Source organism: Pagrus major, chromosome 1, assembly GCF_040436345.1.
Source record: "Pagrus major chromosome 1, Pma_NU_1.0".
Lineage (NCBI taxonomy): Eukaryota > Metazoa > Chordata > Actinopteri > Spariformes > Sparidae > Pagrus > Pagrus major.
The window spans coordinates 20,175,837-20,464,194 of NC_133215.1; the positions used below are offsets into that span (position 1 = coordinate 20,175,837).

The window sequence follows — 288,358 nt, forward strand, 5'->3', positions numbered from 1 at the left end:
CTTTGTTATTTTAGTAGAGGACTCAAATCTCCTTCCTCCTCCTCCATCTCCTCCACCCACCACCGACTTGGCCAGCCCTGGATGTCTCTGCCGCAGTTGGGAGAAGTTAGGAAGAGTCGGATGACTTGATGTTTTCTGCTGTTGTGTTGACAAGCCTCCCATCTGAGCACGCAGCCAAGGACCACCCTGGTTGACTCTTGTAAAAGCTCACTCCCCTTCGCCCTCGCTCGCTCTTTCCTCCGCTCACATGTGAGCTTGTGAACTCTGGTTTTCTTCTTTGGCTGCCTTGTTCTCTTTGTTCATTTTGTCTGTGTGCATCATGCTTGTGTTTGCAAGTTGTTGATATAGAATCAGAAATCAGATCTTCAGCTCCTCGCCATCAAAATAACAATCACAGACATTAGTTCAGGAGTGAAAGAGTGAGAGTGCTGACATCTTACACGCATGAATAAAGGGTGCATGTTGCATTGAGAACAGGCCATTTGTGTATGCTGCTTGAACTAGCTTGTAGGCTACACTTAATTTGTTAGTATTCTGAACATCAACGAAATATATTTTGTGTGTCACATCACGTCAGTTTGTCGTGTTCTGTTACATCATATTAAACCAGATTAATGTAGTCTTTGGGAACGACAGCTAATTAAATACCAAACAAATCAATGTGTATCACGTCACATTCACATTCACATTCACATTATCCATTAGGACACACTGACTTGCAACATTAGCCACAATGGCAAAATACAGATGATACTACTTCCCTGGACAATATTTTTGCACATACATCAACATCCTTAATTCTGATAGTCACATTGTACATAATTCTTTATTGTATTGATTGGATACTGATGATATTGTACATGCAAATTTCTATAAACCTAAAAAAGTTACTTTAAATAATCACATGTTTCTGTTACTATTATAATTATTTTCATACTTTATTTTTTAGTCTTATTTTTCTATAAATGCTCCCTGACTTAAAGAAAAAAACTATATAAAACTTTAAAAACAAACAAGAAAAACTATACTATACTATACTATACTATACCAAACTATACTATGCTATGGGTCACAGGCCAAAACTAAGCTTTAGGCAACTATTGACTTGTGTTTGTTTCTTCCACTCTCAGTGTTTTGTGTATTAGCAATCAATTTTTGGTAACTTGATTTATAACAAATCTCTGTTATTAAGCGCAATAAAAGCACAATATAAACTTCAATAAAAAAGGCCTTAAAAACTAGAATTAACTCAGTGACGCTCTACAAGAAAGCACCTCAAATGTATTTAAGACCCTGAAAACGTATTTTCCCAATCAGCCTCTTGCTTTCAGTAATATGGTCCTCAGAACAGTTTTTTCACAGGAGACATTTCTGTATTTGGGTTTTTTTTTCTGTCTCCTCCAATGGTTTGAATTGGGCGGGACTCCAATGGACACGGATCAGGATTCATTCTTTCAAATCACATTTTGATGGCAGCTGATTGGTTGTTTGGTCACCATCAATCAAATCTAATCAAGCCACACCTGCACAGTCCACATAACCTTATGAACACATATTGGTTGTTGAATATTTAATCATGCATTATTAATGTTAAAGAGAAATACTTAGGATTTGAAGTCACATTTTTAGGAGCTCCTATCAGCTTCAGCCCAGTCGCCAGATTAAAATGTTGGCCTTGTATGTTTCTACAAACCACAGATGAGTAAATTTGCACCATCGAAAAGTCACATGATGAACCTGGAGCCTTCAGGGCCCCTGAGGGTCTGAGCCCCAGAGTTGTTGCCCACTGATGATTCAGCACTGGTTGCCACGGTGTAAATGATACAGCCAAATTTCTGCTGGTTCACAGAGTTATATCATCTCACAATAAATCACTCACCCCCACCCCGATTCCACCGCCATCCTTGAATGTTGAATGTAATATATATATAACATACATATATATATATAAGTTATCTATCTATCTATCTGTCTATATTAACTCTGTGCTCATATTTGCACTTTATCTGCCCTTAACTGTATGTCTCATAAACTGACTGTGTTGTATCTGTTTTCTGTGCTCTTCAAAGTAATTGGTGATCCAACCAAAGGTCAACCTAAGATTAACGTCAGAACCAGGGAACAGCAACATGAACCCAATCTGCAATACATTTCCCAATTATTGACAACCTGTAACAGAAGAAAAGTGCATCTGCAGGCCTGAGTCGTCTGTATAAGCTCAGCACGGCCCCTTTGAACCGTAATCCCCCAAATGTTCACTCACACAGCAGAAGGCCTCGCTAAGTGGAGCACTGTCACACAATACAAGGATTCACTTCAAAAACAATACGAATACGAAACAAGGGAGATGCACATGTGCGGGGAAGCAGACTCCTTCATAAAACAAAAAAAAAATCACCAAGTTGAAAGACATGAAAGCTGAATATGTCTCAGCATATGGTCGCCAGATTTGTGGCAGATTTCCGATCATAGAGATACAAGCTTTCCTGGTTTTTGAGAAAGGAAGGATGGGAGGGGGAGGGAGTCTGTTTCATTTTAGACTACTATAGTGGTCAGTGTTTCATGTATGTGCAAAAGCTGACAGGCAGCTCCATTCACAGCCATACATGCTTTGAATCTGATGCTGCAGTTGCAAGGAAAGATCGAGTCTTTCAGGCTTTGAGCTTCAATGAAATGCTTAGTATTTTTTAATGTTAGCCACAGTCATGATTCATGAGGAATGAAACCAAAATGACAGATAAAAAACAAAGTCTATTAGCAAGTGATCAACGCTTCAATGAGAATTACTTTTTTTATTCTGATTTGTCAGCCAAAAAAATCAGATCATAAAACTGCAAGAGCTGCTCACAGATTGCATTTACATAAAAATAAAATATCTGACGTGTGATACATTTTTGAGGGAGACTACACAGGGAGAAAGCATATGGCATGCAATATTTTTCCCTTGAGTGGAAAGCAGTGAAAATAGAAAACTTGTGTTAGATGTCTGCTTTACAAAAATGATGAGTAGCACTGTTTGCATGCAGATCGTGAATGGTGGCATCATGTTTGACAAATGTATGTTGTCCAAAAAGGGATCTAGCAATGCTCTTGCATGGGTTCTACCTATCATGTCTGTTTTGAATCATGAAACATTAACAAAAAATTAAAAGGAGAAACTGACCTCATGTTGCAAAAGATGTCAAAAGGGCCCAAGATTTTTAGCCTGATTATCAGACTGAATTGCATTTTTTAATCAAACATTGTGCACGTTTGCCCTGTTTTGGAGGGGTTTTAGTGTTTAGCTGCTAAAGGGCCAGGTATTTCCTTCAGGAGTTTGTGGAGACCAAAACCAGAGCTAAAAGAGAGATAAGAGTCACATTCACAAGGTGGCCAGAAATATGACCTCAAATAAATGATAATGTTGCTCCATCACTGCTCCATCCATATCAACTTAAAAGGTGATGATATGTCAGTGCTGATTCAGCTTATTCTAAGTCATGTTTAAAGTTATTTCTGCATTTACACTCAAAACAATCTCATCTGCACTTTTCTGTTTGCTTTTGCATTTTTTTTTGTCTCTTTACAGAAAAATTATGTCTTCACTCTTAAAGATATGGTATAACATTTCTGTAAAAAAAAAAAAAGTAAAAAAACTACTAGAACTTTATAACATTTTATTTACATATTTTTATTGACATTACCCCAAATGTATCCAAGGATGTACACACTAGAGAAATCCACAAGTTTACTCAAGGTGAGTTTTATTTGGTCGCCTGTGACTACCTGGAGAGAGTCAGAGAGTGAGGAAGAAAGTCTGCAAACCAGACTAAACATAATGTGAACATAACTTTGAAACATAACCTCATACTTGGTACTCATCGGTGGTTGTTATTCATTGTTTTTTCACCCCAAATAGTCAGATTTCTTTACTGTGCATTAGCCGTAAGCTAGTGGGCAACAGCATGCAACCTCTCACTAAACTCAGCACTCATCAGTATCAAAGTACATTTCCCCTCCAGCCCCTGTCAGCAGTCACCATTACAGTACATAAACACTCTACCAGTTCTCCTCCCATCAGGCTCCGGATCAGAAGAAAAAGTCAGACGTGACTCTGGGTGTTTATTCCTCCAGACGGTTTGGCTCTGCACCAAACACCTTATGCTTTGTTTTGATAGAGAGACCCCTCGCAGCAGAAATGACATTTTGTGCTTTTAAACCACATATAAAACATCGATTGGCTCAGTTGTCTTGAGGAAACAGAGCACAACACCATATGTATGTGAATTGCTGCATAACTGTAGATGTAAATCAATATGTATTGATATATCACTGCGAGACATTTAGTCAAGGTTCGAGGTTCACACCACCTTTAAGTGTTCACAGTATACAAGCACTGTAAATATGTATAGCCATACGCATGCCCTAAACACCCACACAGGCCCACACACACTTCTCATATCAGCGAGCTTCTCCACATTCAGAATCCAAGTAATTACATGAGATAACACTGAGTTTTTAAAGATATCAGGATACTTCATTTATTGCTCTATAACCTGCGAGAAAGGAACAGCTCTGAAAGAACAACAACTACTAAAGTGCCAAGTGGGATAAAACCTAATAGCCCCAATAACCAGAGCATCAACCAAAATAAGTTTTAACAGTTCCAGGTAACACACCTCGCCATCGTAGCTGAGCCGCAGTGAACGTGGATTGAGGCCTTGTTTATCCCTGTGTGTGTTTGCTTTTCCATGCTCGCTGGTTTAATTTAATATCTCGTTATGAGAGCGAGCTCTGAGGTCATCTGAGCCAACGGGGCGAAAATATGAAGGATCAAGGAAAGACCCTGTATGGAGAGGGCAAAATAGTAAATGCAAACAGGACGTATACAAACACAAACTGGTCTGCTTTATATGATGTTCTATGTCCAGGAAGTCTTAAATACAGATTGTTTTCTGTCATTTAGGAGGGCGAGTTTAATATCATGCTGTGTAACAAGCCACATCTTTATCCTGTTAAACTTTATTAATTTGGCCTCAGCTTTCATCCAGACTTTATAGGCCTTCGAAATGCCTGAATCCCAGAGGTGGGGCTTGTCGAACAGGGCTCACCCACTGTTAGCTATGTAAACAGCTGTAACCCACACACAGACAACACACACACATACACACATGCTGCGGAGGAAAGAAACAGTAAATCAAACCAAAAGAAGGAACCAAAAAAAAAAAGATGCAAGGCTGAAGTTTGAAGGGTTATGATAGATTTTCTGTGCAAGCCGCACGCAGTAATCTCACAGTGCAAATATTCAGAGGTGAGGACAGTAAATGTGACATATTCATACAGAATGTTTTAGAGGGCAAGGTGGACAAAAGATACGACATCACTGTATTTTACAGAAACTAAAAACAAGCTAAGTTAAAGATGAATTCTTAGAAACTGTAGTTGACAAAAACAGTTTCAGCAGCTGTTCTGGAGCTTTCAATCAAAACTCAACACCTTCCTCAGCAGATGAGGTTTGCCCAGTTGTCATTACATTTAATTCTTTTTTCTAAAGCACTTAAAGGACACTTCATGTCCATGATAGCTTAGAAGTTGAGAACATTTGACAAAAGCTTTCAGATGAAAAGCTCCAGAAATCCTACTGAGTGAACCTAGTGATGCTGTTATACATTTTTGACGGTACACCGTTTTATGTTTCTTATGTACAAACACATATATATTGTACATATGTACCTTATTCCGACTGTTCCATACCTATTCCCTTTAATCATTTTTATTGCTTTATACTTCATTGATTAATTTTACCGCTATTATACTCCGACTTATTTCTTTATACATTATATTACTACTATTATTTATTATTTCTGTAGTGGAGTCTCTTGAAAGTACTTGTACAAATGAAGTGATAATAAACATCTTGAATCTTGAAAAGTCAGAAAATGATCTGCTGAACACAAACTGTAATATTATTTTTTTTGTATCCAGCAAAACCACATTTTTGTTCTGACTGTTGGTTGTGAGAGCATGTTGAGGGAAAATGTTTGTTTCCTTTTCATTTATTACTATTTTTCAAGTGTAGTCATTTTCATTTACACAGTATTTTTTTTAATAACAACATGTACACTGTATGGACAGTTTATCCATGTTGATCCAGTGTGTGTGTGTATTTGTATATGTATATCACACTAAGCCATCTAAAGTGTGTGTGGTCAGGAAGCGCCGCGAGCAGCAGAACAACTGTCTTCAAAGGTAGTTTACTGTAAATAGGCTTAATGATGGTTTGAATGTTTAACTGTTCTGCTCCTTGTTATTCATGACTACATGATATTTACTTACAGAGCATACAGTTAAATAAAGACAACAAGTTTAACTGTGGTCTCAGGTGGTTTCTGAGTTACAGTAATATTAATTGAACTTGATGGAAGTTTATTATTTCCCTTGGAAACAGTGTTAATACAAGTTGTCTGTGTGTCAGCATTATGAACATACCTATAATGCGCCTACAGCACCTTGTTATTCAAGATAAAAGCACTCATGAATCCTGATTCTTTATAACAATAATGCATTGCATCAATGTCTATAATGCATTATAAACATTAGTACATATAAACATTAGTTTTTTATTTTACTTAATGAAAACAGTGACCACCTATAGTGACTTGTGATGTATTACGTCTGCCTATAACACTGAGATGCCGTTACTTTACTTAAAGAACCCAATGACTACTTACGATCCCCTTATAATGCACTATAATAGTGATTATAACGTGCTATGAAATGATTATAATAAACTGCAACTATGAGAATTTTAATGCAAAAATAGAGTGAGCATGTTTATGAAGTATTGATACTTGACCTTAAAAGTCATATTAAAATGCTTTAAAGCACTCTGAATATTCCAACTTATAGGAGCACCATATACTATCGGTGCCTTTAAACACATTATAAGTATGTTCAAAACATGTAAGAATACATTATAGACCTGGGCTAAAAAGATACAAGTACGTACTTGTGATTTTTTGAAGGTTTGTAGTAATCGTAGATGGAAAAGTTTACTAGGTTAAGTGCTTTACTTTATTCTTATTATGTTTAACGTTAAAAATCAGTCTTTTGTTCCTCAGTAAGTTCAACCTGTCTGATTCCCTCTCATCAACACCTTCCTCAAACACACACACACACAAACAGTAACTGGACATGTTTTGACAGGTGGTCATCTCTGGTTTATACTGTATAATAGCAGCCTGCAGAAGTTCCTCCGGGAACGGAAGAAGAGATGGAAAGAGAGCCAGTGCGTGTGTGTGTGTGTGTAACCAAATGACAGACAACCAGAGCAAACACACACGCACACACAGGGAAGAAAAAGAGAGAGCGATTGAGCAAGAAGGAGAGGGAGTCTGAGTGTTATTTCAGTCACAATACATCCAGTTGTCACTGAGCCCCGTGACCAAAAGCTTTTTCATTCCCTCCTCTCTGTTTCATAAAGCACCTCCGTATGCAGAGCAGCACATCTGGTGGACAGATGTCTATCTCTCCGTCTCTTGTTTTCTCTCCCTCTGTACTTCTTTTTCCTTTAGGCAGGCCTGGTGCTAATCCCTTTCTCCTCCACCTGGCCCGGACCACCCACACACTGAGCGGGGCTGCGGCAGCCCACCAGCAGAGAGTAAGTGTGTGTGTGTGTGTGTGTGTGTGTGTGTGTATTACATATGTGGACAAAAGGAGAACTGTACTGATGTTTACACAGAGGTAATAATATAAGACAAACAACAATTAAATATTATTAATGTTTAAAATATAATTAATTCTCTTTATGCTTCTGGTGTCACCTTAAGCATGATAATCAAACTTTTGCCACTTTATAATTGTACACTTGTCATTGCTGTGAGAACCATTCACCACTTAAACTGTACGTCTGATGATACATTTATAGATTTTTAACTTTTTTTTTCATTTTTTTTTCGAGTCAAGTCCTCTCTTTCTCATACAGATGGATGAAAGACGTGCAGAAAAGGTTGACTATATATAGTCAACCTTGGATGTTGCACAAGTTTAGCACTTAGCTTTTGTCGCCATCTTGTGGTAAAGTGACCAAAACACTAAACAGTAAAATGACATGGCTGTACACACAGTACAATGTGTGAGACATCAGTCAAAGGGTTTATTTGCAAAAGACTAAATTTTCTTTTATTCCCCTACATCATGTTATATGTGTGTGCTTGAACAATATTAAGTCAAACTGGTGTTGGGTTGTTGTGATAAGACATCTATTTAAAATAATAATAATAATAATAATAATAATAATAATAATTAATATTTTTGAATATTTATCAAATTGGTGATGGTATATTCATTTTAAGAACGATGTGTAGCTGTTTCTGCATATGAACTCTTCACTTGCACCTTGCTATGCACTCAGTTGCCTGTTCATTAGCTACACTTCCCTGATACTAATTCAGCCTAATATGTTTCAGAGAGGAGCTAATGATCATTTTGGATGATATAGTTTAAGCATGCTTTGAACAGTATTGTATTATACAGAGAGGTGTTTCTGATCTGCTTCTTGTTATTCTGCCCTTGTTGATAGAAAAGGGGCTGACAAAATAGAATAATGATAGAGACACTTGTCCTTTTCTGAGGGTGAGGGTTAGAAATCGGTCAGTTTGCTACACCATCATAGATTTTGAAATATAGGCCTATGCCACAGCAAAACCCCTTTCACACTGGACAAAAAACCCACTAACACCTGGCTTTTTCCTCAAGTTGAATGTGTATAATCTGCATTTAGTCCCCATCAGCTGTGATGAAAACACAACTCTTGGGTGAACACGTTATTTTTTTGCCCCTTGTCATTGTAAGATGATATGACGTGTGTTGGAGTTAAGGATGCTGGCTTGTTATTACTTTTGAATCCATCTCTGTCAAGTCTGATCCTGTGGTGGAGAATCTAAGGAAACAGAGCAGGACAACTGTCTTTTGTTATCGTGGAAACAAATTGGTTACATATGTCAGACTGTATGTCCTTAATATACGATATATGAACAAAATCAAACTACATGCAGTGTTTCTCCAAAACAAACAATCAAATCCAGAGCGAGTGAGCGCCAAACAGGAACTCATATATTTTGAATTAGTGAGGGAGAAAGTGGAAAAGTGATGCTGAGTTTCCTATTATTGCAGGATGGGGGGCTGACAACAGGGCCGAGTCCGCCCACCACGCTGTGAGCACGCCAGTGGAATTTGGACGGCGACAGTGCTGATGATGAGAAATATGAGAGAGGAAGACACAATACTGTGTTGTTCCACACAGGTTCATCACAACCCGAGGGCACAACCACCAGACACATACACACACACACACACACACACACACACACACACACACACACACACACACACACACACACACACACACACACACACCAGAGTTGTTTCCATTTATGCTCAGAGACACAAACACCGTTGTACTCATATTCACAATTAGAAACTTTGAGTACACGTCCACAGTGAAACACACACACACACAGAGGCTATTGTCAGTGCTCATCTCATGTGGAAATATTTGTAGTTTCGTTGCCAACACTGGAAGTGGATGCGAGTGGTGCTGTTTGAAAAGCCGCAGTGCGCTCGTAAAGTTCTGCACGTAATCCAGTGCAGGTGACGACGCTTAAGAGTCAAAGGCCAGACTGAGGCGTCGGGGTCAAATGAGTCAGACCAGTCCTCCCAGTGAGAGTTACTGGGCTGCCTGTGTTTTCCTGCTCATCGTTTCTTCCTTTCTCCACTGATGAAGAATCGACTACAGCTATAAACTGTTATCCTGAATAACGATTAAATGCAGACAAATGGAAATGTATGTAGAAAATATCATTAATTCTGTTCATATGTTTCTGGTAGCATATAGGTTTAAAATTCAAGCAAATCTCATATTACTCAATGCTGTTCATTGTTCGAGCATTTTGTATGTTATGCAACTCCAATGGACAGTTCTTTCAATCTACAATGCATATTTTTATTATTGGGTACATTATATTATTATTATTAGCAGCAAATGTAAAATCAGTGAATGGATAAGTGGTGAAACTTGTGCTAAGAGCAAAAAGTTATCAAACGAGACAGAAGGTAAAATAGAAGAATAAGTAAAGTTTTGATTTATTATATCACTTCATTAGACATGAAGGAAAAGCAGCTTTATGTTTCCTTTCAGAGTCTATTTTAATTATTTAACAAAGTGTTTTGTTGATTGATGTATTGCATTGAGTCTACTGAGGCTTTGGGTTGGTGGCTCAGAGCCAAACTTTTCACTAATACTAATTAAACCAAATCAATCTACTCATGTGTCAAAGAGGCCAATATTCACCACATTATCTGCAGTAACAGTCAATATTTTAAAAAAATTTAAATTAATGTAAGATGTTTAATGTTCTGGTAGCCATAAAAACATTTTTTATTATTGAGGCGTTTGTACTGAGAGGTTTTTATATTTCACACTCCTGATTTAAGTACCTCGTGAAAACAGCCTCTTTTCTGGCTCCTGTTCAGCTGTTCAGGCTGAATGTACAGTATATGTGTGCAATCAAGGAAACGATTGATTGAACCCATTATGCTCTGATTAGCCTGCAGGCCGCTCTCTCCCTCCCAGCTGAGTGAGTCTATTCTGAGACAGGAGACAATAAAGGAGTGCTTTCTCTTCGCTCCCTCTGTGAGTCTGTCTGTCTGTCTGTCTGTCTGTTCCACTTTCCTTCCTTTTTCCTCTATATACTTCTCTTCTTATCCCTCCATTTCCCACAACCAATCCTCGCCCTTCGCATCAGGAAAGTCTTTGATTTATTTTCTAAAAATGCAAATATTAGCTTGAGGAGCGTTGGTCCCTCACACCTGTGGCAGATATATCCTGTTTGGAAAAGGCCTCACTAAACACCCTAATCCACCCCTACTTCTACCCCGCCCCTCTCCCCTACTAAACCCCCCCCCCCCCCTCCTTCACCACCCTCCTCTGCGCTGCCAAACCAGGAAGTGTGCGCAGGAAACAGCTGTCCCCCACATCCGCCCTCTAGCCCCTGGCCAGGTGCATCCTGGGAACGGAGCAATGTGTGACCGTCGACATGTGGCTGACACTGTACGAGGTGCCGTTACAGTAATCAGGATTGCTATGAACTCTAAACAGCGACAAGATAAAAATAAAGCACCTTGTTATCTATTAGGCCTTTTCAAATAACCTTTCTGAGATTTATTTTTGTTGGAAACACGCTACAATGTTTGGGCCTTGATGTCACAGGGAGGCAGTGATGGTGAACAAAACAAGTTATCTTTGATCTGAAGCTGATACACTTGACTCACAAGCGATCGCTTCTCCTCAACTCAAAGGGGAACTCCACTGATTTCACACATCAAAGTGTGATTACAAGTGTTGAGGAGTGTTACTGCATATGTGAAAAAAGTTGTATAAAGCCTCCAGAGGGCGCTGTCCGGAATCAGATAAATTGCCATTAGTGATGTCACTTGAGTCAGCTGCAGTTGTGGCTGAAGACGTTTAATGAAATGAAAAAAATCTGGGGGGTAGGAGTTTGCAAGAAGTGTGTTTACCAGACTCGTGGGTAATGGAGGCAGCAGGTTTTGAAAAGAAAGAAGAACGTGTGGAGTAAAATAGATGATATCTCTGATTCTACTGACCCCTTTTGTAAATGCAAAAAGCAATTCAGCACCAGTCTTTGAAGCCACTTTGGCATAGTGGCCAGAATGTGTAATGACAATGTCACATGATGCATAATGACCCATAAAGACATTTCAGCAGAGTCTCATGATTAAACTAGCTTATTTTATTCACCATAAGACATAAATTGATGACGTTGTGATGTAGCGTGGGATCATGGGAGTTGACGTCATCATTGTTAGCCCACTTACATCACAGATGAAATGCTATCTGATGTGTTCACAATGTTTAATAATGTGTTTATAATATTACAACATGCTTCTTCTGTGTAAGGTCAGATTCTAGGATGGCAGTACACTAACATCCTCCTGTTTTGTCCTTAATCTCCAACAGAAACTGACACTCTTCTTGTTGTCGTTTTCAGCAGTTGGATGGCCCGTCTCCAGGACAATCAGGAAAAATAAACAGAGTCGACATCTGTCGCGGCAGAGGAGGAGAGAGAGCGTCTGTCCCGGCCAACGCTCGCAGCATTGTTTGTCACTTTCTCCATGAAATACACTGCGAATATTGCCTCAAACAATTAGGTTCCAGTGATCCCTATCGCCCGGCACACAATAGTGTTTACATGGCGTGGAGGAAACGTGGCCATGGAGCCCACTTTGGGGAGTGTGTGTGTGTGTGTTTTCTTGGGCATGTGCATGCGTCTGTGTATATCCACTATATGAATTTTAGGAGTCTATACCCTCACACTATTCTGAGAGGGTGAAACATATTGGTTTACCATAAGATTATTGCTTTAATTGCTTTCTCATTTTCACCCTCCAGTTCTCCCAAACTGTTGAAACTTGAAGGTTCATTTTGACACTTTTAGGGGTTTTGTTGCTCCTGCATTACTTGGCCTTGTAAAACTTCAAAAACTGTATTAGTATCATCATCTCATAACTGTCTGCTTAACATGTCTCTTTTGTCACGTAGTTACAACAACAGAAGGGGTAAATAATAGTCAACGGTGCAACACAGCTAATTAGCTATGACAGTTTCCTTCATTTTGGACTCTTCGGCTCTCTGTTTGCCACAAAGATCAGGGGCTTCACTTATAAAACAGACTTACGATTAAGTTTGGTCCTAAGCTTGACTTAAGCAGAAAACCTTGTAGAAGATGTCCCTAAAAAAACATTACTTTGCCTTGAAAATTATCTTGTCACTAAGCAAAGTCTAGACTAGACTTCAAGCTGGTTATGTAAAGGTGTTGCAGTTTGGGACGCGTATGCATCCAAATCTGTGGTGAACTTTACATGAGCTTTATAAACGATGTGCAGCGTCGACATGCTTGTCAACCCACTGTTCAGTCGCTCTACTCATCTCTACCATCGCTGAGTCCGTCTTCCGACTTTCATTTTCTTGTTTAGTCCATGGCTATTTCTGAATAAACTGTTTTGTGCAGGAATTTTATAGCAAGGCATTTTTTACTCAGTATCTTTTTATGAATTGAATGTAAGCACGTCGACCATTATCTTCAGACAAAGTTCAAGTATAAATCTCTAAATACTTTTCGTAAATGAGGCCCCAGCTCTGTCAAAGCTTGTTTTTTTCCCAGTTATGTGAATGTCCATGTGTGGTCTTCACAGACGACCTCTTGACATAAGGGCTTCAACTGATTGCAGCAATTCCATTGTGATCAATTTATTCTGCCGCACAATTTTACAGTTGTAAATACTGGTGACCAGTAGCCTTAATTCTGCTACCTGTGTTAGAAACACAAGTTATGTTAATGTTACATTAAGTTTGGTCCCTGGACTCCAATTATCAGCTGATATTTTCTTTAGGCCACAAATAAGCCTCAGAGTTTTCATTTTCCACGCCTCACCCACACATGCTTACTGGCCCAGCAAGAGATCAATGCTGTTTCTGCAGGTGCGCACAGTGAGACAACCTTTACATATAGCTTTATTTTTACTTTATTCTCTAGGGTATTTGGCAAACAGCCTGACCCTGCCTTATGTACAAACACACATGCACGCATGCACACACACAAGCACACACACACACGCGCGCGCGCGCTCGTGCACAAAGGCACTCACATCAATACTCTATTTATTGAGCTGGGTATTTTGAGGTAGTCAGGGGAGGGCGTGACAGCTCGCCTCTGAGATTAAAACAATCCTCTCTTGATTTCTTCCTCACTCAAGGGAAAAGCGGAAGCTGTCTGTTATCGTTTGTTTCTATAATTATTCCCCATTTACAGTTTGGGTGTTCACACGGGGCCTTAAATGAGAAAGTCAACGATTTCTCTTCTGCCCAGAAAACTGTGACCGTGTGAGATGCTACAGTAAGATTGGGGAAACCCAAAATGCACAGTGATTTGTTGTCTGCTGGCTAAGGGTTTCATCTGACTTAATCGACAATTCACACAACTGTGGCACCATACTGGGAGCAACAGCTTCTTTGTGTTAAAGCAATTAAGATGATTTGGCAACTAAACTACTGCATTTTCAAACCATTTGGAGTCCAGATTCTCTTTCTGATTTTTCTGCGAATTTATAACATGTCTTTGACCTAATTAACCACCTTTACCTCACATTCATGGTATCCTGTTTTCCAGCACGAACTCAGCTATAAGTCAGACCTTAAAATAAGACCTTAAAATACACAAATAAAATGACATGGCGCCTATAAAAATGCACAAATATGTAGTGATTAAAAATTTGACATAAAAACTCTTCAAAGTAGTATTTTTCAGTGTGCTTTTAAACAAAGAAAAGGAAAGTAGAACTATAAATATTACAATCTATTTACATATAAATTGCTTTTCATCCCAACTTGTTTTTGTCCCCTTTTCCTTGTTAAAAATGGCATCTAACAGTGAAAATCACAGATATTAGGACCACAACGGTTAAGGGCCCATTCTTGGCTGTATTTGCTTTTCTCTATTAAGATTCCAGCACATATAGCCACAAACACTAAGTGAACAAAGCTGAAGGCATTTAAAGACATTTTCCATTTAAATCATATTTTTAAACAAACAATTAAAGAACTAAAACTGTTCTGAAAATACAACACTGTGATGCTATTAAATAACATTACTTTTAACAGGAGCGTACAAAGCACAGGAAAAGTTAATCCCTTAAGGATTTCTCTCTGTCCCTTGTGTAGCTTTTTATATGTTACAGGCAAATTCAGGCAGCATCTGCAGCGACAGCAGAGCCACTGCGACGTTATTCTGGCTCACAGAGGGCGATCAACTGGAACCACAGCTGCCAGACGCAGAACAGTGTGACACTCCAATAGAAGACACTCTGCACTCTGATTGTACTTACACTATTGTTATTTCAGCATATTCAGACCTCCAGGGCAGTTATCCCTTATAATAATGATGATGTTGATGATAGTGATGGCCACAATGAAGAAAAAAAAAAGATAACAATGATGATGGTGAGGATGATGAAGGCGATGACAGATTTGTTGAGTAGTTGCTCAGCAAGCTGCTTTCTTTCCCAGGACCTTGAAGGTCACGTAACTGTAAAGCCTTTATAATGTTTGTGTTTGAGTCTGTCTAAGAAGGAAATGACTGAGGGAATGTAAAAGAGGCGTTGACCCTGAGGTTGAAGGAGGGAACAGGAATGGGTGAGCACAGAGGAGGACGGGTGAGGGATAGATTCAGGAAGGAAGTTCAGGAGCTCTCTGAGAGGAAAGTTACCACGATGATGACGACTCGTGTGTTGGTCATCAGCGACACAGGTGCGCTCTGATGTCATAAATCCCCAAAGCTGTCTCGTGCCCAATAAATAGAGACCGTCTGTGTTTGTACAGTGCTGTCACACATACAGTATATAGTGGGAATCAGGGCAGAAACTAATGATTATTTTTAATGTAGATTAATAACTGTATTGTAAACATGACTGTATTTTTGTTTTACTTTCAACCATTTTAATTTATTTTAAGTTGTAGGGGTTTTACGCAACTGAATGTTATTTTATAGTTTTTAAAATTTTTATCAATAAGCCCACGATTTTTAATGGCTGTGGCTTTTTTTATTTTATTTACAAGCCTGTTGTGGGACTGCTTTTACTTTGTCAGTAATTTCTCTTTTTATTGTTCCTCCTGTTCTTTGTTTTGTTTGACTCAATGTCATTGTCAGTGAGAGCTACCCCTCAGTGATCTCTCAGGTATAAATAAAGCTTGATGGATTGAATGAATTATGGTGTTGTTTTGTCCAACCTTGAAAATTATAACTTGCCAGAACCCTGGGTAACATATTCAAATCTCTTGTTTTATACAGTCAACAAAACCTAATATATATATTTAGTTATCTCTTATTAGGTAATGAAGACATCTAATCCTCATATTTTAAAGCGGAAACCAACACATTTTTAAAATAGTTGAGTATGAATTTAGTTTATCAAAGCAGCTGACGGTTAATCAAAGAGAAGCTCTATTCGGGGACCCACAGTTGCTCCTCTTTTCTCCTTCTCACCTACTTTATTGCATCAATTTGTCTCAAATCAACAATAAAAGAACATAATATTTGTTTTTTTATAATGCTGCTTCATATTCATATTAAAAGTGATTCACTGCTTGTCATCAAGCTGTAAAAATGACCTTTAACAGCAGACATTTGATAAGAAGACAAAGATTTTAGGTGATTCCCTGTCTACGCATGTCTGTGTATGACCGTTCACTCTATGTGTGTGTTAATAAGCGTGTATGTGTGTGTACAGTACACCTTGGTCTGTTTATTACATTGTGATTTAAGTGCAGTTGCGGATATTTTCTTGGAAACAGTCCAGGTCCCTTCAAAGTCTGACCAGTCTGGTGTGATGTGTGTGTGCGTATGTGCACGTAGGCGTGAACCTGCCAATTGCGTGTGTGTGTGTGTTATGAAAAGTGTGTGTGTGTGTGTGTGTGTGTGTGTGTGTGTAGGTATTGGTGGTGGAGGGGGGAGGAGGGGTAGTGGAGGTTTCTTATCTACAGGCCACAGGCAGCTTTTGAGGCTCTTATCAGCAGCCACCATATTGTACTCGCACATCCTCTTGTCCAGCAGGGAGCGGAAAACTCTCCTTGCAACATGGTCCCCCCCCCCCTCCCTCTCTCTCTCTCTCTTTCTCTCTCTCCCTCTCTCTCTCTTTCTCTCTCTCTCTGTCTCTCTCTCCCTCTCTCTCTCCCACCTCACATTTGCCAGAGTACCAGAGCTCTCCGACTGGCAACCAACTGGAGCATTGTGTCTTCTTGGCGAAGAGAGCGAGAGAAGGAGGGGATAGACAGGACAGTGAGAGAGAGAGACAGACAGAGGTGAGAGAGGTGAGACTGACATACGGACAGAGACACACACCATCCACCTCCACCCTTTGTCGTGAACAACTTTGCGACAAAAACACAAATAAGTGCGTCTAGGCTGTCCTTCGCTTTCATTCTGACTTCATCTCTTTGTGAATATTTCGAAGTTTTATTTATTTTTCATTTTAAAATGATTTTTAAGGAGATTGAACTGGGTGTGAGGAGGTGTCCTGAGGGGTGTCAGACAGTTTGGCTTCAATTCTGATCTCAGATTGACAGACAGACGCTGACAGGCTGCAGTGGAGTGTGAGTGACCCGAGGAGGAGGAGGAGGAGGAGGAGGAGGAGGAGAGGGAGGACGTTAAACACTGAGGAGATACACCATGTGCGTTCACAGATTACTTGAACTCTGACGGATTTTGCATGACAGACAGACGTGGCACACTGGATATCATAATGTATCTGTGAGTACTTATTTAATATCTTTTTTTGATGCAGCCTGTAGTATATGAGTGTTTTTAACCTCTGACTTTAATTTTAAATATTTTAAAAACTTTAGTGAGAAAGTCTTTGCTTATTAAAATAGTTGACGATAGAAATTTTATATCAAGTCATGTCAGATGGCTTGATGGATGGCTATTTACTGTATTAACTAATTACATTTATGTGACAGTCTACTGGTTACACGTAATACACAATATATTGTTCATTTGGCTTAAACATTAATCTGATACATGTTTTAGACAAATATAAAATGTAGTGCAATGAAATTAAACCACTGTTATTAAAATTATTTTAATGAAATATTAATTGCATAAAGGTTTATCACAAGTATCAGAGATATTTTATTGGAGGAGATGATTTAAACTATTAGAAAGGTCGTTGTGTAAGTAATTGTGCAAGAATATATTGGTTTGACTAATAATCAAATGCTGTAATCGATACTATATTTATGCGGAGCCATACTGGCTTTGTTTCTCAACCAAAGCAAAATTGTTTTATAAAATTGTGCAGAAATTCAGCAACCTAAAAAACACTGCTGCAAAATTAGATGGTAAAAAGTCTCGTCCGTACACGATTGTGAAAGAAGGAACTGTCCAGTATAAAGTCATGACCACCATAAAAGACTAAAAACAGGAACAGTTGCGATTGCAAAACCTGAGAAATCATAAGAGTGTTACGCCTTTGTGCAGGGCAGAGTAACAACAACCATCTCCCTCATCGTAGAGAAGAACTCACTTGATATCCAGCATGAGAAAAATCTGTGAATTTCCATGAAATAAATTCAGATTTTAAAACCAAGAAATGAGAAGCAACAGCTACTCATTACATCGCACATAAAAGCTCTTTTGGTTGACCTGTGTACACATTTTCTCATCGTCTCCCTTTTGCTAAATATACACCAAATATATATCCTGAGTGCATGTTTTTCTTTTTCTTTTGTTCAGCAGACTCTTTGATATCAATCCAATCTTCAGTGATGTGGGACGTTTTCAATGCTTAAAAGGATTTTGACTCATATCCTCAAAATACACACAGACAGACAGACAGACGGACAGAATCATTAAGAGCGGCCACTGGAGACTGGTTCAGAAACCTCGAGTCTGCTGCTCAGGATGTACTGTGAGAAAAACCCCCGCCAAATCAGACCGCAACCACCACCCCGGCTCCACGCTGCACCCAGAGACGATACCACAGAGATAGTCGTCCATTAAAGACTGTGGCACCTGAATGAAGACAGGCTCACGTTTTCTCAATTACCGAGGAGGAGCTGATGGATTTCAGGTTAGACAGAGGAATTTTTAGTGAGGTAGGAAAGTAGAGCAAAGAAAGAGGAACTCAGGAGTTTAAAGAGGTTTAAAGGTCTCTGCATGCACATGTTAGTTACTCTCACACATATTTAAAGACTCCACTGGGACAAGACACACTGACACACACACTGAGAGGAACAGGAGCTTGGCACCGACAGGGATCCCTCTAGAGACTTCACCACCATGATGGAGAAGCTGAACTCTACCGGCATACCTGCCTCACCCCCTGACCTCCCTCGCCCCTCCTCGTCCTCGTCCTCCTCCCCATCCTGTGCCTCCGTAGAGCAGCACAGTCCCCTTCAGAACAAGACACTCTTGGATCCTATCACCAGCCCTCATCCTGCTAACAAGACGGGCCATAAAGGACACACGGATGTCCCGATCAGGTCCCCAATTGCCACGACGACAGCGTTGACCAGTCACCATGCAGACAAAGCAGCTGCACCTGAGCCCATTGTCATGGAGACCGAGGAGGAAGAGGAGGAGGAGGAGGACAAGAGGCCAGGAGGGACAACATCCACCACAGCACAAGCTGCTTCTGGGTCCCCAACTCTTTCCTCTCCACCTCCACTTCTCCCAGCACCAGCCAAGACGTCCCCATGTGCTCTACCGCCTCCCACCTCCACCGCGTCCTTCACTTCGTCCTCATCGTCCTCTCCTCTTCCTCCACACATTCCAGTCATCAGCCTCGGCCACAGCAAACCCCCTCTCCCACTCACCAACACCCCTCTGACTGCACTCCATCCAATTCCCAACCTCCTGCACGGGCCCCACGGGGAGCTTCGCCGCAGTCAGCTGACCTGCTTGCCTGTGACGAGCCCTGGAGCTTCAGCATCTTCTGTAGGCTCTGGAGGGCCTTCAGCTGCCTCACCAGGGCCCCTGCTGCCTCAGCAGTACCTGTCTGCACACCCTTTCTTCACCAGGTGAGACCTTGCGTATAAGCACTATGGTCCCAACCTTTTGCCCTCATGACCTCTTAATTTTATTCAGTTTATACGTGCAACCCCGTCATCATCAGTGAGTGGTGAGTGATTTTCACTTCTCAGATTGTTGCATTTGATTAATATTTTGGGGACTAATGAGTTAAACTTTCTATTCAACAAGAAAAAGCAGTGTTGTAAAAACATACAGTCCTACATTGATTTCTGTGTTTATTTTGAAATACCTCAAAGAGGAGCCCACATATCTCCACTCATTCCAAAAATCTGGAAGGTGGAGTTGGAGCTGAGGGACATGAGGTGCCCACCATTTATTTATCTTTCATTTATGCAGGAGGATCTTATGATTTATGATTACCTTATTTCAGATTGTTTTAAATCATTAAGAAATCTGTGATGCAATACAAATATTTGTTTCGTAACAAAATTAAATATAAAGTGATTCCAGTTTGTTTTGGTGCCATTTTAACAGTTTTAAGCATGTTTTGATCGGGATAATATCGTGAGTTGAGTGAGTGAGTTGCAATTATTTGGGCCAGGATACCATTACATGACATTCATATCGTCTCATGCCTCGTATCAAGAGTAAAAGTAAATAAATTATACATATAGTATATTTACACAGTATTGTAAAAAGTACCCAAAATTCCTACTTAAGTAAAAGTAAAGATGTCGTGTTAAGATATTACTTCGGTAAAAGTGAAAGTCACCCATAAAAATAGTACTTGAGTAAAAGTCTTAAAGTATCTGATATTAAATGTACGTATCAAGAGTACAAGTAAATAAAAGACATTAAAATGCCACATTCTCAATCGCCAGCTCCTTTCCACCAGGCATGCAAACAGATGTGGAACTCTAAACTATAAAAACCACAATACACTTTCCTGAGATGTTACTGCATCATTAATGACAATGCTGCTTCGTTGGTAACTATGGCAAGTTTATGTTTCAGAGGAAACCTCAACTGCTGGGATTTCATGACTTCCCATAGTGATTTATAGTCGCTGCGCTGCACGGTTATGTGAAATTGACAGCAGGATGTGTGCTGTTATGAAGGCACCTCACATTTCTCACGCTAAATTTACTCATCAGAACGTTTGGCTGCTGAACACAAGTTGCATCATGGATTTTCTTTTGTGCACATTTAGTACCAAAATCCTCAAGAGACATTACTTTTGAAACTATACATTCAGTTTTAATTGCGGCTAAATTTAGTCGTTGAACTGACAAAAGGCGACAGAACTCTTGAAGCACTTTCTGGGCTGGTACAGTTGGCAACTCTTAGCTTACACTTATGAAGAAAGGCATTCATTTGCAGACCTTATCAAAGCCCTCCTACTGTTCATCTATTCTCTACTCCAAAAAGGATTTTCCACACAGTTTCTTTCTGTAACAGAGGAGCATCAGCGATGTAAAAAGCAGGACTTTTTTCACAGTGACTACATCTATGGTTGCACCATCTGTCATGGAGGTCTGGGAATAAGGTTCCCTCCTCACTTCTCTCTGGTCTGTTTGTAGCAGGAGGCATTGATCCCCCCGCGGTAGAATCAGCTAGTAACCAGACTTAATGAGACTGGGCTGCAACTCTGCATGCACACTCAATCAATGCCACCAACATAATCCCTTCGTAGTTAATGGCTTCCACCAACCTCTTGATTTCTCCAGCCGCTTTCCAAGATATTTAAGAGGAGAGGTGCTGGAACGACCTAACATGTTCAATAACTGTTTTTTTTATTTAGATGCATTTCATTTTGTGAACACTGCTGAAACTCAAAATCTTACTATGCATATTTTTCTAATTTCGTGTTCGAAATATCTCATTACACTTAATATAAGACCCAATCACCAAGAAAGTAGCATTTCAGTGAGATAATGGGAGTTGATTCTAGATAATTTTACTTGTTCCATTTGCAGATTTCTTTTACTTATTACAAGCAAGAAATGTATTGTGTTAATTGTCTTCTATGTCATTTTGAAGTGGCTTTTTTCAGTGAATGCACTTCCATACATGTCACATTTTCACCCGCATTACTGTTTTTATTTCTAGTTCTTACCTCAGTCCCTCAGGAGGAAACTATGGTGTCATCAACAACAGCCGGATCAAGAGAAGACCCTCGTCACACTTTGAGATGGAGATCACTGAATGTGAGTTTCTGTGTGACCAAATAAATAACCAGACATTAAAATTAATATGGCCATAGTTACTGTATGTGAACTGATGATATACTGTATATCTAAAGTGTCATGTAAAGGATAAGTTTAAGTTTGCAGATATTCTATATTTCTTATTGTCAACATCATTAATGTGTTAGTTTGTCTCTCAATACTTTCCTGCCACAGCCCAGTTGTTCTTACTGAGGATATAAATATCTACACACCTATAAATATAATAATGGGTCATAGATACATATTTATATCTTTATTAAAAAAATCCCTTAAACAGCTGAGCACTGTAGTTTTTAACAAGCATAACTCAAACAGGAGTCAAAAGTCGATTCGTCAGGGAACTATTTTCAGCGGTGGATTAATACAGAATTTGTGCTCTAGTATTTACAGCAGCGAGACAAAACATGTAGGTTTGACTCACAACAAACTGAAGTGCCCATGTTTACCTTAATAAACATGTCCCAGTGCAACAATGCCGCTCAGTGTCTGTGTTTTTCATAGTTTTAATGGGGCCCTTTTCCACCAACTAGCTTCAAGATTCTTGGAAACTTGTTGTGCTATCCTGCAAACCAGCTCACATTTCCACCAGTTTTGAGCAGAAATATTTTAATCAAGGATGTGTCATCAACGGAGGATGTTGCATAACACATAACAACCTGTAAAATATGACACAGCCACTTTGGTTCGCACTTTAGGGCAAGGAAAATCTTTTTTGATGTTGATCTAGCTGGGAACCAACTTTTCGGGTTCTGAACCAATTTATTTTTGGTTGAAATGCTCTGGCTCACAATAAGGTGTGTGAACTGGAAAAGAACCAGTTCCATGTTGGTGGAAAAGGGGTAGGAGTAAGCTATATCATGGTATGGCTACACAATGCGTGTTAGTAGAAACATTTCATAGTAAAGTTTATTTTATGGGATTTGTTGACAATAGGGAGAGTATATATCAACTCCTTACATCCTTTATGGCCCTGCACACTCACAGTATTTGTGTCTTACAGGCCCTCCTCAGAAAATTGCCCGGCGTGTCTTCACAAACAGCCGTGAGCGCTGGCGACAGCAGAACGTGAACGGGGCTTTCTCTGAGCTGAGAAAACTCATTCCCACACACCCGCCTGACAAGAAGCTCAGCAAGAATGAAATCCTGCGTCTGGCTGTCAAGTACATCAACTTCCTGGTCACTCTGCTCAATGACCAGGCACAGGACAAGAGCAGGGACTCAGCTGAGGAAGAGGCCGAGGATGACAGCACCACAGCTGGGTTGGACAGAAACAAACTGAACCCTCTTTTCCAGTGCGACACCCCTCCTCTGTCCCACGCTGCCCTGCCATCCTCAGCCCATCCCGCCTTGGCGACAGCCCACAGAGACAGAGACTCAACTGACTCAGTCATCGCTCTGGCTAACTCCCCAGCGACATCCAGTTGTTACGGTGACACGGACAGCGAGGAGAGCTTTGGGGCTAAGACCTCTTTGGTGACCCATGGCATTCTGGGAAAGGTCAAGGGTCAGATAAGTATGGTGGCGGCCACAAATGATGAGCGGTGACATGAAAAGACAGCAGACAAAGAGGTGTGCAGACAGACTGAGTTTAAATGCCACACTGACGGACAGGACAGTAGTGTGAATAAGAAAGACAGATTTTGAGCAACATTTGGTGCTTTGAACTGTCTTTATGTTTTTTCCTGTAATGTGCAAACATTGAGTGTGAAGCTCTTGTTTTAGGAAAATAGTGAACTCTTCTCTGGCGCAAGTTGAAACATCACAGAACCTTCCAACAGACCCCAAATTAAGTCACAATGTTTCTTTGTTTAAATAGTATATCCCAAAGAATCCAAAAAATATGGATCCATAACATGGATAAATTATGCAAGACAGGATCATGAAATCTAATTAGATCAGCTCAGACTGGATCTTCCATAGAACACCACAGAATAATAAAAATGTTCATTCTCTCTAAATTTACATGTAAATAAGCAGCATTGCTCCAGTAAAGTTATGGTGGCTTAGACAGCCTCAGACTCTATGTTGTGCCTGCAGAGAAGCGAATGACATGCATTTATGGATTTAAGCTGCAGTTTGGTCCCACCCTGACATTGTGACACACTTGTACCAGACAGAAATAAAGTGTGTTTTAGTTTGCTGTTCCGTATTTGACATCCTCTTACTGCGCACCAAAGACTGCTCTTTGTCAGCACAATTTCTCAACACATGCCATGTTTGGCAAATGTTGAGGAAACATTTGTGTGTCCTCAGAGTGGTCAGTAAATGGTAATCTCAGTCTGACATGAATCAGATGTTAAATGTATAAATGCAGTGCTGTTGGATTGGAGTTATGAATGAACCAATTGAAATGTGAATGCTTATTTTAAGCTATGTCGCACATTATACAGTATGGGCCAAGGCCAAACTGCATGTTGTTTATTTGTGCTGTTTGACCAGAGCGACAGATTAATAATGGTACTTTTAACACGGGAGCCATAAAGAACACCGGTTAAAAAATAATGAAAAAAGTGAGTGATGTGACTCCCTGAAGACCAGTATGACTGTTCGCTGACGTTACTGTGACAATCACAGCCCTGGAAAAAAGAAAAAAAAACCCTGTTGACCTAATTGCTGTTGAAGTACCGAGGTTTTACCAGGCTGCAGATTTTGGGAGGAGTGTTGTACATGTTTTCAGTGGAGGAATATGTACTCAGATCTTTTACTTTATTAAAAGTAGCAGTATCGTGGTGTAATAATACTCTGTTACAAATAAAAGTCTTGCATTTAAAATCTAGCATCTAGTGATGGTGTTAGCATCGAAATATTTACAAGTACCCAAAGTAAAAGTACTCTTCATGCAGAATGGCCCATTTCAGAATAATAAATATTATACTACTGGATCATAATTATCTCCACCAAGAAGGCTATGTTTTCATCTGTGTCTGTTTGTTGGTTGGTTGGTTTGTCAGCAGGTTTACACAAAAACTAAAGAACGGATTTCCACGAAATTTGAATGGAGGATGGTTGTCGACCCCATTGAGGATCCAGATAAAGGGAAGGATCCAAGATCTGTTTTTTCTGTTAACTTCTCAGGGAATAGTGCATGGACTTAAACAAAACTTAAAAAAATCATCCACAGGCTTGTATAGGCAACTGAGAGAGACGGGAATGTCTCATTTTCACGTCACGTTGCAAAAAAAGGCCAATAAAAAAGTGATTACTATATGTAGATTACTACAAATGTTACATAGAGCCCCTTTAATGAAAAAAATCAGATCTTTTGAGGTTGAAAAAACATCGGAAATTTTGCAGCTGATGAAGCTGGAGCTAACTTCCATACGCTGCCAGATAGCTCTATAATCTATAATAATAAATCATCATTTAATATCTGGTTTATATTTTATGTTGATAATCTGAAAGTAAAAAGTAAAAGATGTCAATGTCAATAAATGTTGTGGACAATGTTTGCTTCTAAAATGTAATGGAGTAGAAGAGTGTAAAGTAGCAAGAAATAGCCTATAGTAAACTACAAGCACCTCAGAATTTAACTTAAGTAAAGTACGTTGCGTAAATGTACTTGGTTACATTTCACCATGCATGTTTTTGATGTGTTTGTGCATACTGTATGTGTGTGTGTGTGTGTGTGTGTGTGTGTGTGTGTGTGTGTGTGTGCAAGCAATCAAGTGGATGTGTGACTAGTTAAACAATTATGCAACAGAAACATTTGTAGGTGTGCGGTTGTGTGTCAGGAAGGTTGGGGTGGATGTGGGAATGCGGTTAGAGATGGGGTTGAGCCTGGTGGTGTAAGTAGGGGGGTGTAAAAGTGAGAAGTTTGGGGGTAAGGTGCAGCTGTGCAGTGGTGCTGGTGTCTCTCTGCCTGCGTGCTCGGCTCTATCAAGTGGCCAGGAAATGCCTACAGTTAGTGCTGTCTCATTGATGGCCAACAAGTTTCCTGGAGGAGGGGTGGTGGCAGTGTACTGTATGTGTGTGTGCGTGTGTGTTTTGATGGGTGTTTGATGGGTGTTTGGACATGTGGGGTGGCAACTGCCACATGGAAGAAAGGGAGAGGGGAAAAACAAAAAAAAGTACAGCCACCAGGATGCTCTGGGAACCCCTACACACCCGGTTTCAGGGCCACACAACAGGAAGAGCTGCTTTCACAACGCTGCTACGGCTGCCTCTGCCCGCTCTGCTGGGCCAGGCTGCTCTGTCGCTCTCTGCTGCGCTCTGAAACCACAGAGAGGATTACACACCGAGGCAGGGGTCACACACATTAAAGGGGTACTGCAGTATTCTCAAAGAAGTTTTTATTTTTTGCAGCAACACAAGTGATTTGCTGTATTGTTGCAAGTTATTTAACAATAATTTGTTGCAGTACACTCTTGCAAAAGGCCTCCCGGTGTCATTGTGTAATGCATTGGAAAATAAACTTCATCACAGCACACATTTGGCTTGTCATAACACAGAAAGCACAGGTGTGATTGATTATATTAGAAGGACTGCATCCCATTTAGGTTCATTTAATTGTGCCTTTTCTAAAATTTGCTCCATGTTCTGCTAACACCTTCAAACTTATCAGCTTTATTTAAGATCACCCAACTTTTGACCTGATAACTTTGTAGCTATCCATTGGATGTGAAAATATTGGAAGCTTTCTTACTTTTGAATGGATTCTTGTTATTCACAGTCCCTGTTTAACCCATATTGTTATCTCTACTCCATCCCCTGAGAGGATGACTTTACTGAACTAAATAACAAAGCTGTTGCCTGAATTTTCCCAGAGTGGGAAGGACAAGCTGTTCTAAAACGTGTGGGGGTTTTTGTGATCTGCAGAACTTTAATTTAAATAATGTGAAGACGCATATAGGTGAAGGAAATGAAACCTTATAACTGGGTGTTACCTTCTCCCCTTCTCCTGATACAGGAGGCCAAGCAGGGTAATGCTGGCCAGCCTGGGACTTAGAGATAATGTCCCTGCCTCCACCCCTCCGTTGTGCCCCTCTTGCCACCAGAGTCACACCCACTTGCACACAGAAATACCAGTACCTCTATTTCACCAGTCATGCACAGTCTAAACCTGCACGCTGCATGTGAACAGTAGACATGCTGGAAGACTCTTGGTCCTAAAGCAGCTTTACTGCAGCTCACCGATAATGACGAAATGGTTGTTTAATGCAGCCATTTCTGTTTAATGCAGCCATTTGTGTAGCCAGTGTGACAGTGAAATTGTGAAAAAATGTTTAAAAATGTTGTGATAAAACATCATATTTGCATCAAAACACGTGTTGATAATCTAACACTGAGCATAATGTACAAAGTAAGAACACTCAAGATAAAGACTCAGTAATTTAACATAAATGTTTTTTAATTGAGTGCTGAAGAAGATTACAGTATTAACGAGAGATACTTGCTAAATGATCTGTATACTGTTTATGTATAACTTGCTTTAAAGATTAACAGGAAATAATATCACCAAAAAATCATCAGTTAAAGATTTTGCAAAAATAATTGCATTTTTATTTTCTTACAGAATTGGACACATCTTGCACACAGCATATAAGACAAGTACCTAAATACATTTTATCAAAATCTGGGAACATATTTTCATGCATATTGCATATCGAACATATTGAGGGGGGATGAGAACCAAGTGACATTTGATCAACTTGTGGATGACAATATACTTAATCAACAATATTTTGACATTTATAAAAAAAAATGTTTGTAGGTCATTCTGGTTCTTACCTCAACATTATTTAGGGACATTTGTCTTGTCAAAGGAAGTCACACACATCCTCATTCATGAACTGCCAGGATACAAGTAATGGAATAATGTTGAAGTTGGGTATCAACTCAAGGCATTTCTTTACAAAAGAAGAAATTAAACCTTTAACTTGCATCATAGTTGTGTAAAAAGAACATGAAACAAACATGAATAGGGTCAAGATCACTTGTCAAAATAAAAATGAAAAAATATTCTCCACTGTTTTTCAATTATACACTCTGATGTTACTAATTCTTAACCTTTTTTTAAAAATGTGTTACACATTTAATGTACATTCAGCCCGTCATTCAGTTTTCAATACTTTCTCGCCTTGTTTTACCAGTGAATCCATGCCGTCATTCACTTTTCTCTCCACATTTTTTGCAGCCTCATTCGTCTTTTCTAATGTGTTTTTCTTGCTGAATTTTCGTCTGCCCACCTCAGATACTGCAGATCCAGCTGCTGCTCCGACAGCTCCGCCGAGCACACCCCCCAAAAACACGCCAAGCACCAGACCCAGCAATGCTCCCCCTATGACTACCTTTGGCACCTGTTTAGCAGTGGTCCCAATTTTCTCCCACACTGAGCTCTCAGCCACCATTTTGGCCCCTGCTTTGGCCCCAGAGCCCACCTTCCCCCACACCGGACTCTGTGCCACCTTCTTTGCACCGGAACTAATTCCAGCTCCAACACGCATAGAATTTTCAGCCATCAGTTTAGCTCCAGTTTTGGCCCCAGATCCGACTTTTCCCCACATAGGACTCTTTGCCAAATTCTTTGCCCCGGTTCCAATCCCAGCTCCGACACGCATGGAACCATCTGCCATCAGTTTGGCCCCTGATTTTGCCCCTGAACCAACTTTTCCCCACATGGGATTTGCTGCTGCTGCCTTTGCTCCAGATCCCACCCATGCAGAACCATCCACCACTACCTTGGGAACTCTATCTCCTACTAGTTTGGACACATGTCCGGCACTAGTTCCAACCTTCCCCCACACAGAACTGTCAGCCACCATCTTCTGAACATTTTGTGCTCCGCTGCCGACCTTTCCCCACATTGGACTACTTTTCACCTTCTTTGCTCCCTCGCTGACCCACACAGAGCTATCTGCCAACAGCTTGGGTAAATTCTTTGCACCAGACTCCATTTTCTCCCTAATGGAACTGAGAAGTGAAGGGTTAATGGTGGAAAGCGTAACAGGAGGAAGGCTCTCGATGTTCATGGTTCTTACACTCATCTCTGCCTCATCCCTTGTTTTCTCAATCTCATCCTCTCTCACTTCCTCTTCTGCCTCAACCACAGGCTGCATGTAGGAATAAAGTGCCCGCCTTTCAGAACTGAGCTGTCTAACGTCTCCTTGTCTTTCTTCCTCTGGTTTTTTCCCCTTTCTCTCCCTTGCTATCTCCACTTGTCTCTGTCTCACTCTGTTCTCTGCCTCCTGAAAAGCAGGACAAGAGTAACACTGTCCTCCAGCCTCCTTCACTGTCTGCTCCACCTTCTCTAGCAGCTCGACCAAATTCTTACTCTTCCTCCAACCTCCTGCCGTCTCCATCACATGAAACCTGTCCCCGCATTTCTCCACCAGCTTTAACAAATCCCCCCGCTGACCAGCGATGTAAGCCTCCACGCTGTTGTCTCCAGCCTTCCCACTTTCCCTCAGTCGATCTGCGTAAGTAAAGAGGACCATCGCGTGTCTTTGGACTGACTCCGGGCCAAAAACGGATTCAAGAGCCCTGAGAGCCTGCAGCTCGGTCTTTGCTGGCTGGTCTAAAGGGACGCACAGCAGGAAGGCGTGGGGACCGGGACTGGCCAAAGCAACACAGGAGGAGATCTGAGCTCGCACCTCATTTGGAGTTTGCTCTGAATTGAACCAGTCTGGGGTATCCACCAACGCCACCTGCAGGTGAGAGAGGAGAGAAGAAGAGTTGAGTCATGGGAAATTAGCCAGATTGTATTGTTTCATGCCATGAAACAGAGGAGCGTGTCAAAGATTAGATGTTTAGATGTTTTGGCAATGGCACATGGTGCAAAAGGAAAATTCAACTACGCAAGCAAACAAAATCTTCATAACTTACCTGTCTTCCTTCAACCAGAGCTTTCTTTTTCTCACACTCCTGAGTGATCGCTGTGAGGCTTTCTGGATGTGACTCAAACTCCTCCCGCCCCAATATGTAGTTGGCAGCTGCGCTCTTTCCTGCTCCAGATCGCCCAAGCATCACCAGACGTAGCTCCTGAGACGATGAGGAGGAGGAAGAGGAGGATAAAGGGAATGAGTAGGCGGAGGAGGGAGATGAGGGAGCTGGGGCAAAGGTCGGCGATGAGGGGGGAGAGCCGAAGACAGGTGAATCAGAAGAGGAGGTCGGAGACATGTCAGGGGATCTGTCTTCAAAACTGTTGATTCTGTGGTGCACTGAAAAAAAAAAATCAGGGGAAATCTGGGATTTAATATGGAAAATTGAAAATGAAAATTATTTTTAAACATCATAGAACTGAACTTTAAGGGACATAGCACTAGATAGTCAGGTCCTGTGACTTACAAGTAGTGACCAATTTTGGCGATGATTTAACCTCAGACATTTGTGAGAGTAGAGCTCCATCTATGGAGGAAAAACAGAAAATATGAGTCTGGTTCATTTTCAGCTCCTATTTATTTTTCTTCTTTTTTTGCATAGAAATGTAGAACATTAGGTAAAATAATTGGATCCAGAACTTTTTTCTAATAGCGATTACCTGCATTTAGTCTGAAACTGGGCGTCCTCTTCACCTGTGTGTCATCATGCGACTCTGAATATGACTGTCGCTCTGGTGCTGGAGTTGAATGAAGCCCGTTAGATGCTTGGCTTACACCCACACTTCCGTCCATCACATCCCTCTCTTCTCTTCTCCTCCTATACAAGGTGGTGCTGTACTCCTCTCCACTATCAATACTCCTCTGTGTTTCTGTGTTTGGGATGTGTGTTGAAGCTGTCCTCTCTGTTCTCTCCTCCTTTTGAGCTCTGTAACTTTCCATAAGTTCTTGCTTTCTGTCTTTCACTCGTTTGTCCAGGTCTCTCTCCTGAGCTGATTTCTTGTTGTATACCCCGTTTTTCTTCACCATGTTGTCCACCTGTTAATGAATAGATAAACAAATGATGCATTAAGGAAATGTCACTTAACTCAAATTTACAATTACAGAGTCACTTTTTATAACAAGGGAAGACATTTCTGAAGGAAGTGCGGTGTGAATGCTAGATGTTAAAAAAGCTGACACTAAACTGCATTGCTGGTTTGAAAAGTTGAATAATGGCCATAATGTTTAAAAGATTTGGAAAATTGGGTTTGAAAAGATTTTTTTGCTAATAGTATGAAAGAGAATGCATGAAAAAAGTGTAAGAAGGAATATGAATAGTTGGAAAAGTGTAAACAAGCTGTACAGTCATTTTGGTTTTCACACTACGTGACTGATCACAGGGGGTCAGACACTACAAGATCACGCGCACAAGACGTGACACAGGAATGAAACGATCCAAACAGTCCAGGTTGATTGTGCGCTGATTTGCAGTCAAAAACAAAACAAAACAAAAACTTATTGTGGTTCAGCAAGGAGGATGGGGGGACAAAGCATGCGCCCACCTGAACTTGGCAGTACTTGACTAATGGCTACGGACTAAACTGCATTGCTTGAATAATTCCTGGACGCTAAACTGCATTGCTTCACTAATGAATGGGAGTGCATTGCTGGCATCACTTTGTATGAAGAGGCAGCTGGAGGAGAAGTTAAAAAAAGTGTCTAGTTCTCCTTCCCTCTGGAAATTTCAGAGTTTATGCACAGTTGCTTAGCACTCCTGTCACAGACTCACAGTGCCAAATGTGTCATTTCAATTGATTCCATGGTACAAGTGCAGAACCAGCACAATTTCCAAGCATAATGCATGAAAAGAGAAATGTGTGGAAATAAGAGAAAGTTTAAGACAATGTTTTAAAGATTTTACAGCTCATCTCCACTCTAATGATGATGTCGCACACTCTAGCTCTGAAAATTCTACCCATAAACACCAACGTAAAATGTAATGTAAAATATGAGAAGGGTTGAAAATTGCATGCAACCTAAAACTATGATAATGTCAAAAGTATGAATGTGAGAAAGTCTCAAGTGTTGTGAACATGTGAAACAACTGAATGGGGTTTCAGGCTGAAAGTATAAATGAGTAGATGAAAGTTGAAAAACCTTGAGAAAGTGTAAAATGTGGGAATTCTGACAAATCCATCCATCCATTTGAATAAGGGAAATTTTCCCAACAATGTGGAATATTTACATATTATATAAAAGCTATTAATGATATAATCAATTAATTGATTCATAATTATAATCAATAATGGAGCTGAATGTTGAATGTTTATTTAAATGAAAAATGGTGGGAGTTAAGTGCCAAAAAACAAACAAACAAAAAAAGCCCTTAGACAGACGAATAACAATACAAAAATGTTGATACTGGAAGAACATATGTTGTGAATGCTTCCTGCATTCTCATCAGTTCCTGGAGTGAGTCTCCACTAAGGAATGAATTCCATGTCAGTCAGGGTAACAACGTAATAAGCCAAATCATTAAGACCTAAACTGGTCCTGACTACGACTGGGCGTGATTGTATGAGTGTGGAACAGGGCGTTGCTGGGAAAAAAAAACTACCACAGACAAAACAATGAAACTAAATCAGGATTTCACTTGTTATAAAAGTCCTTGAGAAACATCACTAAATCCACTGCATTTATTTTTTTTTTTACATATACATCAGAACTAATTGAATTGTGAGATAACCACAATAATCAGTATGAAACAAAGCTGTTGACAATACACAGTGCAAAATGTGTGTAAAAACTTTTGTCTTGACACTTTCTGTTAACTCCGTCCTGTGCAGACATCTCACCTTCTCCAGCAGCTCACAGACCTGCTCCCTTTCGCCTGGCTTACGATTATTGATGACATGGTACCTCCCCCCACAGAGCTCAATTATCTGCCTCAGGCCTGGGTGTTCTTTCTGCAGGTATTCCTGTGGGGAACAAATTTAGATTTGCTATGTGATGCCATTTCCTGCTCTTACAAACAGCAGCTGATCAGTCCAAAGTGTTTACAGTGAATGTTAAGAAATACTGCAGGGATGTCTGAAGGAAACACAGTTTACACAAAATGATGCCTTGATCGAGGCTGTCATGATAGAGTATGCTTTTGAACTCCAAAAGGTCAAATTCTGCACTTCTTTTTCAAAGTGTGCTTGGACTTTTAAAATACTAAAATCAAGAGGACTTGAAATTTTATCTGAGCACCCCACAGAGACTGTACACCTCTAATACCTCCACTGTTTTCCCCATCAAGTAGTCCCCACAAGTCAGCAGGACCAGGGTGTGATCCAGCACCTTCTCCCCAAACACCAATTCCAGCTCTGCAGGCACACGACCCTCCATCTGGGAACACCATGGAAAGAAAAGGAAAGAATAGGAACAACAATTAGGAAAACACAGAAATGTAAAAAAAAAAGCTTTTACTTTTAAACTACTAAAAAGATGTCCTTAATGATTGCATGAGCGAATGAGACCATGCCAAAACACAAGTCGAAGTGCAAACAGGGACTACAACCTACCTCTGTAAACTGGCAAACAGGTACCAGCAGTAAAAAAGCATGTGGGCCTGATGATAGCAGTGTCAATGCTTGCCCAGTCTCCTTCCTGACGCTGTCCTCCATCTTGCCACCGACCCAGAACCACCTCGGCGCCTCCACCAGGGTCACACTCCTGCCATCAGAGACACCCTGCCGCAGCTGGCAGCTCCTGGAGGCACTGGGAGTTATTGGAGATAGCTGGCCCAGGATAGTGTCTGCTGATGACGTCTTTCCACATCCAATGTTTCCCAAAAGAACAATTCTGAGCTCTGGGGGCGAGGACCCATAGTAGCTCCCTCTCAAGTGTTCACTCATAGCTGGAAAGTGAACAAAAGCAAAAGGTGTGTTGTGAGAATACATGTGGCTTTAAACCAATAACAGACTGAGATGAACGTGCAAATGAAATGGGAAAAACTGAAGACTGGATAGGTTAAGTACCATCTGTTATGTGAAGAGTATTACTTCCAAAAATAAACATGAAAGTTGTGATGTCTGTCTTGTTATTATGTCTAATCTGTGACATGTGTATGGTTGCCTCTCTTCTCTGGCTGTTTGTGTCCAATAGATAAAAGTCTTTTTATTTCCTTTGAACATCACACGTCTTTCCTACAAATTCACTCCAACCTCTCACACATTTTGCATGAGTCAACAGGAACTATGCTAATTGATAATAGCTGTGGTCTTAGATGAAGCTTTTATTTCACCGATATCTTTTTTTCTTTTGTTACTGCGTCCCTTTTTTCTCAGTGTGCCTCATACACCACACCACAACTCACCAGTCCAGTCCAACTACATTCTACCTGGACTTTTATACTTGGACTGATATGCAAACATGCACAAAACACATCCACCTACAAAAGTACACAAAAATAACAACCGAACATATGGCACCACACAACAGAGGAGTATCCTGTAAAAATGGTGCACGTTTAGCACTAAGGTGAAACTTAAACTTGGCATTAAACTAATACTGAAAGTAAAGATTTTATGTAAACGAGACACCAGGTGTCATGACAATTCAAAGCTTGCGTAACACTGACAACCATTTCCTCAGAATGACACACAGCTGGTATTCAAAACTACAGTGCTTGTGACATAGAAATATGGCCAAGAAACTATGTAGGTTTACTCATACTGAAAACACCTTAGTTTAGTAAACAGATGTATTATTAAATAATAAAAATCATACTTACTCAACAGTTTGAGTTCTTCGAAGCTGTGTTCATGTACGGTCTTCTCTCTGTGCTCTGTTCCGTTGGCACTGAATTACGTCTCTTATCCAGACGACTTCAGTACATGTCAACTACTAAAAGCTGACTACACAGGTGAGGTTCATCTCACGGAGCAACCCGTCTCACCACTCCCAATTTTGAACACATGCACACACAAACGCACTTGTGAATATCTTTTTGCGTGCGCAACAGGTTTCTTTGTCTGTGGGCTGCTAAGCATTCCACGATGGGGCGGAGGAGGTGTATCCCGGGGCACACGTGAATCATTCTACCTTCAAGATTTATCTACCACACCCTTTCAGTGTCAAAACTTGTGGATGAGCTTCAGGGTTTGCAGTTGTTTAGTTTGGTAACTGGTAAAATGTGCAAATATTAGTGTAAATATTTTGATATGATGCAGTTGTCATCCCTAATCAGGAATGAGGGCATGCCACAGAAAGACCTGACGGGTTCACAGGAGTGATGTGTGTCATATGGACAGACCTTCACTAAATAGTACTTTGAAGTTTCACCCTCCACAGTTTATGACTTCCTTACAGCCTGTGACTTATGTCCAGTATTATCTGTAAACAAATTCACAGGTGTTGAATTTCAGAGCAATTAGACACATAATAGACCTCAATATAAAACTCTCTTACAAGTATCAGATCAACTTAAGTAATGACTTAAGTGCTCACCCGTGGTTAATTAGTAACTTATTTAATTAATCATTATTTTATAAGGACTGAAATAACCCTCTTCACATACACTTGGTTTGACAGAAGTTAATTGTTATGTTACAGAATTGCAGTTTTGATTGTGCATATCCCATAAACTCATACATGGCCACTCTTAGCTCATGGGATGGAGTTTTCAGATAATTGAAATAGTGGCTTTATTCTCTAAAATTTCCCAGCTTTTATTTTTGAATTAAATTAAAGAACACGGAGCACTTCTAAAAAAGGTGTAATATGTAACATTTTCACATAAAAATGTCTGAAACAGGCTAGACCTTTGTAGTATTATCTGAAAACCTGAAGTTCAAACCCTAAAAAATCTGTAATTTAATTCAAGCTAACTGTTCTTTCCATTTGGCCGACTATCGCTATATTCAGGGGAAACACAAGATGATAGGTCAAAGAGTGACAAAGGAAGTCAGCAAGCGTGACATTTCCTTGTCCATGAACATTTCTGCCTGAGCCACGTCACCGATCATGGGACAACAACTCCCATGATCCCAAGCTTCTTCACATCGTCAAACTACGTCTTTTGTATTGTTTGTTTTGATTGACAGACACCTCCTGGCAGAAATACATACTGTGTTTAATGTGCCCAGTGACACAGACAGAAGGTATCTGGTCAGCAAAAGAAAGTTACATGTTTCAGTCTTCACACACATCTTTTGACTGCACAACCAAGAAAAAAACTTGACATATTTAAGTAAACTTGTCTATTTGCAATATTTTTTTAGTGCAGAGAAACATAATTTTAGAACAAAATAGATTAAAAAAGTAAGTATTTATATATCTTTTCTAAGTGTAAACTAACCTATAGTGTCTTTCAGCATATGAGAACGTGCTTGGTACTGCTAGTACAGTCTTCATCACCACTCACATCCCGGGCATCACATAGGCAATGTTTTCCAGAGTGGAGGCCTTAAAAACAATGATTAAAAAAGACAGTTGTTCCCTCCTTCCTGATGACATAACATATTGAAAGAACAATCATTTCACTCATGTGCATGTCTGTGCAGGCTGTCAGATACGTGGTGTGAATGTTCTGTTAAGTGGCTGCATCTCTCACCAGTGTCTGTTGTGTGCAGCTACTCAACTCTGGTATCTCTGCCGTGAGGCAGAGTAGAGGAGCCAAGGCGCACAGCAGAGAATCCAAAAGCAGAGACAAGCTACTTGACATACTCACCATTTTCTGCAGAGACACAAAGAAGGGCAATTATCATCCCTCACTGCAGTGAAAATGAGTAATGTTCTCCTGCGGTTAAACCAAACCTGCCCTTCTTGATCTCGTCGTCAGTTGTAGTCATGTAGAGACACATGTTTGTGTCAAAACTGGAGTAAACAAAGTGTTTTGTCTTATAGGACTGCAATATTTCACAGCTTTATTTCCTTTGACTTTTCCCCAAAGCAATTTTGTCCGTACGAATTAGTGTTTTTTAGTTCCGTAAGACAAAATGTACCGTATGAGATTCAATTTTTCCCTGCGGCTTCGTACTGTTTGTAAATAACATCTTTTCTATTGCACATTTGGTAGACTGCTGCAAAAGACAATCAAAACATGCAATAAAACAAGTTGAAATCAGCAACAAGTTTTTTCTTTCAATGTACATGTCATGTACATTTTTCAGCTCTAGGATGCATTTTAGCATATTTTTCTATCACTAAATATTGTGCATATTGTGTATTATTTAACCTTATCACATTTATATTGTTTGTTTGTACAGCCAACTTCATTGGCCTTTTTAGTGGTTATTTGGTCTGAGTGCCTGGAAAAGTGATCTATTTCCATGAATCTCCATTTGTTGTATTTGCTCTCAAATATGTAGCCCAACAGGCATAACAGCCCTCACATGTCAGTTAAAAAGGTAAATATAACGATGACAAACTGAGTTCATAAAGCAACACTGTAACAAAGGATTGGATCGTGATTTTAAAGATTAAAAATAAAGATATCCAATTATGAAGGCACAGCCCATCCATTATCTATGTAATATGCTACAATATCAATGAAAACATCCGAGACCAGCATCATTATAGATCAAAAAGAAAATTCTTCACTTTCTTCATTGAATCTACTCACATTTGTCTCCTGAAGATGGTGTCCAATCAGGAACAAGGATTCCCCCAGCAGGTGTAGGTGAGCTGCAGCACTGACAGGATCCCGGTCAGAGCAACCAGGATTCCTGGATGTGGATCTGAGTGTGTCCCAGGCTGAACCAGGGGGACTGCACATAGAGCTTACAGGACTGCAGGTGTCCTTCATGGGGCTAGATACCATTGAATTACCTGCAGAGCTCATTTTAAAAGATGTCACTGAACCAGGAACAGGTATGAACGGACGAGTCCTGTGGGTTACCGAAGTGGCAGGAGGGGCAATAATTCTGGTGACGGGACAGTCTGCCATGTTGTGCTGGTTATCTAGATACACCCAGTACTCTAACGTGGAGCTTTGACTTTTCTGTGAGAAACAGAAAGGTAGAAAAATCACACAAAGTCGAGGTGAAAGTAGAAATAAAGTCTGAGCAACATACAGCATAATTACCTGATCAATGCTGCCCTCTGCTGGGCAACATGAATGCAACAACTTGTCTTGGATATTCTGGAAGACAGAGTTTACATATCAACATGAGTTAGTATGGATATTATATTTATTAACTGATTTTACCACATACAGACAAACTTAACTTTACATTTAATCCCATGTTCTTTTTACATCCCTGCTGTTCTCTCACCTCTTGCCCTCCTCTTATTCCCCATCTGCCTTGTGGATAATCAGGGAGGAAACTGGAGGACTCTGCTCCATAAAGGTCAGGGTCAGCTTCACTATTACCTGCAATGTGCCATTTAATCAGATTAAACATCTGAAGATTATCCTGTTAACCATCTCTTTGTCCTTTATGCTTCTTTAGATCGCACTGTGGTCATATGATTAGTCATGGTGGTTTTAGCTGACATTTGCTCACCACTTACCACTGACATACTGTGTTACACAATGATGGATTTTTTTAAAGGTACAATATCAGCTCCCTGCACAGCTAATGCATTGTAAACACACAGTAACATTAAAAGCACCTTACCAGAGTGTTGCCTTTTCTTGTTGAGCAAGCCTTCTGGTTCCTGAAAAAATGTAAATAAAAAACTATCAGAAGTGGCTCTAAGAATTAAAGGTTCAATTTACCCAAAGCTGAAATTTGTCATTATCTGCTTACCCTCATGCTGATGAAAAGTCAGGTAAAGTAGCATAGTCCATAAAACATTACTGGATCTTAACAGCAAAACAGTGTGGAGGCATTCTCCGCCGAGCCGAATCTTTAATGTAGCTGCTAAAATAAAAGCAGTAGCACACAGCCTGTCTGAAGTGGGTGCAGCGAGCTTAATCACGCACCTAGCAATCTCTGCGCTTCCGGAGACTTGGATTATGCTGGACGAGCTGTAAGGAGCCATTTTATTTATTTATTTTTATACGTTTCAAAACAAGACCTTATCTGCTTCAGTTGTTGAGGAGAATGCTACAACGCTGTTTTGCTGTGAAGCTCCATAAATGTTTTGTGAACTACAAAACATTATCAGCATGGGGTTAGGGTATATAATGACTACATTAAAATTTTTGTGTGAACTTATCCTTTAAAGTACAAGATCCAAAATGAAGAGATAAAAGCAAGAAAGTTAAATGTAACTGGCAACGATAACTCTGCAACCACTTAGGAAAACATATACATAATTTTAGGGATCGATATTCAATCAAAAATACACTGTTTTATTTACTGAATTACATAAGCTATATATGTCAGAGTTTTATAGAGGGCTTATACAAGACAGTGTGTACAGTGTGAACAGTGCATATCTCAGCTCAAACTGCCACAGATCAGAACAGTTCGAAGTTCAATTATCTGCAGTAAGATATACCTTTGACATTGCCACAGAGCACAACACTGATGCAAATGTATAGATAACATGTGCCAAGGCACTACATCATAATATATTACATCTATTGTTTACACGCCTAATCACTACTGTTGATGGTCTTAAAACTTCATAGTCAACAATTTCCCCAACATTCATCTAACCACCAGTGCAGTCCACCTTGTAAAGCCTCTCGGTGCAGCATTCCTCAAAATCTAAATCTGGATCCTCCTGCTCCTCCTCATCCATCATGATGTCTTTGAAGGACCTTTTCGACCCTCTCTGGTTGCTCAGTAGGCCAGCTTCATCGCCCATCTACAGGAATGAGAGGGAAAGTGATTCAGCAGCAGTAATGATACTGAAGTATGAGCTCCACTTGTGATTGAAAGGTTTATTTCTTATAAAATGTACTTTATTGTGAAAACTATGTATGCCCTATTTGAATTTGTTGTTGAGATTTATGTCAGACCAAGATGGAGGGTGAACTAAACATATTCTTGTAATTCAAAATGTGAGTATAGCAGTCTGCAAGCAAATTAATGACAAACCTTTATTTCAAGTGACAGGACAATGGTAATGCCATAGTCAGTGGTGGAAGTACATTTAACATTCAAGTACTGTATTTCAGTACTAATTCTTGAGTATTTTCATTTTGATGCAACTCCACTTCATCTCAGAGATAAATGTTGTACTTTGTACTCTCCTGCATTTGTCTGACAGCTTTAGTTACTAGTTACTCTTCAGATTACATTTTTTATACCCTTTTTTGTGCAGTGAAAACCGTGCATCTCCACATTTGGTGACATTTTTCTAATACATTGAAGGGTTAAGTGTTCCTATAAGTGTTTAGAAAATCCTGCAACTAATAAACTACTTAAAAACTCTCTTTGATTAGCTGGAAAATGCATTGTCACAAAGAAGGGCTGCACATTTATTCGGAATATAATCGGAAACGCAATACGGCTAAGTGAAATAGGTCTTTTAAATTGTACTTAATAATTTTCAGCGTGGTTATTGTACTTTAAATTAAGTAAAGGGTCCTACTCTGAATACTTATTCCACCATTAGCCATAGCTAGTGCTAGGCTAACCCGGACGGACATGTTAGCTTAGCGTAACATCTAAGACCACTATGCAGAAAACGAGCAGTAAGGTTTCAGGGTTTACCTAGAGAGATACATGAGAGTCTGGCTTTGATACAGCTGAAAAAACGAAAGAAAACTTGGGGCTGTTTGCTCCAAATGTTAGGCTTTCCAAATGTCCCGATTTTAACACAAACAAATGAGCAGATAATTAAGACTGAAACCGTCAGTTACGTTCAACTTCTCCCAGACGTTGCCAGGTTACAGTCATGGTTAAAGTTAGCTTATGCCTTCAACTAGCTAAGGCTAAAAGCTAGCTTTGATTTCATATATTTCAGCGGCCGTGTCGACCGAACAACACGCTAACACGTAGCCCAGCTCAAGTTCAAATAAAGACCTCTAATTCGGGTCATGTTTTTCACCAGTAGCCTTGAGTAAACGTCTCTCATGTCGGTCACTGGGTCTGTCTGGACCGTGTGAAGGAAAAAGCTGCTGACTCACGTTTAGCACCTCTGTGTGCCTCTCCCTCCCTCTCCGTCTGTGTGCTGATTCACGGTAAGCTTCAGGAGAGTTAACTTATTTAATAGGTGACCGATTATTATGTCTGCCTGTGCAGATTAGCTCTGTAACACGTCTATCACGTAAAATTACATAATGGGAGTTTTTTATGACACTCCTGTTCATATACTTCTGTGGAGGCGATTTTTGTTCTGTTTTTTTTGTGGTTTTGAGCTTGGTCCCTTGTTTCCAGTTCATAAAACTTAACATCACAGAATCCAGTGGTAAAAAAAAACAAAACAAACCAATTCAGAAATAATAAATAGACAGACACCCCTGTATCGTTTGTTTCCAACTTCTTCTCAGTCAGCAGTTAGGAGAAGTCAATGATTTGCACCTGCACTCACTGATGTGGCTGAATGAGAACAAATCCCTGCAGAAAGTCTTGTGCAAAGCCTTCACATAAGAGTGGAAACAGTATGAGATGCTCGACAGTTACAAGTGGGCATACATGTGATTCAAGTCATTTAGGCCAAGTCTCAAGCAAGTCACAAGTAATTTTATCTATGGCAAGTCTAGTCAAATTAAAGGTACAGAAGGCAGTTCTGGAGAAAGATAGTTGATTGTTGAGTCTCACTGCCAGATCGTCAATGTTTTGGGTCGGCTTTTCCCCATCTAACATACTGCAGTCTTACCTGCAGTGTCAGGTCTTTATAAAGAGAAAAGGCAAGGTATTAGTACCTGTCTCATAATGAGATCATTGGCAAATTTACCTAACCTATTAAAATAACTATAAATTCTTAATTTCTTCTAAATCAAAAAGAAAGTCAAGACAACAGTGACCTGAGTCCAAGTCACAATGAGTCGCCCACGTCTCTGCAGTGGATGTGCTGTTCAGGTGCCCACATACCTTTTGTAGTGTTGTTCTTTCAGCAGTATTAGTATCACTTACGCAAGTCATTCCTGAGCCGTTTGTCACCAGCCAGACGGTCAAGTATGATGTGACTTGAGTGCCATTTAAAAAAGATATTAATCTGGCCATGTTGATCTATTTACAAAATGAATGAACATTGCACAAATAGTTATCATTTTAAAAGCTGAACTTTTGGTTTGTTTGTTTTATGGAAAAATAGTATGAATTCAAATTGTTGGCCCAAAGTTCCAACTCAAATCCTTGGACAAAATCATAGAAAGTTTCACCATATTTCTACCAATCAGTTATATATTATATGCCCATATCTGATCTATTTTCTCTTGTCCTACTGAAACTTAACAGTTGTCACGCACCAACGTGGTTGAACTTGTTCATGTTTCTCATGAACTGATAACTGCTGGTGCATTGTGCTGATACAATCATGTGATTGTTTTATTTTCCGTACCATTAGTCACTGTTGCACCACTTCCTCCCTCATCACAAACTCCCACAGTCATGTTTAGCGTCAGCTCCTCCTCCTCCTGTCTGTTCAACTTTGGAATACCAAAGCTGCACGGTCATGCTTAGCGTTCGGCCCTCCTCCCTCCTGTTTACCAGGGCAGGACTAAAACTTCCTTACTCATGCTAAGTCCTGTAGTCCCTCCCTTAGGACTTTTCCAAGCTGCCCTCATAGTTGCTGCATCATGTTAACTCTCAGTCCCTCCTACTATTTTTTTTATAGCTGAAGTTGCCAGGTCATGTTTAGCTGAGGTTTTGTTCCTGTTTTCATTCAGCTGCTGCCGGAGGGTGGAGACAGAGGAGGATCGTATATAAAAGGGGAGAAGACTGTTGGGACTCAGAGCACAAACTGTCCTGGACATCCAGAGAAAACAGTGAACGGCTGTGGATATAGACCAAACCTGCAGAACTTCATCCTAACTGGTGAGTGAAACACAATATTTACATCACTGTTTTTGTCATACTTTGAATTTTTATCACCTCTTTCTGACATTTTATACCTCTTCAATCTCAGTACTATGTTGGAAGATGGTTTATGTCATGCAGAAGCTCATCCCTTACATCTTAATTTTTTCAGGGCCACTATGGAGACAGAGACGAAGACTCAGATGGCAACAGAGCAGATGACTGACATGTAAGAATAAGCTGCTTAGATTTATTGTATCTGTAAAAAAGTAGGTTTGTCGGACAGTACGTGCTGACTTTCTGCTTGTGCTTGTAAAAGTCGATCAGCTGTTCGTCGCTAAGATAAACATCTATAGGTGAAGCAATTTACATAATGTATCTTCTGTACTTTGGAGTCCCAAATTTCTTCTTACGTTTATGTCACTGGCTGTGCTGAAATCGACTAGGATGCAGTGATTATAATGTATTTTTTCTTCTTTTTTTTGCAGGGATCTGTCAGAACAAATCAAAAAGGTGACAAAGGAGAGCCACATCAGGGCAGAAAACACAGAGCTGATGATGAGCTTCCAAAAGGCACAAGTCACTCTGCAACAGTACAAGGTAATACAGTACAGCACAACATATTTTAAATCTATTTTTATCAGATAATCTCCCTTTTTTTATTCCATTTTGTATGCTACTGTGATCTTTTTGTCTGACATCTCCTCTCGTTTTCCCTCCCCCTTCAGCTCCTCCTGTGCTCGCTGTATGAGATCTACCAGGCCTTGGAGGAAGAGCTGGACAGGAACTCCAACCACCCTGGTGTCGCACCTATTTACTTCCCAGCTGAGCTGGCCAGGCTGGAGGCCATCGAGAAAGACCTGGAATACTTCTACGGCCAGGACTGGAGAGAGAAGATAGTTGTCCCTGCAGCAACTAAAAGATACTGCCACAGACTCAGACAAGTATGTTTCGTTGGATCATACATATATTACACACAGTTTTACAGCTGTTAGATACTGAAGTAAAACTCTTCATCCTTTTTTTCAGATTGGTAAAGAAAACCCTGAATTTCTGCTGGCCCACGCTTACACCCGGTACCTGGGTGACCTGTCTGGAGGGCAGGTCCTGGGCCGAATCGCCCAGAAGTCCATGGGGCTTAAGAGCAGCGAGGGTCTGTCGTTCTTCGCCTTCCCAGGTGTGACCAGCCCCAACCTGTTCAAACAGCTGTACCGCAGCCGCATGAACAGCGTGGAGCTGACGGAGGAGGAGAGGAATGGCGTGCTGGAGGAGGCTGTCAGAGCGTTCGAGTTCAACATTCAGGTAAAGAGCGTGTTGAAGGAGCTCAGTCCATTACTAAGCTACTGAGGCATTTATCGCGGAGTAACTTGGTTGACGCGCCACTCGCTATTGTTCGTTTGTTGTGTTGAATAAGAGTCCAGATGAGAGTCCCTTGATTGAATAATTGTGAATAGTTTTATTCCAATTCCAAAGTATATAACAAATTCTCCTTAGCGCCATAGCGGTCAAAAACCATATGCCCTTCCGGGTCAAAACACCTGCCAACAATAGTGACGTTGCTTCCTATATACACCTGTGCCCCTAAGTGACAGCACAGCGACACCACACCCACACAGTGTGAACTACAAAGACACCCATACAACATATTTGGCTCCTATACACCGGCCCCTAATTGTTAATGGCAAATAGACATAACAATTCAAATATAACAAAAAACAAAACAAAAAACAAAACAGAAAATGAGCCAAATGTTATGACAATCCAATTTACAATTCAGCATAGACACATTTATATTTCATGTACCAAACAGAGTTTTGTCACAGGCCTTTCAATAATGTTGGTCTTTGTCTGCAACCTCACAGAACGCACAAGTCCTTGTTTGTCTGGAAAAACCTCCAGAACCTTGCCAAGTGGCCAGGAACCACGTGGAGCTGAAGAATCCATTATAACCACAATATCTCCAGCTGTCAAACTTCTTTTCTTCTTGTTCCACTTTTGCCTCTCTTGGAGCAAGGGCAGGTACTCCTGTATCCATCTCTTCCAGAAAAGATCTGAGAGGTACTGTACTTGTCTCCAGCGCCTTTTCACATACAGGTCATGAGGTTCGAACACTCCAGGTGGCAATGCTGGTTTACCCTTTAAGAGAAGTATGTGGTTCGGCGTGAGAGGTTCCAGGTCGTTGATATCGTCTGAAAGCTTGGTGATTGGACGATCATTCAAAATGGCCTCCACTTCACAGAACACTGTATGAAGTCCATCATCATCCAGCTTCTGCTGATGTAGAACAGAACTGAGAACTCTTCTTACCAGGCGGATCATCCTTTCCCATACACCACCATGGTGTGAGCCTGCTGGTGGATTGAAACTCCAATGGATTCCAACCTGTGAGAGAACTCCTCGAATCCTGTCCTGATTCAAAGCAGTTAGAGCCTGCTTCAGTCCTCTGTCTGCCCCAACGAAGTTAGTGCCATTGTCTGACGTGAGGTGTGCCACCTGTCCTCTTCTGCTGATAAAACGCCGCAGAGCATTGATACATGCATCTGTGTCCAGTGAATTAGCCACTTCAAGGTGTACGGCCCTGCTTGCCATGCAAGTGAATATCACTCCGTACCGCTTGCAGGTTGACCTTCCTCTCCTAACTTCAACTGGTCCAAAGTAATCTACTCCTGTGTTGGTAAAAGGTGGTAGATCAGGAAGGATTCTCATCTTCGGCAGATCCGCCATTTTTTGTTCCACGGCTCTTCCATTGTAACGTCTACAAAAGATGCATTCCCCAATGATCTTCCTGACAGCTGAGTTGGCCTTTGTGATCCAAAACTTCTTCCTAACCTTTGACAATGTGTGAGTCCGTCCACTATGGCCCAGACTCTGATGTACATGCCTAAGAATGAGCATAGAGACGTGTTGATCTTTGGAGAGAATGAGTGGATGCTTAGCTTCCTCCGGCATGGCTCCTCTACTCAATCTTCCTCCGACTCTCAAGTGTCCATTCTCCAAAACTGGATCCAGTCTGTATATGGGACTCCTTCGGCTCACTGCCCTTCTCCCAGATGATAAAGCAGAAATCTCCTCACCAAATCTCTTCTGCTGACAGTAACGAATTATGGCCATTTCTGCTGTCAATAATTCATCCAGCATCAGAGTGCCACTTCTGGATTTCGTTGTGACCCGCTGTCCTTTAGCCCGCCTTGAACTGTTCTGACTGCTTTGCTCCTGACAATTAACCACAGAAGCCTCCAACTGCTTCTTCGAGCGACTCTGCGCCAACAACATGGCCTTCACTCTGAGGACCCAGGCAACTGCTCTCTTGAGCCTCCTCCAATCAGAAAAGTACGTAATGAGCTGGTCAGTAGGACTAGAGATGTCACCCACACTGATGGTATTCACTGCTACCTCTTTCCTGACCTCTTGGTCATCAGAGTCCATTGAGACGTCCATCACAGTTTTAGGCCAGTCTTCCTCCTGCTTCCAAAGAAATGCAGGACTTTTGAGCCACCTGCTGTTGTTCAGAAAGTCAGTGACCTTCATTCCCCTCGATGCATCATCCGCTGGATTGTCCTTGGAACTGACATGCCTCCATTGTGAGGGTTCAGATGTTTCCCTGATGGTCGAGATTCTGTTGGCCACGAACGTATGAAAGCGTCTATCCTCGTTGTTAAGATATTTCAACACTGAAGTACTGTCTGTCCAAAAGACTGAATCTTCCACCTGGATGTCCAACTCTGCCTTCAGCAACGAGTCCACTCTGGCAGCAAGAACAGCTGCTGTCAACTCCAGTCGAGGAATAGTTACAGCCTTCAGTGGTGTTACTCTGGCTTTCCCAAGCATAAAAGCCACATGGATGTAATTTTCATGGTTTAACATCCGGATGTATGAGACAGTTCCATACCCACTTTCACTGGCATCTGCAAAATGATGTAGTTGGGCACATTTGATCTCTCCGAACTCCACTGGCTTTACGCACCTTTCCACATTGAATGCAGCCAACTGATCCAAGTCTTCCAACCACCTTTTCCATTGGGGTACGATATCCCTCGGTAGCTCATCATCCCATCCACAGCCTCTTCTACAGAGTTCTTGCTGCATAATCTTGGCTGACAAGGTGACTGGTCCCAGAAAACCCAACGGGTCATACACTGAGCTGACAACGGACAGCATGCCACGTCTGGTTAGAGCCTGTTGTTTCACCTCCATCTTGAACCTGAAAGAGTCGGTCTCAACACACCATTGTAAACCCAGAGCTCTTTCCACTGGAAGCTTATCCCGGTCCAGATCCAACTCTGTTAGGTCCTTGGCTCTTTGATCCTCTTTGATGGCTTGTAATACCACGCGACTATTGCTGATCCATTTTTCCAAAATGAAACCACCCCTTTTACATAGAGCGCAAAGATCTTTTATCATTTGAATGGCCTCTTTTTCAGTGGCTGAACTCTTCAAACAGTCATCCACATAAAAATTCTGCTTGACAGACTGAATCACCTCATTCAAAAACTCAGACTGGTTGTCATCAGCAGTTTTCCTCAGTGCATAGCTTGCGCAACTAGGAGACGATACAGCGCCAAACAGGTGTACTGTCATCCGATGTTCCATGAGGTCCTGAGTGATGTCCCCATTTGGCCACCAAAGAAAGCGAAGGAAATCTCTGTCTTCCTCAGCGACTTTGACTTGATGAAACATAGCCTGAATATCGCCCATAAATGACACTGGTTCCCTCCTGAAACGAAGAAGAACTCCCAGCAAAGAGCTGGTAAGGTTAGGACCCTGCAGCAGTTCGCTATTCAAGGATGCACCTTGAAATGTGACTCCACAGTCAAACACCACACGGAGGGATCCTTTCCGTGGATGGTGGACACCATGGTGAGGGATGTACCACACCTTCCCCTTTTCACGATGCAGCTGTTGCTGAGGCACTTGCTCTGCATAGTTCTTACTAATGAGTGTGTTCATGTACCCAGCATACTCCTGGTGAAAGTGTAAATTCTTCAGGAATCTTTTCTTCAAACCCTGGATCCTTTGCTTAGCCACTGCAAAATTATTAGGCAAACAGATCTCCTTGTTCTTATACGGCAATCTCAAACAATATCTTCCCTCCTGAAGTACTGCTGAGTGCTCCATAATTTCCAGGAACTTGAGGTCTTCTCTGGACATTTCTTTCTCCTTTGCAGTCTTCTCATTAAACTCGTGGTTGTACTGCTTAATCAGCATTTCTTCGAGTTTACCAATAGAGATCCTGTTCACCACAGCCAAGGGCAGATCCGCTTCTGAAGCACCACTGTTTCCACTCAGTGGACCATTAACAACCCATCCCAGTACCGTCTTGACAGCATACGGGCCACTCCCGCAACTGTTAATGACCTCCCACGGTTCTAATATTTTAGGAGCGTTGGTTCCTATCAACATGTCAACATTTGCATTTATGTTCGGGATGTTCACCTTTGACAAATATGGCCAGTTTGCCAGTTCTTCAGGTGTCACCATATCATCAACAGTGACCGGCATTTTCATCTGGGTGAGAACTTCAGGAAGAGCATGAAAGTTATTGCTGTCCAGATCAGATACCTCCAAACCAGTGAGAGAGTAAGCTGGAACAACTCTTTTTTGCCCCATTGTGCCCAACACAAAGTTGATTTTTTTTCCTGTGACATTCAACTTCTGCATTAGGTGCTCTGAACAGAATGTGGCTGAACTTCCTGGGTCCAAAAACGCATAAGTTTGAATGATGTGATTTCCTTTTGCGCTTTTAACCTTTACAGGAAGGATGGATAGCACACAGCGGTCCTTACCGGCCCCTGTATGTCCACATGTTTTGAGTGAAGTTGACTGTTTAGATGTTTCCAATGGTTCCAGGGCTGGTTGCCTTTTGATATGAAGCACAGTGGGATGAGTTTGACCACAAACCTTGCATGTCAGGCGCCTCTCACACTCACGGCTCATGTGTCCCACACATAAACATGCAAAACAAATCCCCTTTCCTCTCAGAAACTGAAGTTTTTCCTTATGCTTCTTTTCCATGAACTGCTTGCACTCCTCTAACGAGTGGCTACGAGCACAGCAAAGGCATCCAGCCTTTTCAGCCTTCCTTGGATCTGACATTGACTCTTTGCATTCCTCGGGCACTTCCATAGATGTTACTGTGGTGGCCATGACATTTCCTTTTATGTTATTTTTGGGTTGTGGCTTAAACCCAGCACCAGTCCTTATCCCAGCAACACCAAATGGCTCCTGTATTTCACCAAACAGAGGATCAGACAGAATACTGACACGACGCTCAATAAACACGACCAGATCAACAAAGCGAGCTGGTTGACTAGTTGTCTCCATTTTATCATGAGCTATTGTTCTCCATTGCTCCCTCATTTTGAATGGCAACCTGGATAAAATGGCTCTCATGTTTACGGCCATGTCCAGTTCCTGCATATACTGGAACTCCTCCATTACGTTGCAGCATCCCCTCAGAAACAAGGCATAGGATTGGAGTGCTTTCACGTCCTCAGATTTTATTGTCTGCCAGGCCAGAGCTTTTCCCATATAAGCCCTTGCAATTGTGTACTGATTTCCAAAATGTTTCTGGAGAAGATTCTTTGCCACTGCATAGCCCCGCTCAGGAGCCATATGCTGGCAGCTACGCACCAGTTCACGGGGCTGTCCTCTAGTAAATTGTTCCAAATAGTACAAACAATCTGCCATTCCTGCCTTTTCCTCCACTCCTTGCTCAAATGCTCTGATGAATGTCCTGTATTGTAGAGGGTCCCCTTCAAATGTGGGAATATCTCGTGGTGGAAGTGTCATCAGATGTTGTTGCTGCACCAGAGATGCTGTGATTTCATTTTGCCTGTGCATGATGGTAAGTACTTGTTGATGGTTTGCAGGTTGAGCAGTTGTTGAGTGATGTTGAACATGTTGTGTCAAATCATTTTGCTGTGTTGGTTTCCACACTTCAGGCTGGTACTCCTTTGCTCTAGGATTTAACACACTGACAGACTCCTTTTTCCTTTTTTCCTTTTCCAAATAGGAATTCATGCCGTTATTGGTTCCTTGAGATGAACTTTTCCCATCCGACGCCTGTAATACTGCCAGCCTAGCAGTAGATGCGGCTATTTCGGTTTCCAAGTCAAGCTGCTCTTTTTTCCTCCTCAGCTGCTGTTCCTGTTCCTCCAAAGCATGTCTTTCCTTTAAAGCTGCAGCACGAGCAACAAGTGCAGCCTTTTCTGCCTCTGCCTTTATGGCTGCAGAAGATGTGGTACTTGACCTGCAACTGTTATGGCTCTTGTGACTTGAGCGTTTGCTTACATTGGACACACTGTCATTAGGATTAATATCATCCATAACATTACCTTTTTCATTTGCATTATTTTCATCACATGAAATCCACTTTTTTGTATCAGCAATACAATCATTGATGGACAACATTTTTGCCTTGAACCATATATCATGCTTTTCTTTTTCATCACATGGCAATAAACCCAACAGACAGGTATGCATGTATTTTATCTCATCACAAACTTCAAACAATTCCCCAAGAGCTTTAATTACCTGTGGTTTATCATGCTGCCACATTAAACCTTGTAGTGATTTTCTTATATTGGCTGCTTTGTTAAACTTGGCTTTTCTGCCAGCTTGCAACCTGTCCAGCTCATTCGCAAGCGCCTTTGCAGTGAGCTTAACCACGCGTCTTGGAGTTTGCGCCTCATCACCGCCAGATGCACCGCTGAGCTTTTTAACAGTTTGCTCATTAGTTCCGGTCAAATTAATGTCAGACACCGCGTCATGAGTCTCCATTGTAATAGTCACTTAAGTCACTTAATCCACAGATCGGGCAGAAAACGAACCGACGAAACGCCTATTGCTCCCACCCTTCGGCAACCAATGCATTGGATTTATGTGTGCACACAATTTAAATGGCCATATAGTGTAGCGCTACACATACCTCCGTGCCTTGGGTGCTTTGCAGAGATCTGGCGGTCCGATGATCAGCTGATCCCACAACCCGGCGGTCCTATGGCCCGATGCTCCACAGCCAGCACATTAGCACCGCAGCTCCTGCGTCCTCCTCCAGATGCAGACGTTTTCCTCACCGTGTCACCGCTACTGTCCTCTCCAATCACTCCGATCCAAACCAAAACGTGCCGAAGTGTCCAAAAACAAAGCTCCAACTGATGCGGGAACCCGGCGGTCCTATGGCCCGATGCTCCACAGCCAGCACATTAGCACCGCAGCTCCTGCGTCCTCCTCCAGATGCAGACGCTTTCCTCACCGTGTCACCGCTACTGTCCTCTCCAATCACTCCGATCCGAACCAAAACGTGCCGAAGTGTCCAAAAAACAAAGCTCCAACTGATGCAAGGTTTTTGACTAATGTTGAAGGAGCTCAGTCCATTACTAAGCTACTGAGGCATTTATCGCGGAGTAACTTGGTTGACGCGCCACTCGCTATTGTTCGTTTGTTGTGTTGAATAAGAGTCCAGATGAGAGTCCCTTGATTGAATAATTGTGAATAGTTTTATTCCAATTCCAAAGTATATAACAAATTCTCCTTAGCGCCATAGCGGTCAAAAACCATATGCCCTTCCGGGTCAAAACACCTGCCAACAATAGTGACGTTGCTTCCTATATACACCTGTGCCCCTAAGTGACAGCACAGCGACACCACACCCACACAGTGTGAACTACAAAGACACCCATACAACATATTTGGCTCCTATAGAGCGAGAGAAACCGCAAAACAGAAATTTCATGTTGAGGGCTCTTGCAGTTTTGTTTTAAGCCAGAAGCAGCTGACAGATGTTCTTTCTTTTGTTTTACAGGTCTTTGATGGTTTACAGAAGATGCTGAGTGTCACTGAAGATAAGTTACAGAATTGTTCAACACACTCCAAACCAGTTCAGATGCTCCAGATCAATGGGAGCCTTATCAAAACTACTCCAATACTGAGGATGGTTCTAGGGCTTTTTGTGGCGCTGGCGACAGTCAGCATGGGAATCTATGCTTTTTAGAAAAGCAACACAACAAGAAATACTATGTATTTGCTTTAAAAGGTCCAGTGTGCAGGATTTAGGGGGATCTATTGGCAGAGATTCATAATTATGTTTCCATTAGTTTGTAAACACTTGAAACTAAGAACCATTGTGTTTTCTGTTTGCAAACTCACCACTAGATGCTACTAAATCCTCCACGCTTGACCATAAAAGAGTGTAAGATCTTTGATTTTGTACCGAAAGATCATTAATAACTCTAACCTGATTATACATTTGTAAGATTTTAATGGTTTGTAACAAAATACTTTGTAATATTTTTGTAATTTAAGAGAACCATTTATAATATGCATTCATGAAAGCTGTAATGATTTTCTGTCTTACACTGTTCTTCACGGTGGATTAAAATGTGCAATATGTGTCCCTTCAAAACTGTAAATATGTTACCTTTTTAATAAAACCCTTTGTGAAAAGAAAACACTCTTTCTCTGGTAATTTTGTAAAGTATTGTCTGTGCTATAGTTGTCACTGCTCATGCATACTATACTTTCTTGTAATGGTAGTGACACTGCTGATGTTCAGGGTCCAGCTGGTTGACATGTTGTTCTGGCACCCAACCATCTGCCGGCTGTTTATCTGGACCTTGGTGTTTGTGATTACGTTTCCTGGTAAAACACTCGGAGAGATTCCAGTCGGTATGCTTGCACAATTAATAAACACAATCACTACTAAACCGTCTAGAACATGCAGAATTATTTTCTCCTTCTCGTTGTCAGGCAATAGTATTTACTATTTTTGATTAATCGCTTAAAACAAAGGAAAGTCAACTAGTACACTATACCCAGGACTTAAGCCTTTTTGCCAAAGTGACCTTCAGCTTTAACCAAGTGGCAACCTCCAGAACTGAAATATGAAGCGAGTACCAATAACTGCAGTTCCTTGAATAGCCACTTGAGGCTGGCTCCAAGAGCCCATGTTAAAATGCCAAACCTTTTGGAGAATTTACAGTGCAAATATTGGACATATAATATGGCTTTCTGTGAAGTTATTCTACTAACAGACCATAGCAGAGGGACAGATGGTGGTGTTTTGGATTAACTAGCGACCCTGTTAGCATTAAATGCAGAGCTGTCGAGCTCTGGAAGAGAGGGGCATGGGCAGAGCCCAGAGCTTCTGAAGTTGAGAAGAGCACAAAGTTTGTTTGTTAAATGTTTAGTTAAACACACAATAAAGAGACAACACACCATACTTGTGTAAAATTTGGTATCCACTTTTATTGTGGTTTATGATTTTCCTAAAATGTGCACCATTGGCACACACCATAAATTAAAACACAAAATGATTGTTAACAGCAGCCAGTGCAACTTTCTGGCTTCATCCTAGGCCTATTTCATAGTGACACAAATCAGTGCAGTGCTGGTATCTGTCTCCCCCTAGATGACAACTAAAAGAAAACCAAAAGTTATGCCAGAAATGATTGTACTTCACAGGAATTGGCTTACCTCAACCTTAAAAGGCACAGCAGCCTGAGTAAATCAGAAATGTCCTCTTATTGTCACCTCTAAATCTTTAAAAGCTGAAATAATGCTTTACATTCAAGATACATTCCTTTCTACAGATATCACACATCTAATACCAAAAGTATTTTGTTCGACCAGACCCAGGAGCTCTGGAAATGCATCACTTGCTGTAAGAAGGCCATCAACACAAAACAAAACTAGAAAAAGAGAGGCAACTACGACAAGGCTTACAACTGACAGGGCTAATTCACAATGTTACCTCGACATTTCAATCTCTACCCACCATCCTGTCAAAAAACACACATACACACACACACATCAATACTCACAATCATCTACTAAGTCAACAAGCTACAGAGTGCCAGATGAGGGGCATCCCAAGGTGCTTTAAGGGGGATTGCACGGCATATCCTGTCTTTGTAAATGTCACTGACAGTAAACAATGATAAGACACATGAAGGGTTGATTTTTAAAACAAAACAGAGAGCACACATTTAAGGCAAAGCAATGGAAAGGCAAACAAAAACAGGTCCACATTAACAAAAGCAGCGTCAAAGGAAAAAAACTACAGTAAAGACAACAAGACCCTAATCAAATGAAATATCTTCAAATATCTTCTAAGCTGAAATGACACCATTTTATCTCATGGCGCTGTAGACATGAATGGGGACCTCACAGCCTATCTTTGTTCAGGAAAGATATTTTCTGTGCTTTGATGGTTGCATTGCATAAAAAGAGGCCTGTGTTTCTGTGACATTCATGGCCACGGGTTAAAAAAACAGTAACTTCACTTCATGTTATCACTGGATTTTCTGACAAACAATGATGCCAGGACAAATTTCCTGCATTTTCTCCATTGATATACATATTGCACATGACGTCTTGAAAGGGGAAGTAAATTACACTAGTGACATGCATCTAATTACCATAAAAAACACAAAGTCAAACAGACTATTAGTCATACAAAAGTGAAATTACTTTGCAGTAATATTTTGCTACGTGTACAGCTCTCCTTATTCTTCATCTAGCTAGATTTGGCACGTTGTCCTACGGTAAAAGGCAAAGACTTTCCAAAGCCCAAATGAGGTCCTGACCTAATCAATGCACTGTAGGAGCATCAACATCTGCCTGCATCCCAAAACACCCTCCAAACATCTGCATAACATCACCTTGGCTACCTGTTTGAACAGCGAGGACAGTTTCGGCTAAAAAGGTGCAGTTACATTTAGGCAGGAGCAACTATCCTATCACAGGGTTGCTCAGTTGGTTTCGTAAGTAGACAGCAGGGCCGCGTCCACCGGCTCCATGCAGGAGGGGCAGGTGAAGGAGCGCATCAGCCAGGGGTCAATGCAGTCTACGTGGTAGATGTGAAGGCAGGGCAAGAACCGAATGGGATCGCTGTACTCGAAATCCATCATGCAGATCACACACCTGGAGGGGAGAGACAGTGAGTCCTTAAAATTTAAGTATAAAGATAATGTTTGTAAAATAAGTTCAGGCCAATCTGTGTTACATTTTCAAACACACATACTATTGTAGAATATACAGCACAAAAAACAACAACATTTCTACGAGAATTAATAAAATGTAACATATGAAATGATCCTACTGTAATCACCCAAAGGTTCATTCAACAGCTTTATTTTAAAATGGCACTAAAATGAACCCAGTCCATTGTGTTCCATCAAAACAAGATGCAAAACTTAAAAAAGAAAGAAAGAAAGAAAAAGAGGAACAAAAACATTAAACCAACAGGCTGATGAGTTTTTCCTATTTTATACTCACTCTTTCACTTTCTTGTTGGAGGGGTCGGAGCCCGGGTCGAAGATGCCTCTGGGCAAGTGCTGGATGAGACCGATTCGCTGGGCGATGCGAATCTGCTCCTCCTCGGTCAGCTGGTAAGCCAGACGACTCTCACCTGGGGTGGGATGGTACACTGGCAGTGGCTGGGTACGCTCCTGGAAAAGAAGAAACAGAAGACAACTATGAAGCAAGTCCTCCTGGAGGGGAGGCTCCAGATATGACTATTATTCTCTTTGCATTAGAGCCTGACAGATACTGGATGTCTGAGGCTGAAACTGTTATCATATTCATCAAACAGAAAAGTAATTTGAAGGACAGCAGATGCTGCACTGCTACTGCACTTCTGTCAACACCAGGAGAATGGCAATCTGACAAGTAATAATAAATAATATACAGTAAAAGGACTGTTGTTTAAAAGGTCCAGTGTGTAGGATTTAGGAGGATCTATTGGCACCTGAAACAAAGAACCGTTGTGTTTTTCTCACTTTAGAACAAACCTTTATATCTACAGAGAGAGTAGGTCCGCTTTCACACAGTCAGCCACGTTTCTAGCCCAAAAAGGACAAACCAAATATCTGCTCTAGAGAGGGCCAAATAATGAATTCCTTAAGGTTTGTTACAATCTACCACCAACAACATTAGATGCCACTAACTCCTACACACTGAAACGTTAAGTCTGGGTATTTGAGCCACAATAATTGATTAATCAGTAAGGTAATTAATTAATTTAATTCTTTGATCCGAGCTTCTTAAATGTGAATATTTTTTTATTTCTTTGTGACAGTGAACTGAACATCTTTGGGTGGTAGACAAAACAAGACATTTGAGGAAGTCATTTTGGGCTTTTGGGTGAACATTTTTCACTATTTTCTGTCATTTTGTACTGAAAACTACTATTCAATGATCCAAGAAATTAATCTACATCTAGGATAGGATTACCTGGACTTTTTGGATCTCCTGACATTTTAAATATAGCTTATATTAATGTCTGCTGTTATGAAAGTGCAGCACAGTGTGACCATGTCTCTGCCAGCTGTTGCTCAGATTTACAAGTCCCAAACTGAATGAATATCATCTTCCAGGGCTTCTGCTATTTCGCAGTGAAGATGTCTACAACAATACTGAGAGCTAACAGTATGACAGATGTTATAAAAAAACAAACAATAAAAGGATTAGTTGGCATATTAAAACTACTGGAGTGTATTTAACTCGAGCCCCAGCAGCTCACCTGGTAGGGCGGGGGAGGCTCTCCGGGCAGGCTGCCCCCCTCGGACTCGTTCAGCAGCGACAGGTCATCCGCACCATGTGAAAACAGACAGTTCCCCATTGAACTGAGACCACCATGAGAGTGTCTACTTCGTTCAGAGGGTGGCAGACACTCAGCAAGCGTCAGCAGGAGCTAAGCTAACAAGCTATCGTTTGGACGGTTTAGCTTCACGTTATCTTAGCTAGTTAGCTGATAGTTTGTTGTCATTCCGTGGAGAGCGTGACGACCTTCTGCCGACGGAATAAAAGTCCACTGCTGAGTTATAATATGGCTGTAAAACAACTGGTGACACAGATTATTACCGTCACAACGACGTGTTTTGTGTGTGTCTGCTTTCAGGCTGGCTTCTTGTGTTTACTAAGAACACAAACCGGAAGATCGTCATTGGGAAGTTTGCAAAACACCACACTTCCGCTTCCGTATGCTCATCAGACTTTCAGAATAAAAGCAGAGTTGTTGTTTTTTTGTTTTTGTTTTACATTTAAATGATTTTCACTTTTAGGTCCTATACAAAAGTCATGTACTTATATTGTCCCATAGTATTTATACAAAATACATACAGCATAATATAAAAATCATAGGAAACTGTCAAAGAAAGCCAGAGATGCAGGTTAAATTAGAGCCATTCTGCTTCACTAATTTTAAAGTATTTGAAGAAAATGCTCCTTTAGTCTCCATATCATGTGGAGCTGTAAACTGAAGGGATATTTTTATTTATCTATTTTATTATTGGCTTTGGTTTGCAGATGGTTAAGGATCAGGATATCCCTACACTTAACTGAGCTCGGTGACTTTTCAACAAGAAATGTTAACATTCACTTATTATGAAGGCCTGTTCAGTAATCCCTCCACCCACATACAGTAGCAGGACACCACAGATTTCTACTCACTGTCAAAAAAGAAAAAAGAAAAAAACAAGATTTGCAATATGGCCAGCATGGGTGCTGTCAAATATCTCTTTGATAGTTAAATCACAAATTGTGTGACAAAAAAACTCCCCTTGATGTGCACTTTACTAACATTCACACTGTCATTTAATCTGTCACTCACAATATTCCTATTGACCAACATCATACAGTTTATGGTTCAATTTGAGGGCCTGTTTCTTATTATTTTTACCCAGTTCACAGCAACACATGACATGAAAGCCTGAGGATAAAGCTGAGTATAATCTAACCTTCACATATTTAAGTGTGAGGGAGTTTTCCCAATATTATTATTATTATTAGTAGTAGTAGTAGTAGTATTTTGACAGACAGACAGACAGACAGATTGTTTTATATTGTGCCTTTACAAGGAAATTTGCCTCCATACAGGACACATCTTCCCACATATCCCACATAAACCCACAAACACAGTATGGCTACCTTTTAGGTAGGTGTCTTTTTTAGCTACAGATAAGGTTATATTGGTGCTAGAGCATGGGGAAAGGAAGCTTTTGTTTTGTTCCGTTGCATGTAATGCAGTTTTTTTTCCCAGGAGAAAAATAAAATGACGTCTCTGACACTGACGCTTTAATTCTGAAGGTCATTTCCGGATGTAGTGATGTGGTTGCTGCCGTCATGAGCTGTCATGCGGAGCATCACAGTCAGAGACCGTTGGAAAGGATGTAAGCTGTGGTCAACCAGTTATTACTGTTTATTTTGTTTTTGTACGTTGTCGGTGGAGGAAGCTCACTTGTTTTTTTGCGTGTTTTTAGTAATCTGTGTTTGTTCTTTTGGTTCCGTTTCCGTCCCTTGCTGGTTTTTGAGTTAAGAGAGACCTTTGGAGTCAGAAATGGTAAGATAAAGAGCAGCGCATGGTCTCAGCAGTGGAAACTTACAGTTCAGTCAAAGAATGTCATGAATCTCACTGTAATATAATATAAACATATAATATGTAATATGTAATTTATATGTAATATAAATAACCCTGTAGAGCACCACAGAAAACCTTTACTGCTATTATACTTGCCATAGCTAACTTGCTAATTGCTGTAGTGTTGAATGGAGTGGGTGTGTTTTTATTTTTCACCTCTTGGCGGCTCTAAAATCACACATTTCCAAATCCTACACGAGCCAGTGAAGAAGTAGTGGGGCCTTAGATATACTGAGGTCATGAGGTCAGAGTCCCTCAGTGCAACTACAGTATCAGGGAAATGTCTGAGCCACCAGCCAAACTCTGTTCTGAGTATTTAAAAACAAAAAGAAAGAAATAATTTGTAATGTGTCCCTGCATTATGATTGGTTGGTGCATAATTCTTTTCATTTTTAATTTAATTTATTTCAGTAACCTTGTATAGAAATGTGTATCTACACATGAATACAGCACAGCAGTCTAATAGGGCTGGGCAATATATACCAGATTGTTATTGTGATATGAGACTATAGTAGAGTAGAGAAGAGTAAAGCTTTACTGTCCCTGTGGGGCAATAGTCAACAAGACCTATATCACTCACACTGTCACCATAGATCATTGAGTTATAGTTTGTTTAAAATCTCAGCAGCTGATGTAATTAAAGGACGATCTGTGTCTGTTTGTGCTGCCCTTAGGGAGACTGAAGTCCTGATGGAAGCATCAGGGTCCAAAAATGTAGTCTTTGTCTTGCGATGGCCCTCACTTCATGATGATGCTGAAGGTCATTAGACTACAGATATATCGTCTTAGATTTTGGACATCGTTTTATTGTGATACAGCCTAAGTTTTGGCTTTTCCTGGTCTGTACTCACTTAGTCATTGTATCCATGTTACTGATGATTGTTTATCAAAAATCTAATGTGTTAATATTCTGTGAAAGCACTAATAATCTTCCATAGTCATCCTCCAATACTATCTAGATATGTTTGCCCTCATTGCTCTGACCCCTTCACACCCCGTAGCACCACGTTTGCAAAGAACAAGAGATTGAAGAGTATCAGGTATCTGTCCGGGGACAAAAGTCACGGTCTGCAGTTTGATGCTGGGGTGCTCCATTTATTTTTGATTTGTTTCATTTTTTTTTGCTTTTTATGCCTTTTTTTTTTTCAAGAAAAAATGTAATAAGTCAGCCAATATTATCGGCCGATATTTGCCTCTCACAGATGTATCGTATCGGCAGACATGTTGTCAGATATGTGCCGATGTAAAAACTCTTCTTTTTTTACAGAACATAATGCAGAAAAAGATGCTCGGGGTAGTTTATAAGTGTAAGATTCCCAGTGAAGTTTACTGTTTCAGTGCACTGATGTCAAGTTTATTGTTCAACTGTAAAATCTCCTGCCTCATTACATACATGTGTTTGTCAGAAGTGTTTGATAACCACATTTGAGAGATCATTGCAAAAAAATTTGCATTTATGTATATATTCTGTGTATAAAAGAATATTGGTTGCTATAGCGATATCCAAATTGCTTTACTCTCAAATAATGGTATCGGCCCTAAAAGTCCAGTTTTGGTCACACTCGAGTAATCAGCCTTAAAAACCTAGCAGCATTTTTAATACAAATCTAATTGCAGAGTGTAAAACTTCTCCTTATGTTGACATTAATTCCTTGAATTTCAAGAAATATCACAGAGAATCTTTGTATAGCCTCAGCCCTGACACATGTTTCAATCAGAACAGTCACTTTCAGAGTAGTGGATTAGGGCCCAGCTTTGACACAAAGTGGGACTTTGTCTTTTCCCTGATGTCAGTCTTCATGTGTTTAGGAAACAACTTCTGCACCACCACCACCACCACCACCTCCTCCATGCTGTGAGAAGCAGCCTAGTAGGATAACTCCTCGGCCGTCCCCTGCACATGCTGCACTGCCATTTAATCGTAGCCCTCCTGTCCAAGAGACAAGTCCTCCACCAGAGGCTCTGCAGGTAAGTGTGTCCTGTCTGTCCAATCTGGAGTTATGTTGGTGTGAGACTTTCTAAAAGATCTTACTGAGAAATCTCCAACATCCAGGACGCACCAGCTACACCACCGCCCCCAGCAGAAAATGGAACTGAGTTTCCAGTGTCAGAAGGGCCAGAAGACAATCCGTATGATAGTGGAGAGAAATCCGGTCCAGTGCAGGAAACTGAGCCTGCAACACAGACATCTCCTGGTCCACAGGTAGATTAAACAGATGCTCTTTTTCACTTTGCATATCACGTAAAACATCAGAAATAACTGTTTATTTTCTTTCTGTCTCAAGATAACAGAGCAGCGAGTTGAAGAAGTGGTTCAGATGGACCAGGTTGCAGAGGACTGATCGCCCTGAAGCACTTTAGTTACTTTAAATCAAAGATCAATTACCAGTGCTTGAAAATGGTGTTTTGAACTGTAGTGAGACACTTTAACAAGGTACACCCAAGTGAGCACATTGCTTTATATACAGGCCAAAAACTTTTGATAATTTTTCAGTCTTCAGTCTTCAGTCATCATGATCATCATCATCATCATCATCATCATTTGTTACAGCCGAATTGATCAGTTAGAGCTTTGCTTTTTTCATACATACTCTAGCCATATACTTTATAGTGCCTTTGACCAAACTGAGCTTAAAATAGATATTTTAGTGATTTAAAATTTTAGTGATGTACCTTCTGACCTGTTGTTGTTGCCACTGTTTGACTTTATATATAACTTTGAAAAGCAGGGACACATTTACCAGACAGGGAAATGTTTTGGCTGACCTGTACTCAGGACTTAAAGTCATGATATCTGCACCTCTGCGGCTTCAATTCAAAGCCTTCTGTTTTAATCTGTTCCCTATTTTTTTTAATTATGTGCAGTACTAAATTGTGGTATGCCTTTATTTAAATATATTATTTAAGCTTAGAGTACTTAAATTTAATGTATGATTACATTTGATTGTGTTTATTTAAATGCACATTTTGAGTGTTTTTGTCACTTCTCAAAATGATTCGAAAAATTAAACTCGAGCCTGCTTTGCACACTCTGTTTCTTTGCGTTACAGCTTAAAGGAAAGTTTGTATAGATCTGTTGTTATGTTAAAAATATGTAAATATAAGATGTAACTAAAAGTCTACAGCAATGCCCGCAGCTCTGTTAGGCCGTACTTCTTAGGCAGGACGGTGCTTTGAGCTACGTGCTTAAACATCAGCATGCTAACATGCTGATGTGGAGCAGGTATATAAATGTTTACCTGAGTTTAATTCGGTAGCATTCTAACATTTGCAAATACGCACAATGGCTGCTAAGTATCGGTCATAAACCAAATTGCTGGACAGATTAAAATTTTAATGTGATGATGGCACTAAATTAAAAGTCACTGGATCACCAAAGTTATTAAAGTTCATCCTCTGGGAACCATGACTCTGTTTACCAAATTTCAGAAATCCTTCCAATACTTGTTGAGACATTTTCTCACAGAACCAAAAACGTGAAGTTGAAACGACTTCATTTTCACTGGACAGGTGAAACGTTTGACCTGCTGGTGGTTCTACATGAAAATTTAGGAGGATCATCATCAGTAGTATTCATCCTCGGTCTAAAGGTGAAAAATACAAAAATTGTTCAGATATTTTGGACCAAAGCCATGGACTGACAGAGACAGCTGGAGACTTTATGTTTTTGGGTTGTCCGTCTGCCCATTCTTGTGAACGCTGTATTTTAGGAACGCCTTGAGGGAGTTTCTTCAAATTTGGCAAAAACGTCACTTGAACTCAAGAATGAGCAGATTAGATTTTGGTGCTCAGAAGTCACTGTGACTGCAAATTACATTTCAGATAAAATTATGAAGTGACGATATTTTAGATCCAAAAGGTCAAAGGTCAACTTCACCGCGACATCATAATGTTCTGCAAAAATCCTTTCTCTTGCCATTATTCAACGCCATAACTCAGGAGCAGAAGGGGAGACAGTGACCATATTGGACATTTGGTTGGATACTGAATTGGTGACACTGATCGTGGATGCACGTTGTAGAGATCTTCTGTGCTGCTTGGTTGAACATGTGAGTGAAGCATTTACGTTGTAGAATTCACAGCTCCTTAGTGTTCCATCAGAATCAGCTTTATTGGCCAAACGTGTGAACACATACAAATAATCTGACCATTTTTTTGTTTCTCTCAATGAACTTACACACTAATAGACACACAGCTGTTTTCCACCACAAGCTCTGTAGCAAATGAAACTCTCTATCAGATCTGTGGAAATAGTCTCAAAGTAAAGACAGCATGTTTCTCACTGGAAATTATTCACTTGAATCAGACATGACAATATACTGATAACTTCCAATTTGCCAGAAAATACACTTAATACCCTTTATTAAATTGTTTCAGTCTTTACTACATACACATTATCTAGACAGACATGGATGTAAACTGCAACTTTGAAATGATATCATTTTTATTTAGTTATTCTTTGAAAAACTACTCTAGTAACACAGATACATGTCCTCTTACCCCTGTGTATATGATCCAGGTTCACTTAGGATGAAGAGCTGAAAACAGCACATAGACAGCACCAACTTTCAAGATGAGAGCTCAAACAGGATCTGATGTGATCAGAATGATTTATAAAATAATTATACACACTTAAAGAGTTACATGAAGACAAGTAGCCGATTCTTTGAGCCACCAGTTTATAGAAAGAAAGACATGGCACAGCAAGAAGGTACAGTCAAGAACATCCTTTTTATTCAATCAGGTGCTGCTCTTCTCAAACTGTGTTTTTCTTCTTATGGAAAAGAAACTGTAATTAACACATGCATTTCACCTAGAGCTCTGGGGGTGTTCTCACAAAGAAGTGGTGCTGCACTGAGGGCGTAGACGGAGGCGTAGAAGAGCTGGGAGTCAGGGGGCCTAGGGTGCTGCCTTATTACACCAATAACCATACACGCTTAAGAAGATAAAGAACAAAATGAACAACAGAACAAAAGACACGGAGCAGTCCAGCATGAGGTGGTAAGAGGAGAAAAAATGGAGGGACTTCCCTGAATCCTCACAAATCGGAGAGATCAGGTTCATGCTGGCTTTTTAGTCTATCTGGTTGGTGTGTTGTAAATGGCTAATACTGCTGAGGGTTTCACTGTGTGAGACCCGCCATGAACAATAATACTTCACTTTGAGAGATTTGAGTGAATGTGGGATATGTCCTGGAAATGCAACCCCCCTCTTTCAGCCTCGTGCAGGACAAGTCCGGTTATAAGGTGCTTGTAGCTTTCATTTACAGTCCAAGGCTTCCTCAAAGAGAGCCTAAACGACAGCATACCCCGACAGCAAAAAGAAATCCAAATTAAAAGGAAACAAAAAAAGTGGGTGGGTGGTGGGGGAATAAAACAAAGCCAAAAATAAATAGCTATAACAAGAAGAGCAAACTCTTTTCCTAGTCAAAGCAGCCCCTTTACAACATCCCAAAGCAGTTCATCCAGCCCTCTCGACCCCGTCAATCTTCTCCGTAAAAACCTCTTCAACCCCAAACCCCTGAACCCCTGTCGTCCCTTCCTAACCCACCCAAGGACACCCCCAAAAGCCCGTCAGCGTAATTTGTTCACTTACATTAGCTGTTGAATGGAGAAGCTGAAGAAGATGGGTATGGTAATACAATGTGAAGCATACAGACAAGAATAACATGTGAGCTAACTGCATTCTGCTCAGACAAAAAGTTTCTCGGCAATTTTTTTTTCACCCTCCCAACAGCGGAGAGGGCAGGAGAGAGAGAGAGAGAGAGAGAGCTAGAGAGAGAGAGAGATAGAGAGAGAGATAGATAGACAGAGAGTGACGGACACACAGTTACAGACTACTCCAGTGTCTAAGAGAAAACAGACAGTGGAGACAGAGGGGAAGAAGAAAAAAGCAAGAGCTGAACGAGAACAAGTTTTTTTGCCTTTTCGAAAAGTTTTTTTTTGTCATCATTTATCAATAAAAAGTAAAGAACTAATTCACACCAGTTTCCTTTTGTACTATATATATATATATGTATATATATACGGCTTTGAAAAGGAAGAGAGGATATAGGGGAGGTACAATGGAGGGGATTCATTTCGAAGGCGGAGGGAAAAACAAAGTTGTCCCTGAGCGCTGAATAGGCAACAAACTTTTGCCTCCTCGTGGCACTCAGGGGCAACCTGCTACCTCGAGCCGTTTCGAAAAAAAGGGGGGCGATCTGGATTACAAAATGGAGTCTGTGAACAAAAGGCACTTTTAAGGGACAACCTTTAACTGCTGGGAAACTATACACTACAGCACAAGCACTATAAGAGTCATTTACAGAGGAGGGGGTGGAACAGGGGAGAGGCTCACCTTGCTGCCTGTTTCATAAATGGTTCATATTTTCGCCCCTTTTTCTACTTCTGTTATCTGTGCAGGAGGCAGAAGCTAATACTCTTTCCATTGCATGTGGGTCTCAACACAACCTGCTGAATCTGATCCAGCTCCAGAGTCGGAAACAAGTCGACATGATCATGGGAAGAAAAGATTTCTGGATGTGAAGAATCTCCCGCAGAACAGGGAGAAACTTGTTGTGTGTTTATGCCGTACGTGTGTGATAAAAATGAGTAAAATTGGGAGGGTTGTTTTGTTTGTTTGCTGGTGAGTTTCAGGCAGTGCGTGGGTAAGTTATCTGAAGGGTTTCTCTGGCTTGACGGTATGGGTTTGTTTGTTTGTTTTTCTAAAGGTTGAACCAAAATGCCTTTTGTGTCACAACCTTAAGGAATAGGAACCTCTCCCCCCCACTCAATACAAATAGAAGAAGAATAAAAATAGAGAGAGGAATAATGCTGTTTCCTTAATGGTCTGTTATTTTTGTTCATTACCATTCATTTACAATAATTCTGAATGTACTTTATAGTGTTAAAGCACCAGTTTTCATCTGATGATAGAGAATTTTTTTTCTCAAGTTGTGTAGAATTTTTTTTCCTTCAGCCCTCCCACATTTTTATAAACAACTGATTACACATAAAACATTAAAAAAGAGACAAAGGAAATAAAAACAAATAACCCCCAACTTACAAAGACTAGGATTTTTCATGGCCCTCTAGTTTAGAGTCCCGGAGCTTACGGACTTGAAACAAATACATTTTTTTTCTCTTTTCTCTTAGCTTTCTTAAAAATCTCTAACAGACAAACACAATGATCTACCCAATGCATTGCACGTGGCTCAATCGACACATATTTTTCAATAATAATACTTTCCATCAAAAAACAAACACTTTTTTTTTCTTCAAACCTACTGTCGATTTTTGACATGATCATCTAGATATCATAATGCTGCGCTGCAGATGGCGATGGCGTGTGTCGTTGCTCCGTACTGGTAACAGTGAGGTGATGTTACTGAAAACGGGTTGTGGGGGGGAGGGGGAGGTGAGAGTTCAGAAAATAACTAGACTGCCAACCAGCTTGTGTAGTAAAAGTTAAAAAGGAGCATATATCATAAATATATATGTATAAGATCTCTCTCTCTCTGTCTTTACAAAAAGGTTTGCAGTCCTCTATAAAGATCTGTCCTAGGCCAATGGTTTCCACATGCACCATCGCTACCATTCCCTGTAGCTTTAGCTTATATGTGGGAAGAGAACCTGAAGTCAAGTTTATTACTAATTGCATGAAGGGAATACAGAGGCACTTTCATATACTGTTATAGTCTTGATATATGGTTTTAGTACATAGAGCTAATGTTACTAGAGAGGCTGAGAACGGGGCCTCAGCCCTGTTTACTATCCCTGCAAAACAGAACCAACAGCTAGGCAGTCCAGTTATTTTGTGAGGTCGGCTTTTGTTGGATTGTGTCATGATGAAAATAATACCGAGAGCAATTTCAATGTGAACATTTACATAGAAAAAATATCTCAAATTAAAAAGACAAATCTTAAGTGAATGAAAAACCATTAACAAAGGCAGTTTGGAGAACCAAATATAAAGGCTTCCCTTTATAATTTTATGTCAGGTTGTTGGTGGTGTTAGTGTGCATTTTATGTGTGTGTCTGTGTCTGTGTGTGTGTGCGTGTGTCTGTGTGTAGTCCTCTGGGGTTTTCTGTGACCGGACTAGGGGATACAGGATAAAGCAATGCAATGCATGTGATGAGCTGTTGTTACTGTGCTGTCCATACGTGAGAGATTTGAGAAACTGCTATTACTGTTTCGCTGAAATTTGAGCGCGATACTGCAAACTAAAGAAAAAAGTGTTGTGGCATGCAAGAGAAGATTAAAACAATCCAAGTGAGACAAAAACCAAAACCAAATCTGGCCAAAAAAGAAAAAAAAAATCGCAAGAAAACACCTACAAACAAAATGAAAGCTAATAATATGAAGCTGATGCTGCGTGTGCATTACTGTAAATTAAAATCCATGTCTATGAATAATAACAAATGATATAATGAGTGGTTGTGTGACCGACTGTTCTGGAGAAGATGGTCTGTATGTGCTGTATGCAAGCGTGCATGTGTGTCTGAGAGTGTGTGCGTATGTGCGCTGCATGTTTCAGGGCCTAGACCTGAATGTTAGCACAGCCTCATCCCTGCAGCGGCAGCCAGCCTCGACTCACTTCTCTGATCGCTCATCTGACCATCGATGTGCAATACTGTTCATCCCTTATTAAAATTAATAGTGCATAGGTGAGGGGACGAACGAGCACATGTAGTTAGTGTTATGACTGTCTGTCGTGTGTTCACTCGCTTGTACTCGCCTCATGGCTATCACTTCTCCCACAGCAGGACGCCCTGATACTTTGACAGGTAAACAAAGACCAGCCACTTAGTGCATATATGTCACACCATCACATGGTGTCACCAATGATTGGCCAATCAGAAATGAAAAGAGGCTCAGGGCTGAGCGAACGAAGCGGAAGAGTGTGGCGACACGCAGGCGTGCGGCTGTGGTTACGGTCTGGACCCTGGGTAGCATGGAGCTGCAGGTGGGGTGGTGGTGGGTGGAAGGGGTGGGGGTTGTGGGTCAGGTGGGACCATGCACCTGGAGGATATGGAGGCGTGCAGTTTGGGTGGCAATCTTTTCAACTTGCACATCCGACGTCACCATTTACCACTACTTTTTTTTTTTGGATCTCCCAGCCAATGCATGGAGTTTCATTGTGGAGACAACAAAATGAAAAAAAAAAAAAAAAAATCATAAAAAAAGAAACAACAAATGTATAATTGGTCATTTGTCAGGTTGCCATATTGTGTTTCCTTTCTGACATTTCGTGGTGTGTGTGAGACAGTTCATCTTCCTTTTCCTCCTCCTTGCATTCTGAGCCTGTCCACTCAATCTCATTGAAGCCTCCTGCATAAAGGGGGGGACGAAAGTTCCTGCTCAAATTGTGTTGGATTGGGAGTCCTCTTCGGGTGGGGTGGGCGTGGGCGTGGGCGTGGGGTTAGGGGGGGGGTCTGTAGTAGTACTTTGAATAGTGTTGGCGAAAGAGAAAGACCTTTGAGTGTCAGCAGTCTGTTCTTAATCAGCGGTGATGTGTTTGTTTTTCAAATTTTCCAATTTTCATGACACAATTTTAGCTCTTGATTCAGAGAGGCCTTGTCAGAGGAACCAGGACTGTGGAGAGAAGAAAAGAAAAGAAATTAGTCTTTAATCGACATCAGCAGGTTTACATTTAAATTAAGTCTCGATTATCATCAGTTTTGAGCTGCAGCTTCCAGTGAGAAAGAATAAGAAGTGAAAAATAGAGCACATTACTACTAAGACACACACACACCCAAGTTATTGGTATGAATAAAGGAGGTAGAAGTGGTACACAACAGATGAAAAGGTGTGAAGTACGACAAAGAGCATGGTGTTCATCACTGGTTCTCATCTAGAGCTGCAACCATTAGACAGTCAATCAAATAATTAATTGCCAACTATTTTGATAATGGATTAAACATTTCAGTCATTTTTCAAGCAAACATTTCAAACATTTGCTGGTCCCAGCTTCTTAAATGTTACTGCTTTAATGAATGAAGAGTCTGTGGGTTTTGGACTGTTCGTTGGACAAAAGAAGCAATTTGAAGACGTCAATTTTGGCTCTGGAGATTGTGCAAAGCATTTTTCGCTTGACATTTTTTAACGATTAATTAATTAATCATGAAGATAATCGGCAGATTAATTACTATTGAAAATAACTACTAGTCGCAGCCCTTTTCCCAATTTTGGGTTCAGGACCCTGACAAAGCGTCACAAGATAAATCTGAAAAGTAAAAGTCTGATCAATACTACAAAATGTCACATTGCTTAAAGCTTTTTTCTAGCAAATTATTGGATAACTAGATGATAATGTTACATGTTTTACAACCAGTGGTCGATGCAAGCAGCAACCAAGCACCATGAGTAGAGGTTGCTTTGTTTTACAGGGTTTATAAGGGTTGGGAACAACATGTATAGATACTCCTTCCTCCACTAGGTGGCCACCTACTACTCATTTTCCTTCCTCACTTACAGTACTTGCTGAGCTCAGCTGTCCCATACAGTGTCGAAAAAGTTACAACCTCTATTTTACCACTTGCTGTTTTAAAGAGGGCTGACTTTGGCGTTTTACTCATTAAAAACACTTGTGTTATTTCAGAACTACAAACAGCATTTTTTTCTCTCAGCCCTGAACGGCTTTCCAATGAACGAACACGGGACTGTAACTGCTCTGTCATGCGCTACCAGTTTACATGTAAGGCGATCCTCCTAATAAGTCTCTGCTCTGTGGGCCTGAGTGGTCTCAGGCTACACTGTAAAGCTATTGAGGGCAGCTACACCGGGTATCCAGTTTCTCAGTTTGATAAGAGGGCAAAGTGAAGGCTTTGGCACAGGCGAAGCTCTTCTGGCTGCCACTGACATTCCACAGGCCTCGGCCCGGGGAGAGCAGCGAATCGCCCCACCTTTAACAGAACGAGAGAGAGTTTTAACCCCCCTCGACCTCCGTCTATCCTCCACCAACTCTGCCTCCCTCCTTCCTACCCATGATTCTTTGGTGTTAGTAGATAAACTCCTCCTCCTGGCTCTGACTTCCCTTAACCCCCTTCCTCTTTTCCTCTCCCTCTCTCACTCCAGCTCTCCCAGTGTAATCCTTGGCAGTGGAGAGTGACCCCCTCTCTCTAACCCCCCCTTCGAGTCCAAGTTCAACTGCCTATGACATCATGTCTGGTTGCTGCGGGCAACCAGACAGCCGGGACGTGACTGTGGAGTGCAGCGAGCTTCGACTAACTCCCTCTCTCTCTCTTTTTTCCCTCCGTTTCTCTCAGTCCCTCCTACTTTGTTCGTCCCCCTCTCTTCCTGCAAGGCTGAGGTCTCACCACCAGAGAGCTCCTCAGACCAGCTTTTCTCTGCTTCTTGTCCCAACAGCAGTGGGAAGACTCTCTCCCCTCTGTCTTGGCTAGTTGGCTAGCAGGCGGCGAGGCGGGCTGGCAGGGCCATCGTCTGAACCTCTCCATATGCCAGAGAACAGCAGGATAGGCAGAGACCTCTGTTACTCACTCTGGCTGGGTTTGTTACTGACCTACTAGGCTCGGCTAACTGGGAGCAGTTGAGACCAGTTGCCCAGGTTCTCGCTGTGCGTGCCGTAAACCCGGCAGAAACGTTCAAAGTGGACATTTTTCAATCATGTTTGATAAGCAATAGCAGGAGATAATAAGCGTTCTGAACAGATGTAAGCTGTTGTAAAAGCCCTGTTGTTTTTTAGGAGAGAAAATGAGGGGCAAGAGTTTTGGCACAGTGTTGAAGTGTATGTGCGTGTGTGTGCATACGCGCTCACACACATTTGGATGGTGTTTGGATGTCCCCTCAGTGCCAGGGCTACATCTGTGGGAGAGTGGTGCAGGTGGGGAGCTCGAAAATACTAGAGGGAGCAGCAGGAGGATAGAGGGAGAGAGAGAGGGAGGGTGGGCTGCTGATGCATGAGGGGAGGGGAGGGGAGGGAGCAGAGCAGCCGAGCAGAGCTGTGCCGAGGAGGAATGCAGATTGTTTCCATGTGTGGGGAGGACAGGAGAGCCGAGTTGGCTGCAGGCAGGTGCGGTTAGCCCCTAATGAGAAAAGTTGTGTTGGTGATGGAGGAGGCCCAAGACACTGCAGCCCAGTGGCAGAGCGCAGCCAAAGCTGAAACCACAATGTAGTTCACTACTGGCCTCACACGCTGCACTAATACACACTGTGGGGCCGAGCAGAGATAAATCAACACTGCTGGAGCTGAAACTAACTGGCACTGCTTACATTCACGGTGGGGAAACTACTGTGGTACAGACACTGTAAACCAATGCTGAAACTAAAGGCCTTGATACTTGGGCAACACTTTGTGTCAGTGTAGGTGGGCAAGTTTGCAAACAATTGATGGGAAATATCAAGTCGATGTGACATATTTGCTTCCCCTGGTTCATTAAAATATTCCTCTGCATGTCTTGTCAGAGATGGCAGTGTGTAAGATGTGGACAAGCACAACATTTTCACAAAGGACTTTCAGCATGAGGAGCTTAAAAACTGGATTTTATATGCGCATATTAAGGTTCAAAGTTTTGACAAAATAATCCCAACTCAAGGTCCACTTGGCTTTCAAACATATCACACAGGTGGCGTTTGCTCAGTTTTCATCAGTGATGGGATGTAACTAAGTACATTTACTTAAGACTATTTTAACTTACTTTCTTCTTCCACTCCACTACATTTTGAAAGCTAATATTGTACCTTTTTAGTCCGCTACTTAATTTGATAACTTTAGTCACTAGTTACTAATTAGTGCAACTTTGAAATACCTCATTTACTTAATTGGCAATCAGATAAAAACGAACAAAAAAAAAAAAATACAGATTCTGATAATCAGAAAAATGCTGAATATGGGATCCCACAATCGGCAAGGCCAATAATCAAGACTTTCACTTCACAAGTACTTTTCCTTTGGGTAAGTATTTTAACACAATATCCTTACTTTTACAACACTGGATTTCATGAACATGTATCTGTTGACAGGAAAGGCTCAACGTCTCCTCTTTATCGGAGCAACTGGATGTCGACAGATCCATCTCCATTTAAACTGAGTCAGTTCACTGATTAAGACTGTGGTTGAAAGCTGTGGAACAAGCTAGTAAGTGGACTTTGAGTTGGGGTTGTTTTTCCGAAATCATTAGCAAAATGATGCAGGTGACAGTTATGACCGACTACTGAAGTCATCTCAAAATATTAAAACTGTTGATCAACACTGGGCTGAATCACTAAGCATAGCAGAGTTGCCAATGCAGAGTCATTGTCAGAGCACTGCCTCTGTTTCACAGCCTTCACTCTGAATGACATGCTTGTCCCTTCAAACCAAAAGATGCCTACAGTAATGGAGCACTGCAAAGTATCATCTACTGTGCAGAGTCAGGCTTGCAGTGGCTGATGAGGGACAAGGAAGAAAAAGACATAAAACAGAGGACGAGGAGGAGGAGGAGGAGGGAGAGGTGGATGGGTGGATGTTAATTAAATGAGGGAGGTTGGCGGGGTACCTGAGTCTGCTGGGGGATATTCAGAAAGTTGTCCCGTGTTCCGATGCCGACAAACCGGTTGGGAGCTGTGGAGCCTGGCGTGGAGTATGCTATAAACAGAAAGAGACAAGTGTGTACATGCTTTTACACACACACATACACACTGAGCTCATAGAGTTTGATGCTCTCGTCATCATTATCGATATGTTTAAATATAATATTAACCTACTGCTAAGACTACAATTCACTGTCAGATGAATTACTGGGAGAAGACAGTAAGGGTCAGGGATACTGATGCCCTGTTAGTCACATGGATGATTTATTCATACTGTGGGCATGTTCATTGTTGTTTTCCTTCACTTAACCATTTAATCTGTGGTTTACAAGGGGGTGAACAGCCTGTAATGATTAGTGTTAACATGAAGAAGCTATTTCCCCCAAATATGGCTGCGCTGTTAGTCACAGACTCTCCTCAGCAGCCCCTGGCCTCAGTAGTAAGCCACCGTAATCATAGAAAACCACTGAGGATTCACTGTGGACTTAATAATAGGGTGACCAATGGAGGAACTGTATTCATCACAAGTGGTAGCCAATGCTCCATTTACGTTTAATTTGTTAAGAGGAGCATCTTGCCTCCAAAGTGACACCATTCAGTGATGCCAGAGGATCAAATTTAGGGCAGTTGTGCTCACTGGACTCCTGTGCTGTGCATGACTTGATTGAGGTTGAGGGGATGGGGGATGTGTGGGGGTGACAGTGACAGGGCTGGAAACTGATGTATGAGTGAGGGTGAGATTGTAACATATGCATGTGTGTGTGTGTGTGTTTCTGTGTGTGTGTGTGTGGCTGTGTGTGTGTGTGTGTGTGTGTGTGTGTGTGTGTGTGTGTGACTGTAATTACGATATCTTGAGAATCAGAGACAAAAGTAGAGGGGGTAAAAAAAAACAAAAATAAAAAAAAAAACAGTGATAACAGTCACCGGAAAGAGAAAAGAGACGGAAAGTACGATATTTATTTATATAGATATTCATATAAATAAATAATAAAAGTGACACGTTAATCTGAGAGAGTTGGAAGGGGAGGGGAGGAAAGGTTGATAGGACAGGAAGAGGAGAAAAAGTCAAAATAAAAGCAGGAGAAGGTGCCCCGGTTGCTCCGTCCAGTGCCCCCTCTTGGTGTGCCTCTCCCATGGCCCGACTCTTGCACCGCACCTGTCTGGGTGGAACCAACCAAAGCCTCACCGCTCCCTGATGACACTCCTCTCTCCCGCTCCCCCAGTATAGCACTAATTAGACAGGTTTGATTAGATTTTAACATTCATGTTTAGAGAGATTGGGTTGTTCTTGTTATACTGTGATTTCCATGTTTTTTGTTGTTCTCAATTTTTAATTGTTGTGAGATTTGTGTGAAAGTGGCGAGGGGATTGGGTGGGTAAAGTGGGGCATGATGTTTTTTTTGGAGTCCACGCCAACTGCCCTAATTTTGTTCCTTTAAAAAGAAAAAAGAGAAATAAAGGAAAAAAGAAACAAAGAAAGGAGGATATGAGAATATATCAAATAAAGAAAAGGAGAGGGCAAAAAAGAAATGAGAGAAGGGGGTAGATTGTATTGCCGCTTTCACAGACAGACATGCAAAGTCTGCATTGATCAAAGGCTTGCGGCTACAGAGGCAACGTGCACAGGGCCCTGCTCTGCTCTGCTCCCCCCAAACTACAAAACACATCAAAAAGAGGGGAGAGAGACTACACTGCCTCTTGTGGTGCTTGCAGGAAACCGAAAACCAGAGAAAGAGAGAGATGGAATAAAAAGATTTTGAAGAAAGAGAAGGTGTAGAGGAGCGAGGCTGAGGAGATTTGCAATGACATGAGGAGAGAAAAGAAGACTGAACTTCAGAGCAAGAGATACAGAAGAGCTTGAAAGAGGATCTCTGGTTTGGCAAAGGCGTGGCTTCTGCCTCGACAGAATCGGATCTTGCTAGTACAGTACAGTACAGTACAGTACAGTGGCGTACAGTTCATAAGGTGATGGATGAAATAGGAGTGAAGCTCCTGGGGCTGCTGAGTGTTTGACTGAGCAGACTGCAACCTTAATGGAGGCAGACAGTCAGCTAAACTATGAAAAACTACAGCAGGAGCCATTGTAGAAGTCCCAGACCTTTTACAGTAGTTGTACTACAAGATGACAGAAAGTGTAGCTGCACTGCACACAAATACTGAGACTTCTATGATGGCTACATCAGTTCTAGCCTAACAAACTTGATGCAGAATTACTTGGAACAGACAAATAAGTAGCTGCCAGCTAAGAGCTAACCAACCTACTGGAGCCTACAATTGGTTCAGACTGGCCTCTATGAGAAGTCTGTGGGGAGACTGGGGCAGTAATGGGGTTTGTGGAGGGGAGTGGGAGTTGGGGGTGACTTACACGGAGATGCGGGTGAGGTGAGTCCGCCGTCAGTGGGCGTGCTGATGATTTTAGAGTCGGGCATGGGGAGGGGCACAGGGCGTGCCACCGGGGGTGGCGGAGGCAGCAGGAAGGAGCCCGGCATTTTGCTCTGGCCACCTCCATTAGGCTGCAGACGGACCATACAGACAGGGTGAGCGGGTCACACCCCGAGAATACACAATGTACAGGGAGCCAGACACACACACGACATAAAGTCACACACACAGAGTCCCGTGTAAGGGTAAGACACTCATATATAGACAGGTTTCAACAGTCTCCACACAAGTAGTCCTCAGTGCAGTCAGACACACATAACTGCTCACACACCGGGACAAGAGAGTTCACCAAACTCACACAATTTTAAAATGAAACAAACAAAAATATCAGACAGTCTGGCCAAAAATACTGAGGTAAATTAGAAGTGGAAAAATGATGAACACTGTCAACACACAAGGGGAAAATAAAAATGGAGTTGTCCACAAGAAAAGTTATTATAGTGCAGTGTAAGAATTTAAAAAAGAAGAGAAAATCAGTAATGAGGGTGTCTGTGTGTGTGTGTGTGCATTGTGCATGTGGAATTTGAAAAGTGACACTGTGTCTTTAGTGTGTGAAGTAACGAAAACGCAGAATAATAGGACATGAAAAAGGGCTTAATTAGTGGTTTGTTGCTCACAAGGCCAAGTTTACAGTAGAGGTTTACAGTCCTACCAGCACCCTGCAGCGAACTGAATGTGTGATGAAATAATTCTGAAATGTCTCTTTGTGACCATTTGTCAGTTAGCTGGCTTTGATGTTTTGAAACTCCTTTTCAGGATGACTGTAGGCCGGTTGTTGGGTTATAAAGGGGGCACCTCCTTTCACTGATGTTTCACTGATTTGGACCCAGAAACACCTCCCTCTGTGCCCCAGTTAGCTTCCACACTTAGTTTCCTCCTCACTACAACCACTCACAGCTTCATCTGATACACAGAGCGTTTTAATAATAATTCCCCTCAGCACTCACACACATTTTGTATAGATAAATATCTCTTATGATTCATGATCACAGATCACAGTGCAGACTGGGAAAGATGTGCCCTTTGAGAAGATTGTTGAAATGGCAGCAGGCCAACGAGGGCTTGAATAAGGAGTCTTAAATGTCTGCTGCAGTTTCCTTCAGTGGATACCTAACTCCAAACAGTGCTGTTCTAGATCGGTCTACAAACCCTCTGCCAAGTTTGCAGCCCTATTGCCTCTCTATAGTAAATCCACTTCCAGTCACCAGTCTCACCCGGGCCATACCTGCCCTATAGCCTGCCTAAAAGGGATTTTTCCAGATACTCCCCCAAACCTGAACATAACTGTGGGTGGGATAAGTTCATGTTGGACCTACAGTATGATGAGTCAAATGTGGTTAAGTTCCATCCACCTTAGTTTAACCCCTTCTTTTGTTTAAGAACATCTGGCTGCCTCCTCTTGTTGACACAATTGCCCTCAAACCATTTTCCTCTTCCCTGGTAAAATAGGTCTAGACTCACATGACATTGTCACACCTGTATATCTAATAACTAAGATATGTTTGATGTAGCAGTCACTTCGTATAGGACCATGCTGCCGCTTTCTTTCTTTTTCCATTTTCATGAGGAAATTCCACAAAAGTAAACTGACTTCTATCAACTTTTCTTTTATGTCAGTTTGCACCGTAGACCCTCCCTCACTTCCCTTTGCTGAAGCCATAGACCACTTACCTGTGCGCTGGGCTGTCCTGTGCCGTCGGTGCACACAAACTGCACAAACTCCTTAAGCGGGTCCTGGTGGTGATGGTAGCGTATGGTGGGGTGGGTGAAGTACGGGCTGGACTGCTGGATGATAGAGGAGGAAGGGAAGTGCAGGGCTGAGGCTGAGGCACGGGGACTCCCTGAGGAGAAAAGTGAAAAGGGGAAAAGAGAGGAGGAAGAAGAACGTGAGGAGAAGACAGAAGAGAGACCAAAAGTGGGTGAAATACAGTGAGACACAGGTCATTCTATTGTTCTATACAAACTACATTATCCAGGACATTAACATGCACACCTATGACAGTATACAAGACATGCACTATGTTCCAGCTGAGCACCAACACAGTCAGCATCATAGACCAGGTTGCTGCTTCAGCCTTTTATTGTCCTAAAAGAAAAAAGCTGTGACATTCTCTTGTGGTCGACTGACTGAAGCTGTTTCTGCTTACAAATGACTGGCATTATCCCTGGCTATTGGGAAACATCTGGTCCCATTCATTTTATAAATCAGCCCACTAGATTTCTCTGTACCTCTGCTAAGCCTGGCATCACCACACATACACACACATTCAAAGTTCTGTGCACGCTAGAGTGTGTTACAGTATTTTCTCCCCTCTGCTCCCTCTCAATTTCTGTCTTGCGCACATACACACACACACACACACACACACACACACACACACACACACACACACACACACACTGGGTTTTTCCACTTTTGTTTTATTGCTTGTTGGTGATGTGTAATCAATCAGCAGCATATCCTTGCTGTGCGGTTCTGCCCAGTAGTTTGAAGCTTGAGAGAGAATCTCCCCTCCGCTCCCAACCGACCACAAAACGCCTCCCGGAGACATTAGTCAGCCAGCCAGCCAGCCAACCACACACACACACACACACACACACACACACACACACACACACACACTAGACTCCACTGTCTGTCTTCTGCTGAGATTCTATGGCTTTGGCAATTTGGCACACCAAACTAAAGAGGCAAGCTGCTAGGTGAGGGGAGCCTGGCGAACAAGCATCTGTGATTATGTCTGTCACCTACTATCTCTTGTGTATGCTGTACTCACAGAGTGTGTCAGTGCCTGTTTGTACAAACTTTCTCTGTTTGGTGTATTCTTGCATATCTTTTTGTGTTTGCTGTGTGTCTGCTGTGTCTTTGTGTGGAAATGAATTTTGTGCGTTTCTGTGTCCGTATGTATTTTTGCAGTCTGTCTGAATAAATGTGTTGCTATGACTGGTGCAGCTTTCATGCGTCTTTGTATGTATATTGGTGTGTGTGTGTGTGTGTGTTTGTAGTCACCGTCACAATGGCGGACTCTCCAGACTGGTATAATCAGACAACAGTCAATCTGGCAGCTCTCCACATCAGTCCGGAGCCAAAAACAGGACATAAACCATCCAGTCCTTACCCCTGAACACCCACACTCACTAGACCTATACAACAAGAGCTAACAGCTCCAGTCCATCCAAGGCAAGCCATGATTGCTAACTGCTTCTTCCCCCTCTCTGTCTACCCCCATTTCTCTTTTCATCCCTCTCTTCCTCCCTCCCTCCCTCCCTCCCATCATCCTCCAGTCTCTTTATAGAACCAAGGCCTCCGAGGGACATTCCATTTGGATGGCAGCCATTTTAGCACAGAGAGTCCTCCACAAGAGTGTAAATTTACACATGCGCGCATGTGTGTATCTATGCGTACGTGCACAAACGCACCCATACACAATCTCTAAACACTGTCTCATTACAGCCTCTCTGTTACATGAAAACCTCTTAGCCAACAGCCTAGGCACACAGTTTCAGAGTGTGAGAAGTTAGTTGGGGGAACAAAGAAACCTGAGCCAGTCCCTCACACCTCTTCAACTCACGCACAAAAACAGAGGAGCAAATTTTAGAAATCAATTCAAATGCAAAATTCAATCTGGTGCTTTGGATCCTCTAGAGGCTATAAGACTGCTCCGTGCAGATAAACAACATGGCTTAATGGTGAGCGATCTGGCCTGCACTATATTTTCTAAATATACTGTGGGGAGCACCACGAATAAAATTCAATACGTTTCAACATGGAGGGCAATGAGTCCAAATGACCTTTACGTGGTAGGTCTGGTTTGGCTGAGGCCCAAACCATCCCTTTGAGAGACAAATGGAATGAGAGGGAGAGATAGAGAGAGGAGGACATATTTATTCCTTTGAAAAGTGAGAAGAGCCTACAGGGACTTGTTGGCAAACTTGAGATCCTGGAGACTTTGGGAATTCTCCGACTGGAGATGGAGAAACCATGTCGGTTATCCTATAGGACCGAAAAGCTCTTACGAGGACAAGGAATGAAACAGGACCTTGAAAACAGGATGTTACTTTAAGAATTGTATACACTACAGTCGACATCTGTGCAACTGCATGGACTCAGATCCCTGTTACTTACTCCTTTTAAAATGTGTATTTGCGCTTTAATCTCAAAAAAGCACATCATGTAAAAAACAAACATAGTGAGATGTTGTGTCTGAATGCAATGTATAGTCTCATTACAATATAAATCAAAGTGTGGTTTGGTGCATTAACACACCCAGTCAAGTTCATTACATGAGAATAAACAGCTTTGTCAGTTTCAATGCAAGAACAGATCTCTAAAAACATTACAATGGATGCATGAAGCAGGTAAGATATGAGGCAAATCAGTCACAAAGGCATGGATGCAGCAATGGTACCATGCAATGACAATATTAAAAACACACAGGCACAAAGATGGTGGTAAAAATGGATGGATGGAGAGAGGCTGAAAGAGAGAGAGAGAGAAATTTATGCCAAGCCATGATGGTAGCAGTAACACTGAACAGGTGAAACTCTGCGGGCATATTGCTTCTCAGCAGTTGCAACTGCAGGATTTTAAAGTTTTATTTTGCTTTCTCAGCAAGTACATTTGGGATTTTCATCATTTCCAGGCACATTTTTGCAGAATTTATTTTGTTTGTTTCCAGAGGAGTTTGGAGGTGTAAATATGGCAATCTAGGATCAAGTTTGACACTCCCTTTCCTTCTCTCTCTTTTTCAGATTATAAAAGGGGGGATCGGGGTTGTTGGGTTCATGGCAGCGCTCTCACCTGGTCTCACTCCTGCCAGCACAGGCAGCGGGTGGTGTGTGAACGCCATGCGGGGGGACCTCGTCTGGGAAGTCAGGGCGTTGAAATCAAACTTCCCCGGCTTCTTAAGTGAACCAGGCGAGGACAGTCCTGGCAAAAAAAAAATGGGATCAACAAAAAAAGTGGGGGGGAAGAGGGAGGAGAAGAGAGAGGTGGTTTTAATCAACAAAATGTTGCTTATTTAATTGGCTACACTAAAAAAAAGATTTTTATTAAAGGGGACTCGAACAATCATGATTTTCTGATTAGATTGTTTAATTTCCTCATTTGTTGATGGCAGTGCATTGCTCCCTGTCCTTTTGGCTGTTGGCCATTCACTCATGATCATAGGACTCTAGGCTATAATAAGTCATTCAGAGATATACTGTAGGATTCCCAGCTCCCAGCTTTATAGTCATATAATATGGGCTGAGCAATATTTCAAAGACTAAGTGCATGTCTTCAAAGGAAAAAAAGGGAAAAATAGCTAAAGCCAATCTGAATCTGCTCTTTGTTTTCGAGCCAAAGCACATCTTTAGCTACAATAACCTCTACTGTGCCACTGTATGTTTTTCTGTCTCATCTCTTTCTCTCTGTTTCTCTCTCTCTTTCAGGTGCCAACTCTGGGCTTTCTCTGTGTATGAGCATGGCCACCGTTCAGCCACAGTCAGCTAGTTGTGGTCTGGCTTCAGCGAAGCTCACAGGCTGGCTGCACGAGAAGAAGGCTTCATTCAGAAATAGCACACACTGTACAGTATGGACACGGCAGCTGCTGAGTGCGAAAGACAAGCAGACGGACAGAGAGAGGAGACAGAGGGAGAGAGAGAGAGAAAGAGAGAGGCGAGAAGAACGTGGGAGACATGAAAATATGCGAGGGAGCAAGGGAGCGAGAGAGCAAAGCAGAACCTGTGAAAAATGCAGCAGTGTCTTGTTTTTCAATGCGTTGCTCTGACGACATGTATGAAATTGGAATGTCATAAGATGTTAAATATGGTTATTATCTCTCGCTCACACACGCTCGCTTACACACTCAGAGCACACTCGAAAGCGTGAGCACACGTCCAATCACGGAAAAAACAAAGACCCTTAAAACACCGCCACATTTAACTGATGACACAATGGACATGTTTCTTTTCCATTAACTTTTCTTCTAATCTTCCTAACAAGTGACTGATGTGATAATGTTCTCCGTTTAAACTTTTTTTTAGACTGTTGTTTTGTAGTCTATTTCTGTGGCCCCTCCGCATCAAACGAGGCATTAAATACGATTCCTCCTCAGTTCTCCAGCTGGAGACGTGTGAAAGTCTATGGGAGTGTGGGGGCGTGTAAAACCTTCCCTCCCTGTGTGAAAGAGTTAAGTCTCAAGCAGGTGGGAGTGAATATGTGTGAACCATTTATGTCTTTAGCAGACATATATTTCTTTTTTTTTCTCCCCCCACTGTAGCGGGAGTCTGGGGGCGTATTGTACTGTCAGACAGATTCCAAGCATGAAGACAACCCCAATCCCACTTCTGACACCAATAGTTAGCAGTGATTGCTATGACACTGTCACACTTGTGGGAGCAGAGTGGAAATAAGAGCAGTCTGCAGAGACTTAAACAAGGAAAGGCACTGGAGGGGAGAGCTGGGAAACACTGAGAATTGGAAAGTGGAATTGGAAAAGAAAGTGTAAAAACCAGAACCTTATAGATAAAACAGTTTCAGGGAGGTAGTTATGTGTTTTTTATTTTTGGAAATTTAAAATGAATCAGAGCCAGGGAGTACAGAGAGGATCAGATGAAGATTGACATCTGTATATATAGGAAGTTATAGCACTGTCACTATCACCAAGGGAATGTGAAAGACAATATTCAACACTTCAGACTACACTGTGCAATGGTCTGATCTGGTTTGTGTGTGTATGAGTGTGCGTATGAGTGTGTGTATGTGCCACAACTGCACTGTTTCCTCTCTTGGCAAAGCCTTAGTATTTCACTGGCAACCAATCAAGCGCTCCCATGATGACCCTTCTGTCTCTTTGCACTAACAGGCCTGCCACCAGATGCGCCTCTGAAGCACACATAGACGCAGACACACTCACTCACACACACACACACACACACACACACACACACACACACACAGAGTTGAAAAAGACAGGAGATAGGGCTTTGAACAAGTGAAGGGAAAGTCAGGGAATTCTCCTATCTCCAGTGATTTGAACCACATATGGACGCCCAGCCGTGTCCCCCTACGGGCCTGTAACATTTAACTCAAAGCACCAAGAAAGCCCCCCCCCCACCACCACCACCACCACAAGTCTCTGGTGTCTCAGGAAAATTTCACAATCATTTGGAACTAATATGAAATCATGGTTGTTTCGTTTTCCTCCGCTAACCTCCCCCACCCCTCTTCGAGCCCCTGTGGAGCAGATGTCTCCAGCATCCTCACGGATCCCAAGGCTACACACACGCAGAAACACCATCTGGGTCCATGCTTCAGCTGTGCATGTGTGTGTGTGGGCAGTGTGATATGTGTGCACAAATCTACCATGTGCATTTCTGAATGTATCTGTGTTTGAGTGATTTATATGTATAAATGCATCTTCATACATCTGTGTATGTGTGTGTGTGTGTGTTGCTGAATGTGTGTGTTCTGTTGGTTATGGAGGGAGACAGGGGGAGTAGATGGTGCTGTGGACAGACGGTGAGGCGCACCTGTGTGTGTGTGTTTTCTATTTAATTTTTTTTAGAAGCCCCTTGGCTTGTTTGTGTGTGTGTGCATGTGTGTGTGTTGCTTGTTTACATACCCCCCACCTGGACAAGAATTCCCAGATGAGCTTTGCCTGTGGCAGGTGGGATCCTTTGGAAAATCGGATACACACCGTACCAAAATCACACATTCTCTCTTCGCTCCATCCTTGCTCTCCCATACCTCAATCTCTCCTTTTATCCCTTGGTTTCTCTTGCGTGTTTTGTGCAAGCAGCAGTTAGAAACTATTTCCAAACCCACACAACAGTAAAAAATTATAAAAAAAAACGGCAGATAATTACAAACGCATTTGGCTTCCTAATTTTTCGCTTGGATTTCATAAATTAATTGGGTAAAGGGTCCAGATTTGCACGCCATTCTACACCTCTATTTGCCAAACTCATTAGGAAGTGTACAAGGCTGTGTGTGGTGCACTTTGGAGAGTAAAGACATGGTGCACACACACACACACACACACAGTGCAAGAGCGAGTGAGAGACACAGGAAAAAGATGGGAGGTGAGGCTCTGGTGCGCTAAGGCGTGCAGCAGCCTCTGTTGTGGCTCTGATGAACAGCCTCTTAATTACATTTACAGCTAAGTGGAGCAGGAGCAGGAGAGCAGCCGCTGAGGCTCGAGTGAGAGTAGACTGGGGCAAAACCTAACCAGGGCTCTTGGCTCAGCTACCTCGCATCCTGATAACCCTTCTCTCTCATTAGCTATCACCATTTGACTCAACCAAAGTCTTCTTCTCTCCTCTTTTCCATCTCTCACCTCCCACTTTTCCCATCCACTTGCTTTGCTTTCTGCTGCTCTCTCCTTCTTCTCTCTCCTCTGACATGTTTTCTCCCTCCCCAGGGTCCCTCCTGCTGTACACGTTTTCAATTAGACAGAAGGGAGACAGGGATGGAGGGTTGAAGGGAGAGCTAGGGAGCAGGAGGAAGGGTTTTACACCTCTGATCCACAGACGGTAAGCGTCTTAATGAGGGATTTGAGGCAAGGGAGGGATGGAGCGACAGAGGGATGGAGGCAAGGCAGACACCTGAACACCTGCAGGGGTGGGGAGCCTGATAAGCATGTGTTTCAATGTGTGAACGTCTGCGTATCGGGGGGTTGTAAGTGTATAAGTCATTGCACGTGTAGGGGGGCGTCTGTGTATGTACAGTACACTTATGTGCGCACAAGTGTGTGTGTGTGTGTGTGTATATGAGTGAGTCACTGTGCATGTGCATGTACATGTGTGTGCATGTGAGGCAGAATTGGGCACAGCATGTGAATACGCCTGCTGTTGTTGTCAGTGTTACCCTGGTGACATCTGTCAGTTAAAGTGCCGCTGGAGGACTGACAGGACTTCTGAGAGATAAAGCCAGGGATCTGAGGTGAGCTACTTGTAGGCTCATGATTCACACAGAAAATAAGTAAAGCCTGAACTGGATTATCTTTGACAATCGTGCTACTGTGTCACAGGAAATGAAATTTTGATCAGCAGCAATGAAATCAATCTGATACCAACTTAACATCACTGACATTATATAGAGTATACTGTAGTCCCTTGTACCCTTAACACAGACATTCATACAACTAACATATAAACACACACACTTATACAGTATATATTATATACATGTATTGTATATACATATACTGTATAATACACACATACACAGAGGAATGACTGAGCTACATATAGGCTGATAAATAGCAAATATATATGAGTGTAATCAATGTTGTTCTAACCATGGTAAGGAAACTGCACGCCATCGTTTTCATGTTTTATCTTCCTCTCCTGCACACTCGCCAAATGGTGCTGCACTGAAAGTGGAGAAGGGTATTGTTAACAATGAGACAGAGGAAGAGTGTGAGAGAGAGAGAGAGAGAGAGAGAGACAGAGAGAGACAGACAGACAGACAGGAGAGAGAGAGAGAGAGAGAGAGAGAGAGAGAGAGAGAGAGAGAGAGAGAGAGAGAGAGAGGGAAAGGGAGAGAGTTACGAGTGAGCATTTGTGTATGAAGGAGGTAGTGAGTGACTGATAATTGACACAACATCAGGGTAAACTCTATTTGTGATTATGACTTTAAGGTGAAGGATGAGGAAATATGAAGCCTTGAGACTTGGGACTCAAGTGAAGTAAACAAGAGGGTTTTTTCTTGGAGTTATTGGGTTGTTGGAGGGATGAGGTAGGATTACTGAGGAGATAGAATAAAGAGGGTAATGTCCAAAGCACAGAGGTAGTGGTTACTGCCAAAACAATGGAAACACCAACATAAAGCCTTAATACAGGCTGCCGTAAGCTGTTATTTCATCCTTGATGCATCTTGGCATTTACATTCCTGATGTCTGGAGCTATTTGGTGGATGGCATTTAGCACCATTTATCCATGATAAATTCAATTTTCTGGGGTTGTAGTGATGGTGTTGAAACAAAATAGTGACAAAAAAAATGGCACAGAGTGTCATTTAAAACATGTCGATGGTTTTAAACCATTTATGGAACAATAAAGGAGGAGACTATTCCAAACAGTATAAAATAGCATCACCGCATGGTGAAGGTGATGACTGTGTAATGGTTTTATTGCCAATTATATTCTTCCTGACAGGACCTAAACCAGGCCTTTCATTATTTATCTACATCTCCTTTATTTTGGCAGGTAGCATGTGAACACTTAAACATCTCTATTTCAAATCTACATGAATTATATGCTTTAATATGAGGCAGGCTATCACATCCTTAACAATAATAGATAAAGTAAGCATTTCTCGTATTTGTTTTTCTTGACAAATTATCAGTCTTTGGTATTTAAGAGCTCCAGTCTTGGTTGTTGCTGTTTCTCTAAGGTAAAAACTAGTCAGACTGAGGTACAGGGAATTAAGGAAGGTGGTGGGAGAGAGTCAGGTTTAGAGGGGTGTACATCACCAGAATGAAGGCAGGTGATTGAGGTAGGGAGTGTGACAAAGAGACAAAGTCAGATGAAGGCATCAGTTTGGACTCTGGTGGTGGTGGTAGGGTGAGGGTCAGGCAGGAGTGTGAAAAAGAGGTGGGGCGGGGGGTACCTGCATCCATGTCGTTAGGCCACGCACTGGACTGGGAGGAGCTGGCAGCAGGCGAGCGTCCAGGGTAGAAAACATCATCTGTGGGGCTCTCCAGCTCACTGTCATCTAATGACTTCCTCTTGGTAGAGCTGATACCGTGGAGAGGATGTTTGGAGGGTGAAGATGAGGCAGAAAGAGAAGGGGAGAGGAGGCGTGTTTTTCAAAATAACATATAATGGCAGGAATCATATATGGATCAAGGACATTTCATATCATTTAAAGAGGCATCTTCATTGAAACAACATTACTGTTGCTAAGACCAGAACAGACAGCACAAGAAATGTCAAAACTATGAATGAAAAAGGAGGAAACAGAAAGAAAAGTTAGGAAGCAAAGACAGCCTGATGAAGACTCTCTCTAAGTGTGTGTGTGTGTGTGTGTGTGTGTGTGCGTGTATGCGTGTGTGTGTGTGTGTAAGTGTGTTTTTTAGTGCGTGTGTCGCATTAGTTTGTGTTTTTGTAGGTGTTTATAACTACCTCCGTGGAAGGTTTGCGTACAACTCCACCTCAGACCTAAAGTGACAGCAGATGACAGAAGTAAGAAGAGAGAAAGAGACAAGTTAAGAAAAAGCAGAGAGTGCAATCACACATTCATAAAGAGGAGAGCAATTAACAGAGAGACACACACATATATGAAGAGGTTCAGGACAGATTCCAAGACTGGGAATGGACTGGAGCACCAAATGCCATTTATAGCAGGAAACCTCAATGAAATGGCGTACTTCACTTGCCAGTAAAGTCATCCTTCGGATAAGAAGCAATGTACCGTTGGCAGATATTACTGTGATTTCACACTTCCCTGCAGTCTGCCCTTGGCTTCACAGAGAATCGCATACAAAGGTAGCACTACTACTGCCACATGGTAGCTTCACCCACAAGGGACTCCACTAATGGTGGACAGCTGGACTTGTATAATGGTCACTGGTGTTTCCTGGGCAACAAACATCTCCCTACATCCGTATACTACCGTTCTCTTTGTGGAATTGTGGGACTGCTTACCTGGTGGAAGGAGGGGAGGTGAGGGAGCGTCGCCCCAGAGCCACCTGGTTGATGTTGTAGTAGCTCGGACTGCTGTCCAGGTCAGCCAATGAGAAGTTAGGACCTGACGCCGTGGCTACAGGAGCTGACAGGGACGAACGCAAGGGGAGAGGAAAATATGTAAGAATTAGTTAAGATGATGAGTATATACCAGAAATATTCTTAAGATTTTCAACAGAGGAAATTAATCATCATACAGTTACATTTTCTCTCAGTAGTACGTACACTTACAAGGCATACACTGGATTGGACTGGGCTCCTTTGGTATGAAAATATTATTAAAATGGTGCAGCTTTGTTGCAGTTTTTAGTCCCAATCAGGGGAAAAATTTACTTTTACATCCCCAAATCATACTGTGGATATTGTAACCACTTTGTTGTGGTTCTAACTCTTTTTTTCTGTCCCTTTGCCTCTCTGTCAAGTTTTTTTTTTAGAACTTACTCTGTGACACTCTGACCAACTCTGCCACGTTCCACACCCCTGAGGTGACAAAGCAGTCCTGGAAACTCAGGTGCCCTGTACAGAAAAGGATGTGATCAGACATACACAGAAAAACTATGGAGAGAAAAAAAAAAACACTCCATCAGAAATTCATGAAATTAAAAAAAAAAAAAAATTGGAAGAAACCCTGAAAATCACATTCCTTTGAGAGGGCGACCATCTGCAACTATGTTTGTGGATCAACATCTGTGTGAGTGTGTTTGCTAATTGGATCCATAATTGGAAAATGTTAAGACTGATAAGCATGATGGAATCAATTCTAGTATGCTAATTTGACAGCGTTTGGACATGGATTTGTGCATGTGTTTGTGTGTGCGTGTGTGTACCTACCATTGGGCGGTGGTTTGATGTCTGTGTCCCCCTGTTGGCTGGAGCTGTCTGATTGTCCGGATTCTGCACAGAAACAGAGACAGGGTGGGGAGAGTAGAGAAAGACAAATGGTTAGGTTTGTATGCTAAAAATATAAATAATCAAAAACATACTGATAAGTGTACAATGTCTCGGTGAATCATATATATGTATCCATGCTGCCAAGATGGTGATAGTTGAGGTGTGAGGGAATAAGAGGGACTTGCAGTATGTGCTGGGGCATTGTATACATCCTGTGAGTGTTATTGTGTGTGTGTGTAATTGTGTGTGTGTGTGTGTGTGTGTGTGTGAATTCACACATTTTTGTGTGACAGTCTTGTATCTAAGAATGTTCTCTCCCATCTCCCTCTGTCCCTCCTGACTTAAGGTGCAATGATTTACAGTGTGCTGCTATGCCATTTAGTATCTAACCACGCAATCATATCCCTCGCCCTAATCCTATTTAATACCTTCTTGCTGGTAGGGATTTAGTCTGCGTAAACAGAGCACCTTACATACACAGACACACACATATGAACACACACCCACACAACCATGCACACTCTCTCTCAATCTGTTTATTTCTTTAATTTGTGTTTCATACTTTAATACATGCTGTAATCCTTGCATGGACACACACACATGAATACATAAACACACAGACCCTGTGAAAAGGGTAACCATGCCAGTCTGGCTGACCCGAGGGATTTGAGGCAGAGTATTTTAAAGTTGAGGCAAAACTCTTGCTCTTGGGATTAAATGACAGCAAAGCAAAACAAAGACATACACACACCTGTTATGACTGGTCTATGGAAGCATTGGTGCTTCACTCACATGAGCAGACACAAACATGCCAAGTCTTGGCAACAAAGGGCCACAATTAGACCTGAAGGGGCTGCAGGCGGAAAGAGGAGGGTGCAAGATGAAGTTTTGTAACAAGAGCACTGAGTAAAGTTGGTCTAGAGTTGGCGCATTCTCGCCCAAGCTGTGAAAAAATATGTAAAGTGTGTATGTTTATAGATATGGAACGCAGGCTGGGAAGCTAGCGGTATGTGTTTCCTCAATCTTTGTGACCACGTGTCTGAGTTGGTGAATAAGACTGGGCTCCATTTCCAGGACTAGTGTGGTATGTGTGGGGGGGGATGCATTGGCCATTCATTCAGGCCTAGCTAGGTTGTAGCTAGCTAGCAAGCTAACTAAAGGAGGTGTTTATCTGCAGGCTGTAGGTGATAACAGAGCACACAGACTCCTGCCAGCAGCACTTGCCTTGCAGCCACACTAAGCCAGAGATTACTGAGCAGAAACAATAACAGACCTGTCTCGCTGCCTACGAAGCACTGCTTATCCACAGAGAGAGGGGCGAGACAGACGAGAGCAGCGAGAATGAAAGACAGAAAGAGCACAGAAATGAAAGAGAGCTTCTTTTTCCCCTCTTTTCTCATGCAGAATATCTCGCTCTTCTCTGTCTCTCACTGGCTGGGTGTAATCCTGGCAGCCATCTTAGAGCTTGGCAGCCATCTTAGCATTGGCGGTAGCGCCACATTCCAGCTAACTGACGGCACTCACTCCAAACATACGAGGCTGCGCCCCCGTCACACACGCACCCAGACACTTTCAAACACACACACTCATACGTGGACAAACATTGAGGTACACACTGAGAGTAAACATATATGATGGCCAATGAAAGCTGTTGAAAAAACAACCTGACTTCACTGGACTTTTTACCGTCGTGTAGTATTTCACCACAGGGCTCGACAATATTGTAAACACTCTATTTCTCACACCATACATCTGCTGGTTGGATACACAGCCACCTTACTGTTTGTATAGTATGCTTGAGAGATCTGATACGAAATCATAAGTTAAAGGCTGTTTTTGCTGCCAAAAAAATTCAACAGACTACAAGGGAACGTACACATGGACGTTAAAACGTACAAATATCACAGAGTTACGAAGTTTCCGAAGTGACCTTAGCAAAATCTGTTTCCTATCTTCAAAATTCTGCTATATAGAGGGGACTAAAAGAATAAGTTTAGGCCTTCCTGACACCAGGGAGAACCATGGAACTGTCACCATGGAGCTGCTATCTCACTGATATCCCTTTTGGAGACTTTTGTTTACACTACCATAATATCCTCCTACTCATGTACTATATATCTTACTAAGTAAAAGAGAGCAATGGTTTTTCAATTTGGACATATCACATTTGGGAAAAACCCTGCACTTAGAAGCCCTGTTTCAACTATTGTTGGCCTGTCATGACCCCAACATGTTATGCTGTTACTGAGGTGTGAAAGACCAAGAGTGAAAACTGAGGCTCATGGTAGATAAGAGACTGTCAGGCAGATATGCGCAGTAGCAGGGACACTGATAGCTGTCCTCAAATTCACCCTGAGGCCTTGACTGACTTAACCACATCAGCTCATCAGTGAGACGAGAAGGATACGTGTTGTTGGTTAACAGCAGATACCATGACTCCTAATTTTTTAAAGTCTTCTTATTCCAATGGAAGATGTTTCTTAATTCATTTGTGCTGTCTACAGAGAAAGAGTTTACTGAAATCCTGAAAAGCTGTCCTGGAGACTGTAGAGTAAGATGACCTAGGTAGATACTGGAGCTCTCAACAGTTCTGGCTCTACTTTTCTAAGATTAGGCTCCTTAGCTGACTACTTACCACACAGCACTACATCATTCATTGAGCATCAGTGCTACTGATGAGCTCAACAGTGCATCATATAGCGGGGTAGAGACGTGATGAGGACAGGGGGAGAGGGAGGTAAGACAGAGGAGGTCTAGTTGCTAGTTATCGCCGCTCTGCCAGCTGCAGCCTACAACAGCAGCCGCAACCCCCTTTCCCCCCTCTCAGCCTCCTAACCACACATCCAGCCCCTTATCTTCCCACCACAGCCCCCCAAAGCCCTCCCTTCAGCAAGCCCAATCATAGTCCTGCAGCCCCCCTCCATGGATGCCCCTCCACCTCCACCGCCAGCAACCCCATCTCTAACCTCAAACCTTTCAGGCTACCCTGCAGCCCCAGCAAATTAAAAAACAACACAGAGATAAAAGCGGAGAGTACATAGTGTGACCTGATGATGCACGTATGAAAGCATGCGTAGGACTGTTGGGGAAGTTTTGATAATCAACAATGTTTGACTGGACTGACAAGATTGACTCGACATGTTCTGTGCATGAGTCAATCTCGATGTAATAGTTGGGGCAATGTGGTGCCACAGACATCAAGAAACTGGGGAACTGGGCTTTCCCTTTCAACTTGGGTCTAAAAGGTCATTCAAGTCAAATTTTGAGATTGTACTTTGATTATTGATTAACAATTCTGCTTTATACTCAATTTAATTTACTTACTTATATGATTTCGACACTGAAAATAGCCTGAAACATCCTCAACATGTGGGAGAGAATTCTGAAGTCAAAAGTGAGTAAGTAAAACTACATCTGAAAATTAATGCTTTCACAACTAAGTCTTGTTCTGTGTTGTGGAACCAAAGTAAACGAAAGGCTGATGAATAGTGTAAGATCTATTTCCAGTTGAGACAAAAAGATTGGAATAGCTTTTGTCGGGTTGGCAGCCCAAAGCCGTGCTAAGATTGGACCTAAATTTGATAAGTTGCATAAAGACCACTAAATGTTTGCTAACAAATTAGCCTTTCAGCAGATGATAAGGTTTGCTGTGGTGAGTGTTAGGAGTCTATTTTCTAACTGTAGTTGTTCTTTGTGGCTGCAGCTTAATGATGGCTGCAGTCCTTGGTCTCTGATTGCAGAATTTCCCCTACAGTCTCTGGGGTAAATCTCATGACCCTCACCACAATCAACATAACCCCAGTCATCATGGCCTTGACATACAGTACTGTACCCCACACTGTGGTTGCTCTCTCCCTCTCACAATCCTTCCATCTTTTACTGTGTGGCTGAATTCTTACCATCTCTCTCACATCCAGCATATATTTCTGTGGCTTTCCTCTCATCAATTCAATCTGTACTGCATTTTGCTCATCACCATTTTTTTGGTGAATTAAGTGACATTCTCATCTGGTTTTCCACAGTATAAGCAACTCCATCCCTGTTCTGAACGTACACAACTAATCATTCTGATCCCTCTACTATAACTTCTTCTAGATCGTCCTCTGCAAAAACATGGCTGTATAGGTCTGTGCAAGCAGATTCTTGCAACCCATTGCAACAAACTCTAGTGGCTGTAATAAATATAGTGGGAGCAAAGAAGGGAGGCAGGTATAAAGAGCAACAAAGTCCGAGGAGGTTGAAGTCAATGGGTGGGTCACTTTCAGTCAGGAAACCGCTGTTCATGTCCCCTGTGATGCCAAAAGTCAACATTGACTTGTTAAACTGGACAGAACGTAAATTAATTTTACTTACGTAACTAACGTACTTATTTTAAGCCAAACTGTGATCTTTTCCTAAACCTAACTAAGTTGTTTTTGGTGCTTAAACCTAAACTGCGACCAATTTACAATGTTAACCAATTAACAACAAAGGTCCGGTACGCCTGTTGCTAGTACTCTTAAACAGCTGTATATATTGTTTTGGGAGTCATTGGCAAATTACCTGTTCTACCAATTAGGTAGGAAGAAATTGTGCTTCTTCCATTTATTCTCTTCACTACTCTACTCGTTCCCCCATGATTACATGCTGCACTGTTTACCTCTGTTCTGTTACTCTGTATATCACCCATCCCACCAAGCAACCAACCAACCTACGTTCCATCCATCAGTTGTGGATTAAGCTTTGGCTCAGTGACCTGTTGGATTGTGCTGTTGACCGACTGGTGATAGGGGTCAGGCGGAGTTGCCAGTCCGTCACTTCTCGTGGCGAGCAGACAACCAGTGGAGCAGAGCAAAGCAGGGAACTAAAGCTCCATTTCAAAAAGCCCAGATTACAACTCAAATATGACCTAAAAGTGGTGTGCACACTACTGTAACAGACAAAACTGAAAATGCACAAATAACATTTCTCCAAGTGTGGTAACATACAAGCTGGTGATTATAAACTTGGGATAAAACCAAAGTAAAAGTCAAAGGCAGAAATGAAAGTAGTGACAAGTGGGCTCTGCAGTGGCACACCACTGTTTGACAGATGCATAAACAGTGCTGGTCATTTGTGAGTCTGTGCAGCGCAGGCACGCACACTCTTAAAATCAACGTACAAACCAACAAGTGAGCTAATGTACTCTGTAGTCACACCAAACCAGTGTGTGTCCATATGTATGTGCACAGACTGGTGGTTCACAGAGATTCCCCTCCTTGTTGGAACAAATGTCAACTCCCCTCTCCCCCTCTCCTCTCTTCTCCTCCCCAAAACACAGGATAACGCGGTACAGCCTCCCAATTGGGTTTCGCTTAAGAGGTTTATCGGTATGTTGCTAAACATTCTGACCTTTTTTTAATCCTTAATGCGCTTAAAATGTTCCAAACCCTCCTAATCCCCCCGGCTATCCCACACAGATGTTCACTCAGCTCTTTTATTGGACGTTATTTTATTATTTTTTTCCCATTTTTATTTATATATTTTTTTCTCTGTTTTATTTTTTAATTATTTAAGTCTGTGTCATATGAGGGTATATTTCTGTTTCAGTGTTAAGAAGTCTTTATCACTGCTACTTGTGTGTGTGCAGTAATGCTTTTGTCCTAAAAGTGTTAACCAGATCCCCATGCAGTGAACCAGAAGGGTGAATGTGACCTTTTCAAATGTTTACTCTGATATAAGCAAAAACTTAGAAGTCACTTAGAAGTGAAACTTGAAATCTTAGAGTCATAAGAGACGATAAATGTCAGTAGAAACTGAAATTTTCTACGGTGAAATGAGGTTTTACATGTATAGAAACCACTGTTTGCAGAGTGTATACACTACAAATACATGTACAAATCTGTGTATGCACAAATGTTTGTATGTACGTACGGATGTGCAAATAAATGTATGTAAGTATGTATGTATGTATGCATGCATGTCTGTGTGTATTTGTGTTTGTGTCCCTGTATCACTGTGCCACTGTGCCAGGCAGGCAGGCTGTGTGGCGAGGTGGCAGAGTAGGGCTCTGTATGTGTGTGTGTGTGTGTGTGTGTGTGTGTGTGTGTGTGTGTGTGTGTGTGTATGTGTGTGTGTGGAGCAGGTGTGCCTGGCCGCCCTGCGCAGCTTGCTGCCCATCTGTGCTCCCGTCTGTGTGCCGCCTGCGCCCACGCTCTGCCAACAGCACCACACCACGGCAAGAAGACCCAGGAGAGAGGGATGCTGAGAGACGAGGGGAGGGATGGAAAGAAAGCGAGAGATGGAGGGGAGGAGGAGGAGGAGGGGAAGAGAGGAGCGAGGGGGAAGGATGGAGGGAGGAGCAGAGAGAGGAGGTAGAGGGGGATTACAAGTCTGGGAGCATGGAGGATAGGAAGGGGAGCAAAAGAAAGTGGGAAAGGGAAAGGGAGGGGGTTATGGGTCCGTAGAGTATGCATGAACTCGCAGGGAATGGGTGGAGTGGGTGATAGTGAGAGGGTGGGGTGCTGAGTGGAGGTTTGGGGGGCTATGTGGCTGGCTGGATGCCCATACAAACCCCCCTCCTTCTTTATCCCCTCCACGCCTTCCTGTTGTTCCTCCCTCTCTCCATTCATCCTCTTATCCTCACCCCAGCATCACCTCTTGGCTCCATCAGTGCAGATTACTGAGGACCTGTGTGACACAGCTACACAGTATTCTGTGGCGTTTCTCCATTCCTGGGTTGTGACCCAACAGTGGGTTATATGGGCCTCTGAAAAACGGGTCCCTAACTGTTTCTTGAGACACGTTTTATCCAAATATTGGCTTTGTTAAGTCACCAGGGTATTCCCAAGCTGTAACATTATAAGCTAGGCTAATTATTAGTATGTAGGCCCAGAGGTAGTATCCCCAAACGGGCTAGATTATATTAAATTAGCCTATCCAATGGCCTATAAAAATCAATTTTGTGAAATTCCAAGAGCAAGAGCATGAAAACCAAAGGTATTACACCATTTTTAAGTCCTTCATTACTGTATATGGTAAAAAAAAATGTTTTAAAAGAACAGACAAATTAAATCAATTCCAATTTCTGTTAAAATGGTTTAAACTGAGTGGATATATTATATTCTGCATATCAAGGGTGAACTACTTCACTTGTGGGATTTCAGTAAGCCAAATGCTTACTCAGAGGAGTGTAAAATGACTTCCCCTGAGAGTTATTAACTTCAGGACAGGATGTGTGAATCTACTGTTATGTGTGTATGAATTAGGCCAGGTTTCACAAGTTTGTATGAAACTCTGTTGATGTTGGAGTTCTCATTTGGTTCTTCTACTTTAGGCTGTCTATCCTCATGACATCAATATATGAAGTTAAGCTTGAAGTAAAGCTTTGATCCTCAACCTCCACCATGAGATCAGTTTCATTTTATTCTTTTTCTTTAACAAGGTGCCCCAAAAAGCCAGTTTAACAAGGCTTAACATATTTGTTTCATTCTTGTTTCCCTCCTCTACCATTTTACTGTATTGAGCTGAAAATGAGTCATGGACTTAATATCCGAGCACTTGCCATGGCTTGTTTCCTTAAATCAGAGCATGTGAAACAATGCACTGTGTTAAGATTGCCGGTATTCAGGACCTTGTCATCTTGTTCTAAGTATATTGAAAGAAAAAATTATACAGATTAAATGGCATATAAAATATCATCAGTAAAATAACTATGTTATTAACAACAGTCACAAAATATCAGAGTGATGTGTAGAATTCTGGTGCTGAAAAATCTGCCAAATTATGAAAGAGAGAGGTTTAACTCCATAAACAACTAATGTCACTCTTGATAAAAATCTGTGTATTTAACTGAAGTTTAAAGTTCAGTTCAGTTAAAACAGAGCCAATGTCAATTTGAAGTGGATCAGATCTGATTAAAACTGTTGGTTAACGGACTATCCACTTATTGTATTATCCACTTCTTAACTTGCATTTGAAAGAAGACGATTTTATAGTAATTGGCCTGAATTTATGTAAAAACTTTGGGGTAGGACTAAACTTTACACCATCTGTCTGGAACACTATGTGTTAGTTGTGCATGATCTGGGTATTTCCTGTTTCGTGGCAGGTACAATTTATGTGAGAGAGTTGGAAGAACTCAAGAAGCTTTAGTGTATCCAAAGATAGAATAACATGTAAAGAATTAGCTTAAAAAATAATGAATGTGAAAACATTCAAAATAACATGTTACAAAGTATACATGAATTAAATGAGTTCAGCCTGTGTGTGCATGTGTGCACAAAAGTGTGTTTACTGTATGAGTATGAGCATTTAGCAATCATGTACATCTAAGCTGCTTCATTAGCAGAGGCCCCACTGCACTGCGTGTGTGCGTGTGTGTGTGTGTGTGTGTGTGTGGCTGAGGCTGGGGGCCCCCAGCACGGTTCACGACCCAGCCTAACAGAGTGTGAACGTCCCCCTGCTGAGCTGATACTGATATAACTGTCCTGTAAGTGGTGTTGACACCAGCATTATTACCCTGTCAACCTCCATCTCTACTCAGCTTAAAGGCGTCAACCGGGGCGGGGGCCCAAGTGTGGTCAGGACCAGTGTCTGTGCACAGTCCTGCTCCAGCCCAAATAAATACAGCTGCACAAAGGCCGGAAAGGGAAAGAGAAGGGGAACACTGGGGAGGGAGATGGAAGGAGGAAGAAGGGGGGGGGCAGTGGGGGTACACTTAACCCTCGCCACTACCTACGCGGCTCTTACAAGATACAAACATCTGAGAGAGACACTCACACTGAACTGGAGGCTGCACTAGGGAGTTATCACCACCAGGTGGCATTTTCCTGGCACATAGAGAGCATGGTGAAATGCAAATAAAGCAACAAGGCCTTGGGCCAGGCGTCTCAGCTAGCTCAGACTTCACTCTCTAGACTGTAGAGAAGCAGGCCAGGAAACGGAGAGAAAAGGGAGACAAAGAGATGAAAAGAGAGAGAGATGTGATGTGAATATAATCAAAGTGAAATATGGAGCCGTGAATATTATTGAGATGTGAGTAGGAGCTTATCCTTCCTGCATTTTGCCCTTAGATAGCAAGATCCAACACACAGCGTGCACACTATCGTGTTCAAATAAAGTGTTTCAAATCAAAATGCACTCTCCACCATAAGGCAGCTGAGCGCTGTTAGACAAAGCCTAACCTACCAGAAAGTGCAGAGACACAGAGATATGTGAGCCGGGGGAATGTAGATTCGCAAGAACGCAAAAACAGCACTGTGACAGAAGGCATATTTGTGGCAGAAAAGAACAGCAATAAAAAAAAGTGAAAACTTTGCTGAAAGAAAGCAACGAAAAAATAAATTACAAGGGAGTTTGGAAGAATGTATGCGGGACAGCAGAGTATGAAAATAAGCCATGGCAAAACTGTGCAGTCGTTGACACTGTACAGCATTGTTTAACTTTACTTCAGAAGAATACAAGACAGTTGAGAGTATACGAGTAAAAAGTCAAATGAGAATCGGAGTGAAGTAAACTAGTACAATGCAGAGCACTTGAGTGCAGCTTTGCAAAAAGAAAAGTTGGAAATGTTGCAGAGAAAGTACAGTACAGAGCTAATACAGTGCTGGGGAGCGAGGGAAGGCCTGTGTTGAGACTTGGATTTCTCCTCCCTTAGTCCCTCTTCCTGCTGGCCCAGATACACACTGTGGGTCTTTGTGCTGAGGCTGTTACACACACTTCCTGTCTGGCCAGCAGAGGGGTGCTTTAAGGTAAGCCTCTCCCATGTTCTAGCATTGGAACTGTCTTTCTATTCCTCTCTCTTCCTCTGGTGCACTTTATATTTACCCTTCATTCATCTATCTGGTTAAAAAATATCATTGATTTCAAATTTTTAACTACTTAAACCACTTGCTTTATGCCCATGTCCTTCCCTATTCAATATTTATATTTGTTCTCGAGTGATATTTTTTTACACTGATAGGCTTTTCCTTACTTTTTATCTGTCAAGCTCTTTCCATTTCTTTGTAAGATATATAAAAGAAAGTGAATTACACTAATAGAACGCTGGAGCACTTGCACAGCCAAGGACACGTCGATAAGAGTGAGAAAACATCCTCAGCACAGACACACACACACACACGAACACACACACCCACAAAGTGATACTGAGCAAGGTTGCCAATTCCTCCAAAAGCACCACTGAGATAACAGTGATAACAAACATTCTTCCCGCAGCCAAGTCTTTTTCTCCTGAGGAACACTTCAATGAAAATTCAGAGCAAAATGTGCCACTTTATGAACATAACAATACGTCAAAAAGTCAGTTGGGTGAATGCGCCGCACTTGAAAGCAAGAGACCCAATTACAGAGGATCTCTTAAGTTCTTTGCTCATGAGAAATGCAATGATGAAAGTAAAGAGAGAATCCGTCCCATTTGACGGCATTTGAAAATAATGATTGTTCTGTTGGGAAAGCATAAAAGCCATGATCGAAATTATCTTCTGTTGGAAAAAAAACTTTTCAATATAATAAAAATTAACACATATATTTCCGTGCGACAGTGCAATTTTGGTTAAGTATACACAGTGACACAGGCAGTTATATACAGTAGGTTTTAGACACTGTTTCTCTCTGCTGGGTTGTACACATACAGTGCAGCACTCAGTGGGCTGGACACTGACACAATATGTGTCTCACTGGGAAGTATGAACAATCCAAGTGACTCAATCCTGTCAATCTGTGCCAAGTGGACAGAGGGAGGGTGGGACTCAGAAAGTAAGAGGGCTGGAGGAGGTGGATGGGGGGGAATCAAAAGAAAAGGAGGAGCAGGGATGCTAGCAGGAGAGGAGGAAAGGAGCTGTTGGCAAGTATAGGAGTAGAGTGAAAACAGTGATGGATATAAAGGCTGTGTATATTATACTGGATATATACATGGAGAAAAACTGCAGGAGATCAAACTTGATCAAAGAGGTCACGCTGTCACGTTGACAACACACACACACACAGACACCCACAGAGGAGCGGAAGGACATGGGGCTAATGCTGCCAAGCGGTGGTCACCTTTGACCCTTTGGCACTGTAGTTGGAGATGATGCCAGCCAGACAGCTCAACTCAGGAAGTAGAGCAAACAGTGTGTTTGAATGTGCTTATGTGTGCATGCCTGTGTGTGTGTTTGTATGTACACAGGGGTGTGGACACACACTGGCCAATCACAGCCATGAAGTCAGATCGTATGAGCCAATGAAAGCAAAGTTTGATGAGGTTTACAAGGGTTGATGATCGCTCATTTTGTGCCATGTCAATATGCGTTCATGTCGGTGGGTTGTGCGTGTTTGAATCAGTATGTTGGTTTGAGTGTTGCTACGCAGACTGAGGATTAAAGGCCATGTAGGAAGAATGTGAGAGGGTGGCAGAGGAGAGGAGAGGTAAATGGCAGAAGAGGCAGACTGTGAACTTGGTGCACACACTCCAAACACACAAAAACACAATGCTTAAAAAGACATGTCGCTTGGTAAAGCTGACACACTTTCACATAACCACACACACACTCTTGAGGCAGTCTTTGTCCATTGTGCTGCCTGGTGAAGGCAGATGTACAGAGTGGTGAGGGGCAAAGGGTGAGGTCATGTGAGGAAGCTGGAGCCAGGCGCGACGGCCAGCCTGAAGTCAGCCCAGTAGTCTGCATCACCAGTGGTTAAGCCTGCGTGTCCTGGTATGTGATCTTTGATGCAGCTCAGGGTGACAAACACAGGTAAAATGGGTGAATGTTTTGTGTGCATGGAGTGCATGCAAAATTAATGAAAAAGGGCTGTAGTGCTGTGGTCCATGAATAAACAGCTGGCTGCAGGATTCTCAGTAAAAGATTCAACCAGGAAATTCCTTCTAACTACATCATCAACACAGGTGACCCCATAAATACCACTGAAAAACAGGCTAAAACTATATAATAATTACCAACAAAACCAAGGGAGCATTAATGCTTGACAAGGGGGGACAGATTGCCAAACAATCTTAACACATAGGAAAAAGTCAGTTACAGTAAAAAAAAGAACAAACAAACAAAAAAAAACAATGTCAACGAGCTAATCCAACAAATAGAGATGATGGTAACCCTCGCGGCTAGGATAGAACAGCTTGGAGTCCGGACAAAAAAGTGATGGCACCAACACAGACAAGTAGATAAACCAATCAGGATGTGGATGTACAGTAAAGCAGACCACCATCTGTCTGGTGGTATAGGCACTCACTGGGGAGCTGCATCGCTGCCACATAGTGTCAATCCGTGTGTTTGTGTGATAGAGAGAGAATGAGAGAAAAACAGAGCGATGGCGTATACCTGAAGTGTGTTTATTATCAGCATATGCACAGACAAACATTTCACTCTCATAAACGTTTGCCATCGTCACTCTCTGTCCCCAGAAAAGAGCACTCAGTCTGGGCAGAAGACAGCAGGCGACTCCAAGGCTTCTGGCAGACAACAGAGGCCTTCAGTCTTTTTAAAGTTTGGATCACAGACAAAGCATGTGTGTACCCACGGAGCAACAAGTCAAAAACATTTGTATGTGTGTGTTTGTGGGTGTCTGTCCTCATTTGTCTGCCCACTCAACCATTTCTTTTTTTTCCCTCTTCCCTTTTCTCCTGTCGTCTAACTTCACCTACATTTTATCATGTGGAGACCAGACAGGCATTCATGTAATGATTGATCTTGCTGTGCGATTGCTTTTCTGTGTGTGTGCATGAGTGTTTATATAAGGATCACATCCCCCCACCACCTCGCAGCGCTTAGCCTGTAAGCCCATCCCGCTTAACGTCTCCTCACTAATTCTAATTTTAAATCTAATTCACCTCCTTACCACAATCACCCCACACATCATCCCTGTACTCAGCCCCAGCTAAGCTACACACACATAGACACACACACACTCACACACAGACACAGACACACAAACAATATCTGACTGGCCACATGGCAACTGGACCATCGTATTCCACTATGCTGTATAGTTAATCCATATTAATAGTGCTTTGCTTAGCTTCAGCTATGACCCTAATCAATTAAACTCAGTGTAACCCCCTATCCAAAGCATGCAAAACTTACAGGTAAAGGGCTTCCCATAAACACACCTGATACTCATTTTGGAATATGAACAGAAGGATGAATGAAACATTAAAACCACTGTTTATTATTCTCTTCATCAAATTAGCAGAATTCATTAAACAGACATGCAAGCATTTATCCACACTATATAGAGCTATAAAATGGGGAGCGATGTGTGTGTATGCTGGGGGCAGAGGTTGTGTGTGAGCAGACCTGATCCCCTGTAATCTAACCAGTGATGTAATGCCTGGTGCAGCCACCATAATATGTTACATAACCTTATAACAGGCTTACGTACCCGAGGGTTCACAGGGTTCATTCTGAGTATGAATGGCTGTTTTGTCAAGACCAGATGTATAAAGATCAAGATACAAAAATCTTCAATGGTCAATAATATGCTACTTAAATTAACAAGGCTCTTCACATTGCTGAACCCACTGAAGAATTTCCATTTTGTGCTATTAATTATTTCGATTATGTAAAAAACAAGTATCTTCAAAAAAGAGTCCAGAGTCATCATGTAGCTCTACTCTGAAGAGGACCTGTTTTAAAGAACTAGCTCCACTGAGACCGCAGCAGCACAACACAAATGGCTACATTCAGTCCTTAAAATGGATACGGTCAAATCTGTATTAAATATACCCAATCCAGGGCTGTACAGTGTGACATGTATGTAACACAAGCTACAAAAAAATCTGTCTATGCAACTAATAAAATAATACTGCTGTAGCACCTGTGTGATACATCTTTGCCATGCATGTGTGTGATAAGGCTGTAACTAACGATTTTTTCACAATTAAACAATGACTCATTTTGTTTTCAAAGAGCACAAAGTGATGTCTTCAAATTGCTTCCTTTGTCAAAACAACAGTCCAAAATCCCAAGACTCTTTGTTTACTAGCTGAAACGAGCAAATGTTTGAGATTTTTGCTCAAAAAATGACTTTAATGATTAATCAATTATAGGTGGCAGGAGGTGGTGTGAGATAACTAGATAACACATCACCATTCTACTTGACAGTTGTAGTCTGTCATGCAATGTTGAGTCCATACATCCAACACCAATTCCCAAAATTCCTAAGGAACAGTCCATTCCCATAGATATGTTCTGACAGATATGCATCAACACAGCTGCTGTTTTGGTACAGGAAAGCCATACCTTCAAATACATATATGTCTATCAAGGCAGGAGGTCTATCCCCAATTACATTAATCATAAGCTGCGGAATTTATAACAGATTTTTAAGAGGTTTGGTTAGTTACAAATGCATGTACAGTATATGTGATAGTGTTCTTTCTCTAAATTAAAAATGCAAGTTTTCATACCAAAGTACTAGGCCTGCCCCTTAATAGTCAACTAAACAGTTAGTCGATGAGAAGAGTCTCAGTCGAACAAAGTGTTCATTATTTGCTTAGTCACAGAAAAAACAGCACTCACGCTACATTCGGGAACTGCTCCTTGTCATTAGGACAAAACTATCAGGCGGATGTTTGTAACTGACTTATTCTCATGTAACATATACATTGCTAAATGCTACTAACTCTAGCTGCTAGTTAGTTCTGTTAGCTGTGCAGCTAACCGTGGGGGAGTGTTGGTGTTGTAGGGCTGCAGAGGAGCGATTTTGTAGCGTGTTTCTTTATAGTATATAAGTATATGTCATCCATTGTGTTGATAAGTATGCAAGTATTTGTTTTGTGAAGTTGGATTATTTCCGTGTTTTGACCAACAATACTTTTTTTCTAAGAATATTTGCTTATATTACTGCATTGTAAAAGGACTGCCATTATATCATTTTCGAAATAAAAGAAGACTTAATAAAAAAAGGCATAATTAAAACAAACTGTTCTGTTCTGTTGCTGACGCAGGGAGGCTCCAGAAAAGATTTGAGGACAACCCTTATATTATGAGCCTGTTTATTAAGTGATGTCTGCCCACAGACCCTCGTTATGGCAAATGACTTGAATTGGTTTGTTAGAGAACAATAATCTTTTGATGTCTAGTTTAAAGTGGTTAAACTGTTTCACATGTTTGTGTCTACCACTGATAAGAGAACAAAAACGCTTTACAGAGTTATACTGGATGATCAATATGAATTTAATATGAATAACATTGTATGCATGATGATCAATTTACTGAGATTTTTTGTACTACTCATTCCAAGTGTAATAAATGGGTGTTTTCTATAGCAAGAGGTGTTATGTATTCAACCAAATAAAGACAATGTTGGATTTTGTATGTCCTTTATGCAACATTAATGTCCTTTACCAGTCTCATTTATCAGTTTAATTAATGAACTGCACTACTTGTGATGGAAACAGAGCTTTAATACTGCTTTAATTCTGTGGCTTATGTTACAAAACTTTCAACCTCTATGTGCAACAAAAAAAAAAAGTTAATGTACAGCCCTGCACTCACAGCATACCTCCTCGGCCCCCAACTGTTCTTAGCTCAGAGGGAAAAGCTTTTGATTTGGTTGTGACTGGCAGCTCATGTAAACACTGCATCAGCTAGTGAGCGATAGTGGAGACCGGGAGAGAGTTGAATGCCTGCCAAAAGCTGCAAAGCCAAGTTTGGCCATATAGCTCACTGTGTGTGTGTGTGTGCATGTATGTGTATGTGTGTGCATGTGCATGTGCATGTGCGGTGAAAAGAGGGTTTGTATGTGCAGGCATGTGTGTACATACAGTACGTGAGCGCATGCGTGTCTGTGTTTAACCCATTTACGTAACAGACGGGGTCCCTGGGTTCAAGCAAATTTAAAGACTGAGCAAGCGAGCAAGAGAGGCAGAGAGAAAAAGTAGAGGAAGGAGCTATACGAGGAGGGTGAAGGGGGGGGCAGGCTAGCAAGTTCTGCCAAAATAAAAAAAAGTAGGATGAGGTGGGTCGAGAATTGTAAGGAAAGACAGCAAGGAGGCAGGAAGGAAAATGTAGGAGTATAGACTTATAAAGGAAAGAAGGAAAAGTAAGACAAAAAGGGAAAGAAATCCCCCATTTTTCCACTGCTCCCCTTGTTTCCAAGCACAGGGCCTTTATTAAAAGGAAGCACAAAGTGACAGGCACCTGACAACAGGATTTCGATGGAGGAAGTTTGACGAAGCAGAGGCTGATCAGACTTTCGAGGCCAGACACCACGCTGCTTGGACGACACTGCTATGAGATTAGGACACTAAGATGTCGCCCTTGACAGAGAGGAGGGGAAAGAATCAGACAGGGAAGAGGAGTGTGAGAAAGTGTCAGGAGAATGGAAGAAAGACCGGGAACCAGGGACAGAAAAGGGATAGAAGAGAAAAAAGCATGAAAGTGAGAGGGGGGGAGATAGAGAGAGAGTGGAAGAGAGAGAGAGAGAGAAAGGGAGAAAAAAGAGAGAAGCATGAAGGCTTGTTTCTGGTGGGACTCCAAGAGCCAGCATCTGTTTGGCTGGGGCTCAGAAAAGTCTAGTGTTTCACCCTGCAGCGCCCGGGGGAATGCTATTCCAGGCTGCATGGGCTTCTATGAAAAACAGCTTTATGTGGAAAAGGGGAGACGGAGGGAACCGGAGAAAGAGAGGCAACAAGGGAAGGAAGGAGAGCAGGGAGGGAGAAGGAAGAGAGGAAGAAGTGGGGAGAGGAAAGGGGTGACATACGGGGGGAGAGATGAAATTATGAAGAGTGCAGTCTGAGTAAGAGGAAGACGATGAATGACAAAGTGCAGTGCCTTATGAGATATTTAGAACATGACAAAGAGGGAAAATGAGAGATATGACAGGAACAAAGTACGAAGGAAATGAAGGCCACGCTTTCGTCTGTCAATTTCACCTGTTTACAATAGTTTTTCGAGCCCACCCCAAAAAGAGCCTCTACTTATTCAAAAGTTAAAAAAGGCAACCACAAAAAATACACACACACACAGACAGAGGATTTTTGTCCCTCCTCGGCATCTGGGCTAGGCCAGCTGTGTTATGGCTCTCAGCCCCGGGCCTCCTCACCTGTCAGTCAGACGGCTGAAACCCCCCCAAGGGACAGCAAACAGCTGGCAGACAGGTGCTGCTGTCCACCTCCCAAACAGGCACCTGTGTGTGTCTTTGTGTGTGTTTGTATGTCGATGCATACTTGTACACTGATAACTGGGTATCTCTCAGAATTTATAACGGCACAAAGAGAGACGTATACTGGAGGCAGCCAATCATTTTCTGGTTGCAAAAGCCAAACCACTGCGCTGCTCAGCAGCAAAGCAATACATGATGTATGATGCTGGTACAGTGTGTGTGTGTTGAGGGGGAGAGGAGGAGGAGGTGGATGAGGGGGGGTTATGGTATTAAAGCGGGGCCCTGGGCTTAATCAAAAGCAGAGGCACTTTCCCCTGGAAAAACAATGAGGGAAGGCAAAGTTTACATGAGCTAACTGACAGAGAGAGGGAGGGAGGAGAGGAAGGAGAGATGGATGGACGAGTGAGGGAAGTTGGAAGGGAAGAAAATAAACATACAGGGGAGTTAGAGCATGGAGATAGATGGAGGGAACGAGAGAGAGGGAAAGAATGGAGCGTCAGTGTGACGGAATAAAATAATGAAAATGTGCTTCTCATTTCTTGATACCACACAACCACCTTCTCTGCCTCTAACAGTGTTTCAGTCTCTCCTGCTTCCACCATATGTTTCTGAGATACTTTGTTTTGTGATTTGATTCTTATATGTTAATTTGAATTCAACAGCGGAGCAACTGCCCTCTCTCTCTCTCTCTCTCTCTCTCTAACTCCCTCTAGATCCCACTGGAACACATAAGCCAGTTCTATCCCTGTACTATCAGCTTTGGGAGGATTTCAGTCATTTTAAGGCATTTTGCTTGTCAGGCCAGGATTGATGTTGGGCAAAGCAGCTCCCAAAACCACCAAACCCTCACATAAAGCCGTTCAGGGTTGGCTGAGGACAGACTGGGAGAGATATCGACAGTCAGAAGCGACAAACAGACATACAGACGGTTGTGGGTAAGTTAGAGATGACCTGAAGCCTTGAAAGTTTTGTGGCTGAAATTAATGTGGTAAAGTTACACGATTGATGCCAGGCCCGGCAGTTTTTGTTTGGTTGTAGTGTTGAGGTTTTGCTGTGAGCAGGGTGGGCTAATATTAAACTTTTACCAGCTGTTAATTTGGGAAATAATACTTAATCACTACTTACTTATCCACCAATTAAAATGAGGATTACGGTATACTTACTGAAACTACTCTGAAACAAATGATGCCTTGATGCATATTTGATGCAGAACTTTGACTATATTGTCAAATTATGAAAAGTTCTATTTTTCAAAAAGGCTATGTAATTTCCTAAAACAGCCGGTCAACATTTAGTGCTTTAGCTAGCCTAGTATTTATTGCAGCAGGACAGTGTATGTGGGATTGAGTCAGAATAAACTTCAGTTTTGTTCATCTAGTAAAGGCTTGTCACTCAATGAAAAAGTGTGGTGCACTGATGGGTGTTTAATTGTTTTTAGACAACAATTGAGGCCTATGACATAGCTATATCAGGCTTTAGCTACACAGACAATACTAGTTAACAGGATCAATTCATTGTTAGTTTTGATCTTTTAATCAAGAAGAAAAAGGTGGAATGTCACCACAATTATCCTTTAAGCAAGGCATTAAATCCCCACACTGATCCAATCATTAATCAACAGTACAAGACAGAGGTTATACTGGACAGCTCTCAGGTGCGTTAAATGCTCCCTCCACTTGTACACACTCCTCCAGGCCATCGCCTTAAATGAAAAGACATAATCAGTCAACCTGCCTGCCTGAATAAGAGTTAAAGAAAACCACATAACACCACCACAGATACAGCATTCTGCATCACCTCAAAGGCTGAGGCTGCTCACGCTATCTCTAACAAACACATCATTACTCTTCTCCATTCAGCTCTTTCTGTTTTTGAAGTGTCTCCCTCAGGCGAGGCTTTCTCTAGAAAACTGTAAATATCCCGGCTAAGTGACTGGTTTGAGCTTACAAGTGCATTAGCGTTATCTTTGGTTGTGCAGTTCTACTGGCGATTTATAGCCAAGGACCTTCACAGTGAGCAAAGAGGAGGCGATTGCAGACGGCGATAAAGAAGAGACTTCACAAGAGCCCACAGCTGGAGGTTAGAGACCGAACAGTGTTTAACATTTTCTGTGTTTTTCATTCATCCATCAAGGCCAAGATGAAACCCTTCAGAGACAGGGCTGATCTAGCCAACTTATTCTTTTGATTTTTTTTCTGTTTTCCTCCATTTTTTTGATCTAATCTTGAAACCCAAGTTCTTCCTATACCAGACCAGAGTAAAACTTTAGGATAGACCGCCTTCATCATCTCATTCTCTACACCCACAGCTGGTTGTGTTTGGTCTTTTTTTCATCATATTGCCAAAAAACATTCAACTGTGACAAAAAAAACAAGCAAACAAATAAATAATGAAATTGGGCAAGGAATTACATTTTGTCTTGTTTTTTTTTTTATACTGTCAATAATTTTTCAGCTTGATAATAGGAAATTTATATTATGACCACTGGACGATAATACATGTTTCACAAGGGTTGTTACCTTCGGGTTCTGCATTAACCACAGGTTAGGAACTTCTTTTTAAAATACACGAATATAAATTTATCGGTCATCTTAGCGGTATCAGTCATGAGAAGGAGTTAAGTATTGGTTATCACTGTCGACTGCAAAACGTCCATGACTACTTTTTGCGCATAACTACTATACAATAAGTACAATATGATATGGCAAAGTCAATACATTGACAGCAGTACAGTATATTGTCTGGCAAGTCTAATGTCTTATTGTGTCTCAAATTTAAAGATTAAATGCTTTTGGTTGCAGCTTTAATTGTGTATATAACCCAACATTTTCTTATGAAGCCTATACAAAAACTCAAAATGGATTTGATATGATCTAAAAAAAATAATTTTATCTTCATTTGTGAAAAAAAAACTACTGGGTTTAGACAATTACACAAGCCTAAAAAAGCTGCTTTAGTTTGTCATATTTTAGATATTACCTTAAGCAATCAAACAGTATTTAACAGCATATTAAAAAGTGTGAATGTTAATCTGTGAAAATTTTGTCTCCAAGTCCAACTTGACATCATTCACCACACACTGTTTTCTATTATAATCAGAACACTTAAAAGACTAAGTCATCTGGTCCTTCTTTGACAGGAAGGAGACCTGATGAAAGAAAACTGGTGAAATGTAACTGAAAACAAATGTCTACTGACATGTTTGTGGGAAATTCAACCTTCCATGAAGGAATGAATGTCCTTTTAATCTCATAGCTTTCTTGAACTGATACCACTTATTTTTTCCACATTCAAATAAACTCCCTAAAACAGTAACTGTGCACCATGACTGGCTAGTATTTTTGCGAATTTTAAAGTTCACCTTCTAGTGAAGTCATGTCTCAGGTGTCAGGGCCATTTAAAAACAATGATACTCTTTTATTATGTTTTTCGGCTCATTGTCCTAATCAGGCTGTTAAGCGCTTGACTTTACTGCACCAACGTGCTTTCTTCTGGCTCCGTGCCACTGCACACAATTAATTGTTGAACCCTGATGCCAATTATTTCATGGACAAGTTTTTCGCAAACTGCTACAAACCCACTTGATCGCACTTGAGTTCAATGTAAAAACCACATGACACAAGTGTGGAAAATATGCAGATAAAGAATATGCATTAGAGGGAAGTAACGACGCAAACACACACACTCACACTCACAGAGCCATATGGGCCATAGCATAAATGAGTTGGCTGTTTTAATGAGTGCTGTTGAATGAATGTTTACAGCTACATTGAAACCGTCTGTACTCATCAACACCCTCTCTCTCTCTGTTCTGTGATGAGACAGCCATATGATTTCACTTATCCACGGCCTTGGTCTGAGAGCCTCCAGACTTTGGATAGTGACGAACTAATAATCCCCCTTTCCTGCAATTATCCTCCTCCCCCCTCTCTATCATTCTCTATCTTAATTCTTCTGTTTCCTTCTCAATCACAGCTCAGCTTTGTCTATTCCTCGCCTCTTCTCAGTCAATTTCTGTTTATTTCTGTTTCACAAGTTAACCTCTCCCTACCTTAAACTGATACAAACTTTTTTCTCTCCCTTCCGTCTTTCCACTATACACAAACATTTATGATTACACTTAATTTGTGATATCAATACTCTTTCTTCTTTGTATATATTATTCTTTGTATACGTCAAACCTGCTCCCTTTTCTCTTCGAGCACTATAGAGGAAAATCTGGCAGATGAAGGAATGAGAATACAGTATGTGTGTCCCATGGTTTATACAGATAGGTTACTAAATTCACATCCTGTTACACAATCCTGCAGATGTGTCCTGTATGGGACTGTGTTTACCTCCAGAAGGACTTCTCATTTTCATATAATGGAGAACAGAAAGACTCAACAAACCAAAAAACCACTGCAAATAATCAAAATCCAATGCATCTCAGTGAGAAGTAGGTCTTGATATAACAGGTCACGCCTGTAGCTCGCTATGACTGGTTACAACTGGTTCCACCACTACGATAAAGTTGAGTAGAGGACTGTATGAAGTCAACGACATGCTGATGGCTTGTGACAGACAGCGTCGTTAACAGAGGTGGTGATGTAATCCACTTGGGGGCTTTGTGGCGAAACTACTGACGCCCTTACTGATTGTCTCTCTCATGGGAGAAGCAAGCAGAAACAGAGACATGAGGAGGAGGAAGAGGAAGGAGTTATGGTTAATGTAAAATAAAAAGTTTATGACATACTGTGTTAGAGTTCACTCTGACATCGAGTTCATGCATATTAGCACTCATGCCTTACGCACACTCTAATCAATGTGCGTGATCAATAAGCCAGTGTCAGATTGTTTTAGCTCAGGCTGGCTGTGGGTCCAACGCTCAGCCAGAAATCATACAGCTCAGCCTGAGGCATAAGGCCCACCGAGTCCTTATTATTAGCTCTTAGGTTGGGCTAACAGCCACAGATCCTCCTGCTTTGGCTCCTTAATAGCTGATGGTGATTATTTGGGCTCATTGACAAGCTAATGGTAAATCAGGGCCATGAGGGATTGTTTAGAGAGGATTAGTGACTGAACTAGTGGGGATATAGGGACCCTGATGACAGCAGTGGTGGTGCTGATGATGTTGAGGCCAAGCTGATCATCACTTGGATAGAAAGAGCAGAGAGGTTTACACATCAGCATGGACACAAACAGAGAGGGGGAGGTGAGTGAATAAGGGAGAAAGTAAAGGAGGAGACATCAGGTATAAGGCATTTAGTCCTCTATCTATTAAAGGTTACATGTTTGGTCATTTGTCAATTTACAACACCAGGGTTGTAAAACCAAACTGAGATGAAGTCCCTTTATGCTACATAAGACAAAAACAAAACAATTTCATAGAGCCGAGTGCGGAGGATGAATTGAGGAGTCTCACAGCCTGAGGAAAGAAGCTGCTTTGTGGTCTGGTGGTATGGCAACGGATACTTCTGTATCTTTTGCCAGATGGCAGCAGGGTGAACAGACTGTGGCTGGGAATCACAGGGCAAGCCATAATACAATACTATGTTTTGCCCATGAGAACGATGGTAACACGGTACAAGATTCTGCAATACATGATTTACTTAGATCTGTGTCCATAGCACAGAGTACCGCAAATGATCAAAGTACCATACATTGGCATAAGATTCTTAGTCTTTTTCTGAATTTTTTAATTAGATATTTGCTGATTTAAACAGTAACTTTGCTGATTTCAGATCATGTTCTATTTTTGAAAAAAGCTTTTGTGAAGCTGCTTTTGGTTAATACAAAATTAGAGTCAAACACATTTGACTTTGGCTTCTTTTGAGAAATAGAACTCTCACTGCAAATTATCTTAAAGTATCATTTTGGTATTAGTACTGACACTGAGGTATCATAATTACCAATACCCAGCCCTGCATGCATGGCAATCATATACAATATTAAACTAAATTATTTTTCAGAAAGCAGCAATCGGCCACACATTGCTTTTCTTTACTATTATGAAGTGTCTGAGCCTGAGCAACATGAATACATGTTACGTCATTCAGAACACAGCTATAAACTAAAAGCAGAACATTTCAGAGTTCAAATGTGTGGAGCAATGGAAAAAACCCTTCGGCTTCCATAACACTGCAGAACATATTGCAATATTGGTGCCATTGTATTACTGCATTAAGGATTATGTGTCTCACCCCTAATTTCAACTGTGTATGACTTTGATTAAATTTTACTTGTGGACACTGTTGGACTGGGAGCAGAGCACAGCAGCGTGATGCAGTCGGAGCTGAGACGGCGAGCTGATCAAACACAAGGTGGAGTGACTCGCTCAGATTAACTCTCCTTTGGCTTTTCAAACAACACTGACAGATGCATACCCCTCCGCACCGCCGTTTGTCAGAGATCTATTCCTGCACTTAAAGCAGACTCTCACATATACACACGCACACACACACACCCATGCACATGCTAACACACACTCAAACGGCTTACGCTACCTTTGTCACCTCCCACACACTGGTTATCTCCAAGGACACAAAACCCACAAGATCCCCTACCCAATTTCCACGCATGCAGCCTAAATGGAGCTGTAAGCAGGCATTAAGCCTGACGGGGAGAAAGGGAACAGGAGAAAAAAAATACCAATGCTTGAGAAAAGGAGGAGGAGATGGATGGAGGGAAGTAGGGAGAGAGGGAGGGAAGACGCAGGAGGTGGATTTCTACTTAACACACTGACTTTCATCTCTGCTTTACAACGTACTTATGCAGGGTTTTCTGGGAAGGTGCGCGCTCTCTGGGTTTGTGCGCACACGAATGCTCCCCCTCCTCGCCCAGACAGAAAAAGACACAATGAACCCTCTGTACTTTCTACACCGGGGGGACACACACAAAAAAAGCACTGCAATCCCTGCCAGACCTAAGAACGTCTTGGTTGCTAGCCAAGGTATCTGAAATAATACTCCGCAGCGCACAATACTTTATGTAACTTTTTTTAAAATCTGAGATTAGAGGTGATCTCCTTTCACTGTTAATGCTCCAACCAGTCTGATTGGTGTATCTGTAGTTTGGACTGGATTCAGGCCAGAAAGGAACCGTGGGCAGCACTGGGCAATAGTCCAGGATGAAAATATATAGCTGGATGCTTCAGACATAGATACACATACATCTGACTTAAGCTTCCATTTAACCAATGTTTTTTAAGATTCCATTATCTAAAAATGATATTAGTCACACAAGAGATAATTTTTGTTTTGAATATTTGAATTTCCGCACAATTAATTTTGAGAAAAGCTCCACCACTTCAGCAGACAACATGAAGCACCTTTTTTCTACGTTTGTCCAGAAATAAATTCATGCACTTGCAGATTGACTAACAGTCACTTGTGATGATTTGAAAAGGTTTGGGGTGCACCAGAGAGCAGGTTGTAATGCTGTAAACCTTCACAGGACAGGTTGAGAGATGACAGACAGAAGCATAAAGACACCCACCCACAAAAACCACATCAAGCAACCACACACTTAATTCAACAGCCACAGTTCAGAACTCCCACACACTTGTTCAGACCTTTGACTGATCAAGGACAAAAGAAAATGCTGTTTCTCTCTCTCTTTCTCATTCATTCTCCCTCTCTTCTATCAAGGCCTGTGGGCCATTGGAGCATCTCAGTGTCTCAGCATTGGATGGCCTGTCTGGTGAACTCATCTCCCTGCATCTCTCTCATTCACTATGTTTACACACACGCAAGGTTACTGAGAAAAGTCAGGTTAAAGCACAAATAAAAAAACGCGTTTTGATTCTTGCAATAAGCTCATTTGCCACAGGTTTATTACATGTTTGCTTGCAACTATTCAGAAAATCACATTTCTTCTTTGCCGACTACTGCCAATTTTGGGTATTTGAGCATTTGGACATACAGAGACAACAGGTTCTGTGGTCAGAGAGCAAACTTGCTTATTGTGCAAATGTGATTTGTAAATGAGCGACTGTTCAGTTGTAGAAGCTTACTTAGTTTAGTGTCAGTTTCAGTTGCAAGAGAAACATTAGCATATAAGGACACACCATTAGGAGTAATTATCTCTCCTTTCATTTCAAATACCATCATGATATCTGAGAAATCCTCGAAATAAAAAAAAAACATACTGACTGACTGTGGACAAGCTATCTGATGTAGTCAGTCTGCCGACTAGCAGGGTTAATGAGCTGCCTGACTGTCTGGCTATCACTACAAGACATAATCTTATCTGACCCGTTGGCAGGACAGTAGTCATACTGTTCACAGAATTCCCATCTTGGAAATTTCTGACTTTAACAAGACCTCTGGTACCACAAGGCATTAATTATGTCTAAAAAACAGAAAAACAGATATGCTGGCACATTGACAAACTTACACTCACTGGCTCATTACTAAATCTGTAAATACACTTTCTATCTTATGGACTGCACTACATCCTTTTCGATCAGACTGGGCTTCATGCTTGGCAAAGCTACTGCTATCCTTATCTTGTCCAGTTTATTGTCCGTGGTATCTCTTTTGCTATTTCAGGTTATGTGGGTAACTTTAAGGCATCTTTGGCCATAGTTATTGCACTGTGTCCCACACATGTGTGGAAATACCTTAAACCTTCATTTTTATTTTAATTTCTAATGGCCAGCAGGGGGCGACTCCACTGGTTTCAAAAAGAAGTCTTTTTCAATAGTATTATGTTAATTTTGTAAATCACAGTACCATTTAGAGTAAAATAGATGATAAAGCAGAGTATGCTTTAAAGCATGGCTACCTTGTGATTGACACGTCGCTACCACAGTGTGTTCTTGGGTTCTCAGTCAGATACAATCAGGATAACTTCCCCTGCTAAGACCTCTCGTCCAAATATTGTCACACTAAAAAAACGATGGCAACGGCCACTATGCCAAACTCGAAGCTTTAAAACCGTAGTCAACAAACAAATTTGTGACGTCACGGTGGGTTTACAATTAGATGAAAGCTTTGCTGGCCTGTTAAGTATATTGTATCAGTATTGTAAATAGTATGTTTGAACTGTGGTGCTCTTTGCTTCACTTTAGGGTTAAAGATGCTAAAGAAGAGACCATTTATCATTTCCAAATCCCGTTTTACCTCTTTTTCCTTAAGAAATCCAAGAAATTCCCAGAACAGGACGTGTGGCGATGGAAACCAAATAGCATCACTGGCCCAGATCACTATCCGAAGCCTTTTAATATAGCCTTACAAGTACACAAGGTGTCTCATCATCCATTGCCTTCTCCTCACTCTATCTGGCCTTAACAGTGGGCTTTCTGTATGTCAGCTGCCCTTTGCCTGACCCAGTCAGTCACCCAGAGGAAGGAGTGATTAGCAGGACTGTAGTAGCAGGAGCCCACCTGCTCTGACTCAATAGGAGCCCTCACACAGCTAGCTTGCTAGAGTCAACAGAATTTTAATCACATATACAAAGACACACTTGCACAGACAAAGACCCATGTACACACAAAGTTACATAGGTGCACACACACACACCCACACACACATACACAGGGACAATTATGCACATAAGGAGTGCACCCTCACACGTACTCCTTCACTGACTCTTTTATCCTAGCAGATAGATAGAAAGAGGAAGGAGGTAGGGGAGTGATAAAGGCCCCAGACAGCAGTGACGGGGGGTTGATGAGGGAGGGAGGGAGGGAGGAAGGAAGGGAGGAGGAGCGTTTCCTGGAGAGACGTGGTAGGCAGGATATGCAGAAGGAGAAGGAGGAGGGGAAACACAGGGGTGGCTTGTTCCAAGCAGAGGTTCTGTCCTTACAGGGGATCTGTACACACCAGTGTCAAACAGAGGGGGACAGACACACTGGCTGGCCTCTTCCTGATGTACAACACACTGGAGAGGAGCACACACAATACAGATCGACGTCGCAAGTAGACTGACACGTGGACTTGTGCATAGGCAAGCACAAACCCACATGTGCTCATATTAATGCACACAACACATGCAAATCTAGGCATGCAATTACACGCACATCTTGAGTTCTCCTCGCAGGTGGCAGCTTGGATTCAGGTAATGAAATACAGTTTCTGTGTTGCAACTTCTATGGAGACAAAACCCTGGAGGACTCTGCAGTACGTCCTGTTTGTAAGAGGATCTCTCTCTTTCTCTTTTTTTCCCCCTTAGTCTCTTTTTTTTCTGCCAAGCCTGTTTTGTTGACTACTTTTCTTCAGCCTTCTGCCCCTTTATCTCTCGGTCTGCTTCCTTTCTTTCTCCCTCTCTTTTTTCATCTCTCTTTCTTACTCTCCCTTGGCACAGTCTGGTTTGTCAGGCCTGTAATAGAGCTGCCATTGTTTGATCAGGGAAGCAACAGGAACTGTACCCTGTTAACCCAGCTCTTGGTATGTGTGTGTTTTTGTGTGCGTGTATTTCAGGAAGGTGCATGTCATTGTGTGTGGTTATGTATATATTGTATGGCTGACTGCAGCGTGTGTGTGTGTGTCTGATAACAGTATACATTTCTCTCCAGTGGGTACGCAGACTTTGTGTTTGAAGTGTAAGTAAGCATGACATTAGGCTTTATGTTGAACAAGTGCCTCTCTTCATTGCTGCTTATGACTACAAACTTCCCCCATGTACTTTCAAAAGGATCTGACCTCTACACATGACCTCTCTTTGCTCCAGTTTTTCACAAATGCATGCTCACACATGGACTTATTCAAAACCACACTGTAACATTTCGTTTTCACACTTGCTTTCCTTGGCCTGCCCTATGACCCTTTCAGTAACATTCTCGCTTTCCTTTCTATGCTGTTAATACCCCCATCCCAAATCTCCAAATGCCCCCATCTCAAGTTGCAGGACCTGTCTCTCATGCCTCTGTGTGTGTGAATGCACACGTGTGATGCTCCATTAACTCTAGTGGTGACAGGCCTTTGATGCCGCCACCGCTCCTTAATCCCAACACAGAGGGAGGGGGAGACAGGGGGGGAGAGAGACAGAGAGAGAGAGAGAGAGAGAGAGAGAGAGAGCTACAAGTAGTGGGGGGAGGGGTGATTGCCAACTGACTCTGACCCCTTCAAGCTCTGGTTCAGGGTTCAAGTTCAAGCTCAAACTCAGAACTTGAACTCACGGTAAAGCTTTGTAGCCTTCAGCAAATAAGGCTATCGTTCTCTTCACTAATGAAGATGGAGAAAATGACCAAGTCATGCAATCAGGACACAAAGCCATCAGAGAAGTAATGTGTAGAAGCACTTTTGGTTTAGACAGCATTGAAAAACCATAGAGGAAGGACAGTTTGCTGCCTTTTAAAGCTGCCTTACAATAACATTGCAATGACAACAAATATCCTGTTGGTTTGTCACGCAGGTAAGGCAGCACAACAAATGAATGGAACAACCTTACCCTTCATAGTTTTAGGATTAGGTTACACGGGTTATGTTTAGAGCTGCAACAGTTAGTTGTTTAATTGTTTAGTTAATCGAAGAAAATTAATTGCACGCTATTTTAATAATCAATTAATTGTATGTCTTCTTAAATGTAAGGATTTGCTGCTTTGTTGTCTTTTATAATAATAAATGAAGAGTTTGGGTTTTGGACTGGAATTTGAAGACATTACTTTTTAGGCTCTGGGTTTTTTGCCATGTTATAGACTAAACAATTAATCGATTAATTGTGAAAATCATCTGCAGGTAGATCAATAATAAAAACAATCATTTGTTTATTTGTTTTTTTAAAGATAAACTCACCCTGGTGAACATTGGCCTAAATAGTTGTCGCTTTTTTAAGATGTTTGATTGTGTGTAATTTAGATTGTCATACATATACAGCGATGCAAGATTTTAGATTTTGAACACAGGCTTTAAGGTGTGGGACCTAGCTGAAAATGAACTGTTAACCTGACCAATAAGATGACCTAATTAATTAAGGAAACACCAGATATGACAAGACAACATTTTCTGTTACTTCCTGCGTCAAGCGATTAACTTAATTAGAAGACCATAATATAATGGTGTACTGATAACACAGCTTTGGCTTCATGTCCGCTGTGATAGATTTAAAATCTTGTTCTGTGAAGTTGTTTTTCATCCTGTTTGAGAAAAAAATGGTAGCAAATGTGTTCTTCTGAACGGAGGGAAAACAAACCCCACTATCTCCAACTCAGACTGAGTGTGTGCAGACATGACCAGGAGTGACAGACAGATCTGGTTTGAATTAAAACATTTAAAAACAATGTATTTGAGTTATTGTTTCATATGAACATCTGTGGTTTGTGCTTTTAATCTTGCCTCAGCAGCATAAAAACAGAATGAAAACTTGAAAAGTAGTTTATCGTAAATCAAATGCTCCTTATGCACTCTCATGAATTAAGATGCTATATTTGACAGTAAAAAATGTCCATACTGTTGAAGTATAAGTGTGTGATGCTCTATAACACAGTCACACTCTATCCAGCAATGTCTTCATCAAAAAGGAGTGAGTATTGGCATTTAACGAGTTTGTGATTGATTATAAATGTCTAGTTTGGATAAGGATAAGGACCGCAGGCCGCTGGGTGTGGTGCAATCATTTATTGTTACGCAGAAGACTTCCAAAAAGGCGCTCTGCGAGCTTTGCAGTTTGAGAAGACAGCTTTGACATGTGTTTACCATTTTGCCATCACACAGGGGAAGATTTACGACGAGCCCCTCAACTTCTAATCAGAAGGGTATTTTTTGTTCTTCTTCTTTTTTAATGTCTATCTTCTGTGAGAAAAGTGGTTACTTCACTCTGCCAGGTGCTGTGTGTACGTGTGCATATGCCTGTGTGTGTGTGTGTGTGTGTGTGTGAGTGCACATGAGTGATGAGGTATTTGGCAATCGGAGAGCAGGTTTAATAATAACTGATATATCCCTGGATGCTTTCAGACCGGGTTCCAGCTGGGAGCGGTCTGTGATGCCTCCAGACCCCAAAGTGAAAGAGAAAAGATGAGAGAGAGAAAAGGTTAGGAGAAATGATGAAGAGAGACAGAGACGGAGAATGAAGAAAGCACACAAGATGAAGAAAAAGGGAGGGAAGGTGTGAGCTGACATCTGCCTGGCATCCTTTCACCTTGCATGCTCTTTGACCAATCACTCTCCCCCTCCCCTCGTCTTTCATAAAGTAGGAGGAAAAATGACATCGCTCATCTGACAAAGGCAAACATCCAAACCACACAAATCCCCCCCCGACACCCCTGTCTGACACTTCTTCACTTCTCAGAGGCTCTGTGTATGTGCGTGTGTGTGTTATATTCTGAGGGGTGTATTTTTTTCACAGGCCTCTGGTCTCACACAGAGAGACGTTGAGATGAACCCAGTGCCTCTGCCAGGTTTCTACTCACTGAGAGATATTGAGGCGTCTCACACTCTCTAGCTGGCTGGCTCTGGTTGTGTGTGTGTCTGTGTGTGTTAGAGAGAGAGAGAGTGAGTGCGCATCCATTGGATAGGGATGCCTGGATACGTCTGACTCTCACACACAACTGAGAGAACAGTATAGAACATTACACACATTGACATGTCCTTGTGTACTTTGCATACACGCATGCACACAGAGCAAAAGAGGGAACCATAACAGCATGGGCTCCAACAGTGCCTCTTTGACAGATTTAAGTAAATAGCAGCAAACAAGCGATTATTTTTGGCAGGCCAGGCTGCGGCCCATTCCAAGAACTAGGGGAGGTCCAATGGGAATGGAGGGAGATGAAATCACATAAACAGATGTGATTAAAGTCAATATCATATGTGTCATTACTCATTCAGACGATGTACTCCTTCACTCGTGCACACTTATGCAGGCACAAACGCTTTCCTTTTTGCTCTTTGCTGCTACTCTTTCATTAGGTGTTCTACTTTTACTGCTTCTATGTTCAGTTGAACCCTCAGAACATTAAACCAAAAAAACACTTCTGAAGCTCAACAGACTGCAAAGTCCCAACATCTGCGATACGCAAAGAAAGCAGGATGACCATAATGCACTACAGTCATATGTGCGTGTGTGTTGCTCTCATATACACATGCTTCATGCATTGCAACTAACCACTTGGGAATTCAACATGTTCATATTAGTTCTTTCAAATATGCAACATGAAGCAGTGTGGACGGGCAGCGGGATCAGTACGGGATCTGCAGCTGACATAGTCAGGCTGACCCACTATAAGTGGATTTGTAATCCCCGAGTGGATTTAAACTGTGTTTACTGTCACGGCCGTTGTGTGTGCGTGCATGCTTATTTGAGTGTGTCTGCACAGCTGCATCTGTTTCCCTCAGTCACTAACTCTTTTGTCCATATTGCTTTTCCATCATATGACACAAATCATATTGCAGACTAATGCACAGTGCTTTCTTCATAAATGTAATGAAATCATCAGTGACCTACAGTAGGTACATTTCACTCTTTTCCTGTACTTTGGGATGGAGAGGTCTGCTCTAACAGTACAGTTCACAAATACATCTACACACACACACACAATCACGGGGTGTTCTGGCTTTGCCCCGGAGAGGCTAAGCAGCTTTAGGACTGAGGGGAGCTCTGATACTGTCACCAGTCGATTAATCAGCCATTACCAACACCAGGCTAGGCCAGAGAGTCTAATGCTAATATGGCTTTGCCACACTGGTATGTCAGGGTGTGTGCAGGGTCAGAGGGAGATCAGACTGCTGCTAGAGCTGAATGTGCCATGACCCTAAATGTTTGGTTGAGGCAAGAGTCAACTTAGGTAAATCAAATCAAATTCGATTTAGGTACAGAGGAGTTTAATGATGGGCACAGATGGAGCCGCAGGTGACAGTCTAAGCACCTGAAGCTAATTTACCGGAGTCATGACGAGGTCAGGAAATCAAAACATTACATCCAAAAGAGTTTATTTAAACAAGTACAATATGGATCAATAAGCTGCCGTCATGCTAACTCATTAAGGCACTGTTTTGAAAGACATTTTTGAGCGTTTGTTGTTTTTGGACGACTATGAATGTATGCAATGTATTCTTTTTGCTATTTTGGTCGAGATATAGTCTAAGAGTCTAAGTCTAAGAAACTGTGTTTAGACCAGGCAACATCAAAGAACACTATCCTCAACCTTAAACTTATAAAAACTAATCTTACTTCATAATGGAACAGGGAAAGCACAACTAAAGTGATGATTTCACAGTTCACTTACCAAAGGTAAAGCTAAAGGTAAAGCTCAGCTGCCACTGAAGCCAAAGTTTGTAGATCGAGGTGCTGTGAGAGAAATTATATAGGATTTGCCACCACAGGACCACCTTCGAGATTTGCACGGGATGACGTCAATGAGCTTAAATCTGGGGAAAATCGTCTCATGTTTGTTTACTGAAAGGCTCACGGATCATTAAGTAAAGTCAAGACAGGACTACAGGAAAAAAAAAAAAGGTAGGTAAAAATAGGTTAAAATGAAGTCTAATTCTGTAGAACCTGCTTCTGGGCTTGTGAAGGAGGACATAATCTAATTAGTTCTATTAAAACTATTTAAGGACCAAAATGTTAAAGTCTGTGTTGCAATGGTGAGGAAAGGAAAATTAGAGGTTGAGGGAGATGAATTTAGCAAAGGGTACTTCTGGGTGTGCAGTGATAACATGGGCAGATTAGTTAAGGGGATGTTTTGGGTCAAAAGGTCAAAATAGCAGACGACTAAATTAAGTCACGCTACAGTCACATTAAGAAGTCTTCAGAAGTTTTTAAAGTTTAGTTCAAGAAACTGCAAGAATTAGGATGATATGGAAACGTGGCAGTAAGGTTCAAACTGAGGTGAGTTTGATTACATCTACATTAGATTAACTTAATTTATTCAAAACTTTCTGCCTGCAAGTAAAGTTAAGAGCGTAAAACGTGTCAAAGATGAGATAAAATGGACAGAGATGAGTTGTGGTAGTTGGCAGTAGCAATGCCACTGCCACCCAGAGAGAGCCCTCAGGGAAAACATTTTCTGGCCCCTCACTAACACCTCTACGCAGGACGTGTTTGTGTTTGTGTGAGAGTGAGAGTGAGAGTGTACATTTATTGGCCCCCTGCTGCCACCTCTGGAGAGGAGCCGTCCAAGTGCTGAGTGACACACGCTGCTTAGTGTCTTAATGGAGGGAGAGGAGGGCCAGCCAAACCACAGCCTTTAGACTGGGATCTCACAGCCTGTAATTATGGAGAGATGTTAAAGTCGCTCTTTGTGTGTATGTGTGTGTGTGTGTGTGTGCACGTGTTTGAGAAAGAAAGATAAACAGACAGGCAGAAAGATATGCTACATGGAGCCAAGGTGAGTGTGTGTGTGTGTGTGTGTGTGTGTGTGTGTGTGTGTGTGTGTGTGTGTGTGTGTGCCAGTGGACCTCCGTACCTATGTTATGTATTATTGTGTGTATGTGTGTTTTTGGCACTGCAGTGTGTATCAGTGCCATGTGTCTCCTGCTGCTCCAGCTGTGGCCGTGCTCACACAAACATATACACACACACACACACACACACACAAAAAGAAGAAATGAAAGTTGTTGGGAACTGGAGCTGCGTTCAATTAGGGTAACCACATATTTACAAACAGTGGGGGGAAAGCTGCCTCTCTGTGACTCATCAGCCAAGCGGCACACTTGCACTTTTGACTCCAGGCCTGCCTCTCCCAACTGCACAGCTCAGAGCGAGGGAGGGAAAGAACAGAGGGATGGAGGGAGAGAAGGAGGGAGATGACAGGGTGTGGACAGAATGAAAAACACACACATGCATGCTGGCTGTGCATGTGTGAGCAACCGCATAAACAAATACATGTGTGTGCATACAAACACTTGCACAAATTAAATGAGCTCATTTAAACTCCTGTGGTGTGAACAAACGCACACAAATCCACACAAACCCTGCCTACTTTCAGAACATGACTTATAGCCTCAAACTTCTGGTAGAGGAGAGTCCCTGTAGGACAAATTGTTGCCAATTTACAAATTGGATCTTCACCATTTTATATTTATTCAATAATGAACATGATTTGTACAGTAGTCTGGTTGTAGACCTCGAGTGACAGGTCCCCCTTTTGCTGTGCTACTGTCAGAAAAAGGGGGAAGCCTTGTTGTACAGACGAGGCCACTCTCCTGATTTAAATTGTTTATGGCCATGTTTATTGTTGAGAGATGTTTACTTTAGGTAAAAAGTTACATGTTTGAGCTTTACTGTGCAGAATGATGTACATGCAGTGTGTGACACTAGAAGGATGTTTCCAAATTCATTAATTGAAGTGTTAATTTTCTCTGTGCTCATTGAAAATCTGATTTTAAGAGGTGGGCCTACGAGCTTGATTTGTGAAATCAAATAGTTCAGAAGTCAATCCTGGTCCAATTACACAGGAGTGATGTGGGAACTTGAAGCCTCCAGTGAACATACACAGAGAATGGACTATACAGTGAAGTAGGAGACATCTTGTGCAAAGCAGTTAAACTTGTGAAATAAATTTGAATGAAATTCAATGAAAGTGAATTTATTTGTATTATTTACTTATTTATTAATAATATATTTACGGATTTTTAATTAGGAGGGAGGAAAAGGTACCATTTCAAGGGTTTGAATGTGGTAACTATATTTGAAATCTGTAAAAATCTTTATAGACACACATTAGAGAGTGTTTGTGCATGTCTTAATCATGTGTGGAGATCTTTAAAATCCAAGCCTCCAATCTATGATGAAAAGTTGAGATAATGAAACAACTTCATGACCTCATCTCACTAGTATAAACAGAGTTTTATACCAGATCCTACAGATTACTTCTCATCTGAATATATAGTGTTTTGTCTTTGTTTAAACTCAAAATACCCCGGTTCTTTGTGCACACACAGTGTGCATCCATTTCCTAACATGTGTACATATGTACCTCTTCCTGTGCCTAAGGCCTGTTGTCAAAACCTGCTAATGTGCATGTGGCAGACATGAGAGCACATCAAAGCACAGGGACCAGCACAGCAAAACCCTGGCCTTGTTTTTTCTCCTTGGCTGTCAGCGCCTTGAGAGAGAGCAAACGGAGGCACAAGGCCGTAAGTGTGAGCGCTGTTTGTCTTGACTTGACCTTGGTTTATGTACGTGTGTGTGTGCATGATTGCATGTGTGTGCGCGCATCTGCGTGGTGAACCACATCAAAGAACGACAGAGTGGCTCAGTTGTTATGACCTCTGACCCTGGCATGCTCCAAGACAGAGGGAGAGTGGCGGAGGAGGAGAAAAAGACAGTCAAACATACCCACAGACACACACACACACACACACACACACACGCATACACAAGCACATACACAAGAAAAAGGGTGGGATACACAGTTCAGCCTCTAAATTTACAACAGCTAGAAAAACAACCACGGAGAGAGACATAGCAATTTGTCTTGTTAACTTTTATAGGGACCTGTGCGCGAGCACACACAAGTAAATCATTAGGACACATATGCACACGCACTAAAACAGTCACACAGACTATCCTGTCTCCTCTCTCTGTGCATCGTCTTCTGTGGTTACAGTGTGAGAAATTAAATAGTTATCCAGTCAGTAAGCAATGTACTGTAAAGACCATATCAGGATGTGAGAGCAAAAGGAGAGAATCCCCTTTTGGTGTGGGGGTCATAAAGTCAGATGAGAGGCAATTGTCTCTGCCTGAGGTGTTACCGGAAGATAGATGGTAGATGACATTTACATTCTAATAAAGCATCAAAGGGTCACTGTCCTGGGAAAGATACAACCAACCAAATATCAAGGGGTCATTGTCTTGGGAAGAAATGTTGTAACCCCCACTCTGTTTGTATTTAAGTCAGAAACATTTGGAAGACTGGAGAGAACACTTCAGGTCTTCTCTCCATGCTGCATGTATTAAAGAGATCTGATTCATTCGCTGAGTCTACAATTCTTCTGAGATTTAGCAACTCTCAACCTCACAAAGGAGAATTTCCACTACAACAGCCCGTCCTTCATCCTGTTGAACCTGTCTGAGTCTGTCCATCTGTACGGCAGAGGCCTCCTTGATTCAATCAATTGCAAATGTTCAGAGTGATTCTCATTTGACTTTGGTATGAACACGGAGGAGAAATGGAAGAGTTTCTTGGCCCTTGGATGAGCACTTTATCTCTCTCTCTTTTCATCATTTTCTACTTGAAGTGAATTCTTCAAAGGTGATCTTCTCTGCATCTACGCCGCATTTATTTTTAGCCGACGGCGGATATAACCTAAGTCCTTGACAAAACATCAAACGCTAGTTTAGCATGTGTGTGCATGGCGTATGAGTCACTGGATCAGCGTATGTGCGAGTGTGTTTTAACATGTTTGTCCAACCTGCAATAAATGAGTCATTCACTCAGTGTGTAACTATACACAAGCGTGTCTATTTGTGTGCGCATTTTGTGTGTGTGTGTGTGTGTGTGTATGTGCTGCGTGTCACAGCTGTAATAACTTACAGCTCCCTGCATTTCAGCTATGCTGTCACGGTCCATTATAATGTTCCTTCTACACACACACACACACACACACACACACTCACACACATATACATATATATACATACATACACACACACACACACACACACACTAATGAAAACATTTCTGAATAACGCTTATTTGAGAGCATGAATCTCCCAGTCGAGTAATCATGGCTGCAGAGAACTGCAGTTAAAAGATACCTGATCTCTGCCTCTGATCACCACAGGCCTGCGTGGTCAGCTACAGTTACAAAAAAATTACATCTTCTGCAGGTGCTGACAGCATGGCTGTTTCTACAAGTGCATGCATGTGTGTGCACAGTGCGGTATATCCAATCTCAGTGTGCGTCAGGCTTTCTGTGTGACTGCACTGTATATATGGTCATGCACATATATGACTGTATGTTTGTGTGTCTTTGTGTGTACATAAAGCAGCCCTTGATGGCCATTGGGGGCGGCGGTGGCCCGGCCGGTGTGTTTGCCTTGGCAGCAGTTCAGCATTCCACATTCCTCTGTGATATTCAGTACTGTGACCTCAGGAAACCCGCCCTGCAAAGAAGCTCTCTCTCTCTGCAAGACTCTCTTTCTTTCTCTTTCTTGCCACCTCCCCATTTCTCTCTCTTGGTTTCTTACTTTCCCTCCCTTTCTCTCTATCATTTACTCCGCCTTTTTTTCATATCTGAACTTGGGAAATCATCTGTCAACCCCCCACTCCTCCCACCCTTGGTTTATTTTCCCTCCCTCTAAAAGTTTCTCCTCAACGTTTCCCCCCTATTTTTTCTGACAGAGGTCCCCTGATGAGGCACCTTTCTCAGCGCTCCAAGTTTGAGCACACATCTTGCTGCTGTCACTGAGAATTCACAACACTTCTTTCCTGGTCACTCAATGTATCACTCAGATGCATATTTCTCCTTTATTAGGAACTCCTTCTGCATCCACAGCACAGCCAGAGGCCAGAAGGAGTTATTCCCTCATCTCCAACTCTATTTCTCTCATTTCAAGACTTTCATTCCTGCTACTGGACTCATCATACGCATAAGAATAAATCAAAGAAAGGAATTTATTCTACATTTGACTTTCTGCTAAGAAAGTATTGGTTACTGACTGGTTTCCTGATCACTCCTTCTATAACTAAGTTTCTATCTGTCTTGTTGTGTGTCAACAGACTCCTCCTCTGACCCCTCCCTCTTCTGTTTGAGGCCATGCCCACATGCCCAGAGAGACATTTCACCTGAGATGACCCAACATGGTTCCTCCTCCCTCCCTGCTTGCCTCCCTCCTTCCTCCCCTCTCTTTGCTTGGGCTGTAAACTACTACACATACTTAAAACACATGGCCGCCACACCTGCCACAGAGAAGCAGAAGGCTGAGAGAAAGACAAAGAAAAGAGAAAGTGGGAGAAGCGATGGCAGGATATGTACTCTCTGAACTCGACTGTGGTATATAAATGAACAAATAAAGTTCTTTTTAAGGCCTGTATATTTATAGAACTTTAGTTAATAAAGGATTAAACGATACTAAGAAAGTACCGCGAGTAAAGCAGGAAAGCTTTTACAAAGTTAAACTGAGATAAAAGTCACATAAAACCTCAATGAACGAGAAATTGCTGTGCTGAGAAATATACTTCAGACAGCTAAAATCCAAGAAGCAGAAAAGAGAGATAACCATCGTAGACAGTACCACCCCCTTGCCCCTCCCAAAAGAAGCCACCCCATCTTTTTTTGTAGCTATCCACTGTGTGCAAGTTGTGCACTGTGTGGTTGACCCACATACAGTGGAGCGGAGCGGAGCAAGGGTGAACTGAGGTAAAGGGTGGAGCCGCCAGTCAACCCTCTTATCTGCCCGTCACTGTGACACTCCTCTATCTCAAGTGTACCTCTGTACGTATGGCCTCACTGTGCGGCGACAACTGCTGCAAACTACTGAAGTCATAAAAATAAACAGAGAAGAGAAAAGGCAAAGAGAAAGCAAAAGACTGACTTACGTGTGTGTGTGTGTGGTTAGCGGTATGGGAGATGAGGACAGCATGCATCGTCAATTAAAGCTATCCTACATAAACAAGGCTGCACACAGATGCTTAGTCCAACCAGAAAAACAAACGGATAAAAGTACATCCGCAGGGGGAAAGGTCAAACTTGTGAAACTAAACAAGTGAACATATGCTGCCATACTCTTATGTATAGTAAACATTTTGGGAGGCATTTGCTAATAAGTCAGTTGTTTTCTTGGGAATTTCAAAACTTTGTGTGCATAGAATTAACACAGAGGACTGAGAACACGTGTATGTGCGTATGTGTCTGTGGGGGGATGTGTGTGTGTACGTGCATATGTGTGTTTGCAAGACTATGAGTGTGCGTATGTGTGTGTTTCGGATTAAGAGCTTCACCCCTGGACCTCGAAATTAGATAGGGGATTAGTGGGACACATCCGCCACCTGGCATTTTAAGCCCCGCAATTACAACAACAACTTTTAATCAACAACAGCCACACATGTGTCACATACAGTCAGAAATCAACAACTTATTCATGTTCTTGCTCATCCCACTCTTTCTCAGGCTGTCATTCGGCTCACTCCACAATAACTCTAGGCCACATAAAGGGCAGAAGTATGCTAGCTTTTAGGCTGATCATGACCCACTGTATTAATAAGGATCAGCCTAGATTGGGACTTGTTAGCACGGTGCACTAGGCAAGGATTTAGCATCAGAGTGACTTTTACTTGGCACAAGACTAAGAGATAGGATGTGAAGCAGTTGGCACTAGGCTAGGAGGTAGCATCTCATTAGCACCTGTGCAAGGCATTTACCATCCAAAGAGCATGGTGCTATGCTAGGAGTTACTACTAATGTGATACCTCATTGATCCCCTGTAAAAATTCTTTACTCTAGTTGCCATGCTCAGTGGGGTCAGAGGCAAGCATTGGTTATAGAGCAGCACCTCTGGAATTGGTAGGGATTCAGTGCCTTATTCAAGGCCACTCAAACTGGTTGGGTGCTTGCCGACCACCAGAGCTCTAACCTGAGTCAGAAGGCCACACTGCTGTTATTCAAACCCCTGACGCCAATGCAGCTAAAAGCAAGCCGTGACAGTGAGATAAGTTAATGACATAAGTCAAATGTTAAACATGCAGAAAGACAATAATACTTAAGGATATACGTTAACTAATATAACTGAAAACGTGTCAATGTAATAATTCCCCCCTGCTATTCCCACTGCACATACAGAGATATCTGGTGGCTTTCACAATCAAGGATGGGGGTGTTCTGGATATAAAGATACATCGTGCCAAAGAAATCAAAAGTAGCAAGGGCAACCAAACCCTTGACAATTCTGCTCTATTTCATGGCCGGAGCGCAGTGGGGAGGAAGATACAGAAGGCTAGCAACCAAAGTAAACACAAACAGGAGCCAGGCACCATGAAAGGAAAATAAATCATGTTCGTTTTCATGCACACCTCAAGCTAAACACGTTAATACACATACAAAAGTCCTCCTGTGGCTAAGAGGCAGTTTCGACCACAAAGTGAATGAGTGGAAAGTAAGAATTATCCTATATACCAGGAATTGCTGCCAATATGCAGAGTATAAAGCACAACGCACTTTCCAAACCTCATTACATTTAATAAAAATCGTACTCTTGATTCTGAGAACTGTGAGTCGGGTCACATTGAAGAAAGAGGAAAAAAACGAGAAAAGAAAACTATTTTAAACCCAAGAGAGAAGGCCAAAAATAAAAACCCCAATCAAATGAAAACAAAGGAGGGAACAAAGAGAAAGGGAGCACAGCTCTGCATTTTTTCTTTATTAACAAGCAGCGTTTCCATCCAACATCTCAGATAGCAATCTACCACAAATTAGGACCAGATTACTCTAATTGACCATCATGCTGCTTTTAAAGATGAAGTGCCACCTTGATTTACCACTACTCCCTAAGAAAGTGACAGAAAAAGAAGGAGAAAGTGAGGGAGAGAGGAAAACAGAATGATTAGACTGGAAGAGAAAATGAACACAACGAATAGACAAAGCTACACAGAGAATTTGAGAGGGAGAGGGAAATGGAGAGAGACAGAGAGAATAGGAGAGAGGAGGGTAATTGCAGGAAAGGGGGCTCATTAGTCCGTCACTATCCTCAATCTAACCCCCAATTTCAGGTCAGGAGGAACACAGAGAGAGACTACAGAAAAAAAGAGAAACAAACAAGGATGGAGCTACTTAATAATACTCAATCTCCTGTTTGCGTAGTCTCAAACAATGTAGTCCCAAACTTTTCTCCCTCTCTTCAACTTTCTACCTCTGGCCTCTTTACACTAGCTGGCAGCGCCGAGCGTGCACATTGCCGCCAGCACCGTCATGGATCACACACCATATCTCCTTACACACCTCGCATGACGAATTCACTGTCTCCCTGCCACAGGCTGAACTCACTTAGGAGTTAGGAAGAAACACTGACTTTGTCCTTGCAAAGAGAGAGAAAAAAAGTCTCAGGAGTGGTTAAAAATAGGAGACCAAACCATCAGGAAGAGAATACCAAGTCACAACTAAACTGTCCATAAACCCCTCTGCAAAGTTTCTTGCTAATCTGAACCTGAGCTCAGGCAAATTGCACGCTGCTACTTTCATCAAGTAGAGACCTTCTGTTGCAGTGATTGGCTCTTGACCAATTACGGATACTGACTCATAGTTTGAGAAAGTAGGGTGATGAGATATCCATTCCTTCCCTGCAGAGTCAACGTGTTGCTCTACCCACCCGTTGTGCAGTTAAGATCTGGAATGTGCTGCACAGACAGCAGCAGACTTTGAGTCAGGCTCCACTACAGAGTCTGACTGCTGCCTGAACTGCATTTTTTATACTGATATTATAAAGTGAGTCATATACTTTTTTTTATCATTGTATTCATACTGTCAAGCAACACTTTCAGCTACTGATGGTGTGGTGTATTTACTTTTCATTTCATTTCAAGTAGGGTGGATCATGGCAGCCTGCTACTTATGACTGTAATGCCAACTCTTTATTGGTGTCTAATGGGGCTGCAACTATTATTATTTATTATTTTCATTATAAATTATCTTCTGATTATTTTCACAATTAATCGTGCTGTCTATAAAGTATCAAAAATTTGACAAAAATGCCAAATTTCCTAGAGTCTTCAAATTGCAAAGACAAAGGAAAGCAGTGAATCCTTGCATTTAAGAGGCAGGAATCAGCAAATGTTTGACATTTTTGCTTAAAATGTCACTTCAATGATTAATCTATTTTCAAAATAGTTGGCAACTAATTTTCTTTCATCCGACTTATCAATTAGACAACTAATCATTGTAGCTCTGGTGTCTAAAGCAAAAAAGCTGGGCTCCAGATTATGTATACCAAAGAGTGTCAAAGGCACTCCACTCTGTAAAGCTAGACCGTATGTCAGCTTTCTCCAAAGTGCTGATATTTTTGGCAAACTGACAATGGCCAGGGCAGGGTAAACTGGGAAGACATACTGGGAAGACGCTCTTAGTCAGCAGGACCCTACAGCTCCAGTCTCCTATGCTCACTGTGGCACAGCAGGGAAGCCGAGCTGAGGAAATCTGAGGTAAGGAGGTGTGCCCCATATGGATCCCCACTGTACCAGCCTGTGAGTGAGTGTGACAGGGTGGGTGGATGCACGGGCTCCAGGTGCCAATCCATGCAATGAGATAATGTGCCCAAAGTGTTGCAGGATTCCGCAAATGAATACAAACATGCACAAGTGTCCTTTCTATTTAGCATACAATCTGGATCACACATAATAATCATCACATTAAGTATGAGGACTCTGTGCGTCACCTGCTTGTTTTGTTTGCAATTAAACATTGTGAAGCAGATGACCATACATTCACTTTCACACAGGAAGCCATGCACTCACACACAAGCACACCCACATACACACTTTGTAGAGAAAAAAAAGCATTCTGTAGAAAAATACAATAAAACAATAACCCTCATGAATGAATTTCACCTCTCGTTCACACTGATGGTTTTCAGCATCCGTCATAAAACCATATTGCCTCAACAGATGCACAGTGCTGTACACATCATAATAATCAGGCATCTAAATAACATACACGTTTTGGCAAGACATGCAGTGCCGAATGTGTGCAGCTGCATATTTACACACCCTGGTAGAAAGGCATTGTTCAAAATAACATATACGCTCATATATTATACATTGAAAATGCATCTCTACGCTGTCTTTCTCCCTCTCACCCTCTCGTCTCTCTCTCTCCTGCGTTCTCTCATGTGGGAGGCAGAACTGGGCACCCAGCCATGCCACATCAATATGCGTGGTGAAACGTTTCCCCTGCTTTCCCCATGCTGCAGTGGCCGAGGCCTACAACAGTGGAACCGGTGGCCAATGACACCGGATATGGCAGGTCAAGCTGCTAGTTAGTTAACGAAGGTTAGCAAGCTAGCACGCCCAACGCAGCCACAGCCGGGCTGGCCCTCTCGTAGCAGCTTGCCGCGGCGTCAGCCCGTTGACGCAGACAACGATAGCCAGTGCCACCCTGGAGGCACCTTGGATTCTGCCCAGGCAAGGTTCCCTGGGAGCCTTGGTTGCCATGGTGCCAGCCAAATTTGGGTCCAATAAACGTGAGGGGAACAGGCGGTGGGCTGGGGAGGGGGACTTTGGGGTGGCAAGACAGAGGATAGAGAGAAGGGAAGGGGGGTTCTTGAGTGCTATGGCAACCTTTAAATCAGTCCTGTGGTTCTTAAATGAGTCAAAAATGACTTGTTTTGATAAAGATGTGTTGATGGAAGGACATTAAAATAACATCATTGATAACCTATAAAAGACAAGCAGCAAGCGAGAAATTGTGTGAGCATGTATGCTGGATGCTGCTGATAACCAACACAAAGGGCTTTTAAAAGAGTCTCTTGGCAAAGTGAATGACATGATTAATGTATATGTGTTCTACTACTCTGATCAGTCGAGTTAAAGAGACAGACGACTCGTCTCATATCTCACTCCACAAGGCCACTTTTATCCCAAGATGTGCTCTTAAAAGATTATAGGCAAGTTAAAAAGGAACTGTTAACATTTACACTTGAGTGTGGCACAATTAAACATACGCTGAATTAAAGCTTTTTAAAGACACTTTTCTACCCTGCTTGTTCAGTCAGAATTCACTAAGTGGTTGGAGGTGACTTAACCCTGATCTCTATATTCATTAATTCACTTCCTCTTAATTAAAAAGTTTACATGACGGAAATGTGCAAAAAGGACTTTTTAGCACTTTGTTTACACCTGGCTCCCTTGGCTGACAGGCTAACAGGCTGAATCATGAACAGCTGAAGCAGAGAGTGATGTACCGCACCTTGCTGTGGCCGGTTCACCGTGTTGTCCCTGAGACCCCATCACTCTACATACATAGTCTCCGTCTCTCTCTCATAAAAAAAGACCTGCTGCTTGGCCCATATGACTGTAAATCATGCAAAATAGAGCATAGCACTCAGTCTGGAAAAAATAACCATGTATAATGAGCAGACAGACATATGCACATATGCACTCTCACACACATGCACGCCTGTGCAGACACGCACATAAGCCATTGCCAAAAGCACAGCACCCCCTACACCGCTTTGTACTAGACACACAAACGCACACTGTCATCGGCCTATCCCACAGTTCTAACCCCCAAAACACAATCCTTCCCTGAATCCACGCTAGTGATAAAGAACAAACAAAAAACACACTATCTCTACCCCCACCTTACCCCACTCGTTAAGTCTATGTCCACATCCCACCTGCTCTGCACCCCCTCCACTCACACAAACACGAACAAACCCGCACACACAACGCCATTCCACTCCAAACTCATCCTGTTATCTAAACAAGCGCCGTCCTCTCGTCAGCGTCAGTGGGCTCCTTTCTCTGTCTCCTCAGAGAAAAGAGAGACTCTCCTGTTCACAGATGAATGGAGTCTTTTGATGAAGCGCCGAGCCTTGTTTACTGCCACTCCATTTATTTACCGGCCTGTTTTTCAAGTCGTCATTGAGGGACACTCTACCAAACACCCCCCCCCATTCTACTCACCCGCTCAACCTCACCCACCAGCCCCCTCCATCTCATCCTCTACTTAACTACACCCCCCCATCGCCTAAACACACACACACACACACACATACACACACACACACACACACTATCCCCCCCTCTCAATCCCATGTCGTTCCCTATCCCGTTTCATCCTGCTTTCTTCTCTCCGTCTAGTGTCCTAGATCTGTGTCCAAACTGATTTGAAGCTTACTCGCTTACACAGACGCATGCCAAATTTGATTCTCTGCATTCTGTTGTGCTTCTCAGCGAGCTTGCTCATTCGCCCCCCCACCCCACTTTCTGTCTTCTCTAAACTGCTCTCCTTCTCACGGTGTAACGAACACCAAACGATGCCCTCATGAAGGTTGTCTCTCAAGAAGAGCGAGTGGTCTGCTGCAAAACAGTGCAGATATTTGAAAAACGGCTTACCATATCTGGTACAAATCTACCACCAATGGTGTGAAAACATAAACGACCAAACCTAATCAGCGGTCAAATAAAATGTTCTGAAGTCTTGTAAAGTGTAGGCAATAAATTTACACAAAACAAAAGAGAAACTAAACTGCAATCAAGCCTCACAGCCCATTTAATTTCACAGCCCAATTTAATTTCTACTGGAAATATTTTAGCTCAAAAAAATTAAAGCAAAGCCTGTGATCGAATATGAAATGTAAGGACACCGTTAAAAAAGACAGGATGCCAGTCTTTGTGAAGATATATCAACTGGATGGCTGGTGGCAAAACATTTTTGCATACTAAATGAAAGAAACATCAGAGAATAAAAAAAAAAACTCACAGTCAAGGCTCACAGCCCCATGATGGCCTGCCTTCATGAAAAACAAGGATAATGGTCCTATTGAATTCTAAAATGTTTGTGCTTACAAGTTATTATACATTTTTCTGTAGCTGCAAACAGGAGTCCGGGGTGCTAATGAGGCTGGGGGGGGGGGCATTCATTTGAACCCTAAAGAGGAATAAAAGAAAAAGGGGAACAAGTGAAAGAAAAGAAAAGAAAAGAGAAGAAAGCGAGGATCAGAGGGAGGAGGTTGGCAGGGACTGTGTATGAAAATTTGGCGTCTTCCATACAGAGAGATAGCATCGTGCCAAAAACGGCCGCCGACACAACTCCTCTCAACTCCTCTCACTTTCTGAACATCAGCGTTAAACTCACCCACATAATAATATCTTTATTCTTCAACCCACATGTGCAAAATAAAATGAAAAAGGCTTTTAATTGTTTTTGTTGTTTGTTTTCTAAATCAGCATTGACCTAACTTTTTTATTCAGCAACAAAAACTCAGCTAAGCCACCTCTTATAGGCAAAATAACTCTATGGGAAAAAACGGAATAAAAACAACAAAAAGAAAAGTAATGGTTCTTTGGATTTAAAACGCAGTATTGTGACTCTCATTCTAGCATGACTATAGCTGTGTGGTGCTGAATAGCGTTGTTAGCCAGACTTAGCAGCCGATGCCAGGGCCTCGCTGTGAGTGCAGCCCGGTGAATAAGCCATGTTCCCTGGCTCTCCCTCCTTTCTGGCTGGCCTGCCTGATAGTGAGCATTGGCCACTGCACTCTTTCTCCTGCTCCTTCTCCTCCTCCTCCTCCTCTCTGTCTCTCTGAGGTCGGGAAACCCTCCTGAGTGGGTATATGGTTTTTGGGGACAGACACATTTCATGGTTGGCGCCGCTACAAAAGCCTGAAAAGAGACCCGGCACTGGGAAGACACAGTATTAATACAGACAATACCACCCCCTCGCTGCTTCTGACTCTCTCTTTTCTAAATAACCTCGTTCTTGTCTTTTCTTTTTCTCCTTTCTTCCCCCTTCTTTCTACCCCTTTCTTGCTCTCTTTAGGTTTTTTTTCCAAATAAAACACGTAAAAAAGCCCACTCAGCTCAAGTAAAGAATGCTGTTTTTATCACTGCGTGCTTAGCTTAGCCTACACCCATTTTTATTTGACAATCGTTAATGTGTTTTAATGTGTAATTAAATCTTAACAGTAGGTATTAGACTGGGTTCAGCAACATGTAAAACCCTCCTTTTTTCCTTTAAACAAAATGAAAAATTGCTCAGCATTTATATAAATAAAATTTTAAAAATCCTATATTGATTAATTTGTTTATAATTGTAAAGTGTTAGTACATGTATTTTGATTTCCATAATACAGTTCAACATATTGATTTTAACACATTATATCTGGGCCTACGTGAAGAATTTGGGAAGTGACATTGATTAATGTAAACTTTATTTTGTCAAAATATAAATTACTACACAAACATGGTAGCTGTATTTCAAAATGTTAAATGCTGAATTAAAAGTAGAATTGCAAGAAGGAAAAAAGGTTTGCAACATTAGAAATGAAGAAAACATGTGCGATACTTAATTTGACCCTGGAATAAGATTTCTGTGTTCCATCGAGAAGAACTGCAGAATAAAAGGCTGAAAAACGTCTGTCAATTCTTCTAATTTCCAACCTGTGTTGCCTTTACAGCGGACAGTTTCTCCTGAGGAGAAACAGGAAAAAAAATCTGACAGCTGAGTTCATTCAAAAAGAAAGAGGGGATCAGAGGAAAACTGATAAAAGAGCCAAACAGCACAAACTGCCTAATTCGTCTGTTCCACCACGATGATGGCCTCCTGATTTCACTGGAATAATCTGTTTACCTCATATCTCCCAACGCTAAAACTCTTCACACAAAAGGAAACAGATGCGGGCAGACCAGAAATTTTCAGGGGTTTTAGTCTCTCCCGAGTCAGGCAGAGCCAAAGAAACTGAGGCTTATGATCGTTATGTAAAAACCTAAAAAAGCAGGGAACTGTTTCTAGGACAAAGGCACCATATCACGGAGCATGCCAGTTTTCGCTGGTCAATTTAATGGAAGACCAAACATAACAACATTGTCTTTGACTCGTCTTTCTCATGTTTTTTTTATTTTCCCTCGAGTCTGCTCGTGTCATCATGGTCTCATGAGATAAATGCAGACCCTGCGGTTTTGGACCAATCTATGTTCGTCTGTGACACCCCAATGTTAGCCTCGCGTCTGTGTGTGTGTGCATGTTTTGGAGCGAATGAGCACACAACAGGGCTTTGGCTAGCCCGATGCCATTAGCTATCCAAATACACAGACTTTTTTCCAAAGCCAAGAATAGTGTGAGAAGACTCCCTCTCACTCTGTCTCTCTAATTTGACAGGGCTCTCCCTCTATCTTAACCCTTCAGATTTGATATGTAGCCACCTCGACGTACCCCTGACGCCAGACAGAAAGACAGAGACGTGCAAAAGACGACGCAGGCCCGACTAAACAAGAACATCTACCGATGCCAAAGGCGCTCTGCATGTGGAGGGCTTTTCTTAGCTGCCGCGGGCCCTGTTCCCACCGCACACAATACAAAAGCCTCAGACCTGACCGACTCCCTCTGTGTCGAGATTTCATTTAATCAAAACTCAATGCTTACTTCACTGCTGAGGGTCATCCTGAGCTGTGCACGCACACACGCACGCACGCACACACACACACACACACACACAAACAAAAACACTTATACACAAGGACAGTCCACTCAACCCTTGTGATGTCATGGGAGCCGGAGAAGAGATCCAGGAAGTAATTAACAACAGATTATTTTCACAGGAAAGAAAGAAATACTGAGGCACAGAGCACTGGGAACCTGTGGAATCCATCAGAGTATCAACTTTTAACACATTGCCATTCATCATTTCAGCCATGACTGTAATGATGCCTCTCTTTTTCTCTTTTCACTCCCCTATTCCTACTTCTTTTTCCCACATTTCTGTTGTTCCCCCCCATAAATCCAGAATACTCCTCAGTGATGAACAAAAGCGGGGTTTTTATTAGTGAATCCTTCCTGTGGTCAGTGAGTTGGCGGGAGGGGGGCAGTGCTGGGGTTTCTCCGGGCTTTCTCACAGCGTCGTCCAAGGCATTACTATTGCTATAGCGAGAGGGAGGCGGGATCTGGCAGCGTACAGCGGGAGAGTGTGGAGCGGTCATGGCAGAAATGGCACGGCGAGCACATTTCACACCTCCCTCGGAGTGACTGCAAATTTCCTGTACTGCACTTTTGATTGGAAACACATTTGAAACATCTTTTCATGATCGCATTAATGGCGCACAAAAGAAAGAAACGTTGAAAAAAAAGCAGTAAGAATGAGGTCCAAAATATGACTAAGTGCACTGAGCTAACTTTGGACCTCACAAATGTTTTTTTTAATCTTCCATTTTTCCAACCATGAATAAATCAGAAATGTGCTGAGTTTGAGCTAGAACAGCACAGAGGTTATAAATCAAATAGTCAGCTGAACACTTGGAGAAGCGGCTAAATGATTCTCCTCTGATGTACAAGTGGACCCACTTATGCAGTAGTCAGGCTAACAGAAGTGAGAATTATATCTAAACTAGTACAGCGAACTAAGCCTGTCCAACACACTCCATTCAGAGGTTATCAAAGGGACGCTGCCAGCGTGTGGCTCTGGCAGACCTTTTGCTCTTCCAGGCCAAGGGCCACTTTCTCCATTATGATACCAATCACTCACTCTAATAAAACACTAAAAATAATGCATCACTCAGTATATAGCACCACAACCACTCTGCCTGTCTCCCCTGTTGCCTACCAGGTTTTCAGTTCAATAGTTCAATATTCAAAGACACATTGCTCTGTCTGATTTGTTGCTCTCTATCTGAGGTGCCTGAAAAACATGAGAGAAGGTTGTGTATTGTGGCAGGCAGCGTGGTTTGTTCCGTTACGGCTGCAGTGTGTTATGCTCCGTAACAGAGAGGATCTCAAAGGCTGGCTGGCTGCAGAACAGCCTGAGAAAGCCTGACGGCAAGCCCAGAGATTCCCCGTGGCAGCTTTTGCCACTCTGTCATAAACAAAACACAAGACGTCTTTCTCTTCTTCCCACACCAACGGGGCTTGGGCGCTGCCAAACAGAACAATCACTATCGCAGCCTCTTCTCCTTTCCAACGCGCTCTCTTTCCTTCTCTCTCTCTCTCTCTCTCTCTCTCTCTCTCTCCCTCTCTCTGTGTGTCTCCTACAATATAAACAAAAGAGATCAGCAGAGGCTTTACCTCTGTGAGAGCAACAATGAGGGCGATGTTTAAGGAGACAAAACAAAAGTGTGCACGGGATCAAAGAGGAGCGAGGAAGACAGAGATGCTAAAGACCGACAAAACGCAAACTAAACAAAAACAAACAATGAGCGCATCTTGTCATTCATTGCACGGCTGAGGCAAAAAAAATGCAACCGCACATTACTGTAACAGATAAATGTGACAGATAATGCAGGCCTTTAAGCCTGTTTGCTCACAAATACGCATTTACCAATTTAAAGTAAATGAGAGCCAAGTGTGGTGACAGTGGCCACCTTATGACAGGTTTGCCCTTTGTCTCTCCCTCTGTCTGTAGACCCCAAAGTGTCTCTCCAACTAGGACTTTAACTGAGCACAGGTTCTTTGGAGGCAGATAAAAGTGCAGAGGCATACTGTGTAAGTCAGATAAGATATGAGAGAGCACACAGTAAGTCCACATTATGAATGGGCAGCCCCTCTCAGCAGCCATATGCTTTACTGTACTGCTGTAAACCAAAGTACTGTAGCGACGAGTGCGCAGCAACAAACTGAAAAGTGGACAGCCAATGATGCCAGAACAGGTTAAAAAAATTTTGTCATGAGACATTTACCATATGGGTGTGTGTAGTTTCAGAGAATGAAAGGATTAAAATACAACATTTCAAGATTTCTTCATTTTTTGTTGTGCAATTCTCCATTATCTGATTTATTAAACAATTTGAAAAATCCTTCATGTTACTTATATTAGAATACAATACCACAAATAAAATATTTACCGATTCAGGTGGACTGTTTTTTTTATGTGAGAATATGAGAACTATCTAGTCTTTTCAATAGGTTTTGAAAATTTGTCAGGTTTAAAGAATCTTAGAACTATATAATTGCTTTAATTATATAGACAAAAAACTCAAACATTTTCATAATAATTTCCCTTCTAAAACTGAAAGTAAAATGGCTTTCTATTTAATTTACAGACAAAATATTATGTGAACACATGTCCTGAGCTAAAATTAAGCAAACATAACGCTATAATTTAGTGTGCTCTAAGAGTATAATTTACAAGAAAAATACTGCTTAACATCACTGCACATTTAATAATAAACTGGGCAAAAATAGGCACTGTAGATATGTTACTAAATCCCAAAATAGGACTCACTGACCCAAAATCCACAGTCAGTCATTTTAAAAACTCTTTTCTTTTCTGTGGCACTGTGGCAGTTATAGAACAATAGCAAAGTCGATGAAAAATGTAATCAAAATTAAGCAAAAGAATTACATTTAAGAGACAATTACTCCTAAAAAAAAAAAAAAACTCTAAAACAATACAACAGATTTCGTCAGTCACCGTTCAGGTCTGCCCGCTACCTACGGTTTATCACAGCCACAGACAGACCAACAGAGTGAAGCTGGAGCTGTTGCCAGGGTTTGGCTCGGGCCGTGTGAGGTGTTTGGCCTGGGCCGAGATTGTGTGTGTGTGTGTTTGTGTGTGTGTGTGTGTGTGTGTGTGTGTGTGTGTGTGTATGCGTCAGAGACAGAGAGAGAGTCTGAGGGACGGCTGTGATAGCATTTGGCTACACTCATGTTAGCGGCTACCATTAGAGTTCAGCCTAGGCAGTGTGTGTATTTGGGCAGTGACTGGGGAGTGCTGTATATATATGTGCCTGTGTGTGTGTGTGTGTGTGTGTGTGTGTGTGTGTGTGTGTGTGTGTGTGTGTGTGTGCGCACGTGTGTGCGTGTGTGTGAAGCCGGTTGAGTCACTGTTTGAAATTTCCAGAAAATTCCAGCTGAGATAATATTAGGTCATGAGCGTGTGTTTGTATGTATACGTAGCCAGCAAATGGTGAAGCAGTGTGTATTTGGAGGATTTGGCTGTGAAATGTGTTTCATGTGTGTATGCGTGTGTGGTTGCTGTGACAGTGTTGTTTTTTTTTTTTTCAATGCAGGGAAAAAACTATAACACAGCCAGTGTTTTGGCTGTGTGTGTAGAGTACGCACACTGGAGGCTACAGTGATGTTTGGCCGAGTGCGAGTGTGTGTATCCATGATGGTGGCCGAGATACAACAATGTTTGGCTGTATCAAACTGTATCTATGATAGTCCTTGGCTGAGAGTGCGTTGCTGTGTGGGTGTGTGTACGCAATCGTGACTAAAACCGTGTTTGGCTCTACGTGTGAAAGTGCGCTACAAAGATGACAGAGTTGTTTTTCTTTTTTTGTTGTTATCTAATGTGTGTATCTTTATTTAGCTGTGTTTGTATGTGTGTATGGGTGTGAAGGTGGCTGCAATAGTACTGGCTGTCTGTGAGCACTGGCTTTTTTTGTGTGAGAGTGTGTGTTTGGCAGCCAGGTCCAACGTGGTGCTAGTGTTCAGGCAGACGGTGAAGGCTGCAGCAGCCCGCGGCCTGAGAGCAGGAGACTCGCGGCTTTGCTCTCCCGCTCTCTCTCTCACACACACACACACACAATCTGGGCTGTGGCCAAATGACGATCCCTGGCTACAATGGCCTTATCGTGGCACATACACTTCAACAGACTGAGTACAATCTTATAAACAGCGACTCACACTCATCGCACAGAAATACGCAATTTGAGAGTGGCGATCATCTCATAAAAAACACTCACACACGCACCACGTACACACACACAGGCATGTAAATTCCTTCCTATAAAAAACACAAAATACATGCTCATAGGAAGCCGCAAATGCCTCGCTCAGAAAATTGAACACGTACTTGCCAGACCACGCTGGCCGAATGCCCTTGACACACACTCACATATTCTTTTTATTACTGTTGATACTGTGTTGTCATGTAAACAAACACTAAGAAACAGAAGACAAGATGGCAAAATACAAAAAAGACAAAAAACAAAACTATTTGTTGTCCGCTAAGAGGACAAAATCAAAGAATTGATTCTCAGAGGTAAACGTTTGTTTTATTCATTCAGCAGAATTTTGTTCAATTAAAACTTTTATGAATACACAATTTTCATTTAATATTATAAGATGGATTTCTTCCCAATTTTAATTCTATCCTAAAATTTTGAGTGTTTCCGAAACTTACTTCACTTATCTTTGTTTGTTTTTTTTTTATTTCTGTCATATCCTCCCTATTTAATTTTGTGTCACACAAGCAAATGTTTCTGTGTGAAGTGTGTTTCTATGTGTGTGATCATGCAAATGTGTGTGTACATCTATATGCACATGCACACGGGCATGTATGACGAGGGTTTATGTGATGGCATCCCTCCCTATGAGTGTCTATTATCCAGTTGGCTACATACCTGGCGTGTGGACGAAGTAGGCCAGGTAGAGGTCCAGCTCCTTGACGGACACTCCGATGTGGTGCGGCTGGACGCACAGGCCAGGGTTGGTGCACTGTGGTGACTTGACCAGCCGTTCCCCGTCCGTGCTCTCCAGGGGGCTACCCTTGAACAGGATGACCATCACCAGGTCCAGTCGCCACACCTTGTCGGCCTGGCGCAGGCAGTCGATGCGACGGATCTTGCCCTTCTGGTCGGGGTTGGACAGCACGCAGCAGGGGGGCTTTTTCCCCGTGATGGTGAGCACAAAGTCCTCACGGAACTCGGGCCGGATGTCCTTGCGGAGCTTGGCCAGCAGGCGCGAGGCCCACTTCTGCTTGATCTCTGGCTTTTCCCCCAGCAGCTCATCCTTCACTGCGCGCTCTTCCTCCTTGGACATGCGTTTCTCGTGCTTCTTGAAGTATTTGCGCTTGCGGGCCTGCAGGTTGAACCAGGTGTAGGCGAAGGCGCGGACGTGGGGCAGGAGGGCCTCGATGAAGGGGTGGAATTCATCCTGGATGAGGGAGGAGGACGGGGGGAGGGTGGAGGAGGAGAGGGAGGAGGGGGGGAAGCAGGAGGAGGCAGTAGAGAGAGAGGGTGAGAATGGGGGAGAGAAGGATGGGGAGAGAGGGAGTGGGGGTGAGGAAGGGAAGAGAGAAGAGAGGCAGTTAGCACCGGCACGCAGCATGGAGGAGCAGCGCCCGCTCTGTGTGAGCGGAGGGAGAGAATGAGCGAGAGGCACAGAGAGAGAGAGAGAGAGAGAGAGAGAGAGACAGAGAGAGAGAGAGAGAGAGACAGAAGGATGCTATACACTCTCTACCTAACACCTAACACAGACACATCACATTGAAGGACACACTTCACAAAACATTGACCAACACAATACTGTAAGACAGTGGTTTGAAATGAGAGTTTGTCTTCTTCTAAGGGTTTTCTTCAAATAATAATATAAACATTTATGTGCCTGCCTAAATAAATAAATAAATATAAACAAATGTGTTATTCATAAATGAAAATATTGCCAGACTTGCATTTACCCATTACAACATTACAATAACGACTGTATTAATTCTAGCAAATATTATTAATTCTAAAAAATATTTATACTTTTGGAAAAAAATTAAAACTTGTACCATTTATAAAACATAACACAGAGTGACTACATTAACAAATATATAATGCACACAAAATTGAAATAATATAAGAGAAGACACAGACCAAATTCTAATAATTACAATTTTAAACGTATTTGTCCAGAAATAACATAACTGCGTCCACACTGAAAATGATGCAATAACAGTCGTTATCACACAACATATGTGAATATAAACAAGAATAACATGGTAGTTACCATTTTGCTCTCTCATCATAAATTCACCCCGCCGATTGCAAAGAAACTTAAAAAGCGCCAGTAATTGGACTGTTCGACTCAAAAAGCTCTGAAGTTATGCTGCGTATATTAGAAAACAAAACACTGAGTGAAAAAAAATAAGCAAAAGAGAAGCTGAGAAAGTGTCCAATAAAAGCAGCAGGGGGGAAAAAAGCTGAGAAAGAGGAGACAGGCCAAGGGGGCGCAGTGTAATACCAGCACAGGAACACAGGAGGTACTGTAGCAGGAGCTGTAGGAGAGGTACTGTTCAAGAGCACAACAGAAGGAGAGTGTAGAGAAGTTCAGCAATCTCTCGGTCTAAAAGGATTTTTAAAATGCTGGACGTGCACGAACAAAATAAAATAGACGTTGTAGCAAAAAGGATGAAATTGTCAAAAAATTAAACAAGCTTCTTTTTTGTTTGCAAAAATGTGTGGAGAAAAATATCTTGATGAAAAAAACTACCAAAAAAAAAATGCTTGGCAAAGCGACGCGTGCTATTGGTTCAATTCTCTAGGATCTGCATAAGACTCACGGAGAGGGAGAGAGAGAGCTGGACAAGGGGGGTGCGGACGGAGGAGAAGAAGAAGAAAAAAAAAAACAAAACAAGAGGACCGAATCAATGTTGGAAGAGTGTGCACGACCGCTGGCAAACCCGAGTGCAGCTTCTTTTTTCCCCCTCTTTCTCTCCAACTCTGTCTCTCTCTTTCTCTCTTCCTCTCCACTTTCCTTCTCTAACCATTGACTGAGTCTGTGCCAACATGCAGAGGGCCCACCTATTTGGCACAGAGTCTCAAACAGCCCAGCCAATACGCACGCTCCCAGCGCTGAAAGGGAGGGAAGAGAGAGATGGCAGAGGGAGAAGCAAAGATGTGGGGGGTGGATGGTTGGTGGCTGGTAGTGGAGAGAGAGAGAGAGAGAGAGAGAGGGAGAGGGAGGGAGAGAGAGAGAGAGAGGAAGAGAGGGAGGGAGGGAGGGGGAGAGACAGGGACTGTGTGTGGTGCAGGCAGAAGGCACGTCATTAGCCAAATAGACAAGTTCCAATCTAGCGCAAAGGCAAAGTCCAGAGGATATTAATTTTACATGCATCCAATCCAGACAGCACCCGCCTTCGAAAGCCCTCTACGCCCCCCCTCCGCCTTCATCGCCTTCGTCACCAGCGTGGTCACAGCCATCCCAACAAACCAGCTCGCTCTCCAACTGCATCCCCCCCGCCCCCCTTCCAGAAACACCCCTCTCTCTCCCTCTCTCTCTCTGCTCGCGTTACACCACCTTGGCATGGGATGGCATGAGAAAACACAGGCCCAAAATCCCACTAGACCCTGAGACCAGCAGCTGCTCCTGGATTTACCACACAAACAAAGAGAGGAGGGGGAAGAAAATGCCCGTTACCCCCCTCCCGCCCCAACAAAAAAATACCATCCAAAAACATGCTCTCCTGTTTCAAAATGCACTCTCACATCCAAACTGGCCCCTTCTCTCCCTCTCTCTCTCTTTTTTGTGTTAGTCCACTTTAAAAGCCCCAACAGCACAGACACAGAAACACATTAAAAGTTTCTGTTACCAAATTAGAGAGCAATCCCATTTGTGGGGTGAGAGGCAGGATGCAGCGGACAATGACGGCTAAAAATGCTGTGGTGGACAGCTTCATGTAAGTAGCCTATACATGTTAAGCTGTTGACAAAGGCAAGCGGATATTAAAACAGGCACAAAGCTCAGTCTAATGCTTTCAGATACACTGGTCTTTCTAATAGCCAAATAAATCATAGATCCTAATGCAGCCACTAAATTACCCATATTTTCATCATGTTGCATTGTGAAGTGCACAATGACACATGATTGGGATTGAACAGCAGCAGAAAGTGAGGGAGCGCAGGGCTGTATGGCTGCCCTGGCAGGCGCGCTGTCTCGTCCTCATTGGCTGACCCACATGACCTCAGAGGGACAAGCTGTGCCCAGTGCACCATGGGAGGAATATCTGAGAGACAAAGGCTCTCACCGAGGATCAGTCCAATATAATCTGATGTATGTGTGAAATACGTATGGAACGCTCTTCTTATTAGAAGTGCATTTCAATATAAATCTTCCAAATTACAAAAAAACAAGAACACGTTTGCTCATTTATGCTGTAAAAACTGACATGAACTAGTCCACGGGGCTCATAGGAATTATAGAGACATTGTCAAATTTGGAATCTCCACAGTGGGCAGCCACAAAAAGCTAACTTGTCATGTGGCAAAGTTGAGGGCCCGGACATTTGATTGTGGGTTGAAGCCCCCTGCTGTGCGACGGGACAGGCTGTCTGTGTGAACGCCCTACAAAGGCCAGAGTCCTCTGGTTGGCTCTGAGGACCATCAGATTTAGCCTGGCCTGCTCCCTCTGTCAGTGTCTGACAGAGGAGCCACAGCCTGGATGACTGGCTGGTCCACTGACTGGCTGGCGAGCTGGCTGTTAGGTTGGCTGAGAGGCTACATGACTGGCTGGGTGGATGACTGGTTGGCTACCCGGGTGGGTAGCTAGCTGGCTAGCTGGCTCCCTGGCTGGCTGGCTGACTGGCTCGTCACTGCTACTGCAGGGAGGGGGGGCTGGGTGGGTGGGGTGGGGGGGGGCAGACCCCATCTGGACCAGGCCGAGCCGGGCCGGGTGCCGATTGTCCATGCTAACATACGCCTGCCTCACACAGCCACACTAAACACGTGAAAAATGTGGGAATGAGAGAAGATGGCGGAGGCTAGAAAAAAAAAAGTACGAGCAAAAGGAACATGAGGAGATGGAATTAAAGAGGATGTGAGTGTTTGTTTTTGTTTTTGAAGAATAATGACGGAGGTGTGTTTGTCACTTATATGAAAAGACTGAAGGGATCTAGACTTTTTGATGAATGGGCCGCGGACAAAGAAGAGGAGAGATATGTGCCAAGTATTACTGTCACTTCCTGTAATATAGCCATGCCATTACTGACAGACAAAATGATGATAACCAAGATTATGATCAGGGAAATCCAAACCTCTCCATTGTCCATTCAAACCAGCAACACATTTTGCTTTCATAGTTCGAGCCCTGCAGCATTTTTTCACTAACATAACTCTTATTAACTCTTTATATAACAAAAAGAGGATGAAAAAACCTATTATGAGCCTACAAATTAATCCACATTATTAGGCAAATACTATTTGAATGAAATATGTAATCCTCCCCCAAAATCCCCCTTTTTAAAATCACTTACTTAAATCCACTGCCAGGCCTATTATGATCATAACCTGGACCACATACAAAATTATACACATAAACATCATAACACTGGCTTTTAGGTCCGTGCACAATTTGCAGTTACGGCAAGATCTTTTATGATTTTGGCTAAGAAATGAGTCTGTGTGGCACCGTATTATTTAATGTGTCTTTTTCTCTCCTTTTCTGACATTTTCAACCTCAGCTCATTAGCGAGGGTTTCTTCTGTTTGCCCGGAGATCTTCGGGGCAGAACGGGCGGCGGTTTTTTCGGGGCCTTGGCCACTGGACTCTTTAGGTATCTGCTCCGCAATAATTTGAGCGAGAGGGCTCATCTTATCTTTGCATGCCATGCTCTGTCTTTCAGGGGAAAAAAAAAACCGACGACCTTTGTTCGCCAGGCTGGGCAAGACAATCACCCCTCCTGCCCTCCTCCCTGACAGGGCACAACTCAGAGAACAGCAGAGAAATGAAAACCACCTCAGGTTTTTACTCCGAGGCCAAGCGTCGAGCAGCGGCTACTGCCAAAAACACAAGACAAAGGAAGGCCAGAAAAACGGAAAGTGTTGTATTCAAGAATTTTACTGCGTAGTGCAAATCCACATATTACGCCTATATTTTATAATGATCGCTGTTAAAAGTCATTCTGTGAACTTAGTGGCTCAAGCGCTACGAAATGAGGCCTAAAGATGAGGTAAAAGCAATAAATTCAGGTTTTAAGTACACGACAACACCTAAATGAGCTATTTTGAGTGTTTAGCTACTACTTAAGGACCACTTAATATAATGTATTACGGTTTTAGCTAGAAGAAGAAGTTATCAATGTAAAAGAGGAACACACACAAACTTCTGTGTGGCCTGTCCTTCAGCTCAAAACGGCCTGCACCTTGACTTTTTTTTTTTTCTAAATATAAAATTAATATCCTCACAGAGGGAAAAAAAGAAACCTACCTCAGTGTTTCCCGGAAACTTATAATCTCCCCAACACCGGTGTAACGACACTTATGGCTAATAACAGCTGTCTGTTAACCTCCCCAGATGGCTGTTAACCTCCCCCAGCCTGTTTGTAAGTAACTCTTTGAATTTCACGTTCGTTAAAATGAACAAAATGTAATTTTCTTGACAGCTAAACTGCTCTAAATAACAGATATGTGCAAATGTTAATGCTGCTCTGACACACTGGACTGGAGCTCTGCTAACGGGCTCCTCGCGCAGCCTCGCTTCCGTGCGGCCTACGTCGAGCAAAAAGGGTCAAAATTAATTCTTTAAAAGTCGATTTGTAATTAAAAGGTGTTGAATGTGCAGCCAGAATTGTGACCTCAGTGAAGGCAAACATTCACCAGAGTAAACAAAGCAAATACATGTGCACAAAGGCGTTCATGCAGCTTTCCTCCTTTACTTTACTGCGCATTTATTTATGTAGCCTACCAGAATATGTTTAAATAGCCTGACACCTATATGCAAAAAAGAGAGTATTTGTTCCTGCCTGTGGGCTATATTTGCATACAAATGATTTTATCAACCGTAACTTGGGCCTTTTTCTCACAGTGTCGTCAAGACCTCTGATAAGAAATTACCTGAAATGAATTATAGGCACGCAAATAAATACAAAAGAGCTGACATCTCTGCAGGAATGGATACGTGGGAAGAAAGATCAGGTCAGGCTTTTATTTTATGCCACATCCTGCATGCCTAGGATGCCTTGTTTGTGAGTCAACAGGCATTATTTTTTATTTTCTTTCAGGCAAGATTTCAGGCGTGAGGGATTATATTACAGCACAAAGGTAAATTATTTTCTTTGGTTCTTTTTTACTCTTAAATTGTGATTCCAACAAAAGACAAAATGAAATTCAAAAAGGAATAGAGTTGTCATAAAAAAATTAAAACATAAATTAATTACTAGTCTTATAAAAACACTCAAACAGCCTTCCAACAGATCTCCTTTAAATTATATTAATAAATTCTCCCAATGTGTTTCATACTATACCACCAACATAACCTGAATTATCTGAGCCTCTTATATTTGTTAGTTTAAAGTTTACTAGTTGGTTAAAAATGTATATTTCTTAAAAACCAAATTTAGGGTACATTTTAAAACATTTTAACAATTGCTACAGTGAATTAGGCTAATTAACTCTAACATCCTGTAAATCTATATATTTATTAAAATGTGTGTTTTAAACAAAGGAGCAATATTTAATAAAAAATCATTTATAAAATTGATCAAACCTTTCAATCTTTTTCAGTTTAGTATGAAAATTCAGAACATTTTAGTCATAATCTTTTTGAATGGCTGTTTCTGTGTAAATACATTTTTATAAATTGTTTTTAATTGACATACATTTCAATTGTTCTATAATAATAATAATAATAATAGTAATAGTAATAATAAACCCAAAGACATATTTCATTTGCCTTTTGCTTTTTCAGCTTTTTATTTTCATAACATTCATGCTTAAAATATAATTATAAAGACAAAAGCTATACTTAATTAAAAAAATTATAAAAACGCGTAACTGAAGGCCACATTTGTCTGATGAAATTATATTTGTCTCACACACACGTGTGTTTTATTACCTCCGTTCAAATTATCCTGTAAGAGTAAGGATAGGAAACACACACACACGCACACTTACATTTGCACACAGAAAGCTAATGAAGTTTACAGCGTGTCAGGACGTGTCACAACTGGAATTCATCTTTGACATCTGCTCTGCGAGATCACATATTGACAAGTGGTGATGTTAAGGAAAGACTGTAAGAGATTTTAACTATTTTCCCTCTGTGTGTGTGTGTGTGTGCACGCGCTTGTGCTCTAATCACTCGAAATGGTCTGGAGTAATTTGGGTTGAAGTTTCTTGAGCTGTTTGTCTTTGTATATAAATCAATCGTTTTTCAAAACTGTTCTACACTTTTTCTAAAAAGGTTTGACCATTTTTATGTAGTGCAGACATAATACCATCTCACAAGAAAAAAGGAGAAGAGAGACAGAAGAGAAAAATAGTGTTTCTGCGGGTTGACTGAAGTTTCCATATTTTCTTCCAATGAGGAGTGCAGGAAAAGTAAGGTGCGCAGGCCTAACTAGTGGTGAGTGACACCCTGCCATTAGGAGGTGATGGGTTGGTAACCTCACAAGCCTCAGGGATATAAAATAATTACGGACAAGTTGACATAAACTACTATTTCCTCGGAAACTCTCATGAATTAGAAAAAAATAAGTGTCCTTTTTTCCCCTCCTTTCATTCATTTATTCACTTATTCAAGGCCACACACGCATTCACACACAGACCCGCATTATTCTTCTTTAAAATTTCCTCCTTAACTTCATCACTGCCAGTCCTTCAATTTCCATCCAGCTCAAAACCTTTTCATCCATTCAACTCCCTGGAAGAGGAAAAAAAACTTACCCTCTTTCTGCTCTCTTTCTCCCATCGGCACAGATTGATGTTAAAAGTGTGTCTGCGCATCGTTTGTAATTACGCCTGTTTACACACTGAAGCATTACTATGTGTGAAAGTCTGGAACCCATTTGTGGCATGAGGCTGAGAGGGGAAAGACAGAGTGAACAAACTTTAAACAGCTCCAGAGACACAAGCGCTGATGGCAGGCTGGGGCTTCGGACATGACTGCAGACCTGGGTAATTTTATACTCAAATGTGCTTTCACGTTGGTGTGATGGATTTGTCTGGGCGGACTGTTTCTGTCTCAAATGTAAGCACATCAAAGATAAGATCAAGGGCTCTTCATGATTTTTTTTTTTTTTTTTTTTTAAAGTTTCCAGAATTTATTCAGCCAGGATTTTCTTGAGGTTTGTGTGGTTTTTCTGTGACTCCGTCACATCTGCATAAATTTCACCTTATATGGTTGATTATAAACATAACTGTACCCTCACAAGTTAGTTAAATTCTCAATTTATATTCTGAAAATATTTAGAGAACTGAATTCAATTTGGACAACTTAAAAAGACACATTGTGATGCTCATTTGTTAAATAGATTTGGGGTTTTCTTGTACACTGCATACACCCGCATGTATTGTGGGAACAGCATAAAGGGCTGTGTGAAACATTATACATTTACTCCCCATAATGCAAAACTGAATGCTAATCTAGATAATGGTGCTGTCAATTAGAAAGAATGTTTCTCTCAGCGATGATGTTATCGTGGTCTAAATAAAACTGGGCAAAATTATAGATTTCAAACTGAATTAGGAGATTCTGGCGCTGCGCGCTGCAAACAATGATTTAATAAAACCATTTCAACATGTGGCTGCAGCTAAATGGGGCCATATAGGATTACATGTATGCTAAGTGAATACATATAGACTACTGCATGTGTATTTACATTACAACAGTTTCAGTCGCGTCACCATAGTGAATACACACACACACACACACACACACACACACACACACACACACACACACACACACACATGTGCATACTGTTGGTGTGGCATTTTCCGACAGGACGCTGCAGTAAAACTGAGTGTGCAGCATTTCCCCCTCGACAAGGGCGCCCATTCCTGATAAGGTCAAGTAGGCAGTGTGATACTTGGAGAGTGTGTGTGTGTGTGTGAGGGGTGCTAGAGGAGTGTGTGTGCGGCAGCGTCAACCATACAGGGAAGGAGAGCGTCTGTCTCACACTCTGTCTCACTCCTAACCCGAAGCGCATGCTGCATGCACACACCTACAGTGTTCCAGTCTGCACATGCCAGCAGCACTCACTGGCTACCATGCCCTGCCTACAGCTGCACAGAGGGCTTTGAACCTCATGGTTAGCAAATACAGCAGGAATCAAGCAGATAATGAAAGCCGATATCCCCCTCCCCTCCATGCCCTGCTCCAACAGCAGCCAAGGCCTGCTTCTCCTCACACAAGAGATGCACTATTGAGAGACTTTCTCTCTCACTCTTTCGCTCCCCCTCATTCTTTTATTCCTCCCTGGTCCTCGTTCTGCCAGTCGGCAAGGCGAGATGCCAACCTCTCCCCAAAGCCCGGGCAGAGTGCCCTCACCCTTTATGCAAATGCTTCACCACTAGCCCAACTCACACATTCACTCTGTGCCCCCCCACACCCACCATCACCTACTCCTCCATTCCTTCATTTATTTATTTCACCTCTTACTCTGCAACCCCCCCCCCCCACCCCCACCCCCCTTTTTATAACACTTTTTCCCTTTCCTGCACTCCATATTGTTGTTGCACTTCAACCATCCCTCCCTCTGCTTTTTGCTGCTTCACGCTCTCACTTCTTCTACCAATCGCCTGTGCGCTCTCTATCTCGATTGCTATCCATCTTCCAGCATCTCCTCACTCCTTTCACTGTGGAACTCCCTCCCCCCTCCTTTTCTCCCTCTCTCTAACACAGCTTGACTCACCCAGACTCAAACTTGTACACTCATTCCTCGGTCAGTGCCAGACAGGCAAGTGCAGAAACTCCCTTTACCCCCTCTCTCTCTCTCTCTCTTCTTCCTCTATCTGTTTCACTCTCTCTCTCTCTTAGCCACTCATGCCACAACTCATGCCCCGACACTTCCCTTAAAGGGAAAGTATCTCTTCTATAAATTATACTTTTTCTTTATCTGCTGCGGTTTGTATAACTATTATATCGTCTGTCAGCATTTAGTTTGAATGTATAATTTGCAAGAAGCCAGTTGGCACATTTATTCGTACCTTTTTGTTTGACTGATTGCTTCCTTGATTGTTGAGCAGGGCATTAGTGGAGCACACAAACATTCTCCCTTCATGCAAGAAAAGAAAAAATACTAGAGGTGCTGTGGTTTAATCGTGTGTTAGAACATGCAGCCATTTCTTTTTCCGTGTTTTGAGGTACAGCAGGATATTGTTCCAAATTAACATCGCAGCAGACAGAGCGATGCATGAAACCCTGCTGATTCTAATCTTGGTGACTGAAGAATTATTAACCATGAGATGAGATTCTACACTCTTGGCTTTATTATGAAACCCTTTTCATTATTTTTTACGACTCATAATTCCATGGTTGTCGAGCTTGAAACATGGCTGTACAAGAGAAATATCGACAGAGGTTTAAAGGAGCACTATATTGTTATGGGGAAGAATTTGAATCAGAGGAGAATGATCTTCATTGACCTTTTTTTTATTTTTATTATGCCGAAACAAACTTAACTACCAACAATTTCATCCTGTTTCACTTTGTTTATATTTGGCGGACCCTGCCACCATTCTAGCTTCAAACAGTGTTCTGGACCTTATTTTCGCCTGAGAACAGCTTGTTTATTCAGTTATGGAAAAAATAATATTTCTGGGTTTGTATTATTACCTCAATACACAATCTTTATTATTGTAAAGATTTGTAAAAATTTGGAGTTTGAATTTCTTCACCAAAACTACACAGTCCCCCTTTAATGTGTCAAATTTGACAAATTCTCAACAAGACAAAGAGCAAAACTTCTTAGCCTGGTACCCACAATTTATCTTTTTTTTTTCCAACTAGATCACTGCAAATGTTTGTGGTATGCTACTTTGCAAATGGAAAACCAGTCCTGTTACATTAGCATCTTATTTCCGCACCAGCGAGCTCCCTATCAGGAACACTGAAGCTTTGCAGATTTAATTCTGCTTATCATGTGAGCTGGAGTTCAGCCTGTGCTGAGTTGGCGCTGTGAGGGTTAAACTGTGCCCGCTCCCTGTGGCATGATATGAGCTGGGCCTTTGCCTGTGCACTCTGCCTTGTCTGCGCTGAGTTGGTAGTGTTAGGGGTTAAGAGTGGGTGGCTGCTCCAAAGTGGCTTCATGTGCGACTCTGATCCCATTAGGGTTAAAAGGTGTCTGTTCCAAATGGCTTCCTGAGAACCGGGTCTTAATCTCTGCCACGCATGACAGAGTTCGGGTTAAAGAGAAACGGGCTCTTGATATGGCAACGAGTTATGCCTGTCTCTGAGCTGGCAGTGCGAGGGTTAAAGGTCGCTCTGCCCATTTTGAGTGGCATTCCCTGTAGGGCATGCACCATGCCAGGCCGGAAGAAACAGAGGACACACACAAACACATGCAAGGCGAGAAACAAAGAGCCTTCACAGCCACACACACACTCACATAAACACACGAGGACACGTGCGCACACACACAGCGACTAAATCATTTTTGAAACTTTTATCCTCTCAAACCAGCGCTTTCCTTTTTTAAAGACGAATCCTCCACCAAAGTGAGGGGAGGATAGACAGACACACGATGCAGACGGGCGCCTCTGGAAGAGTGTGTCTGCAGTTATCTCCTCTGTGACCACGCTCGTTGACTTCCCCAGCCTAAACTACCACCTCGCACAGACCTCAGGAGCACCACAGTACCACAGGCAGACGGCCATAAGTACATGTCCTCAGAGGGGACATAAAATGGAGGAAACCCACCTCGATCAAAAGGCAAAAACACATGAGAAAAAGGAGGAGGGAACAAGGACAAGTGCTTTATCACTGACCCAAGCTTCAAATTAGGTTAGTGTTCGATTTAAAAAAGAAATGCTTGTGTTAGATTTTTATTAACGGGAAATGTATAAGTAAAAAGCAGTTATTTCTTTTCTTTAAAGGAGCGCTATGTAGTTTTGGAGAATAAATTTTAATCAGAAGTGAAAGATCTTCATTTTTATGCCTAAACAAACTAAATAAACAAACTGACCTTAAAGGACAACACAATTTCATACTGTTTCACTTTGTTTATATTTGGCGGACCCTGCCACCTTTCTAGCTTCAAACAGTGTTCTGGGAACCTTAGTTTCTTCTGAGAACAGCTTGTTTATTCAGTTATGAAAAAATAATTTGTTTTGAGTTTGTACTATTACCTCATTAATATTGTAAATATTAAAATTCTGAGTTTGAATTTCTTCTCCAAAACTACATAGTGCCCCTTTAATTTTTATTTTAAATGCATAACTCAAACAAAAGAATAGTGTGTGATTTTTATGCAGAATGAGTGCGATACTGCTATATTATTTATAGGTAGTATTTGTATTGGCCCTTGCCTTGAAATCCCTTAAAATTGTGCTGATAAACGGGATAACACGTGAGTGAAATGCTGCATGTGTGTAACCAAATGTGCCCTTTCTGGCCTCAGATGGAATCATGCCAGATTTTTTTTTTTTTTACTTTTTCTCCTTTACTCAGAATCTCTCAGATTTACTGTTGTTTCATTGCAGAAAAAAAGAAAAGAAAATATTTTACTGGTGCCATGTTATTTTGCAGCGGATGGCACTGTGTTTGTCAACTCTCAGCGAAACTGGTGCGGTATGAAATACCAGTCAGTCTCCATTTATAAACATGTGATTGTATGAAAAGATAGTATCACAGAGAAGTGAGCCAGAAGGAGAGAGCTGGACGGAAAGCAGCAAGAGCTGCCACGTCAGATGCTGCTGAGGCTTCTTGGCTGTCAGGACTGAAACACACACACACACACACACACACACACACACACTCACACACAGCGTAGACACATACGCACATGCAAATGCAGTATGGCCTGCACACACACACACAGATCCACACGTCGACACAAATGCACATGCACAAACATAGACTCATATACATGCACATACACACATGCACACACAGCAAGAAGGGTTTGCCTTTGCAGTGCTGTTTAGGGAGTTGCAGTCATCAGCCAAGCCTGACACCCCTGCTCGGTGTAGCCATCACCGCTGTCTCTCTGTGAGTCAACATGGATGGAGCTGCTCCATCAACAACACACACAGGCCCTAATAATAAAACGAGCAAATCCTCCCTCCTTCCAGCTCGCCTGCCACACGCCAGAGAGGGCCTGCCCCGGTCTGGTCATATCCTGTTAGGATCGCTTCTGGATTTACACTTATCATTTGGTTACACTCTTCAAGTATTTTGTGCTCCGAATATCAGCACAGTATTTTGATGCTTTTTTAAAAAACATTATTTTACTTTACAGTGTGACAACCGAGTCTAACCGCACTATATGCAAAACAATCCTGCACAGAGAGGACAGGGCAGCATTATTTTCAAAGAACTGCATATAGGGAAATGTTGTGGCCAATATTCAAATGCTTGAATCTGATGCAAAATAGGATTTGGCCCCGTCTTTATTTAGGCTAGCCTTCCAATTCCTGGATAAATTGCATTATTGAACACAACAGCGCCATTGTTTCATCAAATTTTAGAGGGGCTTTCAGCTTTATATATCATTTCCAGAGAGGAAAAATCAAAATGGAAACACCATTTTTCAATTTTAAGCGGAGAAAAAAAGCCTCTTGTGCAGAGATTTGATTCTCCAGATAGCACTTGGCACCATTTGCCTCCTCTAAGTACTGTAATATGGTTATGATACATTAGCATTCCTTCACATCACCAAAGAAACCCAATATGTGTATTATCAAGCATTTCAGTCAGTGGAGGAACAGAAAAGAAGCAGAGGGGTGGAAACAGAGAAGGGAGAGGAGGGTGGGAGTCTGGAAGATGGAGAGGCAGGTAGGGGATTAGCATTAAGAGGCGATAGGGAGTAAAAAAAGTTGCCCGATGAGCAGCATTCCAGCGGACAAAGCCTGGCGAATGGTGAAACTGTTTTAGATAGCCTGTGCTGTTCTCAGGAGAGGCAGACAGGGAGTTAGTAAAGTGGCTTTTAAGCTCACCAAATCCAACATATCCCAGATAAGACTGTGGCTCTTCCTGAGGGAATGAAAGAGAGGAGTAGCGGCGGGGGCTGGAAAGAATGAGGTAAAACGGAGAAAGGGATGATTGAAGTAAAAGACACAGAGTTGAGGGATGGGGAGAGGGTGAGAGTCGCAGACAAAGATAAGCAAAAGAAAGAGGGAGGTTTTGAGAGTGAGAGAGAAAAAAAGATAGGAATGAAGTTTAAGGAAAGTGAGAGCACATTTTCAGAGGAGAGCACATGTGAGATTTGGTGTTGGTTGATCCTGTCTGATTCAGTGCATCGAATGAACCTAGAGACACTGAGCAGCCCTGCCTGCCTCTCCAGCAGGATTTTATCACCTGCGTGAAAGGCGCCCTGAATACACACATGGGCCAACATCATCAATCTCGGCTCTGCTCTGCTGCAGAGGGAACCTGCGCGGGCCTTTTATGTACTCTTTGGTGTTAATGTGATGTTTTGGATAGTGTTTAGGCAACAAAGTCATAAAGGAGAGGTGCAGGAATCCCACACACACAGGAGGGACAACGATGTGGTACAAACACTTTGCCCAAAAAGTTGTTTTTTCTCGTTCCCTGTCTGAAACAGGCAAAAACGCCAACGTAGTATCACGGCAGGTCGTAAAATCGTCATGAAATATAATGATTTTTTTTATTGTTTTCATGACTCAGCCGGCTATCTTTCATGCCCACACCACGTTTCTTTGACTGAATGAAACATGGGCGGATGGCAAGCGAACAAAGTCCAGGACAGTCACACCAGAATCACCAGGGTTCACAGTCAGTCTGTGGTTAGGTTGAGTCAACAAAAACATTTTGGTTAAAGTTGGGAAAAGATATTTTCAGTTTGTGAAACAGTCGTGAAATTAAATTTATAGGATTTGTTTTGTTTATATGAGAAAGAAAATAGAAAATACTGATGAAATTTAAGCTGTAGGATTTCTGCACATTGACACATATTTTCCATTTCAAACTCAACTAAATAAGTGGAAAATTTGCACATGTGCCCAATCCTATTGATTATGTGTGCATGTGTGCCATCAACCTAATATTACATGCATGTGGTTAAATATTCAGACCTGTCTGAAGTTCCATTCACCTTTGTTAGACTCACCTGCGGAGCTGCCTCTATAATTAAAATGTTTTGCCCTCTCATGTGGGTCTCTGTTAACTACGTGGTACATGCATGCACATAAAGCGACAGGAGACAGGTGCACCCACACAGGCCAGAGAGCAGCGAGTCAACAAACAGGGGTCAGTTTTTAATCATCCCCCAAGTTTGTTTATTTAGCAGTGGTCAGGTTTTTCACTTATAAACCTCCCCAAACTCCATTGCAAAATTCCTCCTTTTAGACTCCGGAGAGAACATTCAAACAGTATTAATTCCTCTTGCTGGGAAAAGGGACGGCCTTTTCCCGGAGCAATCCATAACATCTGAATATAAAAATAAATACGAAGAGCGGGCGCGCTCTTAACCCCAAAGTGAGGAGGGAAAAAACCTGCCGGGAAGTGTGACAGCGGCTGTATGTTTTTCCTGTGTTTCACCAGCAACATATTTTCTCTGCATAGTCACTCACACTAACATATTTTCTTCCTCGTCTTCTTTTTAGTCAATCTCTTTATTGAACCTCTTTTCTCTGTCTGTCTTCTTTATCTTTACCCTCTCTCGCTCCCCCCCTCGCTCTCTCTCTCTGCTGGACGCCCCTGTGCCAGTTAACTCACCACAAGCCAGAGGGAGGACCGCAAGAATGCTTAAATCAGCATAATTAGGCCTGTGTGTACTTTAAACACACACGTTTCCCCCGAGCCTGGACCCCTGCCACCCGTGCACCGCTGTGTACGCAGCCACGGCCCGTCTCTTTGAGTCAATAAACACAAACATATCGGCAGTCCGCCTCACACACACGTTCGCACAAATACATATGCAACACACGAGGTGAAAAATGATGCTGTGTCCAACTTATCCCACGTATACCTCCCTCATACAGCTGTCACCCCTCCCTCAGGCCCAAACCACCATCACCACACTAACACAGTTTGACCTTTCACACTGTGTAGCTGGAGGATAAGTGCAGAAAAGTTGCACGTTTGTTGTTGGAATTTCCATAAGCAAGCCGGAAGAAATTAAGCACGAGCATGCACTAAAAACAATGGCAGGGCTTCTCTCAATTGCGGTTTTGTCCCACACACATCTGCATGTGTTTTAGGTTTCAGTGGTGCATTAACAAACAACCTCCTCTCAGTGCCCGGCTGCATATGGGGATTATCAGTAGTCATTACAGACCATTTAATAATAATCACCGCCATCAAAAACGAATCAGTCCAGGCATGTGATATTTGGAAGGCCGATATCACTGGCTGAGTGGATCATATTAGTGAAGATGACAACTGATTAGACAGTGTTTGGCATTTCATCTCATTGTAGCTTACTATTGTCCACATCTAGATATTTTCTTTGCAGCTAAACGTGTGCGAGATAAGAGCAATTACAAAGGCAATTCTCGTGAACTTGCAGTATTAAACAGTTTGAAAGTCAGTGACTAAGTCCTACTATAAAGGCGTCCAATAAAAACATTACACTCCCTCCTTCAGGAGCTCAAACAGTCACATCTGCACCCGAAGAAGCCTCAGGTGCAGATGGACACTACGAGAGAGGCCTGCACTTGCACAAACACAGCACCAAGCGCATCGAAACCGGATGAGAAGAGGAGTGCCGAACATGAAAGGCCCTGCTAGCCACTCAGCCTGCGGCCCTGTGCGTTCATTTCCATTCTAAAGATATGCACGGAGAACAAGTCGCTCCAGTATCACTTATGCCACTGGGCTTTGGAAGCACAGTGGTGTTGCCATGGAGTTTATATGTCATTAAAGCAAAACACGAAGTTAATTTGATTTCCATTTTTAACATCGACCGCCTCAAAAAAACAGATAAATTTTATACGGCCTCAGCTTACTTTTCCTCTTGGCACTGCGTTCCAGAAAGTGATCAGAACGCCGTCGACTCGCTCTACTTTGGAAAATATTTTGTCAGCAGCGTTTGATCAAAGTGGTGTGATACTGTTTATATGAGGGTACGCGCCGAAAACTAGCCACAAAGAAGCCACTCTGTGTGTCTTCTCTCCCTCTGTCAGTCTGTCTGTTTGTCTGTCTCTCTCACACACACAGAGGCAATGAACACACTCATTTCTCTGTTTGTGCGCTCACACAGCTGTGGATCTTGTGCAGGGTTCAACCAAGGTAAAGATATGGTATATTACGCAATGGCTTATAGATTTTTCCACCCCTGGCGAGCTGCCAGCGCTCTCAATGGGAGAGAGAGAGAGAGAGTGAGTGAGTGTGTGTGTGTGTGTGAGAGAGAGAGAGAGGATCAGAAAGCAGCACACTTTGTTCCACAAAGTCTGACTCACTAACTGGATTCACTGGCTCCCTTGCTGGGACTGCAGGCCTCTGTGACCAGTAGTTACATTGAGGAAATAGGGCTGAACAAAAGCATGTGAGTGTGTGTGAGAGTGTGTGTGTGTGTGTGTGTGTGTGTGTGTGTGAGTGTGTGCATGTGTAACTTGATAAGACTGGGAGTAAAGATTGTTGTTGCTTTTGCATCAAGTATCAGATACATTTATTAGGTCTGGTGGATATTTCAGCCATCAGCTCCCTCAGGCGATGTGGACTGCTGCTGCTCTATATTAGTGTCTGCCTTTGCACGTGCACGCATGCACGCATGCACGCACGTACGCATGCACGCATGCACGCACACAAACACACAAACACACACAGGCAAAAAATAAATGACCTTAGGTAGTCATTCAACACATTGGCCATACAGTCTGCCCATGTATTTCCATCAGACACAGTAAACATGTCAAGACAAGTTACGCTTCACATGCAGAACATCACCGATGAGACGCTGTTTAACTTTTCAATGCTTTACGTATTTAAGTACCGTGCAAACTCATTTGACAAAGCGAAAACCTTCATCATCAGACGCAACAAATAAATGCCCTTGACATCATCAACAAAAACTGTAATGTGCATGCATGACAGACATCTCGTTGGAGACTACTTCCAAAAAATGAGACTTGGAAGAGTCAACAAGAGCAGCCCAATCTGTTTTGAATCAGACGCTCGCCTGTCAGGATGATCAATCCCACTGTTTTCTTGATTTACTTACCGAGTACGTGACATGCATATGTTAATGAAACTTGTGCGCTTCTCATATCAGCCTTGTCCATATTCTCCCGCCTGGATTAAGAAGGCAGACATACTGTTCACACACAAGGCCTAGAAACGCATTCACAGAGCTGATTTGGCCTAGATCTCGCGCACCGAGGTATTCCCTACTCTTTTAATTGGGCCCTTGATGCTCGACATAGGGTGTACTTCCTCTAATTAGCTATATCTATAGCGTATGGGAGGGTGTATGAATGCATGCATGTGTAAAATCCTCTTTTGAGCAACTCCAAACTAACTAAGAGCTTTAATTTCACGCTAGGCTGCATTGTCCCATTCAGTGGGGTTACCCCCACAAAAAAGCCTCTGAGAAAATCAAAAAAGAACGGGCGACAGAGGAGGGGGATGGAGAAAGACAGCGAGGGAGAGAGGGAGAGAGACAAACAACAACAACAACAACAACCGAAGCTCATCCTCGAACAATGCGGATCTCTCACTAACCGTTACTTCTCTTTTAAAGGGAGCTAATTGAGGAGGTGGAGGGGGTGGAGGATGAGGAGCACAGGGATGAAGGTGAAGGGGAGTCTGTCCCAAGCAGCTGCAACAAGGGCACCGTACTTTGGGTGTTGTGTCTTCTCTTCCCTCGGTTCGTTTGCAAGATTCTCTGTGAGTTTTCGCTGTCTGATCACCTCAAACTAAAGTCTGTTAATGATAGTTGCACCTTTGACTCTCAAAACTGTGAAGAGATAATGGCAGTCTTGCACCGGGAGGATAAGCAGTTATCAGTCAATCACCCGTTCATGTTACACACTTAATTCTCACCCACTGCTATACTGATGGGAATTACAGCGCAGTATGTATGGCTCTGTTCCTTTCCGGGATCTGTTCAAAAGATCGGCTCAATATCCATTTTTTGGTTCCTTTAGGGGACTAGGTTTATCTGTAAAAATAATCACTAATGATAGGATAAGATATGGATGTGATTCAAACCAAGAAATCGCACCAATATAATTTAATTTTGCATGTGTGGACTAGGTTTTACTGCATCTAGGTTTAACTGTGTCTCACTGCTTGGTCAGTGCATTTCCTATGAATTTGCGCTCTGTGTGAAATGCGTTAGGTCAATAAAGTTGCCTTGCCTTGAATGCAACTCATGCCATATTTAATATTCTAACCGTTTATATAAAGAGGAGTGGATGTCGGGAAGGGCAGTGAAATTTGGGCTCTCACGTTGAATCAGGTTCGACTCGGTTTCCCTCGTGCGCACCAAAGAAAAACCCAAAAAAAAAAAGAATCAAGATCGTTTGTGAACGTGACATCAAAACTACTGCCAAAAATCAAATCATATCAGGTCGTGAGCACCGCAGCAACAAACGCTCATGTGAGATAACTGCATGTATATCTAGATTTTGGAGCACGTTCTGCTCTCATGACAAAAGCTGGCAAAAGCCCGAGTGAGAGATGTTCTCAGCATCAGCACACTGACGTGATTGTGACTCTGCTGCTCCTCCACCACATGTCTGTCTATCTGTCTGTAACATACGTGAGTGTTCGGTCTGATTTCAGATGTGCTCGCCTGTGTGTATGTGTGATGTGCGTACGAACATGTGTGTGCCGTATGGCTTGGTAGCTATATCAGAGACCAACATAAGACCGCTATAGGGGCCGCCTGCTCTTACTGGCCACAGATCAGCCTAAACCTAATCCACACTAGGAGGCAGGAGGAGGGGGGCTACACATATTCACACAGACACGTATCGGACACACACACATGCCCATCCATCCAGGGGACAGCCACCTATTACCCTGGTGTGCCAATTGCCTCAGTTGAGCATGATAAATCCATTTTCTATGGGCGGTCAGCAAGACTGCACAGATAAGGGATGAGCAGAGCAGCGCAGTGCTGGATTTAACACACCTCCAAGACAGACTCACACACACACACACACACACGGATGTGGAGGAGTAGGCTCTTCTCTGGCTACATTTTTAAACATATTTTTTGTTCTTGCACACATATATAACTCTTGACGAACATGATGCGCAGCATGTAATTTAAAATATCTGAACTGAGGATGAACTCCAACAGTCCCTCACATAGATTCGAGTACTTTTCTTTCCATGTAATCAAAATGTATTCAGCCACTGTCTAACTGACATGGACATGTTGTGCCATCTCCCACTTCCCTGCACTCCTTCCTCCGTCCCATCCCTCCGTCCCTGCCTACCAGCTCTCACTCTGGGCCAAAGCAGTGTAAGGTGGACCTGGTCTGCCTCCAGCAGAAAGGATGAATAAGTAAAAAGAACACAATGTACCCCTGGGTTCTGCCTGCAACCCACTGCCTGCCTGTCGTCCTGGCACAGTTGGCAGGCCACTTCTTACCCCGTCTACCGTCCACTACAGCAAACCTATTCTCCGCCTGCCTGTGCTGTGCCTACCAACTAGCTCTCTGTGTGTGTGTGAGCAGGATTAGTGTGTGTGTGTTTGGTGCAAAGTGACGCCGGCGAAGGCTTGGTATGTTACCAGATCATGCAGGCCCACCTCGGCTTACACCAGCACCGCCGCTGTCACCGTCCGGTCCCAGTGAAACCAGAACCGAGGGCTGACGCAGGAGAGCCATCGGCCCAAAACGGGACAGGAGTAATAAACACACACACACACACACACACGTACTTTACACACAAATACAGCCTGGTGTGGACTTTTAGGCCTTGAACGAGAGTTTTAACTGAAACAAGTAGACACAATAAATCATATTACAAATGTATGATTGCTGAATTGTTTTTTATGTGTTTGTTTTCTTGTCTAGTTGAGGAGCTGCAGACGAAGCTGACGTTGAGACAAAAAGAGACTGAAGAAAGAAGACACTTCGGACAACATACAAACTTGCTCGCGTGAGCTCGCACACACTTCATGCACACACATAATTTTGTCCAGATGACAAGTTCCTTTATCTCCATCACCAAAGACACTGACTACAAAATCTCCATATTTTTATTTTTTTTTTCATTTTATCAGTTGCTATGGCTATATGGCATGGCTACAGTATGTATGGCTTTCACTGCATGCTTTCAAGTGCTTTGCCAATCTGCACTGCCGAGTGAATTTCAAGGACTCATTTGATCTCCCACTCTAAAAAAAAAAAAAATAATAAAAAAACCCACACTTTTAGAAGCGCAAAGAGATGGACACGAAGCACTTAAGAGCCAATAAAACACTTTTTTTTGTGTGTTTGTTTCTTTGCGGGAAACAGTTAAACAATCTCCCGCACAGTGTTAAAACATCTCAGAGAGACAGAAAGAGAGGGAAAGAGAGAGTTTGCGGCAAAGCTTCAGAAGTTGGCAGTGTTTGTGAGACGCGCTGTATATCAGCAGCCCACATCTCATTTGGATAAGCGGGACTTAAAGTGGAGTCTGAAATAATTGATTTCAGAACGCAGCACATAAAAGTTTTAATTAACGACGACCTTCAGACCGCATTAAAACTTTATGCAAATGCATTTCCGTCACAGGGATGTGAAACAATGCCACGTAGCCCCGCAAAAAACCTCCCGGTGCTGTTTGGCAAGTGCACATGCGTGCGCCACTTTTGGCCGCCCGGGTCCGTCACCTACCAGGCCCTTCCAGCAAAGCTTTTATCAGCATTAATAATACATTGTATATTGTTTACACCGGTTTTGCATGTTTTCTGTGATTTGTGAATTATTTACAGTCTTAATGGAGTCATAGTCGTACATTATGCACTTTAGTATAATTCATCTGTGTGTGGCCGGGTGTGGACACCAAACACACACACACACACACACTTGAAGAAACTACAAACAATCCCGCTTCAGATCATTAAAACAGCTATTTAAAGCTAATTAAAGGCGGATGTTCGCCCTTCCAGCTTAAACGACAGGTGTGACGCGGAGAGGTATAGCTTGTCGCTCATACACGCATGCACGACGGGCTTCAAGTTCATTTCTGACCAATAATATCCTCACAAGTCTGTCAAGGAGATCTGAGAGCACGCAAAACAAACTCAGCTCCGCTTGATACCCATCAGCAGGACCGGGAGACGCAATAACAGCAGCACTAAGCAGATCAATATGTATCGCGCATATGGGCAGCACGCGTCCATGCGGCGCTCGTGTGAGAGGATCTGCTGCCAATTAATTTTAATTAATGGAAAGAAAGAGGAAACTCGATGCGGACCTCTGCCTCATACCACCAGGCTTGGAAAATTATCTGTGCTAAATATGCAGTAGGGCTGTTGGACTTATTTTACGAAGCAAATCAAATAGACTATTGATTAGAAAATGTCTCACTCACTGTTTAAAACTCAGCAGACGCCAGAAAAGGTCAGGAGGAAATAAAAAAAAAAGGAGGGAGAAATGAAGGAGACATATTTTGCAGCTTCTGATTCTAGTAAAAAAACAAATAAATAAAAAAGATGTGATGACATTTCATTTTGCAGTCTGAGCAGTGCTGTCCTCTTGTTTCAGACATCTATAAACAATCACAGAAAACATATTGAGCTCTGCGCAGAAGGCCTGAAATAATACTGAGACGGGGTTTTTCCACGGAGCTCGTCCGAGTCACACACGCTGTTCTGTTTAAGGAACGGAATGACTGCAATTTCCCTGCTTCGCCACACATGACATAAAGGTCTAATATTATCTCTGAAAGATTTAGTTGAAATGGGATTCTCTGTGTTATAACATGACAGCAGCGTTGACTGGGAGAGGAGAGCGGCAGGCCGTGACCTCCCTGCAGCTCTCACACATGTAAGTACAGGCCTGAAGCTGAACAGCTGGGACTTTATAATGCAAAATCAGCTATCAGTGCGAATTAATGCGTAAGAATTATAGTGCATGAGCCTGATAATTAAGTTTCTTGGACTGCCTCACGGAAGCTCCTGACCGCAGACAAAACCACAATCCCTCCTCCCTAAAAAAAACTAAAAAAATGTGAAGACCACACTGAGCTTGATCTTTAAAGAGAGGGTTGATGGGAAAATAGTGAAACATGGAAACGACTCTCAGTCCGGTGTGTAATGTGGTATGAGCCGAGCGGCGGGAGGGAAAAACGGACCTGCGGCGGCCTGAAGCTGGAGCTCTGCGCGCCGGCAGCTCTCCTCTGTTAACTCTGCAGTGACTGGAGACATAAGTGTCTGCATCTGTGAGCAGAAGCTTCATCTAAGACAAAAAAACACTTCAAATATGTGGTCAGGAAGGGCGCAAAAAAGCGCGGCGCTGCAAGAGAAAACCAGAAAGGTCATTTAAGACGTGACCTTTGCTGTTTGCGAGCTGTTTTATGATGTTTGCTTCACTCGCAGATAAAAACGCTGTACGCACGGAAACAAGGCAAATTCAGCACATGTGGAAAATATAGTTTAAGAAACACATAATATATAAATTAAGAAAGAAAGACAGAACAGGCCGCGTAAGGATTACCTGCTCCAGCAATTTCTTTGTGCAGCCACGGATCAATTAAAGATTATTTCTGGTGGATAGTTTCACAAAAATATAATAAACCCCAAGGTGATTTCAGACTTTGAGCTGATAAAAAAAAGATAAATCTCGATTTATTTCTGTGTAGTGACAGAAGTGCGCACAGAGGTTGAGGCCCGAAAGGTCAAAACGGAGTCCAGCGTTGTCCATTTAATTAAAAAACACGAGCTGAATATTCAGAGTCCAGATCTTAATTATATAACACATTTTATAATATTGTATTAAGACACCTAAAACAAAAACTAACACGTAATCACCAGTTTGACTTCTAGCTGAGCCATTACTTCCAGACGGCCTCTGAAATTACGCACAGGATGCAGCGAGATTTCCTTTTCACAGTAAGTGATCCCTTTAAAATCTCCATCTTTTCTCTAATAACCATATAATTAAGGGCAAATAACATATTGCTTCTTTAAAGGTCAGCTGTAATTTGTGATTAATCAAACTGCAGCCATGCACACACAACACACGCCCACCCTTCCTTGTGTCGCCTTCAGGACGCCCTCCCGAAACTTTTGTTTTTAAAACAAAGGCTGCTGAAGTGGAATAAAGTCAATGTCGGATGGTTGTGAATGTGTCCACGGTGACCCTAAAGGCCCCCGGCCAGCGCCGACCGCGGCAGAGGACCGGCAGCCCTCCGATAACAGCCGCAAGTCAGAAACCCTCCTCCTCCATATCAAAAAATAAACTGTCCCGCAACTCAACGAGCCGTGTTAAAACTCGATCCGTGCTTTATTATGTTTGTCGATAGAGCCGATTATTGCCTCAGGGCGACTGTAATTAGTCGCCAACTGTCAGGGCAGCGAGCCCTTCTTCCCCTTTCTCCAACCTCCGTTTTATATAAAATAGATTTGGGAGAAGCGCCATTTTCTCTCCAAACCATGCGCAATGAGACGCACAAGAAAAGCCCGTTGGAGGAGTGCCATTAAAAAGAAAGGGGAGAGAGGGGGAGAGAGGGCGAGGGAGAGAGAGGGAGGCTAAACACTATCGGGGAAAAGAGAGCAGAGCTGGAAAAACGGTCCTTAAAAACGCAACAAATGACAAGCAGCAGCAGCAGCAGCAGCACGGCACACAGCACAACACTGTAACCACATACAGTAGAAACAGACCGGAGGCGCACCATACCGGAAAAAAGGGCAACGAAGAAGAGCGTGGAAAACGGCGATTTGTTCATACCTGTGTCAAGCAGTAAGGGGAGTACATGGTTGTGTCTAGAGATGAAAATTGGAGTAGTTGATAATAAAGTTGGATGGAGGTTCGCTGCGGTGCCGCATTGCAAAGCCGCTGTGGCTCAGTCCAGGCTGTAACCCCGCCTCACTCACAGTGAAAGCTCCGCACCAACTTTAGAGGAAAGTTTTCACTGCTCTCCCTCCCTCCCTCCCTCCCTCTTTCTCTCTCACTCTCCCTCTCTCTCTCCCTCCCCGCTTCTCTTTCAGATCGACACAGACCCAACTGTATTTAAAAAATTCATCGTTTTGTTTTTTTTAAAAAAGAAAAATACTTTCTCTTTTATTTATTTATTTTTTGTCAGAGAATCGCTAAAAGAAAAAAGAAAAAAAAAACGCGATACAGTATCCCGACATATACTGTAGGGGCTCACAGAGCGCATGTGGTGAGTTCAGTCACCTCCTCGTGCTTTGTGCTGTTTTATAAAATTCATATGGGATATCTGTAATATTTCTTCAGTGGGTCCATCTGTCAGCACAGCGCTGCAGCAGCCGCCCTGTTTACATCCATTGCTGCATTTATAATTTGTCAGGGGATGATTGTTCTTGCTTTGTCTGTCCTGCAACAAACATTTCCACATATATAGATATATAGATATAGATATATCTATATATCTATAGATAGATAGATAGATAGATAGATAGATAGATAGTTTGTCTTTGTTACTCAGAGGCGAACATTTTATTGCTGAAATACTTTTAATTCACTTGTGGTGTCAATTTAATATTTAAAAGGAACCTTGTTGTGTTTAAAGTTTCTTTCCAGCCAGTGCTTTAAGTAGTATATTTTTGACTTTGTGTTATAAATAAGTCTTGAATCTTTACGGGTGCACTGTGTAGTTTTGGGGAAGACATTTTAATCAGAGGAGAAAGATCTTTATGCCCAAACAAACTGAATAAACAAACTGATCTTGAAGGACAACACAATTTCATTCTGTTTTATGTTGTTTGTATTTGGCGGACCCTGCCACCTTTCAAGATTCAAGAGTGTTCTGGGAACAGCTTTTTTATTCAGTTATGAAAAAAATAAATATTTCTGAGTTTGTATCATTACCTCATTAATATTGTAAATATCACATTTCTGAGTTTGAATTCCTTCTCTTAAAACTACATAGTGCCCCTTTAAGTCTGAATCTAAATGACAGAGGAGTCAGATTTCCCCACAATTAACTTTTCCCACTTTCATATCCTTCGCCGTCACACAAAATGCAGAAGCAAACCCCAAGTGCGACCCAGAATAGAAACAAAGGTTTGAATTTTACAGCTGAGATTTCTGCTGCCGCCGCTGCCGTGTTTGGTCGGCCCGTCAAGCTGGAGAGTGACACAAAGCTTTTCAGCTTTTCAGCACACAGTAAACTCATTCAAGTGCCTCAAGTGGAAGAGGGTCCCCCCCCTGTATTCTCGACTCGAGCGTTTGTTACTGTAAATGAAAAGTGTGCGGTGGACAAAGTGTTTGATGCAGCGGAAAAACATCAGCAACCAAAGTTATTTGTGTTTAATTCATTTTACAAGGTGTCACGACTGGATTCGAGGCCCTGACTCTTGGCTGAGGGCGGCCGTAGCGGCACAGTTTGGGGTTTAGGGGAAGCTTCTTATGGCAAAGTAGAAGCAACGGCACATTATATTTTCTTCAAGGAACTAAACAAGTCCAAACAGCAAGTTGTGAGTTAACTGTCTGTAAGATTGTAAATTATTCAGCTGTGATACTCCTCGGATTCTTATTTGTTAACCCAGTCCAAGTCATATTCTAGTCTTCTGAATGTGTATCTGGAGACAAAAGATACCTGAAGTTGGACTGAGTGGTCTAAACCGGTTTCATTGTGACTTGTATTGTATGGAAGCGATACACTCTGTTTCTAATCAGGCTTGGCTTTATCCTCGCCCGCTCCCTGCTCCTCAGCCTAATCAAACTCATATATGCAGGCAGAGTGCCTGCAATTATACATAAGCCCCTGCCTTGTGCATGTGTGTGAGTGAGAGTGTTTGGAAGTGTGTGTGAATGCAATTCTGTGTGTGTGTGTGTAAGGGTGCGGTTTCGGGGGTTGAAGTCACCCCAGAGCTCGGATGCCAAGTTTTTCAGGGGGATATGAAGCTGTGCAGCTTTACGAGACCTCAGCCTATGTTGGATACTTAGACACTCACACCACAGACACACATGCATATAATGTACAGTATGTACACAACACACACATACTACGTACACGGCCACAAATGTCTTGCGGTCAAAGATATGCTGGCACAAGCAGCTAGAAAAGGAATTAGATTGAGAAAAGGGAGAAAAATACGAAATAAAAGTGGAAGAAAGTGAAGCATATTGAGGTGTAGTCAATTCCTTTCCCATAGTCTCTCCTCTTTCCAAACCACACCCCGCCACGGCACAGGCCCAAACCCCAGAGCCTTTGTGTGCTCCCTCGCTTTCCCTCTTTCTCTTTCTGTCCACCCCCTTTTCTATCCCTCCGTGCTTCTTTTTACTGACCTTTCTCTATCTTATAATCTTTTTGCCTCTCTCTCTTTCTGTCGTCTTAATCACACACACTGTTTGACTTTCACCGGCCGTCTTTGTCTCTCCGGCTGGCCCGAGACAACCATTTCAGTATTCAACACAGGCGCTTGGCTGCAACAAACAAACTATAGCAACCACAGGAGTTACAAAACACAGACGCTCAGGTTCTCCTTCCAAAACTCAGATCAAACACGTCCTCTCTGACCATCACCTACAAAAGCCCCTCGAGTGCACACGGGGCCCTGGCGGGTTTCTGAGCTCACCATTAAAAAGCTCACGAGAAAACCATATGGTGTGTCTAAAGTTAGCATGTTGTGGTCTCCCATTGACACACAGCACTGCCCATATACTCGCTGTTTACCATCGCCTGTGGCTAGGCCATTAAATATTGAAAGTGATGTAGCATACTGATACTGCCATTAGCATGCTAAATGTGTGAGACAGGTGGTCGAGGCCGCCTTTCAAAAGGCAGGAAATATGCGAACGGAAAATGTGTGTGACTGTGCCGTTTACTACACCGTACAGTGTAAATATTGTTTGAGTAAGCTGTTTATGTGTGCTCTGGGAGGGAGCACGCCAGTCAAATGCATACAGGCATATGCAGTCAGAGAGAAATGGCTGACTGGCCGTTATGGCTAACAAGCATATCATACACAGTGCGGATCCCAGAGACACTATATGGATCTGTTTGCAATCTGAGAGTGTGTGCGGAGCAATGTGTTACGCCTGCTGCTTTTTATGTGTTTACTGTGTGAAATGGCTGCATATACGTTGAACTCGACTGGTTTGGATTACTGCCTCTCTACCGTGGTGGTATTCAACAGGAACAAAACGTATGGATTTATATTTCCAGTCTGAAGTCATCGTTTCTTTAATGTAAGCGGTAAATTCGACATGTCAGATTACAGCGCACAGGCGAAGGAGCAGTCCTCCAAGGAGCCCGAGAGTTTTGAATGGGGCCTGAAGGAGGACGTGCTGTTTTTACATAAGGTATGAAAATGATCACACACAACACGTGTCCAGCAGGAAAAACAATCTCATACCTTTGGTCTTTTTAATGCTCTTGTTTTAAAAGTACAGTATGTATTTTCTGCTGTTAGGGGTTTCTCAATCAAAACGACAAAATGACTTAGTTTGGTAATGTCCTGAAGTAGCATGGAATCATGGGAATTGTTGTCATTGTTAAACAACCGGCAAAATGTTTATATGAGACTTCACGGACGAGGAAATGTACGAAAGTTTTATTCACGTCATGTTTCGCCACATCCCTCCTCACTCTCTTTGACGTATCATCTCATACGCACCATCACCACCACAGAGGCTGTGTCCTCGCCGTGGCGGCCCAGGGTTCAAATCCAACCTGTGGCCCTTTGCTGTACGTCCTCCCCCTCCCTCTCTCATCCCCTGTCCTGTCACTCTTGGACTGTACTTTAGAAATAAAGCTATGAAAAATATATATATATATAAAATATTGCAGATTTCTCTCCAACATTGTTGGAACATTTGGGATAATGTAAGTATAAAACTCAACAAAATATATAACAAATGCATTAATGTTACGTATTATATCTTTAACTGGCTGCTGGCTTTGTCGTCCACGTGAGGAAAATGTGTCCGAACTCTGCCACAAAGCCAAACTACTGCTTGGCTTCAGGTAAAGAAAGCCTAGTTAAAAATACATGCATCAGAAAAGTTGACCCATTAAGGAAATACAGTGTTCATGCAAGGCACTGTTGCCACACGTCAATCGACACATGGGTTCATGACATCCACGATGAGGAGATGTGCATGCTAACAGGCAGAATGTCAACACTCAAAAATGTGTGTGAGTGTGTGTGTGCGCGGTGTGTGTATTTCCTGGACACATTAACCCACAGAACCTCCCATTCAAGATCTGAAGAATGAGGATAATATAGTGGTTAACATCCCCATGGTGAAGTCTGACCCTGTAAAAATGATCCTGCAACATGCACTGATGAGTCTTTTGTGCTCCTCCTCTCAACTGCGGTAAATCTTTACAAAGGAAAAAAGAGATTATTTTTAATGGACTGGGCTTGTTAAAGTGTCCAGGAAATAAATCTGTGAGACATCGACATGACGAAGATAGAGAGTTTGTAGTGTGTTTGTGGTGTGTGTGTGTGTGTGTGTGGGTGTGTGTGTGTGTGTGTGGTGTGTGTATACCCTGTATGTATCAGAAACGAGGAAACATTCAGGCATCCCTGGGCCTCTAGAAGGATCGTCGTTGACCAGGTAGGTGTCGGTAGCCTGAAAAAAACAAAAAAACAAAGAGATGGTTAGTTTATTAAAATTGTATTAATTAATTAGAATGGTGACTTTGTCATGATATTAAAAACACTTTTAAGAAGCAGTTCTCAACCATTTTTCGGTCCAGAAATTTAAGCATTTGCTAATTTAGTGGCTGCTTGAACCTCTCTCAGTATTTACCAAAATAAAATGTTGGAGCTGACAATAATTACTCTTAAACAAATGCTCAGTTACAGTGGAAATATTGAAGTTAAAGAACACTTGTGCAATTTCACAAAATTCTGAGAATTAGCTGAAATTCAGATGGTCATTTGTGACAGATGGTGTCCTGAAGTCACCCTGATCAAACCTGGATTTTCTTGCTTCCCCTTTGTGAGACAATCCTAAAAACTGACCTGTGTTATATGAAACAGCCTCATAACCCCTACTGGTTTCATTTCTCCACAGAAAACACAGTGTCTGCTTACAACTCTCGCACTATACATCCCCAGCCAGACTGTCTGTAAGTACCAGTGTGCATGCATGCATGTGTGTGTAAGTGTGCATTCAGGGAGCTTCATTTGTATTCTAAGTCAAGCAGGCAGGCAGGCAGGCAGGCAGGGTTCTGGCAGGGCCCGGAGCTGTGAAATGGGCTCTCCTTGCAGTTCTGCCGTTGATTGGATCAACCTATCCCACTCTACTTAGCCGAAGGGAGCCCAAATCCCACAGCCGCTGTGCCGTTCTGTGAAATCCTATTTCATTTCACAACTTTAACGGATAAAAAAGCGTGCACGCACGCTTGTGCCAGCCCAAGACCCCATGCCACATTTATTTAGCTGAACAGGAGCAGAGAGAAAACAGTGTATCTGCTGTGTGGAAACGTTTAAATGCACATAGTCTCAGCTGCTCTTGAAAATATAATCACCTGCACGTATATGTATGTACGTTTTTTCCACGTCCTCGCGCGCAAACACACACAAGCACACACCAACGCACACGTGCATGCCACTTACGCAGACACACAGACACAAACCCCATAATAAGAGCCAGACATTGGCAGACCACACAGCCCTGAGTTGTGGTGAAAACAAAGGCTATTCATATCCTTCGCAATGAGAGGTCTGTACAGCTAACTCTCTTTCTCCCTCTCTCCCCCGTCTCTCCCCTCAGCTTTTTATTACAGATAATCTGCACTCGCAAACCTTCCATTTTTCTGCAATTGTGCGATTTCTAATCATCTTTATTAGTCCATAAACATGTTTTTTTTTTTTTTTTTTAGTTTTAGTCTCTTTTTATAGCCGAGGCCTCCAGCTCCTTAAGGGGGCAACACAGTGCCCATTGTTGAGTCTCAAGAAGAGGATGAAGCCAGGAACGGAGTGAGAGAGGCCTGCTGATAAGGCTGCAAAGCATTATGGGAATGGGGTTGCAGAGTTCCTCAGATGCACACATACGCATAGCCTACATGCTCACACACGCACATACACACGGACACACAAGACAAAACGCAAACACTCAAAGTGTGCCAGGCCACATAATAATGATACGATGCATCTGATTGGCCGGCGCTCAGAATAATGGCCTGGATCCACGGCACCTGTGTGGGGGTCCGCACCAGCGCGAGCCTGCCGACCACCAGCGAACGGACCACAATGCATCAGGTGTGCTGGAGCGCCTGCCATTGGCTGTCCCCGGCCAGAAACAGGGTCAGGTGCACCAGCAAGCCGCCCCTGATTGGTTGAGCCGGACCCAAAAAGCTGCGGGTGGGAAAGAGCTGTTTTCATTGGCTGCCGCTGCCTCATTCTGCTGGTGAATGGGTGTCTGGGAGGATGGCACTGGGACAACTGGTTCAACTGGGAGAGTGTGAGGAAACATGCTAACTATTTGCGAATATCTTTGTGCATATGTAGAGAGATTCTCAGTGTAACTCGTCCTTTAACTTGAGCTCTTTGAAACAATATAAATCACACCGCACTCCAACAATAGATCATTTGCTCTCATTTTATATTAACCAACCGACAAAGAAGAATTTAAACGGCCTCTTTATGTCGTGAGCCAAAGAAACAGGTGTTGATGAACCACAATCCCATTGTGCAACAGTGAATAACACGAAGCTAATGAATAGGCTAAGCTCTGTACCTGCCACTGGGGAGGCCAGAACATACTGACTCCCTTTGTAGTAAACCCCCCAAAAAACTCCAGGCCCCCAAACACTCTCTCCTGCAGCAGTGTATGAATTATATATTGTACTATATATATAGAGCATATGCCCGGCCCATATGGCCAGCCCTGAGCGAAAAAATCTCAAAGCCCTCCTTAATTAACATTTTAGAGGGAAGATTCGGAGGCGGGAGATTGAGTCAGTGACCTATTTGGAGTCCATCATCGCCCAATGCAAATGTGTTAATTGAGACAGATTTTCCCACTCCACAAATATGTGGAGTAGGGGATGCGATGGAGGGTTTTTCTTTTTCTTTTTTGTCTGAGCCATCTGATCTAAGGTAGGGGTATAGGATGTGTTTCAAACTGCCTTTCCTGCACTGACAAAAGAAGACACTTCTCTTTCACTTTCTTTCTCACACACTCCTTCCTTGGCTCGCTCTCTATCTGCCTCGCTCTCTCTCTCTGGGTATATGTGTTGACGACCATATGGCCAAATTCTTTGGAGGTGAGATCTCCGAAACCTGCTCTCACACACACACGCACACACACACACACCTCCACAGAGCTTTGTGTATGAAAGGCCCTGATGGTGGAATTTGTTCTCAGATGGCTCCATTTTAAAGCACATGAATGGCAACATATCAATGATCCTCCTCTCTATCTTTCTGTCTCTCTGCATCTCAATTTGCGGTTACACACAAACACACACACACACACACACACACACACTAATTCACCACCTACATACCAAAAACTTGCTCACACACCTGGTGCAGCCCCTCTCCTTGTTTCCAGAAAGCATTTATTCTGGCTGCTGCACAATCATCAACCACAATCAGTGCTGCTGTCAGTCCATCTTTTTTAAAAACCATAATTATTATCACCACCATTGTGTCTTAAACACGTTTTTATCATCAGGATTTAGTAGCTGAGAATAGCACTGCCAACTTTAAGGCACAGGATGAAAATGGGAGGGGGGTGGGGTAGGGAGAGAGAACGAGAGAGTCCAGCCAACCTGCGTGAGATGGCAACCACTTCAAAGACGCCGGGCCGCACCGGCGATCTGTTCCACGGTGTGTGAGGGGTGTATGAAAGGCAGAAATGGCCGCCGTGTGAGTGCGTGCCAAAGCTACCTCGGGGAGAAATGTTGGAAAAATACGATTTTTCACACAGCCATCTCGGGGGGGGAGGTGAAGGGAAAAACGGGGAAGAATAAGAAAGAAGATGAGAAAACTGAGGGGCTGCATTAAAAAAAGAAGGATAGATGGATGGCTGAGCAGAGTGGGGCTAATTATTTCACTCCACTTGTGGGTCCTGAAGGTTTTTTGTTGGGTCAGAAGTGCAGCCAAGACGCAGTGCTGAAGATTGCATTAGGCTTAATTGCGCAGTTGTGTTTTACACAATAGTAAACGGTGGGATTCTGGAGGAGGCATGAGGCACACAGTGTGAACAGTTTCAGTTATGGAGGCCTGACTGCAGGAGGCAGGAGTACAATATAAATCCAGATGACTCAAGCAAAAACTATTTGACTTACGCTGGAAATTCGATCATATGTGTGTGTATGGGGTGGGTTGGGGGTGTGAGGGGGGTTCAAATCAAATGTGCTTATATGCAAATCAGCTGAGTGAGGTGAAACTTTTGTGAATCTACGCCAGCCCTAACGATAGCAGTCCCCATCCTGCGCAAAGAAAGAAACTTTCACCAAAACTGTTTGACAAGTTTGAACAGAGCACACATTGTGACACACCCCAAGATCGGCTTGGCTTGGCACCTCGCCTGTCAACTACCAATCTTGCTCGACAGGCTGGCCTTAAGATAACACTATGCCAGTTGTAACACTGAACTGCAACATTTTGCTGTGGCACCATACGCCGCCTCCGTACACTAGGTAACCCAGCGCCACTGGCACCCCTTTTCCCAACACGGATCCTCATTCAAGCTTCTTTTAACGGCCAAACCACACTCAGTTAAGGCCTCGCCGCACCGGCTATGTGCATTTAACAATGAGGTTTGGGCTGGTACAATCGGCCCTTTGTGTCACACAAGGACTGATCCATGGGGAGATTTTCTTGTGGTTATGGTTCTAATACAGCAGAGTTTACCGCAAAGACCAGGAAGCGTAGAGTTACCTTACAACACACACACACATACATACACACACACACACACACACACACACACACACACACACACACACACACACACACACACACACACAAGAGTATGACTCAGTAAAGCAGCGTGTTGAGCTTGTGTAAAATGTCTCACCCACTTCAACTGAAATGTCTCTAAAAAATGTATTTCATAATATGCTAAGGTTCACGCCCACCTCCCAGCTTGGCACCAATAAAAGTCTTGGCTTTGGTTTGACTGACAGGTTCTGTGGTTGGCAGGTTTTCTCTGCAACAACCGCGCCGTGCAACCAACTGTGAAATTATAGGCCTACTATCAAAACAAAATGAGGACTGTTTTATCCATGCCAATTATGAAGCATTGTCTGATGGTTCTTTTACCTTGAGACAAACAGACAGATAGTTGGAAGGCTGATATCACAAATCACACACAGCCCTTTAATTTGACATTTTGAACTGCTCAAGGCCTGACAGTGGTGTTGTTGTGCAGGTATGACTGAGGGCAACAAACATTTTTGGCAGGTGACCCCCACCCCATAATAAAGTTACGTAACGCTGATATTTTAAACACAGGAAAGTATGTCTTCACATCCTTCTGGGGTTACAGAGTGAGCTGACAATTTGTCACTCATCTGGGGGACAGGAATCAAGTTTCTCCTGTAAAGTTAGCTGATGTCAGTCTCATCTCTCCAATACCGTATAAAGACACTTTAGCTGATTGTTGATGACACTTTCAGATGATGTTTTCAGGACAATATACAGAACACCTCTGCCAAACTAAAACATATACGAGGGATTCATTCTATAGATTCAATATAACTGATAAACAGCTGTAAAATAAGCTCATGACAGGAGTTTTCATTTACAAGTTCTGTCAACTATCGCCCATATTTTGCTGAACTGCTGATAATTTCTGATTTCTGATTTCTATTTTTAAATGATTTTCCTCTGTCCTTATGGATGAGACAACAATTGCAATTTCTTTTTGTTAAAAAAATACATTATTAAAGTGTATATAAACCATTACATTACATTTCTATGTTGAACACAGGAAGCCTTGACCTAGAGGACTGTTTTACGCCTGTTTTGCGCAATAATATTAATATGTTCAGTGGAACTATTTGGTCAGCTGTGTTTAAAGGGGCACTTTGTAGTTTTGGAGAATAATTTTAATATTTCCAGTATTAATGAGGTCATATTACAAACTCAGAAATATGTATTTTTTCCATAACTGAATAAACAAGCTGTTCTCGGAGGAAAATAAGGTCCACAGAACTCGTTTGAAGCTAGAAAGGTGGCAGGGTCCGCCAAATATAAACAAAGTCAAACAGTATGAAATTGTGTTGTCCTTTAAGGTCAGTTTATTTATTCAGTCATGTAAATAAAGAAAGTTTGATTATTTACTTTGTTTAGGTATAAAAGAAAAATCAGCCAATGAAGATCTTTCTCTTCTGATTCAAATTTCAGCCCCAAAACTACATAGTGCATCTTTAACGAGCTTCTGTCTTGGCGCAAATGTTGTGTTGCTCATAAAAAATGATTTCTGATCATGTGAATTCTTCCAAGTGTTTTATTTCTACGCTACGACAAAACCTTCCCTCCCTCAATCTTTAAACCAAAAAAGCAAATCAACCCAGTGAGCCACATCATGGCACCTTTACTCTTGAGTGGGTAATGAAGATCAATTATGTGGTAGATCACAATTTAAGCACATTACGATTATAATTTATGGACATAATAATTCAAAAGCCTTGAGCTGCAGCATGATAAAGACAGATAGTAATCAGCTGATGCAGTGAGAAAAAGCAATGAAAAGAACAGAGTCATATATCAGATTTCTATCTCTAAATGCTGCAGGATATTTTTTTTTTTAAAGATCATTAAATCATCATTTCCAATCAGAGATTCCTCCTTTTGTTTTGTTCTGATCAACATTAAACACCTCGGAGGTGCTCCCATCCACGATGCTCTCTTCATAAGCCCTCTCAGCACTTGTTCTGGGGGCACAAAGACGGCCTGTGTGTCACCTCACCTCCCCACCCCCTTGTAGTCTCTATAAAGTGTCATCGACTACGCAAATGAAGTGCCCATTGATAAAAAAAAAGAGGAAAAAAAAGGAAAAAAAAAAAAAGCAGCCGCCTCTGATACAAAAAAACCGCACAGTGCAGTCCGGTGAAGCCAGAATGCTCCACACTATAAGGTGCTTGCAGAATATCATCATCATCACCACCATCACCATCATCATCATCATATACTATCACTGTGTTCTGGCCTTTCAGATCCCCTCAGTGTGCGGCCGTGTGTGTGTTTTATTCTGTTTGATCTGAGCAGCGCAGGAAGATCAGCCTCCAGTTTGTCGATCGGTGTCTACAAGCGCCTCTGCAAACAATCCAGCCTGCACGTTGTTAACCCACCACTGAGGCTAAAGCAGCTTACATTGGGAAACACGTTTTATTGTTTCTTTTAAATGTTAAATACCAGATGCATATTTAATTACAGCGTTATGTTTCTGACGAAGGTTTGAGGAAAAAAAGATGAAAGAGAGATGTTTTAAAGGTTAAAATATAAAAGCTGCGTTTAAATACATCGTGTGGTGCACGTGAGGCTATGGGTTGAGCTGCATGGTAAATGTTTTTTTTTTTTAATTTATGTTAATTAAAGTGAGTTTTGGTGCTTTATAATGATTCAAATTGGCAGGCAAACGAGGTGAACACACACCTCTCTCTCTCTCTCTCTCACACACACACACACACGCGCGCGCTCTCACACACGCGCTCACAGGTGTGTTGTATCGTCATCTATGGCCTCACACACTCCTCGGCCAACTCTCACTCTGCGCGTCCAACAAAGTGCAGATCTTTTTACAAAGAAACGAGAAACCTTAATTAAAAAAACCCTCCGCGGGGATGCACTTAAACACATGATGTTTGGTTTATTTACAGTCCTATAGACTTTACCCCTATAGACCCAACTGAAGGGGAACTATTGAGTTACACAGCACGTACCATTATAGCGTGGGGAGATCTGCCAACCCTCTCAATGCCCCATTTTCCTTTAAAAGTTCAGCTTCCAAAAAAGTGAGAGAGGGAGTGAGGGCTGAGGGAGGAAGACTTGGTCTCTTCGCTGTTGCCGGAAGCAAAAAAAGGGACCTTTAAACAAGTCGGCCTTAGGCCCAGATAGAAAAAAACACACGCTCTTTCAAAAGTGGGTCCACTCTGCAAGAGATAGGAGGAAAGGAGGACAGCAGCTCCGAGCCCTCCGTTTACCGCCGTTTGGCCTCAGATGCGTCCATGTCCAGCAGCAAGAAGTCAGGGAGACGTCTGCGTCAAAGTCCCGAGGTGCGTCCTTCAGCGGGAAACTTGTCCAGCAGATTGGGAGACGCCAAAAAACTCCCCCGAAATAATATTAATAACACGCTAACGCGTTGAATGGACGGGAGAGGTGATGCAAAGTAAGTTTTGTTTCTGTTATTTTTCCGTGCGCAGCCTTTGCGGTCGGCCGGCTTCTGTCTCCAAAACGTGTCCAAAAGCGGCTGTCTCCTGCGCCGCGCGTCCGATCTGTTTTACCCTCGTATCTCTCTCGCTCGCTCGCTCTCCTCTCTCTCTCTCTCGGTCCAACACACACACAAACGACGCGCACGCACACACGCGGTGTTATAGGCACACACACACACACACACACACAAAAAAAAAAAAAAAACGGGAGGACACCCCTGGTCCCTCGCCGCCTCCTCCTCAAAGCTGACGAGATGAAAGAGCAGCTTGCGTTTTTTCGCTACGATAAAGCAGAATGCCTGCACAGCACAGCACAGCACGGCACGGCACAGCAGAGCGCAGCGCGGCGACACGTAGTCGCTCCGTCCGGGCTGCAGCGTGGCTCTGGATGCGTAAAATGGAAGCTCACCGTGCGCGACAGACAGCCTACACTTCCCTCCCGACAGAAAAAAATATATATATCAGCCACTAAATAGCTCGCCTCACCAGCGTGCGACCTGTTTACACACACACACACAAATAATAGACGAGGAATTAGGGGCAGTTGTTTACAGTGAAGGTGGAGGGGGGTGGTGGGGGCAGCGTCGAAGTGGTGAATTATTAGGTGAATTATTAATAAAGCGAGCGGTGTGCAGGCTGTCGCGGAGAGAGCGGAGCGGCCAGGGGAGCAGCTGGGGCTTTAGGAGAATTAGGAGGACCAGGGGCTAAATCACGGACGGCGGGGATTAGGGCTGCACTGGCTCCTACCTACCGCCTGCATGTACTGAAGGTTTCCAGAGTGGCACTGTGGGCACGACCCGAGCTGCTCCCGCTCTGGTTTCCGTAGTGTTTTTCTTATCTTCTGATCTGAAGCGAAGACCACGCCACAAAAAGGTCATTAGACTCATTTAAGGGAAGGTGTCTCTGCTTACCCACCAAAATATATAGAAGAAAAGAGCCTGTTCCCAGAAATCCAGTGGATGAGAGGAGGTTCAGAGGGTTTCTGATCATATTACAGGCTTTGTTGTATAAAGAGGTTGAATCTATTCTGTTAATTCACACTGGTGGTGATTTTAATGACGGAGTTTAGCGAGCTTTAACTTGAAAGCTTCTTTTAAACACTTCAGCAGCGCAGATTTCTTGTCACAGTGTCTCCCAACAGGAGGACGCAGTGAAGCAACAGGATTAGACGTGAGTGAGATATCGCAGACATATTGTAAGCTATAAAAGATCTGACTTCTGGGAAATAACACAGGAGAATTCCAAATTTGCCTTTTTTTGTTTTGTTTTGTGTTGTTCTTTAATAAAAGTGCTATAGTTGTGGGGACTGGAAGCCTGGAGAAGCAGGAGCGACAGAGCCGGTGGACACTCGCTCCCTGGTTGTTTAGGAAAAGAGCCAAAGGGAAGTTCAAGTTTTAAATTGAGAGAGTTATTAATGAAACGTGGAATGAAGAGCATTAATCATCTCTGATATAAATGAAGCAGGCCAGCAGGACTTGTAGGGACACTATGGTGCCCAAAAAAGGGGAATGGCACAAAGAAAATTGGCTGAAAACATTTGTGGTAGATAAAAAAAAAATGATTTCATCAAACCCAAGAAAACGTAAAACATTAAAGCAATTTTAGAAACATGTTCAAATACAACATAAAACCTTCGCGCAGCTCTTGGCACCAATCAAATGTTAAAATCAGCCTCTGTCTGTGTCATGCTCAGGTGATTTCAGGCTGAGTTTAAACCAGGACAGCACGAGTCTTATTTCCCTTCTCAACACAGATGGATGCAGAACTATTGAACCTTGGTGTATCGATAAATCAGCTCTAAGAGGATGTGTTGCTCCTCATGCGTGTGTCGTTATCCGTCCTTTTATTAAAAAAAAAAGAAAAAAGAAAAATCAGACGTCTGATGACATTCCTCCAACATGACGGCTTATCAATAATTAAATGTTGACCTCCCCTCACATTTGGCCACATCAATAATTCATTTTTAATTGAATTTGTGATTTAAGTTTTTGTTTCAGCCTCATCTGGGGGATTCAGTTTAGCCCCAAAGTGTGTCTGCTGTGGGATGACGTTTGAGGCGTTTTCTGTTTGTTTTTTTTTTAATCAAAAAAGAAGATTTTGATGTAACGGAGGCCGTGATGGATCATTTTACTCAGAAGCAGGGAGAGAAAAGTGCTTTAATGTGGCTTAACATGGAGGTCAACAGAGGCCATTTCATCATAATTAGAATAAAGGACAAAGACAAATAATGCGAGCTGACTCTACAATCTGGAGACTTTCACCTGTTCGTTAATACTTACAGGCCATTTTTTGCTCTAAAGTGAGAGATTTTTCTCTATATTTCGATTTTATTTTCTAAATAAAAAATTCCCTACTTCAGCAAATTTCATTAAGTTGTCTATATAAACGTGTACAGGCTCAAATATGAGTCTTTAATGTCATTTTGTGACACAAATGGTCCCATAATTCTCCCTAAAATGATTTTTAAGCGTTAATATTATTATTTGTGAAATGAACACTGGTCATCAGCTGGGACATGAAACAAACCTCAAGTTTCTGTAGTGACAAGTTAGTAATATTGGCAAGTTAAGCAGTCAGATGTAATAATGGAATTATTATTGGAGTTAGTGAAGGAAGAAAAAGGCTTCTTTCACAATAAAATAATAATAAAAAAAAGCATAATTAAAAGTACAGAGGGTAATTTTTATGAATGGAAATTAAACAACCACAACAACAACTTCAACATGTAATAACAATAATAATAATATGAATAATAATAATAATGTTATTATTATTATTATTATTATTAATAATAATAATAATAATATATCTAATTCATAATTCTTATGCGTTCTGATGTTTTATTGGCTGAATGACATCAGCATCATTCAGTAGGATAATATTCACAGTTTACATCATGACCTTCCTAAATTTGTCTTTTTTAATATGAACTCTGGTGTCTCTGCAGATGCTGCTGCTCACTAGGAGGCTCGCACATGCCCGACGGCCTGTTTGGAGAATGACCAGTTGATTGGAAAATCACCAGAATGCGCCTCTAAACCCCAAATAATCCCACGACACGATTTTTTCCTTAACCCTTAATTAAATTTACAAACAACAGTTTGTACAGTGAGAGCGCACTGTGTACTCAGCAGGAGCAGCCACAGAGCCCGGAGGCTGCAGGAGGCCACACACATTTTCTACAAGCTGCAGGTAACAAAACTGCAGCCGGAAACATGACATAAAATCCAGCAAAGGTGTTTGTAAGAACGAAAAAAATGTGCAGATCTGTATCGTAGCTGTACGATCGAAAGGGACATTTGTTATTTGTATTTATTTGACACCAACATGCCCACTAATCAAATATTCAGCTCTTAGCTTTTTAAAGTAAAGTGCATGTTAAAAAATGGCTCGCAAACATATTTCTAAAATCGAAAAACTGCAACAAAAAAAAACAACTGCCTATTATCAGTGCATTTACCTGCAAAGCACACCTGAGGGCAAACTGCGCCATTGTCAAGTCATTTAAAAATGTCACATAACCGCGTTGAGTTTATTCATCGTGTAAATTTATCATGAAGAGGAATTTTGAGGAAAAGGCCTCAAATTTAAACAGACTGGACGAACATTAAAGTGTTTAAATGCCAGTAAAAGCGTGAAAATAGCAATAATTATTAGAAAACTGGCGAGTTGTTTGTTAAAAAACAAGTTGTGTAATTCATAAAAAAGTCTGATCACAAAAAAAGAGCCAAATTCTTTGAAATATGCTCTTTAAAAATCTGCTCACTGAATCATTCATTCTACATACAAGACTTGCTTGTTTTTTTTGTTTGTTTGTTTGTTCTAATAATGTGGCTTAAATATAACTTATAACTTATAACCTCCCTCATCCTAATGCTGATGCACCATATGTTTGTAGCAGTTGACCTCATTTCAATTTCTTAAAATAATGTTATTGAAAATGTGGACCGCTGGTCTCAATCTAACTTCATCCTCCTGTCGTCATTTTCTTCATGACATCCAAACCATCAACAATAATAAAATAACGCACACGGTTTGGTCATGAACATTTGATTTATCTTGTTAAAATTAAATTAAAAAAATGAGCCAGAACATTTAACAAGTTTTATCCCTTTTTAATGTTTCTTGGAAGAAATGAAAAAGATTCAGTTGATACGTTCCAAAAGTTTCAAAACAAACTGTAGGAAATTTGCTGGCATACACCGGCCCTAATCATGTAAGGCAACCTATAAGTGTCAATTAGGCTGAGCTTTGGGTTAATGAAAGCCCTGAGCGGTGTATCTCACCACAGCCCCCTTAAAAACCAGCCATTACTGCAGACCACAATGGCTCTGATACCACACTGTTTTAAGACCCAGCATTTTGTGGGCAATAAGTTCCCTAAAGCCTCACTGTGAGAGGAGAAGGGCACATTGTGGGATCAGACAGGCAAAGTTCAGACAACACAGAAGGACTTTTTCTAAGTCCTAAATGCTCGTCTGTAAACCCCTGAGATGAATCAGGGTGAACATTTTCCCTCAAAATTACAAGTTTTGGATTCCAGGCTGGAATACGACTGCAAACCGTGATTGACTTGTTGGAAGTAATCATCAGAGGAGAGACCAAGCGATAAATTGCTGGTCAATGGACGGCACTGAGGTGAATTGTGGCTGATAAATATTCATTCCTATCAAAGATGGACTTGGCGCCAACACTTGTTTACGAGTTTGGACGGACGGAGGGAAAAAAGGTAAGCAAGAAACTGAGATTGTGGTGCACGGACATATGAACTCTAATCAACAGGTACACGCTTCATCAGAGAGACTATTGAATAATTACGTGCATAATTATTTGAGCAAACATGTCAGATTATTTTGAGAGAATAATGCATCAGAAATCAATCAAACTGATGTTTTATGCACGGTATAAAAGTTAAATGTTTCCTTCTCACTCCCCAAACCAAAACTTAACACCCTGATTATCATTTACAAAAAAAACATGACAGGGTAGCACGTCTCAAATTTCCAAGTGAAAGAGAGCAAAATGCTCACGTTTCACCTGTTTGTTTGGCTCACATCACAATAGATAGAAGGAAATTTCGTATTACAAAAGATGATGGTGAGGCGAATATAAATGAGTGTTAACCAAGGTCGAAAAAACAAATTAAAAAAATCTCTTCAGGAGTGCTGACGAGCCTGAGAGGAACAGAAAGACTCTCTCTTAATGTCAGATGGGAAAAAAATGCAAAACGAACTGACAGCTCACTCCTACAGCTTCAAAGTGTCGATATTTTATGCACAAATTTGCAAAAGTACTCGCAGCTACTACTGCTATAACCACTATAAGGCACTGGGCCTACCAGCATCATAAAAAGTCAATCAAATAGATGTAAGAAATGAAGAAAAGCCAATAATAGCTGAGCTGGAGAAATGGGTAACTATTATTTCCCAGCTGATAAGCCAAAGTTTAGATTGGTATCAGTGCCAGCAGTCCACAAAAGAACACTGCACAAAGTACAACACACAATACAAATACAAATCAAAGGCCTCAGTCCTGCTGCCACCTATTAAAAGCACTTCACTCTGACTCCTCCTGGCTGCAGCTCTACTGACTCCCAGCCTGATCTCACTGCCCTCTGCTGCAGCCAAGTCAGGGGAAAATTAAACACTCACTTGGCCTTATATAAAATATACTCTGCACCAAGATATCAAACTGAGCGGAACTGTTTTTTTTCCTCTCTACAATCCTCATTCGTCTAAAAAGGAACGACCCTGAGGATTCTGCGTCTCCGTGCGAGAAGTGCAATAAGCGGTGGAAAGGGAAGGGGAAAAAACAAGGCTCTTTTTGTCTGCGGCGGCCGAGGTTTTTTTATCCCCGCATTGCCGAGTGTTGTCTAGCATTACAAATCTCAGCCCTGGCCTGGATGGACACAGGAGGGCTCTGCTGGCCCTGCTCACACTGTCTGCATCCTTTACGCTCTGCCATGCAAATAAACCCAAATGAGAGAGCAGCTGAGGGAGAGAGAGAGAGATGGAGGGTTGTTGAAGGGGGGAAAAAAATAAGATGGAAGGGAAATGAAGGAAGAGAGAAGTACGAGGAGGAAAGGAGGAAATGTATGTGGCAAGTAAGGAAGGGAGGAAATGGACGGTTTGAAGGACTTGCATAGGGACAAAAAGAGAGTAAGTCTGTGTTTGTGTGCAACAGAAAGAGAAAAAGAGTGGGTGCTAACCGGCCATTGGAGGGGAGAGGAATGCCCGGCCCTGGCACAGGAGAATGGGATGGAGGGTGGAGTATGTTCACATTGCTGCTGCCAGCCGAGCACATTCCCTCTACAGAGTCATGGAGACTTTTTAACCTACAGATTATGAAGCTGCAGCCTTCAGGAGAGTTTTTTCCCACAAATATATAGGTCTAATAGTGTCAACGCCGTAGAGCAGAGGCCTCTAAAATCATCTGCTGAGGCCAAAAACAGATTGAACAATGTGTTTTTTTTAAGGGAATTTTAGTCTTTTTATTTCGTAGTTATTCAGCAGTGATATACAGGGCATTTGGTGAAAAAGGTTCCCGGCCAGACACGAATAGGGAACATTGTGATTATGGTCTGTGCCTAAGACCACGAAGGATGTCCCGAGCAGTTCATGTTTTACAGTATATGGCCGTACCATCATTCTTACAGAAATGTGACCTCAGGAAACCAAATCACATGTTATGAAATGTTAAAATGCAATGTTAAAACAAACTAAATACACTGATCACATCATTCTTAATATTATGTATTCATTCAATCTGAGGGTTATTTGAGGTAAGTATGTTTGCAAGGTCATTCACACAGGCAAAAACAATAAAAACGCAAAATATTATAATGTAGAAAAATAGTGGACATAATGCCAGTGATTAATTCATACCTGTCTACTGATATCTAACATCACAAAAGGCACATTAAGTCAAAAAGTGTGTGTCTATAACAAGAGAAACTCACCATCTCTCGTACCGCAACTGTCCACAAGTTAAATTCTGGGGAAAAAAATCAAGCTTCCTTTTGTTTTGTGAGGCGTTTTCTAAAATGCATTCCTTGAATAAAGTAGTCATGGGGAACCTGTGTGGAGTTGCTCGATGCTTTTTTTTTAAGGGGTTTGATCAGTGTGAAGCTCAGCTAAAGTGATCTCTGACAACTTATTGTTTGAAACCGTTAGAGAAAAAATATATAAATGCATAAATGTCTTCTCGTTTAACTGCAATAATAGTGACAATAAATAACGCACACCAAATGTTGGGCCAAAGCTAATGAAGTGGAAAGCATTTATGTTCAATTTTAAGGTACTTTTATTTAATATTTCTATGCTATGAAATATTGTACTTAATGCTTGAGTCATTTTACAGATTAATATTCATATTTTAGTTTTATTTTCTAAAATTTTAATAGATTCTTGTAGATTAAACTACACAACAGTATATAAAGCAGTGATTGATCATCTGCCATCTGCAACATTAAAATGCTGCTTTTGTGTTAATGAATCAGTTACAATGTTATAATAATATAATTTATTATAATAAAGGGGTTTTTTCATGTGTTTCATACTTGAAGTACATTTGGCTTATAAGACGTCACTGAAGTAGGATTGTAAATGCAAGAGTTGTACTTATTATCAAGTATTATTACACACAATGTTATACTGTTACATTTATTTAAGTAAAGGCTCTAAATGCTTCTTCCACCTCTGTGGTTTTAATGCTTTGTCAAGTTCCACATGTTTCACAGTGAGTGGTCAGTAAAGATTGAGAGTCAGAGTCAAACAGGAGAGTGTGTGAAGAAGAGCACGAACACGACGAGCCGTTTGTCTTTCTGGAGAAACACTTCACCTTTCCAAGAATCTGAGATGAGTGACGTGTGTCTTTGTGTGCACCGGTTATCAATGGCTGACATTAGGCTCAGCTTTGATAACACACACACCACACACACACACACACACACACACACACACACACACACACACGGTTTTCAGTTCTGAGTCTGATATTTTGTGTGGATTCAAATAAAACCAGTTATTTTGTTATTGTTATAATAATAATCATCAAGACTGAAGCTTTTCGGTGAAGAATCAAAAAGTTGATCTATGAAAAATTGTTTTGATATTTAATTATTTTTCAAGCAAAAATGCCAAAAAAAAAACCATTTGCTGGTCTCAGCTTCTCCCGTGTGAGGATTTGCTGCTTTTCTCTGAATATTTTATTATTATTATTGTATTAATAATGCTGGTCAGACAAAAGACGATGTTACTTTGGACTCTGAGAATTTGTACATTTCATAGACTAAATTAATATTTGTTTAATTGAGAAAATAATCAGACTAATTGTTAATGAAAATAATTGTTAGTTTAACATATTGTTATTATTATTATTATTATTATTATTATTATTATTATTATATAAACACAACCTCCTCTGAAGGACACAGTGACACGCTGCGGTCTGTATTTGTGTATTGAGTGTTGGTGAAGCAGGCAGATACTCCCTGACATCACTCCTCTTTGTGTCGTAAACAGTTAGCAAACGTGACCTGATGTGAGGTCATCTCGACTGCTGCACACACAGGCTGTCATTGTGTCTCCATGTCTCCACCCTCTCCGTCAGCGGGGACGACGTTCAGCACCGAGCGGATTTGTTCTGGGCCGGGCAGGTCAGCTGCGGGTGCAGCGTAAAAGTTAGTTAGTTGTCTGTTCGTGTGAAGAGGAGGAGGAGGGCGGTTGAATGGAGGTTGTGTGTGTGCGTGTATACGTGTGTGTGTGTGTGTGTATACACGTGTGTGTGTGTGTGTGTGTGTGTGTGCTCCCCCAGGAGAAAAGAGGACTCCTAATCTGTTTTCCTGGCTCTTCTTTAAAGGGAGAGCAAGACACACTAGAGGCTCCCTCTGATCTGCTGCCCCATCCATCCCTCACTTTCTCTCCTCCATCCCTCCTTTCCTCGCTCCCATCATCTGTCTCTCGTTCCCTCTGCTTTTAGCCCTCGTTTTCTCGGCCCCCCGTCCCTATGCTCTCTCATCTGTTGTGTTGGCCCGCTCTGGTCTTTGTATGGCGACAGCTCCCATCTCCAGATACTGCCTAAGAGCTCTGATTCCACTTAATCACTCAGTTTTTTATTAGTTTTCCCTCGCAGGGTATTTTGTGTTCTGAATTGCGTTTATCTATTATGCTGTTTCAGATTTATTGCTTTAGGAGGCAGACTGTGTGGCACACTACCCACCAATACGGTACACGATGCTGTGATCTCTCTACGTCTGCCCCTCTTTATGCCTGTCTGCTTTCATCCCTTCAAAATTAAATGAACAAATACACAAGGAGGGTGCCGTGCCACACTCGCTCACAACTCCTCTCGTACTTTTTCGCATACTTTTTTATTAGTTTTCTTTTATTGGGCGTCTCAAGCTCTCAACCGCATTTATTTAGCGTGCAGTGAAGACCACAGGGGACCATAATGTGGCATCAGTTTCTCGGATGGTACTCTACACTTGGATCCATCTGTCCTGGCATCTTTTGCGCCTCATTGCTTTACTTTTCCAATTTCAAAATAAAAATGAAAGTCACAGGTATGGCTGTCTCTGTGAGCACAGATGTCTGTCTTTGAAAGAATTTTCAGTAATTAGCAGAATATTTAGAGTGGCTTAGTCGTGACTGTGGCACCTTTAAATCACATTGTGTTCTAAAAAGGCACAGATCTACTGTTAATTATTCATTAATTGTGCACTATTGAGATTTTTTTTTTAGCAAGCAAACACTAATGCTTGAGGTCACTCTGTTGCCACGGCTTTTCGCCTCTTATTTCGCCTCAATAAGGAGACATGGCATGCATACTCAAAATATTTTGCCCCAAAATGGCGGCACACCATCCCGGCCCTCCATTTTGTTCTGTCACTGGATCGAGTCTGGATCCTGCACCTGACTTGTTGGACCAGTGTTTGCATTTGAAAATACCCTCTCTCCATGCCCCGCTGTTACTATGCACCCCTCCTCCGGCCATTGGTCACAACGGGTGCCGCTAACCGGTCGCACCAATAGGAAGGTGCCTTCTGATTGACGTTCCCTCCTTCTCCACTCTGCTTCCAGGGGCTTCCTGTGACCGGGGGGGGGGAAACATGGGCGCTGGCCATCACCTCGACCGAATCCAGAACCAAATGACAGAGAGAGAGAGAGAGAGAGAGAGAGAGAGAGAGTCAGAGAGAAAGAGGAAGACAGAAACACTGGGCGAGCGTGCATGCATTCAAATAATTAAGACAAAGTAAGGAAGCATGATGACCGCGTAGATGAGGACAGCTCTTTTTTATGATAAAAAAAGAAAGAAAAAAGATTAATATTCATGACCCTGTCCCTCCCATCCAAATTCACCCACCCTTCCTCTCCCTCCCCACCCAAATCCTCCCTCCTCCTCACTTCCTCTCCCTTCCATTGGGTGGCAACACTTGGTAGGGCACATGGTGAGACAGCTGTTGCAGGGCAACATGGGCATCTGTGGTGCTACATAGAGGAGAGGGGATAGTACGGGGGCTGTGGGGGGTGTTTGTGTGTGTGTGTGGGGGGTGCAGACAGCATCGAGAGAGGGAGATGGTACCCTCGCTCTGCCCTGTGTACATATGTGTTTGTGTGCGAGTGTGTCCTGAAGTTATAGGGATCATTATTGGATCGATGTGGAAAGGTACAGACGAGATGACATGTCTTCTTCTTCTTCTTCTTCTATGCCAAGCTATGGATGAAACGCAGCACCTGTCCTCCAAGCTAGGACAAAATTAGCATAAGAACACTAGGATGGACCGCTCCAAGACTGGAGTTGGTGCCTTCAACACCTCACACACGCACACTTATGGACACACACACCCTTCTCCATGTCTGCATTTCTCTCTCTCTCTCTCTCTCTCTCTCACACACACACACACACACACACACACACACACACACACACACACACACACACACACACACACACACACACACACACACACACACACACAGACTACACCCTCCCTCCTCCCTCTGCACCTTCCTCTTCAGAGGGAATGGGCGTTTTCCCAGGGTTATTATCACATGCCAGTTGCCCCCAACCCCCCACCCACCCTCGCCTTCGTACTACACACACACACACACATACACACGCAAACACACATATACACCTCACCCCCCATCCATCCCAGCACCTACCACACACCCTTGCCATTTCTCTCTCCCCCAAAGCTCCAGCGCAGCCCCACCTCGCGGTGCCAAAGTGGGCAGCCTCTGCCTTGGCGTTGCCTGGGCCTTCTGGTGCCCTAGATAGCTACGTGTGTGTGTGTGTGTGCGTGTGTGTGTATGTGTGTTTGTGTTTGTGAGCACTGGCCCAGCTCTGTGCGGACACAGCCAGCCCTTTAAACTGTGTCAAGGCTCCAGATGCTGGGAGAGACTGGGATTAACACAGGCGTTTGTATGCGGACACATACGCGGAAAACAGACACACACAAAATATTCTCCCGGCCCATATATTGCATCATACTTCACACGCTTTGTGTTGAATGTTATGACCAAAGCCGGAGTGAGACTTGCACAGAAAAAGATGATGTGAGAATGACAAAAAAACATCCACTATCTGCTTCCCTCTAAACCTACGAACTCTCTTTTATGACATTAATAAAATGCCGGATCACACGCAGAAATGTATGAGATGGGATACAAAGGTATCAGAGATCCTGTGACGAACCAGCAGTCCCTGGCAGTGCTTTGAGTTGATGTACGCATGCCAACGCAGCACCTCAGAAAGTGGATTTGGATTAGGCAGACAGAGAAAAGGACCTCAGAGACCTGACATACACACACACCCCAGTGTCCGTACACTAGCCCTTTAGCAGCATGCCACTACCCTGAGGGCATGAATGCACACACACACAAATATGCAAAGACACACACGAATACCAACCAAGTGTCCACCTACTGTTTCTTTAGTGGTGTGCCACTGCCCTTAGGGTATGCAGATTTAAACACACACACACACGCACACAAACCAACACCAGCATGCACATTCCACTGGTGCCTCTGACATCATTGCAACAGAACTCATTGAATAAGACCGAAGTGATGTGAATGATAGCGAATCACCAAGACAGTCCCCCCGCAAACTAGCAAAGGCTACAGACTGCTAATTACAAGTATGCAAGCATGTGTGTCCAAGTGTGTGAAAAAGAGAGGGAGTGAGGGAATGTTTTCTTCCAGTGTTCAGCGTCGCTCTCTCTCGCTCTCTGTGTCTTGCTGAGCAGTAGTTATGGTGCCAGTTATGGAGTGTTTGCCATAGCAGGGAGCTGCCTTGGCACAGTGCCCTAATTTAGGGGAATTAAAAAGCACTAGACAGGCCCCTTTGTGGCACCGTGCGCCCGCTTTAATCTCCCCACGCCTCAGCGGGCACCCACAGCACCAGGAGTGGGCACGGTGCCCACATGACCCCAGGCAATATGGAAATCGCCACCAAAAATCCTAACTAAGCGCCGAGCCCTGCCCCTGGTGCACAGTGTACACAGTACACACAGACATGCGCAAAACGATGCTAACACACACACACATGCATGGTGCAAGAGGGACAACACCCAGCTCACAATGGTGTTCTGCAGACTGTACTCATACACACATACTTACACATATGATTAAAAACATGAAACAGTAATTGCAGCCTGTTCACATGTGTACATAATTACAACACACATGCAAACACACACACACACACATAAAGTAGTTTCAGGGCACAGGGGCATGAAATGAAATACTCCCGCTGTTGTCCCTGTTGGCACACATGCCGGCGTGTGTACACACACGCACACACACACACACACACAGACGTCCACTTTTCCACTCATCCAAAGTTTGTGTGTGTTCTTTTTGAAGTGTAGGTGAGTGTACTGCTTGTCATGAGGTCATCCATCAGGGCTAATGAAACTGGCAGACCCTGACACCGTCTCACTGGGCAGCACCGCTGGCGCCGCAAGCTAACTCAAGGAGAAATGGACTGATTTAATTACACAGCGAGGGCACACGCACACACACACACACACACACACACACACTGCAAACACACACGTGCACAGGGAAGACATACATGAGCACGCGCGCGCACACACTTTGCATACAGGTACATAATCATGACTAAAAATGCAATCACACACACAAGCACACACATTAAAAAGCCAAATGTTAGAGAGCGCACACACAGCTCACAACACTCCATCAAATGCTGCCCATTAGCCACTTCTTGCCAGCATCGTGTAATGCCAGCTAGCAGACGGGTGCAACCTTTTAAAGCAGATGAAAGTGTGAGTGTGAGCTCAACATGGATGTTAACCTTCTCTGATAGACACAACTGAATGCACCGTCACACTGATGATAAGTTAAGGTGGACTTGTCACGTATGCAGGAAAACTCATTGAAGGCACCATTAGCGAGCTAGCTGCGCCTCCTCACTGCAGGTTCACAATGTTCCCTTCCCTAAAACAAAGACCCACTTTGGCCCTGGAACAGGACGCACTCCCATCTCTCTCTCTCTCTCTCTTTCTCTCTCCCTCTCTCTCTCTCTCTCTCCCTCCCTGTCCATTTGTCTCCCTACTGGTTTCACTTAATAAGCTTCAAAGGTTTCTGGGCAACGTGGCTTTGAAAAAAAAAAAAAAAAGTTACCATGGCATTTTTTTGGCACACAGCATCCTCCCTCTTGCTGAGGATATGGGGTTGCCATGACATCGGTGGGCACCTTATAAAGCATACAATTGTGTATGTGTGTGTGTGCGTGATGGACATCTTGTGCCAACCTCGGCTAAATGCTTAGACACTGGTAGGAAACCCAGGACAGCGCCGAAGCCAGCGAGTTCAACTTTGCCCGCCAACTCATGCTTACACACCGCTACGTCCTCCAACACACATATACACAAATGCACACACTGCAGAGTACTCTCCTCTCCGTCTCTACTCTGTTCTCCTCTTGACGGTTTTACATTTAATCTCAGTGTTTCAATGCTTCTCAAACTGTATACGTGTGAACATGAAATAAAAACATAGCATAGCATGTTTTTGGCTGTGACATATTACTGATTAATAAACTCAACAACAAAAGAACTGGCTGAGAGCAAACAGCATACATGCGTCTTCTTCAAGTACATTCTGTGTTTGTTTTGGTTAAACTTACCCCAGAGAGACTCAAATCCAAGTGCTAACTTTAAAATTGGCTCCGGATTACCACTGATGGTTAATGTTTTCATACTGGCATCTTTCTTTGTTTCTGCTAATGTTTGTGTGTGCGACTTGGTGTGTTTGTGTGTGTGCATTTATCCCATCCAAAGTAATTAACAGTAAGTGCAAAAGTAACCTGAAATTCCCCCACCGGTAGTGCAGGCGTTTAAATATTTAGTCATAATAATAGATTCACAACTCACGTTCAAAACTCCAAGTTTAAAAAAGTTGTGAACAGAATCAAATTCAATTTTAGAAACATTAGGAACAATTTAGCTACCGAGGCCTCAGAGATCTACATCAATGCCATTATTTCTCACACATCTCACACACGGTGGCAGGACAAAAGTAACATGGCTTTTTTCTCTGATATGCTTAACTGTGTCAGCACATACATCATGCAGAACTTACCAGAGCCACTAAAAAATCAGTGTTGATATGTCATACTCTGTTTTTGATCATGGTAAGTAAAATTCTCTCTAGCAGCAGTTTTTTCTATTTTTTTTGTGCATAACAAGTTGTGAATATTGTTTCATGTGTCACAGGCATGATCAATTGGCAGATTATTTTTCACATTAACACATCCTGAAGTCTGCCACGTCAGAGTCCTTCAATATTGAAGCAAGTCAGGTTTAACTGTCAGAAGTCGTCCCATTGTCGGGACAATAATGATATATTTTTCTTTGTGTCAAAAAGGGAATGAATGCTTGTAATACAGCAAAGAAATGCTATTTTTTACAGTGTTATACTGTAAAATTTTCTTTAACAGTTAAATTGTTCATCGAGTTGTTGTAAAGCATTTTTATTAAAATTAATAATACAAATCAAATCTTTTTGTATAGATAAAGAACACAATATGCTTGAAAGGGACATTGTCAGATATTTAACATAAAAACAAGAAAAATATGAACAATTCAAGTTTATACCGATGTTTTTCCTATATGTCCCATCCGTATGTTACTTACGTCCCACCTGATGTGGGAACATGGCACAACTCAACTCAAAGTGAAAATTGTAACAAAGTCGATTTGATAGAAAATTAGTTTCTGTCCACAACATTACCTTTTTAAATGTAATAACATCTGAAATGTGTTGTCCAGATTTCATCTATTGTCCTACCAGCTAGACAAAGACATGTGTAGTCCACATTACAATGAGTAGAAACACTTCATAAGAATATAAATAGATATGATCAATTTTGCGAATATTTTCTTGGTTCTTAAATTTGTCATGCTCTGGCCCACCCTCCACTCAAAACTCATCTACCAGAGCTACAACACGAAGCGATAAGAAAATACCAGATATACAAAAAGCACCTTTGGGCAGTCAGCTCTCTCCTTTTGAGCAGCACATACCGGGAACACGAGACCCACAGAACTAAGGAACATCACATCACACAAACCAGTGGCTACTGAAGAATCAACCATGCTGTCTTAATCAAGAGTATAGTGGTTATATCAATGTTTGACTGTTTCTCTCTCTTGAATGTTTTCTTGGTGATGTTTTATAAGGGTTCAAATCATATCATTAGTAATGATTAACTAATGCATGATTGATGATGATTAAATGGATAAATTAATGCAGGATGCATCAAGACTGTGCGATTTGTTCACAGTTGATATAATATATCATCAGAAGGAATGTTAATTCATCCAGGTTACATAAAAGTTTATTTAGCTAGCTGTTTTTTTGTATTTACAGTTTTTTTTTTCTTTTCTGTCAACCGCTTTGAGAAAAAAAAAATAGCTCCATATTTCTATGAGAACAGATTTCAGAGAGGCTGAGCAAATACATGGGCCTGAAATAAAGTTGATGTAACTCGCATATCAATTCATGTATAAAGAAACTGTGAATGAACATTCCTTGACTCATGATGAACAAATCACATAAAGTCCAAGTGACTTGATCAGCTTTTAATGGCGAGCAGCAGACATTCATGATACATTCATGCACTAAATCATTATGAATCATCATGAATTAGTTAATCGTTGCTTAAGTATATGATTTGAACTTTTATTAAGGGTTCTTGTTCTCTTTTAATGTTTTTGTATGCCATCAACCTCCCGGAGAATGCAGATGTAAATGAGCCTGTGTGACTAAATCTGGCACATTTACATGATGCACAGAAGTGCTCGTGTTAATTAATATGCACTGTCCCTTTTTAGATTAAATAAACATAAATAAATACACTTATATATAATCAGCAGTACACATGTGATAGTAATGAATGTAAAGGTCAGAGCCACAGCAGCCATGCTAATAATAATCTGTGTGTGTTTTGTGTCAAAGTCACACATGACATCAATAATTTGCGTTCTTGTCGTGATAGTCAAATGGCTCCTTGACCTTAACATTGTGTTCGCTCAAAGTGAAACTACAATTTTGTGGTCTGGCCTCAGCAGTCACTGCACACTTCGGCGCAATTGAGCCTCCACTAATGTGAAATGAATAGGAGCCGAGAGCGACTGCAGCATGTCTCTAATTTTGGCCAAATCTTTTCCACACATAGAAACAAAGTTCTGATTTGAATTAAGCTGCTTAACCATAGCCTTTTCCTGAACTGTGTAACATATAACAGTTAGCCCTGTAATTTATTTTTCTTTTCAGTAATAGAAGTGGCAAAAATGGTGCTTTGGTTTTTTTCTTTGTCTCTATTTAAGCCGGTGGTATGTAAAACCAACCATCGCATCATGTCTAAATAGGAATTATTGTTGTGAAGCTTTTTAGAAAATGAAAAACTTCACCAAGAGTCACTGAAGACAGACTAATTATGCTCTACATGCTCTCATACACACTCTACGTCCATTCAATCCTACGGACAGGGCTTCTAGTGGCCTCTAGTGGTTTGTACATGATGTTACTATGATGTTCATCAACAGATTCACTGGACCACAGCTGTGTCCCAAATCCATTCCTGGACCAACGAGGCGAAAATGAGAAATGATAAGATTGTGGAATCATTTGCTTAATATGTCAGAAAACAGGGGCATTAAGAAGGTTTTTCTTTGGGGTAAATCACACATTTCTCCACGGGCTTCAGAGCTTCGTGCTGTTTGAGGAAGCTAAATTACAATATTTTGCTTGTATAGTAATATTTTTTTTCACAAGTAGAAGAAAGTTACTCGCTAGATGTGCCAAAAGATTAAAGGTTAAATTCAAAATGTTCAACATATATTTAAATAAGGCACAATCATGGCACTGAACCTTTTGTTATAACAAACTTATCAAGGAGTCAAAGGTCTTTATTGGACAATTAAAGGTGCATTATGTAGTATTGGGGAAGAAATTTTAATCAGAAGAGAAAAATCTTCATTGACTGATTTTTCATGTCTGAATAAACTGAATAAACACACTGACCTTAAAGGACAACACAGTTTCATACTCTTTTACTTTGTTTGTATTTGGCGGACCCTGCCACCTTTCTAGCTTCAAACAGTGTTCTGGGGACCTTGTTTTCCTCTGAAAACAGCTTGTTTATTCACACACAGGAAAATATAATTATTTCTGAGTTTGTATTATCACCTCATTAATATTTTAAATATTAAAATTCTGAGTTTGAATTTCTTCTCTAAAACCACATAGTGCCCCTTTAAGATCAGGAATACTTCATCTGATTTAAATCATCCAGGGGAATGAATCACACTTTACTCTATATTGTCCTCATTATGATGAGCTAAGAATATCTACATTAAATGAAATGTCTGTTCAAAATCCAGAAATGTTTTGGCACACCGACGATGGCAGAATGGAATGATTGTTTAATCTGAATGCCTATAAACTGGCTGCTTTTGTTCATAAAGCTTGTAAAGAACGTCAAGATGGTTTATTTGTTTAGTATTATTTGTAATTTATGTTTCTACTCTGGTTTCTGTTCTCTTTTCCTCAAAAATAACGGCATCTTGTGAGCCTGTTTGTGCTGGGAATAATTTTTGTGCGTGACACAATAATAAAACTCGAACCACATAATTCGGCACAGTACTAATGGTCACGCTCATCATACTGAACCATTTTATACTCACAGGAAATAATACGTGCGATAGTGGATGTGAATCAAACTGCAACTTTGGAAAGAACCGACCAATTAAATGTCACAAAGAGACATCAAAATGTTTTCCAAGATCTTTCTGGAGCTGTTTCACAACCGTGCTCCCCCATTTTCCTTTGTGCATTGTATTATTGATGAATAGTGCCCATCAGCAGCACACTCCAAACTGTATTTAGTTTGCACGCTCTGGTTTGAGTGTACTTTATTTTGCCAATTTTTCAGAGTAACGCGCCACATAGTAAAAAGCTGCTCAGAAAGTGTATGAAGAGTTGACTAGGTGATTGTTTTATAATGAAAGTGCTGCAGGACAACACATTTTTCAAATATGACCCGACATACAGACCATTCAAGTAGTTTATTTACTGTGTAAATAATGCACATACAAGTGACCATCACTACATTCACTCAGACACCAAAAATCTACTAATACAACAGTTAACTTCATAAAACAACAAGTCAAACAACATGATATAATGAGCAATAAAATATGAAATGGAGTTTTTCTTTTTCTTTTGTCACGTAAATCAAGTGAGAAACAAGGCTTTTCTCTTTAAAGCGACTACAAGGAACTTTGTTGATTTTAGAGCCCCCCGTGGACAAAAGTGGTCGTGTTTCCACCGTCAAAACCACAAAATATAATGTCAAAAATAAAATGATCTAAAGACAAATCTGGAGGAGCAGGAGGCTGTTTTTTTTTTTTTTTTTCTTACTGGCTAACTTACTACTCACTGTACCTTTGCCTGGGATAATGTCAACACAGGATCCTCCAGTCCAGTCTGTTGAGAAAAACTAAATAGAAATAGTTAATCTTCTCCCTGATGGTCTCGTTTGCTTATGTAGGTCTATAGAGGCATCAGTATTAAATTGAGACTGTTTATATCATGTTAAAAACTATTTGGAGCAGCTTTAAGGATGACTTTAAACCTGCTTGTCACTGTGTATAGCTAATGGAAAGGTACCTGGACATAACAGAGATTTTTGTTGAATTCTGCCTCACATACTGTGAGGCTCCGTTGTTTTTAATGAGCCTGTATGTTTGTAATTCAGGTGATTTAGGTTTATAAAAAACATCAACAGAAAACTATTACTTCAGGTAGGATCATGCAGGAGTTTTTGTAATATTAAGGGAAAAAATGAAATGCACCTTCATTAGAATTTAAGTAAACGTTTATATAATTTGGAGGTTTCCCCCGAGTCGTCCATTGTCGCTCTGTCAAAGCTTTGTGTGACCTTTTCCAAGCTACGAGGAATGTGGATCATCTTGGTCTTTGCCAAAGTTTGCCTCGGTCCGCAAAAAGCTAAGAAAACACAGCTTTATCAAAATAAATCAGGCCAAAATGAACTTATGGATGATGATTATCCAAAAAAAATGTAGGTTAAATTCGAGATTTTCCTAAAATGAGACAAATTCTGCTTTGTGGTTGAAACGTAATCAGGCCAATAAGAGGAAAGGATTGTGAAGGCTTTGGGAAATAAGCCTCTGACAAGTTCTGCAATTGCAGTGGATATGCGCAGTACTAATCTCTGTGCAGCTTTGCTTCACCCAGCACTGTAAAACACCCCACAGAGCTCAGGTCATATAATTCTCCCCCCTGCAAAAAAAAAAAAAAAATCCCTCCCTGGGACCCAGAACATGAGTTTAATAGTTATTCTTATTAGCTCGCACAACTGCTGGGAGCCTGCGAAATAAAATAGCTGTTTTTCTGTTGATCTGTTTACGCTCGCCTGAGGAACTTTACAACCGAAAGAGCCAAGACTCCAGAGCAAAAAAAAAAAAGCCTTTCTCTCTCTCCCTCACAGCCAAAGTGGACTTATTATGTTACTGATGGCAGAATTCCCAGTGTGGAATTAGGACTTTGAGCTCCGATAACGTTCCTGAATCCCAGCACGGCGCTGCTTTTACTGGTGGTGGTCACACACTGCTTTCTGTCTTGCCCTGAGCCAAACCAACCGAGGAATTAGTCATTAATAGGGGGACAACTTCAGGCTGCTACTGTTTCCCAGACTGATGAAGAAAGAATATAATTGTAGAATGACCTTTGTGATGGTGTGTGTGTGTGGGAGGGGGTTCAGAAATGTTCCCCTCTGTTTTTGAGAGTGTGTGTGACTATTTTTTGAATTATTCACCATATCTCTGCTCCATTTGAGCGTTTTGGTTCCTGTCTGTCTGCTCACCTGTCTCACACAGTCTCTATACCAGCTTTAGCCTTCAGTGTCCTCCTGCTCGTCTATTTAAAGCCTCTTCGTACCTCTTGTTCCTCACCGTTAGCAGCGTAGCCTCTGTGCCCCTGTGTTGCCATGGTAAAACAATAGAGTGCAAATCTTCCAATCTCCTTAATGTTCACTAATCTAATGAGTGCGGCGGGGATATAAAGCAGATTGCTGAGCATTACGTTTTACCATTAGAGACACAGCCACCAGCTATTTCAGCACTTCTGGGCTGTTTTTCCTCGAAAGCCCCCCCTCCCGGTCCAAAAAAAAATCAGATTTTACCATTATTTCTCCAGTATGATCCTATCGGCCTGCTGCGTCTTGGGTAGATTATGATTTGGCATGACGAACAGTGTGGTTACTGCTGAGTGTGGGAGAAAGTGAGTGGGAGTATGTGTGACCATACATGTGTGTGTGTGTGTGTGTGTGTGTGTGTGTGTGTGTGTGTGTGTGTGTGTGTGTGTGTGTGTTTGTTAGACAGAAATGGCATAATAAGAAGCCAAGTTAATAAAGGGAAACAATTAGGACATAAAAGATTGACATGGCCCACAGATTTTAATGCTCATGTCTTCACACACACTCATATAGACACACTCATTATCATGGTCTCATTGCTTCCCTCAGGCTCTCCTGACAGGTGTGGCTCCCACACACAGATAAACATTCGCAAACACACACACTCTCAGTCGCACACACAGACCAGGCCCTACAGGGCATTTTCCCTATCCTGGGACTGCACAATGGGCACTTTGTACACCCCCTCCCAAACTCCCCACCCCAGCCCTTACCATCAACCCCCCACCGGCTTCCAGCACATCCCTCTTTAAATGGGAGATTATGCAAATGAGCTCACACCACCGCGGCACCCCACATATAAGTGATGTGCATTCAGTGAAATCTATAGTCTGTCTACGGGAGCATGTATGGGAGTCAGCACATGAATGTTCCAACGCACTGAGAGACGGATGTGGCCTAAATAAACAGTCGACGGTGTCCCAGGTGTTTGAACCACACTAGAATATTCTCCGTCAGTCACACGCTGCAGAGCTTTATTGCTGCTTTTCATGTTCTGCTTTCATTTTTTTTTTTTTAAACTCAAATATGTTTTTGCAAATTTCTGCTTACACCACTAAATATATTCCTTCAGCTCGCAGGCGGATCTCTAGACTCACGGCTGAGAAAATAAAAGACGTTTCTCTGATCTGCAGCAGCTGTGAATGGACTGACTTACAATATGGTGCCTGGAACAAATTAATTGAACAAGTTGTCAAAAATGTGTGTCGTATCAAAAGGATGATTAATTCAAGTGGTGGAAGAAGTATCCAGATCTGTTACTGAAGTGAAGGTAGAAATATCAAAAAAATAAATTAAAGTAAAAGTATTAGTTGTGCAGAAAAACAGTTACTGTCAGTGTTTTATTACTATACTGTTAAATCATTATGATCGATGCATTAATGCTACTGGTTGAGTTAGAACTTTACTACTTCATGAAGTAGTTTAATCTAGTAATGCATCATATTCTATAAACTGATCATGTTTTGTATGTAATATATGAATATAAAAAGTTGGAACTATATCTCCCAGACAAATGTAGTGGAGCAGAAAGTAATTATTTCTCTATGAATCATAGTGGAGTAAAAGTATAAAGTGGCATAAAATAGAAAAAATCAGATCCTTCACTTAAACAATACCACAAAGTAACATAACTGTAGTGTAAGTAAATACCCTGTATTTAAGATGAATTAGTTAATGAGTTATTTAATTGGTTAAGTAAACATAAAAAGTAGAAACTATGCCTGTCAGAAAAATGTACTGGAGTAGAAAGTACATTATTTGTATAAGTATAAAGAAAAATAAAATAGAAAACCTCAAAATTGTACTTTAGTACAGTACATGAGTAAATGTATAGACACTTAATACCACTAAAAAGTATTCACATCCTTTATTGGAGCAGTACTATAAAGACAAATATGGAGGTATATGTAAAATTCCTGCATTTCTGTGGTTAAATTAAATAAATACACACACACAACACAAATATTCACAGTAAAATGTACTTAAAGTATAAAAAGTCAAAGTACTACTGTTTGCATAAAAATGGCTCCTGTCAGTGTTATATGTTTACATATTATATGATTGGATTATTGCAAAATGTTGCAGATTTACCAACACCAGTTACACTTAAACATCGAACCGTTGTCTCCAAAAACCTTTGGAAGGGACATAAAGTTACATAATACCATTGGATATTAATATTAGATACAAAGTTGGAGTTACAGCTGAAAATGAGGTACTGAACATAATGAAATTACTTTAAAATGACACAACAAATTGGTATTACAGTAACTGACAATTATGTTGGATCAACGTGACTCTTTTAAACTAATGTGAATGAAATGTTTTGGTTTGACAAACAATAATTAAATGAGAAAAAGAGGAAAACTATGTCAGTTGGCCTCTTTCTGATAATGTCAGACCGATGTACACATTAAAATTAAGTAAATTCAATGGACTTTTTCTTTCAGTTGTATGAGATAGAACAGTTTAATGTAGTAATGCATCATATTTCATAAACTAATCATATGTTTTTATGCACATTTTAATCTAAAAAGTAGGAACTATAGCTGTCAGACAAATGTGGAGTGGAAAGTACATTCTATGAAACAGCGGAGTAGAAGTATAAAGTAGCTTAAAATGGAAAAACTTGTACAGTACAGTATTGTAGTAAATGTATAGATACTTTCCATCTCTAGTGGTAGAAAGTATTGAGATCCATTACTTAGGTAATAACACAAATAAGTAACAAAACTATAGTATAAGTAAAAGTTCTGTATTCAAGATTTTTTAACTGATTCAGGTATAATTCATTTTCATTTGTATTCAATTGAGTAGATAAATCGATAGTAATGAATAATGAAGTATTTCATTATATAAAACCTTCAAAGTAACTACAGCTGTTGTATAAAGGTATTGGAGTAGAAGTGTGAAGACGTAGCATAAAACACAAGTTAAATACCTCAACGAAGAACCTGAGGAAATGCACATAGTTACATTTCCCTCATGATTAATTCACACCTGTCAATAACACCTTCTTTTGATCATTGGTTCTGCATGGAGGCAAAAATGCATTAATAAAAAAAGTTCAGAAAACTGTGCAAACTTGAGAGGAAGAAGTAGTCTGGTGAAGCCAAGCTATCATTTTAAGACGGAGAGGCGAGAAGCCACCCTCACTCCAAATATCTCTCTCAGGTGAAGCACGAGAGAGACGCAGCGCAATTGGAAGTTTGTGATCTAAACCCTGAGAGAGACTGCTGATACTCGCTTCCATAGGGTGCCGGTTAGACGAGTGTGCAGACGGAGACACACCAGAGATGAACATGCGCGTGTACACACAAACACACACGGCAGGCTTGTTACATACAGCAGTTAGGTTCGGGGTCAGGCCGGGACACAGGTTACCACAGGGTTAAAGCCTCGTGCACATGAGAAAAACAGCAGAAACAGATTTAAGAGAGAGGTGGATGCCAAGAGTGCCATCTGCTTTAGTTACCCCCCCTCTCCAGTTTCCTCTCTCTCTCCTCTCTCCCATCCCTCTCCATCTTTGTTTCTCTGCACATTCCCTCGTTCCCATCTCCTGCTAAAGCCACATACATATTTTGTCAACAGCTAAATATTACCATTCATTATTTGTTTTCCACACCGCTCCGGCACCGATAATAAACTTAGATGGTATAGATACAAGGACGGGTGTGGGGGTGGGGGAGAAGGGGGGTAAGATAAGTCCAAATCTGGCAACCGTCTCAAGTGTAATGACACCTCCATCTCTATGGAAAACCATCCCCTTTTGTCTTCACTTGCATGGGAGCTCTTTCTTTTTACTGTTTTGTTCCCAGAAAACCCATGGAACATTTGCCAACATTTTTAAGAGCTGCGAAAAGCAGGATTTTTTTTTTTTTCTGCCGGTTTTTTAAGTCTTCCACCTCGCAGGTGTTTCTTTTTAAGGCGTGCTCGACAATGCCAAGCTCGTCTTGGCTCGTCTTGAATGCCGCGGGCCTCGGGGAGGGGGGGGGGGGGGGGGGGGAGAGAGAGAGAGAGAGAAAAAAAACAAGGTTGGAGAAATCTTATTGATTAGCAGTTGTCGCTTCCCTTTTCTTTATCTCGCTGTGGCTCTCCTTTTCTGCCTCGCTCACTCCGTCGCTCGCACACTTTTAAAGTTGTGATAGGGGAATAGGGAACCTTTGAAGGACAGGCCAAGAAAAAAAGAGAGCAAAAGGAATCTTAACTATAACTCAAAACCCTGCGTTCTCTCACAGGAAGTGACTGGACTTGAAGTGTCGCAGAACAAAGCTGCAGCTTTAAGTGGGACTTTTTAAATATTGTATAAAGAGCGTTAATGCATTTGAGCGTGTGAGCGTATGAAGCTCATGGGGTTCAACTTGCTCGAGGCCTGAATGTGGGGCTTTTATTAAGCGGTGTCTAATTTCCCTCCTCAGACCTTCAGGCTAAACATTAGCTTCATAGATGCCGTCAGAACTGATTTATGATGCACGCCTACATGTAATACAGAAAATGAAAAAGGAATAATCAATCTTATCCCGTTCTGATGTGCTCATGTTAGTCTGATTAGTATTCTGTGGGTAATTGACACAATTGCAGCCAAAGCTCGGTTCATTAATGGTAAGACAGATTGCTGCTCGTTAGAGCCACCATGTGGTGCAAACACAAACAGCAGCCATCTTGCTGAAAGAAAGTGGAGTTGATAAGTGTGTTTAGTCTTAACAAAATGTCATGTAAAAGTAATAACTACAATAAGTAATAATAAAACCGTCTTATTGCCCCTGAGAGAGAAGAAGAATGATTCAGGTTTATAAATTAGAGAAGGGGGACAAAATAAACAGGTGGACTGCCAGTTAGGATCAGTGATACGCCGGCTGGATGGAAAGAAACACAGGACAAGAGGGAGGGAGGGAAGGAGGGAGGGAGGACTGGGGGGGGGGGGGGGGGGGGAGCTCAGAGAGAGGGATGAAAAGAGGGAGCCGGGAAAGAAGTACCATCTGTTTTTTAGGCACAAGGAAGATAAAAATGTGAGTATAGTGCTCAGAGGCAGAATGTGAGTATAGACTCCGGGTGTGAGAGGACTCTGCGTACAGGGGGGAGGAAACTACAAGGGGCACGGAGAGGTGAGGAAGAGAGGGCACATAAGAGAGAGGCAGACAGATGGAAGACAGGAAGATGAGAGAGGGAGGAAGAGTGAGAGAGAGCGAGGAGGACAGGGGAGCAGAGATTGGGTCTGGCAGCGGTGTGAGCGCACTGGGCACGCTCACATCAGGAGGGGACATGACTCGACATGCCGGCTCAGCCCAGCTGGGTCAACGCTCTGCACTGCCATGTTGTTTTGGCTTCCCTTCTCCTGCACACACACACACATGCACACAAACCGACAAACAAATCCAGTTACCCCTCAGCTCGCTCCCTCATTCTCCCTCTCTCCGTCTCATATCTAGACACACACTCACTCACAGGCAAACACACACAAGCTCACACCCAAAATGCCATGGTTTTGGCTAGAGCCGGCCGGGCGGGCGAGGGCCCTGGACTAATGGAAACGCCAAACTCGTTACTCTAACGCTGGGTGACAAGGGCACCTTGGGCTGCAGATGTTCCTGCTGATGACAGATGGAGCCTGGCACTGCCAGGGGACAGTGGGCCAGGCCTGCGCCAGCTCCATGCCACCTGCACCCCTCCTCTGTACCCCTCCACACAAACTCAAACATGCACACACTCCCTCGCTTTCTCACTTGGCCTATCTCTCTTGAACACTGGCTCACTGCTCCCCCTTTTCCTCCCCCCCACCTCCTATGTGTCTGTCTATCTGTCTGTCTGTCTCTCAATCACTCTTCCTCTTTCTCCCTCACACACACTGGCATGCTACTCTTCCTCCCCTGCCCGCTGTGAGGATGACTGTTTGTGGACAGATATCTATGACACTGGCAGAATGTGTTGGATAAATTGTGTCTGTATTGGTATTGATCCTGCTAACAGACAGAGCAGAAATCAGTTGTTTCATGACCATAATTCAAGATGAGGACATTAACAAACTGTTTTGGTGTCAAACGTCAGCTGACGAGCGCCGTTACAAAATGAGTTTGCAATGTTTGTCGCGCATTCTGTCACTGCTATCTGATGACTGAGTGTAATCCATAGCCGCTTCCATTTTTGAGCAGAAAGTGGATTCCAGATCAGTTAATGCATGATGGAGACTGTGTAATGATACCATTTATCTTCATGGAAGTGGTGACAGGCTTCTGGAGGTGATTTCTCCGTCCTGGCTCAAAGACACAGTCCACCAGGATAATTTGCTTGATGCTGTTGGTCGCCAGATTACCAAAGTGTGCTCAGCTGTAATTTTGATGATGGTGGTTTTCACAAGGCTTCTGCTTATAACTCACAGTGAAAAACTGAATGTCACCAGTGATGCTTCTCACTGTGTCGCTATGTGAGGGACAGATGCAGCTTATCCTGCAAAAAAAGGTTTTATGGTTAGATTTAAACGCATTTAATGTTTTAGAACGAGCCACAAACGCACTTCTCACATTAGCTTCTGGTCAAATGTTGCAGACAAATAAAAGGGAAATGGACACATGAGGAAAACAGAGGGAGGTGAATGCTCGGTTCACATCAGAGTCTTTTTCCTCACAGAGAGTGTAATGAGATTCTGGAGAGAAACGTCTGCACGGCCACGCCAACTACAAATCCAGGAACATCGACTGTCAGTCTGGGAATCCAAGTGCTGAAAGAACACCAAGACTCCAGAGATTCATATGTTTGCCGTTTCATAAATTTTGATAAATCTGACCGGGCTCGGGAGCCAAAGTTGTGTCTCCAGCTTGGCCCTGAGTGGTCTTTCCCACTGTTGGAATTTGTGGACTGTGATATTGAAGAACTCTGTGATTAATCTGTATTTTGACATTGAAATCTTCTGGAGGTATTCTGTGAGTGGAAGACAATAATGTGCATAATCAAATGCATTCATGGGAGCTTGTGAATCTGTCAGCGTAAAAAACACTTTCACTTGCAGATTCCAGTGTACTGGCAGCCCGGTCGCCAGAATCAAATATTGCAGGTAAAGTTTCTGCAAACAAGAAACACGTTCAGATTTGTACGCCTCATATGTACCGTATTCACATTTCCACAATACGTGTAGGCCTGTTTAGGTTGAAGTCTTATTTCTCTCTCGTCACAACGCTGAGCTTCTGCTCTACTAAGGTTTTGGAACATAGACCACTTGGTTAGGGTTAGAAAAACATCATGGTTTGGCTTAAAATACCTCTTTTGGTCGCCACAATTACAGATGGAGATTGTCAGACTTCCCGTGAAAAATAGGCAGGTTCTTCGCAACAAGAACCGAAGGAAATATCCCCAGGTGTCCTTCAAAATATCCACAGGTGTGACGCAAACTGTGATCGGCCATTTGGCAGCCTCGTTGGCTGTGATAACGGCACCCCCATCCGCTCCACCTCCTGATGTAAAGGGCCGATAAGAAGCATTTGATGTGAACGTGATATACTGCACTTGCTACAGACGTGACTTGCTTTGGTATGTGGTTTGGAGCGACATTAACTGCTAACACTATATCCTGGTGAATGGGCTGGACAATTTCCAGCCGTGTTTGTGGTGAGAGAAGCCCAAACATGATCTTATCCTTACCCTAAGCCTAAAAGGGTTTTTGCGCTTCAACCTATCCTGACATAACATAAAATTAAAACTTAACACAAAGAAAGGTAAAGTTGCAACATATTCGTGACTTACAGAAACTTAAATGAAACATTTATCCTGCCGATTGGATTGGTTTTGCAGTTGTGGCTGCAGCTTTTTAGAGTCCTTTTCTGTGCTACATATGACCGCCTTTACCGTGCTGCAACCCCCTCCTCCACACTTTCAACACTCTTGCATCAAGCCTGCACCCCCACCCCTTCCCTCCCTTCGCCCACTTCATCCAAAAACCATGTGTGGCGTGTCATTTCAACTCCCTCCACGCAGAAGAAGGGCCCCTAACAAAACAAAACAATTATCTCTCCCCTCGTTAGGACCTGGCTCGCATCCGCTCTCTCTATTTAACTCCCCTCTTTCTCCTGCCGGACCCGTCCTTCGCTCTCCTCCCTTCCGTGGCTGTCTCTGTGACAATAAGTTGAGCTGAGGGTCTCTTAAGTGCTTCTGGAGTGGAGCGTTTAGTTGATTTTAGGCTTCATGTTTCTTTTAAAGGCCTCAGCAGGAGCAGAGGATGGTTGTGGCATGAAAGAGAGGGTGAGGTGCCCGAGAGAGGAAGATTAAGGGAAGGCAGGAGAGCGAAGTAGCCCGATGGATGGTGGCATGTTGTGGTGCGAGGTGGGCGCTGATGTGTGCTGGTGAAGAGGAAGGGGAATGGATGGGCTGGCAGCAAGTGGGTGAGCAGGTTTCACCGTGCCAGCTCTTAATTACTTTAATTGGAGTCATTAGCTAAGTGAGCATGAGAGACATCACCTGCATGGCATGCAGGACCGCACCTGCCACAGCGACATTGCTATCATCATCATCACACTCCAGCGGAGGGTTTACTGACAGCTCAACACTAATGCTGCCACAGTGAAGCTACAATCAGTACGAGTACAGTCAGACGCACAAACAAACACAAACACAAACACATTTCTTCACACATACATTTGTTGTTTGCAGGCAAGTGGTCGGAGGTGTCTTCTTCAACTACAGAGGAAGTTTGTCAACTGGTAAAAAATAAAACTCTAAAATATAAAAAGAACTCCTACAGTGAAAAAGTGGTGACAGTATGTGCATTTAGCTGGTTCGTTTGTTGACATTTTGATATATTAATAAAAAATGCGACATTTCAGACTTAAAGAAAATAAATTAAAGAACCAGATATTGAATCAATATGTGATTATATTAATTTTTAAGAAAAGCTACAATGTTACCTTCAAAGACATAGGAGGTAGCATATCACTTGTCACCGAAAACTGCTGCTCTTTGCTAGCTATCCTTGGCTGTAGCTAGTTGCCGTTAGCTTATTAGCTCATGACTAGTTAGCCTTAGAGCCAGGGGTCCCCAAGAGTTTGTCAGGACCGGGACCTCAGTTCACATGGGGAGTCACCATGGGGCCCAGCTCACACGGCTAGACACCAAACTGAAAACAGCCTCCGAGACTGTAGAGGATAAATTACGGAGGTGACACAGCAGCTATGACTCCAGGGACGACGAGACACAGCAGGTAAGGACGGGAGAGGTGTGCAGCAGTGGGAGTGAAGTGACGGAGAAATCCACATTGGGTGAAAACAGCGTATAGAGCTGGATTATTGTCACAACTTACTCTGTGAAATGAGGATCTAATACTAGCAACTCAGAGATGATGTGGAAAAACAAACCAAGACTGTTTTGGTGAATTTATTTAGATTGTCAAGATTGATTGAAATGTTCATGTGTGAACATTCACTCAAGGTAATGGTGCGTATCAATTGTGGCTAGCTTGACGGCAAGAACATTTGTGTTTATCTGCTCAAGTGTTCATCTGCCCAAAACAGTCAGTTTATTTTACTGTACTCTAGCCGTGAGCTAACGTTAGTGAGGAACGGCACCCTCTGTAGGTGTGTGTGTGTCTGTGTGGTTAAATTCAAACTCAAAACTCTCCGTAAATTCTGGTACTCACCAGAGCCTCTGCTTCTCTCTCTTCTTTTCCCCTCTTCTCTCTGTAATGTTGCTCATGAAGTAAAGTACATTTCCTCTCCAGCTTCTGTCTGCATTCAACCCTACAGAACATAAACGCCCGAAAACAGATGTCAGCTCAGCGGATCGCGGCTGCAGTCAGGTTGATAAACTGGAGTGAAGATAAATCCATTTTTAAATCCCAAAGTTTGATATGGTGTAGATTTGTTGGTCCAGGTGTGTTTGATGGGATTTTGAGGGATGTCTGTCTGTGGTGTAGTCTGATTGGGTGACGCGAGTCCACAGCCCCACTGAATTCAGCCTCTCCCGTTGTGTTGTAAGATAACCTGATGAAGGTCTAAGTACCGAAACGTTGTTGTCAATAAACTTAATTACAACTGAAGTGGGCAGTGTGTGGAGTCTTCTTCCTGATTTTGTTCGGCCTTCGGTCTTCTCCTACGCACCTGTCGATCTTAAGGTGTGCAAAAGCTGCACTCTGCAGTTTAAAATTAATCTCTGAGCTCTCCTCCCATCGGTAAACAGTCCCGGATCAAAGCAGAATCCGAAGTGAATCCAGTTGTTTATTCTTCAGAGGGTCTGGATCTAAGCAGCTGAGCTGCAGCTCCCCATACAGCACTCTGCAAAAATACTTTGGTTTGTTTTGATAGAGAGCCCCCTAGTGGCAGAAGTTACCTCTTGTAAGTTTAAACTGAAAGCGTATTAAGAAGATATTCTTCAATGGCAAGTATGAACAAGAAGAATGGTTACAGATTAACTTGATATACACTAAATGAATAGGTCGTTATCAGGCTTTAGCAAAGCTTGATGATGAGCTTAATTCGAATCAGGTGTTCTGGAGCAGGGAAAAAATGCAGAGCAGGGGGCCCCCAGGAACAGAATTGAAAAATCACTGCTTTAACACGTTATAAAAGTGAACGTATGTCAGATCTCCTGATGTTCAACCTCTGGCTCCCTCTTTACCTGATGTACCTCACCTCATTTGTCCTTTAGGAGGACAGCCTGAGGCAGACAGAGAGAGAACGATCGCTGTACACATATGGATCTACAGGACTTACATCTGTTGTCAGCACACATCAAGCAGACACAAAGACAAAGAAGGTGCTCTCTCTCTCTCTCACTCACACACACACACACACACACACACATCTATTTCATTCTACACATTAGTTGCGGTACTTTTAGCAACAGCGGTAGAAGTAATGATAGTAACAGCTACTAAAACCACTGTGGGATTTTATCCAATGACAAACTTTGATGTTCACATCCGCAGGCTACACCTTTCTCTGTCCTCCTCAGCACCCAACAGACAGCCTGGCAGGCGAGCTGGCAGCCAGGCAGAATGGCAGTAGGCTGGCAGGCTTTAGCCCGGGGCACCATCTCCTGCGGAGCCAACTCTGACCAGCTGGTCCAGACTAACACCACAGAGCGAGCCTGTACCACCGTATCAGCGGGGAGCTAGATGTTAGCTGTGGTCCAGACACTCTCACACCCAGAGCCTGACACCTACAGCAGTACACCTGCACCGGTGGGATTTAGGTGAGAAGACTCTGTCTGGTCTATGACTTAACAGGTCGTCACATTTCTCCCAGCGTACCCTGTCACCATCCCGATTTCTTTCCAGAGAGTGCACGATGGACCCCTGTCCGCTCTCACTTGCTAATGCCAGATCTAGGAGCCTGATCCTCAGTCCAGTTTGGTCCAGTCTACCATGACGGTTTAGCTCCAGCAGAGCCCCGAGCAGCTGAGGAAAATCTGGTGGAGCTTCCTCTTCCAGCACTATTCAGCTAGTCAGTTAGCTAAGCACTGTTTTGACTGCTCAGCCATAGCTATAGACACATCGGGACACATAGGAAGTCAGGGGTAAGAGCTTCAAAATGATCTAATTTGGGAATATTTGTTTTCAAGCCAATTACCACCAGACACACATACAGTTAATTAACAGTATTTACTGGTCTAGAAAAACATTTTCAAAGTAAAACTTCTAAGCAAATGTGCCAAAACAGGCCCCAAATCCTTCCTCAATAATTCATTTCCCCCTTGATACACCTTGATTGACCTGATATTGCTCGAGTCCACCCCCTCCACCTCCATCACGCACACCTCCCAACCATTTCCACGTCTGACAGTTAAAAGGCCTCCACACACAGAGAAAGAGCAGGCAGCTCATTGTGCGTTTTAAAGCGCTAACTAGGCCACTTAGCACCCCGTGACGCTGATCTGATCCCCGAGGCGCTGAACTTGGCAGCGGGCCCTCCTCCTTTCGCTCCTTCCTTTCCCTTCGCCATGGGAACCAGGCCATCCTTAATGACGCAGGAGTGCTCCGCCGGATCCCACAATGCAAAGGGGGCTGACATCTGTCTTGCTAAGTGGTGCACTCTCTTGTGCACCTTGTTTGTTCAATCAACAACCCCCCCACCACCACCACCACCACCACCTCCTCCTCCACCACCTCCTCCTCTTCTCCCTTCTCTATGCCCATTTTCTTTTTTATCTCCCTTTTTATCCAGAATAAAAAAGACAAAAGATTGCGAGGAAGAAGAGAGGTGCAGAGTTTGGAGAGGATAGACGGCGGGATAGTGAGATCATGACGCTGCCTTCGCCACCGCCGTCACAGGCACAACAGCACAGTGGGTGGATTATTATAGATAGCAAGTGCAGCATTGTGTAAAGACAGAGATGGATGACGAAACACATGTGCAGATTTATTTATGAATAACTCAGTTTTACAAACAGCCTTCTTCACTGTGAGGAATGGGAGTTTCAAAAGCAGGATTTGATCACTGTCAGCCTCCCCAGCCTCTCCACTTTCTGCATATCAAGAAAAAAAACAAGTGCCTGATTAAAAGTGGCCCCTAATTCCTCATAGTTAAGACCTGGGCAAATATTTGTCCCATCAATCTTGGAAAATATAGCCATCAACTCAAGATGTTAATCACATGCTAATGGAATCCGAGGGACTCAATGCACCCCCGTAGCGCAATGAACGCTTTCACTTTTTCAGAAAGCCCACGTGAATGCAAATGGCCATCTAAACAGTCATTTTGACAGCATGCCAAGGCAACGTAAAGAGCCCCCTTCTTTATGCTCCTCTGGGAATGTATGTAGGGATGTGTGGGATGAGTTCACTTTACCAGGCCCAGGTGCCAGGATATAAATGAATAATAGGTTTTATGGGCCCTAACTGAAAAAAAGAGCACATACACACATAATCACACATGCCCGCTCGCTCAAGTGCATCTGTGGTGAAGGATGTTCAAATTCCCACAACTACACTGAAAAGAGATTGGGCATGAGAATAGGTGGTTCCTATACATAATTCAGGGGTCCATGCTGAAACAATTATGTTTGCCTACCGCTAAGTACCCACGCTCAATAGCTCGTTTGCTCTCTAGTTGGGTGCTTTCAGATGTAAGTGCTATGTGCTAAAAGTCGGCGGGACATGGCTTTTTAATAAAATATAGGAGCTGACACTTGAACACTTGAATGCGAGAGTGGGTGGTAAAAAAACAACAAATGCTCTTCATGTTTTTACTTGAGCTTTGCATGCAAACTAAATTGCACTTGTAAATCTAACAGTGTTGGCAGAGAAAAACTAATTAGCAAATGCCAGGCAAAAGGAATGTGGACCAATAAGACGTTTTAATGACAATATTACACATCACAATATTTCAGTTTAGATTCATCTAGACACGTTTTTCTTTTTTTTACATGAACTCAAGTCCAGTGTGGACATCTCCATCAGTAAATCGCATGACCAAAATATAGGTCATTTTGTCATCAATCAGTGGTGGAAGAAACCACCAGAATATTTTACTCTGAAAAACAAATTCAGACTCAAAACGAAAACAGATACACACAGACAACAACATATGTAAATCAAATTACAAGTGTCTAAATAATTATCACACACATTATGAAACATATTCCATATCTTGGCAGTGACTTGACAGAGAATAAAGGTGTCAATCCAAATGAAATCTTAACCTGCAGCTCTATTTCCTTAAGAGAAAACGACAAATACATTGTGTTTTTTTTGTTAGAACAGCTGTAACGCAGTCACAGGTGTGCGGAAGCTGCAGCCTCTGCGCTCTTCTCCTCACGGCCCGTCTCACACTTGCACTCCTCCACCACCATCACTCGCCTCTCCCGGACCTCGGCCCCGCAGCGCAGGGGCACAGTCACTGTGTGAGCTTTGGACGGGGCGCAGCGTGAGCAGGGGGACCGGTGGTGGTGGTGGAAGGCCCCCGCAAACTCCCCTTCAGATGGGACAAACAGGGAGCTGCACTGGCCGAAACACAGCTTGTTGTGCACTGTTACCGTGTCGCATCCGTCTGCTGTCACACGCTGTTAGGATGAAAGAGAGGGAGAATAGGCTTCAGCAATATTGTCTTAATTTTACCTCTGAGGGTGTAAAAATCGCTTTGTGTTTATGTGATTCCACACCATCACAGAGCAGGAATGAGCCCTTTGAGTGAACACACATTGCTCTTATTGCCACTGAAACTGTTCCTTACTTTGCTTTATTCTTTTTGACTGTGTCAACAATGACTCTTTTCACAGCCCAGTCTCCAGGATATAATGTTAGCAGTTAACGTTTCTGCAAACCACAGATACGTTCAAGGTTGACATGTGCAGCAAACGTGGCATATCACGTTCACATTAAATGCCTATTCTTTCATGTCAGGAAGTGGAGGAGATGGAGGTGAAGGTTATTACAGCCAACAAGGCTGCCAAATGGCCGACTGCAGTCACACCAGTGGATGTTTTAAAGGATACCTCTGGATTTTCCTATTTTTCCTATTTTTTCCTATTATCTGCTTACAATGTACACTTCCTTCTGTGCAGGCGTAGTTTGGTAGAAAGAAAATAGTTCATACATGATCTGATCTGCGGTCTGTAGGTTATGTTGAGTAAACGGGTCATGAGTGAGTTCTTCAAATGTATTTTTTTGGCACATGTAATAAAAATCTTTTCCTCTTACCTGAGTGAAAGGTACAGCAGCGCACGTCTGTTTTGTGTCCTTCAGGCTGACTGGCAGGGACATCTTCTCTCCTTTACTCATGGCTCTCTGCCACATCTGCATGCCTTGCACCTTCTTTAGCTCCATCTCATTGGGGCTTTTGGGGCTCAGGTGGTGCAGCGGACTCATCGGGGTCTTTGGGGCCAGAGCTGGACCTGGACGCCCGTGAGACAGGAAAGCAGGGAAGGGCAATCTGGGGCTCAGGGACGAGACTCTTCTCGGGGTCAGTCCCCTTCTAAAGAACCCTGAGTGGGCCAGGGCACGAGGGTCCAGCTGCACAACCTTAACTGTTCCCCGGACGGATTCATCTGGTCCACCGCCGGATGATTCATATTCGACTCGTGACCCTTTCACAATGTTGTCAAAAATATTGTGAGGGAATGTAAAAGCTACAGCTGTCCAGGTTGAAAAAAGGATCAGGCTGATAGAGAAAGCCATTGTTTCACGTCAAAAGCGATGGGGCTCAAAGCAGAAATAGAAATTATGCAATTAATTTGAAAAACTGAATAAACAACTAAAAAGTTACAGAAAAAATTCAATAAACAAATCTTTGTCTGGTCAAATGGTCCAAGGTTCCAAATGGCAACCTTGCTGTCAGTGCTTTGTCAGTGTGATGGAGGGAGTCTTTTATATAGGCTGCTGCCAGTTCTCACCTGTGTTTTAATGCAAAGAAGGTGTCGCAATTCCCACACCAGACCAGACATCACACCAAGCTTAAAACTCCAGGTCGTGGATGGTCGCCAGACTGAGAGGATTTCAGCTTCAAGGTGAGCGTTAAAAACACGGTCATAAAAAATCTGGAGCTGACTGCACGGATTATTTGTAGCAAGGAAGTTCAGTTATCTGGATCACTTTTATTCAAGGGCAAAGGTTCATTTCATGTTGGTAAGGCACATGTTGAACACTTAATTTTCCTGCATTCTGATGATTTTTCATGCAATTTGTGTGTTTTCTGCATCAATTTAAAGCGGAAACAGCAGCTGACAATTCAAAATATGATGGATAACGATGCAGTCAGGCTCTCAGGAAAGTGGCTACTCAAAATAATAGTCCTGTTACTGCAGTAACTTCTTCTTTTACTTATTTTTGTTGTAGCATTTTCCCCCAGAAAACATTTTCTAAATATTGAGAGGGACCTGTCCCCTTCTAAGGTTTTTATTAATTGTTTTTTTTAATCTTGAGTTGCATGGAAAGTTAAATAAATAAATAAATAAATAAGAGCTGCCAGAACAGCTTCAATGCTCCTTTGTAGATTCTTCATGTCCCTGCACCACAGGAGGTATGAACAGCATTCTTCCAGAAGGTATTTTCTCATTTCATGTTTTAATTGTTATTTTATTATTACGTTAAATTAAACTTGAAGATCAATGAGGACAGGCCCTCATCTACAATGATGCCGAGTAACAGTTTTAAATGACAAATATTTAAAGATTAAAAAAAATAAAACATTTCATTAAAACAAGTGTATAAATACAGTTCATAAAAGATACAAGATACAAAAACAATTCATTAAAACAGGTAGAAACAGAAGCTGAGTAGTTGATTGTCATGGATTTAAATTCACCAAATGGCAAACTGTTCATTTTTAGGGTGATTGTAATGTTTTCCCGGTTGTCGGGGCATAGAAACTAAAAGCAGACCTTTCAAGTTTAGTGCAAACCTGAGAGACTTTCAGTGAAAGCCTGCCACCAGACCAAGCTGGATTAGGTCCAGAGGACAGGGGTGGATGTTACTAATTACAGCTACTCAAATCACTGTAATTAAGTATTTTTTGGGGCACTTGTAGTTTTTTTTTCCAAAATCTCACTCGTACTTAAGTATGCATTACACCATGTAATTTACTCAGTAACTTTTAAATCATAAAATGAGTACCGAGTACAAATTGAATAATATCTAAACCTTTAGCCAATAAGGCTATCTGATCACAAACGGGCTGATGAAAACCCTGACATACGGACAAAAAACACAAGACTCTGCAGCAGGCCCAGGTTTGGAGATGTGACCATGACCACTGAGCAGAACAGAGCAGAAATGTAGACTGAATTTTTTTGGAAACAGACACCTCTTTGATTGAACGCCTGCTATAAGGCATTAAACATCAACAGTTACAAAGTAACTCATACTCTGAGTAGTGTTTGAGAAGAATACTTTGTACTTTAACGTAAGTATTATTTTAATACCAGTGGTTTTACTTGTAATTGAGTAATATTTCAGTAATGTAACTGTACTTGAGTTATTGATGAACAAATATAAATGCCTTTCATGTCTCACAGACATTCAAATAAATGTAGTTGAGTAAAAATACAAGATTTCCTACAAAATGTAGTGGAGTGTAAGTCTAAAGTGGCCTCAAGTTAAGTACATGCGCTTCAAAATGTGCTATGGTACGCTAATTAAGTAAATGTACTGTACTTAGTTACATTCAATCACTGCTAACATTTCACTGAAAAATGAAATGGTTGAGATCCTGTGACTGAACATTCAATACAAATGAATTATGTCCCTTCAAAGCCACCATAAACAAGTAAGTTTAGATTTCTTTTGCATCCTGTATACTAGTAATTACAGATACAGATGAAATTTGTTTTCAGCACCACAATAAAAAAGAGTACGCTCAAAAGTTGATGAGCAGATAATCGTTCAACTAAACTAAAACTATTTTGCGTCCCAGCCCACAGCATCAGGAAGACTGATAGTCAGCAGTAAAAGTCTTCTTTATTCAGCAGGTGTTTTTACCACTTTGGCTGTAAAGCAATAATGAGTTTATGCCCTCTTTGTAAACAAGCCGTCTCCTGTCCATTTATTCCCACAGGCATCTTCTCAGCCTCTCCCTGGACGCACCATCATTACACCATTAGACTTCAGTGTGCTCTGTCACCCGTGACCTGATCACACACTGACTGTTGAAGGCCAACCAGCTGACAATGTTATAATAGAGAGAGTGTTTGACTTTCTCATAAAGGCCTCGGTGTTAAGAGGCACTTTTCAACACGTCTGTTTCCCATCCACCACTTAGCATTATGGTCAGGATAGATGCACGAACGAGGAAGGCAAATGACCCACTGTCTGTGATCTGAACACTTTCTCTTCTGCACTGACCTGATCTGAACACTGGTGGGTGAGATCTATAGTTCCTAAGCAACTGCAGTATTATCAGTAATGAGGGACGTGTGTGGATGTCTTCAGTGTTAATCTTGGACATTATTTCCCTCCAGCTGCAGAATAAATGTTTCCCACAAGAGGGCAGAGTTTACAAAGTATTATCACTCCTGCTGGTCCCATTGCTCTGTCACTGTTTAAAAGACGCCCTGTTCTCAGTGAACTTTGGATGACATTTGAAAGGCTAATAAAACCATTTTGTTTGAGCCTCTCACTGGGGTTTAACACAGTTTAACGTGGCAGTTTGAAGATGGCCTTCAACATTATAATGAATCCTCTTTTCAGAAAGGGGAAAGTCAGTTTCGAAACAGTTTATTCAGCCACGTCTTTTGTGATAAAACAGAAACAAGGGTCCCAAACCATCTTTCCCTCAGTATTATTGACTTTATTTTATGTTGACTTCCTGCTCCTGCCGCTGATGTAACCAAGAGAATTAAAGTCAATAAAAGCAGATAAAAAGATTTGTGTGACGTCTACAGCGTGAATATAAAACTGAAACATCTGAGCTGTGTGAGGTTGAGAACTCTGAAAGAGAAAGGCTCACAAAGGTGGCCAGATTGAGAAGAAATTAAGAAAACCTTTTTGTTTGATTAGATTTGACTATGTCACTGAATCTCAAGAAACAAGTTACATTTTTTGTCATACTTTTTAAAACAGGTTAGATAAAAGATTTATAAAGACTGTTTACTGTTAAGTTTATTGGGTGGAAAAGAAAGCGACATGACCTGGGGTTTGAATTGCCTTAACTAAGGTCTTGACTTGACTTGCCCAAGAAAAAATGACTTGAGACTTAGACTAATTGACTTGAGTCACATATCTGCACAAGAAACATAGTGTATAGCAGAAATAGAAGAAAACAGCGTTGCTAAAAAAAAGTGGAAACATTCTGTGGATATACTGGATTTAAAGGTCGGCTTTGCAAGATGTTCTCATCCTGGGATACAGTGAACACCTGTGAGATCTCCAAAACCTTTGATGATAAAAAACGATGCCAAATAACAGGTGGAAAAAAAGTAATGTTTGTATTTCTCCCCAAGTTTTACACTCAGAAGTCTAGTGTGTGGCTGGATGGCCACAGAGCTCACACTGATACAAAAACAGACACTGCCACCTCTACTCTGCAGATTGTGATGCCACTGATGAGGGTCATCAGGTATCTATGACACAGCATGTGACGGGAGAACCTGCCGCTTCAGCAGCCAGCAGTGAGCACACACTACACTAAACTAGACACACACTCACGCTGATACACTGTAATCTGTGTCTTGTTATGTATCAGTGATTAAAGCACTTTGGACCATAAGGCTAGACCATATGGCACACACTCACCTTTCCATTTCGTACATAAGGCAATTTAATAGCTGCGTTTTCCTATTATTTATTACTGAGGTCCAACTGTATAAACTATCTGTGCTAATGGCCAGCCGAACTGGCAGCAAGAAGTACCCCACAACACACAGGATGTTTGTGATTGGAAGGCTTTATGTGAAAAACTGATGGACTTAAAACCACAAATGTTTCTATCGGGGCTATAAAAATCATGTGCTCCTTTTCTTATTCAGCATGTGTAGATCAAATGTAAAAAGAGTTACTAAGTCTAGTACCAAGAAGGACTGGCCTTGGTCTCATGATTTAAAAATCTGTAAAAAAAAAAAAAAAAAAAAGGCCATTAAACTTGACAAGAGTTTCTCCTTTAAATTCCCAGTCACTTTTTACACCCTTAAACCTGCATTACGAAAATTTTTTTGGTCACACGGGTAGCTGATACAAGACACATAAAGTTGATGATGCAAACCTGCGAGCAAACAGTTGCTTATTTACCCATGTAAGAGTTACAGTACAGGGTCACATGAGCTGTCACTCATGTTTCTGGCCACAAGAATGTGGGCCCTAAACTCAGCCTTGTTTTTTTAAGGGTGTTTCAAGCCTTTTCTTGGAAACAGCTGCCTGCTGTGGCTAAAACAACTATGAGAATGATGAAATTGAAGTAACGCAATAAAGGCCTGAAAACCATATCAATGAGCTAAAAACACATTAAGTAGCGCCACAGAGCTGAGAGCCACAGAGTGTAAAGCAGATAATTATCCATGGATTGTGACCCATTTCATAAACAAGTAGTCATGTGATCCTTTGGGATATAAATACAATGAAGCTTTAATGAATAGTTCGGCAGTTTCTTAAAGGTTGACACGTCTATTTCGTCGGGAATACTTGCAAAAGTTCTCTCTGCTCAGTATTTATCAGAAGGTACAACTTCTTTCAGTCAATCATTCCTAGCCACATGTGGTTTGGAGTTAGTATTGGTTAAAATAATACGCTAGATGGAGTAAAAGTACTTTTAGTCTTGTTGATGCTTGATGTTTTCCATTGGTGTGATAGATATGTGATTGTGTGATCAGATAAAACCAGCAACCCTGGTGGAAAATTCCTGACTTAATTGAAATCAACCTTCTCCTGAATGATCATCTACTCAAAGGGTTAGGGTTAGGGTTATATATATATAGGGTTATATGTATATATATATATATATATATATATATATATATATATATATATATATATATATATATGTATATATATATATATATATATATATATATATATATATATATATATATATATATATATATATATATTAGTTATGTTTTGTTTAGTCAGGAATCCATTTTATGTAGGTGATATATTTTCCATTATCATCTGACATAGTTTTGCTTTTAATCTTTTCTGACAAATTAACCAGAATCAACATATACATGAAAGAACAAGTCAAGATTGTGATCTTTATTATTTCAATATGATCAAATATACAAAAATAAATTTGTCATATAACTGAAGTGAATGTGAGGGACACAAAGAACTGTTGGACGTTCTGCCCTGTGCATCATTACACATGATATGTATCAGCACATATAAAGTCAGCTGATGTCAGCCCTTCTTAAAACATAAATAAATCACAGTATAAATCTGTACAAATACAGTTTTGAAGAACACATCAACTCCATTGACGACCTCTTCATCCTGGATGTCATAACAATGCTCTACGTGCCATTACACAAGAAGAGCACTAAAAGTTTATCTGCCTGTTTTGAATCACATAAAAAACCTTTTTACATAGAAAACTGCTTACAAGTACAATTTCTCCACAAATCACAGTGTTGTTATCTCATCCCAGACAGGGAGCGTTACCCCTTGTTGCCAATATTCTTGTAGAGAACCATCGAAACGACCATGGCAGCAATCTGTAAAGACAACAGATCATCAGCACGTCATCTGAACACAGTGTAATGCAGGTATGTGCAGAGGGGGAGCTAACAGTGCTGCACCTGCCCCTTTGACCCTGATGTCCAAAGTGCCTTTTTGTCCAGGCACATTTTATTGTGTGTGAGTTTGGCTGAATCGCAGGAAATAGTTCTCCAGTTGTTTCGCTATTTTGGAGAACAGAATAACATCCTTCGCAATCAATGTGTGTTTTAATTGGTCTTTTGGCATCTTAAAGCAACATTATGTAACTTTTTTTTACCTTAACACTAAATCTAGAATTCTGATTTAAAGCCACTTAAGCTAGGTTGTAGTCATTAATAGTTCACTATTTAATCGTGTGTATCTTTTATTGTTTTTATGTTTATCATATTTTCTTGTATTCTTGTTTTCTTGTGAGAGAGGAGATTGAAACAAAAAGAAAATGAGCTGAAACTGACAAATGTTTGACATTGTCGTTCGAAAAATGATTGAAACGAATAATCGCTTATCAAATTAGTTCATTCTTCGTTAGTTCTTTAAATTTTCATGGCGGCACATCTATATAGACAAATCTTTTTTTTTTAAATAATACATCTTCAGAGCTTGTAGAAAGGTGCAGAATAAAAGTATCTCTTTTCCTTAAAAACAGTATTATGATTGAAAATTAATAATTTTACAAACTTTTTTTGGGTCCAAAATATTTGTTTCGTTTATGTCTGTGTAAGAATTCTAGCTAAGTGGCCTACACAAAATTTTATTTGCTACAGATTATGAAAATCACTGAAACTCTTTCCCTTTACTCTATAAGTTACCAGTACACCAAAATCTGCAATCCTAAGTGGCCGAACTCATATAACAAGCAATGAAAACAAAAATGACAATTTCTATTCCAAGACCTCTGTATAAAAGCAGCTATGGGGCCAAAGTAAGCAGCACTCTGCTGGCTGCTTTTTGCGGCCCAGATCTAGCCGACACCAGATATATTCATCATACAGCGTGGAATGATCGCACTTGGGCGGTCCACTCCTACTTGTGGCAGCATGGCCAGATGTCAGCCAAGAGTGAACCAAATAACCCAGAACTGGCCCAAATGTGGTTTATTCAGTGCCATCATTCCAGGCGGTATGTGGGCTGGATGAGGGTATCTGGTACATTTTGCTGTCTGGGAGAGAAAATGTAAAGCACCTGGGCTGTTTAACGTGGTTTTCTGTACCTCAAGAGCAGTGATTCCAAGAGCCACAGCAGCAACAATCACAGCGTTGTCCTCTAGCAGCTGTACTATCTTGTCGATGCAGCCATCAACCATAATGGCCTGGAGAGAAACAAGAGGTTTTAGTTAAGATAAGGTATTGCTGTTGCACTTCATCAAAATGAAAGATTATGTTATAAACATGCATGAAGTTAGTTGGTCTCGTACCGAAGCTCTGTTTTCGTTGCATTGACCCTCGGGGATGGTTGCATTGCAGCATGTATCTGGATAAACTTGATTTTGATTGAAATATGGGGACTGATCAAAATCTGTGTAGTTCTTGCCTCCACAGCACTTTAACTAGAAGAAAACGAGGAAAAGGAAGTGTTAGTCCCAAATCTTAACAAAACCTGTTTAATAGTCTTATCAGCACTGCTGTGATGAGAGGTCTAACTGTCAATTATGAAATGAAAAAATAAGTTCTCAATTTTTTCATATGAGATCTCTTAAAAGAACACAATTTTGGTTATAATTTCTTTCAATTAGGGAAGAAACAAAGAAAAGAAAATGCAACTCATAGTGTATGCTCAAAGAGCCACTGCTTTCATTGGTTCAAATGATTGCCTGTGACTATAGATATCACCGTAAAATATCATTTAAAATACACTACCTGATCCATGGTGGTGTCCCAGAGAGAGGTCACACCTTCATTCTCCCCGTACTTTTCTGTGAGGTCTTTTCTAATTCCATCCTCCAGACCCTGAAGGAGCTGATCAGCCTGAGAAGGTGGACAAGTAGACAATCATTGGTACTTGGTTGCTAATTCTGACAACTGCTGCTGAGCTGATCTAATTCTGTTTTTTGTTTTTTTTTTGCAAGACACCTACCAAACCCTGGAAGACGAGCAGCACCACAGCTCCTGCGACCTCGATGATGAACAGAATCAGGACAATACTGAAGAACTGAATGGGGAGAAAATGATAAATGACACTGTAAAATCAAGCCTCGCCAACAGAGTGATGAACAGACCTGAACAAATAACATTTAGGCCATCAAACATAAGCATGAAATATTTCAGCATTTACTGCTATCAGAATTCAAATTTCCAGATATGAAGGTAGTTTTCTTTGCTTTCCAGGTATAATTTAAGAATTGTTTTTATTGATAAAGAAGGCAGCTTTATACAGTATGTAACTTAGACTTCATACAACCACGACTTTAAAGGTGCAATATGTTTTAAAGTTTTAAATTAGTAAAATTAAAAGTAAAATTATCAACAGAATATGGAGGGATAACAGTTTTGATTATGGTTGCATGTCGGGTGTGGTTGTGGCAAGGATGTCTATGTATTATGTTGCAGAGAAATTTATTGAAGTTAGCATGCTCAACAGCTAGCCCCTAGCCATTTTGTACCTCCCAATCTGGGCAGTCAGCTACTATGACCGCTAGCTGCACGGTTAACTGAGCATAGCTAACGGCAGCTATAGTTAAGTTGAATTTGGCAGGTGGCCAATTCTTACATATTCAAGCCCCAATCGCATGATTAATTTTGATTAAATTTTTTTTGGTCAAATACAATATGAAAGTTTTCAATCTCTAGCTACGAAATACGTGGCATTATTTAAAACATAGGAAAGCCCAGATATGTTCCTGTCTTCAGAACATAAGTAAATAATAATAATATTTTTCTTCCACAAGCTTTTCCAAAACTGACATGAAATTGTCTCCTTTAAATGAAGTCCTACAGCCTGTTGACCGGAAGTTAACCTATCAAACATGGCTCACCGTCAGCAGCATACACCTGCTCTCCCTGATAGCTCCACAGCAGCCCAGGAAGCCGATGACCACCAGCACAGCACCCACTCCGATCAGCATGTAGCTGATGTTGGCCAGCTGGGATAACTCAGACGGAGCGCCTTCCACGCTATCCAGTACACCCAGCAGAGAACCACTGTCCACCTTCACCCATATTCCCACACCCAGGATGGCTGCACCTGCCAACTACATGAGGGGTGAGGACAGAGCAGAGAGAGTGAGAATGGACTTGGCATTAAGACTGAATAAAATAATGGAAAAGTCGTGAAAAGATACAGTACAGACAGGTGACATGATGAAAGGAGTTACATTTATCATAATCAAGCACTAAAGAGAGAAGTCACGCTGAGCTGTACCATAAAAGACGCACAATGTTTCGCAAAAAAAATACCTGTTTTGTCGTGAGAGCTACAGATATGAGACGTCATTAGCAGGTGAGCATGAGTTCAGCCTGATAACTACAGACTGATTCCAAAGGGTAAAACATCAATAAAACAGAATGTGCAAAGCCTTTTTAACCCCAAATCCCAAACGATTTGGGACAGGGGTGACAAAAGACTGGGGAACAGGGGAACACCTGTTGGGAACATTCCCCAGGTAAACAGGTTTATTGGCAAGAGGTGGTAGTATTGTGATTATGTATGAGAGGGGCAGCCTCACCAGGTTCACCACTTTGTGAAACACATGATTGTATAGGGGACAAATACAGTTAGCTTTCTTGGCAAGCATGTGACGAAAAGACTGATACCACCCTCATGTCTTTATGGTAAGGCAGCTGCTGGTTAGCTTAGCTTAGCATGCAGTTTACGGCAGGTTATGTGTCAGACAATTTCTTGGCTGGGAGCTGTGACTTCCTGGAGTTTCGTCGGAGACCCCATTAAGCTTCATCTTTAGCATAAAGACACAGGGGTGGTATTGAACTTCTTGTAGGCCTCATGTCTCGGCAAGAGAGCCATTAAATGTAAAGACTATGTTCAAAATGTTTTTCTTTTTCAGGTTTAGCTGTAAAGGAGAATGTTATACAAAGTCAAAGGTAATGGCTTGCCCTCTTTGACACATGCTGTTCAGTGTGTTTTCCTGTAGGAGCTGGACTATGAGTATGAGCATGACAGCAGAAACTGAAAATGAGTGGTTATCTTTATTCCAACTTACAAAGATGCCGCCATTAAAGATGAACATCATCATTTTGAGAAAGCCGGAGCAACACATCTTGGCTGATTGTTTGTTGTCTGTTACAAAAAAAAAGGAAAAAATCATTAGTTGATCTGCTCACTAAATGACAGTATAACTGCTAACATTTCCTTAATTATCACAGAGGGGATTTTGGTTATGTGGACAACTTTGCATTTTATCTCTCATAGGAAAATCAATGACATGAGGATGGCTTTCAACACAAACAAGCACCAACATTGGTCGAATGGCATTTGCTTTGGTTATACATTAACCACAGTCACCGGCAGAAACAGAAGGGGTCTGAATCTCCTTTAAGTAAATAAAAAGTGCTTCAAGCTGACGTAATCCAAGGTTTCGGTTGAAGTATGAGAAGTCGTAACCACACTTTATTTTTAAATTTGTCTTGCCTGCGAGTTATTTCAAGCGTTATCAAGCACACACCTGAACACAAAGGAAGAGAAATTCACTTCCCCCAGCTTTGAACTTGTATATTCTTCATTGTAAAACTGTACAGGATATTTTATAGTCTGGTGCAATCTATCAATTAAACCTTAAAATTATAACCCCTATCTATATTAACAGAGTCCAAAGCTCTGTTCTGTTCAAGCTCTGTTAAATGTTAACAACTTAAATTTTCCAATGCCATAAAATGAATGGCAAACGATTAATGAGGTCAAGGTATCTTCTTATCAACTCACTGGTAGTCAAACTGCAAGGAGCCCAGAAGAACCATAAAACACACACACACACCTTGTCCCCAACATTGCACCACATTTTTTTCCATCTACAATCTGCGTCAGAGAAGTGAACTCACTTTTATGGTTATTGATCATATTTTTCTTCCTTATTGCAACTTTGACTGGAACTGTCTGTTAGCAGCTGTTCCTTGTTTTTCAAGAGGCAATAAAACGTTTCCATGACACTGGAGAACACCCAGTATATGGCTTGGCTGATATCATCGGCAGATATTGGCCTGTTACAGATACAGTATATCTGTATCGGTATATATATGTGGTCCGATATGCGCTGATAAGAAAAGTATTATTTAGAGAGGTTACAACACAGAGCAGGATGGAGGATCATTGCCATACAAGTGTATGTGTTGATTTAGAAACTTTTTACCAGTGTTGTAAAAAGTACCCAGAAGTTACACTTGAGTAAAAGTTAAGCTATCGTAAAGAAATATAATGTCATAGTATATTATTACCTGATTAATATTCTAAATATTACCTTTCTGAATTTCTAAATTCCTTTTTAAAAAACTACATACAGCACCTTTAAGTAACAATAGTAATTTTCTGGCAACAAATGTACTCAAGTATCAAAAGTAGAAGTAAAAGTAAATTATACATATATTTATGTTTGTAAGTACTTTGTAAGTACGATATACCCCCTAAAAAACAAGTATGTCAAAACTGCACATGAGTACAATACTTAGTTACATTCATCACGGCTTTATAATCCCTAATATCAGCATCGGCTCCAAAAGTTGAGTATCGGTCTACATGACCTCAAAATTGCATGCTGTTTATTTGAATACATTTAATGGAAGACTTGAGGCGTCTAAACAGGACAAAATGCAAAGTCAGAGAAAAACAGTTTAAGGTTCCTGCATCAGCTCTGTTCGTGCCAAAGGAGGAAGTTTAGTAGGTAGAGTCCAAGTTTTTTTATTATACATGTTACTGTTAAAGAGGACTGGGCTGGATGATACTCGGCTTATGAAGTCTGTAGGTGGTTATTATTGTGTTATCACCCATTAAACAAGACAACAGCTTCAACAAAATGTCAGTACTCGGACATTACAGGGAAATGGACATCAGGTAACAACCAAGAACCTTAATTATCAAATAAAAAGTCCTTTGTTAACTCTTCACTTTGGCAAAAGCATACCAGATCAAGTCATATGCTCATTCACTATACTGTGTTTTCAGGCTGGTTTAGAAATAAAAGGTTTTTAACTGTTAATCATACAGTTAATAAAAGTATGAAAGTATGAAGCTCCTACCTGTACTGCAGAGAAGTCTGTCCGTCCGCTGAGGTCTGATCAATCAGGAGTGTCTGCTCAACGAGGCTTGCACATGCCCCTTTATCTTCTCATGGGTTTCACACACACACCCACCGACACACACCGACACACACACACCGACACACACACACACACACACCGACACCGACACACACACACACAGATAGTTGATGCCCTACACGACACACATGTCACCGACTTGCAAGCAACACTTCCTGGTGACCAAAGTCCCCTTTTAAAAATAGAGGGGAAACTTTCACAACCACCAACTTTACAACCAAGTCATGGTCCAAATAATAATATTAATCTTCATTAATGATTCTTTACATTAACACAAAGCTCAAGGACTGTTTCAAAGAGAGCGGCCAATTCAAGGAATTAAATCATTTTATGATGGGAATAAACACAAAGTTGATGAATGTTTCATTTTGTAATGAATGGGAAAACACTTTGGGGATAAAATGTAGTGACTGATTACTAATAACTGTCAATACTGTGTAGATACTTTTCTTATTATTTAAAAGAGTTGTTTGATACAGAAAAGTAGCATTCATTGATTTTCTCAAATGAAAACCAACAGACATAATGTATTGATCCACATCTTTTAATCTCAACTTTTAGAGGGACATGATAAAACTGGAAAATGAAATATTGAACAAGCATTAACCATTAAAAAACACAGAACACTATAAATTAAAAGCAAATGAGAATATCCCTCCAAAACATGGATGGATCTGAAATGACACAGCACCATCAAGGTATGTTTGACCTCAACCTTCAGGTATGTTTGACTTTGGACTGAACAGTTAGTGAGCTTTTTCTTCCTCAGCAGGATCACACGGGGCAGGTTCACAAGATACACAGTGTGCGGTAACGAGTCATAGTGATGTATTTTCATGCGACACCCACAGGGGGGCAGCATGATTAAAGTAAATCACAGTGATCTCCACTCCATGCTGACCTGTTTCATCGCCTTTCATTCACATCCTCGCCTGCAACAGGTGCTGTTCACCCACTAGACTAGAGAGAATAAAGCAGAGGTGTCGGGCAGAAGGCACAGCAGCTCTTTGGCATCTCAGCGTAACAGTCGCATTCAAATTACAATGAAGAGTTGCCACCAAGTTGGGAAAAGATCAAATGAAATATAAGGGAAGCCAAGCATCCATGATAGTATTGCAGTAACATATGATAAAGTACATTCACAATGAGAGATCTTTGACTGTGAGTATGAAACCCGCTTTCTATGAATTTCCAGCTATCAGCATGCGCAGCCACCCTGGTTGCTGCGGGGCGTCTCCTTCAGGTCGGTTCCCTTGTTGCTGGCCATTGGACTGACCTCCCCGTTGGGGCTCTCGTTCATCTTCTCACAGATTGCGTCCACCAGATTGTCAAAAACCTGCTTCACATTGATGTTGTCTTTGGCACTGGCCTCGAAGAACTGGAAGCCTGGAGAGAGAAGGGAGAGGAAGAAGAGTTAGAGATGATTAATAAGTGATGTTTGGTTTGTGTGTTTTCGCTGACTGTGATAAAAGTGTGTCTGTGTGTGTGTGTGTGTGTGTGTGTGTGTGTGTGTGTGTGTGTGTGTGTGTGTGTGTGTGTGTGTGTGTGTGTGTGTGCTGACCGAGCTCTGTAGCCAGTCGTTGGGCATCTTCAGTTGGGACCTGCCTGTCGTCTTCCAGGTCCAGTTTATTGCCTACCAGCGCTACTTGTGCGTTCCCCCACGAGTACGTCTTGATCTGGGTTGCCCTGGGAAACACCGACACAACATTTCACGAGTATTTCATTGTTGTGCTACTCTATTACATTGATCTCAAAGGTAACGTCAACTCCACCTCAACCAGCTGTGACATTAAAAAATGAGCCATCAGTGATAATATTCCAGTGTTGGAATGGAACTAACTAGATTTACTTACATACAGAACTTAAGTGCAATCTTGAGGTACTTGTACTTTACTTGAGTATTAGCACTTTCTGCTACTTTCTACTTCAATACTGCTGTTGTTTTGTAGGATTTGAATCAGTAGGTCTTTATGCTTTGACTACAGTAAATATTTTACAATTTGTGGAGGTATATTGTCAGATATGTGCCTCTATATGAACAACTTTCTACTGTGTTTGTGGTTATTTGCAGTTTTTCTTCGCTGCATGCTGTAAAAATGGAACAATTTCTGCCAAGTTTTGTGTTGTGTATTTACACAAAGCAAAAGAGCGGCAGGGTGTCTCCAGGTCATCGACACCAATAACAACAAAAAAGACCAACTCCAAACAAGTGTCTTCAGCTACTGGATAACAGACACATACAGGCAAACATGGTGGTTTAACAGCATGGCGTAACATGCGGGGGTTTACTCACCAGTCCTGTACAGCACAGAACGACTCCTGGCTTGTGATATCATACATCAGCAGGAACCCCATGGCTCCTCTGTAATAAGCTGTGGTGATGGTCCGGTACCTCTCCTGCCCGGCTGTGTCCTGTAAAAAAACGACACACCTGAGAAATTCTGGGTCTTTTATGGGACTTTTATTGTTTAAACCACATGTCAATCTCAAGAGAACAGCATAGTCACAGTTATATTATTCCCCTTCCCACATATACAGTATAGTCCTTATCATTAACTTTAACAACAAACGTATCCCTCCCATGAAAAGATTCCTGAGGGAAGAAAAGAAATGGTTAACCTGCTTCCTGAGGAGGAACGGTGAATCATTAACTCTGTTGTAACAGAAGTTAATCCCTCCCTGCATGTGTTGATTGTTGCCACACCCTGTAAATACACCAGGATGTGCTCCTTGCTCTGTAGCCATGCCTCAAGGGGCAAAATTGAGGCCTGAAGATGTTATTTTTCTTGTTAAGCCTCTTGTCTGATTGTGGGAAAACTAGTAAAACATTAAAAGACACATCTGGTGAGAATAAAAAATAAGAGTTTAACTGATGAATCTAAGGTTTAAATGTTCACTCCGAAGGTGAGGATTTACGGCTTGCAGTGACCTGCATTATATGTCAGAGCAGTCACATGAGATGTTACCACCGTCTCAAACTTTGGTGCAGGGTTTTATAAAAATGAGCTCATCTTGTTTTAATGGCCCCATGAAACCCATTCAGCAGCCATTTTCCCTTCCTTGTGAAAAAGTATGCAACTGTATCATTGTTAGGCAGAGCAGAGAAGCCATGCTATGCTGAATATATTAAGCTAAAAAAAAAAGAGAAGATGTATTACTTTCATCTAATAGCACTGCTGTGGGTGAGTCCGTGCCTTCCACTAACATTCAGTAATAGATCTGTCCTGGGTGTCAGTCTGCGCAGTAAGCACATTCAGCTCCAGCAGCTCAAACACATGCATCTTTCATGAACCCTGCCGTCTGGGGACGATGTTAAACATCAACTGTCATTAACTCCACAGTGTGAGAAATTAGTTTACGCCACATCCATGACAGGCAGCAGCGTGTAAGAGGGCAAACTAGGGGACGGGGTGACGATAAACAGTGTGTGTTACGTAACAACACTTTCAAAAGCACTTTTCACTCTGCTGTGTTTTAGAGGTAAATGCCGTTAATTACCTCGAGTAAATTACAGCTCTGACATTAAAGAGACTGCAGCGTTTATACTCAGTTTTGCTGATATATTATGTGTCAAACCTGTTTGCTCTCTACAGTGTAATTTTTATCTGTTGTGTGTAATGAAAAAGCTTCCTGAGCTTTCTACTGGAAATTATGAGGAGGCTCTTTAGACCTCAGTTATATGAGTGTCACAGCTTTTTATAAACTGATACCTCTGCTGTAGGCTAACTAGACTCTTAATCCTATAGACCAGGGCTGCCCAAAGTGGGGCCCGTGGGCCAAAGTTGGCCCGCCACAAGGTTCAAATCGGCCCACCAGATTTTTCAAGAGAAAAAATATATATAATTAAATGTACAATATGTAAGAATTTTAGTTTGAAAGATTGAAAAACTAACTAAAATTATCAACAGAATGGGAAGTATCATGTTGAAGAGGTATCTACTGAAGTTAGCATGCTAACCAGCTAGCCCTGGCCTGGCCTGTCCTGGTGCAAAGCTCCCGTGCTAGTGGTGTAAGCACCTACATTTCCCTGGTGCTCCCAGCTCACAGTCTGGACCTCTAGCTCTGGCAAAATGCTGCCCCCTATCATCAGTTTGACAGGTGGCAAATTCTTACATACTGCACCTTTAGATAATTATGATATAACTGTCTGTTCATTGCTATTTATTTTTTAAGGAAAAATATGCTTTAACTATGCGGGATCCCTAATTCATTTTTCATTTTCACAGTCCGAGAATACAGGTAGTGACACTTCAGAGTCAGTTGGGATCCTAGTTCCATTTTGCATATTGAAATTGCTATACTATAGGTGTTTACCTTTGGACCTGGACCCTGCCGCTCAGTTTCAGTTTTGACCCAAGGGAGTAAGTTTGGGCATCCATGAGGTTAGCTCAGGGTGGGAAGCTTGAACACTGGGATTATATTATGCACCTGTGTTCAAAGTTGCAAGTCAAATAAACTTATATCGAACGCACTATCCCTTGTCTTTTCAGTTGCTGATCATTCAGGAAGTGGTGAAATGACAAACAATTTGTCAGATTCCCTACGTTTCTAGGACACAGCAGTACCAACATTTGAGCTTCTTAACCTGAGTGTAATGTGAGGAAAATGGCTGCCGTGTGAATACGGACTACTAAACAAACTCAACTAGGCACATTTTTTGTTCTTCACGGTCTTCTTTTGGTCAAGAGGTGGCCAAAACAGGTCAGTACAGCATGATCCATATCTGGCTTTTCTGATATTGAGGGTCAATTGTGGCCCTTTGATCAGTGCAGGGTTATGTTTCTTTTTAAACACCAGGCACATGAAAAGGTCAGTAAAATCTGCGACTGATTTTGATTTGTATGCATTTAATTGATCAATAATATTTCTTATTTTTTATGAATACATTTGGTTAAAGACCATAACATATCACAAAAAAATCATTTGTAAGAATGTGAGAGGCAGCTAATTCCCAACTGAACTGACCCAACTAAAACAATCATATCTGGGTTTAAATTTAGAGTGTTTGTGCGTCAAAGTCTCTGAGTTGTTTTCAATCCACAAACAGAGCAAAGGGCAAATACTTTAAAGCAAGAATAAGAATAAAATTAGTGTTGTCATCCAGTTTCAGTGACCCAAATCTTTCCTAACAGTGTCTGTGTGCAGATGTACCGGCTAATTTCAAGACAACTTGCCCTGAGCTAACTGTTAAACATGCACAGAGGTAAATCAGTCTTGAGATTACAAAAACTGAGGCCCAAACAAGGTCTCCAAATCCAATTTCTTCCAGGCTGTCTGCCATTTGTGACGTCAATTCAAATACAAGGCAACCTGCACTACTAGCAGTTAATAAAAAACGCGATAAAACAAAACTACAGACATTAGGCTTTTACACTCAGCACTCAAACTTTTGTGTGCTGAGTTAAAACGGTCAAACTGTAACTCAGCTTCTGCACTGAGTAAACATCAGTTTGTATAGTTTCTTATCTGCCAGACTTCCACTCTTTCCTCCTGCTGCAGGGGAGAAACTAGACTGTGTGCATACAAACAGTTTGAAAGCAGGAAGGTGAAGGAAGGTAAAGGATAGTTCAAACTTTTCTCTGTGAATCTTTTTCATGTCAGGACACTTTGCCATAGTTTCAGCTCCACAGCACAACAGCCATCTATTGATTTTTTAAAAATATTGCTTTAAACTACAATAGATTAAGATAGTCACATATCTTCATCTGTAAAGTATGGCTTTTGATATTTCTATGAACATTCAGAGTGCATATGAGTACAGGATCTGTCGACAAGGGACAAGATTTGGTGTCAGAAGCATTCTGGTTTACGTTTGTAAAGTATTATATTTGAGTGGGCTTTGGTTACATACAGGTAAAGTGGGCCAAAAAGCTATCTCAGAACCCACCAGCCAGTGTCTGGTGATGCTTTTTTTAAGAAATGATCTGCATTCATTGGCAGACATATGTTTATAGATATTAGCCAAATATAGGAAATATAGGCTGTTGCTGTTAAATCAGACGATAGCCGATGGGCTCCGAGATATCACTACTTGTGATCACTAATTGGTCCTTGGACAGAAAATATCTAAACTACCATCATAAACGGCTCATTGAACACTGTGAATTAAATACATTTCAAAACCAGAGACATCTCTGACCAGCATGTAGAGATTAATATTGTTTATATATCATATTTCTGGGATCAGTGTTTCAGTATATTTTTCATACCCAGATCTGAAGTTTGACCCTCTTGTCGTTCCTGTAGATGGTCTTGACTTTGAAGTCGATGCCCACCGTGCTGACGAAGGCTGAAGTGAAGGAGTCGTCTGCGTAGCGGAACAGGAAGGAGGTCTTTCCCACGCTGCTGTTGCCGATGATCAGCAGCTTAAACATGTAGTCAAAGTTTTGGTCGGCGGCATCTTTCTGCTCCTGGCCTGTCCCTGGATCTCTGGCTAGTGCCATCTGTGGAGGAGCAGGACGGATGGAATACGTGACCATACATGGACTTTGCAAACAAATAGTGCTGAAACAATTAATTTATTAATTGATTGACAGAAATTCATCGGCAATCATTTTTTGTTCCAGATCTGCTGCTTCTCTCCGATATAATTGTAATTTTCTTTTGGTTTCAGGTGGCATGTTTGGGAGGGAGAGAAACAAAACTGCTCTGTCATTGGCCAATACAACATTTTTGTTTGAGATCTTAAAAGATTTAAGGATTGTTGAACGCCTCGAGGGTCGAAAGGCTCAAAACAAGTTGTTCAAATAAGTGTTTGAGTCAGTGAACAAAGCCGGCATCCGCTAAACCAGAAACACAATCGGTCTCGGAATATTGTATGAACAGAGTGAATGAATTGAATGTTCTCAGTAAAGCCTCTTCTTCTTCTTCTGCTGTTGTACTTTTAGCAGATTCAACGCCTCACAGCAGATAGAACTGCTTTGCGCGTGTCAAAATAGTTTCAATTCTGATTAAAACTGGGGCGGCTGCGGCTCAGGAGGTAGAACGGTCATCCTCCAAACGCAGAGTCGGTGGTTCAATCACCGGCCCCCTGCAGTCGACATGCTGAAGTGTCCATGGGCAACACACCGAACCCCAAATTCCATCCATGGTTTCTCCACGATGTCTTCCCTACATAGTGCACCTTTAAGTTGGAATCACTAATCAGAATGATTTCAATCGGATTAAAGACATATTATCCCTGTAACCACCCAGCTACTGGGTCGCAACATGCAACAAGTATGTCAAGTATTTCTTCAGCTGATAAATAGTCTATTCTGGTGAGAACATGCAGCTAAAGAGCTGATCTGGAGGGTTGGCATTTAACATGAGTGGTGAGTATGATTTGGCTCCATCAGGCTTATTTAAAGACTGCGGGGGTTGGATGTCAGAGAGGAGAGTACTGATGTGCTCCAATGTCAGAGTGAGGAATCTCCGCTATTTGAGAATTCAGGTTTGCCCTCACATGCCTGAAATTCATCCAGCTGAGCAGATGCTGGAAAATGGAAGTGTTGTTTTAAAAATCGTCCGTCTTCCTCCCTCATCCCTCTTGAGCGCTCTCATCCCTCTCGTGCTGTGAATCACGGCCGAGGCGTGCTCCTTCCACTGTTTCTCCCTCTATCCCTCACCCACTGCCCTCTCTGGACATCCGTCACGTGGACGCAAACTTATGGGATCAGTGGACGCTGAGCGGTGGGCAAGGGGCAATAGATCCTCCGCCCCTCCTTGTATGTTTCATCCATCACACATCTGACCATTCGTCGACACACTGACACTCCCATTTAGACACACACACACACACACACACACACACACACACACACACACACACACACATCCATTTATCGTCCTCTACTCTCCCTCATATTCATCCATCTATGCATCCCTCCTGTCATCATCCATCCATATCTAACCCTCTCCACACTCTCTCCTTCCTCCATCTCTCTGCATCATGAGGAGGCCGAGCCATCCATTCAACCACACATCCACCCCACCCACCCTCCACCCTCCTCTGTCATAGAGCCTGCACTACACACTCCTCCCTGATTGCTGTGATCTCTCTGGAGACCAGCTCAGCATTTACCGCTTTCAAGACCATAAAGTAGGGACTGGCCGGCGGGTATCCGCTGTTGTACACCGATATATTCACGCATGCGCCTGGACATCAGCATGAAAAGAAGTGCAAACTGGTGTGTGGAGGTTTGTAATGCTGGGTGAAGAAAACAGGTCGTCATGATACAGGAGCGACAGATGTTGACATCTGGTCTGAAGTGGCTGAAGTTGATGGAAATGGGGTGTGCGCACTCTGGATGATGACACTTGTTGACACTCTCATTATTTCTTTATAAAGCAGCCTGATACTCTGTCAATATAATAGTGAATGAGACGTAGGCTGACACTGTAGTAACTGTTAGGCTAATTTGCCTACCATACGGCAGCTCAACCACAGCCTGGTGACATTTAAACAAACCCTCCGCCGTGACTGAAAGCTCTGTGAGCGTCTCTCACCTCGGATGTTGTTTATGAGTCTGTCTCCTCCCTGTCTGTCCTTCCTGCCGTCTTCCACCTCGACCTCAGAGCCGATGGGTGTGCGCTGCTGTCGGGCGCTCCTCTTCAGGCGCTCCGCTCCCGGATCTCCAGACTGTGCATGTGCCTGTCACCGGGACACGCACCGTGTGAGCACGAGACAAGTCAGCCGGAGTGTTTACACGGCGCTTCCTGTGAACACTTTCAAAATAAAAGCAGTCGTTTATAAAAACTAAATCCATGTTAATGCAAATATGTGGCATGTCTATAGTCTGTATATGTATATCTATACATACAGGCAGTACATATATTTACACCGTGCACCTACCCTGAGCAATATCTGTTTGTAACTTGTGCAATTCAATGTCTCTCTTTTTTTTTTAATTTTTATACCTGTTAAGGTAGTTTAGGCTCAATTATCCTGTGCATATATCCTTCTGCATGTGTCATATCTGCATGTTAAAGGTGAATAGAGTGTGTATGGTCTTTATTATTAATAATAATATGTTAATTCCTTAATTCTTCAACTCTGTCTATTTTCTATTTCGTATTTCTTTTCTGTATTGATTTAGATTTTTGTAATCTATCACTCGATATCTAAAAATCTAATTTGGGCTTTATTGCTTGATAAAAACACTTAAACAACGTACCAATTAAAATAATTGCCAAAACAAACCTACTTCAATACACACCAACTGATTAATCACCAAATGGTTTCAGCAAAAGTAACATGCTACTACAGAAACACATTTCGCTTGAGCAATTGACCTACACGACCTTTAATCTGAAGGTTAAATCACCACATTTCCGGTTTCATCTTGTCCCTCACTGGCTACTTGACGCAGTTTCAACACTAAACTTCAGGCGGCCCTGCTGTTGTGTGTTGAATGGCGCAGGCGTTACGCACCAGTAACGCATCCAAACTCATGACCTCCAAGTTACATTGATCATTTGTACCGTGGATAAAATATAGCAGCTGATTCGTGAAGTCTATCATTCCCATTTAGTACGCTGAACTTCCAAGTAGTAAACTGCTGAATTATTACAAGTCTTCAGTCAGACAAACCAGTTCTGGCCTTTATCTACAAGCATCAGCCTGACTGTTGAGCAATGCAGGGGAGTCATGCACCCAGGCACATTTAATCATGCCCAGACCAGATCAAGTCTACTTGTGTTCGCAAATCTAAAAGGATGGTATTGTCAAGTAAGGAGAATGCTGGTGTGTATTTGTTCTGTAAAGGCTTTCTGTGATTTCGAGACAGAGTAAATCATGTTGGAGCAAGAGAAAAACTAGAGCTGCGGGGCAGTGATGCAACAGACCTGCCAAAACTGCAGTGTGGAAGAGGGGTTTTTATTGGTGCTTGGCACAACATCTTCCCTGAGACAGCAGGAGCACACCCTGAACTATACAGTGTTGTTTCTTTTCTTCCCACAGTGTAAATTAGAATTATACACATGTAAACTGTGGATTGTTTATTAAACAAAGACATGAAACTCAAATTCCTAGATAATCCCTATAATTCTGATAGGGAAAGTGTATCATGAGTTCATTATCATATGGTATTATATATTAATAATATAGCATTATATATATTGATTATACGATGACCATGAAGAGAGAGTATTATATTGATCACCTCAGTGGAGAACTGTTATACTGCCTAATGTCAACCTGTGATGTAAACTTAAAAAGTTAAAGGATAAATTCACCCAGAAACGAAAATTCAGTTATTATCTATTCACCCACATGCTGATGGAAAGTCAGGTGAACTTTCATAGTCCACAAAACATTTCTGGACCTCCACAGCAAAACAACATTGCAGCTTTCTCCTAAACAACTGAAGTAGATGGGGACTTGTTTTAAAATGTAAAAAAAAAACAGAAAAAAAGAGAAAAGAAAGAAAATCTCCCTACAGCTTGTCCAGCATAATCCAAGTCCCCAGATGCCTTGAGATCCCAAATTGATGTGAAAAGATGTAATTTACGCCCTTGAGGTGCAGTTGAGCTAACGCTTTTAGCTTAGCAGCGGAAATAAAGAAAGGGTGTAAATAGCGTCTTTTCAAATTAATTTGGGATCCCATCGCTTCTGTAGACTTGGATTACACAGGACGAGCTCAGGAGCCATTTTATTTACTTATTTTTTTCAGTTGTTTTTTTTATGTTTTAAAACAAGACCCCGTCTGCTTCAGTTGTTGATGAGAATGCTGCAACACTGTTTTGCTGTAAAGCTCCAGAAATGTTTTGTGGACTACAAAAACGTTACTTTCCATCAGCATAAGGGTGGGTAGATATTGACTGAATTTTTAATTTTTGGTGAACTTATCCTTTAAAAAACAGAGGTACTCCCTTTAGAACTGGACCAAATCTATGCTGTGGATATTTCCCTCACTGCAGGGTTTTAAAGCACAACTATTCTCATCTTACGCCTGTGCCGAACAGTTCTACTAAAGGTCATTGTTCTTCATAAAACATATGACAAAAAACAAACCAAACAGGAACTCTTAACTGCAGAACGAGCCTGACACAGTTACATATGAAACCGTCATTCAATACTAGACAGGTTTTCATCTGAGGTATATTTGAAATAAAGCACCATCATCTTGAACAGTAACAGTCACTTTAACGTAAACAAGTCGCTCAAAACTAGAAGTAACATCACAAAAAAGATAAAATTCAGTCGACAATTTGTGGCCAACCTTACAGCCTTAAGCTTTAGCTGTAAAGTGAGCAGGTTTTCTGTCACTCGAGCTGTGGTGTTGTGCCGGATCACTCAGCGCCCACAACTTGTGGAACTCCTTGATGAAGGGTTGCACCAGGTCTGGCTCCTCAGTGACGAGGACGTTCTCCATGTTCCCCTGCACTGCTGTCAGCGTCCAGTTGAGGGAGCCGGTGATAAGCAGGCGTCCGTCCACCACCGCAAACTTGTGATGCATGTACACACAGCCCACGCTGCAGCGCACACAGATCCCTGCGAAGAGGGTAGATGGGGGAAAGGGTGGAGGGTAATTCTTTAATGCCTTGGAGATGTGTAGAGATGTGGTTCTGCACAAAGAATATCAATGAATATTCCTGCTCTTTAGAAGTCTTCTAGAAGTTTCTTAATAGACAGTGCTGACATGACCTGAGGAGTTGTAACAGGGTAAACAAATTTAAATGCATTTAAACTGCTGCACTTTGGCTTCATAGACTATTCAAGCCCACGGCAACACCGTTTCATCAAAAGCCTACGACAGTCAGCAAATAACATTTTCAGTCACATGAATGTTTTCGTCTTCTACATAACATCATGAGACACTTGTTTATTCCTTTTATCCAGTCTGAGCAAAGGAAACGCTTTGGATAGAAAATCTGCAACACAGAAGTGGAGAAGCAGCCATCATGTCTGACTTGTCTGATTTCTTAAATATTTACAGCAAATATTTGAGCATTACAACTTGTGTATGTTTCCAACAATGTTCAAACCCAGAGAAATCCACAAGTCTACACAAGGTAACGTCTCATTTGGTCATCCATCGGCACTCAGGTTCCTTCTATTCTTTTCCCCTCTCCTCTCTGTAATGTCTTCATTAAGTAAAGTATATCTCACCTCCAGCTAAAATCGGCAGTCAACATTACAGTGGCTACATAAACACTCGACAATGGAGGTCAACTCACAGATCACTGCTGCAGTCAGGTTAATAATCAGGAGTGAAGATAAATCCACTTTTTAATCCTAAAAGTTAAAAAGTAATCTCTGAGGTCTCCCCCCATCGGTAAATGGGTCCAGATCCAAGCAGTATCTGATGAGATGTTAACTTTTCTGAGCTGGCCAGCTCTGAGCAGCTGATCAGCAGCTATGCCCCCCACTCCACACGGCCCCATGCACACCACGCTCTGCAAATGTCCTTTGTTTTGTTTTGATAGAGATCCCCCTAGCGGCAGAAGTTACATATTGTACATTTAACTGAGTACATACATTATAAATAATAATACAATTTCTGACAGAGAACTTGATTGAAATACTTGTTTAATCTTTTGCACAGTTTCACCTCAGCTGTGCAGAATGAAAAATACCTGAGACAGAGGCATTACTCTAGGAGATTTGTTATGCAGAATACTAATTAGATACTGCTATGCAAGTTCCCTCTTGAAAGGTTAAGTGCATTTCACTTTAAAAACAAGTGAAAAACAATTACCAGAAATTAGTTTTTAAGAGTCAATCTTCTGAGCATTTCTCTTAAAAGTGCCACGTCCCTTTGACCCCCCCTAATCGCTCTGTGACTTTTTGGCTTTTAAAAAAATATTCAGCGCAACATGAAGAGAGCACAAAAAAATGGACGAGCGTAAATGCAACAGGAAATTTAAGGTTTTCGTCTTTCCAGTTTTGACCCTCAGAGACAAGCAGTCCAGAGGATGCCCCTTTAATAACCTTTCAGAGTCCACATACATCAGTGAATATCCCCCTTATGAGGGAAAACTACCTCAACCAGTGACAGCAGATAAAACTAGAGCACTGTGCTTAGTGCCAGTCACATTCAGCTATTTGGGGATAAAAGGTTTCTGCAGACAATGACAAAATGTAACAGAGATGGTATGGAAAGAGGAGTTTATTGTCCCTCGCACCAAAGTCATTTTCATGAGGTTTGCAGTCAACATACACACACACTTGAAAACACTTAACCTAATGAAATTCGCTGTCTGGTTGCCAATTTCTTACTTACTTAATTCTTACTTAACCATATGCAGCGGCAGTAATTGATTAAATGCGGAGGGCTGAGGGAGAAAGCGAGACAGTGTGAGTCTGACACGTGACACAAAATCTTTCAGAGCTTTGGGAACGTGATTACTCTGACTGAACCTCCATTCACCCCGACAGTTCCTATCATCTCTCTATTCACCACTAAGGAACCCCTGTGAGACTTACTGACAATGACACTGATAGTCCGAGAACACAGAGTGAGCACCGTTAGTTGAGTAGTCCCTTCCCGTATTTCAAGTGAAAATTGTCTATAATAATGATCCCACAGAAGTTGGTGTGACTTTTTTGACAAAAAATATCTCTGTAAGTGTTAAATATGTCCCCCTTGGTCTGCATTTGTGTATTTTTTTTTGGCAAAAGGATGCTTTGTCATAGTGACAATTTCAGTCACAGAGTATGAAGACATTTTTTTCCCTCACCGGCCTTGCGGAGGACCCCTATCTGGGTACCAGTGACGGTGGCGTAGTCCTTGTCAACAATGACGCGAATGGTGACACCCCTTCTGTGCAGCATGAGTACAGCCCTGCTCAGGTCCATGTTGGAAAAGGCAAAGATACACAGGTCCAAAGAGGAGGAAGCAGACAGGATGTGTCGCAGAAGACAGGACAAAGAGGTCTCCACACCATGAGCCAACGAGCAGAGGCAGGTACTGGAAAAGCAGAAAACAAGAAAGGAAGAGAAAATGCCTACTTGTTTAATCATCTACTGACCTTCTGTAGGGTATACTAAATATGTTTCCAATTTATATATTCCATCTTTCACCCAGGTCCTAAGTGCTCTTGTTCATACTTATGTGTAAATTTGTTTTCTGGGTGTAATTTAATGTATAAAAATGTATTCAGTAGATAAAAGAATAGTCCTGTGAGGTGAAAAGGGATTTGGATGAGGAATAGTAATCACACTGACTAAATCCTCTTACTGAAAGCATCTTGGGGCTGAGAATATTTGTATTAGTGGCTATTATCACAACACACTTAACAATGATACAGAGAAAAAATATACAGTGTATTGGTTCCTTTAACTCAATACAGAGATTATGTCTCACTTACTCAGATGAACGGGGTGTGAAGATGTGCTCCACACAGGCCATCTCTGTGGGAAAGAAGAGGACCTCGTTGAGGGTTCTTTGAGGCCTGAGGCGACGGACGAGCAAGACGATCAGCTCCAGACTTAAAGAGAGGGCCACCACACCCAGACCGACCTTCTTCACCGTCCACATCACTGAAAGTTACTACAGAACAAATCAAACATGCAGAATAATACAAACTTTTTCATCCTTATATATGAACGTAAATAGTTTTTGTGAGATTTTTGATTACATGATAATGAACATTTTCACATAGGTCTCATCAATAATAAATTATAATTATACTATCTGTCTGAATTTTGAGGTGCTGCAATTCTTGGTGTTATGTCATTGTAAATTCAAAAGCTTGACGATGTCACACATATCCAACATTTATTAGCATTTTCTCACATTTTACAAACCAAAACAAAACTAAGATCAAGAAAATAATCAGCAGATGAGTCAGTGAATAAAATAATCATTATTTGAAGATCAAATGTCATGTATATATCAAAAACAGAACATCTATAACGCTGCATGAAACCTCAATTCATATTTCTATAATCATGTCCAACAAGAAGGTTTATGAATTTAGCAGACAATGTTTTGTCCTTTTTCAGTGCTGTAACAGAACAACGTACATTTACTCAAGAAATGTACTTTAGTACAATTTTTTATACCTTTCATGTACTTTTGCTCAGTAGGTGATTTGTTAATTAATAACATCTCTAGTCACGTCTCCGTAAAAGATTTTGTTACAGGTGGCTTAGTCTGGGGTGTATTTTCCGCAGCATTGACTGAGTGATAATAAAACAATTATAGGCATATTACAGGACGAATACGTTGATGACAAGAGTCTATAGAGTGTATAGGCTAGAATATAGTATGGAGTTCAGTATTTATTCTGTATAGTTTCAAGAATATTATAGATCCAAGACGAAACTGACAGGAATGCCATGGACTTATCAAGATACAGCAGTTAGGTTACTGATATTTCGAAGCCAAGGTTGGGACCACAGAGTCTCACTTTTGCAAACCTCATTCAGATGAGAGATCAATAAGTCAGGCAGACTAAGCTAACATATTCAACTAAGAAACCCCTCTGTCCCTGAACTGTCTGTGCTGTTAAGGGGATGGAGAGTTGGCATGGCAGGTTAACAAGAGGGGTGCATTTCTGTAATTTTGTTAAAAGGAGGGGAGCATTTTGGTAACTTTTCTAACCAGGGGGATGCATTTTGGTCATTTTGTTAACCAGAGGGATGCATTTTGGTCATTTTGTTAACAATGGACATGCATTTTGGTCATTTTGTTAACTAGGCGGATGCATTGGTCATTTTGTTAACCAGGGGGATGCATTTTGGTCATTTTGTTAACCAGGAGGATGCATTTTGGTCATTTTGTCACAAACCCCCTTGTATATGAAAACCTAACATTAATAGGCAATAAACCTGAATCTGATTCACTTTCTTTAGTGGACTTCAGTGTATTCATTGTGTAAAGTTAGCAGCTTTAACTTGTTGACCGGGCTAATAAAGCATGGCGCAAACCATACTTATGTTAAACTCACTAGCTTCGTTGACATTGTTGTGATGGTCGGTTGTAACGTCATCATATCGCATCAACACCAAACACTGAGGACATATGACTACACCAAAGCTGTTTACACCAGGCTAACTACCGAGATGTATAAAGAGTTAACTTTAACAGCTTGTTGGAGGGCATGTCTAAACATTAAACATGGAGCATTTTAGGCAACACACCCAACCTGTCTTAGCTTCTGTCGCCACCACGCGGGAATAGGCTGGTGTCAGACGCTGTTACGTCACTGCCAATCATCTTAATTGACATGTCAGTGAGCCAATGACTGACCGTCAAGCGCGCACGCTCTCCTCCAATCATTTAACGCGAACAGTCACCGGTGGCGGGTCTTCAGGAAGCCTTTTCCTCATAACCACAACGTGAATTTTCTACCCCCAAAGGTAAACAAGACTGAACTTTTATAAAATAACTTTATCACAACACATTTAGTAGCTACGACCAGTCGAGGCATAATGAAAGTCGTTTTCTTACCAGCGGCTATTTAACTCGTCTTTTTATTGTGAAGCGATCAATGTTTTCCTGGGGATCAACAACAAACATGCTAACGTTAGTTAGCCTGCTAACTTTGCCAACAATGTGGTACAGCAGCTTCTGACCCGAGTTGTTTTCCAGTCTGGTGGTCTCACATACTTTGTGTTGTGTTCTCCACGTTGAAGCCGCCGTGTTTTTGTCTCCTTCACGCAGAGACCTGCTTCAGTTTGTGCACAATGGGTCGCCGCAAGTCCAAAAGAAAGCCCCCTCCGAAGAAGAAGATGACGGGAGATCTGGATTCTCAGTTCACCTGTCCCTTCTGCAATCACGAGAAGTCATGCGATGTCAAAATGTGCGTACAGTTTCACCACATGCTCAATCCAAGACAACTTGACTTTAAGTTTCATTTGTTGATTAGGTGATTGTTGCCAGCTTTTTAATTTCTGAATCTGCCAACAGGGAGAGGAGCAGAAATACTGGGATAATATCATGCACCGTCTGCTTGGAGGAGTTCCAGACCCCCATCACTTGTATCCTCACTCAACATAATAATTACACAACTGTGCAGTTTGGAAACCCAATTCTATCAACTTTTGGCACGAAAGTTTTTGTCTTGGTCCTGCTCATGGTAGTTGAACAAATCAATCTCAAACATCCACTTACTTGATTTTGCCGGCCCTTCGACTGGATCCTATTAAGGGCCAATATACTCTGTCAGAAGTGCCTGTCAGTTGGTTGAAAGGTTTCAGAAACTCCCTTCCCCCACAGCTTTCGGATATCAGGTTAATCAGGGATGTGTCAGACCATTTCTTATCAGAAACTGACATTCCCATCACGTCACATTGTGATTGATCAGCTTTGTTGAAGTGAAGAAGGAGCCAAGGTCGGAAATTCTCTAGCTGCATTTCATCCACCGAGCAGTGCAGTTCAGTTTGTTACACATTAGATCACCAGTTTGCGTCTGTTTGATTTTAAACGCCATCAAACAAAATGTGGTAAGACCCAGCTCTGATGGAGTATGCCCCGGTCCACCGTCTTTATCAGCAAATGGAGTTTGCTCACTTGTCGTGGCTGTAACTCAGTCTGCATCTACACTAACTTGTCTGTTTTATAAAACGCTGTGTTCGTGTTAAACAACCTGCATCTAAACTATTGTTTCCAGGTCATTATTTTAAAGGTCTCTTCCTACAGTTAAACACTTAAACAGCTAAATTTCTTCTCATCATTTTTGCAGTTGGCAAACAACAAAACTGCACATCATATCCAACATCTGGTACAGAATAGGACAGATAAAGCCTGGATGACTGAATTGTTATTTTATGATTGTGCCATCATCAGAAAGTCTTTCTAAATGCAGGCAATTTACAGCAGCGCAGGTGGGGTATATTTGGCTATATCTGCATTTAAAATGAGAGATCTCAGAAAAGGTTAGAGGTGACAGAACATTCTTAACTTTCCTGTCACGCAGCAGATTTCCCTGTACATGCTGAAACAACAGGCTGTGTTTTTATGTACAAACTCTGGAGACTGTTCTGAGAAACCTCTTTTTTTTTGGTCCAAATGGATGGCTGACAGAAAAATAGCAGATATTTCTTGATCTTTCTCTGTGAAATGGCGAGTTGATTCATAATGTGATTATGACTGGAGGATTGTTCACCCTACAAACGTTCTTTCCTGGCAATCGTTCACATTTTGTTTTCCCTTCTGTATTGATTACCAATGTTAATATCCCCATGGTCTGCACTGATATAAGCTCTTTTATCTTAAGGATTTTTTGGCCTTTCGTGGCTTCATTGATAGGACAGTATAGAGAGATGACAGGAAACATGTTGAGTGAGAGGGGGGATGACACACAGCAAAGGGCCTCTGTACATGGGATGCGCGCCCTACCAACTGAGCTACTGGGGCGGCCAACTGATATAAACTCAACAACATTCCTTTTATCCTTAATCCATTGCTCTTCAGATCTGTCAGAGCCAGTTGACGTGTACAGCGATTGGATAGATGCCTGTGAAGCAGCCAATCAGTAGCCCTCATGGAGCTGGATGTCTTTCAGGAACAGGATGAGGATGTGTCTGGTGGTGGTCGTGGGCCCAATACAATCAGGCTGGTCAGAGGACATTTATGAAACTCTTCTGCACAAAGTGGCTCTGAAGTGTTCCTGTTGTCTTCTCCAGTTTCTGTTTAAGCCACAACACTAGTTCTGACTGCCGAGATATATTACATCATTTGTTCTCTTCAGTGTAACCTGATTTATCTTCACACATTGACAATATTTGTTTCCTTTTTTTAAAAAAATATTTTGGATTGTTCTCAAAGATCCTTAAGATGCAGCTCAGACGAGCCTTTAAACAGTAGCTGTTATTATTATGAAATTGCGTTCCTTGATTTTTATTTTGTGTTAAACTGCTAGATATCGTGAGCTGCACACATACAATTTAAATACAAGAGGCATCCCATTTTGGCTTTTTAATGTGAAATCAATAGAACATAACATCTTTTTGGTAAATATGAGAGAGTGGTGTGAATGTGTGGATCTTAATAGAAACAGGTTGAAAACACTCATTCTCTCTTATAAACTGAGACTAGCAGCAGGACCTTAATTTCCAGGTTGGCTACACAGTTCAGGCATAATGTTACGGGTCTCGTTCACAGTAATAATTTCCCACAGCTCTCCTCATCCTCATAAAGAGTTGTGTCACAACATTAGGTCATTCCAACGGAGAGAGGAATGACTGTGTGTAAGCTTAGCTGCTACATTCAAAAGTTTTGAATTGTGCTTAAATCATTCAGTTTTTTTCAGTTGATTGTACGTTTTTAGCTTACATGTTCAAGAAATAAAATTTTTCAAGAAGTACAAATGATGTTTGTTGTTAAGCCCATATGTACAGAGAAGTGTAATCTAATCCAGAAGTCAAGTTATAATATTGGGTGTTATTTTCCTATGCAACAGCCATCAGTGTTAATAGCAACATTATGAATTTGATAAGTGTGATCTTGGAAATAAAAGAGCAATAAGACTTGATACCAGTAAGTGTTGGTTGTTTTTTATTTATTGTGTAATAAATTAAATGTACTGTATTTTGATTGCATGATAAAGCAGATGTTTAATCTGTTACATGAAGGATTCCAGTTGAAGCATTAAACAGTGAGTAAAATATTCACAGACCTGACAAACCCTCTTTCTGTTAGTGATCAAAATGTGTTTATGCAACCTTGATTTGGTTTAATCAATATAACTCCTATTTTTATGTATTTATTTATTGATTAAGGGAACAGGAAACAAAACAAAGTGATTAGCTCTGATGTGGCCACATCCTGTACAGCACTGAGCACCACCAGCTGGTAACAAATGGAGGGACAACTTAAGAAATACCAATTAGGCTTTAGATGAATAGTCAAAGAACCTGAGATTTAATAAAGACAATTAATAAGTCAATAAAATCAACTATACTTTTACAGGTGTCAGTAATGGGATAAAATAAATTAAATGACTGCCTTGTGTAGACTATAAAACAGATTGAATAGTAAAATTTGAATGAGGTGAAAGAACAGACTCAACTTCAAATGTGTGGTTTTTATTTGAGTTCGCACTGTTCCACTGTTCCAGTTTTGATTCATCATTACACACAGATGTGGTGAGCCATTAAAAACAGGCTTTTTGATTGGACAATGGGACACTCTCAGCTCGTGAATGGATGGAGAACCACCCAAAACACATTTTACTTTAAATACAGCACTTAAATCCAAAGGCATCAAAGACGCTGGCAGTTTCAAAGTGAAATATCTAAGTAAAGTAAAAGCTTCTGATCTACTCTCCTGTGGCATCTGTGACCGTGGCACATTTTTAGGAGTCCAGCATCCATTCATCCCCGCAGAGCACGGGATGTAGCAGATCACAAATGAAAGAAGACACAGTGTAGCAAGGCTGTGCACCAGGCAGCGCTGAGTGATAATAGATGAGATGTGGAGTGCCTGCCTAGGCTCTCTCCACCCAGGAAGAGTGTGTCCGTGCATGCGCGCTCTGCTCTGTGCATTGTGTTTGATGATGGACCCCAGCTGGAGAGGTATTGCCGACGCCTTATGAAACATGCTGGAGGATGATTACAATGGAGAGTGATTATCACTTAGTCTCTCATCTGTCTCTGCACGTCCCCTCCCACTCCCTCCCCCTCTCTTCTATTTCTCCTCTCCCATTCAGCACGCGAGGTCAAGTGTCACCCCGTCTCCGTTGTCAAGGCTGCCAATCACCCACACAGTGAGTGCGCGGCAACTGTTGCCAAGGAAACAGAGCGATTCGGGTTGCTAGGCACCTGGAGCTGTGCTCACAATAGTCATTTTGTTGCTTAGAAGCACACACACACAAATACACACAAAACCACAGAAAGAGCTTTGCCCAATCAACAAGTTTACACAACGTGAAGATTTGTATAAATATAATTACATACTGCGCTAATAAATAAGAGATTTGCTTACGCAGGAGTAAGAAATCATGAAATAGTAAATGATGGGAGTGTAATTTATCATGGGCACATTTGCGAAACAGATGCTAATATATTGCTGAATTTGCAATGCAATGTTGATTTTCTAATTTATAATACTTAGCAATAATGCTAATGTACCAAAAATGTAATTCAGGATGTTTTTTTCCAACACCTATGCTACCTGATTAATCAGCTTGCCCCGGCGTCCAAGATTTCTTCAGACCTACAACTCAACTTGATCAATAAAAGACATAAACATCCATCATTGTGACTAAAAATAGTTACCCATAAAATCAATCAATCCCTTATTTCCCCACTGGCACACGGACCCAGTGAACCTAGCTGCGATGCGTGTGCATTCATATATGTAAGGGGATGTATCTGTGTGCTTGTTTTTATAAGCTCCATCAATCCTCCATTTCCCTACTGGCATGTAGATCATATGAACCCTCATGCAGTTTATGTATGTGTGTGTGTGTGTGTGTGTGTGTGTGTGTGTGTGTGTGTGTGTGTGTGTGTGTGTGTGTGTGTGTGTGTGTGTGTGTGTGTGTGTGTGCGCCTGAGTCTCCGACATGACAGCCAGTCAGCTGAGCCGAATGCTGAAATGTCAGCAACGGGTGCAAGCCTTGACATGTCCTCATGTGTTACTGTCTCCTGTTGCTGCTACAGGCATCAAACTCTCACACATTTTTAGCTTGAGCCAGGGAGTCAAAAATAGGAGTGCAAGAGTAGTCGGTTATGCAGTGGGATGATGGTTATGCACAGTTAAAATGTACCATCCCATGGCATCGCAGTTGCACAGGAAGCCGAATATTTCAGCACCGGTTTTATACAAACTTTGTGAGGGAACATGTTTGGCGCAGAGTGTGAAGGGCTGTGAAAGACACTCATCAACTGATAAGATTATAGGCTCACCTGTGTGCACGACTGACTGACAAGGGTATGTAATCAAGAAGGTTTGGAATTAACGTCTGAGTCTGGAGACTTTTGTGTTAAGCTCCCTGAACTAATGCCCGGGGGGTTTAGCTTAGTGGCATGCTGCGAGTCTTCCCCACCAGCACCTCTGCACGAGAGCCCGAATGTAGCCAGCGAAACAAACTCATTTCCTCCACAGGTGTAAGGAGTGACATGGTTGATAAACCTACGATGATAAAACCTTTTCAGCGGCTGGATTTTGATTTGGCTAGCCCTGATTGCGTTCTATTTAAAAACCTTTCTGATTGAACAAAATAAGCCCCCTTTTTCCATAAAAAAGTCACCTCTGGGTGCTTCATTAAAAAACACCCCCATGTCTTGTGTCACCTCCTCAGCTTGGCTATACATTGATATGTGTCTGCCATTGTACTCGACTGAATAGAGTCTGCTTTTGGTCCCATGTAGATGATAAAGCTTCCACTCGACTACGCGTATTCTCAAGCAATAACATCCACATCTGTATTATCAACCCAAGAATACCCGTGGTCGAGACCGGAGCAAAGAGGCCCACCTCCTCCTCCCCTCCATCCCTTCCTCTCTCCTCTCAGCTCTGGAGCTCTTCCTCCTCGTCTGCTTGCATCCCTTCGGCTCCTGCACTCCTGAATGAGATTGCAGCGTGGAAGGAAGGAGGAGATGTCCGTGTGGAGGCAATTTCTTTAAGGGCTGCACCTACGATGAGAGAGACAATAGAGATCATATTTATCCTTGAATAACAATGCAGCAGGAGGTTATAATACACATTTCACGCATGCTTCAAGTCACATCTTGAGCTCATTGTTAGACTAATAAGCCGATTGTAAGCTTTACGCACCAGCCACACACACACGCACACAGACGCACACACAGGCAGCCTGCTATGCATCTTTACCTGAGCTGCACCAAGTAAACAGATTGCACTGCCAACAGCTAGTCCCTTTGCTCTCCCAGGTATCAAGCAACCGTTTAGCCGAGCGCTGAGGGAGAGGGCAGGCTCACCAATTATCAAATAGGTGTCAGTGTGTGTTACACCACACTGAGGGGGGAGACTGATTACCAAACAGATGTTCAGCCCTCACCTCCATCCCCTCCTCCTCACCTCATGCCTTCCTCCATTCCATTTTCCATTCCTTTTATTCCCCCCCAGCATCCATCTCTGTCTACCCATCTTTGTCTCCTCTCCTCTCTCCTTTAGACTCTCCCCCACCTCCTCCCCCGGTTTGTCCCACGGAGAATAAGGCCGACTCTTCCCTATCCACGATTTGCCAATTAGAGACTCGGTAGTTGTCAATCAACAGCTGAGGAGGAGAGAGAACAAGAGAGGAGGGGAGTCATTGGGAAAAGGGGAGGTTGGGGGAAGTGGGGGGGGTTGCATCAGCACCACAGACAGCTCCCCCTGGAAAACTCGGGCTAGTTCAGAAACATGACTTGACTGTCTTTTTTCTTCTCCCACTTCTTAACCTCTCCTCTCTAATCGCCCTGATCCCTCTGTCGTCATTCACGTTCTTGCCCTGCGTTTACCCTTTCACCCCTCTCCTTCCTGCTTCCCCAATCCTCCATCCTCAGATCAGCATGTTCCTCCATAAAGCCCATCCAAAAAAGAAAAAAAAATTGACACTCCCGGAAAGTTCCCATTTGCCACCGACAATCCTCTCACCTCACTCACACCTGTGATAGTCTACATCCGAACCCGCTGTCATTTGCAAGAGGAGCTGCCAAAGAAACTAGCCGGAGCCATCACGTCGAGAAGATCTTGACACTCGTCTCCCTCATTACCTATCCTCCTCTAGTCCTCTCTCCTTATCTCATCTCATCTCCCTCTTTCTCTCTCTGCTCGTCTCTTCCTCCATCCCAACTGTCCATGTCTGGGGCTGCTGATGATGACAACTCAAGTGGACGTGTCTTCTGTTCTCACCAAGAGCTGTGAAGAGATGTACGTAGGTGTCAGAGATCTGGTGTAAAAATACACCCTGCTGCTGCCCTCTTCACTACACAGGACCGGTCTGTGTCTGCTCGGTGTCACTGAAATGTCTCCGTCTAATTTGAAGACATGCTTTAGTGTAGTTTTAGCTGTGTGTGTGTGTGTGTGTGTGTGTGTGTGTGTGTGTGTGTGTGAGCTATGAGAGAGTGACTCTCACATACAATGGGTGTGCCTGCAGAAGCACTATTAAAATATGTTTTCTGTCACCTGTCTGTTTTACCTCTGACAGCTTTTTCCCAATAAAAGCTGCATGGGCTGCATAAAGAACTTTGTGTCATGGCGAAAGACATCTGGTTTGCATTTAAAAGAAAATCCATTTCCTGAATTGACTTGATTGAAAGTGGACTGGCTCCAGCTGGAGGGCCTAATGAAAGCCAATCGGTCTGCGCTTCATATTTACGTCTGAAGCACGCAGACCTATCAATCCTTTAATGTACCTGGTGCTTCGGATAGGATGCAGAGTCACAAGTGGCCATGCCAGAGAGCAAGAAGACAAGAAAGGCCTGAGATGGAGACAGAGACTGAGCGGACGCCAGGCTGCTGCTCGCACATTACTGCTTAATTGCTTGGAACTAAAGGCGCTGTTATGAGGATGTTTATGCCTATGCTTGCAACAGCAAATCTTTCCAGTCATTTTGGCTACACCGTGCAGCCTAATAGTCACTACCCAGACAAAAATAATAAATAAATAAATGACCAAGTGATGGCTATTGCAACAAATTCAGCTTAGAGTGCAGAATAAGAAACTTTCAGCTGAGACACTTTGGTTTTTCTTAATCTTGCTGGGCCTGAGTGCACACAGGCTCCAGTTGGCCTACTAGCCCAGATAACCAGACAACCAACACACCACTGTAAAATTGCAGATAGCCAGCAGCAGCAGCAGCAGCAGCACCTGTCTTCTACGTGACAGGCTTGGATATTAAGCTTTCTTTGTTTGTAAATACATCCGCTTGCACTCACAAGGAGAACCCAGTTCAGAGTGGCAAGCCTGGATTGAATCTTTAACCCTTCGCAGGGGGAGTGTGAAAGAGATTTTTTTTTTTTTTTTTTTAACCATCTTTTGTCTTTTATCTAACAGGAGGATGACTGACTGACTGACACGCTGCTGCTGCTGCTGCTGGTTAAATATTAAGCTGCGTGCAGGTGCAATTCTCCATCAAGTCGTTTGATAGGAACTTGAGGGAGTGATGCTGATGGGACCAACCTGTTCAGTTATCAAATCACAAAGCGTGCCAGCGAGGAATTGATCGTCGGGCGTTCATCCCGTGCCGTGCCGTGCCGTGCCGCGCTACAACCCGGCTCCCGAAAGCTTAAATCTACAAGTCTTGTTTTGGCCACTTCAGAATATGTGCACAGATATCTCCAAATATCAAGACGGACTAAAGTGATGGAGCAAAAAACCGCGCTGTGAACTGTGTGTCCAACAACAAAAGGAAAGAAAAACGCTTTTCATGGAGGAGGTATGAGCGCAGAATATTGAACTTACCGCTGTGTCCGTCTGTATGTCAGCTCCCCTGAAGATGCAGCTCCATATGCCATACATTGTATCCATGCTGAAGTGTGAGAATAGGCTATACTGTGCAGGGAAACGCCCCCCCTCTCCTCCTCCTCCTCCTCCTCCTCCTCCTCCCCGCTATCCCTTTCTCTCCTGTGCGCTTCTCCTCCTGCTTGTGGGGGAATCATATAACCACTCCTTGTTTTTTCCATTCTCTCCGAGGGAGGGATGGAGGAGCGATGGAGCCTATGCAGCAGCAGCAGCATCACCACCACCAGCATCCCATGCAACTCAGCTGCAACCTCTCACCTCTCCTCCTCCTCCTCCTCCTCCCCTTCTCCTGCTGCTCACGCTTCCTCTCTCGTCCATGCCTCCCTCCAGCCCTGACGCCGAGGAGCATGCCCCATAGTGCAGCGGTTCTCAAGCTGTGGCCCGGGGACCACAGAGGGTCCGTGACGGAGCACACTAGTAAAAATGGAAAAATGAAGTTTGGGGGTGGGTGTTGCCAATTCACTTGAAATCAGCACAACACATGGGGACAATTAGTACATCTGTCTTTACTGTGAAGTCCCATCGGTGGTGATTTCGAGGGCTGCAGGAGACGCAGCCCGCTTAATATTTAGAAGACGTGCATTTGTCAAAAAGTGGAAAGTAGCAGAGGACTTCTTGCCGGACAGCCTTACTGCATTGTATTTTATTATATTTTCAGTTGCCACCATGGTGCCTGAATTTTGTGATATTCTTTTAAGGTTAATGGATGCAGAAAAGACATCACCAAAATGCTGGAAATGCAGTGTCTGACACAGTGAAACTAAACCAGCTCCCTCTACAGGGGCTCTATGTAGCAATATTTAGCAATTCATATGTATTAATCACTTTTTTATTGGCCGTATGTGAGCTATTGGTTATTTGAAAGGGCACTATGTAAATGTAAATGAAGCAATTAAACAAACTCGGAAATATGTATTTTTTCCATAACTAAATAAACAAGCTGCTCTCAGAGGAAGATAAGGTCCCCAGACACTGTTTGAAGCCAGGAAGGTGGCAGGGTCCGCCAAATATAAACAAAGTAAATCAGTATGAAATTGTGTTGTCCTTTAAGGTCAGTTTGTAAAATGAAGAGAGTTCCCCAAAACTACATAGTGCAGCTTTAATGCTGCTGGACAGTGGATTTCTTTGTGAAAGAAAAGGGTTGCGTTTTAAAAGACAGTCTAAACTAAAGGATGTGCATGATCTCGAGTGCCTTTCCTCAGTGCCTCTCTCCGCTCCGCTAACAGAGAGCAACAGTAGCTAATGCTAGTTTAGAAATGGAGTCCGCTAACATAAACAAATGACCGGCTTCCAGCACAACACAGAAGTTCAACAGAGCCACTTCAAACTGAAGCTTACAGGAAAAGAGCCCTGAGACAAAATCTGAGGTACTGAGGTTTCCTTACATTGTCTGCTTTAGGAGTTTTATGCCTTATGACTTAAGGTGTGTTTGTGTTTCTCACAGGAGAGTTTATTGCACTCGTTCTATGATGGTTTTTAATAGCCTTTTATGACACCAAAACATAAGCTAAAATGTTAAAACATGGTGGTTTATGTTGCATTCATAGCGCCTCCATGCTGTGTTGTGACTCCTGTAATATTCTTAATAACGGGGGTGGAGAGACCTGTAAAATACAACGCAATCCTGTGCAATAGCCATGCAATAAATAACCTAAGCCAGCTGCCCTTTTGAGGCTTAATATAATGGTATAAAATATTGTTTCAACTCATGCATTTTTTAATTGTGCTGTTTACACCATAAAGGTATGTTAGAATTGGGCTAAAAAGCAAAATGCACACAATGTAAAGCAAAGCAATGTGACAATACATTATATAGTTGCAACACTGGACACAACAATAAGAAAATAATATAATACACTCACTACAGAAGAGGTTCTACATTAATGCTGCACAAAACAACAACACACACAACAGATGAAAAATCAGCTGACTGACAGGATTTTAAGGATTTATTGCTGGGCTGCTGCAGTGCGATACATTTTGCATTTCATACACTTTTGGTTGTATTAATTTTATAATCTCTCTCTGACTTCTGTTTTTGTAAATACATTCTGCTACGTTTTTTTATGCTTGTATCTTCTTGTATCTGTCTTTTTAAGTGACTTATTTTGAAATCATATTTTGTGATGTAATTCCAGGCATATTTAGGGTATGAGTGAGTACAATTAGATGCCAATCCTTAGAAAAAATAAAATGGTTCAAGTGGATTCAATTTAACGTTTTATTTAACGTTGAGTTTGGCTTGATTGAATTAAAGGGGGTTGTTGAGCCTTGGTGGAGGTATGCACACTACCATTATAGTCATTCTTTTACAGTTAATCGTGTTGTTGTCTTCACTCTTGGATATACTTTCCTGCTTTGTAATATATATTTATTAATATACATAATACATCAGATACAGAAATAGAGGATCTTATTAGACAAAGCTGCCGCTCAGTCAGTCATTAGTGCTGAAACTGTAATAGACTGAAATGAGACTCAGTTTGTGTGTCCTGAATCCTGTTCCCAGCAGGGTCTTAACAGAGGTTTCTACATGGCCTGTGGTGAGTGCTTGTGTGTAAGTGTGTGTGTTCCTACTCCTAATCCAGTCTCTGGGGACCTCTGTATCCGGTTGATGGTCTTCCTTAGCAAACGTGCTGGATGGGATTGATGGTAAGGCCCTTTCTAATCCTCTCCTCATCTGGTGGCCTGTAAAGGAGCTGCCCCTTGAAACCCAAAACGTGTGTGTGTGTGTGCTGAATGCTCAGTAATGACCCACACAAGCTCCATGCAAGAGCTAAATTGACTTTTGTTTTTGCCATAACTTATCTTTAATTCTCATCCATTTCTTCTCTTCCTCCTCTCTCTGCTCTCTTCAATTCGTTCGAGACATCAGAGACCGAGCCGCAGACAGGCAGCAAACATGTAAATTTGATGTTTGAGAGCCCACAAGGCTGATGCTGTAAGGCACTGGAGCCTTCAAGGCCATAAAAAACCGATAGCATATTTCCTCAAATAAGCAGAGTCTTTCTCTCTCGCTCTCAAACACACACACACATGCACGTACACACACTCTCACACAGTGTTAATGGCTTCATAATTGTCAGAGGCAGACCATTGAGCATAATCAGGAGACTGCAGCAAGGCGAAGACCAATATTTGTAATTTACTATGACAGATAGTACATTTTTATTACCCAGGGGCTGCTGGTTTGTTTTGGGATGCGATAAACCACACTCATCTACAGACTTTTTATCTCTCTCAGCTCGCATACTCACTAACACTCACTTTTTTCCTCTGCATTTCTTCTCGTTCTTCTCTCTCTCTCTCTCTCTCTCTCTCTCTCTCTCTCTCTCTCTCTCACACACACACACACACACACACACACACACACACACACACACACTCATACATACACACAGCCCCAGACAGTGTGTGACCTCGGGGTCAGGAGCATTACACCAAACAGACAGACACTGAGTCAGGGAGCAAAGTTCAGCCCATCACAGGAAATCACAGGTACACACACTCAAGCAAACCTACGCACACACACACAATCACTCATATATCACCCTCTTATGTATAAATGAAACGTGTCAGAACAGTTTGGTTTTGGGTTGAGGTCTGAAAATGCTTTTTCTCTGGATATGTAAATGCTTTAAAGAGTACACCAACAATTTAGGACTGTATGACTCACAAAAGACGTTTTTTAAAGATGATCAGAATCGATGCAGGAGAACCAAAGATATCATCTTCTTTAGTCCACACATTCTCCTCCCTGTCAAAACCTGTTGACATTACATATGATACAACTCGCTCATCAGCAATTAGGCAGAGCTACCATCCTCAAACAGAAATGAGTACAGAGGTCTGGTGGTAATTTATACATAATGTTGCTTTAAGGTCCTTATAATGAGTCAGTTAGGTTCAGGTTCAGGTTCAGGTTCAGGTTGCTTTATATGTGCCTGTAGGTAGATCTGGTTTGCAGTAGATGGATTCAAAGGATTCAAAGGCACGTTATCAGTGCAATTATATTCTTAGTTCATTTTGTCTCTACCTAGTGCCATAATTAACTTATTTACAAATGTATAAACTCTCATTCATACACACTCACTTGGATATACTCATACATAGAAAAGAAGGCTTTCATCTTGACACACATTTTACAGCAACACATAAAACCAGATAAAAGCACTCATGGCTCCACTAATCAGGACTTAGCAAAGATAAACAATAAAAAAAACAATAAAATAAACACCCTCTAGAATAAATGGGGCCAAATTCCATTAAAAATATGAAATAAATAAATTATTAGACATTGCTTCTGAAGCATTTGCAAATGTTAGGCCTCATAAGCTGCTTTTTAATATTATGTTTTAATAAGACTATATGAGTTGATATCAGAGAACTCTATACAAGAGTTAATAACAGCATCATAAACACTTCTAATTATTGTTAGATTGATTATAAGACATTTGTAAGCACATATGGAACTTGTTAACAGTTTATAGACACTTAAGAACGTTAATAAAAGCCTCATGCTAACCAGCTAGCCCCAGCATGTGCTGTCTGGTAATAGGCTACCACTATCTACCTTAGGAGGCAATAATCAGATAGTGAATGATACCAACACTCCCTTGGTGCTCCCCGGGCCTGGCAGAGTCAGCTGATAGGACGGCTAGCTGCGCTGCTTAGTTAGCAAACTAGCTAACGGCAGCTACAGATAGCAGCAATTAGCAGTAACTCTGGTGATATGCTGCCCCCTATTTGTTTGGAGTTTGAATTCAGCAGGTGGTCAATTCTTACATATTGCACCTTTAACTAACTTCGATATTACCATTGCTAACCTTTACTAAGCTTTTTTGTTGCTTTATTAATTAGTACCTTATTAAACACTTAAGTGAAGTTAACAATGAACTTATAAACAGTTAATTATGTTTTTTTTAGCCACTGGATTTAAAGTGAAAACAATGACTTATTAAGTAACTTAGTAATAGTCTATTTGCAGCTCTCCATTTGGTATGAGCCCTACGTACACATTCAAATGTTCTTCCACATAAGATGAGTATGTACCATGTGCTGGAATACATGTTTATCAAATGAACATTACACTGCGTCATGTCATTCCCATTCACTAGAAGTAAGTGGTGTTAATGTGGAGGCGACCAAAGCAAAAACAAATCACTTGTGTCTCACAGGAATGGCTTTGAATGTTTAATATATCACATAACTGAGACAAAAACCTTAAAGCACTACAAGTTGGAAGAGCATTTATAATTAAAAGCTCATTTCTACAGTTTGCTCAAATCCAGGAAAACGCTGAATGAATCACCAAAATGAGTTTCTCACTCGTCTCTGAAGGCATAAACCTGGCCTGTTCACTTCACTTCAGTGACATGACATATTATGAAATGTCTTGTTTTCCCAGTGTGTGGCTTTGAGAGAGAATTATTCACGTCCAAAACATTGATTTAACACTTGCACGCCATTAGAATAACACACGTGAATTATTAAATTGAGTGGTTTTTGCACTCTGGTGCAGAACTTTAAAATGTCAGTGATTCATACTCTAATTGGAGTGGAAGGATGCTTGTGCTGCTCAGTAGTCAGTTTGTAGGATTGGGAACGGGGGAAGCTGGCAATCAGGATGGAGAAACTCTGTGTGTGTGTGTGTGTGTGTGTGTGTGTGTGTGTGTGTCAGCGTTAACAAGAGAGACAAACAGGACACACAAATAGGAAGAGAGAGAGAGAGAGAGAGAGAGAGAGAGAGAGAGGGAGAGAAGCAGGTGCATCACTAATGGCTTTTTAAAAAGGTTACAGCGTAGAGCTCTTCTTTTCTAATGGGGCTCCGGCTGTGCTTGAGAAGCAATTTCCGGAAAAGATAATGTTGTCGAGAGAGTGCATAGAGTTCTCTGTTTGTGTGAGTGTGTGTATGTGTGTGTGTGTGTGTGTGTGTGTGTCTTGTCGTTAACAAGACTGACAAAAGCATACTCAAAGGGACACAAGGAGGGGGGCGGGGAGGGATTGGGCCAATTGAGGGAAAAAGCAAAAGACATAGAAAAAGATAAATTGCCAATGTGTCTACATTTCAAAGTTATTGTGCCATTACATTACATTTATTAGCTTGATGACTAATGCCTAATGTGGGCCAGCTGAGGTCTCAAGTGAAAAACATTTTAAAAATGCTCTTTTCAGTTTTGGCATATTTTTACATCCTTAATGTGTCGCGTTTCATTTCATAAATATTAAAACTGGTGAAGTCCATAAGCTTCTCTCTTGGTTCTCCTCTGTCTTTATGATAGCGTGGTGAACACTGCCACCCTGTGTCTACAGCACACAACTACAGCTTTTTGAACTGAGCTGGTCCCACATTTCACTCTGTGCTGGTTTTCACAATCTCCCGCCATGTTGACAGTAGTAACTGTCCATCACAGCATTTACTGCACATGTGCGTCCTTCATAATCAACCGAGTCAAAGTGAATCATACATACTGATATTTGATGTTCATACTGTATGCCATCTCTAAGAATATGTTGGGTAATGGCCACTAAGAGGCAGTACTTTCCCATTAGTGTTTCCCAATGCCTGATTCTGCTGCTAGTGCTACTACTTAAAATGTCATGCAACAAACTAAATCTGAAATTATTATGTACTGCACAGTACTCTAGGACTTTCTGGCATGCCAGAGTTTAAATATTCACTGAATGATGGCTGAATTCTATTTAGCAGCTTCATTTTAGAGACCTGGTATCGCTCAAGCCAGCTCACTGTCACACTGTCAAGGCTTACTGGGACACTTAAATGTTATTAGTAACGCCTGTGTTTGCCCTAAAAAGTCTGCAGTGAAAAAGTTCTATTGCTCGTAGTTTGACTGACTAATTGATTTAAGACAGGTGGATACAACACAAAATGTCTCTTTATACTGAAGCATACATCCATGGCTGCTGTATGTCAATGTTTCGAAGTTACAGCAGTGAACAACAGCAAAGATATATCCTTACTGAAGTGTGCAGGGGAATAGCAACATATCACGTGAAAAATGTAATTCAGGCAGCAATGTGTGGTAATTGCAATTTATTTTGGTATATAAATACAAAACAGACATTTTAACATGAAAATAACATTATTTAGACAGTTATGGTGTTCTCTATCTCTATCGTCAGTTTTCTTTTTCTTTCTTTTTTAAATTTTTTTTTTACAAAAAATTCCGACTGAAAAGTTTTACTGTAGGTAATCTCAGAGCTATAATGAGCACCTTCTGCTATAACAGGCATTGTGAGGACGCCTTGGCAGGGGTCCTTTGAAGGCCTGCAGTTCCACACAAGCACAAGTGTGTAATTATAGCAGCTACTTTTGACAGTTTAACTTAACAAAACAGATTGCCAAATTAACAGTTATGCTGCCATACAGTGTGCTCATTATAAACATACACACAAATCCCTAGAAGCACACACACACACGCACACCTTACACACACACACACACACACACACACACACACGCTTAATAAAACCATAGCATTGTCTTCTTTATATAACCCATTGTGAACTCTCCCGCTTGTATCACCTGCCTGAAGTGTCCTTTTGAACTGAGCAGAACCAAAGCAGGGTGCGAGCCAAACACAGCGGCCGTATGCTGTTAGATTTCACACATTTCTCCACTGCGCTACGTTCCTGCTTTAGACCAGGCGACTGCTCGTGTTCTTACAAGACAGCTTCAGATAGATTCACATCGTTCACACAATTTAAACATAATGATAATGTAGTTTACTATACTGTGTTAAGAAACCTATATACTGTACAAAACTATACACAACTCAGAGGTCTTACCTCCGTGTTACACACTGGTCTGTGCCATTGGTTTTCTAAAGTCAGTGTGAGGAAACGATGGCGGACTGAAGCATGAAAATCTGGACGTAACTGAACAGGACAGATGGATAAACAGTAGCATCAACAACTGATGCCATACTACACTTATAAAACATTCATTTTGGAAAGCAACGGGAGAGAATAATTTAACATTTAGATACAGTTAAAGAAACAAAAGTGGAATAAATGTGTTGAAGTGGGTAAGGGAGAGAGAAAGTGAGACTTTTGTGCAAACTAACACGAACAAAGAACACGATAATAGGCCGTAAGTAAAATGATAAAACTTTCCAAATATTTCACAGAGTGGACATAACACTTATAAACACACACACCTGAATAGTAAATACATAAAATATATTTGGAAAGTTAATGGAAATCTAGTTCAGTTCACCTCAGGGATAAATTAAGTGATGCCCCAAAACAAATGTGGAATCACAAGCACAACTCTAGCATGTATAAATCTCTCTTCTGTCACTTCACACAATGTACAGCAAAAGATCAGACCCATAGTCCCCAAAACAAATAAGTTACAACACAGTTGACAGAACACTTCATCTGTGCTATAATTTACAAAAGTGCTTTCCTCTTTGACAGCGTCTCTTTAGTTAGTTTTGAGGACAGAAAAAAAACATCTGTACCATAATACTTAACGGTACCTGCATTTTGATAACATAAAGGTCTTTGTTTTTAATCTTGTCCCTTTTTTCCATGATATTGTCCTGAGTGTTACAAAATGGTTTTCTGAGGACGATCCACCAGCGATTGGGATTTTCTTCCATCATGAAAAAACCCTCAGCTCCGCTGAGTTTTTTGTTTTGATCAAGTGTTTTATCAAGTCATCACCAGCCAACAGTCTTTAGAGTCACTGATGGGTGTTTGTGGAAAACAGGACAAGCAAATAGGACACAGTATTGCTTCAACAGCTCTGGCTTTGGCGAGTCTTTCATTGGTTCTTTTACACCTGAAAGAAAATGGAGGCCATCTTGGAGGACAAACAGGTCAGAAGAGGACAGAAGGACGTGTATCCATCTCCTTTTGGTCCTTAGCGGATGACAGGTTACAGCCATGCTCGCCATGTGCACATGTTGCTGTTCTGCCTCCTGTGATTGATGGACCTTCAAACCTGTGTGGACTTGACTCGTCGGAGAGGATGTCGTCCCTCGGGATGGGCACGGCAGGGTGGGGGGCATTCAGAGGGCAGGTCTAGACTGCGCTGGTGAGGCAACGCCGTGAGGGAAGGAGCACATCGGGAGGGGTGGGGGACAGGATTGGCTGATGGTCATGTGATCTCAGAATACGGTAGCCCTGAAGCCTAACAGGCAGGAAAAGGACAAAAAGAAGATTAGGAGAGGTAGCGAGGAAGTGAAATGTACAACATTTCAAACATTTGGGATGTGAAACATGAAGGGAATAGAGCAGATAAACTTTGCTTGACTGAGACAGTGAGAGACAAGAATGCAAAATTATGATGTCTAGACAACAGATAGGGTGTTCACAACAGAGATATCAGACAGTAAGAAGCATCTATTACATGCAGATACAATGAGACAACACAAGCGACAACAAAAAGCGGAGTAACAGATACACCTTTAAGACCACTTAGAGCCTACAGCCATGCTAGCATGTCTCTGAGGCTGTACTTGAGGTACAGGCGAGTTATGTCTGTTGCTTACAACACAGTACCTGACAACACAATAAGAAAGGAGCTCATGTATGTGGTGTTCAGTACATTACATAGTTAACATTGGGAAACACTCACCCTTTGCACAAAAGCTCCTTGATTAAGTTGAAGCTATTTAAGTTACGTACGTAAGTATGTAAGTACTTTTGAGCAAAGGACATGGGATGAGGTTGGGGTAGATTGGTGAGTCACTCCCAGGACCTTTACGCAGGAGACTGGGATTTAATTCCTATGAGGGGTGAAGCTGTTTTAACTCAAACACTGATTTCTTTCTGTTTCCTGAAACGGAAATATGAAGCTAATGTGTTGAACCAATCACATTGTGATCTTTAGCACACTAATGCTAACGGGGATACGAATGTCTGCACCAAAAATAAGAACAATCTTCTTAATAGTTGTGACATGTTACAGTAATAACCACACATCAACCTCATGGTGGCGCTAGAGGAGAAATCTGGGGATCAGCGGTGAATAAGATCCATCCGCATTGGAACATGAATTGTCTGATAGCTGGTGAGATATTTAATTTGGACCAAAGTGGTGGACGCATGGCCAATACGTAGGCCAATTTGCATCACCAAAAGACACCTTTCAGGCAAAAACAAATACATCATGGACACTATCGATGATCTCAGCTATTTATTTATATTCTTCCAGAATGATTTCCCCCATCCCTTACCTGGAGGCCACTTAACTTTTCGAGTGGACTCTCCACGCGGGGCAGGGTGAGAAGAGGCACCCCCATAGGGGGTTCTTGGCGCTGTGGAGGTGGAGGAGTCGGCATAGCAATCTGGGTCGGCTGGAAATTGTTGATCACACATGACACCTAATGGAGATCACAGCAAAAAAGGTTAAAAGAAAAAAGGAGAAGGAGAGATTTGTTCCACTGCAGCACAGAGATGGATGATTTTCTGGTTCTCAAAATGCTCCGAGTGCCATGGGAACAGATACTGAAGAGGACACTTGTGTGAGGGAGAGAGATAGAGAGATAAAAGAAAGAGAGAGGAAGAACGAAATAAGGGAGGAGGCTTGAAAAGATAGGAGGGGCACTTTGATTTTAAAGTGAACCCTAACCCTAGAAGTTTTTCCAGAAAATTGATTCAGGCCAAGAGATCCATTGTGCCATTGTAAAGATTCAGATCAGCCCATTCACATTCATGAGTGTAAAAACGTGTATGTCCTCTATCACACAGGCTCTTTTGCCTCAAGCTCACCTTAATCATCAGTCCATCCTCCCACCATCTCTCCTGCGCCCACATCACACCAACACTGCTCTCTCTTTGAATTCTTCACCGATTCAATCTTTCCCTTTTCTCTTTATCATACCATCCTATCCTACAAAGGCAAAACACAACAACCTACGTATTTGGTCAAAGTTGAGATAGTTCTGGTGTCTGTCGTGCTATTTAAAAATGATTACAACACCAAAACTGCTCCATGGTTTGTAAATCTCTGAGCACTGGAAGCTACTCTCAGCATTTAACGCTAAAGCCAAAGAGTGAGCTAGCCATGACTGAACTATTTCATGACAGATTTGTTCTGTGACTGAAAAAATACATCTAATTAATCAGAATCATCAGTTCGCAATTCTACATGACTCAATGAGCTAATACAGCAGCTAAATTCAACATGATGGAAAAGGAAAACTAAGCTAAGCTTCTGATAAAGCTGACTAGCCAAAAGGGAAGCTATAACTTATATGTTGACTCCAGTGAAATTAATCTGATTCGATTTAAATCGCATATTTAAATGTATTACATTGTAAATGAACGTATTATCAAAGCAGATGCTTAATTACTAATAACTATGGATTGTTAATGATCAAAATAAAACTCATTTTCTTCAACATACGCGTAAAAATGGACAGAACACATTTTGCTTGTAGATATTCACTTTCCCTGAAGATGATGAAAGGGCAGAGTGCAGTATCCTCTAGTCTTTTACTCATGTCTTTCTCCCCTTTCCATCCATCCATCTATCCTCCTTCATCCTTTTGTGATCCCTGAATCCATCTCTTCTTCCACCCTCCTCTCCCTCCCCATATTTCTTCCCCTGTCCTCTCCTTCTCACCAGGAAGGCAGCGATGGCTCCTCCGGTGACAAACCCAGCCAGGACATCGTTCCAGTGGTTTCTGTGTTCAGTCACCCTTATCACCCCCACCAGCACGGCCAGAGACAGCAGCACCAGGCACAGGGTGGGCTTGGTCAGACGAGTCCCTTTGGTCCGGAACACCAGGGTCACGTACATCTGGATGACAGAAACATATTTGAAATAAATACAATAGCATATTATCTGTTCATGGCAAGCTGAGCCAGGTGTTGAATCCACAGGTCTTCAGTCAGCCAGTTGAGATCATTCGAACGGTGCCACAGCTTGAATGGCTTAATGGGCTGAACATCTTGAAAAAGCCACAAGAGGCCGCACTCTCCAGTGATTTTAAAGCATCTGCAGGATTTGATGGGTACAAAAAGAAAGCAGCATGAAAAGACTGCCATGATTGGTTTAATGCCTCCAAAAAATAACAGGAACATGGCACTGTAATTAAAAAGAGAACAAACGCTCCAAGGTTGTTTTTTTTCACTTGCGGTACTTAATAAATGTATCATAAATAAATGTTTCTAATAATTTAATACTTGTGTTAAGATAAGGTGATGACTACCACACATTTAATTTTAAAAGTACTAAGTTAAAGCAGATGTTTACTTCAGAGAGTAGAGTCAAAATGTGTTTTTTCTTAATATCTTCTTATTCTTTTCCATATTTAACTGCCACAACAGTAAGTTGTAAGCTTTCCTGCCATTTTAAGGCTCTGACACACCAAACTGACATCAAAGAAGTATCTGTGTTGAAGACTGACTGTTGTGATGCCTCATGTCTCCTGTGTTCAGGCCAGAAAGCTTTACTTGAACACAGCGCAAAGACGACAGCCGACGGTTAACAATCTTGTATGTTCTGCGAGTCACAGGAAATACCTCTATGCCGATATACAAACTTCTAATTGAGAATGTGTCTCATGAAAAGTAGCAAACGGCACCTGCGAAGAGGCAGAGGAGAAAAATAAGGAGAAACCGCCTTAATGGGTGAAATCATGGCTACTACAGCCACAGGCTCAAGGGGTTTTGACTTTTTTGGGGTTTTTTCTTCTCATGCACTGATCCACATGCCATAAATGCCAATCAGAGTGATTTCTCTCACCGCCAAGCCGCCGCCGTTGTGCATGCTCAATCGACAAAAAAGCTGCCAAACGACACAAACGTTTACTGACGCCTGACAATGCCTGAGGGCCGACTGTTGGCCTGGTGTGTACTATGTGCTTTTTATTTCTTTCCAATAATATTATTATACATTATTCCAATAAAGATCCAGAAAAGATTGTAACAATTTGGCAGAAACTTTAGTACTACTTTCTAAGTGGGCAACTTCTGTAAATCTTCTTTTTTTGTTTGACCAGCACACCATCATCACATCCCACAATTACCCTTGTGTGTCTCCCTTCACACAGTGCCTTAAAAAGGTTCCCTACCACTGTGTAGATGGCTGAATAAAAGCTGAGCGCTGCGTCTTTGGACGGGAAGGATTTGCGGGCAGACACCACCAAGTATGGGTTTCCTGTGCAGGCTCTGCGCTCTGCGATGTACTGCAGCGGAGACTGACAGCCCAGAGCCGTGTAGTTTGGCCTGCAGGCGGACAGAAAATGAGGCGTCTGGTTTCCTGTCACCACTTGACCTGCGTTGGCAAAGATGGTGGTGGTGAAGAGGCCGAAAGAGTAGACACCTGTGGAACAAAAAAAGAGACAAACTGAGAGAGAGAAAGGGTGTGTGTACGGAAGCTCAGAATAAGTGAATCAGTGAATCAGTGAGACAAAAACAAGCACTTAAATGTGAAGTAAATGGTTGGGCTGATTGGTGTCTGTGTGGGAGGGAAAGGCCAGAGAGACACAGCCTTTGCGTTTATGCTTCATATCTAAAGTCCATCACTTTAAAAGACTCATAACTTTGATAAACAGGGATGATGAAAACGATCAAAGAACATCAACAGAGCAGGACATGAAGAGGAGGGCAGGCGAAATTAGTCCACAGGAAACCTAAACTAAGGACGAGGGCTCTTTCCGGCCTCATGACAGAGGAGCACCAGTGTAAGTCTTAATGAGCCTTGGTCCCAGAGTACAATGGCTCTATTTAGCCCATAGGCTGTAAAAGAAGTAGCCCTGGGGTCTGAAAAGTCAATGTGAAGTGCCTTAAACCTGCATTCTTTCTAATGTCCAGCAAGGGGCGCCTCCCCAGGTTCCAAGAAGAAGCCCGATTGAATAGAAGGATATAAGCAGAAGGATATAAGCAAATGTCTATACTTCTCACTTGATTAATCACCTCAGCAAACCGTTTCCTAATGAGTTTATGATCTCTATGGCTTATTTCAAGTCTTGTTCAGTGCTTGGTTGCACTAAAAGACTCTTAGGGAGTCAGTTGGTCGGTCGGTTGGGCGATTTCATGTCCACAGTAAAACATCATGATGGATGATGGGTAATTAGTGTTTCTGAATTTTAGGCAGTGTGTCCCCTCAGTGTTGCCGTAAGCCAGGAGCTGCTCTTTAGCACACCACTGTAGTCAAAATAATGAACAAGACATGAAGACGTAACGTTAGTGCAACAAACTTTTAATATTTTCTCCAACGTGTCACAAATACCAACAACTCTTTCCTTACTGCAACTCTGAGGGGACACGCGCTTTGCTGTTGATGACTGTCAGCCATCAGCGATGGACGATGGCATCGTAACCAAGCTAGCTAACTATGGCTGGCACTACATGAAAACTTAGCTCCACCCTCTTGTCCAAGATCGCGACAGTCAAAATGCCAAACTCAAGGTTTCAAAACACTAGTCCACAAACCAATGGGTGATGTCATGTCACTGACTGCGTCCACCTGTTTGATGCAGCATATGATTTAGTGAGAGACAAAGAAACTGTGATCTTTAGGACTATAACTGACCCAGGAAACGTACGATCCTTCGGAGGAGAGGGTTGAAATAACAGCAGTCAGCGGTCACTATGGTCTTCTCCTGAGCTCCCTCGCTCTTCACCAAGAAACTGGTCACTTCCCCGATCAGAATCTAGGACAGAAAGAGAGACAGAGAGAACAAACATTTTAACTAAACTGTGTTGTTAAGGACTGATCATCTTCACTGAGTATTGTGTCAGTTAAATATGGTGTACAGAAAAATTATTCATGAGTGTTCCTCCCTCAGCCTTGTAACGATTACAGTTTTCCTTGGCCAGCCTGCTTTTATATTTCCCTCACCATTTGGCTGATTTTATGCTGCTTTACTAAATCCCAACATTAACACCTCCCATTCGCTCACTCATTCTCATCAGTGGGAGTTTGTCGACCTCAGTGTCTCATAGATCTTCTTTCTCGCTGTTTCTCTTTTTTTCCGCAGCTCCATAAAACCATGACTGTACTTTGATTAATAATGTCATGTGGGCTAATAAACTCAAAAGGGAGGATTAGATTTGGCAGAGGACATGAATCACACACATCTTATACTACTTTTCACGAAATATTTTAAATATATTAGCAAATATTTTATCCCACCTTTATCACACCTCAATAAAACCTCCATTATCATTACAGCCTTGTAATGCATTTTGAACACCCGTTTACAGAGCACACACCCCGAGCCTCTGGCAGCCATTTGAGAAGCCGTTTTAAGAGTTTAAGTCAAATCAGCAGGACATTGATCTCTTTTGACAGGGAAATAATTTGACTTAACACCAAGTAACACGTCCCTGGACACCATTACACCCTGCATACTGAAGCTGTCTGATCAGGGGACCCCTGCTGACAGAAGCATGGATAGATGTAGGTTACACGCTCATACAATATGCATGGCCCAGAGCCAGCAGTGTGGGACGAAGCTAATGCACCAAAGCTCAGTGCGCTCGGTGTGACAGGCAAAAAGGCTGAGGTTTACCCTGACGTTATGGGCCAAGAACCACTGAGGGAGGGTTTGGTGAGAGTTGTGGAGCTTGCGTGTCAACAGAAATTATTTCTTCTTTGGAGTATGACATGACCTGCAAAACTAACCAGCCCTGAAGTAATGTGTGCTGGGCTGACAAGGTTCTCAGGTAGTTAAGACGTCATATCACGATTCGAAGGCTGTGTGGTTGTTTTTGCTGTTCCCTGCTCACCTTCAAACTTTTGATTAAATTTACAGTGACAAGTTCTACAAGGTCCTTTTATAGGTTAATTGGATCGTTAACTCTGACTATGAAAGAACCAAATAAACAGTGTGCGATTTTTTTGGTTCTTTCCTAACGATGGATGATAGTTGGCTTTATAAGTAAGGAAAGAGAGATGAGTCATATAAAGAGGACAGCTTAAAATGAAAGAGTATCCACGGCTAAAGCTCAGCAAACCCTCCAAAGAAGAATAAAACTAAACTAAAGAAAGAAAAATTTGAACAATGAAATGTTACTGCACATGAACACAATCATACATTGGCCTCAAATTCTTCAAAAACCATGTAAAATAAGACTCAGCTTCTCTTATATTGGGCCTGCTTGAAGATTCTCCCCACCAAGCACACACGCAAGTTTGACTACACTTCAGTTATTCCTGCAGGGACGTTTGTGTGAAGGGTCAGCCATAAATCATTATCCCCAGAGCCGACGGAGGTTCGGTACCCGGCTGCAGGGGCTGTGGCAGAGCTGGTGGGTGCCAAAGATTAGACAGCTGGATTATGTGTAGCACATTTTTACCTCCAGGCTGCTCCGAAATCACATCAACCACTGCCTGTGATGAAAATGACTCCATGCTCCCACCAATGCTACAAATGAAAGCCTTAAAAATAACCACATGAATCAGGTACTGGGTTTGGATATACAGTATGTTAACATTAGGTGGTGTTTATTATGTCAACATCACTTTTTTCAGCCTTTTCTTGGAGGGGACTTCCTAAAAACTAGATATTACATCCTGTGTCACACTGTCTTAGTGTTGTGTGCCTTATTGTGCGTTGTCACTGGCTTGCATTTGGTGTCTCGTCAGTTCTAACTTCAAACAGATGATTTTTTATTTTTGTGATTGCTGATTGTGTCCTTGTGACATCAAAAGTGAACGTTGGCTTATTATTTTAATCCAAACTATGATCTTTTCCTGAACCTAACTAGGTAGCGTTGTTGCTGAAACCTAACCAAACTTTGACTGATTACTAATAAAAGATTCTTTTAAACATCTGAAAACAATAAATTCAAAAGTTAAAAAGTAACCTCTACGCACACACAGGACACAAACTCGCCCACATGACAGTCATGTGCAAGATCCATTTGTCCAACACAACATGCTGTGTACAATGTCTTTGCCCGTCTGACTTCCTAAAGGCATTCCAGCGGAAAGTTTCTCATATAACCTTCCAAGGCAGACTATAATTTTCCATGCACATAAGTGTGAGGTCAAAAACACAAATTATTAAAAAGCAATGTGCACTCAGTCTGGAGCTTGCAGAGGCGTGCAAGTGCTACATCCTGCAAAACCAATCCCAAAGTTTTTACTTGGGTCAGTCTTCTACTGGGCAGGGAGTCATACAATTTCACAACTTCACCCTGCCATGCTGGATTCAGAGTGAGATTTGACATGCTTACATAGTACGTGATGGCCTTATATACACTGTACAGTGGTATAATGCTGTGAGAACACTGCCTGCATACGTACAGTGTATGTACATTTCAATGGTCTGCTCAAGGTCACAATCCATTCCATTGAAAGAGAACTACAAAGGTAGGTTATAAAACTAATGGTTCATTTATACAGAGGACTAAACCTGCCAAAAGAAAAAAATAAAAAATAAATGGCTCAATAAATACATGAATATGCCAAAAATATCATTGAAAATTAATGTAAGCATACTTTTTTAAATTTCTGTATTTGCATTATGAAGCAGAAATGCATTAAGAAAAGTAAAAAGAAATACAGAAATACAATAATTACGTTTGTTGAAATAAATAGGGGGAAAATGCAAATGGCAAACAATACACAATACATAAATACAGAAATTAATAACATAAATAAAAAAATTTAAAATTAAATGGGAAAGGCAATAAAGTTGAATTAATACAAAGGTTGATAAAAAGAGGCAAATTAAAGCTAATATCTCTTATGTCACATTTTATAAATTAATTAATGCCTACATTTATTTTCAATTTTATTTTAACTGCATTTAATGGCATATTACTGAGGTGGTTATTTACTCAGGGAACAAGACCATGACAACATTCAAACACCACGACGCAAGTGTTTCTACAACATAAAACTATGTAGACTCACTTTAACATAAAGTTGATGTGTGCTCTCTCTCAACCTGACACAAGAGTCTTGACTAAACTGTTATTGTCCTCATGTATTTCTGGGAGATGCTCTTGTGAAGTGAGTGTGGGGGAGAAGAGGAGGAGTGGAGGAGACGGCAGCCACTGATGACAGTCCGCTCGCAGCCAAAGGGGGCAGAAGGCATAAGAGACTTGTAAATGGTGTTGTTGGCGAATAATCACTGTGAAACTGAGATAACGAGAGTAAAGAAAAGAGGTTGATTGTAACATAATTAAAACTATCAAAGGATCATTCTGAGTGCCAAACTGGCTTCAACAGCTGTCTTTGCAAAGCGGCCAAAACAAGTTTCTTTTTTTTCCTTTTTTTTTTTTTTTACAGCAACCCGAGGGAGTTTCCCACTTTAAACGTGTAGGACTGAGGAGGAGGCAGAAATATAATATAATAATATAATATTCAAATTATGTTTTTGTAAGTGTATAATAACCTGAAACTAATAAACCATGGTGGTTTTCATTTCTTAAAATGAGCCTTTTATATCTTCATGAGGTCCACCATGCTTTTACAGTAGCACTGAATGGACAAATCAAATGCTACCTTAAGAAAGAGCCTTTCTCGTTTTTTTCTGTTTTTAGCGGCCGCTGCAGGTTCTCCTACATATTTGGAAGGGGATGGCAATGTGAGGGGTATTCAATTAGCTGCAATCTGCAAACTCACCAATAGATGCAGGTAAATTCTACACACTGGACCTTTAAGTGAGTTGCCTTAAAGCAGGATATGCATGTATTAAAGGAGACATGTTGTGCTTTTTTGTTTGTTTTTTTCAAAAAAGGGAGGGGATATAAAGAGACAGGAGCTAAAATAGAGTGTTTAGACAGGGGGATAATACTGTCCAGTGCTGCATCACTGGATAATATGAGAAAACTGATGCATGTAAACCTATTCTAGCAGTAACCCAAAATTAAATTATGAACCTGAAAATGAGCATAATATATCTCCTTTAAGAGAGTTTTAGAGTTGCCACAAGCATTACCTCAAAGAACCGGACCTCTCTGCACTGCTACGTGTGCTAAATGGCTGCAGCACATGCATACGTATGTACATTCACAGTGAACAAAACATAAATGTAGTGATGTTGAAAACTGAAAAAAAAGAAAAAAAAGAAAGAGAATTAAAATATGAATCTGCTGTGAAATTAATTTGTCTTCATGGCACTGAAGACTGGAGCCAATTTTCATCAAATTTCATCATCAAAACTTAACAGCTTGACCCGATTTCTGTGAAATACCAACAAAAGTTCCTCTAATCTGCGAACACCTGCTTCATTCTGCTTATTTCTTACAATTAATTAAATGTAACTGCTGAAAGAATTGTAATTTCAGTAAACTGTGATTGAGAGCTTTTTGCCATCTGCTGTATATTATACTAATTATTCTGATATGTTTTTACATCATCACTAACCAATTAAGGTAAATAGTAAGCTATGTTTAGAGGTAAAAAGTATGCATCAACTTGTTGGAAAGGACCAAGTTGGTCCATCTCCAGCTTATACTTTGCTTTTGACTGAATTGACAGGTTTAGTAACACCGACTTTCATACTTTTCATACCATATTTTCGACAGCATGGAGCACGACTTCCTTCATGATTCCTTAAAGGGGACTTCAAACAAAATCGGAGAGACTGAGGGGCGTGTAGAAACAGAGAGGGAGAGATGTTTGTGATGTGCACATCTGCACATGTTTGTTAATAATATAGAAGCTCCTGGTGTTGGCTCTGACTTGTTGACACATCTATTTGAGGTTTTGCATTTGACTTAACGAGCTATTAATTTTGGTATGACAACAGAGCTGTTTGTCGCTTTACGTCTAGTGTTGTGTCGTATAAAGCAGCAGCTGCAGATAATCCCATTGGACACTGAACGGTCTTGTTTCTTCTTCTCTGGCATGTTCTCTCCCTGCTTCTCTGTGTGATGGAGAATGAAGTCTACGTCCCCATTAAGGAAGCAGTTGCCTTGTCCTTTCTTTCATCATTCGCTCAATTACTTTTATTTTCTTACCACTCCCAAGCTAATGTGTTCACACTGACGTTCGATGGTGATGGGCTCCCACTGAAATGCCACATTTCTCCCACAGCCGTGTATTCAAAAGTATCTAGAGTCAATACTAATCCCTTTTCATACTGATCTCACTGAAAGGTTGCTTCCTGCTGCTCCACTGAACATCCACTTTAGTCTCAATAAAAGGTCTGCAATAGAAAGAACCAACAAATGCATTGATAGCACAAGGCTTTGATGTAACCTTGGCACTATCCAGCAGCTTCTAACTGAGAAGTCTCTGTACAGTAATCAATGTCCATGCTACGAATACACAAAGGCTACAATCTCTTGGCCTTTCACTAATGCTAGCACAAAGCTTGGGGAATTTAGCAGATGTTTTCATGGCTGTTGGGTGGTTACTTTTCTGTGTTTGAAAATTTAACAGACAGAATGAAGGTTAGACCGGAAACTCACAAGTTTTTATCTTCTGTGGCTTTTAAAGCGCCTTTGTACGCTGCTCATAAAAATAAGCATATCTCAAAAACTAAACGATGTAGATAGTTCAAATTAGTTGTTAAAAGAGTTTTAAAAATATGTTGTTCATGTTTCTACATTCAACATTTTGGATCAGTATGTTTTGTGTTTTCATTTGGAAAAATTTGATGAAAAATTGACTTAAATAACCCATTAGGTTAAGCTTAGGTTGTACAGATTACGGGGATATGAAGCATTTGAAGACACTTCAAGCAAGCAAAAATACCAATGTAGACAACAGTGGATCATTTGTATTGCTTTTATTGAGTGCACAGGGTTCAGATTTATCACACTGTGTATTTAAAGGTACACCAATCATCATTCTTATATTAAAGCTATGGTTGGTAAGTTTTTATGAATATTTTTTGTTATATTTCTAGAAAATCTCTTAACCCTCTTATCCTGACTGCAGTCAACTAATCAAATGCTCTGACACATAAAAGAAACAAATCCAGTATCTGTGGCTGTTGCAGGCCTCTAATAAGCAAATCCAATCATCTTATTTGGCTTGTATGAGAAATTGGACAGACTACCTGTCTGTCTACCTACTAACATGCCTGCCTAGTCTTCCATAAGGCTGCGGATGTATTTTTAAAACTATTAGTGAGCTAGTCGCACAAGAATGTCAGAGAAAGTGCAGCCAAAATTTCCCAGTGCTAACGTACAGCTTGACAGCGATGAGTACTAACATTAGCCATGTTCGCTCTTTACGTTCATCATGATAATGTTCGGTGGTATCTTACATGTGAGTGAGATACTGTATGAGATAGTTGGGTATGGTTAGAGATGACTCACAGTAGGCCTACAACCTCTGAGCCTGTTGTTCAGCAGCTAGCTACCTCAGTGGCACTAAGCACACAGTCCCTGAGCCAAAGAACGAGTGAGTGGTAGCAGCAGAGACAGACTGTTGTTCGGCTGCTAACAAAGTAGCACAAAGCACACAGCCCCTGAGCCAAAAAACACACCAACTGCGGTAGCAACAGACTCACTCAGACGCTAACGTTAGCACAAAGCACACAACCCTTGAGCCGAGCATAGGGTGGTCTTTTCAGACTGAGCTATGTTTGTGACGACTATTTTGCTTGTGTTTATATGATTGTGGCATTTAACAGAGTTGTTAATTCATGTGTTTATCTGACTAAATAAGCTAAGAGAGCTTCTTGAACGTAGCAAATTAGCTGCAAACACATCTCCCAGCTGGCTGGCAAGAGCTATGGAGCAGTTGGTGTCTGTTCATCTTTTTGGTTGGGTATTTTCAAAATGTAGCTTGTGTTTGCTGAATTTCTACAATCCTACCAATCCCAGCTTAAACAATGGATTAAATGACTTTGTGAAAGGTGTTGCTGGTAGTGACGATCCCACAGAGAACTGTTACCTGACTCCACAAATCCCCTCAACTCAGTGGCTGCCATCCCTTTCAACTCATTATTTTGCCCTTATACTGCCCACAACTGTACTGTTTGGTTCAGTCTTAGCAGTGTTGCTCTGAGAATCCACAGTACACCACCAAAGACACTGTTAGAGATTAGCTGGTGAGTATAGTGGAAAATTTAGCAGCTATAGAGACAGATATTTCTCCCCAGAGTTGGTGGAGACCAAAGCAGAGCTAAAAGGAGAATGAATATCGGACTCACATTCATCAGGTGAGCAAAAATGAATGCTAATGTTGCTGTGTATCAAATAGGCATCTATTTGCTAACTTTGTCACCATTAACAGCTTTATATGGTGATGATAATATGTTAATGTTGTTTTAAAAGCTGGTGTGCTGCCCCAAGGTACAGAATGTTTGATTATGTATATCACAGGGCTTCAAATACAACACTAGCACCACCGAGTGTTTATCCCAACATACAATAGGATGAATCTTGATAACAACAGCCGTGAAAAGAGCTCATTTGTTGCAATAAACACCGGAAAACATTTAGTTTTTGTAAAGTTATTCATAACCATCTTTTATAAATCATCAGTGTGGCTCTCTGTCTGCCTGCTTTCATCCAAACTACAGCTTCATTTCGGCAGAATTTCTGTCAAACAGCAGGAACATGTGAAAGCAACTACAGTAACTCCCATCTGACATTTACAATACAGCAACTGCTGATGTCTTTTTCTCATCATTGTTTTTAAGCATCAAGAAAAACACACGCACAAGGACGCACCTACAGACACGCAAAACAAAAAGAAGTGAAATTACACAAATTGAACAATAGGGCATCTGGGAGAGAAAAGCAAAGAAAGAAGACAATAAAATAACATGTGAATGTACATATGTGTTTGTGTGTAAGTGTGGGGAAAGGAAGGGAAATTCTTAAAAAATAAGAGGATAGGGAGACAGATTTGGAGAGGAGCCAGAGCTGCGTGGAAGAAGACGTGATGGACCGACATTCAGCAATTATGGAATACAAAACACATCAGATTTTCAACTGCACTAGTCTGCCTCTAAGGGGAGGATGGTAAAGTCTGAGAGTATTTTTTGAGGTTCGGCGGATGTTTTTTGAGGCGCCAGCATGTAGCTCACAGCAAAATGACGCTCCTATCAATGCTGAGGTGTCTGCTGCTACCTCTCTGTGTGTCATCAAACCAGATCCTTCAGGCCTGCCCTTCTTCAGCAGGTCGATCTGAAAGGGCATTTTGAAGCAGCAGTGGCAAAACATGTATTCATGTTTCATGAAATATGAAACAACAACGCCACAGCACCTGTTACACACTGAATAAATGTAATGCAAGTTTTCTCTGCACTTCTTTGATATCATCATGAAGTCGTAAACAGCACGGCTCACATCGTGGCACTCTCCAGTATTTCTTTCACCTCATCTAAACTCAATTAATTGACAGAATGTGTCAGTTTTTATGTTGGAAACTGGAATTAAATCTTCAACTAACAATAGTGCAGTAGCCTTCAAGTCTGTCAATCCAAACAAAGATCTGGCTACACACATTATCATTGTGTTATAGGGGAAAAAATGTTCTGGTTTGTTTGTATTTCTTTTAACCAGTCACAGTCGTCTTGGGTGGTGCAAAGCCCAGGATGCAGCCTGCAAAATAAATTTGAAGGGAACTTGTTTTGGTGAAACATTTAAACTTGGGGGAGTCCTGACGTTAAAATTGCTGAATCCCCACAAAAGAAAACGTAACAGCTGCATGCTTGTAGGGTAAACTCCGCCAATATTACACAGTTTACAGGTCTTGGAGAGTACGACTGCATATGTGAAACAAGTAGTATAAAGACTTTTATGGCTCCACAGGAAACTGCATGTAAGTGATGGCACTCAATGGCTAAGTTGCATCTTGGATAACGTAGGCACCAGATTTTGAAAAGGAAAAAGAATCTGTGGAATACAGAGTACAATGCAGACCAAAACCTGGTGCCTACATTACCCAAAATGCAACTTGAGTGACATCACCAGAGGCAATTAATCAGATTACATGCAGCTTCCTCTGGACCCACAAAAGGCTGTGATGTGTAAAACTGGTGGAGGTACCCTTTAAATTTGTACCATTAGGGCCCAGACACATCAAACCTACAGCAAAGAACTAGTGGCAATGAAGGCTGACTTCGCATTACTTCATGTTGCTTGGGTCTTGGGCAAAAAGCTGCCCTTGAACACACCACAAAGACTAAAGCCGACAGCTAACTAGCTTGTACATGCTGCTCCTGTGTGAGAGGACATAACTCTCCATACCAGGTGGTGGTGGTCTATATTTTTCATTCAAAAAGGGAAAAACTCAAGCTACAAAACTTAAAATGTTTAAAATTGGACTTGATCTCAGCTCTGTTTGAATTCCCTGATAAGTCACAACACTGAAAAGTCAGTGTGACAGATCCTGGTTGACATGAGGACACTTCACTCTGAGCAAGACTTTACAGTCCCTTTAGAGCAGAATGTTTCTTCCTTGTTAGGAAAATAAAAAAAGCATCCAGTTTCAGGATGTTTCAGTTTTTTAAAAGAGGATGAGAATATGTGTGACAAGGTACTCATAACCCGAGAAATGTGTTTTCCCAACATCTACTTACGACCTGCCAATCGGTTCAGTGATAACTTTCAAACTGTAATTTCTTAACTTAGTCTTAGTGGAAGAGAAAGTTTTATACTCCACTGGAAATATACCGGAGCGAGGTGTAAATCACTTGGCAGCCAATTAGTTTTGAGCAGATGTTGACTGTGTTCTGGAGGCAATCGCTATGTTTTTTTTTAGGCGGCATTTATTTCATCCTTGAATAGTCAGAGAAATCTCAACTAGTCAGAGGAGGCGGTATGATTAAGATACAGGCAGACGTTTGTGCGTAAACACCGGCAGAGGCAGAGAGATGACGGAGAGCAGAAAAAAGGGTAGGAGAGAGTAAGAGAAAATGGCGGAGTTGATTAAAAAAAAAGGCAAATGAAGAGCGAGACGAAGAATGACTGACACAAACTGCCTTCTCCTGCCTCAGAGAGCAGAGATCACATAACCTTTGTTGAGTGTGTGTCTGTACTGTAGTTTCATCAAGAGGGTTGCAGCTCTGGAGTTTTTCACCTCTGACAACTATATGCGATAAGTTGAAAGGATGCCGGTGGGAACAGAGGTGGCACAGAGACATAAAGGTGTTTGTGAGAGGGAGAAGCTCTGGAGGTTGAGTGAGTCTTAATTGGTTTTCTAGGATTTTTCTACCTATTGTGACACCATGACAGCCGATTGTAGGATGCTCTTTATCTTTGTGGGCAGGACTCCGAACAGCGTGTTTGCGTGCTTGGGGAGTCTTGCTTGACGAAAGCTGACAATAGGGATCAAAAGGAGGAAAATGTGAAGAAAGAAGTTAATCGTAACACATAAGGGCGCTTCAGAAAAAAACACATTCGTTGAAAAGCTAATTTTCCAAGAATGTGTAGAGGGACAATAAAGCATGTATGGAACGGTAATGAAAGATGTATCCGGAGGTTTATTCAACCACCACTTTCAATTTACAGCTCCTCCACGGAGAAAAGAAAAGATACATCAAACCGCAGGGGTGTATACACAGATCCATACTGTCTCAGAAGAGTAAAATATACTCACAGCATGCACTCTGACTAATGCCAACAGCAATCAGAACAGGAACAAGTGACGCAGCAACCAATTCCTGTTTGACGTCACAACATATAAAAAGCAACCTAAGCTCAAGGCGGAGTGTGGAAATGTACGCTACTAGTGTATGCGTGTATTTATTGCAGATGTGTTTGGGATTTTTCGCTCATCATTAACAGCTCCGAGGTATTGTGAGAAAACACTAAATTTAGATACGCGCTTACGCCGTGAAGTGTTTCTCAGTGAATCATCTCTGTCGCAGTGTCAAATCCGTTCACGGATGTATAATGTGTGCTTCGGCGGAAGTCCTTTACTCTTACGCACCTTCTGAAAATGATGCAACGCAGACTGAAAGCAGCTCTTCGGCAGTTATTGTGAAAAGAAACACTGAAAACCTTCACGAGGGTTACACCGAGTCTACATCAAGCTTCTGCAAATATCACATGACATTTGTTGACATTGCGAGCCCAGTGCTCTACTTTAAACACACACACACACACACGTTCGCAGGCAGCCTTCTCACACACCAGCGATGGTAACCATGACAATTCAGCTGCTTCAGCTTCATCATCACCCACACTCTCTCCATCCATCTCCTTCTCTCTGTCTCACCCTGCTTTTATTCGCTAATGGCCGGGCAGCTTTCCCAGGTCTTTGTGGAGGAGAAACTAGGCTACCAGAAACATCTTCCTTTTTTTTCTCTCTTTCTATATTTTTTCTTTCCTGATTCAAATATAAATCATCCTTTCTGGCCTCCTTCTTACTCTCTCTCTCTCTCACACAATTCAAATCCTGTTCGCACTCTGCGAGGTTTGAGGTATGACCCCATTCGCCTTCTCCCCGCTTTCCTACTTTCTTTTCTAGTCGCATTGCATTTTCCTCCCGCCTCTCCGCCCTGTCTGTCCCTGTACTCCTCTTCTCTCCACCTCCTCATATTCCCCTTTTCTTCCAATAAATTCTTCGATCTGCCAGCCCATCCTTCCCGTTCAGAAGAAACAGAGGGATCCTGGATCAGTGTGGGAAGGGACCTTGCAGCTAATCTGCCAGCGTTAGAGTGCTGCTGGATTAGGGTTCTCATCTACGGGATAGAGCATGTCTTACAGGCTATCACAGTGGGAGTGTATAGCTGGTCAGGCGCATCGACATGGGGCTACATGGCCTGCTGTCTTCATCTCTCAATCCTCTACCCAGTTTGATTGGCAGAGACGGGATAAAGCCGTGATTATCCCTTATTATCCGTGCCCTTTTGTCACTGCTGTGTCTCATGGGCACGACTGCTGCAGCACTGATCTGCCCGTCTGCCTTTCTCTCGGTCTCTCGTTTGCACAGAGGAAGAGAAACACATGGATGGATGGACAGACACAGACGGACAGTTGGTGACAGTCAATTGCAAAACTAATTATACCATCAAACTTGGACCTTTTGTTAGGATGGTTAGGATTAGATCAGTATAATAATAGTAAAACACTGATGCAAGCATTCATGAGAGTCACATTACCTCACGTTTCTCTCATAGTGGCTAAGAACAAGTAGTTCACCCCAAAATCAAAAGCACATAATTTTCATATTACCTATCGCGCTCATTATCTATCTATATTGTTTTGGTGTGAGTTTAGGAGATATCAGTCGTAGAGACGTCTTCCTTCTCTAGAATAATGGAACTAGATGGTACTCCAATGCGCCCCAAAAAAAACTCAACAGCAAAATCATGACTCAGTTACTCAAGATAATCCACAGACCTTGTTGTGAGCAGTTTCATGTTCTACTGAATAACACCCATATCACCACACAGAGAGAAGAGGTCTACTCACGGACAAGAGGCTAGCTAGTCTGACTCACCGGATGTACACTGTTGGTATAAAGTCATTGGGCACCATTTCAGGCGGCATTCCCCTCTTCCTTCCACTATCTGGCATTACTGTTTTCAAAATCCCCGTCCCTATGTGACACAACAACAACCTCCAACACCAATCGACTTGTTTAAATACTTTTTCTGTGCCAATGTGTCGGCCATGTTGGTGTTAGTGACGTATAGTGAGCGAGACAATGTAGTTCATTGAGCAGTTACACACAAAATTAAATGGTATTTTGTCTTTACGACAAACTGCGACTGTGTTGACCTGCTAAATGATCTTTTAAATCGACAAACATCATACGTGTGATTCATGGCACAATTCAAACAGGATCAAAACGTTTTTGTCGTTCCCCATTGAGTACAGCACAATTTTCGGCCTGATGTGTAATGCTGCAACGGCCATGTGGCCATGTTGTTTTGGGAGACGCTGATTTTGGTTTGAGGATAAGTTGGATGAAATGCATGAGATACGTTCTGGTTTTTGATTCATCATGCGCAAACATGTAAACGCTGCAACAGAGTAAGCATTAACGTGCTAAACTGCAGTGTCAATAACAGTATTTGTACGGATTGACTTTTCACAGCACCAAATACATTTCACATCACCACTAAAATCTCTTTTGCCAAATTTGTGGCGTCTTCCTTTTTCCTCCATCCTTTCTGACGAGGAAATCATCCGATGGATCAAACGATGGATTGTGAATCCACCGCCTGGGACAGAGAACGATAGGAGAGTTTCTCCCGCTCGATGGTTCACCCCAATCCTCTTCTGCCTGTCATCGTGACTCCATTATTCATAAAGGATCGTCCCGAGGCTTAACAGTATGCAAACTTCTGGACAATTTGCATATGGGCATTGGGACTGATGTGTGTGTAAGAAGTCTGTGCGTGTGTGTGGGTGCTCTTTCCTGCCATGTGTGATAAAATTCAAGAACGATGACAATCGCAATCAACTCGAAAATGCCAGGAGAAAAGGATGATTGCACGAATGATCAAAAAGACGATCTATGAACACGCTTACTTCAGCTTTACTTCACAGAGCAGTGTATGTGTGTCTACGTGCGTTGGTGTGCGATGTCGCTTGTCAAAGATGACAACTCTGATTACAATAACAATAGGAGGTAAATATAGAATAGAGAAAGGCGTAAAATGAGAACAGGAAAGCCCGGATTTTCTGAACATAATTTTCTGAACATTAGCATAACAATTGAGCAGTCAGGGAACATGATGGGAGCCATCTAATACAGGGGAACTATGCTAACAACAGGGCTTACCTACAGCCTCCCAGCATGTAAGCGAGGAAACACATAAGCTAATTTCCACATCCAAGTGATTATGACTGAGAGAAGGGGAGGGGGAGTGTTGCTGGCTGCAGTTAGATTTAACATTTCCATTTTAATCCTGAGGTCTAATCAAGAAATTAGACGTTTTTTGAATACTGCTGCCTGTTCCCACAGCTGGAAGCGTAGCCTTGTGGTTAGAGAGAAAGTATGCCTTAAAAGCAAAATCTACTCGAGCTCAGCGACATTTTGGAACAGTTGGGATTGAAATAAATTCATTACAATGACAATAACCCAGTCAGCAGGAGGGAAAAGGAACAGGGGCAAGTTTAACTTTGGTGAACTTGATACAAGAATTCAAACTAGAGCAAGGATTAGAAATGATGTTCTGGTTCTGCCTGGCTTTGGTCACATCATCGATATAAAATAATACATTTGTGCATACTACAATGCCTTTTTAAAAAAAACCTGTATTCTGCACTGCACGTCTGTAATCAGGGGTACTAGACAAGTTGTAACCATAGTAACAACATTAACTGCGTCGGGCTCAAGTGGGGTTCAGACATGAAAAACAGAACACTACTTCTCTCGGACTTGGTAGGTAGGTTTTTTTTTTGCACTTATTACGTATGATTGTTGATCTTTGATGGAACAGACAGAACAGGAGTCTGATATGAACTGATGTGACTACCTAGACTAACCGATTCACACCTTAACAATCAACTAAGGACTCATAGTATGCTACAGAAGTCTGTGCAGTATCCTCAGGTATCATTGTGTGTGTTCAGAAAAGTGAAGTACATGTTGTTGCATCTCTAATAATGCCTGCTTTATTGTAACATTTCATCGTTGGTGGCAAGTTAAGTGTGATGAATTTTCAAGCATCAAAAAGCATTGTGTGTGTTTACGAGTGAGGTCATTATGAATGCATTATAATTTACTTTATTTACCATAACTCACTCCAGATATTGGCTTCATAGAAAGTGTAACCAAACTACTTGCCGCAGGCTAACTCTATTAGCTTCTAATATGTCAGAATGACTTTGGGAAATCTATGTTTGTCCAGTTATCTGAAGGAAAAAGACAAACCATCAAACAACGAATAAACATTTCTTGAAACGGAGCCCTGTTTAGTTTCCTCACTTTTTCTTTACCTCACCCTGACATTTGACTTTTAGAAGGCAAAGAAAAATATCCGTCTTAGCATCCTGCAATTATTCAAATCTGCATCTGCTTTACTTCTGCCACTTGTCCTTTTCAACTCAGACTATTGTGCCTCCTCATCTCCTCTCACTGAGGCGGAGCGCATTTAGACTGTGAAAAGACCAAACACAATGTGCCTTTGACCACATCCAGCATCTGCTTTTGAAGATTTGACAGCAACAACAGCACAATGCAGTTTTTTTCACGTATCAAGAGCTCTCACTTAATAAACTCTGGCATGACTGGATGATATGGTCTGCCTCCGTGGTTCGCCCCAATCCCCGTCTTTCTGTCACATGAAGCTGCATTATGCATGAAAACTCTTCCCAAGCTTTAACCAACAGCTGCAAACAAACTTGGCATCGGACAGACTCTCTTGTTCCCACTTTCCTCGCCTTCTCTCTTAGTCCTTTAGCTCCTCTATGTTTCTTTTTGTATAACTTCTGTTTTCGCTTTGGTACCTCATCTGTTTCACACAACCTGTGTTCCTCAACCTGTGTTTCTCCCTCCTCCTCCTCCTCCTCCTTCCCCTCTTGTGGTGTTTGTTGCATTTTGAACTCTTCACTGTCTCCTCTCAAAGAGTGCCCTCGCTTCGCCTTCCCATTCTGTTTGAGAGGCTTATATTTAGCAGCATTAGAACGGAGCTCTCCGGGGCAAAAGTATTTAGCATTATGCTTCTGACCCACATAAAAAAAGCTGGAAAAATAAACCTCTACATTCAAAAGTTCATTCATTCCCCGCCTCATATCCTCCTATTTGAGCTTACAAGTGTGTGTGTTTGTGGGGCGCAGTGTGAGTCTCCACGTGCTGTGAAGGCTCATTCTTAAGCCTACAATTACTATTTGATCCTGTGATTGGTCGCAGCTTAACTGTATCGACTGACTGGTGGGTTGCAGCGTGCAATCAGCACACACATACGCTCTCCGTTACACAATACACACCCTCACAAAGAATTAGCTAATGCTTCAAATGGCACTTTTCCCTGCTCTTTCGGCTACCATGGCATGATAATTGGCATGAGTGTTGAGATGTCACCTGTGCTCCGTCTGCTGAGTATATTGTATATAGGCTAAGCACAGTGTGTGTGTGTGGGAATGGAATTAGCTACGGTTGTGGAGAGTCATAGAGATCGCCTGTAGCCACTCTGACTAGTTCTCAGATCTAGTCAGACACACACACACACATCGACTCGCACACGCAGAATCCGTTTTCAGCGGCGGTGGAGGAGAAGATGTGTGCCGTCATCCACCCACGCACTCACCTCCACTGATGCACCGAAAACTTGCAGCATATTTGCCGAGTACCACACAAGTGCCTCTATTTCACCCTCTCACTTCCTCTCTCGCTTTGTCTGCCTCACACACACACACACACACACACACACACACACACACACACGCACACACACATACAGTACTCTGCTCTGGTTCTAATCTAGTAAGCACATCAGTATTCAACTGTGATCAGTGCCGGTGTATGTTGCTTAAATCTTACAGGTTCAATTGGACGTGAAAGCCCCCGGAGACGACTAGCTGCTTTTCAACATTGTCAGTTTCCAGACAGGCTTTTGATCCGGCCCGAGAGACGTGGTGGATTCTGTTTTAACCTGCAGACAGGGTAGCATTTAAAGAGCCCAAACCCAACTATGAGAAAACATTTTCATCGTGGCCTGTGAGAGTCCTTAGAGGATTTTCATACAGTGAAAAATGAACAATATCTTATCACTGCTTGTGATGTATGTATGCCAAAATGTATGAAAGCTTTGATGTACCAAAACAAGAAACCCCAAGAAATGTTTGTGGTAAATATTCTATGCAAAGTCCTCTTACTTTGCTATTCCCCAAGCTTTTGGCTGTATCTCATATCCTTCTTCAGAGGAGAGAAATAGCTCAGATGTTGGCAAATGACCTAATTACTGGACTTTGATCAGGTGATGAAGAGGTGGTCATATAACCCAAAAAATAATTTAGAAAATCTACCAGAGTCACATCACTCTGGTAGTCCCATGGTTGAGAACAACACTCCACAAACACACAAAAAAAAGTTTAAAGGATAAGTTTGCCCAAAAATGAAAATTCAGTCATTATCTACTTACCTTCATGCTGATGGAAAGTCAGTTGAAGTTTTGTGTTTACAAAACATTTCTGGAGCTTCACAGTGAATCAGCGCCTCCTAAACAACTGAAGTAGATGTTGACCTGTTTTCAAATGTACAACAATCTCCATACGTAAAAGTCCCTGGAATGCCCGAGATCCCAAATTGACTGGGGTACGAATGACACAACACAATTGAAGTGATGTCGCGAAAACCTATCGGCGTTGGCGTTCACACTGACGTCATGATGTCAACATTGCTGATGTCCGATCATTCATGAACAACAAAGGAGGAGAGGATAATAATCACTAATCGTGGCCATTTGCGGACACCCAGAGCTGTATGATAACACATCTACTCGCACTGAGACAGGACAAATAAGGAGCTGCCGTGGAGGGAAGAGAGTGAGAATGTCAGGCTACCTGGTAAGTTTCAGAAATACGTCTCAGCGTAGCACAGCATAGCTCTTATCGATCCGAACTCCATTCTGGGAACAAGTATTCAAAAAGTTGTTTGCTTGTTGTCCGGCCAACAGACCTGACGAAGCATGAATTCAAGCTTTTTACAAGACGGCATTATGATGTTGTTATTTTGGCGTCCTTCTGATCCATTTATGGCAGTGAGATCACAGAGAAATCTCTTCGTTTTGGGTTCATACCGATGTGGTTTGCGGTTATTTTTTTTTACGTTATTCACACGACGCAAATATTTTATTCGTGTTTGGTCTGAACATGGCATAACGCTTTCAGCTTAGCAGCTACAGTGAAGATTTGAGCTTTAAAAGGGTGTAAAGAACATCTTTTCTAATCAATCTGGGATCTCGGGGCTTCTGGAGACTTGGATTACGCTGGATGAGCTGTATGGAGCCATTTTATTTTTCAGTGATTGTTTTGTTTTTTCAGTTGTTTTTTTATGTGTTAAGGAGAATGCTGCAATGCGGTTTTGCTGTGAAGCTCCAGAAACGTTTTGTGAACAATAGCATTTCACCGGCCTTTCCATCAACATGAAAATGAGGAGATAATGACATGATAATAAGATAAAATAAGTGGAAAACTTAAATTGAAATAGAAATAAAGAAAAACACATCCAGTGTAACTCATCAAAACAGTGTGCATCCTTGAGCTCTAACAAATGTGTCGAATGCATTTTCTTTCTCATAAAACATCTGCAACCCTGATTTTCATTTGCTGCTTATCTTTGCACATTGCTGTCCCTTATCAGTGGAATACTGTGAAACCATTGGCGGTGTATATGGAATCACGCACAAATGCACGAGACAAACGGGTACTCTCCATGGAGCTACTTGAGGTTCAAAACTCCACAGGGAAGCTGGTGTTGATGAAAGGTAATTTAAAAGATGTTTGAACTTGCAACAAAGATGACAGGGCATCCAGAGCCATGCCTCGCTTCACTTTGAGTGCAAACAGCCGTCTAGCACATCAGGTACAGTCTGAAATAACGTATTACTTCTTCATGAAATTGCACAAAAAGTAGACTTTTTTTGATATGAAAGTAATAGACCATATTCACATGGTGATCATTTTTCCTTTCACATCAGGCTCAGGGCGGGAAGCTCAAATGTCATACTGCTGTGTTCCAGGTTGCATGTCATATGTCTGACAAATCGTTATTTTCCCGCTTCAAGATTGATGACAATTGAAAAGATAAGGGCTAGTTAAGGTCTGGAGGGACATCAGGCCAAGTTTCAAGGAGAAATGACATATTTGATTGCCCATTAGCTTCCTTCCGACGGCATCTAATGTTAGCATTCAACCATATCCTAACTAACATCACCATTTGATATTGTTACACGGTATGATAGGAAAGGTGAAAATGAATTCTGAAATATCAAAGCACATATGAACACATTTATTTAAGATGGGATTTAAAACGCACTGGATGTAATCAAGCTTCAACTTTCAGTTGCTGATAACGATTTGTCAGATTTCCTATGCTTATACGTCTTGCAACCTGGAACACAGCAGTATGAGACATGGGAACCTGGAACACTGTTGCATAATGTCGCTCCTTATCAGGTCCCAGGAAATAAAAATCTAGGGACAGAGGCCTAGTCCACATGTACACAGGTATTTATGGAAACCGGCTTTTTAAACCTGTCTGTGAGTCAGCATTTGATCCTCACCTTTTTTTGCCTAACCACAACACTGTTCTTCAGAGAATCATCATGGATAATGCTGTTTTTATTCAAATATAAGCCCTTTTCACACAAAGACTGCATTATCTCCACAGCGAAGGCTCGCCAATTCTCCGCATTTGTTTGTTCACACAGAACCAAGCAGCTCCGGCTTAAATCCACACCAGTGTGTAAATTCATACAGCACGCCAGCGCTGCAGATCCAAAAGAGGCGTGGCGGTACACGTCATGACGTTGACATCTGTGTGGTTTTTTCAACGTGTTTCCCCGGTGTCCACCTGTTAATCTAAACATGTACCTGCTGACTGTTTATAATCATATGGATGCTGTTATAATGTGTTGTGATTGAGATCCTGGCCCACCATGCATCCTAGAAAGTGACAAAGTTACGTTTTTCGCTCTAAATTACATAATTACATAATCACTATCAGTAAACAGGACGCTGTCTGACTCTCTCACTCGCGGGGAGGGAGGCTGTTTTCTGGGGGAAAGTTCACTGAAGTCTTGGTCAGGAGGGCTGACCGTCGTGGTGACTTTTTTCAAGACAGTAACTACAACAACACATTAGTGGAAGGAGACAAACACGTGGTGAGCTAAAGTTTTTTGCTGGGGACAGACACTGTTTTTCGGGCAGAAATGTGACGAAGAGTCGGTAGGACGGACAGACAGGATGACAGACACTTCTCCACGTATAACTGCGGATTTTCTTTCCTCATATAAGTTGCCAAAGACACTACCAGTTACCACAGTACTGTTGTTTGGTCCTGTAACGCTACTTGGCGACTCATTTCTCTTTTATTTGATGAGTGACGGATCTGTTTAGCTGTCAGACTGTGAACACCATCAGATCAACGCGCCCCCACATCAGAGCCGCAGCGAAACTGTCCCCCCTCTCTGCATCTGAAACTTTCACACAGAGGACGATGTGGAGAATCGGTGCATGATTCCCGCACTCAAAGGGCAGTGTGAATAGGGCTGTCGTCACGGCTATTTTGTCTTTCTTCTCCATCAATGTATTATCAATGTCTGTTCATATCTTTCTGTATATACACAATATGACATCCATTCTGTCAGTGTACAAACTCCAATATCATAACACATACTCTGAGCTCACATTTGTCAGTGATGCTACGTACACTAATAAGGCCCAATTAGGTGTCTGCAGACACCTACATAGGCTGCATCATTGTTTCCAAAAATCTTCACTTCTGCCTGTCCAGATATAAACACTTAAAGTTTCTGAATATCTTCACCCTGGAAGGAGTTTTCCAAAAGGTCCATTTGACCAGTGACCTAAAATGCAGTTTAAGCTTTTGAGTTGCATCATGGGAAGTGTGGGATCCAGAATGTTTTTTAACTTGACCCACAGTCAGGAAGAAGGGTCATGATGTCTCAGTCTCTGCTGCAACAATCTGATCTGAATTGTTTTTCTAACGTGTCTGTCTCTGTATGGAAGCACTAACCCTGTCTCTTGAGTAGAGTACTGCAAATGTTTCAACTTGAACAAGGAACGGCAGAAATCCTGCCTCCTCATCATTATACAAAGAGACAGCAGCAGAGAGAGAGAGTGGGTATGTAGGAAAAATAAGAGAAAACTTGTGGCGTTTCTGCTAAGTTTAAATATCAGTTGGAGCTGTCACACACACACGCACAATAAACACACACACACTAAGTCAGTATATGTTGTTACAGAAAACGTCTGTACTGTCAGTAGAAGAACTCATCCATTTTCCATCCGTGGCTAAAAGCGTGAGTCAAAAATTGAGAGAAAACTGGGATGAATAATATCTTCTTTCTGTTTTTTTCTTTTATTGTATCTGAACAGAGGCTCGTGGGATGGAGCAGTATCTTGGAGCGAGAGAGAACACAGATGCTCCGACTTTCAAAAAAGCCGCTTCACACTCCAGGCAAAATCACGCCACTCCGCTCCCACTCTGCACAGATCGCATAGCCTGGTGCCTGCAGCCCCCATCCATTCCAGAGCATGTTAGGCTCCAAACAACACACACACACACACACACACACACACACACACAAACACACAGAAAGTGCACCTGTTCATCCGTCATATGTATTGAATACATGCCTGTGTGTGCAATTGCATCTAATAAAATCATCAAAAGACAGAAAATAACTCCTACATTGTCGGAAAAGTCTCAGATTAATATCTTAAAAAACATCTACAACCATGTTATTATTGTTATTATCAATAAACACATCTATATCTATCAATATGATACATTGAAGATTTGGGGGGCAGAAGAGGGGATTGGTCTGGTGTCATCTATAGAGAAGCAAATGACCCAGGACTGCCTGGATGTACGCGATTATGTGAATATGCTTGTACTACACGTGTGTGTGTGTGTGTGTGTGTGTGTGTGTGTGTGTGTGTGTGTGTGTGTGTGTGTGTGTGTGTGTGTGTGTGTGTGTGTGTGCTGCCCTAATATGTGGCTCAGAGGCAGCCGTGTCATAACACCACTTAACTGCAGGACATCAAAGAGACAAGCCCTGGGGGACAAGACAGACAGCCATGGAGACAGGGCTTTGATGAGGATCTGAAGCTGTGTTTCATCATTAATAATGTCCCACTGTTCTGAAATAGAAAGTATGGCCGCTGTGATGGAATTCAGTACATTCTAGATGGATAATAATGTTACTGTGCCTTACAAGATTCACTTCAAACTGCTCTAGTGCCAGTGGAAATGAGTGAGTTACCACAGAAGATGGCAAAAAAAATAAAGCGATTTGTTTTTGATTCGGTGCTGCCAAGAATTTCATGACCTACAAATTGCAATTCTCTATAGATGCTAAATTATTAAAGGTGCTTCCATATGCATTTTTAAGTGTTGGATGAATCTGGTGGAAATAACGTAACCCTGCGTCCTCATGTGTGCGGAGGAGGGAAGCCATTTAGAGCTGATGTTTTATGCCCTTTTGGTAGCGTGCCGTCTTGAAATAAGGACAGACTCTCTGTTCGCTGGAGCTATCTCTGACTGCTCTGTGGAGGACAAATATAGTGCCCGTTGCCATGGTTATGACAAAGAACGCATCCACACAAACAGAGCGGTGAGACCACGAGGACACACACCCACACACCTCTCTCCTCTTTCAATCCACAAACGCCACGTGCAGATGAGGAGGAACTATCCATGTGTGTGTGTGTCTCACATGTAGGTGAGATATGTGTGTGTGTGACCACCTGTGGAAGTACGTTTTTTTTTTTTTTTTACAAGTTGAACACAGACTCACCGTGACAGTGGGGATGGCAGTGACGAGGGAGTAGACGAGGACGGGCGGCGCCTTGCTGTTGTCCTCCGGTCCTGGGTACGGCTTGGAGTAGGCTTTGTCGAAGCAGAAGAAGCCCTGGATGTGCACGGGGAACGTGTCCGTGTACTCAAAGTAGTACGCCAACAGAACGGTCCCTGCCATGATGACCAGCTGGAAATAAAACATATTGGTTCCAGCTTTAGGATTGGATCCACGGGAGAGAGAGTAGGAGTTGAGAAAGAAAAGACAGCCGGGAAGAGAAGAGTGGAAAATGTTGTCACGGATGAAAAATGTAAAAAAAAAAAAAAAAAGGAGAGATTTTTTTCCTTCTCAGAGCAAAATGATGGATGCTTCCGTAATGTGTAAAATGAATCAAGTGTGCGTGGAGAGATAGTGAGGGATGAGGATGAGAGAGAGAGGGAGGATGGGAGGGAGGTAGAGATAGAGACAGAGGGAGACAAATAAGGAAAAAGACAGATAGAGGGGGGGGGAGCAATGACAGAGATAGAGAGTGAGAAAGCGAGAGAGTGAGAGAGAGATCCCTTCAGCGGTGTCAGTATGCAGAGTGGGAGGGTAAAGAAACAAATGGAGAGCGATCAAAGAAAATAACGGCGTATGGAGGAAGAGGAGAACTGAACAAGGATGGGAGAGAGGAGAGGGGAGTGGGGGGGTGGGTGAGACACAGATGGGGTGAAAAAGAGCAGAGCGGTGGAGAAGACAAGAAGAGAGGAAGAAGAGAGAGAGAGAGAGAGAGAGGGGGTAGGATGACAAGAATTATATATGTGTGTGACTCTGCATAACTTATGTTGTTATTGTACCACACTGCTATTCTGCCATCTAAAATACCAGCTGTATGCAAAGCACAAGCCACGAAGCATGA

At 41.9% G+C, this 288,358-nt stretch overlaps 12 protein-coding genes across 31 annotated transcripts; 3 read left to right on the plus strand and 9 right to left on the minus strand.

Moving 5' to 3' along the window:
• Positions 1-16,791: 16,791 nt before the first annotated feature.
• lyl1 (LYL1 basic helix-loop-helix family member) lies at positions 16,792-25,243 on the plus strand. 4 transcript variants are annotated; one of them, XM_073472725.1, is made up of 5 exons: positions 16,792-16,921; positions 17,294-17,360; positions 18,345-19,630; positions 21,693-21,790; positions 22,812-25,243. In XM_073472725.1, exons 3-5 carry the CDS (start codon positions 18,891-18,893, stop codon positions 23,354-23,356), a joined length of 1,383 nt encoding a protein of 460 aa, XP_073328826.1. In that variant the 5' UTR covers positions 16,792-16,921; positions 17,294-17,360; positions 18,345-18,890; the 3' UTR covers positions 23,357-25,243. The 4 variants fall into 4 exon arrangements, with proteins under 4 accessions (XP_073328826.1, XP_073328817.1, XP_073328832.1 ...); XM_073472716.1 differs by having other exon boundaries at positions 16,801-16,912; XM_073472731.1 differs by having other exon boundaries at positions 16,816-16,921; positions 18,348-19,630.
• A 2,091-nt stretch (positions 25,244-27,334) lies between these two features.
• LOC141005339 (uncharacterized) lies at positions 27,335-35,197 on the minus strand. Its single transcript, XM_073477209.1, has 7 exons — positions 33,174-35,197; positions 32,887-32,997; positions 32,463-32,585; positions 30,288-30,663; positions 30,095-30,154; positions 29,633-29,967; positions 27,335-29,454 (listed from the first exon to the last, which is right to left on the minus strand). The coding sequence occupies exons 1-7, from the start codon at positions 33,549-33,551 to the stop codon at positions 27,862-27,864; spliced, it is 2,976 nt and encodes a 991-aa protein (XP_073333310.1). The 5' UTR covers positions 33,552-35,197; the 3' UTR covers positions 27,335-27,861.
• Positions 35,198-35,704: 507 nt separating this feature from the next.
• Positions 35,705-40,669, minus strand: LOC140998126 (uncharacterized). Its single transcript, XM_073468290.1, has 8 exons — positions 40,622-40,669; positions 39,220-39,354; positions 38,214-38,253; positions 37,869-37,966; positions 37,679-37,735; positions 37,217-37,594; positions 36,206-36,328; positions 35,705-36,057 (listed from the first exon to the last, which is right to left on the minus strand). Exons 2-8 carry the CDS (start codon positions 39,352-39,354, stop codon positions 36,013-36,015), a joined length of 876 nt encoding a protein of 291 aa, XP_073324391.1. The 5' UTR covers positions 40,622-40,669; the 3' UTR covers positions 35,705-36,012.
• Positions 40,670-42,369: 1,700 nt separating this feature from the next.
• LOC140998131 (heme oxygenase-like) lies at positions 42,370-51,904 on the plus strand. Its single transcript, XM_073468304.1, has 6 exons — positions 42,370-42,473; positions 42,628-42,684; positions 42,944-43,055; positions 43,184-43,399; positions 43,485-43,757; positions 51,259-51,904. The coding sequence occupies exons 2-6, from the start codon at positions 42,635-42,637 to the stop codon at positions 51,445-51,447; spliced, it is 840 nt and encodes a 279-aa protein (XP_073324405.1). The 5' UTR covers positions 42,370-42,473; positions 42,628-42,634; the 3' UTR covers positions 51,448-51,904.
• A 771-nt stretch (positions 51,905-52,675) lies between these two features.
• On the minus strand, positions 52,676-56,389 carry rnf11a (ring finger protein 11a). Its single transcript, XM_073468316.1, has 3 exons — positions 55,978-56,389; positions 54,732-54,904; positions 52,676-54,377 (listed from the first exon to the last, which is right to left on the minus strand). Exons 1-3 carry the CDS (start codon positions 56,074-56,076, stop codon positions 54,206-54,208), a joined length of 444 nt encoding a protein of 147 aa, XP_073324417.1. The 5' UTR covers positions 56,077-56,389; the 3' UTR covers positions 52,676-54,205.
• Positions 56,390-64,686: 8,297 nt separating this feature from the next.
• nfixa (nuclear factor I/Xa) lies at positions 64,687-177,113 on the minus strand. Of its 15 annotated transcripts, XM_073468328.1 has the most exons (14): positions 176,489-177,113; positions 169,129-169,212; positions 139,307-139,838; positions 86,332-86,394; positions 85,942-86,016; positions 85,462-85,585; positions 84,940-84,975; positions 84,425-84,552; positions 83,112-83,186; positions 78,629-78,757; positions 75,499-75,668; positions 73,751-73,898; positions 71,352-71,440; positions 64,687-67,449 (listed from the first exon to the last, which is right to left on the minus strand). In XM_073468328.1, exons 1-14 carry the CDS (start codon positions 176,489-176,491, stop codon positions 67,435-67,437), a joined length of 1,671 nt encoding a protein of 556 aa, XP_073324429.1. In that variant the 5' UTR covers positions 176,492-177,113; the 3' UTR covers positions 64,687-67,434. The 15 variants fall into 15 exon arrangements, with proteins under 15 accessions (XP_073324429.1, XP_073324437.1, XP_073324452.1 ...); XM_073468336.1 differs by lacking the exon at positions 84,940-84,975; XM_073468351.1 differs by lacking the exon at positions 83,112-83,186.
• Positions 177,114-211,201: 34,088 nt separating this feature from the next.
• On the minus strand, positions 211,202-212,603 carry dand5 (DAN domain family, member 5). The gene is made up of 2 exons (XM_073483432.1): positions 212,127-212,603; positions 211,202-211,489 (listed from the first exon to the last, which is right to left on the minus strand). Exons 1-2 carry the CDS (start codon positions 212,601-212,603, stop codon positions 211,202-211,204), a joined length of 765 nt encoding a protein of 254 aa, XP_073339533.1.
• A 5,487-nt stretch (positions 212,604-218,090) lies between these two features.
• tspan34a (tetraspanin 34a) lies at positions 218,091-224,835 on the minus strand. The gene is made up of 8 exons (XM_073471372.1): positions 224,747-224,835; positions 222,721-222,797; positions 221,539-221,754; positions 220,641-220,715; positions 220,424-220,531; positions 219,982-220,113; positions 219,778-219,876; positions 218,091-218,563 (listed from the first exon to the last, which is right to left on the minus strand). Exons 2-8 carry the CDS (start codon positions 222,775-222,777, stop codon positions 218,507-218,509), a joined length of 744 nt encoding a protein of 247 aa, XP_073327473.1. The 5' UTR covers positions 222,778-222,797; positions 224,747-224,835; the 3' UTR covers positions 218,091-218,506.
• A 626-nt stretch (positions 224,836-225,461) lies between these two features.
• On the minus strand, positions 225,462-233,436 carry LOC140997033 (ras-related protein Rab-3D-like). Its single transcript, XM_073467337.1, has 5 exons — positions 233,315-233,436; positions 231,037-231,270; positions 227,121-227,239; positions 226,389-226,513; positions 225,462-226,213 (listed from the first exon to the last, which is right to left on the minus strand). Exons 2-5 carry the CDS (start codon positions 231,268-231,270, stop codon positions 226,026-226,028), a joined length of 666 nt encoding a protein of 221 aa, XP_073323438.1. The 5' UTR covers positions 233,315-233,436; the 3' UTR covers positions 225,462-226,025.
• Positions 233,437-235,640: 2,204 nt separating this feature from the next.
• pld6 (phospholipase D family, member 6) lies at positions 235,641-241,491 on the minus strand. Of its 3 annotated transcripts, XM_073473957.1 has the most exons (5): positions 241,366-241,491; positions 241,207-241,254; positions 239,120-239,301; positions 238,490-238,719; positions 235,641-236,300 (listed from the first exon to the last, which is right to left on the minus strand). In XM_073473957.1, exons 3-5 carry the CDS (start codon positions 239,287-239,289, stop codon positions 236,038-236,040), a joined length of 663 nt encoding a protein of 220 aa, XP_073330058.1. In that variant the 5' UTR covers positions 239,290-239,301; positions 241,207-241,254; positions 241,366-241,491; the 3' UTR covers positions 235,641-236,037. The 3 variants fall into 3 exon arrangements, with proteins under 3 accessions (XP_073330058.1, XP_073330050.1, XP_073330064.1); XM_073473949.1 differs by lacking the exon at positions 241,207-241,254 and having other exon boundaries at positions 241,366-241,437; XM_073473963.1 differs by lacking the exons at positions 241,207-241,254; positions 241,366-241,491 and adding an exon at positions 240,704-240,762.
• Positions 241,025-244,231, plus strand: LOC141002614 (transcription elongation factor 1 homolog). The gene is made up of 4 exons (XM_073473975.1): positions 241,025-241,115; positions 241,420-241,558; positions 241,666-241,736; positions 243,172-244,231. Exons 2-4 carry the CDS (start codon positions 241,443-241,445, stop codon positions 243,234-243,236), a joined length of 252 nt encoding a protein of 83 aa, XP_073330076.1. The 5' UTR covers positions 241,025-241,115; positions 241,420-241,442; the 3' UTR covers positions 243,237-244,231.
• A 13,055-nt stretch (positions 244,232-257,286) lies between these two features.
• Positions 257,287-287,664, minus strand: plppr2b (phospholipid phosphatase related 2b). The gene is made up of 6 exons (XM_073468615.1): positions 287,461-287,664; positions 264,684-264,804; positions 263,221-263,471; positions 261,768-261,944; positions 260,393-260,523; positions 257,287-259,328 (listed from the first exon to the last, which is right to left on the minus strand). The coding sequence occupies exons 1-6, from the start codon at positions 287,662-287,664 to the stop codon at positions 259,220-259,222; spliced, it is 993 nt and encodes a 330-aa protein (XP_073324716.1). The 3' UTR covers positions 257,287-259,219.
• Positions 287,665-288,358: the final 694 nt, after the last annotated feature.

Bases quoted from the DNA above. Each gene is read 5' to 3' on its own strand.
- lyl1 (XM_073472725.1), top strand. From the start codon at position 18,891: ATGATGGAGAAGCTGAACTCTACCGGCATACCTGCCTCACCCCCTGAC. The intron at 19,631-21,692 runs GTGAGACCTTGC...TTTTATTTCTAG, and splicing joins GCACACCCTTTCTTCACCAG to TTCTTACCTCAGTCCCTCAG. The intron at 21,791-22,811 runs GTGAGTTTCTGT...TGTGTCTTACAG, and splicing joins TGAGATGGAGATCACTGAAT to GCCCTCCTCAGAAAATTGCC.
- LOC141005339 (XM_073477209.1), bottom strand. From the start codon at position 33,551: ATGTATTCTCACAACACACCTTTTGCTTTTGTTCACTTTCCAGCTATG. The intron at 30,664-32,462 runs GTGAGATGTCTG...ATTCATTAACAG, and splicing joins TCTGTGAGCTGCTGGAGAAG to GTGGACAACATGGTGAAGAA. The intron at 30,155-30,287 runs GTAATCGCTATT...TTTCCTCCATAG, and splicing joins CAGTTTCAGACTAAATGCAG to ATGGAGCTCTACTCTCACAA.
- LOC140998126 (XM_073468290.1), bottom strand. From the start codon at position 39,354: ATGGGCGATGAAGCTGGCCTACTGAGCAACCAGAGAGGGTCGAAAAGG. The intron at 38,254-39,219 runs GTGGACTGCACT...ACATTTTTTCAG, and splicing joins GCACCGAGAGGCTTTACAAG to GAACCAGAAGGCTTGCTCAA. The intron at 37,967-38,213 runs GTAAGGTGCTTT...GGCACATTGCAG, and splicing joins CAAGAAAAGGCAACACTCTG to GTAATAGTGAAGCTGACCCT.
- LOC140998131 (XM_073468304.1), top strand. From the start codon at position 42,635: ATGGAGACAGAGACGAAGACTCAGATGGCAACAGAGCAGATGACTGAC. The intron at 42,685-42,943 runs GTAAGAATAAGC...TTTTTTTTGCAG, and splicing joins ACAGAGCAGATGACTGACAT to GGATCTGTCAGAACAAATCA. The intron at 43,400-43,484 runs GTATGTTTCGTT...CCTTTTTTTCAG, and splicing joins ACTGCCACAGACTCAGACAA to ATTGGTAAAGAAAACCCTGA.
- rnf11a (XM_073468316.1), bottom strand. From the start codon at position 56,076: ATGGGGAACTGTCTGTTTTCACATGGTGCGGATGACCTGTCGCTGCTG. The intron at 54,905-55,977 runs GTGAGCTGCTGG...CTTCTTTTCCAG, and splicing joins AGCCTCCCCCGCCCTACCAG to GAGCGTACCCAGCCACTGCC. The intron at 54,378-54,731 runs GTGAGTATAAAA...TCTCCCCTCCAG, and splicing joins TCCAACAAGAAAGTGAAAGA to GTGTGTGATCTGCATGATGG.
- nfixa (XM_073468442.1), bottom strand. From the start codon at position 140,012: ATGCTGCGTGCCGGTGCTAACTGCCTCTCTTCTCTCTTCCCTTCCTCA. The intron at 85,586-85,941 runs GTAAGTTCTAAA...CGTCCCTGTCAG, and splicing joins GTTGGTCAGAGTGTCACAGA to CTCCTGTAGCCACGGCGTCA. The intron at 84,553-84,939 runs GTAGTTATAAAC...CCACGGTATCAG, and splicing joins TACGCAAACCTTCCACGGAG to CTCTACCAAGAGGAAGTCAT.
- dand5 (XM_073483432.1), bottom strand. From the start codon at position 212,603: ATGGCTTTCTCTATCAGCCTGATCCTTTTTTCAACCTGGACAGCTGTA. The intron at 211,490-212,126 runs GTAAGAGGAAAA...TCATCCTAACAG, and splicing joins CTGCTGTACCTTTCACTCAG to CGTGTGACAGCAGACGGATG.
- tspan34a (XM_073471372.1), bottom strand. From the start codon at position 222,777: ATGTGTTGCTCCGGCTTTCTCAAAATGATGATGTTCATCTTTAATGGC. The intron at 219,877-219,981 runs GTACGAGACCAA...GTTTCTCTCCAG, and splicing joins GCAACGAAAACAGAGCTTCG to GCCATTATGGTTGATGGCTG. The intron at 218,564-219,777 runs GTACAGAAAACC...TTGTCTTTACAG, and splicing joins TTGGAATCACTGCTCTTGAG to ATTGCTGCCATGGTCGTTTC.
- LOC140997033 (XM_073467337.1), bottom strand. From the start codon at position 231,270: ATGGCACTAGCCAGAGATCCAGGGACAGGCCAGGAGCAGAAAGATGCC. The intron at 227,240-231,036 runs GTATGAAAAATA...GTTTTTTTACAG, and splicing joins GGGTCAAACTTCAGATCTGG to GACACAGCCGGGCAGGAGAG. The intron at 226,214-226,388 runs GTCAGCACACAC...TTCTCTCTCCAG, and splicing joins ACGACTGGCTACAGAGCTCG to GCTTCCAGTTCTTCGAGGCC.
- pld6 (XM_073473957.1), bottom strand. From the start codon at position 239,289: ATGTGGACGGTGAAGAAGGTCGGTCTGGGTGTGGTGGCCCTCTCTTTA. The intron at 238,720-239,119 runs GTAAGTGAGACA...CTGCTTTTCCAG, and splicing joins TTCACACCCCGTTCATCTGA to TACCTGCCTCTGCTCGTTGG. The intron at 236,301-238,489 runs GTGAGGGAAAAA...CCCTCTTCGCAG, and splicing joins AGGGGTCCTCCGCAAGGCCG to GGATCTGTGTGCGCTGCAGC.
- LOC141002614 (XM_073473975.1), top strand. From the start codon at position 241,443: ATGGGTCGCCGCAAGTCCAAAAGAAAGCCCCCTCCGAAGAAGAAGATG. The intron at 241,559-241,665 runs GTGCGTACAGTT...ATCTGCCAACAG, and splicing joins AAGTCATGCGATGTCAAAAT to GGAGAGGAGCAGAAATACTG. The intron at 241,737-243,171 runs GTATCCTCACTC...ATTGCTCTTCAG, and splicing joins GTTCCAGACCCCCATCACTT to ATCTGTCAGAGCCAGTTGAC.
- plppr2b (XM_073468615.1), bottom strand. From the start codon at position 287,664: ATGTTTTATTTCCAGCTGGTCATCATGGCAGGGACCGTTCTGTTGGCG. The intron at 264,805-287,460 runs GTGAGTCTGTGT...TTTCTGTCCTAG, and splicing joins CTGCCATCCCCACTGTCACG to ATTCTGATCGGGGAAGTGAC. The intron at 263,472-264,683 runs GTCAGTTATAGT...TTTGTTCCACAG, and splicing joins AAGGATCGTACGTTTCCTGG to GTGTCTACTCTTTCGGCCTC.